The sequence below is a fragment of the Ranitomeya variabilis genome, chromosome 4 (assembly GCF_051348905.1).
Source record: "Ranitomeya variabilis isolate aRanVar5 chromosome 4, aRanVar5.hap1, whole genome shotgun sequence".
NCBI lineage: Eukaryota > Metazoa > Chordata > Amphibia > Anura > Dendrobatidae > Ranitomeya > Ranitomeya variabilis.
The window spans coordinates 732373561-732650875 of record NC_135235.1 but is presented as its reverse complement, the minus strand read 5'-3'; the positions used below and the strand labels follow the sequence as shown (position 1 = coordinate 732650875).

At 45.7% G+C, this 277315-nt stretch overlaps 3 protein-coding genes and 1 pseudogene across 6 annotated transcripts; 1 reads left to right on the top strand and 3 right to left on the bottom strand.

Annotated features, from left to right (window-relative positions):
* Window positions 1-28212: 28212 nt before the first annotated feature.
* LOC143768254 (uncharacterized) lies at window positions 28213-68624 on the bottom strand. The gene is made up of 5 exons (XM_077256947.1): window positions 68508-68624; window positions 68327-68424; window positions 68039-68129; window positions 29104-30920; window positions 28213-28275 (listed from the first exon to the last, which is right to left on the bottom strand). Exons 1-5 carry the CDS (start codon window positions 68590-68592, stop codon window positions 28213-28215), a joined length of 2154 nt encoding a protein of 717 aa, XP_077113062.1. The 5' UTR covers window positions 68593-68624.
* A 25-nt stretch (window positions 68625-68649) lies between these two features.
* On the bottom strand, window positions 68650-95473 carry LOC143768253 (uncharacterized). The gene is made up of 9 exons (XM_077256946.1): window positions 95328-95473; window positions 95026-95205; window positions 94826-94943; window positions 94645-94742; window positions 94371-94461; window positions 78279-78436; window positions 69024-69170; window positions 68715-68894; window positions 68650-68667 (listed from the first exon to the last, which is right to left on the bottom strand). Exons 1-9 carry the CDS (start codon window positions 95397-95399, stop codon window positions 68650-68652), a joined length of 1062 nt encoding a protein of 353 aa, XP_077113061.1. The 5' UTR covers window positions 95400-95473.
* A 28647-nt stretch (window positions 95474-124120) lies between these two features.
* On the top strand, window positions 124121-124246 carry LOC143771287 (U1 spliceosomal RNA; annotated as a pseudogene).
* A 2496-nt stretch (window positions 124247-126742) lies between these two features.
* LOC143767927 (uncharacterized) lies at window positions 126743-245481 on the bottom strand. 4 transcript variants are annotated; one of them, XM_077256450.1, is made up of 15 exons: window positions 245412-245481; window positions 245262-245336; window positions 245100-245165; window positions 187922-188071; window positions 187617-187796; window positions 187411-187534; window positions 187230-187327; window positions 186952-187042; window positions 170031-170191; window positions 160947-161093; window positions 160638-160817; window positions 160431-160554; window positions 160250-160347; window positions 159962-160052; window positions 126743-131136 (listed from the first exon to the last, which is right to left on the bottom strand). In XM_077256450.1, the coding sequence occupies exons 4-15, from the start codon at window positions 187997-187999 to the stop codon at window positions 129185-129187; spliced, it is 3324 nt and encodes a 1107-aa protein (XP_077112565.1). In that variant the 5' UTR covers window positions 188000-188071; window positions 245100-245165; window positions 245262-245336; window positions 245412-245481; the 3' UTR covers window positions 126743-129184. The 4 variants fall into 4 exon arrangements, with proteins under 4 accessions (XP_077112565.1, XP_077112562.1, XP_077112563.1 ...); XM_077256447.1 differs by lacking the exons at window positions 245100-245165; window positions 245262-245336; window positions 245412-245481 and adding an exon at window positions 207904-207957; XM_077256448.1 differs by lacking the exons at window positions 245100-245165; window positions 245262-245336; window positions 245412-245481 and adding an exon at window positions 207904-207957 and having other exon boundaries at window positions 126743-131133.
* Window positions 245482-277315: the final 31834 nt, after the last annotated feature.

The window sequence follows — 277315 nt, the reverse complement described above, 5'->3', positions numbered from 1 at the left end:
CCGTCTTTCATAGTTGGGTCGCTTGTATCTAGCAGTTGAAAAGAAACAAAACCATTGTGATTCTTATAAGGAAACAACACAAACCCCCTAAATATAACATTTTATAACAACCCCACAATCTGTGACTCTTCAGGGTAAATCGCTCTCTCACCATTGGATTAGAGCTGATACTATGGAGCTAAAGTGACTAAACAGACTTTCTGTCACCGCCATAAAGGGGCACTTTTCTGTGTTTGTCAGAACTGTCCGAGGATTATTAGAGGTGACAGTTTCCCCCAATTAGAAGGGACACCTGTGGATATTGGGGTCTTTACCTGCTGTTTTTTTAATAAATAGTATCCTATACACAAGCTCCACACATTAGACGTGTAAAGCACCACTTGCACAAACATCCCCAATAAAAATGGCCCATTCGTCAAGACGGTATTCACCAGAGGAGGCATACGCTTTCCTTGCCTCCAAGACGGATTCAGCCAGTGAGGAAGATCCCACATTCCTGTAGTCCTCCTCCTCATCTAGTTAGGAATGAACCCCAACAAGGCACCCTAGGACCCAGGCAACCCCTCCAACAATCGATCCTATATAGATTGCATCTCCCGAAAATTATCAGCCCGTCATTCCGGATTTGATCAGCAGCTAAGGAATCCAGTTTGACATCACTGGCCTCACTGAAATTGAATTCTTTAAATTCTTTTTCAGTGAGGAAATAATAAATCTTATGGTGGCCCAGACAAACTTGTATGCCCATCTATTTTTCACCCAAAATCCCACGTCATCATACATCAGATGGACCCCTGTAGATGCAGCAGAGATGATGACATTTTTGGGGAATTGTGCTGCATATGGGCATAATCCGAAAACCAGACCTTAGGCAATACTGGAGTACTGACATTCTCTACAGTACCAATATTCTGTATGGCCATAACAAGTACGCAATTTGAAGAGATCCAAAAATGATTGCATTATAGTGATAATGCGCAGTGTACTCCCTGAGATGATCCGAACTTTGATAATCTATATAACATTAGCAGGGCCGTATTTAGGGTTTCTGCTGCCCTAGGCACTTTTAGTGCTGCCCCCCCCCCTTTGGTGAGTATGACACTATCGGCAGTGACTTTGGCAAGAATCGCTGATGTGAAAGTCGCCTTTTGCAGCAAATCCGGCAGTTTTTCTGCATGTGCCGCGTAACGGATCACTTACGGCAACACTGCGTTTGGCCTCATTCATTCCCTATGGGATTTGCAGCACTTATGATCTGGCAAATGCGGTACCATACCTCCCAACTTTTGAAGAAGGGAAGGAGACAGAAAGTGTGCGGCGCGGCAAATTTTAGGCCACGCCTCTGACCACACCCATTTCACAACTAGTCACACCCATATCCATGTCCCAACCACAGCCATTTAGCACTGCTGATCACACTGTTTTATATACAATAATTATAAATGAAAAAATATGGCCACAGTGCTCCATACTGTATAACGGCCACACATGATGCTCCATACTGTATAACGGCCACACATGATGCTCCATACTGTATAACGGCCACACATGATGCTCCATACTGTATAACGGCCACACATGATGCTCCATATTGTACAATGGCCACACATGATGCTCAATACTGTATAATGGCCACACAGTTCTCCATGATACTGTATAATGACCCCCCCTCCTGTATGCATGGCTCATATTCCCCCCCTGTATGCATGGCTCACACTCCCCCCCTGTATGCATGGCTCATATTCACCCCCCCCCCCCGTATGCATGGCTCATATTCAACCCCCCCCGTATGCATGGCTCATATACACCCCCCCCCCTGTATGCATGGCTCATATTCACCCCCCCTGTATGCATGGCTCATATTCACCCCCCCCTGTATGCATGGCTCATATTCACCCCCCGTATACATGGCTCATATTCACCCCCCCGTATACATTGCTCATATTCACCCCCCCGTATACATTGCTCATATACACCCCCCGTATACATGGCTCATATACACCCCCCCTGTATGCATGGCTCATATTCACCCCCCGTATACATGGCTCATATTCACCCCCCCCGTATACATTGCTCATATTCACCCCCCCGTATACATTGCTCATATACACCCCCCGTATACATGGCTCATATACACCCCCCCTGTATGCATGGCTCATATTCACCCCCCCCCCTGTATGCATGGCTCATATTCACCCCCCCTGTATGCATGGCTCATATACACCCCCCCCTGTATGCATGGCTCATATTCACCCCCCCCCTGTATGCATGGCTCATATTCACCCCCCCCTGTATGCATGGCTCATTCACCCCCCCCCCCTGTATGCATGGCTCATATTCACCCCCCCCTGTGTGCGTGGCTCATCTCCCCCTCCCTCCCTGTATGCATGGTGGCATTGGTGGCTCTGGCTCGTCATCTCCCATCCCCCATCCGTGGCTCATCGGCAGCCTGCCCCGCCGCTCCCCATCTATCTTGTGGCTGCCGCCTGCCGGGCTCCCCGATCCTCCTCCTTCATCCTCCCCGGCTCCCCCCGTCCCTGCCTGTCATCATACTCACCTGGCTGTGTCACCTCACACCGCGCACGGCGCGCAGAAGAACGGGATCCTCCACCTCTGTGCTGTGTCCCGGCGCAGCACCCTCGTCGTCCTGTATGAGCGGTCAGGTGGTACCGCTGATTAAGGTCATGACCTTAATCAGCGGTACCATGTGACCGCTCACACAGCGAGGGTGCAGTCACTGAGAGCAGACCAAGCGTCGCTGGAGCAGGTGAGGCGAGTATGCATCAATCATAGTGTGTATGGGCAAGGAGGCAGCGGCGGGGGGGCTTAAGCCTTAAGGTGACCCCGGCCGGACCGGACTTTGCATAAAAAAAAAAGAAAAAAAAAGAGCACACACACCTGCTCAGGTGCCGCCCCCCCCCCCCCGCATGGCCCCGCCCTAGGCATGTGCCCTCAAGTGCCTTGTGGCAAATACGGCCCTGAACATTAGGCTATTTGTTGAACACTTCAGTAGAAAATTTGCTGAGGCGTACAACCTCCAAAGGGACATCACTATAAATGAATCTCTGGTTCATTTCAAAGAGAGGCTAAAATTTCAACAATACCTGCCCAGTAAAAGGGCCAGGTATGGAATTAAACTGTATAAGGCCTCTTTCACACTAGCGTCGTGCACTGCACGTCGCTATGCGTCGTTCTGTAGAAAAAACGCATCCTGCAAAAGTGCTTGCAGAATGCGTTTTTTCTTCATTGACGTGAATTAGCGACGCAGTGCCACACGTTGCAACCGTCGTGCGACGGTTGCGTCGGACCGTCGGCACAAAAAAAGTTACATGTAACGTTCTTTTGTGCATTGTGTGCAGCAATTCCGACCGCGCATGCGCGGCCAGAACTCCGCTCCCCTCCTCCCCGGAGCTCAGAATGGGGCAGCGGATGTGTGGAAAAACAGCATCCGCTGCCCCCGTTGTGCGGCGCTTCCACACTATGCGTCGGTGCGCTGCAACATCGCATAGCGACGTGCAGTGCACGACGCTAGTGTGAAAGTAGCCTAAATTGTACGAGAGTACCTTAGGGTAAACACACAGATTTAGGGTCTACAAGGGAAAAGACACCCAGATTACCTGGGGGTGAGTGGGAAAATTGTGTGGGAATTGATGCACCCACTGCTGGATAAGGGTTATCACCTCTACATTGATAACTTTCACAGCATCCCCCTCTTCAAGACCCTCTCTGCGAGAGGTAAAGTTGCCTGCGGCGCCATGCGAAAAAATCAGAGAGACCTGATTAAGCCACTAAATGGGCAAACGCAGAGAAAAGGCGAAAGCCGAGCCCAATGCAGCAACATGCTGGTGGTCAATTATAAGGACAAAAGGGATGTCCTTATCTTCACCACCGTACGCCGTGACAACAGCTCCCTTGTCACTGTTCGTGGTACCACAACACAAGTCCCAAAGCCAGATTGTAACTTGGAATACAATCGGTACATGGGTGGTGCAGAACTCTCAGATCAGATCCCCAAACCCTACAGTGCCTTGAGAAAAGCCAAAGTATTGTACAAAAATTGGCTGTGCACATTGTATAGATGACGTGATGCAGTCGGACAGTCACAGTAACGCCAGTAGCCCACATGGCTACGGTATTACCATGTATGGCAGGCAATGCCCGCATGTTTATTGGCTGGGACCTCGAGCATGGCGCTCCATCACCTGCGATACTCACTCCAGTAACAAGCTTGTCCGAGCTCCCGATGCCTGATCGAGTAGTGTAGAGCAACTCACTCATCACTAGTATTTACATTATTGTGCTGGAACAGAACCAGGAGAGAAATAATTGCATTTTGTGAGAACTTCTTTGGGCTTCTGTCCTCTCATCGTGCAGTTTTCTGAATGGATCTAATGTGGGCTTGGGAACCAGCTAAGCCGCATTCTGTCCACAGCTGTTATGCAATAGTGTAGCTAACGGGGGGGGCAGGGGGTTGATCACCCTGGGCCCCGTGCTCTGAGGGGGCCCACCAGGAGCCACACTACTGTAACTGTATCGGCATGCACAGCATGCCCATACAGTTACATTCTGCGGCAGTGCATGGACAATCAATCTCCCAGCTCTGCCGCCCGGCCGCTATGGGGCCCTTGAGCAGGCGGAGGGCACGATGCCAGCAGTGGGCCCCCCATGCCCGTCATCGCAAGTTCAACTGTATCGGCTAGATGCCGATACAGCTAACCGCATTGATGAGAGGAGCGTTATGCTCCCTCTCCCAATATCCCCCTCTCAGAGTCTGATATCACTAACGCCGACACTGACAGGGGGTCAAAATGACATCACTACCTGGCGCCCGCTGTCCGGAGATGTGCGGGTGCTCAGAGCAGCGGAGGAACCAGGAAGAAAGGGGAGTATTGGTATAATTTTTTAATGGGGCTGAATTATGCTATAAATGCTGCCTATGGGGGTTCATTATATTAAGGGCTGCATTATACTATAGAGCAGGGGTCCCCAACCTGTAGCTCGGGAGCCACATGTGGCTCGCGGTCCCATGAATAGTGGCTCGCGACTGTCTGCCAGCTTGATGCATTAGCTCCAGGTCTAGCAAACAGGTGTGAAGAGTACATCTAAAAATGGTGAATTTTTGAGTAGCCCTGCACAGAAGAGCAGATCTTGATTCACATATACTGGTCTTAGGGGTTTAGAGGTGTTTTAGGTATGGAGGATATTACCTGTTAGAGGAGGTTCTTGAAGCTGGATGCGACAGTGTGTTGTCAGTCCTTGATGGGAGAATACTGAATTGGGGCATTGTGATAACCCCTGGATCTCAGTGTACTGCTTTGGAATTATTTCTGTCGAAAAGCTTGGGTTAGCATTGAACCAGTAATGGGGGCTTTGCTTGACACTACATTGAGGGGGACAGGAGCACGATGTTGCTCGCGACCCGCTGTCAGAGCTAAATGAAGCTCGCGACCCTCTCAGTACTGAATGTGGCTCTCTAGGTCAAAAAGGTTGGGGACCACTGCTATAGAGGCTGCCTATGGGGATGCATCAAATTAAGGGCTGTAATATACTATAGAGGCTGCCTATGGGGGATGTGGCGTTGTGCCTACTGTTTGTGTTGGGGAACACTCGCTTGGCGGCAGGGAACACTCGCTTGGCAGCAGATTAACATAGTCAGGCAGTTTTTTCACACAAAACAGTCCACGCGGTTTATTGAAATGTCATAAACCGCTCCATAAGCCAGGTTGCATATCACCGGCTTATACATAGTCCATTACTTCATCACACATGGCTTTACAAAGCATTCACTAGTCAAGCCTGTCTCTCTCCAGTCACTGGGTGACCGTGCAGTTCAGTAACTGTCCTTTGTCAGTGCACATAGTTCTTTCCCCATACTCGGGGTTACCTCTCAGGAGCTCCGCTCCACAAGCTGACTCCTTGTCAGTCCTGGCTTCCCCAACACAGAAGCCGTCCCAGACTCTGCAGGTACATGGTCTCACCAGGTGCTTCCAGGAAGTCTCCACTCACAGGAGCTTCCAACACCGACCATCCAGGTCCACGGTCTCTACACGTGCTCTTCAGGAAGTCTCCACTCACCGGAGCTTCCAACACAGACCTGACCTCTTTCAGGACCTACAACACAGACCACTCAGGTCCATACACTCTGACAATGTGACCAGACCTCAGTCACATTATATGGTTGTAACTAGTGTTGAGCGATACCGTCCGATACTTGAAAGTATCGGTATCGGAAAGTATCGGCCGATACCGGCAAAGTATCGGATCTAATCCGATACCGATACCCGATACCAATACAAGTCAATGGGACTCAAGTATTGGAAGGTATCCCTGATGGTTCCCAGGGTCTGAAGGAGAGGAAACTCTCCTTCAGGCCCTGGGAACCATATTAATGTGTAAAATAAAGAATTAAAATAAAAAATATTGATATACTCACCTCTCCGACGCAGCCAGGACATCACCGCTGGTAACCGGCAGCCTGCTTTGTTTAAAATGAGCGCGTTCAGTACCTTCCATGACGTCACGGCTTCTGATTGGTCGCGTGCCGCTCATGTGACCGCCACGCGACCAATCAGAAGCCGTGACGTCATCCCTCAGGTCCTAAATTCCTAGAAGGGAATTTAGGACCTGAGAATGACGTCACGGCTTGTGATTGGTCGCGTGGCGGTCACATGAGCGGCACGTGACCAATCAGAAGCCGTGACGTCATGGAAGGTACTGAACGCGCTCATTTTAAACAAAGCAGGCTGCCGGTTACCAGCGGTGATGTCCAGGCTGCGTCGGAGAGGTGAGTATATCAATATTTTTTATTTTAATTCTTTATTTTACACATTAATATGGTCCCGATACCGATTCCCGATACAACAAAAGTATCGGATCTCGGTATCGGAATTCCGATACGGCAAGTATCGGCCGATACCCGATACTTGCGGTATCGGAATGCTCAACACTAGTTGTAACCACCCCCATGGATGGGTTGTGCATGTGTGGTTAGTCAATTCCCACCCAGCTCTTTGACTAACCCTATAAGCCCCCCTTATAAGTAAACACAACAAACATTTGCGAAACTATAAGTCCCAGCATAACCGTATCATTTTGGGCTTACAGCGCAGAGAAACATACCGGCCATTTACAATAATGCCAGTCCCTAATTCACCATCAGAATTTTGCCTCCAAGTGCATCCTGAAGCGCACACACAGTGCCCATTAGCTGTAACAGGGGTCACTGCGTCACAGGGTGCATTATATTAAAGGTTGCATTATACTATACGGGCTGCCTATGGGGGTGCATTATGTTAAAGGCTGAATTATTATATAGAGGCTGCCTATGGGGGTGCATTATATTAGGGGCTGTATTATGCTATAGAGTCTACCTATGGGGTTGCATTATATTAGGGGCTGAATTATGCTAGATGCTGCCTATGGGGGTGCATTATATTAGGGGCTGAATTATACTATAGAGCATAGGTCCCCAACTCTTCTGACCTTGAGAGCCACATTCATCTCAGAGAGGGTCGCAAGCCACATCCAGCCTTGAGAAGGTCGCGACCCACATTCAGCTCCCACCCCCCTCACAATAGTGGCAACCAAAGCCCCCATTACAGGCAAAATGGTAACCAAAGATTTTCAACAAAAATCAATCACCCCAAAACAGTTTACAAAGATCCAGTGGTTCCTACAATACCCCACATTCAGTATTCTCCTATAAAGCACTCCCAAGACACTGTCACATCCAGCTTTAAACACCTCCTCTTACAGGTGGTGTCATCTCGTCTCCAGCATACCATACTTAAATCATCTCAAAGACCAGTATATGTGCATCCAGATCGGCTCTTCTGTGCAGGGCTGCTCACAAAATTCACCATTTTCAGATGTGCTCTTCATACCTGTTTGCTAGAACTGGAGCTAATGCACCAAGCTGAAAGACAGCCGCGAGCCACAATTCATGGGACCGTGAGCCATATGTGGCTCCCGAGCTACAGGTTGGGGACCCCTGCTATAGAGGCTGCCTATGGGGGTGCATTATATTAGGGGCTGCTTTATGCTATAGAGGCTGACTATGGGGGTGCATTATATTAATGGCTGCATTATGCTAGAGGCTGCCTATGGGGGTGCATTATATTAAAGGTTACATTATGTTATAGAGGCTGCCTATGGGGGTGCATTACATTAAGGGCTGCATTATACTATAGAGGCTGTCTATGGGGGTGCATTATATTAGGGGCTGAATTATACTACAGAGGCTGCTTATGGGGTGCACTATATTAGGGGCTAAATTATGCTATAGAGGCTGCCTATGGGGGGCTGCATTATACTATATAGAGGCTGCCTATGGGGGTGCTTTATATTAAAGGCTGCATTATACTATAGAGGCTGCCTATGGGGGTGCATTATATTAGGGGCTGAATTATGCTATAGAGCAGTGTTCCCCAACTCCAGTCCTCAAGAGCCATCAACAGGTCATGTTTTCAGGATTTCCTTAGTATTGCACAGGTGATAATTACATTACCTGGAAAGGCAAGGATTCCATCACCTGGGCAATACTAAGGAAATCCTGAATACATGACCTGTTGGCGGCTCTTGAGGACCTAAGTTGGGGGAACACTGCTATAGAGGCTGCTTATGGGAGTGCTTTATATTAAAGGCTGCATTATGCTATAGAGGCTGCCTATAGGGGTGCATTATATTAAAGGTTGCATTATACTCTAGAGGCTGCCTATGGGGGTGCATTATATTAAGGGCTGCATTATACTATAAAGGCTGCCTATGCGGTGTATTATATTAAGGGCTGCATTATACTATAGAGGCTGCCTATAGGGGTGCATTATATTAGAGGCTGAATTATGCTATAGAGGCTGCCTAAGGGGTGCATTATATTAAGGGCTGCATTATACTATAGAGGCTGCCTATGGGGGTGCTTTATATTGGGGGCTGAATTATGCTATAGAGGCTGCCTATAGGAGTGCATTATATTAGGGGCTGAATTATACTATAGAGGCTGCATATGGAGGTGCATTATAATAAGGGCTGAATTATGCTATACAGGCTGTCTATGGGGGCTGAATTATGATATAGAGGCTGCCTATGGGGGTGCATTATATTAGGGGCTGATTTATACTATAGAGGCTGCATATAGGGGTGCATTATGCTATAGAGGCTGCCTATGGGGGCTGCATTATATTAGGGGCAGAATTATAATATAGATAAAGGCTTCCTATGGGGGTGCATTATACTAGGGGCTGTATAATGCTATAGAGGCTGCTTATCGGGGTGCACTATAACAAGGGCTGCCTTGTACTATAGAGGCTGCCTATGCGGGTGTATTATATTAAGGGCTGCATTATGCTATAGAGTCTACCTATGGGGGTGCATTATATTAGGGGCTGAATTATGCTATAGAGGCTGTCTATGGGAGGTGCTTTATATTAAAGGCTGCATTATGCTATAGAGGCTGCCTATGGGGTGCATTATATTAGGGGATGAATTATGCTATAGAGGTTGCCTATGGGGTGCTGTATATTAGGGGCTGAATTATGCTATAGAGGCTGCCTATGGGAGTGCATTAGGGGCTGCATTATGCTATAGAGGCTGCCAATGGGGGTGCATTATATTAGGGGGTGCAAAATGGTATAGAGGTTGCCTGTTGTGAATTCTGCTCTTGGGCTCCCTCCGGTGGTTATAAGTGGTAATGTTGTGAGTTTTGATCTTGGGCTCCCTCTGGTGGTTATAAGTGGTACTGCTGCTCCTTTGGATTTCAGGAGTCATCGGCTGCTTCCACTTATTACCAATTCTGACTGGGCTATTTAGTCTGGCTGATCCTTTACTTAGTGCCAGTTGTCCATTGTTACTTGTTGGATTCACATCTTTGCTTGGATTCTCCTGCTATTCTGTCCAAGTCATCAAAGATAAGTCCTGGCTTGTTTTTTGCTGTCCACATGCTGTGGACTTTATAGCTCATTGCATTTCTCTGTTTTTTTCTTGTCCAGCTTTGTCAGTGTGGATTTATTCAGTCAAGCTGGAAGCTCTGGGAAGCAGATTTACCCTTCATACCTTTAGTTAGGTGTGGAGATTTTGTATTATCTGTGGTGGATATTTTCTAGTATTTTAATGCTGACCGCACAGTACTCTGTCCTGTCCTTTCTATCTAGCTAGATTGGCCTCCTTTGCTAAATCCTGGTTTCATGCTATGTATGTTATTTCCCTCTCCTCTCACAGTCAATATTTGTGGGGGGCTGTCTATCCTTCGGGGATTTTCTCTGAGGCAAGATAGCTTTCCTGTTTCTATCTTTAGGGGTATCTAGTTCTCCGGCTGTGTCGAGGTGTCTAGGCCATGTTAGGTACATCCCATGGCTACTTCTAGTTGTTGTGTTAAGTTCAGGGTCTGCGGTCAGTATAAGTACCACCTCCTCCAGAGCTCGTCTCATGCTGCTCCTAAGCCACCAGATCATAACAGTTGCCTATGGGGGTGCATTATATTTGGGGCTGCAATATGTTATAGAGGCGGCCTATGGGGGTGCATTATATTAAGGGGAACCTGTCACCAGGTTTGGGCGATAAGAGATATGGCCATCACCTTTCAGGGCTTATCTACAGCATTCTATAATGCTGTGTAGCCCCCAACCCGACCTGTAAGAGAAGAAAAATAACTTTTATTATACTCACCTATGGGGCAGTCTGGTCCGATGGGTGTTGCTCTTCTTGGCCCAGCGCCTCCCATCTTCTTATGATCACCGTCCTCCTGCTTGCTTCATGTGGATGATGCATCACTGCTTCATCCACACAGGCTCCCCGACATTGCGCTCCTGCGCAGGCGTACTTATCTGCCCTGTTGAGGGCAGAGCAAAGTACTGCAGTGCGCAGATGCCGGGGCTCTATGACCTGCGACATCCCTCAGACTGGGCTACCCTACAGGTGATTATAATAAAAGGTCTTTTTCTTCTCTTACAGGTCGGGTTGAGGGCAGATTTACAGTATTATAGAATGCTGTCAGCCCTGAAAGGTGATGGCCGTAACTTATATAGGTCAAAACTGGTGACAGGTTCCCTTTAAGGACTGCATTATACTATAGAGTCTGCTTATGGGGAGTGTATTATACTATATAGAGTCTGCCTATTGGGAGTGCATTATACTATATTGAGGACTATATTGAGGATTGTCTGGTGCATTATACTATGTGGAGGCTATCTAGGGGGCCATCATACAGTGTGGAGATACACGGTTGGAGCTATCAAACCATTTGGGGGATACTAAGGGGTCAGTATATATACTGTGAGGGGGCATTATACTGTGCATAGGGGAGCTGTACAGGGGGGGGGGGGGGGGGGAGTCCCAGGACATTATAAAGTGTAAAGTGGGCACTTATTGTTATAGGGGAACTCAGGTTACTGTGACTGTCAAAGGGACACACAGGGGGAATTATTACTTTCTAGGGGGAAAAATGTGGGTGCTGTTTTCTAGGGCACTTGCACCTGGCGTTACTATATTCTAGAGGGGTGCTTTAGAATTTAAAAGGCACAGAGAACCACACAGCAGGTGCAGTAATAGGGACACATACGGCAGCAGCGGCTCAGTATTGGGGTATCAGGGGCAGTAATAGGGACACATACGGCAGCAGCGGCTCAGTATTGGGATATCGGGGCAGTAATAGGGACACATACGGCAGCAGCGGCTCAGTATTGGGTATCAGGTGCAGTAATAGGGACACATACGGCAGCAGCAGCGGCTCAGTATTGGGGTATCAGGGGCAGTAATAGGGACACATACGGCTGCAGCGGCTCAGTATTGGGGTATCAGATGCAGTAATAAAGGACACATATGGCAGCAGCGGCTCAGTATTGGGGTATCAGGTGCAGTAATAGGGACACATACGGCAGCAGCAGCTCAGTATTGGGTATCAGGGGCAGTAATAGGGACACATACGGCAGCAGCAGCTCAGTATTGGGTATCAGGTGCAGTAATAGGGACACATACGGCAGCAGCGGCTCAGTATTGGGGTATCAGGGGCAGTAATAGGGACACATACGGCTGCAGCGGCTCAGTATTGGGGTATCAGATGCAGTAATAAAGGACACATATGGCAGCAGGGGCTCAGTATTGGGGTATCAGGTGCAGTAATAGGGACACATACGGCAGCAGCGGCTCAGTATTGGGGTATCAGCAGGATGAGGAGTTTGTGCAGGTTGGGAATAGATGGTGATGGGGCTGGAATATGAGAAGTGAAAGATGTCTTTGTTGTATTCTCTGCAGGCGAGTCCTGGCTGGAAGAAGTTGTCATGTCGGTCTGGGCCAGATGGAAAAGACGGGAAAAGTGAACGATTCCATCAAAAAGAACGTCAGCGGTAAGTCATTATCTGTAACTGTGCGGTGATCTCTTATATGTTCTGTAGGGCTGATATCTACCACTGACCATATGGCGGTAATATCCATGTTGGTCGTTATATAGAGATTATCTTCAGTAACAGCGCGGTCATCTGCTGAGGTTCTCCTCCAGTATTAGGCCGGGATCACACACACACGCGAGATATGGCCGAGTCTCGCATAGTAATCCCCGGCCCTGCGGCCAGCACTCCGGAGCGGAGCGTGCGGCCGCATAGCAATACATGGAGCCGCTCCGGAGTGCAGGCGGCAGGGCCGGGGATTACTATGCGAGACTCGGCCGTATCTCGCATGTGTGTGATCCCGGCCTTAGGGTGCGTCACCGAGTTGTAATCAAGGTTACCTGGTTAGGGGCCACTCCGAAGCTTCGCCCTTCCTGAACCAAAACCCTAGCTACGCCTATGTAACATAGTTATTAAGGTTGAAGGAAGACTTTAAGTCCATCCAGTTCAACCCATAGCCTAACCTAACAGGCCCTAACATGGTGATCCAGGGGAAGGCAAAAAAACAAACAAACATGTGGCAAAGAGAAAGCTCCACATCACTGCTCACACCACACAGAGACCCCAAAAGAGTCTCAGTGCTGAAGGGGTTAATGTCCCCCCCCTCAGTAATGGGGAATCTCCAGCACCTACCTCCACCTGCAGAGCCGCACTCCACATATATGGCTGCTCTGTGCGCACAGGACCTGTGATGAGGTCACAGGAGGGGAGGAGTCAGGGGTCACATGATCAGGGGCCTCAGTGTATGCAGGACTCTGCTGTGCTGATGAGTATTCAGCTCGTCTGCTGGTGCTGCTCCTTTATGAACAGGTAACGTTGCTAAAAGTAGACAACAATTCCCCCCATTAAGTGATTGGATCCCCCCAGATCTTTCATAGATCATAGGCTACTTTCACACTAGCGCCGGTACGGGGCCGTCGCACTGTGTCGGGCCGACGCATACTGTGCAAGCGCCGCACAACGGGGGCAGGGATGCTGTTTTTCCACGCATCCGCTGCCCCATTGTGAGGTGCGGGGAGGTGGGGGCGGAGTTCCGGCCGCGCATGCGCGGTTGGAAATGGCGGACCGTCGGCACAAAAAAGTTACATGTAGCGTTTTTTGCTGCCGGCGGTCCACCACAACGCGACGCAACCGTCGCACGACGGTTGCGACATGTGTCAATACATCGCAATGCGTCGCTAATGTTAGTCTATGGGGAAAAAACGCATCCTGCAGACGACTTTGCAGGATGCGTTTTTTCGCTAAAACGACGCATTGCGACGTATGCAAAAAAACGCTAGTGTGAAAGTAGCCTTAGTGATATTACAGACGGGAGATTCCAAGAGCGCTAGATTCAGGGGTAATCCTAGTGCTGACTGAGCCGTGCGCCTCCATTTAAGAGAGCGGCCACAACCCCAGACGATGCAGGGGCCGGAGCATTTTTATTGATTGAGGGAATTTCTGCGAGCAGCAAATTAATTAAAAATATTTTACCTGAACCTCCTGGGGCATCAAGGAAAACGGTCTCCCATTCCCACCTGGAATCTGAGACATAATTGCCAAATACCCCGATCTGTGGTCATCAACCAGAAGAGACTTATTAAGGCTGGTTTCACATTTGCGGTTGTGTCCGCAGCGTTTGTACCGCATATATCCGCATGCGTTGTGTATTCCTATATTTAACATTATCGACGCTTGCGTTTTTGTTTGTTCGCGTTTTGCCGCGTTTGACGACGCATGCGTCGTCTCGTCGTTTGCGGCTTGGCGCGGAGATAAAACATGTAGTAATTTCTAGAGGCGTCTATATGCCGCCTGGAAACGCATGCGGTCGATTGCGCAAGTATTGCGACAAAAAAACACATTGCTGTCTATATGAACGCATGCGTTTACAAGCACATGCGTTTGGTTGCGTTCTTGAACGCATGCATTTCAATTGAGAAAAACATGTCTAGACAATGATAAGCCACCCCCCACCATCAAGGTGATAAAGGGAGGGTGTGGACAGTTGCAGGTCACTTCTCAGCAGACAGCCAAGCAGAACAGACCGCCACCACCATGACATCCGCTGCTCCTGCTTGGACCTCCTCCACTGACACCACGATGCAGCAGGACCCAGGCATGGCCTTCCGCTCTACAAGCGCTATGGACTCTGGTATGGCTGCATGCTCTACGAGCACTATGGACTCTGGCATGGCTGCACGCTCTACGAGCACTATGGACTCTGGTATGGCTGCACGCTCTACGAGCACTATGGACTCTGGCATGGCTGCACGCTCTATGAGCACTATGGACTCTGGCATGGCTGCACGCTCTACGAGCACTATGGACTCTGGCATGGCTGCATGCTCTACGAGCACTATGGACACAGTGCAGCCGGACCCTGACAGGTCACCCACCAGGACCATGCCACGACATATGAGCCCATCAAGGCTTACCAGAACCCGGCAGTCACAGAAAAAAAACAAAAAAAAACCAGCGGACTCTTAGCATTCCTCCCCCTTCACCTCCCAATGTGTCTGTAAATGTCAGGTTTCTCTCACCCTTCCAGTGCGTCTCAAGCCTCTCATGTGTCAAGCCCCATCCCCGAACTTCCAGACCCTTCTAGTTTCATTGCCCCTTCTCCTGCCACCTCTGCGTCGTCCACGGTTAGCCAGGCCTCAGTGCTTCACACCCCCCCCGTTTACATCACTCTACCCCAAGCCGGCGCAGTAAATAAATTTTTTGGTTGTTACAAAATAAAAAAAGTTTGATTTGCCACAATTATGTTTGGTTTATTGTGTCTTCCGCCGACGGCAACACACACCTACTTTTTGGGCCACATCATATCTCCAGTAGTTTAAAAATAAAAAAATGCAGCTTTGTGTGTCTTTAGTATACAGGTATGAGGTGGGCCAAAAAATATTACATGTATCTCCATAATCTCTTTTTGTCTGTGCCTAGTGTGGCAGTCTGAAGAGAAAATGGTGGAAATACAGCGCAGACTTCTACTGAACAGGTCAGGTGTCAAAAAACTCATTAGTTGGGACACCTGACCTGGTGAGTAGAGAACTGCCTTGTATAACCACCACTTTCTCTTCTTTATACATAATCTATTCCACACAAATTGAGGGGACAATGGTGGTCACTACATATCTATGCTCACCTGCACAGGTGTCAGAAATAGTGAATTCATGAGGCTGTAATATGTGCATGATGAATTCATTATTTCTGACACCTGACTTGATGAGTATAGATAGTGTGACAGTCATTGTCTCTTCAGTTTGTGTCCACTGGATGCAGCAGAACAGAATCAGGACGCAAGGACGTCAACAAACTTACCAATAAAGCAACATGGCTGCCATAACACTAGAAGTATGTGGCCAGTGTTTTATATCAGTATTTGTAAGCCAAAACAAGGAGTGGAACAATTAGAGTTACATTATGATATTAACATAATAACTAGCACCTCTGCCTTTATCACCCACTCCTGGTTTGGGATTACAAAAAATGATATTAAATACAGATCAAATATTGCAAGTTTAGTACAGGCTTGGTTTGGAGAGGAAAAAGATAGGAGACACGGTCAACACAACCAAAACTAAAGTTTATTAACCCCTTCCTGACATCAGACGTACTATCCCGTCGAGGTGGGGTGGGCCCGTATGACCGCCGACGGGATAGTACGTCATCATCGATCAGCGGCGCTCACGGGGGGAGCGCGGCCGATCGCGGCCGGGTGTCAGCTGCATATCGCAGCTGACATCCGGCACTATGTGCCAGGAGCGGTCACGGACCGCCCCCGGCACATTAACCCCCGGCACACCGCGATCAAACATGATCGCAGTGTACCGGCGGTATAGGGAAGCATCGCGCAGGGAGGGGGCTCCCTGCGGGCTTCCCTGAGACCCCCGGAGCAACGCGATGTGATCGCGTTGCTCTGAGGGTCTCCTACCTCCCTCCTCGCCGCAGGTCCCGGATCCAAGATGGCCGCGGCATCCGGGTCCTGCAGGGAGGGAGGTGGCTTACCGAGTGTCTGCTCAGAGCAGACACTTCGTAAGCCTGCAGCCCTGCACAGCAGATCGTCGATCTGGCAGAGTGCTGTGCACACTGCCAGATCAATGATCTGTGATGTCCCCCCCTGGGACAAAGTAAAAAAAAAAATTTTCCACATGTGTAAAAAAAAAAATAAAAAATTCCTAAATAAATAATAATAAAAAAATATATATTATTCCCATAAATACATTTCTTTATCTAAATAAAAAAAAAAAAACAATAAAAGTACACATATTTAGTATCGCCGCGTCCGTAACGACCCAACCTATAAAACTGCCCCACTAGTTAACCCCTTCAGTAAACACCGTAAGAAAAAAAAAAAAAAAACGAGGCAAAAAACAACGCTTTATTACCATACCGCCGAACAAAAAGTGGAATAACACGCGATCAAAAAGACTGATATAAATAACCATGGCACCGCTGAAAACGTCATCTTGTCCCGCAAAAAACAAGCTGCCATACAGCATCATCAGCAAAAAAATAAAAAAGTTATAGTCCTGAGAATAAAGCGATACCAAAATAATTATTTTTTCTATATTTTAGTTTTTATCGTATAAAAGCGCCAAAACATAAAAAAATGATATAAATGAGATATCGCTGTAATCGTACTGACCCGACGAATAAAACTGCTTTATCCATTTTACCAAACGCGGAACGGTATAAACGCCTCTCCCAAAAGAAATTCATGAATAGCAGGTTTTTGGTCATTCTGCCTCACAAAAATCGGAATAAAAAGCGATCAAAAATGGTCACGTGTCCGAAAATGTTACCAATAAAAACGTCAACTCGTCCCGCAAAAAACAAGACCTCACATGACTCTGTGGAGCAAAATGTGGAAAAATTATAGGTCTCAAAATGTGGAGACGCAAAAACTTTTTTGCTATAAAAAGCGTCGCTGGTTTCACACTTGCGTTTTTGTCTGCAGCGTTTTTTGCACAAAAAAACGCATGCGTTTTTTCCCTATATTTAACATTGAAAACGCATGCGGTTTTTTTGTACGCGTTTGGTCGCGTTTTCAAACGCATGCGGTTTTTTTCTGCATGCGTTCATTTTCAGAAATACAACCTGCAGTATTTTCTTGCGTTTTTAAGCACATGCGTTTGTTTGCGTTAAAAACGCATGCATTTTTATCGAAAAAAAACAGAAAACACACTGAAAAGCCACCCACCACCATCAAGGTGATAAAGGGATCCAAACCCTAACCCTAACTCTACCCCTAACCTCACCCCTAACCGTTTAATGAACATTTTCTGACAGTCATAGTGCCACGTATTTCAGTGCCACGTATTTCAGTGCCACGTATTTCAGTGCCACGTATTTCAGTGCCACGTATTTCAGTGCCACGTATCACGTATTTCAGTGCCACGTGTTTCAGTGCCACGTATTTCAGTGCCACGTATCACGTATTTCAGTGCCACATATTTTAGTACCACGTATTTCAGTGCCACGTATTTCAGTGCCACGTATTTCAGTGCCACGTATTTCAGTGCCACGTATTTCAGTGCCACGTGTTTCAGTGCCACGTATTTAAGTGCCACGTATCACATATTTCAGTGCCACGTATTTAAGTGCCACGTATTTAAGTGCCACGTATTTCAGTGCCACGTATTTCAGTGCCACGTATTTAAGTGCCACGTATCACATATTTAAGTGCCACGTATTTCAGTGCCACGTATTTCAGTGCCACGTATTTCAGTGCCACGTATTTCAGTGCCACGTATTTCAGTGCCACGTATTTCAGTGCCACGTATCAAATATTTCAGTGCCACGTATTTCAGTGCCACGTATTTCAGTGCCACGTATTTCAGTGCCACGTATCAAATATTTCAGTGCCACGTATTTCAGTGCCACGTATCACGTATTTCAGTGCCACGTGTTTCAGTGCCACGTATTTAAGTGCCACGTATCACGTATTTCAGTGCCACGTATTTCAGTGCCACGTATTTCAGTGCCATGTATTTCAGTGCCACGTATTTCAGTGCCACGTATTTCAGTGCCACGTATTTCAGTCACGTTTAGGGTTAGGGTTAGGGGTAGGGTTAGGGTTAGGGTTGGAGGTAAAGTTAGGGTTAGGGTTTGGATTACATTTACGTTTGGATTAGGGTTGGGATTAGAATTATGGGTGTGTCAGGGCTAGGGGTGTGGTTAGGGTTACCGTTGGGATTAGGGTTAGGGGTGTGTTTGGGTTAGGGTTTCAGGTAGAATTGGGAAGTTTCCACTGTCCAGGCACATCAGGGGCTCTCCAAGCGCGACATGGCGTCCAATCTCAATTCCAGCCAATTCTGCGTTGAAAAAGTAAAACAGTGCTCCTTCCCTTCCGAGCTCTCCCGTGCGCCCAAAAAGGGGTTTACCCCAACATATGTGTTATCAGCGTACTCGGGACAAATTGAACAACAACTTCTGGGGTCCAAGTTCTCTTGTTATCCTTAGGAAAATAAAAATTTGGGGGGCTAAAAATCATTTTTGTGGAAAAAAAAAGATGTTTTATTTTCACGGCTCTGCGTTATAAACTGTAGTGAAACACTTGGGGGTTCAAAGTTCTCACAACACATCTAGATAAGTTCCTTGGGAGGTCTAGTTTCCAATATGGGGTCACTTGTGGGGGGTTTGTACTGTTTGGGTACATCAGGGGCTCTGCAAATGCAACGTGACGCCTGCAGACCAATCCATTTAAGGCTGCATTCCAAATGGCGCTCCTTCCCTTCCGAGCTCTGTCATGCACCCAAACAGTGGTTCCCCCCCACATATGGGGTATCAGCGTACTCAGGACAAATTGGACAACAACTTTTGGGGTCTAATTTATCCTGTTACCCTTGTGAAAATACAAAACTGGGGGCTAAAAAATCATTTTTGTGAAAAAAAAAAAGAATTTTTATTTTCACGGCTTTGCGCTATAAACTTTAGTGAAACACTTGGGGGTTCAAAGTTCTCAAAACACATCTAGATAAGTTCCTTGGGAGGTCTAGTTTCCAATATGGGGTCACTTGTGGGGGGTTTGTACTGTTTGGGTACATCAGGGGCTCTGCAAATGCAACGTGACGGCTGCTGACCAATCCATTTAAGTCTGCATTCCAAATGGCGCTCCTTCCCTTCCGAGCTCTGTCATGCGCCCAAACAGTGGTTCCCCCCCACATATGGGGTATCAGCGTACTCAGGACAAATTGGAAAACAAATTTTGGGGTCCAATTTATTCTGTTACCCTTGTAAAAATACAAAGCTGGGTGCTAAAAAATCATTTTTGAGAAAAAAAATAAAAATTATTTTCACGGCTCTGCGTTATAATCTGTAGTGAAACACTTGGGGGTTCAAAGCTCTCAAAACACATCTAGATAAGTTCCTTAGGGGGTCTACTTTCCAAAATGGTGTCACTTGTAGGGAGTTTCAATGTTTAGGCACATCAGGGGCTCTCCAAACGCAACATGGCGTCCCATCTCAATTCCAGTCAATTTTGCATTGAAAAGTCAAATGGCGCTCCTTCCCTTCAAAGCTCTGCCATGCGGCCAAACAATGGTTTACACCCACATATGGGGTATCAGCGTACTCAGGACAAATTGGCCAACATTTTTGGGGGTCTAATTTCTTCTCTTACCCTTGGGAAAATAAAAAATTGGGGGCGAAAAGATCATTTTTGTGAAAAAATATGATTTTTTATTTTTACGGCTCTGCATTATAAACTTCTGTGAAGCACTTGGTGGGTCAAAGTGCTCACCACACATCTAGATAAGTTCCTTTGGGGGTCTACTTTCCAAAATGGTGTCACTTGTAGGGAGTTTCAATGTTTAGGCACATCAGGGGCTCTCCAAACGCAACATGGCGTCCCATCTCAATTCCAGTCAATTTTGCATTGAAAAGTCAAATGGCGCTCCTTCCCTTCCAAGCTCTGCCATGCGCCCAAACAATGGTTTACACCCACATATGGGGTATCAGCGTACTCAGGACAAATTGGCCAACATTTTTTGGGGTCCAATTTCTTCTCTTACCCTTGGGAAAATAAAAAATTGGGGGCGAAAAGATCATTTTTGTGAAAAAATATGATTTTTTATTTTTACGGCTCTGCATTATAAACTTCTGTGAAGCACTTGGTGGGTCAAAGTGCTCACCACACATCAAGATAAGTTCCTTAGGGGGTCTACTTTCCAAAATGGTGTCACTTGTAGGGGGTTTCAGTGTTTAGGCACATCAGGGGCTCTCCAAACGCAACATGGCGTCCCATCTCAATTCCAGTCAATTTTGCATTGAAAAGTCAAATGGCGCTCCTTCCCTTCCAAGCTCTGCCATGCGCCCAAACAATGGTTTACACCCACATATGGGGTATCATCGTACTCAGGACAAATTGCACAACATTTTTTGGGGTCCAATTTCTTCTCTTACCCTTGGGAAAATAAAAAATTGGGGGCGAAAAGATCATTTTTGTGAAAAAATATGATTTTTTATTTTTACGGCTCTGCATTATAAACTTCTGTGAAGCACTTGGTGGGTCAAAGTGCTCACCACACATCAAGATAAGTTCCTTAGGGGGTCTACTTTCCAAAATGGTGTCACTTGTAGGGGGTTTCAGTGTTTAGGCACATCAGGGGCTCTCCAAACGCAACATGGCGTCCCATCTCAATTCCAGTCAATTTTGCATTGAAAAGTCAAATGGCGCTCCTTTCCTTCCGAGCTCTGCCATACGCCCAAACAGTGGTTTACCCCCACATATGGGGTATCAGCATACTCAGGACAAATTGTACAACAACTTTGGGGGTCCATTTTCTCCTGTTACCCTTGGTAAAATAAAACAAATTGGAGCTGAAATAAATTTTGTGTGAAAAAAAGTTAAATGTTCATTTTTATTTAAACATTCCAAAAATTCCTGTGAAACACCTGAAGGGTTAATAAACTTCTTGAATGTGGTTTTGAGCACCTTGAGGGGTGCAGTTTTTAGAATGGTGTCACACTTGAGTATTTTCTATCATATAGACCCCTCAAAATGACTTCAAATGAGATGTGGTCCCTAAAAAAAAATGGTGTTGTAAAAATGAGAAATTGCTGGTCAACTTTTAACCCATATAACTCCGTCACAAAAAAAAATTTTGGTTCCAAAATTGTACTGATGTAAAGTAGACATGTGGGAAATGTTACTTATTAAGTATTTTGCGTGACATATGTCTGTGATTTAAGGGCATAAAAATTCAAAGTTGGAAAATTGCAAAATTTTCAAAATTTTCGCCAAATTTCCATTTTTTTCACAAATAAACGCAAGTTATATCGAATAAATTTTACCACTAACATGAAGTACAATATGTCACGAGAAAACAATGTCAGAATCGCCAAGATCCGTCAAAGCGTTCCAGAGTTATAGCCTCATAAAAGGACAGTGGTCAGAATTGTAAAAATTGGCCCGGTCATTAACGTGCAAACCACCCTTGGGGGTGAAGGGGTTAATGAGAAATATTATAAAGTTTATTAATGAGAAATATTATCATTGTAGAAAATAACTGGTACAGATCGAATTACAACTGGACATTTACACAACATTGTCCTGCCATGACAAACGTCCAATATCTGAATCAAAAAAGGCAGCAAATTGGTCCCGCATGTGACCTACTGCTGCAGTTGACCGCAGTGGGTGATGCTGGAAATCGGGCAGTGGGTGTGCAACTGGTTCATCCAGTTCAATGTTGGGTTGCTCCTTAACCATTATACAATTGTGCAGAACCACACAGGCTTTGACCACCTCGTCGACTGTTTCCACTTTTAGATTTATGGCTGATGCAAGAATGCGCCATTTAGCGACCAGAATGCCAAAGGTACACTCTACTGTTCTTCGGGCCCTGGTCAGTCTGCAGTTAAAGATCCTTCTAGTGTGGTTCAAGTCCCGACTGGAATAGGGCTTCAGTAGGTTTTCACACATCTGAAAGGCCTCATCCCCAACCATAACAAATGGCATTGGTGGTCCTTGAGTGTTGGGGAGAGGTTGTGGCGGGGGAAAATTGAAATTGTTACCATACACACGGCGGCCCATATCCGAGTTCTTTAAAGTTTGGGAATCATTGCCACGTCCAAAAGCACCAATGTCCACGGCGATGAAGCGACAGTTCGCATCAGCAATTGCCATGAGCACAACAGAAAAATATTTTTTGTAATTGAAGTACTCCGATCCTGTTCTGGCTGGTTTGATAATGCGAATGTGCTTTCCATCCACCGCTCCTAAACAGTTGGGGAAATCACACACACTCCAGAATTTCTCCGCAATTTCTAGCCACATGTCCAAGGTGGGTAGGGGTATAAACTCATCCCGAAGTACATTCCACAAAGCCCGGCAGGTGTCCGCAACTATTCCGGACAGGGTGGATATTCCAAGCCGGTATTGGAAGTGGAGGGATGATAAACTCTCTCCGTGGCCAGAAATCTGGAAGAAAAGCAAACACAAAAAACATTACAATCTATTCTTTTTATGGTGTGGTTACGCTAAAGAAAGGAAAATACCCCAAAAATACATGTCTGAAAACACTAAATTTGGACTGTCATTGGTTTAGATTTTGAACGTACCTTAATGTAACCCGCAGACGTTCCTCGGGTGGAATCGCTCTACGGAGCTGGGTGTCCTGTCGCCGTATGGGTCCTTGGACACGAGAAAGCAAATCCCGGAACGAGTCTTGCGACATTCGTGTGTATTCCTGGAATTTCTCCGGGTTGGCATTAAGCTCGGCATAGAGCGTGTGGTAGGCTCCACGGCTCTCACGTAGTTCGATAATGGTGTGCCTCCAAAAACGCCTACGTTGTCTCCTTCTCCATCTTTCGCGATTTCTGTCTTGCTCCCAAGCAAAAGCACAGGCAAGAAACAGTTTGAAGCTGAAATCCAGGTTGAAATAAAAGCTCTCCATGCGAAAATCCATCATGACACAGGATACAGTAGCAAACTGTTAAAATTTCAGTAGCCCTAGTGTCTATATATATATAGATCCCATAATACACGCCCTCTGTAGTCCCATTGGCGGTGTCTGGTTATCTAGATTTTTCTCTTGTGAAATTTCTCATCATGCGCACCAAAAACGCAAACGCAGGAAAAAACGCATGTAAACGCGTGCAAACGCAACGTTTTTTTAACCGCATGCGTCAACGCATGTGTCAAAAAAAACGCCGCGTTTGTACGCGTTCATATGCGTTTTTTCCACCACTTGCGGATGCGTTTTAAACGCTGCGGATTTAAACGCAAATGTGAAACTAGCCTGAGGTACAATTGAAGTGGAGACTTTCAGGTTTTATTTTTAAACAGAATTTTTATTGAATTTTCCAAAACAATATACAAATAGTATAAGGCAAAAAGACTTTTTCCGTGACATATTGTAATTCATAGTAGTGAAAACTTTATTATATAGCTTGTGTTTAACATTTTTTACAATTTTCAAAGTTTGAATTTTTATGCCCTAAAATTAGAGAGATATGTCACATAAAATAGTTAATAAATAACGTTTCCCACATGTCTACTTTACACAATTTTCTGAAACATTTTTTTTGCTAGGAAGTTATAAAGATTAAAAGTTGACCAGCGATTTCTCCTTTTTCCCCCCAAATTTTTTTTTTAATTTACAAAACAATTTTTTTAGGGTTCACCTAACATTTGAAGTGACTGAGCTGCCTATACATCAGAAAATACCCAAAAGTCACACCATTCTAAAAACTGCACCCCTCAAGCTGCTCAAAACCACATTCAAAAAGTTTATTAACCCTTCAGATTCTTCAGGTCCTTCATAGGAATTTTTTAAAGGTGGAAAAAAAATGAACAAAAAAAAAATGAACATTTAACATTTTTTTCCACAAAAAAAATACTTTAGACCCAAGGTTTACAAGAAGAAAATGGACCCCAAAATTTATTGTGCAATTTATACTGAGCATGACAATACCGCATATGTGGAGGAAAACCACTGTTTGGGTGCACCGCAGAGCTTGGTAGGGAAGGAGCGCCATTTGACTAATTGAATGAAAAATTTGCTGAAAGAATTAGCAGATTCCATGTCGCGTTTGAAGAGCCCTTGATATGCCTAAACAGTGAAAATCCCCCTCAAGAGATGCCATTTTGGAAACTAGACCCCTCAGGGAATGGATCTAGATGTGTGGTGAGCACATTGAACTCTCGAGGGCTTCACAGAAGTGTATAACATTGAGCCGTAAAAAATCACATTTTCCTCACAAAAATATTATTTTGGCCTCAAATTTTGCATTTTCATAAGGGAAACAGGAGAAATTGCACCATACAATTTGTTGTGCAATTTCTCCTGGTTATGCGGATACCCCAAATGTGGGAGAATACTACTTTTGAGGCACAGTGCACAGCTCAGAAGGGAAGAGGTGCCATATGGGAGTTCGGATTTTGCTGAATGGTTTGAAGGTGCCATGTCACATTGGCAGAACTATTGAGGTGCCAGGACAGAACTCCCCCCATCATATTACAAACTACACTTAATGAATTCATCTAGGCGTGCAGTAATCATATTGACACCACGTGTGCCTCACAGAATTTTATACCATTGAGCGGTGAAGAAACGAGTAATTAAATTTTTAATTACATTTTTTGTTTTAGCCCCAAATTCCAAATTTTTCTAAGGGCTAATAGGAATTTTTTTCAAACAAACTGAGGTCCATTTTTTCCTGAGTGCGTCAATAACCTACATGTAAATTGAGAAATATTTTTGAGGCACAGTGCAAAGCTCATTAGTGAAGGACCGCATACTACAGTGCAGATTTTACTGTTATGGTTTGCGGGTGCCTTAACCCTCTCGGAGAGCCCCTGAGTTGCCAGAACCCCCAATAAATGACTCCATTTTATAAAAAACACCTCTAAATGAATTCATCTAGGGGTGTAGTGATCATGTTGACACCACGGGTGTGTCACATACTTTTATATCATTGGGCAGTGAAGAAAAAACAACTACATTTTTAACACCAAAATTTTGTTTTAGTCCCAGATTTTATATTTTCACACAAGTGGGTAAAAAGGGCACCTTAATTTGTCCAACAAGTTCTATTGAATGTGGCAATACCCCATATGTGGCTGTACAGTAGTGCTTGGCCATACTAGAGACTTGGAAGGGACAGAGCGCTATTTGCCTCCTGGAGCGCAGATTGTGCTATAATAGCTTGCGGACTCCATATACAGAGCCCCTAATTGCTAGAAGAGCAGAATCCCCCCTCAAGTGACCGCATTTTGGAAAATATACCTCTTCGAATTTATCTACAGGTGCAGTGACGATTTTGACTCCATGGGTGTTTTCCAGAAACAAGCAGCAATGAATGTTGCCTAGTCAAAGTTGCAAACTGTCGTTGTAGTGACCAGTACGTTGTAGTGACCAGTATGCTGCTATAATCAGTATGTTGCAGGCACCAGTACGTTATGCCCAGCTCGTGCTTCTGGAGACACACACCCATTAGTTAGGCGGGCTCTTGTTGCTTTAGAAATGCCAAATGTGGACATTATATGTGGTTTAGTTACACTGTGGGGTTCAGAAGGGAGAGGGGAGGCATTTGTATTTGAGAGTGCAGAATTTGTTGAATTTCTTTGGAAAGTTATGGAGCCATTTCACTTTTCCAGAGCCTTTGTGCTTCCAGTAACGTGGAAGCCCCCTATATTTCCGTTAACAGATGACAGACCTGAGTGGGAACTTGCTTTTTTGTGGATTGATTTGAAGCTTTTATTGGGAACATTTTACATAATGTTTGGGATTACATTTATAAAGCGCTCTACGCTGAGCACTTACTCTGGGGCTTCCATCTAAATCTCCAAGGGACGAGATTCAGATGAAACCCCCGGGATCCATTCACTTTAATGAGGCAGCAGAGTTATTCTGAACTTTCGTCTGGCCTCTGTTCAGCTTTGTCCTTCTATTCAGAAATGCACAAAACTGTGGCCGACAGCACTTTTATGCAGTCCTAAAAAGATGGACACCATCGGTTCACAGGTCCTATGGCGTCCACAGTGTCTCCATCTAACTCACTATAGGGAATATTCTGCTGGGATTCAGTCTGAATCACATACGTCAGAGATTTACATTGGTGTAAGCGCTCAGCGCAGAATAAATGTGAGCCAAGCCTTACTGCGATCTTTGGTGAGACAGAACAAACAAAACAGCAGGTGAAGAATTGGTTTTATTTATTTTTTACATTATTATTATTTATTTATATAGCGCCATTAATTCCATGGTGCTGTACATGAGAAAAGCGGTTACAGATAACATTTACAGTAAACAAATTTACAATGACAGACTGGTGCAGAGGGGAGAGGACCCTGTCCTTGCGGACTTACATTCTACATCATTCCTCATGCAGTATAAGCGATTAGGCAACTTTACTCTTTGGTTCAGTGATACCAGATTTATATTGTTTTTTTGTTTGGCTGCTGTCACACACTTAAAAAATGCTTTTTATTGCGCATCACCATATCATGTGAGGGCATGTTTTTTGCGAGACGAGTTGACGTTTTTATTATTATGATTTTTGGGAGGAAGAATGAACAAAAATCAGCAATTCAGGATTCTTATTTTGTTGTTATGTCGCTCCGCATGTGGTAAAATTGATAAGACAGTTTGATTACAGCGATATCACAGTTTTATCTTTTTAATGTTTTGGCACTTTCACACAAAACAATTTATAGAAAAAAAGCTTGCAATTTGTTACCATCTTTTCAGTTAGCCATTAAAAGGTATCAACCACTGAGGACTCTCAATTCTAAATATTATTCTATCTACTGGCTAACACGGTACCAAGATATATATCTTTCCTGTTGAAAAAATTATTATTTTTGCATTCCTTTATTCTGAGAGCTATAACCTTTTTATTTTTCCACTGATGGATCTGTATGATGGCTCCTTTTTTGCAGGCAAGATGACGTTTCAGCGGTACCATGTTTATTTATATTTATTTTTTTGATCGCTTTTTATTCCACTTTCTGTTCAACGGTATGATGACAAAGCATTGTTTTTTGTCTTGTTTTTTATTTAATTTTTATGGTTTCACTAAAGGGGTTAAATAGTGGGACAGTTTCATAGGTGTGTTTGTTCTGGATGCGACGATACCAAATGTGTACTTTTATTGCTTATTTTTTTTTATTCAAATATTTATGGGTACAATATATTTTTACTTTTTATTTTTGATTTTTTTTATATTTTTACATTTTTTCTAAACTTTTTTTTTTTTTTTTTACTTTCTTTAACTTTTTTTTTACTTTGTCCCACTATGGGACTTTCATTTTTTCCAGGCTGATCACTTGTATAGCATGGGGATACAGGAGCATCCCTATGCTATGCAAACTGTCACCGCTGCTCTGACACACAAAGTTGCCGATTATGATAAAGCAACTTTGCTAGCTCAGGTCATCGTCACAACATTGGGTCACCATGGCAACGATCAGGACCCCACAAAGATGTTGCAGGGTCTCCGAACCAAAGGCAAAGAGGCGGTCTGCTGTGAGCTCGATCACATCACTTAGGGGATTAAAGTACCGCAGGAGCGGTGTGGGACCACTCCTGGCACTGAGTGTCGGGTGTCAGCAGTCAGAATCAGGTGAATCCCAGCGGTGATCGTGTTTGCACAGGCCGTGTGAGAGCAAAATTGTCGAGATGTCAATATGACCCAGGTTACAGGGACATATGGATACGTCCAAGGTGGGAAAGGGGTTAAAGCCAAACATGAGGAATGACAAGGGATTGCCTTAATAGTGGACAACCACTTTAAGAAAATGCAATTATTGGTTAAAACATTTCCAACATTCTGAACATGGAAAAGGCTTCTCCCCTGTGTGACTGCTCTGATGTTTATTACGAGTTAATTTCTGTGCAAAATATTTTCCACATTAATCACATGAAAGAGGCTTCTCCCGACTGTGAATTCTTTTGTGACTAACAAAATCTGATATCTGTTTAAAACATTTCCCACATTCTGAACATGAAAAAGGCTTCTCCCCTGTGTGGGTTCTCTGGTGCATAACAAAATCTGATTTATGCTTAAAACACTTCCCACATTCTGAACAGCAAAAAGGTTTCTCCACTGTGTGAGCTCTCTGGTGCTTAACAAAGTTTGGTTTCTGTGTAAAACATTTCCCACATGCTGAACAGGAAAAAGGCTTCTCCCCTGTGTGAGTTCTCTGGTGCACAACAAGATTACGTTTGTGGTTAAAACATTTCCCACATTCTGAACATGAAAAAGGCTTCTCCCCTGTGTGAGTTCTCTGGTGACTAAGAAGATTTGATTTATTCACAAAACATTTCCCACATGCTGAACAGGAAAAAGGTTTCTCCCCTGTGTGAGTTCTCTGGTGCGCAACAAGAATAAATTTATGGTTAAAATATTTCCCACATTCTGTGCAGGAAAAATACTTCACCCCTGTGTGAGTTCTCTGGTGCTTAAACAAATTTGTTTTCTGGTTAAAACACTTCCCACATTCTGAACAGGATAAAGGCTTCTCCCCTGTGTGGGTTCTCTGGTGTGTAACTAGTTTATATTTGTGGTTAAAACATTTCCCACATTCTGAACAGGAAAAAGGCTTCTCCCCTGTGTGAGTTCTATGGTGCACAACCAAATCTGATTTCTCGTTAAAACATTTCCCACATTCTGAACAGCAATAAGGCTTCTCCCCTGTGTGGATTCTCTGGTGCTTAACCAACTCTGATTTTCGGTTAAAACATTTCCCACATTCTGAACAGGAAAAAGGCTTCTCCCCTGTGTGAGTTCTATGGTGCACAACTAAATATGATTTCTCGTTAAAACATTTCCCACATTCTGAACATGAATAAGGCTTCTCCCCTGTGTGAATTCTCTGGTGCTTAAGCAAATATGATTTCTGGTTAAAACATTTCCCACATTCTGAACAGGAAAAAGTGTTCTCACTTGTGTGGGTTCTTTGATGTATAACAAGCTTTTGTTTCTCGATAAAACATTTCCCACATGCTATACAGGAAAAAGGCTTCTCCCCTGTGTGGGTTCTCTGGTGCTTAACCAAACCTGATTTCTCGTTAAAACATTTGCCACATTCTGAACATGAAAACGGCTTCTCCCCTGTGTGGGTTCTGTGGTGCGTAACCAAAGCCGATTTCTGGTTAAAACATTTCCCACATTCTGAACAGGAAAATGGATTTTCCCCTGTGTGAGTTCTCTGGTGCTTAAACAAAATAGTTTTATGTTTAAAACACTTCCCACATTCTGAACAGGAAAAAGGCTTCTCCCCTGTGTGGGTTCTCTGGTGTGTAACTAGTTTATATTTGTGGTTAAAACATTTCTCACATTCTGAACACGAATAAGGCTTCTCAACTGTGTGAATTCTCTGGTGCTTAAGCAAATATGATTTCTGGTTAAAACATTTCCCACATTCTGAACAGGAGAAAGCGTTCTCACCTGTGTGAGTTCCTTGATGTATAACAAGCTTGTGTTTCTGGTTAAAACATTTCCCACATTCTGAACAGGAAAAAGGCTTCTCCCCTGTGTGGGTTCTCTGATGCTTAACCAAAACTGATTTCTCGTTAAAACATTTCCCACATTCTGAACAGGGAAAAGGCTTCTCCCCTGTGTGGGTTCTCTGGTGCGTAACTAGTTTATATTTGTGGTTAAAACATTTCTCACATTCTGAACATGAATAAGGCTTCTCAACTGTGTGAATTCTCTTGTGCTTAAGCAAATATGATTTCTGGTTAAAACATTTCCCACATTCTGAACAGGAAAAAGCGTTCTCACCTGTGTGGGTTCTTTGATGTATAACAAGCTTCTGTTTCTCGATAAAACATTTCCCACATGCTGAACAGGAAAAAGGCTTCTCCCCTGTGTGGGTTCTCTGGTGCTTAACCAAAACTGATTTCTCGTTAAAAGATTTCCCACATTCTGAACATGAATAAGGCTTCTCCCCTGTGTGAATTCTCTGGTGCTTATGCAAATATGATTTCTGGTTAAAACATTTCCCACATTCTGAACAAGAAAAAGCGTTCTCACCTGTGTGGGTTCTTTGATGTATAACAAGCTTGTGTTTCTGGTTAAAACATTTCCCACATGCTGAACAGGAAAAAGGCTTCTCCCCTGTGTGGGTTCTCTGGTGCTTAACCAAAACTGATTTCTCGTTAAAACATTTGCTACATTCTGAACATGAAAACGGCTTCTCCCCTGTGTGGGTTCTGTGGTGCTTAACCAAAGCCGATTTCTGTTTAAAACATTTCCCACATTCTGAACAGGAAAATGGCTTCTCCCCTGTGTGGGTTCTCTGGTGCTTAACCACAGCTGTGTGGGTTCTTTGGTTTATGGTATTTCCATATTCTGAATGTGAAAATGACTTCTTTTCTTTAGGAGCAGATTGTGTTTTAATGCTTATTGTGTGACTTTCATTTTCCTTTGTAGTCAGTAATAAATCAGGAGACAGGACCTGTTTCAAAAGATCAGATGACAGAACTTTGCTGTGAAGGGATGATGGTATATCTGAAGTCATGGCATTCAATTCAGTTGCATCCTGTGGGATTTCAAGATCATCCGATTTAAAAATTGAAGATGTCAGCTGTCCCTCTGATCTCCGGGTGCAGTCATCTGCTAAGAAAAAAACAATTATTTTTGAATAAAATATCATTGAATTTTATATTTTTGAACATTTCTACTTAAAAGGGAGTCGGTCACCCCAAAAATGGCCTATAAACTAAGGCCACCGGCATCAGGGGCTTTTCTACAGCATTCTGTAATGCTGTAGATAAGCTCTCGATGTAAACTGAAAGATGAGAAATAAAGGTTAGATTATACTCACCCAGGGGCGGTCCCACTGCGGTCCGGTTTGATGAGCATCGCGGTCTGGGTGCCCTATTGAGGGCAGAGCAAAGTACTCCAGTGCGCAGGCGCTGGGAAAGGTCAGAGGCGCCCGCGCACTGTAGTTCTTTGCTCTGCCCTCAACAGGGCAAAGTACGCCTGCGCCGGAGCCGCGGCAGGAAGACAAGAAGAGGACATCATCCTATGAAGATGGGAGGCGCCGGACCCGAACCGCGACGCCCATCGGACCGGACCGCAGCGGGACCGCCCCTGGGTGAGTATAATCTAACCTTTATTTCTCATCTTTCAGGTTACATCGGGGGCTCATCTACAGCATTACAGAATGCTGTAGATAAGCCCCTGATGCCGGTGGCCTTAGTCTATAGGCCATTTTTGGGGTGACAAATTCCCTTTAAACTGTCCATAAAAATGGCAAGCTATGTAAAAAAAACTGTAATTATTTACCAAGACAATGACAGTTCACAGTCTAATAGACAACATTAATAGATAGTTACATAGTTGTTGAAGGAAGACTTTAAGTCCATCTAGTTCAACCCATAGCCTAACCCAACATGCCCTAACATGTTGATCCAGAGGAAGGCAAAAAAAAACCCATGTGGCAAAGAGTAAGCTCCACATTGGGGAAAAAAATTCCTTCCCGACTCCACATACGGCAATCAGACTAGTTTCCTGGATCACATGAATCAGTAGTGCATGGTGTTCAACTGTTTGTTCATTCTGCCTCCCAAATATTGAATAAAAAGAAACTAATCAATGTTATGTAGGCGAAAATAATATCAATTCTCATCTCACAAAAAACAAGCCCTCACTCAGGTCCATCATTTGTAAATGGAAAAACAGACTACACACATGTTCAAAATTGTTGTTACACCTCGTTTAATGACAGAAAATCCCACAACAGTCAAAAAATAACTTGAATCTGACAAAAGTAATAATAAATAATCTATGAAAATGAACAAATGATCATCAGACATTGCTTTTTAACCATGCTTCCACAGAATAAAAAAAAATAAAACTTATGAAATAGGCATGGACAGAAATGATGATACCCCTGAATATGTGACAAAAGGGACATGTTAAATCAAGGTGTGTCACTGTCCACTAATTAGCATCACAGGCGTCTACAATCTTTTTTTATTTATTGTTACTATTGTTAGGGTACTGTCTCACAGTGGCACTTTGATCGCTACAACGGTACGATCTGTGACGTTCCAGCGATATCCATACGATATCGCTGTGTCTGACACGCAGCAGCGATCAGGGACCCTGCTGAGAATCGTACGTCGTAGCAGATCGTTTGGAACTTTATTTCGTCGCTGGATCTCCCGCTGTCATCGCTGGATCGTTGTGTGTGACAGCGATCCAGCGATGCGTTCGCTTGTAACCAGGGTAAACATCGGGTTACTAAGCGCAGGGCCGCGCTTAGTAACCCGATGTTTACCCTGGTTACCAGCGTAAAAGTAAAAAAAAAAAAACAGTACATACTCACATTCCAGTGTCCTTCAGGTCCCTTGCCGTCTGCTTCCCGCACTGACTGACTGACGACCGTAAGGCAGTACAGAGCACAGCGGTGACGTCACCGCTGTGATCTGCTTTCACTTTACGGCGGCACTCAGTCAGTGCGGGAAGCAGGCGGCAAGGGACCTGAAGGACACCGGAATGTGAGTATGTACTGATTTTTTTTTTTTTACTTTTACGCTGGTAACCACGGTAAACATCGGGTTACTAAGCGCGGCCCTGCGCTTAGTAACCCGATGTTTACCCTGGTTACCCGGGGCCTTCGGCATCGTTGATCGCTGGAGAGCGGTCTGCGTGACAGCTCTCCAGCGACCACACAACGACTTTCCAACGATCACGGCCAGGTCGTATCACTGGTCGTGATCGTTGGAAAGTTGCAGAGTGTGACAGTACCCTTAGAGTCAAGTTATTTCTGTGACCATTGTGTGTTTTTCTGTCATTAAACGAGGGGTACCAATAATTTTGACCACATGTGTATAGATGATAACCCTCAGTGAATTAATTTATAAAATGGAATCACTTCATGGGGATTTCGACTATTCTGGTTTTCTGTCATTTAGTTATATTAGGGTTAGGGTTGATCGAATAGCTTTGCATAACTTCTTATCCTAATAGCTATAGCGCTTACCGAATAGTTGCCTCGGGAACCTTGTTACATGGAGCGCTCCCGATAATCATCTGTTCATCGCTGCAGCTGCCAGTGTTGTGTTGCTGTGTGACAATCACAACTCATACAAGCAGAGCCCGTGCCCATTTTTGGGCTATCTATGCAAGTGTTGTGACTGTCAAACAGCCACGACACATGCAGCAGCGACGCCAAACAGCTTATTATCAGGAGCGCTACAGGTATCCAGGTTACCAAGGCAGCTATTCGGGAAGCACTATAGCTATTCGGATAAGCACTTATCCGAAGCTATTCGATCAACCCCAATTAGGGCTTCTGCATATGGTGTGTCGAATCTCCTCTGGGATCTGTTCCTTCTGTCCAGGTGGAGTAATCTGCTCCCTACTTCAGCCATTTGGAAAGTACCACACCCTACTAAAGCTCAAAGCATATGACAGGAATCTGCCAGAAACAGCGTTGTTCTCCTCTGGTTCAGTCCTCTGTGCTCACCATGTGGCTTGTGTATTTGCTTCCTGTTGTGAACGTGGCCCGTTTACTGACTACTTTTGTGTCTTCTGATTCTGTCCTTCTGGTTCTGACCCAGCTACCTGACTATTCTTCTTGACATCTAATACCACAGAATAGCAGGTAACACCATAGTCCAAGCCTAGGGGTCCCAGTGTAAGTCCAGATACATGCAAGGGTGTTAAAGGGCAATGAGCAAGGCAATCCTTGGGATATGGAAAGCAGAGAAGATCGTGCCAGGCATGTCCATGGTGGATATCTTTTGAGCTGCCAGGTGACCCAATACATTGTGTCTGCAATCTAGTCTAGCTAGATCTACATTCAAATAGCTACATGGCGCTCCTTCCCTTCTGAACACTGTCATGTGCCCAGACAGTACAATCGTATGTAGGGTATTGTAAAAGTTGGAAAATTTGTAAGATCCATTTGTTTTCTATTATCCTTTGTGATTAACTCCAAAGTTATGACTACATAACGTGACATACGTCAGATATGAAAAATGGGGCCTGATTAGGAACACAAAACTGGCTGCAGGAAGAGGTTAAATCAGAGTATTTTTGACACTGACTTCTGTAATCAAAAACTGTGACTATAGGCAATAACACATTTACTGAAATGACCAACCTCAGCAGTCTTCATCAGTAGTAAATGAGTAGCTAGTGATGAAACCTCTCTGGTGTAATTAGAGTATGGGGCTCGGTGACTTCACAATCTAAAGTATCGTAAGAGCCAATATTTTCTGTCAGATGAGTATCAAGAAGAAATATTACACATTTAAAAAGAACTGTGTATAATAGTGCAGAGCTGAGGTGTCTTAAAGTGAACCTCTCAGCAGGATTGTGCACAGTAACCTACAGACACTGTCAGGTCGGTGGCGTTATACTGATTACATGGATACCTGGTGATGAAATCTGTCTTGTGGTTATTGTTTAATCTGTATTTGTAGTTTTCAGTTAATGAGATTCTTGTGCTCTGAGGTGGGTCTGGGGGCGGGTCTTTATGTGGTGCTCTGATTACATATGCATCTGTATTGGCTTATGACAGGTCACTGATCCCTCAGTGACCTGGCCCATTTTTACATAATGCATATAATAGCGTTGATATTATTGTTGATAATGCCTATAATATTGTGGCTATTGTGATGCTTAAAAAATAAATTACATACACCAAAATGTCACCGGCAATGGCGGCGCCTGTGCAATAGCATCTATAAGTAAGAGAAAGATGCAACTGGACTTGCTCCATCGGTGTCATTTTGTTGGATGTAAAAAAAATGTCTAAGCCTCGCAATAGCCACAATATTATAGGCATGATCAACAATAATACTAACATTATATGCATTATGAAAAAATGGGGGGCAGGTCACTGAAGGATCAGTGACCTGTCATAAGCCAATACAGATGAATATGAAAGCAGAGCACCACATAAAGACCCGCCCACAGCGCCGCCCAAGAGCACGAGAATCTCATTAACTGAAAACTGCAAAAAAACATTAAACAACAACCACAAGACGGATTTCATCACCAGGTATCAATTTAACCAGTATAACGGCGCTGACCTGACACTATGTGTAGGTTACTGTGCACAATCCTGCTGACAGGTTCACTTTAAATTTAGATCTTAACCCCTTCATGACCCAGCCTATTTTGACCTTAATGACCTGGCCATTTTTTGCAATTCTGACCACTGTCCCTTTATGAGGTAATAACTCAGGAACGCTTCAACGGATCCTAGCGATTCTGAGAATGTTTTTTCATGACATAGTGGGCTTCATGTAAGTAGTAAATTTAGGTCGATATTTTTTGCGTTTATTTGTGAAATTTAGGGAAAATTTTGAAAATTTCGCAATTTTCAAATTTTGAATTTTTATTCTGTTAAACCAGAGTTATGTAACACAACATAGTTAACAAATAACATTTCTCACATGTCTACTTTACATCAGCATAATTTTGGAAACAAGTTTTTTTTTGCTAGGAAGTTATAAGGGTTAAAATTTGACCAGCGATTTCTCATTTTTACAATAAAATTTACAAAACCATTTTTTTTTTTTTTTTTTAGGGATCACTTCACAGTTGAAGTCAGTTTGATGGGTCTGTATGGCTGAAAATCCCCAAAAGTGACACCATTCTAAAAACTGCACCCCTCAAGGTGCTCAAAACTACATTCAAGAAGTTTATTAACCCTTCAGGTGTTTCACAGCAGCAGAAGCAACATGGAAGGAAAAAATTAACAATTAACTTTTTAGTCACAAAAATTATCTTTTAGTAACAATTTTTTTTATTTTCCCAAGGGTAAAAGGAGAAAGTGGACCACAAAAGTTGTTGTCCAATTTGTCCTGAGTACGCTGATACCCCATATGTGGAGGGGAAACCACTGTTTGGGCACACAGCAGGGTTCAGAAGGGAAGGAGTGCTATTTGATTTTTTAAATGAAAAATTGGCTCCAATCTTTAGAGGACACCATGTCTCGTTTGGAGAGCCCCTGTGTGCCTAAACATTGGATCTCCCCCACAAGTGACGCCATTTTGGAAACTAGACCCTCCAAGGAGCTTATCTAGATGCATAGTGAGCACTTTGAACCCCCCAGAAGCTTCACAAATTGGACTGTAAAAATGAAAAAGTACTTTTTTTTTGCAAAAATTTTCTTTTAGCCTCAATGTTTTCATTTTCATATGGACAACAGAATAAAATAGATCCTAGACTTTGTTGGGCAAATTTTCCTGAGTACACCAATACCTGATATGTGGGGGTAAACCACTGTTTGGATGCACGGCAAGGCTCGGAAGGGAAGGAGCGCCATTTGACTTTTTGAATGAAAAATTAGCTCCAATCGTTAGCGGACACCATGTCACGTTTGGAGAGCCCCTGTGTGCCTAAACATTGGAGCTCCCCCACAAGTGACCCCATTTTGGAAACTAGACCTCCCAAGGAACTAATCAAGATGTGTGGTGAGTACTATTTACCCCCAAGTGCTTCACAGAAGTTTATAACGCAGAGCCGTGAAAATAAAAAATCTTTTTTTTTTCCTCAAAAATGATTTTTAGTTTGCAATTTTTTTATTTTCTCAAGGGTAATAGGAGAAATTGGACCCCAAAAGTTGTTGTCCAGTTTGTCCTGAGTACGAAGATACCCCATATGTGGGGGTAAACCACTGTTTGGGAACACGTCGGGGCTCGGAAGGGAAGTAGTGACATTTTGAAATGCAGACTTTGATGGAATGGTCTGCGGGTGTCACGTTGCGTTTACAGAGCCCCTGATGTGCCTAAACAGTAGAAACCCCCCACAAGTGACCCCATTTTGTAAACTAGACCCCCAAGGAACTTATCTAAATGTGTGGTGAGCACTTTGAACTCCCAGGTGCTTCACAGAATTTTATAACGTAGAGCCGTGAAAATGAAAAATCATTTTTTTCCCCCACAAAAATAAATTTTTAGCCCCCAATTTTTTATTTTCACAAGAGTAACAGGAGAAATTAGACCCCCAACGTTGTTCTGCAATTTTTCCTGAGTATGCTTATGCCCCATATGTTTGGGTAAACCACTGTTTGGGCACACGTCGGGGCTCGGAAGGGAGGGAGCACCATTTGACTTTTTGAATGCAAGATTGACTGGAATCAGTGGTGGCGCCATGTCGTGTTTGGGACCCCCTGATGTGCCTAAACAGTGGAAACCCCTCAATTCTAACTCCAACACTAACCCCAACACACCCCTAACCCTAATCCCAACCCTAACCCTAATCACAACCCTAACCCCAACACACCCCTAACCCTAATCTTAACCCTAATTCCAACCCTAACCCTAAGGCTATGTGCCCACGTTGCGGATTGGTGTGCAGAATTTTCTGCACAGTTTTTGAAAAATCCGCAGGTAAAACACACTGCATTTTACCTGCGGATTTCCTGCGGTTTTACACCTGCAGATTCCTATTGAGGAGCAGGTGTAAAACGCTGCGAAATCCACAAAAGAATTGACATGCTGCGGAAAATACAACTCAGCGATTCCGCGTGGTATTTTCCGCACCATGGGCACAGCGGATTTGGTTTTCTATAGGTTTACATGGTACTGTACAATGCATGGAAAACTGCTGCGAATCTGCCAATCCGCTGCGGATCCGCAGCCAAATCTGCACCGTGTGCACATACCCTAATTCCAACCCTAACCCTGATTCTAACCCTAACCCTAATTGCAACCCTAACCCTAACCCTAGTTCTAACCCTAACCCTAACCCTAGTGGAAAAATAAATATATTTTCTTTATTTTATGCTGCTCTCTACCTATGGGGGTGATAAAGGGGGGGGGGCTATTTACAATTTTTTTTATTTTGATCACTGTAATAAAACCTATCACAGTGATCAAAGTGAATGAACGAACCTGCCGGCCGATTCGTCGGGCGCACTGCGCCCGCCATTTTGGAAGATGGTGGCGCCCAAGCTACAAGCCGGACAGACACCGCGAGGGATTCTGTAGTTACCGGGGTGGGATCGGAGAGCAGGGGTGGCACCGGACAGGACAGGGGGGGCGGAGTGGAGAGGATGGCGCGGAGAACATAAAGGAGGGGTAGGAAAGACTGACGGCGGCGGCAGATCGCCTCTGTCAGTCGGTGGCAGGATCAGATCGGGGTCTCCAGCCGTGGCCAATATTGCAGCATCGGCCATGGCTGGATTGTAATATTTCACCAAGTTTCATTGGTGAAATATTACAAATTGCTCTGATTGGCTGTTGAAAGTGAAACAGCCAATCAGAGCAATCATAGCCACGGGGGGGGGCAAAGCCACCCCCCGTGCTGAAGTACCACTCCCCCTGTTCCTGTAGGTTGCGTGAAATTGGAGTTAACCCTTTCACCCGGCCTGCAGGAACGCGAGCATTCTGTGACACAGCATATGCGTCACAGGTCGGATTGGCACCGACTTTCATGACGCATATGCTGTGTCACAGGTCGGGAAGGGGTTAAGCATTTGGAAGAGGTGACGGAGAGCTTTTTTTTTTATGACTATCATGGAGTTACAGACTCACATAAGTCAGGCAGATGAATCCCACCACAACTAAACTATCATACAGTATGAACAGGTAAAAAAAAAAAAAATTTTATTATATGTTACATTCCCAACAACGTACGTACGAGGGAAGAACTTCAACATTAAACCGGCGTTGCATTAATTTATGGCGGACCATTGAGGCTACTATGAGTCCTGACCAGAAGATTAGAGAATGTAATATTGCTCCCCATTTCAGGAGAGATTGTGCAGTGATCTGAATTCCTTAAGGCCCCATCACACACAGCGACGCTGCAGCAATACAGACAACGATGCTGATCGCTGCAGCGTCGCTGTTTAGTCGCTGTGTGGTCGCTGGAGAGCTGTCACACAGACTGCTCTCCAGCGACCAACGATGCCGAGGTCCCCGGGTAACCAGGGTAAACATCGGGTTGCTAAGCGCAGGGCTGCGCTTAGTAACCCGATGTTTACCCTGGTTACCAGTGTAAAATGTAAAATAACAAACACTACATACTCACCTTCACGTCCCCCGGCGTCCGCTTCCTGCACTGACTGAGCGCCGGCCCAACAGCAGAGCGGTGACGTCACCGCTGTGCTTTCACTTTCCGGCCGGCAGTCAGTCAGAGTGGGAAGCAGACGGCAAGGGACCTGACGGACACCAGAATGTGAGTATGTAGTGTTTGGGTTTTTTTACATTTACGATGGTAACCAGGGTAAACATCGGGTTACTAAGCGCGGCCCTGCGCTTAGTAACCCGATGTTTACCCTGGTTACCAGTGAAGACATCGCTGAATCCGTGTCACACACACCGATTCAGCGATGTCAGCGGGACCTCAACGACCAAAAAAAGGTCCAGGCCATTCCGACACGACCAGCGATCTCACAGCAGGGGCCTGGTCGCTGGTACGTGTCAAACATAGCGAGATCGCTACTGAGGTCGCTGTTGCGTCACAAAACTTGTGACTCGCTAGCGATCTCGCTATGTGAGACGGGGCCTTTAGGATCAAAAACATAATGTCATTTATAATATGGAGTGAAGCCATGAAACCAGTTCTGGAGCCATGCCAACACATCCCCTGCAGGGGTGAATAAATGTAGATTACAGCCATCAGCCACCCACAGCTTAGAGATATATCATGGCACAGGTGTAATGGATTTTATGCAGTTTATCACAATCTTCCTTGATGTTAGTGGGTTCTAAAAGAAATTGAAATTACAGGATAAAGGGAAACTCTGCTGCTATTGTACAATCGATGTGAATACTTTCTGCCCAATGATGACAAAAGTATTCTAGGAGTGATACCATTATTGGCTAACCAGAAAATAATATGTTTGCAGCTTTCAGAGCACAGAGGCTCCTTCTTCAGGCAAGATTACAAATAGGTTAATAAGAAAAAAGTACAACACTTAAGGAATACTACAGGAGGACATTTGTTAGGGGTGGGAGGTGTGATGCCTCCTAAAGATAAACCAAGGAAATCTAATTAGGTATTTTCTTACAAGCAGAGAGGCAGTGGGAATGATGTTCTTAAGGTACCTTCACGCGAAGCGACGCTGCAGCGATAGCGACAACGATGCCGATCGCTGCAGCGTCGCTGTTTGATCGCTGGGGAGCTGTCACACAGACCGCTCTCCAGCGACCAACGATGCCGAGGTCCCCGGGTAACCAGGGTAAACATCGGGTTGCTAAGCGCAGGGCCGCGTTTAGTAACCCGATGTTTACCCTGGTTACCAGCGTAAAAGTAAAAAAAACAAACAGTACATACTCACCTTCGCGTCCCCCAGCATCTGCTTCCTGACACTGACTGAGCTCCGGCCCTAACAGCACAGCGGTGACGTCAGCGCTGTGCTTTCACTTTCACTTTAGGGCCGGCGCTCAGTAAGTGTCAGGAAGCGGACGCTGGGGGAAGCGAAGGTGAGTATGTACTGTTTGTTTTTTTTACTTTTACGCTGGTAACCAGGGTAAACATTGGGTTACTAAGTGCGGCCCTGCGCTTAGTAACCCGATGTTTACCCTGGTTACCAGTGTAAAATATCGCTGGTATCGTTGCTTTTGCTTTCAAACACAACGATACACGGCGATCGGACGACCAAATAAAGTTCTGGACTTTATTCAGCGACCAGCGACATCACAGCAGGATCCTGATCGCTGCTGCGTGTCAAACTAAACGATATCGCTAGCGAGGACGCTGCAACGTCACGGATCGCTAGCGATATCGTTACAAAGTCGTTTCGTGTGAAGGTACCTTTAGTTATCTGGAGTCCGTCTGGTGGAGGTGTGAATTGTGTCCATGTAGTGACTCATAAATCCAGGTGTTAAATTGAGTCCTAGTGTCAAAGAATTGAACATCTTCATTAGTTTGAATTCTCAAATTTTTCTTTCTCTGTCATCCTAAGGGTACGTTCACACAGGACTTTTTTGCTGCTTTTTTTTTGCTGCTTTTTTTTATGCTAATTTTCAGCTGCTTTTTACAGTACCAGTAAAGCCTATGAGATTTCAGAAATCTCATGCACACACGTTGGTTTTTTGTTTGATCAGTATTTTCTGCTTTGCTGCTTTTTTTGGACATAGGGCATGTCACTTCTTTCAGCGTTTTTGCAGCGTTTTTTCACCCATTGACTTGAATGGGTGATGAAAAAAACGCTGCAAAAACGGTGAAAAAACGCATGTAGCATTATTTGCTGCGTTTTTTGTGCAGAAAATCATGGCCAGCAGGAAGGGATCTCACAGCCAAGAGCTTAGGGGTGTGGTTAGTGAGGTGTGAAGAGCCATTGTGAGGTGTCCTGATTGTGATCTATTGTGAGGGAGTTCCTGGTAGTAAGGTGTGAAGAGCCATTGTCAGGTGTGAAGAGCCATTGTGAGGTGTCCTAGCAGCCGAAAATTGGCATAAAAAAAGCAGCAAAAATCTGCAGCAAAAATCTGCAGCAAAAAAGTCCTGTGTGAACGTACCCAAAAAACGCACCAAATACGCACCAAAATAACGCACCTAAATTAGCATAAAAAAAAGCAGCAAAAAAGTCCTGTGTGAACGTACCCTTAATATAACCTTTTAGTATTAAGACTTTTAAGTCTGTCATACAATGTCCAGGTCCAGAGAAATGTTTTCCCACAGGCGTGTCCATTTCATTCCTGATTGTGTGTCTGTGTAGATTCATCCTAGTTGGTAGTTTTTACATGGTTTCCCCAATATAGATACTTCCAGGGCACCTCGTACATTGTATCATGTACACCACGTTGGAGGATGTACATGAGAAGGAACCCGTGACCTTATAGTCCTGATTTGTGTTTTGTACACGGACTATATCTGTTGGTAATATGTGGGTACACGTTTTGCATTTTTTATTGTTACAGGGGAATGTGCCCGTCACTGATGGTGATGAGAGGACACTTCTGACAAGGAGATTCCTTAAGTTAGGGGGCCATTTATAGGAGAGAAGTGGAAGTTCTGGGAATATGTCTTTCAGTTTGTGGTCTCTGGAATATGGGATGGAGATCAGCACCAATTTCCCTTAGGATGCTCATGTGGGGGTTGTATGTGACCACAAGAGGCACCCTGTTGTTGTCCTCCCTCAGTGTGTAATCCATGTGGCTATTTCTTGGGACCCTTGTAGCCCTGTGGATCTGTTCATCTATTACCAGTGGATGGTATCCTTCTTGTAGGAATGTGTTCCTCAGTGATAGCAGCTGTAGTTCCCTTTCTTTACTGTCTGAACAGATCCGAATATATCTCAGAGCTTGACTGTAGATGATGGATTTTTTGGTGTGTCTTGAATGAAAGCTGTCCCATCTAAGATATGCCGGACGTCCTGTGGGCTTATGGTAAATTGAGGTTTGTATGGCGTTGTCCTTGATGTATATGGTCATGTCCAGAAAATGTATTTGGATCTTTCAAAAGTTGAGGGTAAGCTTGATGGTTGGGTGGTACTTGTTGAAGTTATTGTGGAAGGTTAGTAGATTATCTTTTGAGCCTGTCCAGATTATTAGCAGATCATCAATGTAGCGGAAGTATGCAAGAGGTTTAATAGAGCAAGATGACAAAAATTCTTACTCCAGTTTCGCCATAAATAAGATAGCATATTGTGCAGACATTTTGCTTCCCATGGCCCTGCCCATACACTGTTCGTATAAATTGTTCCCAAAAGAAAAATAGTTGTGATGAAGCACAAACCTGATCTTGCCACAGTGCTGATTCTGTGGCTAGATTGTTCATTTGAAGGAAATATTTCCATGCTGCAATTCCATCCTCATGAGGAATGTTGGAATAGAGAGACTCTACATCCATGGTGGCTAGTATCGTGTCCTCTGGAAGTGGGCCCAGCGCTGACAATTTGCAAAGAGTATCCGTGATGTCCTGGATATAGCTGGGTGTGCACTTCACTAAGGGTTTCAGAATGTTCTCCACCTAGCCTGAGATATTCTCAGTTAAAGTCCCAATACCAGAGGTGATAGGCCTCCTAGGATTACCTTCTTTATGTATTTTAGGCAACATGTAGAAGGTACCTGTTTGGGAATTGTCTGGTGTAAGTTCCAGCGTTGAGGATGAAGTAGAATCAGATCCATTGATGACATGTGTTAGTTCCTCTATGTATTTTTGGTCGGATCTCCCTGAAGTGGAGTGTAGCATTTTATATCCAAAATTTGTGTGTTTGCTTCCTGGATGTAATCTGTCGTGTTCATTATAACTACAGCTCCTCCTTTGTCTGCTGGTTTGATGATGATATTGTTATTGGCTTTTAAAATTGTATGGCTTTTCTTTCCTCCATAGTGATATTTTGCGGCACTTTATGGTGTCTGTCCAAAATGTCAGATATAACTTTTTTACGGAAACAGTCAATGTAGTGATCCAGAGTTTGGTTGTGGCCAGGTTCCGGGGTCCAGCTTGTCCTCTTTCTTTTTTGCTGTGTCGTTCACATTGTCTTGTGATATGATATCTGTTATGAAAGAATTCTTTGAGTAGAAATCTGTGGAAGAATTCCTTGATATCGCTACAGAACTGAGCCCTATCAAGCTGTTTTGTAGGACAGAATGTTAGTCCCTTTGATAGAACATGCATTTCTCCTGTGCTTGGCTCATATTGTGGACACACCTGTGGGAAAACATTTCTCTGGAACTAGACATTGTATGACAGACTTAAAAGTCTTAATACTAAAAGGTCATTTTAAGGATGACAGAGAAAGAAAAATATCATAATTCAAACTAATGAAGATGTTCAATTCTTTGACACTAGAACTCAATTTAACTCCTGGATTTACGACTCACTACATGGATACAATTCACACCTCCGCCAGGACTCCAGATACCTAAGAACATCATTCTCACTCCCTTTCCATTTGTAACAAAATGACTACTGTATATACTCGAGTATAAGCCGACCCGAGTATAAGCAGAGACCCCTAATTTTGCCACAAAAAACTGGGAAAACTTAATGACACGAGTATAAGCCTAGGGTAGGAAATGCAGCAGCTACCGGTAAATTTCAAAAATAAAAATAGATACTAATAAAAGTAAAATTAATTGAGACATCAGTAGGTTGTGTTTTTGAATATCCATATTGAATCAGGAGCCCCATATAATGCTCCATAGAGTTCATGATGGGCCCCATAAGATGCTCCATAATAAAATATGCCCCATATAATGCTACATAAAGTTCATGATGGGCCCCATAAGATGCTTCATAGAAAATATGCCCCATACAATCAGGGCCGCCATCAGGGCATGACAGCCATGACTGGCGTATGGGGCCCGGTGAGCAGAGGGGGCCCGCATCGGGCCCCGTCTAATCTGCTCACCGGCCCCCCCCTGCCGGCGCTGCAGGCCTGCGGGACACTATTGATGTGGGGGCCCGTGCCCGCACGTCAATAGTTAACAGCCGCCGCCAGCCAGTCGGAGGCTGGCAGCTGACTTGAGCGGCCGCAGTGCGCAGTCGCACTTCGCCGGCGTCTGACGTCATTGTCAGCCGCCGGCGAGTGCGTCCTTCACCTGCGTGGAGGAACTGAGGTTCCCCGCCGCAGGAGCATGGCAAGGTAAGAACTCGTTTTTGGTTTTTTTTGAGAGCGGCGATCCCACTGGGGTGGGGCCCGGGGCAGAACGCTGGACACGCTGGGGCCCGGGGCAGAACGCTGGACACGCTGGGGCAGAACGCTGGACACAGGGGCAGAGATGCTGGACACAGGGGCAGAATGCTGGACACAGGGGGCAGAATGCTTTACACAGGGGGCAGAATGCTTTACACAGGGGGCAGAATGCTGGACACAGGGGGCAGAATGCTGGACACAGGGGGCAGAATGCTGGACACAGGGGGCAGAATGCTGGACACAGGGGGCAGAATGCTGGACACAGGGGGCAGAATGCTGGACACAGGGGGCAGAATGCTGGACACAGGGGGCAGAATGCTGGACACAGGGGGCAGAATGCTGGACACAGGGGGCAGAATGCTGGACACAGGGGGCAGAATGCTGGACACAGGGGGCAGAATGCTGGACACAGGGGGCAGAATGCTGGACACATGGGGCAGAATGCTGGACACAGGGGGCAGAATGCTGGACACAGGGGGCAGAATGCTGGACACAGGGGGCAGAATGCTGGACACAGGGGGCAGAATGCTGGACACAGGGGGCAGAGATGCTGGACACAGGGGCAGAGATGCTGGACACAGGGGCAGAGATGCTGGACACAGGGGCAGAGATGCTGGACACAGGGGCAGAGATGCTGGACACAGGGGCAGAGATGCTGGACACGGGCAGAGATGCTGGACACAGGGGCTATGAATGATGCTGGACACAGGGGCTATGAATGATGCTGGACACAGGGGCTATGAATGATGCTGGACACAGGGGCTATGAATGATGCTGGACACAGGGGCTATGAATGATGCTGGACACAGGGGCTATGAATGATGCTGGACACAGGGGCTATGAATGATGCTGGACACAGGGGCTATGAATGATGCTGGACACAGGGGCTATGAATGATGCTGGACACAGGGGCTATGAATGATGCTGGACACAGGGGCTATGAATGATGCTGGACACAGGGGCAGAATGGAGATATGGGGTATGATGAAAGACATGGGGGCATGACTGGAGACAGATGGGGAAGGATTGGAGACAGATGGGGCATGATTGGAGACACTGGGGGCAGAATTGGAGACAGATTGTGCAGGATCATGGGGCAGGATGGATACGATGGAGACAGATGGGGCAGGATGGGGAGATCATATGGGGCAGGATGGATACTCATGAGGGCAGGATGGGAGAACATATGGCTGACGCCAGGAATGAGACACACGGGGGCCAGGATGGGGAATATTATTACCATAGGGACTAATTAAGGGATATTTGTTGTGAAATTGGATTTTGGGCTCCCCCGGTGGCCACTGGTGGAATTGAACTGGTGTGCATCATCCTCTCTGTTCACCTGTTTCCATCAGGATGTGGGAGTCGCTATTTAGCCTTGCTCCTCTGTCACTTCCATGCCGGTCAACATTGTAATCAGAAGCCTTTCTGTGCATGTTCCTGCTGCTAGACAACTCCCAGCTAAGTTGGACTTTAGTCCTTGTTTGTTTTTGCATTTTGTTCCAGTTCACAGCTGTAGTTTCGTTTCTGTGTCTGGAAAGCTCTTGTGATCTGAAATTGCCACTCTGATGTTATGAGTTAATACTAGAGTCTTAAAGTAATTTCAGGATGTGTTTTGATAGGGTTTTCAGCTGACCATGAAAGTGCCCTTTCTGTCTTCCTGCTATCTAGTAAGCGGACCTCAATTTTGCTAAACCTATTTTCATACTACGTTTGTCATTTTCATCTAAAATCACCGCCAATATTTGTGGGGGCCTCTGTCTGCCTTTCGGGGAAATTTCTCTAGAGGTGAGCCAGGACTATATTTTCCTCTGCCAGGATTAGTTAGTCCTCCGGCCGGCGCTGGGCGTCTAGGGATAAAACGCAGGCTACGCTACCCGGCTACTGTTAGTTGTGCGGCAGGTTTAGTTCATGGTCAGTTTAGTTTCCATCCTTCCAAGAGCTAGTTCTTATGTTTGCTGGGCTATGTTCTCTTGCCATTGAGAACCATAACAGATATTATTACTGCAGTGATGTATTTATTTTCTGAGGACACTGTTTTAAATGAGGGGGCGGTCCTGTTACTGTGTAGAGTGACACTATGTCGCCTCTTTTTCTTTATGCGGTGTAATGTAGAAGTTGGGAAAAATTAAGTAATGTGTTCCACAAGCGGAGCTCGAGATAACTGTGTTATTTCCTGCAGAAACGAGTCCTGGCTTGAAGACATGATGGCGGTCTGTGCTGGATGAAAGATGAAGGACTTCACCTAGAGACGTCACTGGTAAGTCAGTGTTACCTATACACTGACACTATACACTGTATACTATATACAGAGCTCCTGTGTATAATTTCACTAGTGATCACTGTATTATCTGTACACAGACACTGCATACTAAGTAAAGATCTCCTGTGTATAATGGCACTTATGGTGATAGTGTGGTGCTTTTTTTTTTATTACTGATCAGAATTGTAGTATTCAGTAACTATGTGGTGGTAATATGTGGTCTGGACATGGTGTTGCGGTATTTGTTCCTTGTATGTGATATTATTCGATCACTGTGGTGGTAATATGTCATCTGGTCATGTGATATTATTCGATCACTGTGGTGGTAATATGCGGTCTGGTCATGGTGTAGCGGTATTTGTCCCTTGTATGTGATATTATTCGATCACTGTGGTGGTAATATGTCATCTGGTCATGGTGTAGCGGTATTTGTTCTTTTTATGTGATATTATTGGTCATTTTAAAAATTGAAAAATAAATAAAAATATACCTAAATTGTATTGCATATTTTAACAAATATTTAATAGGTTACAGCAGAGTAGGGCCTCACCAAAAGAGTCTACCGTGTTATGGTGGCGGCTTACAAAATCTTTTGGCCCAAACAAAAGCTGCCGGCTATATGTGTGATCTGGTGATGGGAACTGTTAGGGTATGTGTCCACGTTAAGTAAACGCTGCGTGTTTGACGCTGCGTGGGGCCACAGCATCAAACACGCAGCGTCCAGATGTTCCAGCATAGTGAAGGGGATTTTATGAAATCCCGTCTCCACTATGCGTGGTAACACGCACCCGGCGGCCCTGCGACTCCGGACATGCGGCGCTTCTTTTAAGATCGCAGCATGTCCGTGTTCCTTGCGGCAGCTGCGCCGCCGCAAGCTATAACACAGGGCCCTATGTGTGGGGTGCGATGATCCCGGATGTGTGCAATGAACACATCCGGCATCATCGCATCACAGTAGGGGGCGGGGCTTAGCGCCGAGCGGGTTTGCCGCTCCGACGCAACCGCCGGCCATCCTGAAGGTGGACACGTACCCTCAATGTGTGATTGGTGAGAAGTGGAGTTTTTCCAAGAGAGAGCGGTGGGACTGTGGACAGTTTGAGGGGTGGAGCGTGGAGGCGGGGCTGGGGTGGAGCCTGGGCGGAGTCTCAAGGGGGCCCCGAAAATTTTGCCAGTATGGGGCCCCGAAATTTCTAGAGGCAGCCCTGCATACAATGCTGCATAGGTTGATTATGGCCCCATAGAAAATATGCCCTATACAATGCTGCATAGGTTGATTATGGCCCCATAAGATGCTCCATAGATAATGTGTCCCATACAGTGCTGAATAGATTATGGCCCCATAAGATGCTCCATAGATAATGTGCCCCATACAATGCTGCACAAAGGCTGATTATGGCCCCATAAGATACTCCATAGAAACATTTGCCTCATATAATGCTGCACAAAGGTTGATTATGGCCCCATAAGATGCTCCATAGATAATGTGCCCCATACAAAGCTGCATAGGTTGATTATGGCCCCATAGAAAATATGACCCATACAATGCTGCATAGGTTGATTATGGCCCCATAAGATGCTCCACAGATAATGTGCCCCATACAAAGCTGCATAGGTTGATTATGGCCCCATAGAAAATATGCCCCATACAATGCTGCACAAAGGCTGATTATGGCCCCGTAAGATACTCCATAGAAACATTTGCCCCATATAATGCTGCACAAAGGTTGATTATGGCCCCATAAGATGCTCCATAGAAACAGTTGCCCCATAGCCGTCTGCTGCGATAAAAAAAAAAAATACACACTCACCTCTTGTCCGGAGCAGGCCCCCGGCACTTACGATATTCACCTGTCCCCGTTCCACCACTGTGCGCTGCTCCTCTTCCGTGTTTTCCGCAGTGATTGTTCAGGCAGAGGGCGGTGCGCACTAAACACGTCATCGCGCCCTCTGACCTGAACGTCACAGGCAGAGGACGTGGAAGTGGAGCGGCGCACAGCGGTGGAACGGGGACAGGTGAATATCGCGCAATGCTCACCCTCCCCGTTATACTCTCCTGCTCCCGGCGTGGTCCCTGGCAGCTTCTCACTGACAGTTGGTCTCCGGGCACCCGCAGCTTCTTCCTGTGTTCAGCGGTCACATCATACCGCTCATTAAAGTAATGAATATGTGTCCATATTCATTACTTTAATGAGCAGTACCACGTGACCGCTGAACACAGGAAGAAGCTGTGGGGGCCAGAGCTGCAGGAACATGCAGAGACGCGCCGGGAGCAGGTAAGTATGATTTGACAGCTGCCGCTCCTCCTTCCCCGCCGACCCCTGGGACAACGACTCTAGTATAAGCCAAGAGGGGCACTTTCAGTCTAAAAAAATGGGCTGAAAATCTTGGCTAATACTCGAGTATATACGGTAATTATCTTTAGGAGGCATCACACCTCCTGAAGCCATGTCCTACTGTAGTATTCCTTAAATGTTGTGCTTTTTTCTTATTAACCCATTTGTAATCTTGCCTGAAGAAGGAGCCACTGTGCTCTGAAAGCTGCAAACATATTATTTTCTGGTTAGCCAATAAAGGTATCACTCCTAGAATACTTTTGTCATCATTGGGCAGAAAAGTATTCACATCGATTTTTCTGGCTAACACGGTACCACAATACAATTTGTTATTGTACATCCTGTTATTGTACAGGAAAGATATATATCTTGGTATTGTGTTAGCCAGTAGATAGAAAAATATTTAGAATTGAGAGTCTTCAGTGGTTTTACCTTTTAATGGCTAACTGAAAAGATGGTAACAAATTGCAAGCTTTCGAGACTACACAGGTCTCTTCATCCGGCAAAGACTAAAAGAAATTCTGAAGAATCACATATTGATGCACAACATAGCACAGAACAAAAAAAAAAACATGGATAAGACAGGTGACATGAAGCAGAATTACCATTAGTGATAAACAGTTATGTTCATAAATATTGGGCCAGTTCTTAGATAAGGAATGTTTTATTGTCCTCTGATTGGGGTCTGGTTCTGTTGTGATGACCCCACATGGTCTGAGGGGCAAGTTCCTTAGCTGATGTAAAAAGACATAAATCCATGCGACACATTAATTCCTGCACGAAGACTGTCAAAGGTCGTCATCAGTTTATATTCCCATACTCTTCTGTCTCTCTTAGATTTGAAGCTACTTTTAATACAAGTAATTTCATGTCCATAATGTTATGATTTGAGAGACAAAAATATTTTGCCACAGGGAGATCCATTCTTTTTTTCTCTTATTGTGTGGCGATGAGAGTTCATTCTTGTTCTCAGTTTCTGCCCTGTCTCCCCCACATTCAGACCCCCAGTTGGACATTTAGTACAAATAATTAGGTGCACCACATTAGAACTGACGCAGCTGAAAGTACCTGGTATCTTGTAGTCCTGATGTGAATTGGGGATCTTTATCTTGTTCAGGGTCATTATAAATGAACAGGTTTTACATTTTTTTCTGATTGCAAGGAAAGGTACCTGCAGCTGTTGGAGAGGACAGGGAGCTCTTGACAATGATGCTTCTTAGATTTGGAGGCTGCCTAAAGCACAATAGTGGGGGGTCTGGAAAAATGGATTGTAAGCGGGCATCTTTTTGTAGTAAAGGTTGTAATTTCTGTAAGTTCTGGTATCCTCCATTTTTATACAGGAAAGATACAGGTCCTTCTCAAAAAATTAGCATATAGTGTTAAATTTCATTATTTACCATAATGTAATGATTACAATTAAACTTTCATATATTATAGATTCATTATCCACCAACTGAAATTTGTCAGGTCTTTTATTGTTTTAATACTGATGATTTTGGCCTACAACTCCTGATAACCCAAAAAACCTGTCTCAATAAATTAGCATATCAAGAAAAGGTTCTCTAAACGACCTATTACCCTAATCTTCTGAATCAACTAATTAACTCTAAACACAGGCAAAAGATACCTGAGGCTTTTAAAAACTCCCTGCCTGGTTCATTACTCAAAACCCCCATCATGGGTAAGACTAGCGACCTGACAGATGTCAAGAAGGCCATCATTGACACCCTCAAGCAAGAGGGTAAGACCCAGAAAGAAATTTCTCAACAAATAGGCTGTTCCCAGAGTGCTGTATCAAGGCACCTCAATGGTAAGTCTGTTGGAAGGAAACAATGTGGCAGAAAACGCTGTACAACGAGAAGAGGTGATCTACAGAGAAGCAGCACTGGACTGTTGCTAAGTGGTCCCAAGTACTTTTTTCTGATGAAAGCAAATTTTGCATGTCATTCGGAAATCAAGGTGCCAGAGTCTGGAGGAAGACTGGGGAGAAGGAAATGCCAAAATGCCTGAAGTCCAGTGTCAAGTACCCACAGTCAGTGATGGTGTGGGGTGCCATGTCAGCTGCTGGTGTTGGTCCACTGTGTTTCATCAAGGGCAGGGTCAATGCTTTATGGAGATGAAGATTTCATTTTTCAGCACGACCTGGCACCTGCTCACAGTGCCAAAACCACTGGTAAATGGTTTACTGACCATGGTATTACTGTGCTCAATTGGCCTGCCAACTCTCCTGACCTGAACCCCATAGAGAATCTGTGGGATATTGTGAAGAGAAAGTTGAGAGACGCAAGACCCAACACTCTGGATGAGCTTAAGGCCGCTATTGAAGCATCCTGGGCCTCCATAACATCTCAGCAGTGTCACAGGCTGATTGCCTCCATGCCACGCCGCATTGAAGCAGTCATTTCTGCCAAAGGATTCCCGACCAAGTATTGAGTGCATAACTGAACATTATTATTTGATGTTTTTTTTGTTTGTTATTAAAAAACACTTTTATTTGATTGGATGGGTGAAATATGCTAATTTATTGAGACAGGTTTTTTGGGTTATCAGGAGTTGTATGCCAAAATCATCAGTATTAAAACAATAAAAGACCTGACAAATTTCAGTTGGTGGATAATGAATCTATAATATATGAAAGTTTAATTGTAATCATTACATTATGGTAAATAATGAAATTTAACACTATATGCTAATTTTTTGAGAAGGACCTGTATATATCTTGGTACCGTGTAAGCCAGTAGATAGAAAAATATTTAGAATTGAGAGTCCTCAGTGGTCGATACCTTTTAATGGCTAGCTGAAAAGATGGCAACAAATTGCAAGCTTTCGAGACTACTCAGGTCTCTTCATCAGGCGAGACTAAAAGAAATCCTGAAGAATCACATATTTATATATCTTTCCTGTATGTAGACTGGACACCTCCACCTGGACGCAACCCTCATTTGGATAAATATATAGACACCTTCAGACACTTGATAAAATCCACAAAGTCCAAAAAAAGAAGAAAATGCAAATACCCGCACTGCTGGCAAAACGCGATCACCTATCTGCGTGCTGTAATGTGCTGTACCAGTACCTCTGCCTCCTACACCTTGCAGGGACACAAGGGGTGCTTAACCAAAAAAGTGCATGTTGTCCAAAGGTAAAAAGAGAAAAAGTAGTTAGCACTCACCAAGCCCGCTGCTGCAAACAAGTAGCGCGAAACAGCTGTCATCCTTCAGACATCATGTTTTCCCTGTCCTTGTCCTAATAAAGACTTGTTTGCAGCAGCGGGCTTGGTGAGTGCTAACTACTTTTTCTCTTTTTACCTTTGGACTTGATAAAATCCACCATCATAGATACTAACAGGAGACAAGCCTCCAACATCAGTGCCTAGGAGAGAAAGGTACAGTCTCTGAAGACCAACAAAGAAATGATCATCAAACCTGCTGACAAGGGAGGTGCAATAGTCATGATGAACACATCAGACTATGTGAAGGAAGCAAACAGACAAGAGCAATCAATTCATGTGTGGGCACCCTTACTGAGCAGGTATCTGGATGGGTAGAGGGTATTCTTAAACCCCTGGTAAAGGATACACGCAGCTTCATTCAGGATACAACTGACCTATTGAATAAACTATCAGCAATAGGTCCTCTACCAGAAGGAACCATCCTGGCTGTTGTGAACTATACTCCTTGGCTCCCTCTTGTGGTCACTAGTGATTTGGCACTTGGATTGTCTTTTACCAGGTTGGTACTCACCTGCTTCGTTAGGCCTGGGGTGTTGCTATTTAAACTTCCTGGATTCTCAGTCCAGTGCCTGGCATCGTTGTAATCAGTTCATTTCTGTTTGCTCCTGTCTTCAGGTCCTGGTTCTTTGCAAGATAAGCTAAGTCCTGCTTTCTTATTTTTGATCATTTGCATTGTTTATATTTTTGTCCAGCTTGTACAAAATGTGATTCCTAATATCGCTGGAAGCTCTAGGGGGCTGATATTCTCCCCCCACACCGTTAGTCGGTTTGGGGGTTCTTGGATATTCAGCGTGGATATTTTGCAGGGTTTTTGCTGACCATATAAGTCATCTTACTATATTCTGCTATTAGTCAGTGGGCCTCTCTTTGCTAAAATCTAGTTCATTCTTACGTTTGTCTTTTCTTCTTACCTCACCGTTATTATTTGTTGGGGGCTTGTATTACTTTGGGGTCTTTTCTCTGGAGGCAAGAGAGGTCTTATTTTCCCTTATAGGGTTAGTTAGTTCTCCGGCTGGCGCGAGACGTCTAGGATCAACGTAGGCACGTTCCCCGGCTACTGTTAGTGTTTGTGCTAGGATCAGGTATATGGTCAGCCTAGTTACCACGTCCCTGTGAGCTGGTATTTATGTTTGCAGACGTTGCTGTAATCTCTGAGATCCTTTGCCATTGGGATTCATAACAGTATGCCAGGCCTATGAATAGTTAATGCATTGCAGAAGTGGGATTAAAAGAAAAGGAGTTCTGAGTTTTGTTTTTTTTTCTCCTCTTTCTTCCTTCCCCTTTTTCTCAGAGTGGCTGTAAGCTTTGCTGCAGACATGAATGTTCAGACCTTGATTACTAGTGTGGATCAGCTTGCTGCACGAGTGCAGAGCATTCAGGATTTTGTTGTTAGCAGTCCTATGTCTGAGCCTAAGATACCTATTCCTGAGCTGTTCTCTGGAGATCGATTTAAATTTAGGAATTTTAGGAATAACTGTAAATTGTTTCTATCCTTGAAACCTCGTTCGTCTGGAGATTCAGCTCAGCAAGTTAAAATTGTTATCTCCTTTTTGCGTGGCGACCCTCAGGATTGGGCTTTCTCGTTAGCGCCAGGAGATCCGGCATTGGCGGATGTTGATGCATTTTTTCTGGCGCTCGGATTGCTTTATGAGGAGCCTAATCTTGAAATTCAGGCAGAAAAAGCTCTATTGGCTATCTCTCAGGGCCAGGATGAAGCCGAAGAGTATTGTCAAAAATTTCGGAAATGGTCCGTGCTTACTCAATGGAATGAATGTGCTCTGGCCGCAAATTTCAGAAATGGTCTTTCTGAAGCCATTAACCCCTTCACCCCCAAGGGTGGTTTGCACGTTAATGACCGGGCCAATTTTTACAATTCTGACCACTGTCCCTTTATGAGGTTATAACTCTGGACAAAATACTTAATAAGTAACATTTCCCACATGTCTACTTTACATCAGCACAATTTTGGAACCAAAATTTTTTTTTGTTAGGGAGTTATAAGGGTTAAAAGTTGACCAGCAATTTCTCATTTTTACAACACCATTTTTTTTTAGGGACCACATCTCATTTGAAGTCATTTTGAGGGGTCTATATGATAGAAAATACCCTAGTGTGACACCATTCTAAAAACTGCACCCCTCAAGGTGCTCAAAACCATATTCAAGAAGTTTATTAACCCTTCTGGTGCTTCACAGGAATTTTTGGAATGTTTAAATAAAAATGAACATTTAACTTTTTTTCACAAAAAATTTACTTCAGCTCCAATTTGTTTTATTTTACCAAGGGTAACAGGAGAAAATGGACCCCAAAAGTTGTTGTACAATTTGTTCTGAGTACGCCGATACCCCATATGTGGGGGTAAACCACTGTTTGTGCGCATGACCAAGCTCGGAAGCGAAGGAGCGCCATTTGACTTTTCAATGCAAAATTGACAGGAATTGAGATGGGACGTCATGTTGCGTTTGGAGAGCCACTGATGTGCCTAAACATTGAAACCCCCCACAAGTGACACCATTTTGGAAAGTAGACCCCCTAAGGAACTTATCTTGATGTGTGGTGAGCACTTTGACCCACCAAGTGCTTCACAGAAGTTTATAATGCAGAACCGTAAAAATAAAAAATCACATTTTTTCACAAAAATTCTTTTTCGCCCCCAATTTTTTATTTTCCCAAGGGTAAGAGAAGAAATTGGACCCCAAAGTTTGTTGTACAATTTGTCCTGAGTACGCTGATACCCCATATGTGGGGGTAAACCACTGTTTGGGCGCATGGGAGAGCTCGGAAGGGAAGTAGCACCGTTTGACTTTTCAATGCAAAATTGACAGGAATTGAGATGGGACGCCATGTTGCGTTTGGAGAGCCACTGATGTGCCTAAACATTGAAACCCCCCACAAGTGACACCATTTTGTAAAGTAGACCCCCTAAGGAACTTATCTAGATGTGTTTTGAGCGCTTTGACCCACCAAGGGCTTCACAGAAGTTAATAATGCAGAGCCGTAAAAATAAAACTAAAATTTTTTCCCACAAAAATTATTTTTCAGCCCCCAGTTTTGTATGTTCCCGAGGGTAACAGGAGAAATTGGACCCCAAAAGTTGTTGTCCAATTTGTCCTGAGTGCGCTGATACCCCATATGTGGGGGGGAACCACCGTTTGGACGCATGGAAGGGCTCGGAAGTGAAGGAGCGCCATTTGGAATGCAGACTTAGATGGAATGGTCTGCAGGCGTCACATTGTGTTTGCAGAGCCCCTAATGTACCTAAACAGTAGAAACCCCCCACAATTGACACCATGTTGGAAAGTAGACCCCCTAAGGAACTTATCTAGATGTGTGGTGAGCGCTTTGACCCACCAAGGGCTTCACAGAAGTTTATAATGCAGAGACGTAAAAATAAAAATAAAATTTTTTCCCACAAAAATTATTTTTCAGCCCCCAGTTTTGTATTTTCCCGAGGGTAACAGGAGAAATTGGACCCCAAAAGATGTTGTCCAATTTGTCCTGAGTGCGCTGATACCCCATATGTGGGGGGAACCACCGTTTGGATGCATGGGAGGGCTCGGAAGGGAAGGAGCGCCATTTGGAATGCAGACTTAGATGGAATGGTCTGCAGGCGTCACATTGCGTTTGCAGAGCCCCTAATGTACCTAAACAGTAGAAGCCCCGCACAAGTGACCCCATTTTGGAAACTAGACCCCCCAAGGAACTTATCTAGATGTGTTGTAAGAACTTTGAACCCCCAAGTGTTTCACTACAGTTTATAACGCAGAGCCGTGAAAATAAAAAATATTTTTTTTTTCCCACAAAAATTATTTTTTAGCCCCCAGTTTTGTATTTTCCCAGGGGTAACAGGAGAAATTGGACCCCAAAGGTTGTTGTCCTATTTGTCCCGAGTACGCTGCTACCCCATATGTTGGGGTAAACCCCTGTTTGGGCACACGGGAAAGCTCGGAAGGGAAGGAGCACTGTTTTACTTTTTCAACGCAGAATTGGCTGGAATTGAGATCGGACGCCATGTCGCGTTTGGAGAGCCCCTGATGTGCCGAAACAGTGGAAACCCCCCAATTATAACTGAAACCCTAATCCAAACACACCCCTAACCCTAATCCCAACAGTAACCCTAACCACACCTCTAACCCTGACACACCCCTAACCCTAATCCCAACCCTATTCCCAACCGTAAATGTAATCTAAACCCTAACCGTAACTTTAGCCCCAACCCTAACCCTAACTTTAGCCCTAACCCTAACTTTAGCCCCAACCCTAACTGTAGCCTTAACCCTAGCCCTAACCCTAACCCTAATGGGAAAATGGAAATAAATACATTTTTTTTTTCCCTAACTAAGGGGGTGATGAAGGGGGGTTTGATTTACTTTTATAGCGAGTTTTTTAGCGGATTTTTATGATTGGCAGCCGTCACACACTGAAAGACGCTTTTCATTGCAAAAAATATTTTTTGCGTTACCACATTTTGAGAGCTATAAATTTTCCATATTTTGGTCCATAGAGTCATGTGAGGTCTTGTTTTTTGCGGGACGAGTTGACATTTTTATTGGTAACATTTTCGGACATGTGACAGTTTTTGATCTCTTTTTATTCCGATTTTTGTGAGGCAGAATGACCAAAAACCAGCTATTCATGAATTTCTCTTGGGGGAGGCGTTTATACCGTTCCGCGTTTGGTAAAATTGATAAGCAGTTTTATTCTTCGGGTCAGTACGATTACAGTGATACCTCATTTATATTATTTTTTTATGTTTTGGCGCTTTTATATGATCAAAACTATTTTATGGAAAAAATAATTATTTTTGCATCTCTTTATTCTCAGGACTATAACTTTTTAATTTTTTTGCTGATCATGCTGTATGGCGGCTCGTTATTTGCGGGACAAGATGACGCTTTCAGCGGTACCATGGTTATTTATATCTGTCTTTTTGATCGCGTGTTATTCCACTTTTTGTTCGGCGGTATGATAATAAAGCGTTGTTTTTTGCCTCTTTTTTTTTTTTTTTCTTACGGTGTTTACTGAAGGGGTTACTAGTGGGCCAGTTTTATAGGTCGGGTCGTTACGGACGCGGCGATACTAAATATGTGTACTTTTATTTTTTTTTATTTTATTTAGACAAAGAAATGTATTTATGGGAATAATTTTTTTTTTTTTCATTATTTTGGAATTTTTTTTTTTTATTTTTTTTTACACATTTGGAATTTTTTTTTTAAACTTTTTTACTTCCCCCCGTGAGCGCCGCCGATCGCGCTGGACGTACTATCCCGTCCGTGGTCATGGGGGCCCACCCCACCTCGACGGGATAGTACGTCCGATGTCAGGAAGGGGTTAAGAATGTGATGGTGGGTTTCACAATTCCTACAAGTCTGAATGATTCTATGGCGCTGGCTATTCAGATTGATCGGCGTTTGCGGGAGCGCAAATCTGCTAATCCTCTGGCGGTGTTGTCTGAACAGACACCTGTTTCAATGCAATGTGATAGAAACCCCGATCCAGCAATGCAATGTGATAGAATCCTGACTAGAACCGAACGACAAAATCATAGACGACAGAATGGGCTGTGTTTTTACTGTGGTGATTCTACACATGTTATATCAGCATGCTCTAAACGCCTAACCAAGGTTGTCAGTCCTGTCTCCATTGGTAATTTGCAGCCTAAATTTATTTTGTCTGACTTTAATTTGTTCATTGTCTTCCTACCCTGTTATGGCGTTTGTGGATTCAGGTGCTGCCCTGAGTCTTATGGACTTGTCGTTTGCCAAGCGCTGTGGTTTTGTCCTGGAGCCTTTAAAAGTTCCTATTCCTCTCAGAGGAATTGATGCTACGCCACTGGCGGAAAATAAACCGCAGTATTGGACACAAGTGACCATGTGCATGACTCCTGAACATCGGGAGGTGATTCGTTTTCTTGTTCTGCATAAAATGAATGATTTGGTCGTGTTAGGTCTGCCATGGTTACAGACCCATAATCCTGTTTTGGATTGGAAGGCTATGTCGGTGTCGAGTTGGGGTTGTCAGGGAATTCATTACGATTCTCCACCGGTGTCTATTGCTACTTCTACTTCTTCAGAGGTTCCTGAGTATTTGTGTGACTATCAGGATGTATTCAGTGAGTCCAGGTCCAGTGCTCTTCCTCCTCATAGGGACTGTGACTGCGCTATAGATTTGATTCCTGGCAGTAAATTTCCTAAGGGACGATTATTTAATTTGTCTGTACCCGAGCATGCCGCGATGCGTTCTTATGTCAAGGAGTCTTTGGAGAAGGGGCATATTCGTCCATCCTCTTCCCCTCTTGGTGCGGAATTCTTTTTTGTGGCCAAGAAGGACGGGTCTTTGAGACCTTGTATAGACTATCGGCTTCTGAATAAAATCACTGTTAAGTTTCAGTATCCGTTGCCACTATTGTCAGACTTGTTTGCTCGGATTAAGGGTGCCAAGTGGTTCACCAAGATAGATCTTCGTGGTGCGTACAACCTTGTGCGCATTAGGCAGGGAGATGAATGGAAAACTGCATTCAATACGCCCGAAGGTCATTTTGAATACTTGGTGATGCCCTTTGTGCTCTCTAATGCTCCTTCAGTGTTTCAGTCCTTTATGCATGATATCTTCCGGAAGTATCTGGATAAATTTATGATTGTTTATCTCAGTGTCAGGATGGTGTTTCAGGTTTTGCGTGATAATGCCTTGTTTGTGAAGGGCTCAAAGTGTCTCTTTGGAGTGCAGAAGGTTTCCTTTTTGTGTTTTATTTTCTCCCCTTCTGCTGTGGAGATGGACCCAGTCAAGGTCCGAGCTATTCATGATTGGACTCAGCCCACGTCTGTTAAGAGTCTTCAGAAGTTCTTGGGGTTTGCTAATTTCTACCGTCGCTTTATCGCTAACTTTTCTAGCGTTGTTAAACCTTTGACGGATATGACCAAGAAAGGTTCTGATGTGATTAGTTGGGCCCCTGCAGCCGTGGAGGCCTTCCAGGAGCTGAAGCGCCGGTTTACTTCGGCGCCGGTTTTGTGCCAGCCTGATGTCTCACTTCCCTTTCAGGTTGAAGTGGATGCTTCTGAGATCGGTGCTGGGGCTGTTTTGTCGCAGAGAGCCTCTGGTTGCTCTGTGATGAGACCATGTGCTTTTTTCTCTAGGAAGTTTTCGCCTGCTGAGCGGAACTATGATGTTGGTAATCGGGAGTTGTTGGCCATGAAGTGGGCATTTGAGGAGTGGCGTCATTGGCTCGAGGGTGCTAAGCATCGTGTGGTGGTCTTGACTGATCACAAAAATCTGATGTATCTCGAGTCTGCTAAGCGCCTGAATCCTAGACAGGCTCGTTGGTCATTGTTTTTCTCTCGTTTTGACTTTGTGGTCTCGTACCTGCCTGGTTCGAAGAATGTTAAGGCTGATGCTCTTTCTAGGAGCTTTGTGCCTGACTCTCCTGGAGTCTCGGAGCCAGCTGGTATTCTTAAAGAGGGAGTAATCGTGTCGGCCATATCTCCTGATTTGCGACATGTGTTGCAGAGATTTCAGGCTGGTAGACCTGACTCTTGTCCACCCGACAGACTGTTTGTTCCTGATAAATGGACCAGCAAAGTCATTTCCGAGGTTCATTCCTCGGTGTTGGCAGGGCATCCGGGAATTTTTGGTACCCGAGATTTGGTGGCTAGGTCCTTTTGGTGGCCTTCCTTGTCACGGGATGTGCGGTCATTTGTGCAGTCCTGTGGGACTTGTGCTCGGGCTAAGCCTTGTTGTTCTCGTGCTAGCGGGTTGCTTCTGCCCTTGCCCGTCCCGAAGAGGCCTTGGACACACATTTCCATGGATTTCATTTCTGATCTTCCGGTGTCTCAAGGAATGTCTGTCATCTGGGTGGTGTGTGATCGTTTTTCCAAGATGGTCCATTTGGTACCCTTGCCTAAGTTGCCTTCCTCTTCCGATCTGGTTCCTTTGTTTTTTCAGAATGTGGTTCGTTTACACGGCATTCCGGAGAATATCGTGTCCGACAGAGGATCCCAGTTTGTGTCCAGATTCTGGCGATCTTTTTGTGCTAAAATGGGCATTGATTTGTCGTTTTCATCTGCCTTCCATCCTCAGACTAATGGTCAAACGGAGCGAACTAATCAGACACTGGAGGCTTATTTGAGATGTTTTGTTTCTGCGGACCAGGATGATTGGGTGACCTTCTTGCCATTGGCGGAGTTTGCCCTTAATAATCGGGCTAGTTCCGCTACTTTGGTTTCGCCATTCTTCTGCAACTCTGGTTTTCATCCTCGTTTGTCCTCGGGTCATGTTGAGTCTTCTGACTGTCCTGGGGTGGATTCCGTTGTGGATAGGTTGCAGCGGATTTGGAATCTTGTGGTGGACAACTTGAAGTTGTCACAGGAGAAGGCTCAGCGTTTTGCCAACCGCCGCCGCGGTGTGGGCCCCCGACTTCGTGTTGGGGATTTGGTTTGGTTGTCTTCTCGGTATGTCCCTCTGAAGGTTTCCTCTCCTAAGTTTAAGCCTCGCTTTATTGGTCCTTATAAAATTTTGGAAGTTCTTAACCCGGTTTCTTTTCGTTTGCATCTTCCGGTGTCGTTTGCCATTCACAACGTGTTCCATAGGTCTTTGTTGCGGCGGTACGTTGTGCCTGTGGTTCCGGCTGTTGAGCCTCCTGCTCCGGTGTTGGTTGAGGGCGAGTTGGAGTACGTGGTAGAGAAGATCTTGGATTCTCGTCTCTCTAGACGGAGGCTTCAGTATTTGGTCAAATGGAAGGGCTATGGTCAGGAGGATAATTCCTGGGTGGCCGCCTTGAATGTTCATGCGGCCGATTTGGTTCGTGCCTTCCATGCTGCTCATCCTGGTCGCCCTGGTGGCCTTGGTGAGGGTTCGGTGAACCCTCCTTAAAGGGGGGGGTACTGTTGTGAACTATACTCCTTGGCTCCCTCTTGTGGTCACTAGTGATTTGGCACTTGGATTGTCTTTTACCAGGTTGGTACTCACCTGCTTCGTTAGGCCTGGGGTGTTGCTATTTAAACTTCCTGGATTCTCAGTTCAGTGCCTGGCATCGTTGTAATCAGTTCATTTCTGTTTGCTCCTGTCTTCAGGTCCTGGTTCTTTGCAAGATAAGCTAAGTCCTGCTTTCTTATTTTTGATCATTTGCATTGTTTATATTTTTGTCCAGCTTGTACAAAATGTGATTCCTGATATCGCTGGAAGCTCTAGGGGGCTGATATTCTCCCCCCACACCGTTAGTCGGTTTGGGGGTTCTTGGATATTCAGCGTGGATATTTTGCAGGGTTTTTGCTGACCATATAAGTCATCTTACTATATTCTGCTATTAGTCAGTGGGCCTCTCTTTGCTAAAATCTAGTTCATTCTTACATTTGTCTTTTCTTCTTACCTCACCGTTATTATTTGTTGGGGGCTTGTATTACTTTGGGGTCTTTTCTCTGGAGGCAAGAGAGGTCTTATTTTCCCTTATAGGGTTAGTTAGTTCTCCGGCTGGCGCGAGACGTCTAGGATCAACGTAGGCACGTTCCCCGGCTACTGTTAGTGTTTGTGCTAGGATCAGGTATATGGTCAGCCTAGTTACCACGTCCCTGTGAGCTGGTATTTATGTTTGCAGACTTTGCTGTAATCTCTGAGATCCTTTGCCATTGGGATTCATAACACCTGGCCACCATGGATGTGGAATCTTTGTACTCCAATATCCCACACCAGGATGGATTAAATGCCTGCAAATTCTTCCTGGAAAACACAGGGACTGAAGCGGATTCTGTGGTGAAATGTATAAAATTCATCCTCACCCACAATTACTTTGAATTTGACAAGAAGATCCATCTACAGGAAACTGGCACAGCATTGGAAAGTAAAATGGCCCCACAGTATGCAAATCTTTTCATGGCCAAGCTTGAAAGCGACTTTTTGTCCTCATGTCCCATCAGGCCTCTGGCCTACTACCACTACATTGATTCAAGAAAAGCACATCCAGCCCATGAATGGCAGCGCTTCCCAGGACTCACATTCAAAGATGATATTTCATATTTTTTTATTTCATAACTTAAAATAGAAGAGATACAACGCGTTTCGGATACAGTATATATCCTTCTTCAGGTATCATAAAAACACAGTACAAAGGAGATTTGTAAAAAAATATGAAATATCATCTTTGAATGTGAGTCCTGGGAAGCGGCGCCATTCATGGGCTGGATGTGCTTTTCTTGAATTACTCATCCTGTGTGAGCCTGACTCTGGCTCTTTCACTTGGATCCACCTGAGGCAAGCTGCAAGCCCTGTATATTGAAAAGTATCTCAGAGGGAATTTTGAGGATACATAATCTAAAGCCATTTCAGTCTTTTATCAGGTGAGTGCATAAAATTGTGCACCCTTTAAAGACTATAATATTGTGTTTACGCACTTAGGGCGCCGCGATTTGTCTGTTCTTCTTTCCCAAACAGGTTTTTTTGTATACCGCTACATTGATGACATTTTAATCATCTGGACGGAGTCTGAGCCACAGCTAAAGACGTTCCATGAACAGTTTAATCAATTTCATCTTACCCTCAACTTGACACTCAACTACTCCTGTACTGAAATTAACTTTTTGGACACCATCATTAAGCTGCAGAACAATAAAATAGAGACATCCCTGTATCAGAAGCCAATCGACCGTCCAACATACCTTAAATGGGGCAGTTTCCATCCAAAACACCTAAAAACTCTATTGTCTACAGCCAAGCCATCAGATGCAATCGCATATGTTCCAACCCCATGGATAGGGATGAACACCTTGGTCGCCTCAGAAAGACCTTTTTGAATCAGGGCTACCATCCTAGAACAATTGAAAACCAGATTACAATAGCCACCAGAATATCAAGGAATCACCTGCTACATTACAAAAGAAAATAACCGGGTACCTCTAGTAGTTACCTATAATCCAAATCTGGAGGTGCTAAGGGGAGCTGCACGGAAATTACAACCTTTACAACAAAAAGAAGCCCGATTACAATCCATTTTTCCAGACCTCCCCCCACTACTGTGTTTTAGGCAACCCCCAAATCTAAGAAGTATCATTGTCAGAAGCTCCCTGTCCTCTCCAAAAGCTGCAAGAACCTTTCCTTGCAACCAGAAAAAAAATGTAAAACATGTCCATTTTTAATGAATACGGACAAGATAAAGATCCCCAACTCACATCAGGACTACAAGATCCCAGGTACTTTCAGCTGCGTCACTTCTAATGTGGTGTACCTAATTATTTGTACTAAATGTCCAACTGGGGGTCTGTATGTGGGGGGAGACAGGGCAAAAGCTTAGAACAAGAATGAATTCTCACCGCCATACAATAAGAGAAAAAAGAATGGATCTACCTGTGGCAATACATTTTTGTCTCTCAAATCATAACATTATGTACATGAAATTACTTGTTTTAAAAGGTAGCTTCAAATCTAAGAGAGACAGAAGAGTCTGGGAATATAAACTGATGACGACCTTTGACAGTCTTAGTGCAGGAATGAATGTGTCGCATGGATTTATGTCTTTCTACATCAACTAAGGAACTTGCCCCTCAGACCATGTGGGATGATCACAACAGAACCAGACCCCAGAGGACAATAAAACATTCCTTATCTAAGAACTGGTCCAATATTTATGGACATAACTATTTATCACTCATGGTAATTCTGCCTCATGTCACCTGTCTAATCCATGGTTTTGTCTTTTTTCTGTGCTATGTTGTGCATAAATATGTGATTCTTCAGAATTTCTTTTAGTCTTTGCCTGATGAAGAGACCTGCGTAGTCTCGAAAGCTTGCAATTTGTTACCATCTTTTCAGTTAGCCATTGCAAGGTATCAACCACTGAGGACTCTAAATTCTAAATATTTTTGTTATTGTACAGAAATTCACACTTGGCCCTCACTGCTCAATTAATGTTGTCGATCATTAACTCCTTAACCCCATATGACGTACTATCCCGTCGAGGTGACCTGGGACTTAATTCCCAGGGACAAGATAGTACGTCATATGTGATCGGCCGCGCTCACTATCGCAGCTGACATCCGGCACAATGTGCCAGGAGCAGTCACGGACCGCTCCTGGCACATTAACCCCCGGAACACTGCGATCAAACATGATCGCAGTGTTCCGGCAGCATAGGGAAGCAGAGGGGGCTCCCTGCGTGCTTCCCTGAGACCCTCGGAGCACCGCGATGTGATCGCGTTGCTCAGAGGGTCTCCTACCTCCTCCTCCCTGCAGGCCCCGGATCCAATATGGCCGCGGGGCTGCTTCCGGGCCCTGCAATGAGGTGGCTTGCAAGCGCCTGCTCAGAGCTAGCGCTTGCAGTGCACATCAGATCGCTGATCTGACACAGGGCTTTGCAAAGTGTCAGATCAGCGATCTGATCCTATAATATGATGTCCCCCCCGGAGCAATGTTATAAAGTTAAGAAAAATAAAATTGACATATGTAAAGAAAAATAAAAAATTACCAAAAAAAAAAAATTGTTCCCATAAATACATTTCTTCATCTAAAAAAAAAAAATCAAACAAACAATAAAAGTACACATTTAGTATCGCCGCATCCATAACGACCCCTTCAGTAAACACCGTAAAAAAGAAAAAGAAAAAAAAAAAAAGGCAAAAAAACGCTTTGATATCATACCACCGAACAAAAACTGGAATACCACGCGATAAAAAATACGGATATAAATAACCATGGTACCGCTGAAAATGTCATCTTGTCCCGCAAAAAACAAGCCGCCATACAGCATCATCAGCGAAAAAATAAAAAAGCTGTAGTCCTCAGAATAAAGCGATGCAAAAATAATTATTTTTTCTATAAAATAGTTTTTATTGTATAAAAGCGCCAAAACATAAAAAAAGATATAAATGAGGTATTGCTGTAATCATACTGACCTGAAGAATAAAACTGCTTTATCAATTTTACCAAACGTGGAACGGTATAAACGCCTCCCCCAAAAGAAATTCACAAATAGCTGGTTTTTGGTCATTCTGCCTCACAAAAATCGGAATAAAAAGCGATCAAAAAATGTCACGTACCGAAAATGGTACCAATAAAAATGTCAACTTGTCCCGCAAAAAACTAGACCCCACATGACTCTGTAGACCAAAATATGGAAAAATTGTAGCTCTCAAAATGTGGAGACGCAAAAACTATTTTTTTCAATAGGATTAGGGGATGTGTTTGGGTTAGGGTTTCAGTTATAATTGGGGGTTTCCACTGTTTAGGCACATCAGGGGCTCTCCAAACGCGACATGGCGACGCATCTCAATTTCAGCCAATTCTGCGTTGAAAAAGTAAAGACAGTGCTCCTTCCCTTCCGAGCTCTCCTGTGCGCCCAAACAAGGGTTTATCCCAATATTTGGGTATCAGCGTACTCAGGACAAATTGGACAACAACTTTTGGGGTCCAATTTCTTCTGTTACCCTTGGGAAAATAAAAATTTGGGGGCTAAAAAAACATTTTTGTGGGAACAATTTTTTTTATTTTCACGGCTCTGCGTTATAAACTGTACTGAAACACTTGGTGGTTCAAAGTTCTCACAGCACATCTAGGTAAGTTCCTTGGGGGGTCTAGTTTCCAATATGGGGTCACTTTTGGGGGATTCTACTGTTTCGGTACATTAGGGGCTCTGCAAACGCAATGTGACACCTGCAGACCAATTCATCTAAGTCTGCATTCCAAACAGCGCTCCTTCCCTTGCGAGCTCTGCCATGCACCCAAACGGTGGTTCCCCCTCAGATATGGGGTATCAGCGTACTCAGGACAAATTGGACAACAACTTTTGTCTTCCAATTTCTCCTGTTACCCTTGGGAATATACAAAACTGGGGGCTAAAAAATAATTAAGGTGAAAAAAATAAAGAATTTTTATTTTCACGGCTCTGCATTATAAACGTCTGTGAAGCACTTGGTGGGTCAAAGTGCTCACCACACATCTAGATAAGTTCCTTAGGGGGTCTACTTTCCAAAATGGTGTCACTTGCAGGGTGTTTCAAGGTTTAGGTACATCAGGGGCTCTGCAAACGCAACATGGCGTCCCATCTCAATTCCAGTCAATTTTGCATTGAAAAGTCAAACAGCGATCCTTCCCTTACGAGCTCTGCCATGCACCCAAACAGTGGTTTACCCCCACATATGGGGTATCAGCGTACTCAGGACAAATTTTACAACAACTTTTAGGGGTCCATTTTCTCCTGTTTCCATTGGTAAAATAAAAGAAATTGGAGCTGAAGTAAATTTTTTGTGAAAAAAAAGTTAAATTTTAATTTTTTTTAACATTCCAAAAATTCCTGTGAAACACTTGAAGGGTTAATAAACTTCTTGAATGTGGTTTTGAGCACCTTGAGGGGTGCAGTTTTTAGAACGGTGTCAAACTTGGTTATTTTCGATCATAGAGACCCCTCAAAATGACTTCAAATGTGATGTGGTCCCGAAAAAAAAAAATGGTTTTAAAAATGAGAAATTGCTGGTCAATTTTTAACTCTTATAACTCCCTAACACAAAAAAATTATGGTTCCAAGATTATGCTGATGTAAAGTAGACATGTGGGAAATGTTACTTCTTTAGTATTTTGTTTGAACTTTTTTGCCTTTAAAATTACAGAGATATGTCAAAGTTGGAAAATTGTGAAATTTTCAAAATTTTCGCCACATTTCCATTTTTTTCATAAATAAAAGCAGGTAATATCAAACAAATTTTACCACAATCATGAAGTACAATATGTCACTAGAAAATCTCATAATCATCAGGATCTGTCATAATCATCAGGATCTGTTGAAGCATTCCAGAGTTATAACCTCATAAAGGGACAATGGTCAGAATTGTAAAAACTGGCCTGGTCACTAACGTGCAAACCACCCTTGGGGCTTAAGGGGTTAAAGCAAAGTTTGGCCAGAAAGACTGGACCTGGTCTTATAGGGACCATATGAGCACATTCAGCAGCACAGAAGGGAGAGAAGGTAGATTCAGAAAATAAGATATCAGGGTTATAGGAAGCCAATATCATAATTACCCTCCGCTTTCTCTTACAGGCCCATCATAATAATGTTCCTCAAGTGATTTTCTAACTTGTCAGTACATTCTACGTGTGCTGTCATTTGGCTTTGTAGTTTACAGATCTGGGCAGGTAACGGTCACCGTCTTCTATCCCCAGAGGGTAGGTGGATCCTGCAGGTTGTAAGCTCTATAAAAAAGGGCTTTCAATGCCCAAAGTCATTTGAACAGTTTTGAATGGAGGAGAATGTTGTGGTCTAGAGGCAAAATGGCGATCATGGTAATACAGCCGGACTACACCACGGACAAAGCAGCCACAGACGGTGACTGAGAAGAATCTGTGACTTCTCTGCATTTAGTGGTTACTACTCACCTGGGTAGTCATATGTGGGAATCTCCTCTTTACAACACTCATCACCCCTCACATATGTCTCTGTAGTATTAATATGGGTCAGATATTCACCCTGAAACAAATATTGAGAAAAATCACAGACAGATGGAGAAGTCACATCTATGATAAGCTCTAATCCTGCCATCTCCAACGTTCTCATTACACAAGTATAAAACATAATACTGGGGGATAAAACAAGACTGAGCACAAGACCTTCACAGCCATCTACACATCATAGGGGAGATCTCATGACACCTTCTCTCCATCTACCTGATGATCCTGAGGAACATTGGGATCTTCTTGTTTACAGTCCTGTGGAAGAAGAGGACGGGAACATCTCTCTGGTGTTGTCCTGTTACTGGATAGATCTGGAGGAAACACATACAGGGACTGAATTCATTCTTTACATACAGATAATTATAGGCCATGTGTATTTAGTCCTGTCTATTACCTGGTGATGTGAGGGGCTGGGGAACCTCCATCATGATGTCCTTGTACACATCTTTGTGTCCTTCTAAATACTCCCACTCCTCCATGGAGAAATAGACGGCGACATCCTGACACCTTATAGGAACCTGACACATACAATGATACTATGATCCCTCCGATCCCTTCATAGCGTTACTGTATAATGTCCCAGCATTCCCAGCAGTGTCACCTCTCCAGTCAGCAGCTCAATCATCTTGTAGGTGAGTTCTAGGATCTTCTGGTCATTGATGTCCTCATGGATCAGGGGGTGAGGTGGAGGACCCATGATTGGGCTCAGGGGTCTTCCCCATCCCTCAGACACAGGGTCTTGACAACTCTCACTAGAGGTCTTCTTCACTACTGTGTAATCCTGGTTATGGAGAGACACATTAATAAATCTCACTACAGACATTTCCAGAGTCCTCACCTCTCCAGTTCTATCCATTTGTTATTCCCATAGATGAGAATGATGTAATGTGACATCATCAGAATCTCTCACCTCTCCAGTAAGCCGGAAGAGGATCTCTAGGGTGAGGTGTAATATTTTCTCTGCCTTCTTTTCTCTGTCCATATCCATCTTTGATGGATAAATCAGGAAAATTTTCTTATGTAGATCTTCACCGAGAGGATCCGATATTGTAGAGACCTGAATGAGAAGAAGATGAGCCGATGTAACATCATAAAAATCCTGTGTAATAATACAATTACTGGAGATAATAAGGGGAAACATATGAGATTTATTATTTTACAGTATTCAGTTTTCTTCTTTACATCTACTAATAAAACCGATATATTTTAGGCCACAGACAACAAGCAGTTTCTTCCTCGGAGTCGGCAGCTGAATACGTTCCTCATAGACTCATCTTCCATAACGCTAATTCTCGTCTCATTTCCCGACCCTGGAATCGGCATTAGTAATACTGTAGGAGATATTCATTACACGTGACAGGAGAAATAATGACTTCATGATGAGGACGACATCTTCATCTCCTACTACGGCTCTAGGAACAGATCTGTCCAGAGTCGGTCACTGACTCCATCACCACCGGCCGTCTATATGAAGGTTTCCCGTCTTCCCCGCACTGTAATCTTCTATCACGTTAGATCTCAGCTCTGATTCACACACAGAAGTTTGAGGCTTTTATAAAAGCTTTTTTGTTTCCACAAACACCGCAAACAAAATTATCTGATCACAAATAGAGATGGGAAAACCCAAACAGTAAAGTTCGGCGTCCGTACTGAACACCTACTGTTCGGGCACCGACACAGAACACGGACTTCACCAGAAAATCAGTGTTACTGTTCGGGTTCGGCTGTCCGAATACCGGGTGTTTGCTGCGCTGTCATGTGCATGACAATGGGGCAAACACCACTTCTGATCGGTGGGGAAATCCTTCCCGCCGGTCAGAGCTCTCAGCTGTGATCGGAGGTATAAAGTTTACCTCCGGTCACTGGTGTCAGCTGATGGGACTACTGCTCCCATCATCTGATACCTGCAGCTACTAATTAGTGAGAGGAGGAGCTGCAGATGGGAGTTTTCATTAGCTGCTCCTGCGCTGTAAATAAACAATTAAAAAAAAAAAAACTAGCGTAGGTTTTACTAACAAGCCAAACGAAACTCACAGTTGGGGGCTGCAACCCTCAGCTGTCAGCTTCAGCAAGGCTAGATAAGAAGAATAGAAGGGTCCCCATGCTGTTTTTTTATTTAAATAAATAATTTAAATAAACGGCGTGGGGTCCCCCCATTTTTGACAACCAGCCTTGCTAAAGCTCACAGCTGGGGGCTGGTATTCTCAGGTTGGTAAGGGGTCATTGTGAAGAAAACAGATTGTATCTTAATTTCCTAGACATCCATGTTTTTGGAAACCAAAAAGAACTGATTTTTTATCTGTATATTGGCTTTTGAATTTAAGTGTTTATGGCTGGTGGGTCAAGAAGACAGACTTGCCAACTGATATACTATCTAACATACTGTGTAAAGGTACCTTCACACGAAACGACTTTGTAACGATAACGATAGCGATCCGTGACGTTGCAGCGTCCTGGATAGCGATATCGTTTAGTTTGACACGCAGCAGCGAACAGGATCCTGCTGTGATGTCGCTGGTCGCTGAATAAAGTTCAGAACTTTATTTGGTCGTCCGATCGCCATGTATCGTTGTGTTTGACAGCAAAAGCAATGATACCAGCGATATTTTACACTGGTAACCAGGGTAAACATCGGGTTACTAAGCGTGGCCCTGCGCTTAGCAACCCGATGTTTACCCTGGTTACCCGGGGACCTCGGCATCGTTGGTCGCTGGAGAGAGGTCTGTGTGACAGCTCTCCAGTGATCAAACAGCAACGCTGCAGCGATCGGCATCGTTGTCGCTATCGCTGCAGCGTCGTTTCGTGTGAAGGTACCTTAAGGGTACTGTCACACTCTGCAACTTTCCAACGATCACGACCAGCGATACGACCTGGCCGTGATCGTTGGAAAGTCGTTGTGTGGTCGCTGGAGAGCTGTCACACAGACCGCTCTCCAGCGACCAACGATGCCGAAGGCCCCGGGTAACCAGGGTAAACATCGGGTTACTAAGCGCAGGGCCGCGCTTAGTAACCCGATGTTTACCCTGGTTACTATTGTAAATGTAAAAAGGGACCTGACGGACACCGGAATGTGAGTATGTACTGTTTGTTTTTTTTTACTTTTACGATGGTAACCAGGGTAAACATCGGGTTACTAAGCGCGGCCCTGCGCTTAGTAACCCGATGTTTACCCTGGTTACAAGCGAACGCATCGTTGGATTGGTGTCACACACACCGATCCAACGATGACAGCGGGAGATACAGCGACAAAAGAAAGTTCCAAACGATCTGCTACGACGTACGATTCTCAGCAGGGTCCCTGATCGCTGCTGCGTGTCAGACACAGCGATATCGTATGGATATCGCTGGAACGTCACAGATCGTACCGTCGTAGCGACAAAAGTGCCACTGTGAGACAGTACCCTAAGTCTGTAATAGTGACTGTGCATAGGGTGTGTTAAGCTTTGTTTATTCATGTGTGCTGATATGCTAATAGTGCTACGTAATCCCATCACCATTGTTTACCTTATTTTGATGTTGGACTGAAGGACCCTGGGTAATTCTAAAAAGAGCTTACAGGCCTCTAGTATAAAAGAGACTTCTTTTCTTCTGGTAAGGAACTCTTCAGGATCTTAGCCGAGGGTCTGTCGGACCCGGCTGAAGAACACAGGACTGCTCTCGGATATCTCCCTACGCTTGTTGTTACCTCCTCTCTGTGTGCATACCACAGATGGAGTAGTGACCCTGGGAGCAAGGACGTAACATCTACCATTATCTCGGTGAGTCAGCGGAAGGGTGAGACCCTGTAATGTGCACCATCTTGGGGTAAATGGTGGGATCGTTCTGTTTGCTATGGTGTGTTTTAGTTCAATAAAGTATTGCCACACTGTTTTACCTTAACCCTGTGTTGTCTGTGTAGTGTATTGCCCACCGGGAGATAGAGCGGGCGTTCAGTGGTATGAGCCCTGGTCCATGCAGTCTTGCTAAAGACAGCCGGGCCAGCGGACGAGAGCACCCACTGACCCCGTTTCTCCACAGTCATTGATATAGTCCCCCCAACCTTAAAACAGGAGCCCGTAGCCATCCAGAAAAGGCGCATCTATTAGATCAAAAGGGGAGAAGCCAGCGCTGTTTGTGGTCAGAAAGCAATACAAAAAGTGCACATGCACATATTAATTTCTAACTGTATATCAAAACGAGACATATAGCAAACAATTGATCAATTGTTTGAGCCACCCCGCCACGTCAAGGCATTCTCATAGGGCAGTCCTACTCTACGATTTTTATATTCGCTGTGCCATTACGGCCTCCTTAATATGTTAGAAGCAAGACCACATTAATCCCACTCTACGTTTTTTTATAATATTTGCTGTGCCATTAGGGCCTCCTAAATGTATTAAAAGCAGGACCATATTGAATAAAAACCATACCTGCAACATTTCTGAATCAATCCCATGGCGCCAGAAAGGTTATGCGCAAATAAAGGTCGACCAGGTCCAAACATAGACATTTCATATCTGACCTCCACACTGCCTGACCAGCACCATAGATAAAGAGAGACAGGCCCATCTATTAGATGCACCATTACTGTGCTTTACCCGGCTCTTCCCACTTGCCCTGTAGTGGTGGCAAGTGGAGTTAATATTTGTGAGGTTGATGTCACCTTTGTATTGTTAGGTGACATCAAGCTCACGGCTTAGTAATGGAGAGGTGTCTATAAGACACCCATCCATTACTAATCCTATAGTTGTATGGTAAAAGACACAGCCAGACTAAAATCCTTTATTTGAAAAAATGACACGGACTCCTTTATTAATCTCAATTAAACCATACTTACTGCATCGCCTAATCCCAGCGAATAAAATAAAAATCCAACAATATACCATACCTGTCCGTCGCAGTAACCCGTATCTGTGGGATAATTAGTTTTCAACCAGTATGACGCCAAGATGTGACCAATCCGGCTGAAAACTACTGGTGAATGAGCTCCTGAGAGCGCAGCATCTGTGAGCAGGTTGTGGGATGCAGTGATGCAAGAGAGGCAGAGCAAGGGTTAACAATTTGAACAGATTTAATATAACAGGGGTTAAACTCCTCGTAGGGAGATACAAAGGGAGGTTGAACAGTACAGTGGCGGATAAGCAACAAAAGTGAGCAGTAAACATAATAATGGCAGTTCCTGAAAATCACTTATCGTATCAAAGGCCTCTCAGTCTTTAGCTGTAGCTTTGGAGACAATGGTGCCAGCAGCAGGTGGTGTGGTTCCATTGGGATCTATCATGCAACGGTCCTTCTTCTGGCAGCACCAGTCGGTCTCCGGTACCTTCCGCTGAGCCCCTAGTCCATAGGTTGGTGCGGGCCACAGCAGGGCCGCAGCAATTCCAGAATCCGGCGTAGGGTGGTCCACGAGGATTAATTGGTCAGGCCACAAAAGTCTATCTGGTGCACGGCTCTCTCTCAGCAGCCCGGGCATTGTGCTCACAGATGAGGAACACACGGCAGCTCCCAGTCTGGTGAAGGCAGGACACCCAACTGCTCGGTCCTTCCTGGACACTTGGGTGATAGCAGGGACTGGTGGGCGCAGAGCAACGCAGCGTGGGTGCTCAAGGGAAGGAGCACACTCTTCAGCCTGATGCTCGCTCTCTGCCCGTACCAAAACTGACTGCTTCAGAGTGCGCATTTCTTTGGGCACGTGCCCTGCTACTGGGTCAGGGGTTCAGTCAGGGCTTTTAAGCCTTTCCCCGGACAACAAGGGAAGCAGCCTCAGCAGTTCCGGGCCCGGTGCAGTGCAGGATCCTGCAGTCCAGTGCTTTTCCTTACACATCATTCACCAACGGTGACATCATCGAGGCCAGGCTGAACTGCGGTGACCTCCGAACCGTGGGAAAATGCCAAAGATGAAGTCACCGCTGGTGAATGATGGTGTGCTGGCAGCAGCTCATTCACCAGTGGTTTTCTGCCGGAACGGTTACATATTGGCGCGGTCCTGGTTGAAAACTAATTATCCCCCAGACATAGATTAAAGCATGGGACAAAACGAAGGACAGGTATGGTACATTGTTTTTTTTTTCATGTTATTTTTATTACAGGAGATCAAGGGCTTCACTGGGATTACTGGGATCGAGGGCTGGTATTCTCACGCTGGTAACGGGCCATTTATATAGCCCCCCCAGCCTAAAAACAGCAGCATGCAGGTGCCCAACAAAGAAGCACATATTAGATGTAGCGGTGGCAAGTGGGTTCATATTTGTGGGGTTTGTCACCTTTCTATTGTCTGGTTACATCAAGCTCACAACTTAGCAATGGATAAGTGTCTATAAGACACCTATCCATTACTAATCCTATAGTTACATGTTAAATAAAGGTACAATCAGAATAAAGTCTTTTATATGAAATAACACTAAACACAGTTTTACATTTTTATTAATACGCCTAATCCCAGTGAAGCCCTCGATCTCCTGTAATACAAATAAAAAATACATATATACCATACCTGTCCGTCAGCTTCTCCCACGCCGTAATCCATGGCTGGGGGCTAGTTTGCAACCTGGAAGGTGCCAAGATGTGACCGCCCCGGCTGAAAGCCACTGGTAAATGAGATGCTGAGAGCGCAGCATCATTGACCAGAGTGACATCATCACTGGCATTTTCCCATGGTCATGAGGTCACCGAAGTTCAGCCCGGACTTGATGTCACCGCTGGTGAATGATGTTGCGCTATCAGCCGGGACGGTTGCATCTTGGCACCGTCAAAGTTTAAAACTATTTAGCCCCCAGACATGGATTACAGCGTCGGACAGAACAATAGACAGGTATGGTATATTGTTGGTTTTTTATTTTATTTTTACTACAAGAGAACAAGGGCTTTGCTGGGATTAGGGTATGCAGTAAGTATGGTTTAATTGAGAATAATAAAGGAGTCTGTGTCATTTTTTCAAATACAGGACTTTAGTCTGGCTGTGTCTTTATGTACCATACAATTATAGGATTAGTAATGGATGGGTGTCTTATAGACACCTCTCCATTACTAAGCCTTGGGATTGATGTCACCTAACAATACTGTCACGATGGTATGAAATATCATAAGTTTAGTTCTCTTGCTAGCATGCTGTGGGCTAAGCCCCCCTCCTTGGAGTGATTCAGCAACAGCTCGTAGCTGCAAATTCCTGACTTTCCTTCTCAGAGAGTGTGGGGGTTATGAGAGCCAAGGTATTTACGACCGGCATTTCCTGCCGTGTAAGCTCTTATCCAGCTATAACTGGACTAGAAACTTCTAGAATCTATGAAAGTTCTTTGTTCTGTTTTTCTAAGATATTACGCAAACCGTTTAAGTTAAGACCACAAAAACATATATTTTTAATCTCCATCGAAGCATCTATCCAGCACTCTAAAGACGAGTTTCTAACTCCATCTGGTAAAGAAGTAGGGATTTCTCGGTAAATATGTATCCCAGAAAGGACATATTTGATCTCATTAGAATGCCCACGTTAATCCGAGATGAATGCTGGGTTTGTTACGACTATGACATGTTGTGTAGCGAAGTTATAGAAAGTAGATAAATTTAAGGTTGAAGTACTCAGAATGTAGAGAGAGGAGGGTTTGGAAAAGCCAGCCCTTTCTGTGAGGTCACAGGCTGTAGGTTTTAAGTGCTGGCCGGCGTCCAAGAGAGTGAGATTTGAGTTTTTACCTGAAGAGCCCAGAGTGCACGCCTGATGCACTGGGATAGATGGAAAGTTCCCCTAGCCTGTTGCCTGCAATGCTTTGAACAACTGTAAGTGTTATTTCTCATGTTATTTCCTGTTTTTTTATAATTGCCTTGTACATATTTGCAATTGTCTCATTTGTAACATCTTTGTAAAATATTTTGATAAAGCACTGCCTACATTTTGTGGGGTATATTATTTCATGCCAGTTCTTTCTCCATGCTCTAAAAGCGTACCCTAAGTCTTCTGAAGGGAAATTACGCTACTGTTTTGGGTTAGCTTCGGACCCGTTTAATCGAAGCTGGTGGCAGTAATACCGTGTACTGTGAAGGCCTTTGGGTGTCACCTGTTATGACCCCAATGGCAGAGGGTCTCAGAAGTAATTACCAAGTCTGCAAACACAAAAAACCAGCTCATAGGACAGTGGTAACTGGGCTGACCGTATAACTAATCCTAGCACCACAAATAGCAGCAGCCGGGGAACGTGCCTACGTTGGTTCTAGACGTCTCGCGCCAGCCGGAGAACTAACTAACCCTAGAAGGGAAAAGATAGACCTTTCTTGCCTCCAGAGAAAAGACCCCAAAAGTTGGATACAAGCCCCCAACAAATAATAACGGTGAGGTAAGAAGAAAAGACAAACGTAAGAATGAACTAGATATTTAGCAAAGAGAGGCCCACTGACTAATAGCAGAATATAGTAAGATGACTTATACGGTCAGCAAAAACCCTATCAAAATTTCCACGCTGGATATACAAGAACCCCCGAACCGTCTAACGGCCCGGGGGGAGGATACCAGCCCCCTAGAGATTCCAGCAAAATCAGGAATCACATTTAGTACAAGCTGGACAAATAAATAAGAGCAATGCAAATAACCAAAAAACAAGGAAGCAGGACTTAGCTTAATTTTGCAAGAACCACGACCAGCAGACAGGAGCAAACAGAAAGGAACTGATTACAACGATGCCAGGCACCAGACTGAGAATTCAGGAAGTTTATATAGCAACACCCCTGGACTAACGACCCAGGTGGGTGCCAAACTAGGGAAAGACAATCCCAGAGTAATATCACCAGTGACCACAAGAGGGAGCCAAAAAAGTCTAATTCACAACAGTCACCGTAGCGACTGCGGCTTGATAATTATTGTTCCTGCCTGAGCGGGAGTAGTTTATCGCGTCGCTGCAGCGTGCCCAATAGCCAGTACAAAGCAGGCAGCCTTTCTGGCGACTATTTACTCTAGGTGCAGTACCTAATCTGACCTGACAGTAAGGGGGGCGCCAGAGAGCTGCAAGGTTTAAGTGGAACTGTAAGCGGGATACACAAATCCCTGCAGTACATGGTATAATGAAGAGCAGTGGGATACCTAAAATAAGCCCCTGCTGTAAATTAAGAGGTCAATAACCTTGTGTGTGTTTTTTTTTATCACATTGTGGCAGTGGAGGGATAACTAAGATAAGCCCCCTGCACATGTGATAGCCATCTGTTGGTCTAAAGTCACCCCAATCCGTGACATATTGGTGGCAGTGGTCAGGAATCCCTGTGGATTTTGTGACAAACTGCTGGCCGCGGCTAAGAGATCATGACAAATGCAAAGGTGAAATCAACCCCACAAATATTAACCCCACTTGCCACCACTACAGGGCAAGTGGGAAGAGCCAGGCAAAGCGCTTGAAAAGGTGCCTCTAATAGAGGCACCTTTTCTAGGCAGCTGCAGGCTGCTGTTTTTAGGCTGTGGGGCCTATATCCTCCTCCACTGTGTGAGTTCTCTGGTGTGTAACAAGATTACATTTGTGGTTAAAACATTTCCCACATGCTGAACAGGAAAAAGGCTTCTTCCCTGTGTGAGTTCTCTGGTGCATAACAAGAATAAATTTATGGTTAAAATATTTCCCACATTCTGAACAGAAAAAATGCTTCACTCCTGTGTGACTTCTCTGGTGCTTAAACAAATTTGTTTTATGGTAAAAACACTTCCCACATTCTGAACAGGAAAATGGCTTCTCCCCTGTGTGAGTTCTCTGGTGTGTAACAAGAAGACTACGTTTGTGATTAAAACATTTCCCACATTGTGAACAGGAAAAAGGCTTCTCCCCTGTGTGAGTTCTATGGTGCTGAACCAAATCTGATTTCTCGATAAAACATTTCCCACATTCTGAACATGAATACGGCTTCTGCCCTGTGTGGATTCTCTAGTGCTTAACCAAATCTGATTTTAGGTTAAAACATTTCAAACATTCTGAACACCAAAAAGGCTTCTCCCCTGTGTGAGTTCTATGGTGCACAACCAAATCTGATTTTCGGTTAAAACATTTCCTACATTCTGAACAGAAAAAGGCTTCTCCCTTGTGTGGGTTCTTTGGTTTATGGTATTTCCATATACTGAATGTGAAAATGACTTATTTTCTTTAGGAGCAGCTTTTGTTTTAATGCTTATTTTGTGACTTTCATTTTCCTTTGTAGTCAGTAATAAATCAGAAGACAGGACCTGTTTCAAAGGATCAGATGACAGATCTTTGCTGTGAAGGGATGATGGTATATCTGAAGTCATGGCATTCAATACAGTTGCATCCTGTGGGATTTTGAGATCATCTGATTTAAAAACTGAAGATGTCAGCTGTCCCTCTGATCTCCGGGTACAGTCATCTGCTAAGAAAAAAACAATTATTTTTGAATAAAATATCCTTGAATTTTATATTTTTGAACATTTTTTACTTAGCTTGCCATTTTTATGTACAGTTTATGTAAAAAACTGGAATTATTTACCAAGACAATGACAGTTCACAGTCTAATAGAAAACCGTATTAGATTAATCAGTAGTGCGTGGTGTTCAACTGTGTTTATTCTGTCTCCCAAATATTGACTAAAAAGAAACCAACCAATGCTATGTAGGCGAAAATAATATCAATTCTCATCTCACAAAAAACAAGTCCCCACTCAGGTCCATCATCTGTCAATGGAAAAACAGAGGTTCCCACACTATTAGTGGCTCAATAGCTGTTGAAATGCAAGAGGGTTTCCATAAACCAATCCAGGAAAATCTGCTCTCACTTCTGAGTCTTGCAGTGTGCAAAACCAACATTTAGGATCCCTGTATTTAGCAATATTATAGTGAGCACAATTTGGGCACTAAGTGCTGGGTAATAAAATGGCAAATGTGTAATTTTTCACTCTCCAAATTCCACTGCATGTTAATTTCTGGAAAGTGGCTGTGAAATCAAAATATTCAGTCCTCCTACACACGTGGTAAAAATTGTTGTTACCCCTCGTTTAATGACAGAAAATCCCACAACAGTCACCAAAATTACTTGAATCTGACAAAAGTAATGATAAATTATCTATGAAAATGAACAAATGAGCGTCAGACATTGCTTTTCAACCATGCATCCACAGAATTAAGAAAGAATAAAACTCATGAAATAGGCCTGGACCAGAAATTATGGTACCCCTGAAAATGTGACAAAAGGGACATTTTAAATCAAGGTGTGTCCACTAAGTATCACAGGCGTCTACAATCTTTTTTATTTATTATTACTTTTGTTAGAGTCAAGTTATTTCTGTGACCATTGTGTGTTTTTCTGTCATTAAACGAGGGGTACCAACAATTTTGACCACGTGTGTATAGATGATAATCCTCAGTGAATTAATTTATAAAATGGAATCACTTTATTGGGATTTCGACTGTTCTGGTTTTCTGTCATTTAGATATATTAGGGCTAGGGTTGATCGAATAGCTTTTGCATAACTCCTTATCCTAATAGCTATAGCGCTTACAGAATAGTTGCCTTGGGAACCTTGTTACATGGAGCGCTCCCGATAATCATCTGTTCAGGGCTTCAGCTGCCTGTGTTGTGGCTGTGTGACAGTCACAACACATACAGTACATACAAAGCCTGTACCTGTTTTGGGGCTATCCATGCATGTGTTGTGACTGTCACACAGCCACGAAACATGCAGCAGCGACACCGAACAGTTCATTATCAGGAGCGCTACAGGTATCCAGGTTACCAAGGTAGCTATTCAGGAAGCGCTATAGCTATTCGGATAAGCACTTATCTGAAGCTATTCGATAAACCCTAGTTAGGGCTTCTGCATATGGTGTGTCGAATCTCCTCTGGGATCTGTTCCTTCTGTCCAGCTGGAGTAATCTGCTCCCTACTTCAGCCATTTGGAAAGTACCACACCCTACTAAAGCTCAAAGCATATGGCCGGAATCTGCCAGAAACAACGTTGTTCTCCTCTGGTTCAGTCCTCTGTGCTCAGCTTGTGAAATATTACACATTTAAAAAGAACTGTGTATAATAGTGCAGAGCTGAGGTGTCTTAAAGGGAACCTATCAGCAAGATTGGGCACAGTAACCTAAAAACACTCAGGTTGATGCCGTTATACTGATTACATTGATACAAGGTTATGAAATCTGTCTTGTGGTTGTTGCTTAATCTGTATTTGTAGCTTTCAGTTAATGAGATTCTCGTGCTCTGGGGTGGAGCTGTGGGCATGACTGTGGGTGGGGCCTTATGCGGTGCCCTGATTACATATGCAGCTGTATTGGCTTATGACAGGTCACTGATGGAGAGCTTTTTTTTTTTTTTAAGACTATCAGGGAGTTACAGACTCACATAGAGAGGCACATCATTCCCACCACAATTAAACTATCACATAGAATCAACAGGTAAAAAAAAAAACATTTTTTTACTATATGTTACATTCTCAACAACAACGTATGTACGAAGGAAGAACTTCAACATTAAACCGGAGTTGCACTCATTTATGGCGGACCATTGAGGCTAATATGAGTCCTGACCAGAAGAGTAGAGAAAATAATATTGCTCCCGATTTCAGGAGGGATTGTACAGTAATCTGAATTCCTTAGGATCGAAAACATAATGTCATTTATAACATGGAGTGAAGCCATGAAACGAGGGCTCGAGCCATGACAACACATCTCCTGCAGACAAGAATAAATGTAGATTACAGCCATCAGCCACCCACAGCTTAGAGATATATCATGGCACAGGTGTAATGGATTTTATGCAGTTTATCACAATCTTCCTTGATGTTAGTTGGTTCTAAAAGAAATTGAAATTTCAGGATAAAGGGAAACTCTGCTGTTATTGTACAATCAATGTGAATACTTTCTGCCCAATGATGACAAAAGTATTCTAGGAGTGATACCTTTATTGGCTAACCAGAAAATAATATGTTTGCAGCTTTCAGAGCACAGTGGCTCCTTCAGGCAAGATTACAAATAGGTTAATAAGAAAAAAGTACAACACTTAAGGAATACTACAGGAGGACATCTGTTCAGGGGACGGAGGTGTGATGCCTCCTAAAGATAAACCAAGAAAATCTAATTAGGCATTTTCTTTCAAATGGAGACGCAGTGGGAATGATGTTCTTAAGGTACCTTCACACTAAAGGCCCCGTCACACACAGCGACGCTGCAGCGATACAGACAACGATGCCGATCGCTGCAGCGTCGCTGTTTAGTCGCTGTGTGGTCGCTGGAGAGCTGTCACACAGACCGCTCTCCAGCGACCAACGATGCCGAGGTCCCCGGGTAACCAGGGTAAACATCGGGTTGCTAAGCGCAGGGCTGCGCTTAGTAACCCGATGTTTACCCTGGTTACCAGTGTAAAATGTAAAAAAAAAAAAAACAGTACATACTCACCTTCGCGTCCCCCACTGACTGAGCGCCGGCCCTAACAGCAGAGCGGTGACGTCACCGCTGTGCTGTGCTTTCACTTTCCGGTCGGCAGTCAGTCAGAGCGGGAAGCAGACGGCAAGGGACCTGACGGACACCGGAATGTGAGTATGTACTGTTTGGTTTTTTTTACATTTACGATGGTAACCAGGGTAAACATCGGGTTACTAAGCGCGGCCCTGCGCTTAGTAACCCGATGTTTACCCTGGTTACCAGTGAAGACATCGCTGAATCCGTGTCACACACACCGATTCAGCGATGTCAGCGGGACCTCAATGACCAAAAAAAGGTCCAGGCCATTCCGACACGACCAGCGATCTCACAGCAGGGGCCGGGTCGCTGGTACGTGTCAAACATAGCGAGATCGCTACTGAGGTCGCTGTTGCGTCACAAAACTTGTGACTCAGCAGCGATCTCGCTAGCGATCTCGCTATGTGAGACGGGGCCTTAAGCGACGCTGCAGCGATACAAACAACGATGCCGATCGCTGCAGCGTCGCTGTGTGGTCGCTGGAGAGCTGTCACACAGACCGCTCTCCAGCGACCAACAATGCCGAAGTCCCCGGGTAACCAGGGCCGCGCTTAGTAACCCGATGTTTACCCTGGTTACCAGTGTAAAATGTAAAAAAACAAACAGTATATACTTACATTCGCGTCCCCCGGTGTCCGCTTCCCTGCACTGTGTGAGTGCCGGCCCTAACAGCAGAGCGGTGACGTCACCGCTGTGCTCTGCTTTTACTTTACGGCCGGCACTCAGTCAGTGCAGGAAGCGGACGGCAAGGGACGTGTGACAGACATCAGAAGGTGAGTATGTAGTGTTTGTTTTTTTTACTTTTACGATGGTAACCAGGGTAAACATCGGGTTACTAAGCGCGGCCCTGCGCTTAGTAACCCAATATTTACCCTGGTTACAATTGTAAAACATCGCTGGCATCGTTGCTTTTGCTGTCAAACACAACGATACACGGCGATCTGACGACCAAATAAAGTTCTGAACTTTCAGCAACGACCAGCGATATCACAGCAGGATCCTGATCGCTGCTGCCTGTCAAACTCAACGATATCGCTAGCCAGGACGCTGCAACGTCACGGATCGCTAGCGATATCGTTTAGTGTGAAGGTACCTTTAGTTATCTGGAGTCTGTCTGGTGGAGGTGTGAATTGTGTCCATGTAGTGACTCATTAATCCAGGTGTTAAATTGAGTCCTAGTGTCAAAGAAATGAACATCTTCATTAGTTTGAATTCTCAAATTTATCTTTCTCTGTCATCCTTAATATGACCTTTTAGTATTAAGACTTTTAAGTCTGTCATACTGTGTCCAGGTCCAGAGAAATGTTTTCCCACAGGTGTGTCCATTTCATTCCTGATTGTGTGTCTGTGTAGATTCATCCTAGTTTGTAGTCTTTGCATAGTTTCCCCGATATACTGTATATACTCGAATATAAGCCGAGATTTTCAGCCCAAATTTTTGGGCTGAAATTGCCCCTCTCGGCTTATACTCGAGTCACGGTCGGCGGTGGGGTCGGCGGGTGAGGGGGAGAGAGCGTGTCGCATACTCACCTAGTCCCGGCGCTCCCCCTGCCCGTCCCACGGTCTTCGGTGCCGCAGCTCTTCCCCTGTTCAGCGGTCACATGGTACCGCTCATTAAAGTTATGAATATGGACTCCACTCCCATAGGGGTGGAGCCGCATATTCATTCCTCTAATGACGGTAACGGTGACCGCTGACAGAGGAAGAGGCTGCGGCACCCGGAGACCAGCTGTCCGGGATAAGGAGCCAGGGACGCCGGGAGCTGGTAAGTATCTTATAGTCACCTGTCCGCGTTCCGTCTTCGCGTCCTCTTGCTCTGACTGTTCAGGTCAGAGGGCGCGATGACGTACTAATCTGCGCGCCGCCCTCTGCCTGAACAGTCAGTGGGGAGAGACGCCGAGACGGGACGCTGAGGAGCTGCAAGCAAGAGAGTTGAGAATGTCATTTTTTTTTATTGCAGCAGCAGCTTTATATATTGCACAGATTTATGTGGAGCATCTATGGGGCAATAATCAACGGTGCAGAGCATTCTATATGGCACAGCTTTCTATGGGGCAATAATCAACGGTGCAGAGCATTGTATATGGCACAGCTTTCTATGGGGCAATAATCAACGGTGCAGAGCATTGTATATGGCACAGCTTTCTATGGAGCATCTATGGGGCAATAATCAACGGTGCAGAGCATTGTATATGGCACAGCTTTCTATGGGGCAATAATCAACGGTGCAGAGCATTGTATATGGCACAGCATTCTATGGAGCATCTATGGGGCCATAATGACTTGTGCAGAGCATTCTATATGGGGCACAGCTTTATGTGGAGCATCTATGGGGCCATACTGAACGGTGCAGACCATTCTATGTGGGGCACAGCTTTATGTGGAGCATCTATGGGGCTATAATGAACGGTGCAGAGCATTCTATATGGCACAGCTTTATGTGGAGCATCTATGGGGCCATAATGAATGGTGCAGAGCATTCTATATGGCACAGCTTTATATGGAGCATCTATGGGGCCATAATGAAGGGTATGGAGCATCTATTTTTAATTTTGAAATTCACCGGTAGCTGCTGCATTTTCCACCCTAGGCTTATACTCGAGTCAATAAGTTTTCCCAGTTTTTTGTGGCAAAATTAGGGGGGTCGGCTTATACTCGGGTCGGCTTATACTCGAGTATATACGGTAGATACTTCCAGGGCACCTCGTACATTGTATCATGTACACCACGTTGGAGGATGTACAAGGAAAGGAACCCATGACCTTATAGTCCTGATTTGTGTTTGGTACACGGACTATATTTGTTGGTAATATGTGAGTACAAGTTTTGCATTTTTTATTGTTACATGGGAATGTGCCCGTCACTGATGGTGATGAGAGAACACTTCTGACAAGCAGATTCCTTAAGTTAGGGGGCTATTTGTAGGAGAGAAGTGGTAGTTCTGGGAATATGTCTTTCAGTTTGTGGTCTCTGGAATATGGGTTGGAGATCAGCACCAATTTCCCTTAGGATGCTCATGTGGGGGTTGTATGTGACCACGAAGCACCCTGTTGTCTTCCCTCAGTGTGTAATCCAGGAGGCTGTTTCTTGGGACCCTTGTAGCCCTGTGGATCTGTTAATCTATTAGCAGTGGATGGTATCCTTGTTGTTGGAATGTGTTCCTCAGTGATAGCAGTTGTAGTTCCCTGTCTTTACTGTCTGAACAGATCCGAATATACCTCAGAGCTTGACTGTAGATGATGGATTTTTTTTGTGTGCCTTTGATGATAGAGGTCCCATCTAAGATAAGCCGAACGTCCTGTGGGCTTATGGTAAATTGATGTTTGTATGGCGTTGTCCTTGATGTATATGGTCATGTCCAGAAAATGTATATGGGTCTTTTAAAAGTTTAGGGCGAGCTTGATGGTTGGGTGGCACTTGTTGAATTTATTGTGGAAGGTGAGTAGATTATCTTTTGAGCCTGTCCAGATTATTAGCAGATCATCAATGTAGCAGAAGTATGCAAGAGGTTTAATAGAGCAAGATGACAAAAATCCTTACTCCAGTTTCGCCATAAATAAATTAGCATATTGTGCGGACATTTTACTTCCCATGGCGCTGCCTATACACTGTTGGTATAAATTGTTCCCAAAAGAAAAATAATTGTGATGGAGCACAAACCTGATAAATTGCAGTGCCGGTTCTGTGGCTAGATATTTCCTTCAAAAGAACAATATCCATGCTGCAATTCCATCTTCATGAGGAATGTTGGAATAGAGAGCCTCTACATCCATGGTGGCTAGTATCGTGTCCTCTGGAAGTGGGCCCAGCGCTGACAATTTGCAAAGAGTATCCGTGATGTCCTGGATATAGCTGGGTGTGTGTTGTGAATTTGCTTTTTGCTCCCTCTAGTGGTTACTAGTTTTTTGACTCTGGTTTTTCTGTCATTCCTTTTATCCACACCTGGGTCGTTAGTTAGGGGTGTTGCTATATAAGCTCCCTGGACCTTCAGTTCAATGCCTGGCAACGTAGTTATCAGAGCTAGTCTGCTGTGCTCTTGTCTACTGATCCTGGTTCCAGTTATATCAGCTAAGTCTGCCTTTTGCTTTTTGCTATTTGTTTTGGTTTTGTATTTTTGTCCAGCTTGTTCCTAATCTATATCCTGACCTTTGCTGGAAGCTCTAGGGGGCTGGTGTTCTCCCCCCGGACCGTTAGACGGTTCGGGGGTTCTTGAATTTCCAGTGTGGATTTTGATAGGGTTTTTGTTGACCATATAAGTTACCTTTCTTTATTCTGCTATCAGTAAGCGGGCCTCTCTGTGCTAAACCTGATTCATTTCTGTGTTTGTCATTTCCTCTTACCTCACCGTCATTATTTGTGGGGGGCTTCTATCCAGCTTTGGGGTCCCCTTCTCTGGAGGCAAGAAAGGTCTTTGTTTTCCTCTACTAGGGGTAGCTAGATTCTCCGGCTGGCGCGTGTCATCTAGAATCAACGTAGGAATGATCCCCGGCTACTTCTAGTGTTGGCGTTAGGAGTAGATATATGGTCAACCCAGTTACCACTGCCCTATGAGCTGGATTTTTGTATTCTGCAGACTTCCACGTTCCTCTGAGACCCTCGCCATTGGGGTCATAACAGGTGTGTGCCTCACCAAGGGTTTCAAAATGTTTTCCACCCAGCCGGAGATATTCTCGGTTAAAGTCCCAATACCAGAGGTGATAGGCCTCCCAGGGTTACCTTCTTTATGTATTTTAGGCTGGGTTCACATTGCGTTAATGGCAATGCGCTGACGGCATCTGTTATATAACGCCACTAACGCTATGTAATGGATGCGTTAGCGCACCCATTGACTGCAATTATGTAGCGCATCGCTAACACGTATCATAATAACGCATTCTGTGACGGACCCTCGCACGTGGTCTGCAGCGTTTCGGGGTCCGTCACCGCTAGCGCAGATGGAGTATCTGTGCTAGAGCAATCATATATGTCACGCGATCTTGAACAGCACTTGCAATAATGCATGCGTTGAACGGACTGCACTAATACAATGTGAACCCAGCCTTAGGCAACATGTAGAAAGTACCTGTTTGGGGATTGTCTGGTGTTAGTTCCAGCATTGAGGATGAAGTAGAATCAAATCCATTGATGATATGTGTTAGTTCCTCTGTGTATTTTTTGGTTGGATCTCCCTGAAGTGGAGTAGCATTTTATATCCAAGAGTTGTCTGTTTGCTTCCTGGATGTAATCTGTCGTGTTCATTATGACTACAGCTCCTCCTTTGTCTGCTGGTTTGATAATGATATTGTTATTGGCTTTTAAGGATTGTATGGCTTTTCTTTCCTCCATAGTGATATTTTGTGTCACTTTATGGTGTCAGTCCAAAATGTCAGATTTAACTTTTTTACGGAAACAGTCAATGTAGTGATCCAGAGTTTGGTTATGGCCAGGTTGCGGGGTCCAGTTTGTCCTCTTTTGCTTTTTTGCTGTGTCGTTCACATTGTCTTGTGATGTGATATCTGTTATGAAAGAATTCTTTGAGTAGAAATCTGTGGAAGAATTCCTTGATATTGCTACAGAACTGAGCCCTATCAAGCTGTTTTGTAGGACAGAATGTTAGCCCCTTCAAAAGAACATGCATTTCTCCTGTGCTTGGCTCATATTGTGGACATGCCTGTGGGAAAACATTTCTCTCGAACTGGACGTTGTATGACAGACTTAAAAGTCTTCATACTAAAAGGTCATTTTAAGGATGACACAGAAAGAAAAATTTGAGAATTCAAACTAATGAAGATATTCAATTCTTTGACACTAGGACTCAATTTACGGTAACACTTGGATTTATGAGTCACTACATGAATACAATTCACACATGTACTCTGAAAGCTTGCAAACATATTTTCTGGTTAGCCAATTAAGGTATCATTCCTAGAATACTTTTGTCATCATTGGGCAGAAAAGTATTCACATTGATTTTTCTGGCTAACACTTTACCACAATACAATTTGTTATTGTACATCCTGTTATTGTACAGATATTCACACTTGGCCCTCACTGCTCAATTAATGAAAATCATATAAAGGAAAAAAGCACCAAACCGAACCAATAGACAAATGTACAAAAAGGAGATTTTTGTGTACTCACCGTAAAATCTTTTTCTCCGAGCCAATCATTGGGGGACACAGGACCATGGGTGTTAGTGTCCTCCTAGTGGCAGAAGCCTAAGTTAACACAGAAAGATTAACTCCTCCTCTGCAGTATACACCCCATCACTGGCTAGGATTCAACCAGTTCAGTAGTAAAGGAGTAGGAGTATTAAATGAAAGACAATAAAAACTATGTCAAAACCAAAGAAGAAACAACAACGAGCCAAAAGGCTAACAGGGTGGGTGCTGTGTCCCCCAATGATTGGCTCGGAGAAAAAGATTTTATGGTGAGTACACAAAAATCTCCTTTTCTCCTACGCCTCATTGGGGGACACAGAACCATGGGACGTCCTAAAGCAGTCCCTGGGCGGGAAACAACATAGCTGCTAATACCCCATGTACCACTGGCTTACAGCTAAGGTACCGCCAATTGCAGAATGCGCCTGCCAAGACCGGCGTCTGCAGAAGATAGAGAATGAATGTGGTAATGTTTTGTAAAAGTATGCAAACTGGACCATGTCACAGCTTTGCAGACCTGTTGTGCCGATGCCTGCTGCCGGATGGCCCAAGAGGCGCCCACCGACCGAGTAGAATGGGCCTTAATCCCTGCGGGGATAGGAACATCCTTGACACGATAGGATTCCGGAATAGCCGATCGGATCCATTTGGCTAGAGTAGCCTTGGAAGCGGGAGAGCCCTTCCTTTGTCCCTCTGGAAGTACGAATAGGACATCCAACTTGCGGAAGAGAGCCGTCCGTGAGATGTATCGTCGAAGGGCCCACACCACATCGAGAGTGTGCAGAGCTTTCGCAATGCGATGGACTGGTGCCGGACAGAATGAAGGCAGAATAATCTCTTCATTGAGGTGAAAAGAGGAAACAACCTTGGGCAGAAAAGAAGGAGAGGTCCTCAAGACTGCCTTATCCGGGTGAAAAATCAGAAACGGGGGTCGGCAGGAAAGTGCCGCCAAGTCCGAGACACGCCTAATGGATGTAATAGCCACAAGAAAAACTACCTTCCAGGAAAGTAAGGTCAGAGAGACGTCCTGCAGCAGTTCGAAGGGGTTCTCCTGAAGAGCTCCAAGGACCAGATTAAGATCCCACGGCTCCAAAGGCATTTTGTAGGGAGGTGCCAAGCGGGAAACTCCCTGAAAGAACGTCTTCACTGGTAATCTATTGGCAATTTTTCATTGGAACAGGACTGACAATGCTGACACCTGTCCTTTGAGAGAGCTAAGTGCGAGACCCGACTCTAGTCCTGATTGGCAAAATTCCAGTATGGCAGGAATGGAAAATACCAGAGGAGATCGTCCTTGTGCGTCGCACCAAGCGAAGAAGATTCGCCACTTACGGTGGTAACTGCGCCTGGACACGGGTTTCCTAGCCCTGATCATGGTATAGTGGAGGACCCCTTGGGAATGAAACTCGCTTGGCCTAAAATCCAGGATTCAATGGCCAGGCCGTCAAAGACAGGGCCCTTGAGTTCTTATGGTAAATCGGGCCTTGTGAGAGAAGATCCATGCAATCTGGAAGACGCCAGGGGACGTCGGTGACCAGCTGAACCAGTTCCGCGTACCATGCTCGGCGCGGCCAGTCCGGCGCCACGAGGATAACTGGTACTCCTTCCGCCCTGATCTTCTTGATGACCCTCGGTAGGTGAGGAAGAGGGGGAAAAATGTACGGGAGGCGGAATTGACGCCACGGCAGGACCAGGGCATCTGCTCCGACGGCACGTGGGTCGAGAGATCGTGCAATGAACTGTGGGACCTTGTTGTTTAACCGGGAGGCCATGAGGTCCACGTCCAGGGTCCCCCATCGATGACAAATCTGCTGGAAAACTTCCGGGTGGAGGGACCACTTGCCTGAGGCGAGACCCTGGCGGCTGAGGAAGTCCGCCGCCCAATTCTCCACACCTGGTATGTGGATCGCCGAGATGGGCGAATGGTTGGACTCGGCCCAACGGAGAATGTGGGACACCTCGAGCATGGCCGTCTTGCTGCGGGTTCCCCCTTGACGGTTCATGTACGCCACAGCTGTGGCGTGGTTGGACTGGATTCTGACAGGGTGACCCACCAGAAGATGGTGAAACCTGAACAATGCTAGCATGATAGCTCGTATTTCCAGGATATTGATGGGGAGACGAGACTCGAGTGGACCACCGCCCTTGTGCTGTGTGGTGGTTGAAAATCGCCCCCCAGCCCATGAGGCTGGCATCGGTGGTCACCACCAGCCACCGCACTGGGAGGAAGGACCTTCCCTGGTTCAGGGAGGACTTCAGCATCCACCACCTGAGGGTCTTTCTGACCTCTGGGGACAGAATGAAACGGTGGTCGAGAGAGGATGGGTTCTCGTTCCACGCCGACAGTAGCGCATGTTGTAGGGGACAGAGATGAAATTGCCCGAACGGAACAGCTTCCATGGCTGCTACCATCTGCCCGAGAATGCGCATGCTGAAATGAATAGAGTGGGAGACTGGACGGGAAAGGCTCCGTGCTCCCCGCTGCAGGGCCAAGGTCTTGTCTGGAGGGAGAATGACCAGACCGCGGGAAGTGTCCAGTATCATTACAAGATAGGAGATCCGTTGAGTCAAGATCGGAGAGGATTTTTCGAAGTTTATCTTCCAACCCAGGTGAGAAAGAGTATCCACCGTGAGATTGACGGACTCTTCGCAGGCTGGGTATGATGGGCCTTTTATCAGTAGGTCGTCCAGGTACAGAAGTACCACCACTCCCCTGGAATGAAGAATGGCCATGACAGCCGCCATGACCTTTGTGAAAACTCTGGGAGCTGTGGCGAGGCTGAAAGGCAAGGCCACAAACTGGAAGTGTTCCTCGCGAAAAGCGAAGCGAAGGAACGGTTGATGAGGAGGAAAAATTGGGATGTGGAGGTAAGCATCTTTGATGTCTATAGATGCCAGGAACTCTCCTTTTTCCATGGAAGCGACGACAGAGCGGAGGGATTCCATTCTGAAGCGCCGAATTTTGACAAATTTGTTCAGAAGTTTTAGGTCTAGAATCGGACGCAGCGGTTCGTCCTTTTTTGGGACCACGAATAGGTTCGAGTAGAACCCTTTGATCCTTTGGACTTGAGGGACCGGAATGAGGACTCCATCCCTTTGTAGCGCCCGTATGGCCTGAAGAAAAGCTGTTGCCTTTGGATTGGGAGCACACGACTGGAAGAAACGTGTCAGGGGAGAGGAAAATTCTATTTTGTATCCGGAGGATACCAGTTCCCTGACTCACTCATTGTGGACGACCGAGAGCCATGCTTGACGGAACAAAAGTAGGCGACCTCCTACTTTGTTGATGTCCTGCGGATGTTGCAACGAGTCATTGACTGGAGGATCTAAGGGATCTGGATCCTTTAGACCCAGAAGATCTCGGTCTGGGTTTCCAGTTGTGGTTAGGTCTGTATGAGACCTGGGGGCCTCGGTCAGCATGCGAACCTCGTCCTGATGCCGGGGAGAAGGATATAGATGACCAGTTGGGATTGCTGCGAAAAGGCCGGAATCGAGATTGTGGATACCGAAACGGCCGGGTAGGCTTTTGTTGGGGGAGAAATTTCCCCCCCCCCCGGTAGCATCCGAGATTATTTGGTCTAATTTTTCTCCAAATAAGCGACCAGGTTGGTAGGGTAGAGATGTCAAAGAACGCTTGGAAGCAGAATCTGCTCGCCAATCTCTGAGCCACAGGCTCTTCTGATGGAGACTGCATTTGCGGCTGCCTGTGCAGCACAATTGGCCGTGTCTATTGAGGCGTTAACCACGAAGTCCCCGGCTTGAGCTATCTGGTTAGTCAAGTTGATCGCCTCTGGAGGGAGATTAGTGTCTTGGATGGTCGTGGTAAGCACCACAGCCCAAGCGACCATAGCCTTAGCCACCAAAGAAGCGGCTAAGGATGGGAAGAGAGAGGCTCCTGTGGCCTCGAAGATGGAGCGAGCCAGGTAGTCGATTTGACAGTCAGAGGGGTTCTTGACTGAGGAACCATCTGACAGAGATAGGATACTTTTGGAAGCGAGATGTGATACAGCAGGGTCCACTGAGGGGGACTGCAGCCAGTCCTTGATTAGTTCCTGAGCAAAAGGGTATTTGGCCTCGATGGGCTTTTGACCCATGAAGCGTTTGTCAGGACGGTCCCTGTGTTTTTGTACGATTTCCTTAAACTCAGGATGAGTGACAAATACTTTTTGGACCCGTTTAGTCTTTTTAAAAGACACCGCATGTTCCGGAGTGGATACGGAATCGTCATCCACCTTCAGGGTCTTGTTGACTGCTTCAATGAGAGAATCGAGTGTCTCTTGGGAAGTCGAGGAATCCTGGACGTAAGAATCGTCGGACTCATATTCAGAGTCATTTAGGAGAAGGGGAATGGGAGACTGAAGTTGCAGATGCTGAAAAGCAAATGCACCCGTGGTCAGGGGATGGGACATGGGTACGTTTTCTGGAACTCCGAGCCCTTAGTGACAGAGTGCACCCCCTGCTGGTGGACGGATCCGTACCGTCGCCCGTGTCCTCCGCAGTCTGACTTAAAGAGGGACCCCAGAGGGAGTCAATTGCCTTGGCTAGGGAAGCCATAGATTGTGACAGGGAAGTGGCCCACTCAGGGGGACTAGGCTCTGCAAGGTCGGCTGCGACATTGGCGGCGGCGACTGCACAGAGGCCGGGTCTCAATCCGCACATAACGGGGTATTGTGAGCTCGGGGCAGGGCCGTATTGCAAGTGGCACATGAAGTGAAAAACACTGTGTGCTTCTTGTTACCCTTTTTGGTCTCCTTAGTTTGAGACAGTGTCTTTAGAGACAGGGGCAGGATATGCACTGTGGTGCAGGGAAGGGGTTAAGCTTTCTTGAAGCGGCTTACCCACGGTCCTGTGCCTGTGTCCCCGGGAAGGAATGTAGCTGAGGCGGTCCTGGTAGTGCCAGTCAGCGTGAGCCACCTTCGGGGTCTTGTTGTCCCCGCAGGAGATGATTGCCAATATGGCCCTCGTGTTCTGCAGGGCGCCTCTCGTCCCAGAGGAGAAGCGCCAATATAGAGGGCGGGGTTACAGCCGTGGGCGGATCTGCACACTGCGGCCTAGTCCGGCTGAAAAGCCGGGGACTAAATTTCTGGGCCCTGCCGGCGATGCGCAGCCGCCGCGACGGAGCGCTGCTGACCACCGCTGACCCCGGCTGACGGCGCCTCTCTCCAGGGACCCGGACTGCACCTCTGCCACAGATGGGAGCGCGAGGAGGGTATGTACTTACAGTGTCGCAGGTCCTCCTGTCACTGTGAGGGTGCCCGCTCAATCCATGCACCCTGGATGGGGGAGGCAGAGGCCCCTGAAACATCTTCCTCTGTTCCCCAAGGGGGCTTTGTCTTGGGGCTGTGTGACGCCATCAGATGTGGGCCTTGTCTCAGGTGATACATTCTCCTCTTCGAGCCCTGGAGAGGGACATTAGAGCCGGGCTCTATGTGCTCGCCGTCTTGCAGGGGGGGAGATCGGGACCAAGGAGGAACCGTCGCCCCAGTAAAATTTGGCGTGCCCCAGACGTCGCAGGAGAGGGACGGAGAGGTATACTCGCCTGTTGGTGGTTCGGGGGAGAGCGGACCCTATAAAAGGAATCCGTCACCCCCTTCACTCCGTTAAATAAAAATTTACAGAAAAATAAGAAATTTGGGGTCTGAAAACAGACCCAAGTGCCTCCTACAGACACTAAGCAAGAACTCGTTGAATCCTGGCCAGTGAAGGGGTGTATACTGCAGAAGAGGAGCTAATCTTTCTGTGTAAACTTAGTGTCCTCCTAGTGGCAGCAGCATAACACCCATGGTCCTGTGTCCCCCAATGAGGCATAGGAGAAACTTTATTAAGTACCATTAAAATACAGAAACAAACATAACAAAAGGGTAATCACAGGAAAATGACAGTGGTCAACCAACAGCAAGGAAGGCACCACAGTAAAAACAGGCATTAAAACCCAAGGCAAAAACATAGGATGTGATTTTACTCACAATTTACCTCCTATGGTATCCTGACACCTTTCTTCATGTTAAATCGCTCTGTGCGCACCGGAGCTCCGTTGTTTGGCATTGCCGACGGCGTCTTCATTTCTGCTCTCGGCGGGTTGCGTCCACGGCCACGCTCACGTGTTCACCCATGGGTGTGGCCTGGTGACGTGTTCTCTCTCATCCGATGACGCCCTTATTGATTCTTACCTCCGAGCGGTCGACTGCGCATGCGTCGCCTTTTGAGCAAGCGTCACATCCTCTTTCCATACCAATCATGATTAATGCTTTTGACATATATAAGGGCACCATTTCTTCATGACGCCAGACCCCCGGAAGAAGGCACTGCGCCGAAACGTGCAATAGGGTGGTAGGCACCACGGCTCTTCAGGTAAACCCCTAGGCATAACCTTTTTATTTTGGCTTTATGGTTCTTGCTTTTTTTACCACTGTGGTTATTGACTTTTTGCACCTCTCTTGTGCCGTTATTCATTTGTATTCTTATACATACGCCATACCTATTAGATCTTCAAGCGCACATGTTGTCAGCACAATGCACTTTTTGAGAATACCTACATATCTATCATTATGTTTTTGCCTTGAGTTTTATTGCCTGTTTTATTGTGGTGCCTTCCTTGCTCTTGGTTGACCACTGTCATTTTCCTGTGATTACCCTTTTGTTATGTTTGTTTCTGTATTTTAATGGTAATTAATAAAGTTTTGTACATTTAGTGGTTACTACTCACCTGGGTAGTCACATGTAGGAATCTCCTCTTTACACCACTCATCACCCCTCACACATGTCTCTGTAGTATTAATATGGGTCAGATCTTCACTCTAAAAAAGTCACAGATAGATGGAAAAGTCATATCTATGATCAGCTCTAATCCTGCCATCTCCACCGTTCTCATTACACAAGTATAAAACATATAATATTGGGGGATAAAACAAGACTGAGCACAAGACCTTCACAGCCATCTACACATCATAGGGGAGATCTCCTGACACCTCTCCATCTACCTGATGATCCTGAGGAACATTGGGATCTTCTTGTTTACAGTCCTGTGGAAGAAGAGGATAGGGACATCTCTCTGGTGTTGTCCTCTTACTGGATAGATCTGGAGGAAACACATACAGGGACTAAATTCATTCTTTACATACAGATAATTATAGGCCGTGTGTATTTAGTCCTGTCTATTACCTGGTGATGTGAGGGGCTGGGGAACCTCCATCACGACGTCCTTGTACAGATCTTTGTGTAAATACTCCCATTCCTCCATGGAGAAATAGACAGCGACATTCTGACACCTTATAGGAACCTGACACATACAATGATACCGTCATCCCCCGATCCCTTCATAGTGTTACTGTACAATGTCCCAGCATTCCCAGCAGTGTCACCTCTCCAGTCAGCAGCTCAATCATCTTGTAGGTGAGTTCTAGGATCTTCTGGTCATTGATGTCCTCATGTATCAGGGGGTGAGGTAGAGGCCCCGTGATTGGGCTCAGGGGTCTTCTGCATCCTTCAGACACAGGGTCCTGACAGTGTTCACTAGAGGTCTTCTTCACTGCTGTGTAATCCTGGTTATGGAGAGATACATTAATAAATCTCACTACAGACATTTCCAGAGTCTTCACCTCTCCAGTTCTGTTTGTTATTCCCATAGATAATGATGTAATGTGACGTCATCAGAATCTCTCACCTCTCCAGTAAGCTGGAAGAGGATCTCTAGGGTGAGGTGTAATATCCTCTCCGCCATCTTGTCTCTGTCCATATTAATTTGTGATAGGTAATTCAGGAAAATTCTCTTCTATAGAAGATCTTCACTGAGAGGATCCGATATTGTAGAGACCTGAATGAGAAGAAGATGAGCCGATGTAACATCATAAAAATCCTGTGTAATAATACAATTACTGGAGATAATAAGGGAAACATATGAGGAGATTTATTATTTTACAGTATTTAGTTTCCTTCTTTACATCTACTAATAAAACCTATATATTTAGGCCACAGACAACAAGCAGTTTCTCCCTCGGAGTCGGCAGCTGAATACGTTCCTCATAGACTCATCTTCCATAACGCTAATTCTCGTCTCATTTACCGATCTACAAGGGTGAGGATGGATTTGTACACACCAATGTGTTTAGGAAAGAAACAGCAGTGAACTCAATATTACACGCTGCCTCATCACATCCCAGACCTCTAAAGGATAGTATTCCTTATGGGCAGTTTCTGAGAACAAAGAGAATTTGCTCAACTGAATCATCTTTTCAGACACAATCTTCTGAATTGGCTCAACGATTTGCACAAAGAGGATATTCCAATCGGGTTATCCATCAGGGGTGGTCTAAAGCATGTAACAAACAGAGGACCGGACTATTGAACTCAAAAACGCGTCCACCAAATTCGACCACAGTAAGATTCATATCAACTTATAATGAAAAGTGGAAACCCATGAGACAAGCTCTTTCAAAGTTCTGGCCCATTATCATGAATGATCCAATCTTGGCCAAGAGTATCCCTACAATACCAACCATTACGTACAGGAGTTCTCAGAGCTTGAAAGACATACTAGTTCATAGTCAGTATAAGGGTGTTACTATGGACAATTATTTTGATTCCAAAGGACCAAAATGGGGATTTTTTCCCTGCAGAAAGTGCCTAGCATGTGCGAATATGGATAGGGCTAAGGAATTCACAAATACACATGGCAATAAGGTCTTTCAGATCACTCACAATATCACATGTGGGACAGATCATGTGATATATTATGCCAGCTGTCTTTGCCCGTTGGTATACATTGGCATGACTACGAGACAACTTAGAATACGTACCAGAGAACATGTCCGTGACATATCTAATGCTCGTGATATTAAACACTTGACATCACTTAAACCAATACTCCGCCACTTTAAGTCTGTCCATAACTGTGAACCTAGCTTATTAAAGGTAATTGGTATTGATCGGATCATCAAAGATTCAAGGGGTGGTAATGTTAAAACCAAATTGGCCCAATTAGAGACCAAATAGATCTCTAGGATAGGCTCACTTCAACCTACTGGATTGAATGAGGTTGTGAGCTTTGCTCCTTTCCTTTAAATATATTTTGGGATTAGATGGTGCTTTTTGAATTACTGTCCCTAATAATAAAAATATATATTTTTTAAGTATATTTTTTTAATTTTTCTTTTGATAAAAACATTTTCCTCATTGGATTTATTTATTTGCATTATTTTTATATTCTATGTATTAATTGTATATTTTTTCTGTTTAGTCTTACTTTAGTTTTACAGCTTTGATGAATATTGACCGGTTGCTGTATACTTCACTCAAGTTGCTGCACTTTGTCACCCCATCTTCACCCTTGATCAAGCAAAAGAATTATATTTAAGATTCAAAGATTATATTGGCATATTTAATACTTTTTATTGAATATCATGTTGGTTGTAATTTTTGTTTTGTATGCACTTAGCACCTTTTATGTCCATTGCATGCTATTGTATACTTGGGTATATTAATTGGTATTTCTTTTGGCACTGTTTCAACAGCATAATAATAATTTTTTCACTCATGTTGTTGCACTTTGCTACCTTATCTCTTCATCCCTGACCAAGTAAAAGAATAACATTTATGATTATATTTATGATTATATTATAACATATAGTATATATTTATATATTTTTTTATTTCATAGTGTTTGCATTTTTATTGTTTTGCATGCATATAGCACTTTTTATGTTCACCGTATGTTTTTGCATATTTGGGTACACTAATTGGTATTCCTTATTGGCACTGTTGCATCAACATAATAATAATAATTACTTTTTTCTGCATAAGTATTTCCTCTTCTTTGTTTAAACAGCCTCCCCTTTATCTGTACACACTCCTGTTTTCCCCATTATATAACTATTCATCGGGTTCACACTGCGCACCTTATATCAACATCTTTTCCGGTCTTTTTTTCTTCTGCAGTGGAGAGCGCTTGCGTCTGTCGGCCTGACTGGGTTGCCGTGGTAACGCGTCCTTGTGCGTCATCCTCTCCCGCCGCGTCGGAGTTGGGCGGCAGCTGATGACGTTGGACGCCTGACCTGCCGCTTCCAGCTGTGTGCTTGATGGATGCCAGCGCCATATCACCGCTACATTTAAATAGCTGGCACCGTGTTCTGTCCATCACCACAACCCCCAGGAAGAAGCTACATGCTAAACGCGCGTCGGGGTTTCCGGCCTCCTATTAGTCCATATCAACGCAGGTAATAATATGGTATCACTACCTCCTTGATCTGCACCTGGCATTTATCAATGGCTTTTTTATACCTACCTCTACCTTGTAATTTTGCACTTGCATTTCACTAGTAAACCATTTTATCTCGCTATTTGATTATGAGGCACTAGCCCCTTATTGAAAACCCTTTTTTAGGATTTTTCCTTTTGACCTCTTATACTGATATAGTTCTTGGATCACGCACTTGCACTTTAATAGTTGATTAGCTTTGATCCTATAGGTAGTTCATGGACAATCCAGTGCCTGCTGTTTCATTTAATTGTTATACATATTATTGGCATGGTGGCCATATGAATATTGTATTTTCTACTTGGATTATGTTATGGATTATATGGAGTTCACTCTGCCCTGTTTTTGAGTCCCTTACATATACTAATAATGATTTGTTGAATTTTAATTTAGTGTGAATAAAATATTTTATATTTACATTTTTTGGTCTTGTGTTTCCCTTTTCCTTTGTATCTATTAATTTTGGAAATATACCACCTGATGTATTTTGGTCTACAATTTTGGGGTAGTTGAGGATCTGATATTGTAGAGACCTGAATAAGAAGATAAGCCGATGTAACATCATAAAAATCCTGTGTAATAATACAATTACTGGAGATAATAAGGGAAACATATGAGGAGATTTATTATTTTACACTATTTAGTTTCCTTCTTTACATCTACTAATAAAACCTATATATTTAGGCCACAGACAACAAGCAGTTTCTTCCTCGGAGTCGGCAGCTGAATACGTTCCTCATAGACTCATCTTCCATAATGCTAATTCTCGTCTCATTTACCGACCCTGGAATCGGCATTAGTAATACTGCAGGAGATATTCATTACACGGGACAGGAGAAATAACTACTTCATGATGAGGACGACATCTTCATCTTCTACTGCTGCTCTAGAAACAGATTTGTCCAGAGTCGGTCACTGACTCCATCACCACCGGCCTCTATATGGAGGTTTCCCGTCTTCCCCGCACTGTAATCTTCTATCACGTTAGATCTCAGCTCTGAGTCACACACAGACGTTTGAGGCTTTTAAAAACGCTTTTTTATAAGAACACCAAGACAGGAGTTATTTGATGCCAATATCTCCATGTAAGCTTCCATATATTACATGAACAACACCAAAAAAAGTGTGAAAATTTTCCAAAAATAACTATAGTGAAGTGTTGAGGCACCAAATAGAAAGTTTTTACCCAGTATATGGACACATTGAACCTATGTTACAATCTCCAGTATACTAAATCTTCAGGGTGGTGCATAGACGTGAGACTATATATAATTAAGACAACGGAATGAAGAAAATCAGCACTCACCCATTTTAGAAAATACTTCAGTCCTTTTTAATTTTCATTTGATTCAGGACAATGACAAAAAGGTGCAACACTGCTAGCAGCATGGCGGCAGGTTCAGTGTTTTCCCCCCAAAAAAAAGACCTGACGGACAATGAACGTTTCAGACTTAATTTGCGCTTCTACTAGTCCATGTTTCACTGCTCTATGAACAAGGACCAGTAGAAGAACTGAAGTATCTTCTAAAAGGTGTAAGTGCTGACTTTCTCCATTCCGTTATCTTGAATACAAAAATAATATTGAGGACGGTGGTACTGTGGGAACATTATACTGTGTGTGGGGGCCAAAAAAGGGGATATGAGAGTAATACATGTTTCCTTGGTTCCCATCTTTCATAGTTGGGTCGCTTGTATCTAGCAGTTGAAAAGAAACAAAACCATTGTGATTCTTATAAGGAGGCAACACAAAACCCCCCTAAATATAACATTTTATAACAACCCCACAATCTGTGACTCTTCAGGGTAAATCGCTCTCTCACCATTGGATTAGAGCTGATACTATGGAGCTAAAGTGACTAAACAGACTTTCTGTCACCTCCATAAAGGGGCACATTCCTGTAGTCCTCCTCCTCCTCTAGTTAGGAATGAACCCCAGCAAGGCACCCTAGGACCCAGGCAACCCCTCCAACAATCGATCCTATATAGATTGCATCTCCCGAAAATTATCAGCCCGTCATTCCAGATTTGATCAGCAGCTAAGGAATCCAGTTTGACACACTGGCCTCACTGAAATTGAATTCTTCAAATTCTTTTTCAGTGAGGAAATAATAAATCTTATGGTGGCCCAGACAAACTTGTATGCCCATCTATTTTTCACCCAAAATCCCACGTCATCATACATCAGATGGACCCCTGTAGATGCAGCACAGATGATGACATTTTTGGGGAATTGTGCTGCATATGGGCATAATCCGAAAACCAGACCTTAGGCAATACTGGAGTACTGACATTCTCTACAGTACCAATATTCTGTATGGCCATAACAAGTACACAATTTGAAGAGCTCCAAAAATGATTGCATTATAGTGATAATGTGCAGTGTACTCCCTGAGATGATCCGAACTTTGATAATCTATATAACATTAGCAGGGCCGTATTTAGGGTTTCTGCTGCCCTAGGCACTTTTAGTGCTGCCCCCCCCCCCCCCCCCCTTTGGTGAGTATGACACTATCGGCAGTGACTTTGGTAAGAATTAAGAATCGCTGATGTGAAAGTCGCCTTTTGCAGCAAATCCGGCAGTTTTTCTGCATGTGCCGCGTAACGGATCACTTACGGCAACACTGCGTTTGGCCTCATTCATTCCCTATGGGATTTGCGGCACTTATGATCTGGCAAATGCAGTACCATACCTCCCAACTTTTGAAGAAGGGAAGGAGACAGAAAGTGTGTGGCGCGCGTAGCGCGGCGCGGCAAATTTTAGGCCACGCCTCTGACCACACCCATTTCACAACTAGTCACACCCATATCCATGTCCCAACCACAGCCATTTAGCACTGCTGATCACACTGTTTTATATACAATAATTATAAACGAAAAAATATGGCCACAGTGCTCCATACTGTATAACGGCCACACATGATGCTCCATACTGTATAACGGCCACACATGATGCTCCATACTGTATAACGGCCACACATGATGCTCCATATTGTACAATGGCCACACATGATGCTCAATACTGTATAATGGTTACACAGTTCTCCATGATACTGTATAATGACCCCCCCTCCTGTATGCATGGCTCATATTCCCCCCCTGTATGCATGGCTCACATTCCCCCCCTGTATGCATGGCTCATATTCAACCCCCCCGTATACATGGCTCATATACACCCCCCCTGTATGCATGGCTCATATACACCCCCCCCCTGTATGCATGGCTCATATTCACCCCCCCTGTATGCATGGCTCATATTCACCCCCCCCTGTATGCATGGCTCATATTCACCCCCCGTATACATGGCTCATATTCACCCCCCTCGTATACATTGCTCATATTCACCCCCCTCGTATACATTGCTCATATTCACCCCCCCCGTATACATTGCTCATATACACCCCCCCGTATACATGGCTCATATACACCCCCCCTGTATGCATGGCTCATATTCACCCCCCCCTGTATGCATGGCTCATATTCACCCCCCCTGTATGCATGGCTCATATACACCCCCCCTGTATGCATGGCTCATATTCACCCCCCCCCCCTGTATGCATGGCTCATATTCACCCCCCCCTATATGCATGGCTCATATTCACCCCCCCCCCCCTGTATGCATGGCTCATATTCACCCCCCCCTGTGTGCGTGGCTCATCTCCCCCTCCCTCCCTGTATGCATGGTGGCATTGGTGGCTCTGGCTCGTCATCTCCCATCCCCCATCCGTGGCTCATCGGCAGCCTTCCCCGCCGCTCCCCATCTATCTTGTGGCTGCCGCCTGCCGGGCTCCCCGATCCTCCTCCTTCATCCTCCCCGGCTCCCCCCGTCCCTGCCTGTCATCATACTCACCTGGCTGTGTCACCTCACACCGCGCGCAGAAGAACGGGATCCTCCACCTCTGTGCTGTGTCCCGGCGCAGCACCCTCGTCGTCCTGTATGAGCGGTCAGGTGGTACCGCTGATTAAGGTCATGACCTTAATCAGCGGTACCATGTGACCGCTCACACAGCGAGGGTGCAGTCACTGAGAGCAGACCAAGCGTCGCTGGAGCAGGTGAGGCGAGTATGCATCAATCATAGTGTGTATGGGCAAGGAGGCAGCGGCGGGGGGGCGGCGGTGGCGGCGAGGGGGGAGGGGCTTAAGCCTTAAGGTGACCCTGGCCGGACCGGACTTTGCATAAAAAAAAAAAAAAAAGAGCACACACACCTGCTCAGGTGCCGCCCCCCCCGCATGGCCCCGCCCTAGGCATGTGCCCTTAAGTGCCTAGTGGCAAATACGGCCCTGAACATTAGGCTATTTGTTGAACACTTCAGTAGAAAATTTGCTGAGGCGTACAACCTCCAAAGGGACATCACTATAAATGAATCTCTGGTTCATTTCAAAGAGAGGCTAAAATTTCAACAATACCTGCCCAGTAAAAGGGCCAGGTATGGAATTAAACTGTATAAGGCCTCTTTCACACTAGCGTCGTGCACTGCACGTCGCTATGCGTCGTTCTGTAGAAAAAACGCATCCTGCAAAAGTGCTTGCAGAATGCGTTTTTTCTTCATTGACGTGAATTAGCGACGCAGTGCCACACGTTGCAACCGTCGTGCGACGGTTGCGTCGGACCGTCGGCACAAAAAAAGTTACATGTAACGTTCTTTTGTGCGTTGTGTGCAGCAATTCCGACCGCGCATGCGCGGCCAGAACTCCGCTCCCCTCCTCCCCGGAGCTCAGAATGGGGCAGCGGATGTGTGGAAAAACAGCATCCGCTGCCCCCGTTGTGCGGCGCTTCCACACTATGCGTCGGTGCGCTGCAACATCGCATAGCGACGTGCAGTGCACGACGCTAGTGTGAAAGTAGCCTAAATTGTACGAGAGTACCTTAGGGTAAACACACAGATTTAGGGTCTACAAGGGAAAAGACACCCAGATTACCTGGGGGTGAGTGGGAAAATTGTGTGGGAATTGATGCACCCACTGCTGGATAAGGGTTATCACCTCTACATTGATAACTTTCACAGCATCCCCCTCTTCAAGACCCTCTCTGCGAGAGGTAAAGTTGCCTGCGGCGCCATGCGAAAAAATCAGAGAGACCTGATTAAGCCACTAAATGGGCAAACGCAGAGAAAAGGCGAAAGCCGAGCCCAATGCAGCAACATGCTGGTGGTCAATTATAAGGACAAAAGGGATGTCCTTATCTTCACCACCGTACGCCGTGACAACAGCTCCCTTGTCACTGTTCGTGGTACCACAACACAAGTCCCAAAGCCAGATTGTAACTTGGAATACAATCGGTACATGGGTGGTGCAGAACTCTCAGATCAGATCCCCAAACCCTACAGTGCCATGAGAATAGCCAAAGTATTGTACAAAAATTGGCTGTGCACATTGTATAGATGACGTGATGCAGTCGGACAGTCACAGTAACGCCAGTAGCCCACATGGCTACGGTATTACCATGTATGGCAGGCAATGCCCGCATGTTTATTGGCTGGGACCTCGAGCATGGCGCTCCATCACCTGCGATACTCACTCCAGTAACAAGCTTGTCCGAGCTCCCGATGCCTGATCGAGTAGTGTAGAGCAACTCACTCATCACTAGTATTTACATTATTGTGCTGGAACAGAACCAGGAGAGAAATAATTGCATTTTGTGAGAACTTCTTTGGGCTTCTGTCCTCTCATCGTGCAGTTTTCTGAATGGATCTAATGTGGGCTTGGGAACCAGCTAAGCCGCATTCTGTCCACAGCTGTTATGCAATAGTGTAGCTAACGGGGGGGCAGGGGGTTGATCACCCTGGGCCCCGTGCTCTGAGGGGGCCCACCAGGAGCCACACTACTGTAACTGTATCGGCATGCACAGCATGCCCATACAGTTACATTCTGCGGCAGTGCATGGACAATCAATCTCCCAGCTCTGCCGCCCGGCCGCTATGGGGCCCTTGAGCAGGCGGAGGGCACGATGCCAGCAGTGGGCCCCCCATGCCCGTCATCGCAAGTTCAACTGTATCGGCTAGATGCCGATACAGCTAACCGCATTGATGAGAGGAGCGTTATGCTCCCTGTCATGGTTCTCAATGGCAAGAGAACGTAGTAAAGCATACAAAAGGACTAGCTCTTGGAAGATGGGAACTCGAGCTGACCGTGAGCTAAACCTACCGCACAACTAACAGTGGCCGGGTAGCGTGCCTACGTTTTATCCCTAGACGCCCAGCGCCAGCCGGAGAACTGACTGACCCTAGCAGAGGAAAATAAAGACCTGGCTTACCTCTAGAGAAATTTTCCCCAAAAGGCAGACAGTAGCCCCCACATATATTGGCGGTGATTTTAGAGGAAATTGACATACGAAGTATGAAGATAGGTTTAGCAAATTGAGGTCCGCTTACTAGATAGTAGGAAGACAGAAAAGGGAACTTCACGGTCAGCTGAAAACCCTTTCAAAGTACCATCCTGAAATTACTTTAAGACTCTAATATCAACTCATGACACCAGAGTGGCAATTTCAGCTCACAAGAGCTTCCAGCCTCAGAATATTCAATCACAGAGAACTGGAACAAAAATGCAAAACAAACTTAGGACAACAAGTCCAACTTAGCTGATAGTAGTCTAGGAGCAGGAACATGCAACAGAAAGGCTTCTGGTAACATTGTTGGCCGGCATAGAAATGACTGAGGAGCAAGGCTAAATAGACAACTCCCACATCCTGATGGAAACAGGTGAACAGAGGAGATGAAGCACATAAGTGCAGTACCACCAGAAACCACCGGGGGAGCCCAGAAACCAAATTCACAACAGCTCCCTCTCCCAATATCCCCCTCTCAGAGTCTGATATCACTAACGCCGACACTGACAGGGGGTCAAAATGACATCACTACCTGGCGCCCGCTGTCCGGAGATGTGCGGGTGCTCCGAGCAGCGGAGGAACCAGGAAGAAAGGGGAGTATTGGTATAATTTTTTAATGGGGCTGAATTATGCTATAAAGGCTGCCTATGAGGGTTCATTATATTAAGAGCTGCATTATACTATAGAGCAGGGGTCCCCAACCTGTAGCTCGGGAGCCACATGTGGCTCGCGGTCCCATGAATAGTGGCTCGTGACTGTCTGCCAGCTTGATGCATTAGCTCCAGGTCTAGCAAACAGGTGTGAAGAGTACATCTAAAAATGGTGAATTTTTGAGTAGCCCTGCACAGAAGAGCAGATCTTGATTCACATATACTGGTCTTAGGGGTTTAGAGGTGTTTTAGGTATGGAGGATATTACCTGTTAGAGGAGGTTCTTGAAGCTGGATGCGACAGTGTGTTGTCAGTCCTTGATGGGAGAATACTGAAATGGGGCATTGTGATAACCCCTGGATCTCAGTGTACTGCTTTGGAATTATTTCTGTCGAAAAGCTTGGGTTAGCATTGAACCAGTAATGGGGGCTTTGCTTGACACTACATTGAGGGGGACAGGAGCACGATGTTGCTCGCGACCCGCTGTCAGAGCTAAATGAAGCTCGCGACCCTCTCAGTACTGAATGTGGCTCTCTAGGTCAAAAAGGTTGGGGACCACTGCTATAGAGGCTGCCTATGGGGATGCATCATATTAAGGGCTGCAATATACTATAGAGGCTGCCTATGGGGGATGTGGCGTTGTGCCTACTGTTTGTGTTGGGGAACACTCGCTTGGCGGCAGGGAACACTCGCTTGGCAGCAGATTAACATAGTCAGGCAGTTTTTTCACACAAAACAGTCCACACGGTTTATTGAAATGTCATAAACCGCTCCATAAGCCAGGTTGCATATCACCGGCTTATACATAGTCCATTACTTCATCACACATGGCTTTACAAAGCATTCACTAGTCAAGCCTGTCTCTCTCCAGTCACGGGGTGACCGTGCAGTTCAGTAACTGTCCTTTGTCAGTGCACATAGTTCTTTCCCCATACTCGGGGTTACCTCTCAGGAGCTCCGCTCCACAAGCTGACTCCTTGTCAGTCCTGGCTTCCCCAACACAGAAGCCGTCCCAGACTCTGCAGGTACATGGTCTCACCAGGTGCTTCCAGGAAGTCTCCACTCACAGGAGCTTCCAACACCGACCATCCAGGTCCACGGTCTCTACACGTGCTCTTCAGGAAGTCTCCACTCACCGGAGCTTCCAACACAGACCTGACCTCTTTCAGGACCTACAACACAGACCACTCAGGTCCATACACTCTGACAATGTGACCAGACCTCAGTCACATTATATGGTTGTAACTAGTGTTGAGCGATACCGTCCGATACTTGAAAGTATCGGTATCGGAAAGTATCGGCCGATACCGGCAAAGTATCGGATCTAATCCGATACGGATACCCGATACCAATACAAGTCAATGGGACTCAAGTATTGGAAGGTATCCCTGATGGTTCCCAGGGTCTGAAGGAGAGGAAACTCTCCTTCAGGCCCTGGGAACCATATTAATGTGTAAAATAAAGAATTAAAATAAAAAATATTGATATACTCACCTCTCCGACGCAGCCAGGACATCACCGCTGGTAACCGGCAGCCTGCTTTGTTTAAAATGAGCGCGTTCAGTACCTTCCATGACGTCACGGCTTCTGATTGGTCGCGTGCCGCTCATGTGACCGCCACGCGACCAATCAGAAGCCGTGACGTCATCCCTCAGGTCCTAAATTCCTAGAAGGGAATTTAGGACCTGAGAATGACGTCACGGCTTGTGATTGGTCGCGTGGCGGTCACATGAGCGGCACGCGACCAATCAGAAGCCGTGACGTCATGGAAGGTACTGAACGCGCTCATTTTAAGCAAAGCAGGCTGCCGGTTACCAGCGGTGATGTCCAGGCTGCGTCGGAGAGGTGAGTATATCAATATTTTTTATTTTAATTCTTTATTTTACACATTAATATGGTCCCGATACCGATTCCCGATACAACAAAAGTATCGGATCTCGGTATCGGAATTCCGATACGGCAAGTATCGGCCGATACCCGATACTTGCGGTATCGGAATGCTCAACATTAGTTGTAACCACCCCCATGGATGGGTTGTGCATGTGTGGTTAGTCAATTCCCACCCAGCTCTTTGACTAACCCTATAAGCCCCCCTTATAAGTAAACACAACAAACATTTGTGAAACTATAAGTCCCAGCATAACCGTATCATTTTGGGCTTACAGCGCAGAGAAACATACCGGCCATTTACAATAATGCCAGTCCCTAATTCACCATCAGAATTTTGCCTCCAAGTGCATCCTGAAGCGCACACACAGTGCCCATTAGCTGTAACAGGGGTCACTGCGTCACAGGGTGCATTATATTAAAGGTTGCATTATACTATACAGGCTGCCTATGGGGGTGCATTATGTTAAAGGCTGAATTATTATATAGAGGCTGCCTATGGGGGTGCATTATATTAGGGGCTGAATTATGCTAGATGCTGCCTATGGGGGTGCATTATATTAGGGGCTGAATTATACTATAGAGCATAGGTCCCCAACTCTTCTGACCTTGAGAGCCACATTCATCTCAGAGAGGGTCGCAAGCCACATCCAGTCTTGAGAAGGTCGCGACCCACATTCAGCTCCCACCCCCTCACAATAGTGGCAACCAAAGCCCCCATTACAGGCAAAATGGTAACCAAAGCTTTTCAACAAAAATCAATCACCCCAAAACAGTTTACAAAGATCCAGTGGTTCCTACAATACCCCACATTCAGTATTCTCCTATAAAGCACTCCCAAGACACTGTCACATCCAGCTTTAAACACCTCCTCTTACAGGTGGTGTCATCTCGTCTCCAGCATACCATACTTAAATCATCTCAAAGACCAGTATATGTGCATCCAGATCGGCTCTTCTGTGCAGGGCTGCTCACAAAATTCACCATTTTCAGATGTGCTCTTCATACCTGTTTGCTAGAACTGGAGCTAATGCACCAAGCTGAAAGACAGCCGCGAGCCACAATTCATGGGACCGTGAGCCATATGTGGCTCCCGAGCTACAGGTTGGGGACCCCTGCTATAGAGGCTGCCTATGGGGGTGCATTATATTAGGGGCTGCTTTATGCTATAGAGGCTGACTATGGGGGTGCATTATATTAATGGCTGCATTATGCTAGAGGCTGCCTATGGGGGTGCATTATATTAAAGGTTACATTATGTTATAGAGGCTGCCTATGGGGGTGCATTACATTAAGGGCTGCATTATACTATAGAGGCTGCCTATGGGGGTGCATTATGTTAGGGGCTGAATTATACTACAGAGGCTGCTTATGGGGTGCACTATATTAGGGGCTAAATTATGCTATAGAGGCTGCCTATGGGGGGCTGCATTATACTATATAGAGGCTGCCTATGGGGGTGCTTTATATTAAAGGCTGCATTATACTCTAGAGGCTGCCTATGGGGGTGCATTTTATTAAGGGCTGCATTATGCTATAAAGGCTGCCTATGCGGGTGTATTATATTAAGGGCTGCATTATACTATAAAGGCTGCCTATGCGGTGTATTATATTAAGGGCTGCATTATACTATAGAGGCTGCCTATAGGGGTGCATTATATTAGAGGCTGAATTATGCTATAGAGGCTGCCTAAGGGGTGCATTATATTAAGGGCTGCATTATACTATAGAGGTTGCCTATGGGGGTGCTTTATATTGGGGGCTGAATTATGCTATAGAGGCTGCCTACAGGAGTGCATTATATTAGGGGCTGAATTATACTATAGAGGCTGCATATGGAGGTGCATTATAATAAGGGCTGAATTATGCTATACAGGCTGTCTATGGGGGCTGAATTATGATATAGAGGCTGCCTATGGGGGTGCATTATATTAGGGGCTGATTTATACTATAGAGGCTGCATATAGGGGTGCATTATGCTATAGAGGCTGCCTATGGGGGCTGCATTATATTAGGGGCAGAATTATAATATAGATAAAGGCTTCCTATGGGGGTGCATTATACTAGGGGCTGTATAATGCTATAGAGGCTGCTTATCGGGGTGCACTATAACAAGGGCTGCCTTGTACTATAGAGGCTGCCTATGCGGGTGTATTATATTAAGGGCTGCATTATGCTATAGAGTCTACCTATGGGGGTGCATTATATTAGGGGCTGAATTATGCTATAGAGGCTGTCTATGGGAGGTGCTTTATATTAAAGGCTGCATTATGCTATAGAGGCTGCCTATGGGGTGCATTATATTAGGGGATGAATTATGCTATAGAGGTTGCCTATGGGGTGCTGTATATTAGGGGCTGAATTATGCTATAGAGGCTGCCTATGGGAGTGCATTAGGGGCTGCATTATGCTATAGAGGCTGCCAATGGGGGTGCATTATATTAGGGGGTGCAAAATGGTATAGAGGTTGCCTGTTGTGAATTCTGCTCTTGGGCTCCCTCCGGTGGTTATAAGTGGTAATGTTGTGAGTTCTGATCTTGGGCTCCCTCCGGTGGTTATAAGTGGTACTGCTGCTCCTTTGGATTTCAGGAGTCATCGGCTGCTTCCACTTATTACCAATTCTGACTGGGCTATTTAGTCTGGCTCATCCTTTACTTAGTGCCAGTTGTCCATTGTTACTTGTTGGATTCACATCTTTGCTTGGATTCTCCTGCTATTCTGTCCAAGTCATCAAAGATAAGTCCTGGCTTGTTTTTTGCTGTCCACATGCTGTGGACTTTATAGCTCATTGCATTTCTATGTTTTTTTCTTGTCCAGCTTTGTCAGTGTGGATTTATTCAGTCAAGCTGGAAGCTCTGGGAAGCAGATTTACCCTCCATACCTTTAGTTAGGTGTGGAGATTTTGTATTATCTGTGGTGGATATTTTCTAGTATTTTAATGCTGACCGCACAGTACTCTGTCCTGTCCTTTCTATCTAGCTAGATTGGCCTCCTTTGCTAAATCCTGGTTTCATGCTATGTATGTTATTTCCCTCTCCTCTCACAGTCAATATTTGTGGGGGGCTGTCTATCCTTTGGGGATTTTCTCTGAGGCAAGATAGCTTTCCTGTTTCTATCTTTAGGGGTATCTAGTTCTCCGGCTGTGTCGAGGTGTCTAGGCCACGTTAGGTACATCCCATGGCTACTTCTAGTTGTTGTGTTAAGTTCAGGGTCTGCGGTCAGTATAAGTACCACCTCCTCCAGAGCTCGTCTCATGCTGCTCCTAAGCCACCAGATCATAACAGTTGCCTATGGGGGTGCATTATATTTGGGGCTGCAATATGTTATAGAGGCGGCCTATGGGGGTGCATTATATTAAGGGGAACCTGTCACCAGGTTTGGGCGATAAGAGATATGGCCATCACCTTTCAGGGCTTATCTACAGCATTCTATAATGCTGTGTAGCCCCCAACCCGACCTGTAAGAGAAGAAAAATAACTTTTATTATACTCACCTATGGGGCAGTCTGGTCCGATGGGTGTTGCTCTTCTTGGCCCAGCGCCTCCCATCTTCTTATGATCACCGTCCTCCTGCTTGCTTCATGTGGATGATGCATCACTGCTTCATCCACACAGGCTCCCCGACATTGCACTCCTGCGCAGGCGTACTTATCTGCCCTGTTGAGGGCAGAGCAAAGTACTGCAGTGCGCAGATGCCGGGGCTCTATGACCTGCGACATCCCTCAGACTGGGCTACCCTACAGGTGATTATAATAAAAGGTCTTTTTCTTCTCTTACAGGTCGGGTTGAGGGCAGATTTACAGTATTATAGAATGCTGTCAGCCCTGAAAGGTGATGGCCGTAACTTATATAGGTCAAAACTGGTGACAGGTTCCCTTTAAGGACTGCATTATACTATAGAGTCTGCTTATGGGGAGTGTATTATACTATATAGAGTCTGCCTATTGGGAGTGCATTATACTATATTGAGGACTATATTGAGGATTGTCTGGTGCATTATACTATGTGGAGGCTATCTAGGGGGCCATCATACAGTGTGGAGATACACGGTTGGAGCTATCAAACCATTTGGGGGATACTAAGGGGTCAGTATATATACTGTGAGGGGGCATTATACTGTGCATAGGGGAGCTGTACAGGGGGGGGGGGGGGGGGGGGGGGAGTCCCAGGACATTATAAAGTGTAAAGTGGGCACTTATTGTTATAGGGGAACTCAGGTTACTGTGACTGTCAAAGGGACACACAGGGGGAATTATTACTTTCTAGGGGGAAAAATGTGGGTGCTGTATTCTAGGGCACTTGCACCTGGCGTTACTATATTCTAGAGGGGTGCTTTAGAATTTAAAAGGCACAGAGAACCACACAGCAGGTGCAGTAATAGGGACACATACGGCAGCAGCGGCTCAGTATTGGGATATCGGGGCAGTAATAGGGACACATACGGCAGCAGCGGCTCAGTATTGGGGTATCAGGGGCAGTAATAGGGACACATACGGCTGCAGCGGCTCAGTATTGGGGTATCAGATGCAGTAATAAAGGACACATATGGCAGCAGCGGCTCAGTATTGGGGTATCAGGTGCAGTAATAGGGACACATACGGCAGCAGCAGCTCAGTATTGGGTATCAGGGGCAGTAATAGGGACACATACGGCAGCAGCGGCTCAGTATTGGGGTATCAGCAGGATGAGGAGTTTGTGCAGGTTGGGAATAGATGGTGATGGGGCTGGAATATGAGAAGTGAAAGATGTCTTTGTTGTATTCTCTGCAGGCGAGTCCTGGCTGGAAGAAGTTGTCATGTCGGTCTGGGCCAGATGGAAAAGACGGGAAAAGTGAACGATTCCATCAAAAAGAACGTCAGCGGTAAGACATTATCTGTAACTGTGCGGTGATCTCTTATATGTTCTGTAGGGCTGGTATCTACCACTGACCATATGGCGGTAATATCCATGTTGGTCGTTATATAGAGATTATCTTCAGTAACAGCGCGCTCATCTGCTGAGGTTCTGCTCCAGTATTAGGCCGGGATCACACACACACACGCGAGATACGGCCGAGTCTCGCATAGTAATCCCCGGCCCTGCCGCCTGTACTCCGGAGCGGAGCGTGCGGCCGCATAGCAATACATGGAGCCGCTCCGGAGTGCAGACGGCAGGGCCGGGGATTACTGTGCGAGACTCGGCCGTATCTCACATGTGTGTGATCCCGGCCTTAGGGTGCGTCACCGAGTTGTAATCAAGGTTACCTGGTTAGGGGCCACTCCGAAGCTTCGCCCTTCCTGAACCAAAACCCTAGCTGCACCTCTGTAACATAGTTATTAAGGTTGAAGGAAGACTTTAAGTCCATCCAGTTCAACCCATAGCCTAACCTAACATGCCCTAACATGGTGATCCAGGGGAAGGCAAAAAAAAAACCAAACATGTGGCAAAGAGTAAGCTCCACATCACTGCTCACACCACACAGAGACCCCAAAAGAGTCTCAGTGCTGAAGGGGTTAATGTCCCTCCTCAGTAATGGGGAATCTCCAGCACCTACCTCCACCTGCAGAGCCGCACTCCACATATATGGCTGCTCTGTGCGCACAGGACCTGTGATGAGGTCACAGGAGGGGAGGAGTCAGGGGTCACATGATCAGGGGCCTCAGTGTATGCAGGACTCTGCTGTGCTGATGAGTATTCAGCTCGTCTGCTGGTGCTGCTCCTTTATGAACAGGTAACGTTGCTAAAAGTAGACAACAATTCCCCCCATTAAGTGATTGGATCCCCCCAGATCTTTCATAGATCATAGGCTACTTTCACACTAGCGCCGGTACGGGGCCGTCGCACTGCGTCGGGCCGACGCATACTGTGCAAGCGCCGCACAACGGGGGCAGGGATGCTGTTTTTCCACGCATCCGCTGCCCCATTGTGAGGTGCGGGGAGGTGGGGGCGGAGTTCCGGCCGCGCATGCGCGGTTGGAAATGGCGGACCGTCGGCACAAAAAAAGTTACATGTAGCGTTTTTTGCTGCCGGCGGTCCACCACAACACGACGCAACCGTCGCACAACGGTTGCGACATGTGTCAATACATCGCAATGCGTCGCTAATGTTAGTCTATGGGGAAAAAACGCATCCTGCAGACGACTTTGCAGGATGCGTTTTTTCGCTAAAACGACGCATTGCGACGTATGCAAAAAAACGCTAGTGTGAAAGTAGCCTTAGTGATATTACAGACGGGAGATTCCAAGAGCGCTAGATTCAGGGGCAATCCTAGTGCTGACTGAGCCGTGCGCCTCCATCTAAGAGAGCGGCCACAACCCCAGACGATGCAGGGGCCGGAGCATTTTTATTGATTGAGGGAATTTCTGCGAGCAGCAAATTAATTAAAAATATTTTACCTGAACCTCCTGGGGCATCAAGGAAAACGGTCTCCCATTCCCACCTGGAATCTGAGACATAATTGCCAAATACCCCGATCTGTGGTCATCAACCAGAAGAGACTTATTAAGGCTGGTTTCACATTTGCGGTTGTGTCCGCAGCGTTTGTACCGCATATATCCGCATGCGTTGTGTATTCCTATATTTAACATTATCGACGCATGCGTTTTTGTTTGTTCGCGTTTTGCCGCGTTTGACGACGCATGCGTCGTCTCGTCGTTTGCGGCTTGGCGCGGAGATAAAACATGTAGTAATTTCTAGAGGCGTCTATATGCCGCCTGGAAACGCATGCGGTCGATTGCGCAAGTATTGCGACAAAAAAACACATTGCTGTCTATATGAACGCATGCGTTTACAAGCACATGCGTTTGGTTGCGTTCTTGAACGCATGCATTTCAATTGAGAAAAACATGTCTAGACAATGATAAGCCACCCCCCACCATCAAGGTGATAAAGGGAGGGTGTGGACAGTTGCAGGTCACTTCTCAGCAGACAGCCAAGCAGAGCAGACGGACCACAGTGGACAGCCAAGCAGAACAGACCGCCACCACCATGACATCCGCTGCTCCTGCTTGGACCTCCTCCACTGACACCACGATGCAGCAGGACCCAGGCATGGCCTTCCGCTCTACAAGCGCTATGGACTCTGGTATGGCTGCATGCTCTACGAGCACTATGGACTCTGGCATGGCTGCACGCTCTACGAGCACTATGGACTCTGGTATGGCTGCACGCTCTACGAGCACTATGGACTCTGGTATGGCTGCACGCTCTACGAGCACTATGGACTCTGGCATGGCTGCACGCTCTACGAGCACTATGGACTCTGGCATGGCTGCACGCTCTATGAGCACTATGGACTCTGGCATGGCTGCACGCTCTACGAGCACTATGGACTCTGGCATGGCTGCACGCTCTACGAGCACTATGGACACAGTGCAGCCGGACCCTGACAGGTCACCCACCAGGACCATGCCACGACATATGAGCCCATCAAGGCTTACCAGAACCTGGCAGTCACAGAAAAAAAACAAAAAAAACCCAGCGGACTCTTAGCATTCCTCCCCCTTCACCTCCCAATGTGTCTGTAAATGTCAGGTTTCTCTCACCCTTCCAGTGCGTCTCAAGCCTCTCATGTGTCAAGCCCCATCCCCGAACTTCCAGACCCTTCTAGTTTCATTGCCCCTTCTCCTGCCACCTCTGCGTCGTCCACGGTTAGCCAGGCCTCAGTGCTTCACACCCCCCCCGTTTACATCACTCTACCCCAAGCCGGCGCAGTAAATAAATTTTTTGGTTCTTACAAAATAAAAAAAGTTTGATTTGCCACAATTATGTTTGGTTTATTGTGTCTTCCGCCGACGGCAACACACACCTACTTTTTGGGCCACATCATATCTCCAGTAGTTTAAAAATAAAAAAATGCAGCTTTGTGTGTCTTTAGTATACAGGTATGAGGTGGGCCAAAAAATATTACATGTATCTCCATAATCTCTTTTTGTCTGTGCCTAGTGTGGCAGTCTGAAGAGAAAATGGTGGAAATACAGCGCAGACTTCTACTGAACAGGTCAGGTGTCAAAAAACTCATTAGTTGGGACACCTGACCTGGTGAGTAGAGAACTGCCTTGTATAACCACCACTTTCTCTTCTTTATACATAATCTATTCCACACAAATTGAGGGGACAATGGTGGTCACTACATATCTATGCTCACCTGCACAGGTGTCAGAAATAGTGAATTCATGAGGCTGTAATATGTGCATGATGAATTCATTATTTCTGACACCTGACTTGATGAGTATAGATAGTGTGACAGTCATTGTCTCTTCAGTTTGTGTCCAATGGATGCAGCAGAACAGAATCAGGACGCAAGGACGTCAACAAACTTACCAATAAAGCAACATGGCTGCCATAACACTAGAAGTATGTGGCCAGTGTTTTATATCAGTATTTGTAAGCCAAAACAAGGAGTGGAACAATTAGAGTTACATTATGATATTAACATAATAACTAGCACCTCTGCCTTTATCACCCACTCCTGGTTTGGGATTACAAAAAATGATATTAAATACAGATCAAATATTGCAAGTTTAGTACAGGCTTGGTTTGGAGAGGAAAAAGATAGGAGACACGGTCAACACAACCAAAACTAAAGTTTATTAATGAGAAATATTATAAAGTTTATTAATGAGAAATATTATCATTGTAGAAAATAACTGGTACAGATCGAATTACAACTGGACATTTACACAACATTGTCCTGCCATGACAAACGTCCAATATCTGAATCAAAAAAGGCAGCAAATTGGTCCCGCATGTGACCAACTGCTGCAGTTGACCGCAGCGGGTGATGCTGGAAATCGGGCAGTGGGTGTGCAACTGGTTCATCCAGTTCAATGTTGGGTTGCTCCTTAACCATTATACAATTGAGCAGAACCACACAGGCTTTGACCACCTCGTCGACTGTTTCCACTTTTAGATTTATGGCTGATGCAAGAATGCGCCATTTAGTGACCAGAATGCCAAAGGTACACTCCACTGTTCTTCGGGCCCTGGTCAGTCTGCAGTTAAAGATCCTTCTAGTGTGGTTCAAGTCCCGACTGGAATAGGGCTTCAGTAGGTTTTCACACATCTGAAAGGCCTCATCCCCAACCATAACAAATGGCATTGGTGGTCCTTGAGTGTTGGGGAGAGGTTATGGCGGGGGAAAATTGAAATTGTTGCCATACACACGGCGGCCCATATCCGAGTTCTTTAAAGTTTGGGAATCGTTGCCACGTCCAAAAGCACCAATGTCCACGGCGATGAAGCGACAGTTTGCATCAGCAATTGCCATGAGCACAACAGAAAAATATTTTTTGTAATTGAAGTACTCCGATCCTGTTCTGGCTGGTTTGATAATGCGAATGTGCTTTCCATCCACCGCTCCTAAACAGTTGGGGAAATCACACACACTCCAGAATTTCTCCGCAATTTCTAGCCACATGTCCAAGGTGGGTAGGGGTATAAACTCATCCCGGAGTACATTCCACAAAGCCCGGCAGGTGTCCGCAACTATTCCGGACAGGGTGGATATTCCAAGCCGGTATTGGAAGTGGAGGGATGATAAACTCTCTCCGTGGCCAGAAATCTGGAAGAAAAGCAAACACAAAAAACATTACAATCTATTCTTTTTATGGTGTGGTTACGCTAAAGAAAGGAAAATACCCCAAAAATACATGTCTGAAAACACTAAATTTGGACTGTCATTGGTTTAGATTTTGAACGTACCTTAATGTAACCCGCAGACGTTCCTCGGGTGGAATCGCTCTACGGAGCTGGGTGTCCTGTCGCCGTATGGGTCCTTGGACACGAGAAAGCAAATCCCGGAACGAGTCTTGCGACATTCGTGTGTATTCCTGGAATTTCTCCGGGTTGGCATTAAGCTCGGCATAGAGCGTGTGGTAGGCTCCACGGCTCTCACGTAGTTCGATAATGGTGTGCCTCCAAAAACGCCTACGTTGTCTCCTTCTCCATCTTTCGCGATTTCTGTCTTGCTCCCAAGCAAAAGCACAGGCAAGAAACAGTTTGAAGCTGAAATCCAGGTTGAAATAAAAGCTCTCCATGCGAAAATCCATCATGACACAGGATACAGTAGCAAACTGTTAAAATTTCAGTAGCCCTAGTGTCTATATATATATAGATCCCATAATACACGCCCTCTGTAGTCCCATTGGCGGTGTCTGGTTATCTAGATTTTTCTCTTGTGAAATTTCTCATCATGCGCACCAAAAACGCAAACGCAGGAAAAAACGCATGTAAACGCGTGCAAACGCAATGTTTTTTTAACCGCATGCGTCAACGCATGTGTCAAAAAAAACGCCGCGTTTGTACGCGTTCATATGCGTTTTTTCCACCACTTGCGGATGCGTTTTAAACGCTGCGGATTTAAACGCAAATGTGAAACTAGCCTGAGGTACAATTGAAGTGGAGACTTTCAGGTTTTATTTTTAAACAGAATTTTTATTGAATTTTCCAAAACAATATACAAATAGTATAAGGCAAAAAGACTTTTTCCGTGACATATTGCAATTCATAGTAGTGAAAACTTTATTATATAGCTTGTGTTTAACATTTTTTACAATTTTCAAAGTTTGAATTTTTATGCCCTAAAATTAGAGAGATATGTCACATAAAATAGTTAATAAATAACGTTTCCCACATGTCTACTTTACACAATTTTCTGAAACATTTTTTTTGCTAGGAAGTTATAAAGATTAAAAGTTGACCAGCGATTTCTCCTTTTTCCCCAAAAATTTTTTTTTTAATTTACAAAACAATTTTTTTAGGGTTCACCTAACATTTGAAGTGACTGAGCTGCCTATACATCAGAAAATACCCAAAAGTCACACCATTCTAAAAACTGCACCCCTCAAGCTGCTCAAAACCACATTCAAAAAGTTTATTAACCCTTCAGATTCTTCAGGTCCTTCATAGGAATTTTTTAAAGGTGGAAAAAAAATGAACAAAAAAAAATGAACATTTAACATTTTTTTCCACAAAAAAAATACTTTAGACCCAAGGTTTACAAGAAGAAAATGGACCCCAAAATTTATTGTGCAATTTATACTGAGCATGACAATACCGCATATGTGGAGGAAAACCACTGTTTGGGTGCACCGCAGAGCTTGGTAGGGAAGGAGCGCCATTTGACTAATTGAATGAAAAATTTGCTGGAAGAATTAGCAGATTCCATGTCGCGTTTGAAGAGCCCTTGATATGCCTAAACAGTGAAAATCCCCCTCAAGAGATGCCATTTTGGAAACTAGACCCCTCAGGGAATGGATCTAGATGTGTGGTGAGCACATTGAACTCTCGAGGGCTTCACAGAAGTGTATAACATTGAGCAGTAAAAAATCACATTTTTCTCTTCGCCACGACAGCACCCACTTGAGAGAGGGGATCCGCCCCTAGGAACAGGAAACCCTATGGAGAGATAAAAGGGGCGGTCCCCCTCGCTCCCACAGTTGGTTTCCTGTTCCTACGGGAGACCCTTGGAGAGAAGAGGATGCCCAGCCTGGATGCCGCTTGCGCAGTTTACCTTTATGGGACGGCAAGGGCTCCAGAAGCTGGAAGCAGCGTCGGGGGTCCTATGGCAGCTTCCCCCCTCTGCTGGCAGGTACCGTGAGGCCGGGTCCGGGGAGTCGCCTGGCTCACGGAGATTCACCCAGCGGACCTGCGGAGACCAAAAACGCTGGGGTAAGTTGATCCTGCGGCGCCATCTCGGATGGTGCGCAGGCAGCGTGGGTCCGGTGTACTGTCCCCCGGAAGCAGTATCGCAAAACTTCCGGGGTGACTCAGGAGAGACGGCGCCTGCGCTGAGGCTGGTGAGAGCGCAGGCGCATACAGCATGGCTGCGACCCGGATGTAGCGGTTACTTCCGGGTGCGGCAGGAAGCAAGATGGCGGCCCCCATTAGAAAAGGACGCCGGCACTGATCCTCCGGCGTCCATCATGGCATCTCCACAGGACCCAGCGATGGCTTCATCTGAAGTCACCGCTATTACACCTGTCAGCCGCACAAGCAGCAGCCACAGATCTTCTGCTAAAAGCAAAAAGTCGGGCCGGTCAGTTCCATCTGTGCCTTCGTCTCCTCCTCGTCAGCCGGTATTATAACAACAACCTCACTGGGTGAGTGTGTGAGTGTGTGTACCCTTTTAGGCTGATTATACTTCCCCTCTTTGTCTATATTCCCTAGGCAAAAAGAACGGGGAAAACAAAACACATACAATGTGCGTTATGCTCTCAGCCGCTCCCCGATAATTATTTAAAGAAGCTGTGCCAACCTTGCATCGAATCCACCTTACGTGAGGAATCTTCAGTAAGGTCGGAAGATATAAGGAGTATGATTAGGGAAGAATTGCGGGCCTTCCGGAGCTCAGAAAAAATTCTTGAGAGTAGAAGAAAATATGATTCCCCTAGGTCTGAACAGTCCTCTGATATTGAAAAAGATTCGGATGATTCCCAAAAGATCATTTCCTCAGATGATGAGAGAGATACATGCTTTCCCACAGACAGTATTGATAATCTAGTAAAATCAGTTTGCAACACCATGGGTATTGAGGACACAAAAACCCCTAAAACCCCACAGGACGTGATGTTTGCAGGCCTGTCAGAGAGGAAAAAACCTTCCTTCCCTGTAATTCCAGCAATAAAAAATGTAGTTAAAAAGGAGTGGGAAAGCCAGGGACAAAGAGGATTACCGTCTTCATCAAAAAGACGCTATCCCTTTAACGATGAAGATTTCTCCATATGGTTGAAAGCCCCGAAGGTGGATGCAGCTGTGGCCTCCACCTCTAGGAAATCTTTACTACCCGTGGAAGATTCCGGCTCCTTACAAGACCCGCTGGACCGGAAGGCCGATACCCTCCTAAAAAGAGCATGGGAATCCTGTACTGGAGCCTTCAGGCCGGCTATATCAGCCACATGTACTGCCAGATCCATGTTGGTCTGGTTGAATGATTTAGAAGAAGGATTAAAAAGCGGCCTTTCCCGAGATAGACTAATCTCTTCCTTGCCGTTAATTAGGGGAGCTACAGCCTTTTTAGCGGATTCCTCAGCTGATTCCATACGGCTGGCGGCCAGATCGGCAGGTCTAACTAACGCGGCTCGTCGAGCCTTATGGCTAAAGGGGTGGAAAGGAGATCCCCAAACAAAGTCCAAACTGTGTGGTCTTCCATGCCAGGGTGAGTACCTATTCGGTACTAAGTTAGACGAAATTCTAACTAAAGCGGGTGAGAGGAAGAAGGGGTTCCCCAATAACACTTATCTTCCATCCTACAGGAGAGCGTTCCGAAAGCCCATGTTTAATAGGAGAAAAGACTATAAAAACCAAGACCGCTGGGCTAATAAAGACTTTAAACAGAAAGGAGCATTTTTCGGAAAGCGTCCATTCAAACCTGAGGAAAAACCCCGTTAGGACAGATCTACCCGTTGGTGGTAGGTTGTCTTTCTTTTCGTCACAATGGCTGACAATAACCTCTAACCCGTGGGCAACTAGCCTTATATCTACGGGTTTAAAATTAAAATTTGCCCGAGTCCCTCCGGACTCATTCTTATTGACTTCCTTAAGGTCTCAATCACAACAGGAGGCCTTAGAACAAGAAATAATAAATCTCCTGTCCAAAGGGGTACTAGTGGAAGTCCCTTTTCATCAAAAAGGAAAAGGTTTTTATTCCCCTTTGTTCTTGATTCCGAAACCAGACGGATCGTTTAGAACAATAATTAACCTAAAAAGACTAAACGTATTCTTAGAAAACCAAACCTTTAAAATGGAATCTATACGATCAACTATTAAGCTTCTGTTTCCCCATTGCTTCATGGCAGTGCTTGACCTTAAAGATGCGTATTATCATCTACCAATCTTCATTGAACATCAACAATATCTTCGGGTGGCAGTTATGATGGGAGGTCAAGTAAGGCATTATCAATATACAGCAATGCCCTTCGGTCTATCAATAGCCCCGAGAGTCTTCACAAAATTAATGTCGGAAGTAATGTCATACTTGAGATTAAAAGACACACTTGTGATACCATATTTAGATGACCTCTTGATAGTGGGTAACTCCTTTTCCCAATGCCATCAACGAGTACTTGATACAATTTCCTCCCTGCAAGAGTTGGGGTGGTTAGTAAACTGGGAAAAGTCCAGATTATCCCCCACAACTCGACAAACATTCCTGGGGCTTATTCTAGACTCTACAAGTCAGAGGTGCTTTCTTCCCGACTCTAAACAAATAGCGATTATCAACAAAGTACAATCGGTGATTAATAACCCCCTAATTTCCCTAAGAGAAGGGATGTCCCTTCTTGGTTCTTTTACATCGTGTATTCCGGCTGTCCCATGGGCTCAATACCATAGTAGAAAATTACAGTATAATATTCTGCAAGAGGAAGAGAGATTACAAGGCCAATTAGATAGTCGATTGTCTTTTCCAACAGACGTGTTAAATTCTCTTACCTGGTGGTTAGATCACAGTCATTTTACCAGTGGGGTTCCCTGGGTGGTTAATCCTTCAAGAACAATCTTTACCGATGCCAGTCCTAGTGGTTGGGGAGCACACTTAGGAGATCAAATAGCTCAAGGTCTGTGGTCTCTTGAAGAATCGAACGATTCTTCTAATAAAAAAGAACTGAAGGCTGTCTATTATGCCATATGTAAATTTCTTCCACAGCTACACGGAAAGCATACAAGAATCCTTTCAGACAACATGACAGCAGTGGCATACTTAAATCACCAAGGGGGTACAAGATCAGAAGCTCTCATGTCTATAGCCGGCGACATTCTATCCATAGCAGAGAAGCACCTCCTATCCTTGTCAGCACTGCACGTGAGAGGAGTCGACAATCCAAAAGCGGACTTTCTCAGCCGCCACACTCTTCGCCAAGGAGAGTGGGTTCTCAGCCGACGTATCTTTTTAATGATAGTCAAAAAATGGGGCACTCCCGAGATAGACCTTTTTTCGACAAGACGCAACAGACAAGTCAAAAGGTTCGCTTCACTATTCCGATCCGACAATCCAGATATCTTCGATGCTCTGCAGGTCCCATGGACATTCCAGAAAGCATATGCCTTTCCCCCACTAATACTTCTTCCAACAGTGATCAGGAAGATAAGGGAAGACAGAGCTCATGTGATCTTAATAGCTCCATTTTGGCCCAAGAGGCCATGGTTTTCCTGGCTGAGAGCCATGTCGATCTCAGACCCGTGGATCCTTCCGGAGGATCAGGATCTTCTCTCTCAAGGCCCCTTCAACCACCCTCAAGTGAAGGGTCTACGGTTGACAGCCTGGCATTTGAAAGGCAGCTGCTAAAAAGGAGAGGATTTTCTAACAAAGTAATTGACACTCTGCTACTAAGTAGGAAAAAATCCACCACAACCATTTATGTGAGAGTGTGGAAAAAATTTCTAAACCTCTACCCAACAGCACTATCAGACAAAATTCATATCCCTATGATTCTAGAATTTCTTCAAAAAGGGCGTGATTTAGGTCTGGCAGTCAGTACCCTAAAAGTACATATTTCTGCGCTTGGTGCTTTATATGGTCACGATATTGCAGGTGACAGGTGGGTAGCTAGGTTTATCGCAGCTTGCCAAAGGTCAGAGACAGTCCAAATTCCCCATGTACCACCTTGGGATGTTAATTTGGTCCTCGAAGCTCTAACAGACCACCCCTTTGAGCCACTACATTCAGCTCACATAAAACATGTCTCCATCAAGACAGCTCTTCTTGTTGCTTTGGTATCAGCCAGAAGAGTAAGCGACATACAGGCATTATCGATAGATCCACCATTTATGTCTATATTTCCAGATAGAATTGTCCTAAAAACAGACCCTTCCTACTTGCCCAAAGTATGTACTAAATTCCATAGGTCACAAGAGATTTTTCTCCCCTCCTTCTATGATAACCCTACGAATCAGGAAGAACAAAAATACCACACATTAGATGTGAGGAGAGCCATATTAGCCTATTTAGATAGAACTAGCGCCTGGAGGAAAAGCAGGGCTCTCTTTATTTCCTTCCAGGGCCATAGAAAAGGAGATGGAGTCACGAAGGGTACCTTATCTCGGTGGATTCGGGATGCAATATGTTTGGCCTATTCATCCAAAGGGGAGAAGCCGCCTGAGACTGTAAAAGCACATTCCACTCGGGCGATAGCCTCATCCTGGGCCGAGCGTGCGGAAGTTCCAATAGAACTAATATGTAAGGCCGCAACCTGGGCTTCTCCTACTACATTCTATAATCACTATAGATTGGATTTGTCTTCTTCATCTGACCTGTCCTTTGGTAGATCAGTTCTTAACACTGTAATCCCTCCCAAATGACTATCTCTGAAAGTCTCTCAAGTGGGTGCTGTCGTGGCGAAGAGAAAACACCGGATTACGTACCGGTAATGCTCTTTTATAGAGCCACGACAGCACCCCTTTACTTCCCACCCTATTAAGTTATTTTTATAAAAGCACGTTTAAGGGTGTTTTTTGGTTCTTATAGTTAGCCATACTAAGTTAACTAATGATAAATGATGAAATCATATTGCCTACTAATCTGGTGGGCGGTTCCTCGCAATCTCTGTAACCCAACTGTGGGAGCGAGGGGGACCGCCCCTTTTATCTCTCCATAGGGTTTCCTGTTCCTAGGGGCGGATCCCCTCTCTCAAGTGGGTGCTGTCGTGGCTCTATAAAAGAGCATTACCGGTACGTAATCCGGTGTTTCCTCACAAAAATATTATTTTAGCCTCAAATTTTGCATTTTCATAAGGGAAACAGGAGAAATTGCACCATACAATTTGTTGTGCAATTTCTCCTGGTTATGCGGATACCCCAAATGTGGGAGAATACTACTTTTGAGGCACAGTGCACAGCTCAGAAGGGAAGAGGTGCCATATGGGAGTTCGGATTTTGCTGAATGGTTTGAGAGTGCCATGTCACATTGGCAGAACTATTGAGGTGCCAGGACAGAACTCCCCCCATCATATTACAAACTACACTTAATGAATTCATCTAGGCGTGCAGTAATCATATTGACACCACGTGTGCCTCACAGAATTTTATACCATTGAGCGGTGAAGAAACGAGTAATTACATTTTTAATTACATTTTTTTTGTTTTAGCCCCAAATTCCAAATTTTTCTAAGGGCTAATAGGAATTTTTTTCAAACAAACTGAGGTCCATTTTTTCCTGAGTGCGTCAATAACCTACATGTAAATTGAGAAATATTTTTGAGGCACAGTGCAAAGCTCATTAGTGAAGGACCGCATACTACAGTGCAGATTTTACTGTTATGGTTTGCGGGTGCCTTAACCCTCTCGGAGAGCCCGAGTTGCCAGAACCCCCAATAAATGACTCCATTTTATAAAAAACACCTCTAAATGAATTCATCTAGGGGTGTAGTTATACTTACCTGGCAGGGGAGATACCATGATCACTAAGGTGGTTCTCCCAGGGTGAGGCTCATCCATTGCACTCCGGGTGTGCTGACCCCTGCGATTTCCCCAAATGCAAATGTCACCTGCTTAACCCAGCAGGAAGTACAGCGGCGTCTAAAAATAACTAAAATTGATAAATCTCCGGGCCCGGATGGGATACACCCCCGAGTACTGCAGGAACTAAGTACAGTCATTGATAGACCATTATTTTTAATCTTTAAAGACTCCATAATAACAGGGTCTGTACCACAGGACTGGCGTATAGCAAATGTGGTGCCAATATTCAAAAAGGGGCAAAAACTGAACTCGGTAATTATAGGCCAGTAAGCTTAACCTCTACTGTGGGTAAAATCCTGGAGGGCATTCTAAGGGATGCTATGCTGGAGTATCTGAAGAGGAATAACCTCATGACCCAGTATCAGCACGGGTTTACTAGGGACCGTTCATGTCAGACTAATTTGATCAGCTTCTATGAAGAGGCAAGTTCCGGACTGGACCAAGGGAACCCAGTGGACGTAGTATATATGGACTTTTCCAAAGCTTTTGATACGGTGCCACACAAAAGGTTGTTACATAAAATGAGAGTAATGGGGATAGGGGAAAATATGTGTAAGTGGGTTGAGAGCTGGCTCAGGGATAGGAAACAAAGGGTGGTTATTAATGGAGCACACTCGGACTGGGTCACGGTTAGCAGTGGGGTACCACAGGGGTCAGTATTGGGCCCTCTTCTTTTTAACATATTTATTAATGACCTTGTAGGGGGCATTCAGAGTAGAATTTCAATATTTGCAGATGACACTAAACTCTGCAGGGTAATCAATACAGGGGAGGACAATTTTATATTACAGGATGATTTATATAAACTAGAAGCTTGGGCTGATAAATGGCAAATGAGCTTTAATGGGGATAAATGTAAGGTCATGCACTTGGGTAGAAGTAATAAGATGTATAACTATGTGCTTAATTCTAAAACTCTGGGCAAAACCGTCAATGAAAAAGACCTGGGTGTATGGGTGGATGACAAACTCATATTCAGTGGCCAGTGTCAGGCAGCTGCTACAAAGGCAAATAAAATAATGGGATGTATTAAAAGAGGCATAGATGCTCATGAGGAGAACATAATTTTACCTCTATACAAGTCACTAGTTCGACCACACTTAGAATACTGTGCACAGTTCTGGTCTCCGGTGTATAAGGCTACGTTCACATTTGCGGTCAGCGCCGCAGCGTCGGGCGCCGCAGCGGCGCCGCATGCGTCATGCGCCCCTATACTTAACATGGGGGCGCATGGACATGCGTTGTGCTGCGTTTTGCGCCGCATGGCCGCAAGCGTTGGACGCAAGAAACGCATCAAGTTGCATTTTTTTTGCGTCCAACTTTCGGCCAAAAACGACGCATGCGGCGCAAAACGCAGCGTTTTAGCGTGCGTTTTGCCGCGTTTTTGTTTGCGTTGTGCGCTGCGGCGCCGACGCTGCGGCGCACAACGCAAATGTGAACGTAGCCTAAGAAAGACATAGCTGAACTGGAGCGGGTGCAGAGAAGAGCGACCAAGGTTATTAGAGGACTGGGGGGTCTGCAATACCAAGATAGGTTATTACACTTGGGGCTATTTAGTTTGGAAAAACGAAGACTAAGGGGTGATCTTATTTTAATGTATAAATATATGAGGGGACAGTACAAAGACCTTTCTGGTGATCTTTTTAATCATAGACCTGAGACAGGGACAAGGGGGCATCCTCTACGTCTGGAGGAAAGAAGGTTTAAGCATAATAACAGACGCGGATTCTTTACTGTAAGAGCAGTGAGACTATGGAACTCTCTGCCGTATGATGTTGTAATGAGTGATTCATTAATTAAATTTAAGAGGGGACTGGATACCTTTCTGGAAAAGTATAATGTTACAGGGTATATACACTAGATTCCTTGATAAGGCGTTGATCCAGGGAACTAGTCCGATTGCCGTATGTGGAGTCGGGAAGGAATTTTTTTCCCCATGGTGGAGTTACTCTTTGCCACATGGGGTTTTTTTGCCTTCCCCTGGATCAACATGTTAGGGCATGTTAGGTTAGGCTATGGGTTGAACTAGATGGACTTACAGTCTTCCTTCAACCTTAATAACTATATGTAACTATGTATTGATCATGTTGACACCACGGGTGTGTCACATACTTTTATATCATTGGGCAGTGAAGAAAAAACAACTACATTTTTAACACCAAAATTTTGTTTTAGTCTCTGATTTTACATTTTCACACAAGTGGGTAAAAAGGGCACCTTAATTTGTCCAACAAGTTCTATTGAATGTGGCAATACCCCATATGTGGCTGTACAGTAGTGCTTGGCCATACTAGAGACTTGGAAGGGACAGAGCGCTATTTGCCTCCTGGAGCGCAGATTGTGCTATAATAGCTTGCGGACTCCATATACAGAGATTTTGACTCCATGGGTGTTTTCCAGAAACAAGCAGCAATGAATGTTGCCTAGTCAAAGTTGCAAACTGTCGTTGTAGTGACCAGTACGTTGTAGTGACCAGTATGCTGCTATAATCAGTATGTTGCAGGCACCAGTACGTTATTCCCAGCTCGTGCTTCTGGAGACACACACCCATTAGTTAGGCGGGCTCTTGTTGCTTTAGAAATGCCAAATGTGGACATTATATGTGGTTTAGTTACACTGTGGGGTTCAGAAGGGAGAGGGGAGGCATTTGTATTTGAGAGTGCAGAATTTGTTGAATTTCTTTGGAAAGTTATGGAGCCATTTCACTTTTCCAGAGCCTTTGTGCTTCCAGTAACGTGGAAGCCCCCTATATTTCCGTTAACAGATGACAGACCTGAGTGGGAACTTGCTTTTTTGTGGATTGATTTGAAGCTTTTATTGGGAACATTTTACATAATGTTTGGGATTACATTTATAAAGCGCTCTACGCTGAGCACTTACTCTGGGGCTTCCATCTAAATCTCCAAGGGACGAGATTCAGATGAAACCCCCGGGATCCATTCACTTTAATGAGGCAGCAGAGTTATTCTGAACTTTCGTCTGGCCTCTGTTCAGCTTTGTCCTTCTATTCAGAAATGCACAAAACTGTGGCCGACAGCACTTTTATGCAGTCCTAAAAAGATGGACACCATCGGTTCACAGGTCCTATGGCGTCCACAGTGTCTCCATCTAACTCACTATAGGGAATATTCTGCTGGGATTCAGTCTGAATCACATACGTCAGAGATTTACATTGGTGTAAGCGCTCAGCGCAGAATAAATGTGAGCCAAGCCTTACTGCGATCTTTGGTGAGACAGAACAAACAAAACAGCAGGTGAAGAATTGGTTTTATTTATTTTTTACATTATTATTATTATTTATTTATATAGCGCCATTAATTCCATGGTGCTGTACATGAGAAAAGCGGTTACAGATAACATTTACAGTAAACAAATTTACAATGACAGACTGGTGCAGAGGGGAGAGGACCCTGTCCTTGCGGACTTACATTCTACATCATTCCTCATGCAGTATAAGCGATTAGGCAACTTTACTCTTTGGTTCAGTGATACCAGATTTATATTGTGTTTTTGTTTGGCTGCTGTCACACACTTAAAAAATGCTTTTTATTGCGCATCACCATATCATGTGAGGGCATGTTTTTTGCGAGACGAGTTGACGTTTTTATTATTATGATTTTTGGGAGGAAGAATGAACAAAAATCAGCAATTCAGGATTCTTATTTTGTTGTTATGTCGCTCCGCATGTGGTAAAACTGATGACAGTTTGATTACAGCGATATCACAGTTTTATCTTTTTAATGTTTTGGCACTTTCACACAAAACAATTTATAGAAAAAAAGCTTGCAATTTGTTACCATCTTTTCAGTTAGCCATTAAAAGGTATCAACCACTGAGGACTCTCAATTCTAAATATTATTCTATCTACTGGCTAACACGGTACCAAGATATATATCTTTCCTGTTGAAAAAATTATTATTTTTGCATTCCTTTATTCTGAGAGCTATAACCTTTTTATTTTTCCACTGATGGATCTGTATGATGGCTCCTTTTTTGCAGGCAAGATGACGTTTCAGCGGTACCATGTTTATTTATATTTATTTTTTTGATCGCTTTTTATTCCACTTTCTGTTCAACGGTATGATGACAAAGCATTGTTTTTTGTCTTGTTTTTTATTGAATTTTTATGGTTTCACTAAAGAGGTTAAATAGTGGGACAGTTTCATAGGTGTGTTTGTTCTGGATGCGACGATACCAAATGTGTACTTTTATTGCTTATATTTTTTTTATTCAAATATTTATGGGTACAATATATTTTTACTTTTTATTTTTGATTTTTTTTATATTTTTACATTTTTTCTAAACTTTTTTTTTTTTTTTTACTTTCTTTAACTTTTTTTTTACTTTGTCCCACTATGGGACTTTCATTTTTTCCAGGCTGATCACTTGTATAGCATGGGGATACAGGAGCATCCCTATGCTATGCAAACTGTCACCGCTGCTCTGACACACAAAGTTGCCGATTATGATAAAGCAACTTTGCTAGCTCAGGTCATCGTCACAACATTGGGTCACCATGGCAACGATCAGGACCCCACAAAGATGTTGCAGGGTCTCCGAACCAAAGGCAAAGAGGCGGTCTGCTGTGAGCTCGATCACATCACTTAGGGGATTAAAGTACCGCAGGAGCGGTGTGGGACCACTCCTGGCACTGAGTGTCGGGTGTCAGCAGTCAGAATCAGGTGAATCCCAGCGGTGATCGTGTTTGCACAGGCCGTGTGAGAGCAAAATTGTCGAGATGTCAATATGACCCAGGTTACAGGGACATATGGATACGTCCAAGGTGGGAAAGGGGTTAAAGCCAAACATGAGGAATGACAAGGGATTGCCTTAATAGTGGACAACCACTTTAAGAAAATGCAATTATTGGTTAAAACATTTCCAACATTCTGAACATGGAAAAGGCTTCTCCCCTGTGTGACTGCTCTGATGTTTATTACGAGTTAATTTCTGTGCAAAATATTTTCCACATTACTAACATGAAAGAGGCTTCTCCCGACTATGAATTCTTTTGTGACTAACAAAATCTGATATCTGTTTAAAACATTTCCCACATTCTGAACATGAAAAAGGCTTCTCCCCTGTGTGGGTTCTCTGGTGCATAACAAAATCTGATTTATGCTTAAAACACTTCCCACATTCTGAACAGCAAAAAGGTTTCTCCACTGTGTGAGCTCTCTGGTGCTTAACAAAGTTTGGTTTCTGTGTAAAACATTTCCCACATGCTGAACAGGAAAAAGGCTTCTCCCCTGTGTGAGTTCTCTGGTGCACAAAAAGATTACGTTTGTGGTTAAAACATTTCCCACATTCTGAACATGAAAAAGGCTTCTCCCCTGTGTGAGTTCTCTGGTGACTAAGAAGATTTGATTTATTCACAAAACATTTCCCACATGCTGAACAGGAAAAAGGTTTCTCCCCTGTGTGAGTTCTCTGGTGCGCAACAAGAATAAATTTATGGTTAAAATATTTCCCACATTCTGTGCAGGAAAAATACTTCACCCCTGTGTGAGTTCTCTGGTGCTTAAACAAATTTGTTTTCTGGTTAAAACACTTCCCACATTCTGAACAGGATAAAGGCTTCTCCCCTGTGTGGGTTCTCTGGTGTGTAACTAGTTTATATTTGTGGTTAAAACATTTCCCACATTCTGAACAGGAAAAAGGCTTCTCCCCTGTGTGAGTTCTATGGTGCACAACCAAATCTGATTTCTCGTTAAAACATTTCCCACATTCTGAACATGAATAAGGCTTCTCCCCTGTGTGAATTCTCTGGTGCTTAAGCAAATATGATTTCTGGTTAAAACATTTCCCACATTCTGAACAGGAAAAAGGCTTCTCCCCTGTGTGAGTTCTATGGTGCACAACCAAATATGATTTCTCGTTAAAACATTTCCCACATTCTGAACAGGAGAAAGCGTTCTCACCTGTGTGGGTTCTCTGATGCTTAACCAAAACTGATTTCTCGTTAAAACATTTCCCACATTCTGAACAGGGAAAAGGCTTCTCCCCTGTGTGGGTTCTCTGGTGCGTAACTAGTTTATATTTGTGGTTAAAACATTTCTCACATTCTGAACATGAATAAGGCTTCTCAACTGTGTGAATTCTCTTGTGCTTAAGCAAATATGATTTCTGGTTAAAACATTTCCCACATTCTGAACAGGAAAAAGCGTTCTCACCTGTGTGGGTTCTTTGATGTATAACAAGCTTCTGTTTCTCGATAAAACATTTCCCACATGCTGAACAGGAAAAAGGCTTCTCCCCTGTGTGGGTTCTCTGGTGCTTAACCAAAACTGATTTCTCGTTAAAAGATTTCCCACATTCTGAACATGAATAAGGCTTCTCCCCTGTGTGAATTCTCTGGTGCTTATGCAAATATGATTTCTGGTTAAAACATTTCCCACATTCTGAACAAGAAAAAGCGTTCTCACCTGTGTGGGTTCTTTGATGTATAACAAGCTTGTGTTTCTGGTTAAAACATTTCCCACATGCTGAACAGGAAAAAGGCTTCTCCCCTGTGTGGGTTCTGTGGTGCTTAACCAAAGCCGATTTCTGTTTAAAACATTTCCCACATTCTGAACAGGAAAATGGCTTCTCCCCTGTGTGGGTTCTCTGGTGCTTAACCACAGCTGTGTGGGTTCTTTGGTTTATGGTATTTCCATATTCTGAATGTGAAAATGATTTCTTTTCTTTAGGAGCAGATTGTGTTTTAATGCTTATTGTGTGACTTTCATTTTCCTTTGTAGTCAGTAATAAATCAGGAGACAGGACCTGTTTCAAAAGATCAGATGACAGAACTTTGCTGTGAAGGGATGATGGTATATCTGAAGTCATGGCATTCAATTCAGTTGCATCCTGTGGGATTTCAAGATCATCCGATTTAAAAATTGAAGATGTCAGCTGTCCCTCTGATCTCCGGGTGCAGTCATCTGCTAAGAAAAAAACAATTATTTTTGAATAAAATATCATTGAATTTTATATTTTTGAACATTTCTACTTAAAAGGGAGTCGGTCACCCCAAAAATGGCCTATAAACTAAGGCCACCGGCATAAGGGGCTTTTCTACAGCATTCTGTAATGCTGTAGATAAGCTCTCGATGTAAACTGAAAGATGAGAAATAAAGGTTAGATTATACTCACCCAGGGGCGGTCCCACTGCGGTCCGGTTCGATGAGCATCGCGGTCTGGGTGCCCTATTGAGGGCAGAGCAAAGTACTCCAGTGCGCAGGCGCTGGGAAAGGTCAGAGGCGCCCGCGCATTGTAGTTCTTTGCTCTGCCCTCAACAGGGCAAAGTACGCCTGCGCCGGAGCCGCGGCAGGAAGACAAGAAGAGGACGTCATCCTATGAAGATGGGAGGCGCCGGACCCGAACCGCGACGCCCATCGGACCGGACCGCAGCGGGACCGCCCCTGGGTGAGTATAATCTAACCTTTATTTCTCATCTTTCAGGTTACATCGGGGGCTCATCTACAGCATTACAGAATGCTGTAGATAAGCCCCTGATGCCGGTGGCCTTAGTCTATAGGCCATTTTTGGGGTGACAAATTCCCTTTAAACTGTCCATAAAAATGGCAAGCTATGTAAAAAAAACTGTAATTATTTACCAAGACAATGACAGTTCACAGTCTAATAGACAACATTAATAGATAGTTACATAGTTGTTGAAGGAAGACTTTAAGTCCATCTAGTTCAACCCATAGCCTAACCTAACATGCCCTAACATGTTGATCCAGAGGAAGGCAAAAAAAAACCCATGTGGCAAAGAGTAAGCTCCACATTGGGGAAAAAAATTCCTTCCCGACTCCACATACGGCAATCAGACTAGTTTCCTGGATCACATGAATCCGTAGTGCATGGTGTTCAACTGTTTGTTCATTCTGCCTCCCAAATATTGAATAAAAAGAAACTAATCAATGTTATGTAGGCGAAAATAATATCAATTCTCATCTCACAAAAAACAAGCCCTCACTCAGGTCCATCATTTGTAAATGGAAAAACAGACTACACACATGTTCAAAATTGTTGTTACCCCTCGTTTAATGACAGAAAATCCCACAACAGTCAAAAAATAACTTGAATCTGACAAAAGTAATAATAAATAATCTATGAAAATGAACAAATGATCATCAGACATTGCTTTTTAACCATGCTTCCACAGAATAAAAAAAAATAAAACTTATGAAATAGGCATGGACAGAAATGATGATACCCCTGAATATGTGACAAAAGGGACATGTTAAATCAAGGTGTGTCACTGTCCACTAATTAGCATCACAGGCGTCTACAATCTTTTTTTATTTATTGCTACTATTGTTAGGGTACTGTCTCACAGTGGCACTTTGATCGCTACGATGGTACGATCTGTGACGTTCCAGCGATATCCATACGATATCGCTGTGTCTGACACGCAGCAGCGATCAGGGACCCTGCTGAGAATCGTACGTCGTAGCAGATCGTTTGGAACTTTATTTCGTCGCTGGATCTCCCGCTGTCATCGCTGGATCGTTGTGTGTGACAGCGATCCAGCAATGCGTTCGCTTGTAACCAGGGTAAACATCGGGTTACTAAGCGCAGGGCCGCGCTTAGTAACCCGATGTTTACCCTGGTTACCAGCGTAAAAGTAAAAAAAAAAAAAACAGTACATACTCACATTCCAGTGTCCTTCAGGTCCCTTGCCGTCTGCTTCCCGCACTGACTGACTGACGACCGTAAGGCAGTACAGAGCACAGCGGTGACGTCACCGCTGTGATCTGCTTTCACTTTACGGCGGCACTCAGTCAGTGCGGGAAGCAGACGGCAAGGGACCTGAAGGACACCGGAATGTGAGTATGTACTGATTTTTTTTTTTTTACTTTTACGCTGGTAACCACGGTAAACATCGGGTTACTAAGCGCGGCCCTGCGCTTAGTAACCCGATGTTTACCCTGGTTACCCGGGGCCTTCGGCATCGTTGATCGCTGGAGAGCGGTCTGTGTGACAGCTCTCCAGCGACCACACAACGACTTTCCAACGATCACGGCCAGGTCGTATCACTGGTCGTGATCATTGGAAAGTTGCAGAGTGTGACAGTACCCTTAGAGTCAAGTTATTTCTGTGACCATTGTGTGTTTTTCTGTCATTAAACGAGGGGTACCAACAATTTTGACCACATGTGTATAGATGATAACCCTCAGTGAATTAATTTATAAAATGGAATCACTTCAAGGGGATTTCGACTATTCTGGTTTTCTGTCATTTAGTTATATTAGGGTTAGGGTTGATCGAATAGCTTTGCATAACTCCTTATCCTAATAGCTATAGCGCTAACCGAATAGTTGCCTCGGGAACCTTGTTAGATGGAGCGCTCCCGATAATCATCTGTTCATCGCTGCAGCTGCCAGTGTTGTGTTGCTGTGTGACAGTCACAACTCATACAAGCAGAGCCCGTGCCCATTTTTGGGCTATCTATGCAAGTGTTGTGACTGTCAAACAGCCACGACACATGCAGCAGCGACGCCAAACAGCTTATTATCAGGAGCGCTACAGGTATCCAGGTTACCAAGGTAGCTATTCGGGAAGCACTATAGCTATTCGGATAAGCACTTATCCGAAGCTATTCGATCAACCCCAATTAGGGCTTCTGCATATGGTGTGTCGAATCTCCTCTGGGATCTGTTCCTTCTGTCCAGGTGGAGTAATCTGCTCCCTACTTCAGCCATTTGGAAAGTACCACACCCTACTAAAGCTCAAAGCATATGACAGGAATCTGCCAGAAACAGCGTTGTTCTCCTCTGGTTCAGTCCTCTGTGCTCACCATGTGGCTTGTGTATTTGCTTCCTGTTGTGAACGTGGCCCGTTTACTGACTACTTTTGTGTCTTCTGATTCTGTCCTTCTGGTTCTGACCCAGCTACCTGACTATTCTTCTTGACATCTAATACCACAGAATAGCAGGTAACACCATAGTCCAAGCCTAGGGGTCCCAGTGTAAGTCCAGATACATGCAAGGGTGTTAAAGGGCAATGAGCAAGGCAATCCTTGGGATATGGAAAGCAGAGAAGATCGTGCCAGGCATGTTCATGGTGGATATCTTTTGAGCTGCCAGGTGACCCAATACATTGTGTCTGCAATCTAGTCTAGCTAGATCTACATTCAAATAGCTACATGGCGCTCCTTCCCTTCTGAACACTGTCATGTGCCCAGACAGTACAATCGTATGTAGGGTATTGTAAAAAGTTGGAAAATTTGTAAGATCCATTTGTTTTCTATTATCCTTTGTGATTAACTCCAAAGTTATGACTACATAACGTGACATACGTCAGATATGAAAAATGGGGCCTGATTAGGAACACAAAACTGGCTGCAGGAAGAGCTTAAATCAGAGTATTTTTGACACTGACTTCTGTAATCAAAAACTGTGACTATAGGCAATAACACATTTACTGAAATGACCAACCTCAGCAGTCTTCATCAGTAATAAATGAGTAGCTAGTGATGAAACCTCTCTGGTGTAATTAGAGTATGGGGCTCGGTGACTTCACAATCTAAAGTATCGTAAGAGCCAATATTTTCTGTCAGATGAGTATCAAGAAGAAATATTACACATTTAAAAAGAACTGTGTATAATAGTGCAGAGCTGAGGTGTCTTAAAGTGAACCTCTCAGCAGGATTGTGCACAGTAACCTACAGACACTGTCAGGTCGGCGGCGTTATACTGATTACATGGATACCTGGTGATGAAATCAGTCTTGTGGTTATTGTTTAATCTGTATTTGTAGTTTTCAGTTAATGAGATTCTTGTGCTCTGAGGTGGGTCTGGGGGCGGGTCTTTATGTGGTGCTCTGATTACATATGCATCTGTATTGGCTTATGACAGGTCACTGATCCCTCAGTGACCTGGCCCATTTTTACATAATGCATATAATAGCGTTGATATTATTGTTGATAATGCCTATAATATTGTGGCTATTGTGATGCTTAAAAAATAAATTACATCCACCAAAATGTCACCGGCAATGGCGGCGCCTGTGCAATAGCATCTATAAGTAAGAGAAAGATGCAATTGGACTTGCGCCATCAGTGTCATTTTGTTGGATGTAAAAAAAATTTCTAAGCCTCGCAATAGCCACAATATTATAGGCATGATCAACAATAATACCAACATTGTTATATGCATTATGAAAAAATGGGGGGCAGGTCACTGAAGGATCAGTGACCTGCCATAAGCCAATACAGATGAATATGAAAGCAGAGCACCACATAAAGCCCCGCCCACAGCGCCGCCCAAGAGCATGAGAATCTCATTAACTGAAAACTGCAAAAAAACATTAAACAACAACCACAAGACGGATTTCATCAACAGGTATCAATTTAACCAGTATAACGGCGCTGACCTGACACTATGTGTAGGTTACTGTGCACAATCCTGCTGACAGGTTCACTTTAAATTTAGATCTTAACCCCTTCATGACCCAGCCTATTTTGACCTTAATGACCTGGCCATTTTTTGCAATTCTGACCACTGTCCCTTTATGAGGTAATAACTCAGGAACGCTTCAACGGATCCTAGCGATTCTAAGAATGTTTTTTCATGACATAGTGGGCTTCATGTAAGTAGTAAATTTAGGTCGATATTTTTTGCGTTTATTTGTGAAATTTAGGGAAAATTTTGAAAATTTCGCAATTTTCAAATTTTGAATTTTTATTCTGTTAAACCAGAGTTATGTAACACAACATAGTTAACAAATAACATTTCTCACATGTCTACTTTACATCAGCATAATTTTGGAAACAAGTTTTTTTTGGCTAGGAAGTTATAAGGGTTAAAATTTGACCAGCGATTTCTCATTTTTACAATAAAATTTACAAAACCATTTTTTTTTTTGTTTTTTAGGGATCACTTCACAGTTGAAGTCAGTTTGATGGGTCTGTATGGCTGAAAATCCCCAAAAGTGACACCATTCTAAAAACTGCACCCCTCAAGGTGCTCAAAACTACATTCAAGAAGTTTATTAACCCTTCAGGTGTTTCACAGCAGCAGAAGCAACATGGAAGGAAAAAATTAACAATTAACTTTTTAGTCACAAAAATTATCTTTTAGTAACAATTTTTTTTATTTTCCCAAGGGTAAAAGGAGAAAGTGGACCACAAAAGTTGTTGTCCAATTTGTCCTGAGTACGCCGATACCCCATATGTGGAGGGGAAACCACTGTTTGGGCGCACAGCAGGGTTCAGAAGGGAAGGAGTGCCATTTGATTTTTTAAATGAAAAATTGGCTCCAATCTTTAGAGGACACCATGTCTCGTTTGGAGAGCCCCTGTGTGCCTAAACATTGGATCTCCCCCACAAGTGACCCCATTTTGGAAACTAGACCCTCCAAGGAGCTTATCTAGATGCATAGTGAGCACTTTGAACCCCCCAGAAGCTTCACAAATTGGATCGTAAAAATGAAAAAGTACTTTTTTTTTGCAAAAATTTTCTTTTAGCCTCAATGTTTTCATTTTTGTATGGACAACAGAATAAAATAGATCCTAGACTTTGTTGGGCAAATTTTCCTGAGTACACCAATACCTGATATGTGGGGGTAAACCACTGTTTGGATGCAAGGCTCGGAAGGGAAGGAGCGCCATTTGACTTTTTGAATGAAAAATTAGCTCCAATCGTTAGCGGACACCATGTCACGTTTGGAGAGCCCCTGTGTGCCTAAACATTGGAGCTCCCCCACAAGTGACCCCATTTTGGAAACTAGACCTCCCAAGGAACTAATCAAGATGTGTGGTGAGCACTATTTACCCCCAAGTGCTTCACAGAAGTTTATAACGCAGAGCCGTGAAAATAAAAAATCTTTTTTTTTCCTCAAAAATTATTTTTAGTTTGCAATTTTTTTATTTTCTCAAGGGTAATAGGAGAAATTGGACCCCAAAAGTTGTTGTCCAGTTTGTCCTGAATACGAAGATACCCCATATGTGGGGGTAAACCACTGTTTGGGAACACGTCGGGGCTCGGAAGGGAAGTAGTGACATTTTGAAATGCAGACTTTGATGGAATGGTCTGCGGGTGTCACGTTGCGTTTACAGAGCCCCTGATGTGCCTAAACAGTAGAAACCCCCCACAAGTGACCCCATTTTGTAAACTAGACCCCCAAGGAACTGATCTAAATGTGTGGTGAGCACTTTGAACTCCCAGGTGCTTCACAGAATTTTATAACGTAGAGCCGTGAAAATGAAAAATCATTTTTTTCCCCCACAAAAATAAATTTTTAGCCCCCAATTTTTTATTTTCACAAGAGTAACAGGAGAAATTAGACCCCCAACGTTGTTCTGCAATTTTTCCTGAGTATGCTTATGCCCCATATGTTTGGGTAAACCACTGTTTGGGCACACGTCGGGGCTCGGAAGGGAGGGAGCACCATTTGACTTTTTGAATGCAAGATTGACTGGAATCAGTGGTGGCGCCATGTCGTGTTTGGGACCCCCTGATGTGCCTAAACAGTGGAAACCCCTCAATTCTAACTCCAACACTAACCCCAACACACCCCTAACCCTAATCCCAACCCTAAGCCTAATCACAACCCTAACCCCAACACACCCCTAACCCTAATCTTAACCCTAATTCCAACCCTAACCCTAAGGCTATGTGCCCACGTTGCGGATTGGTGTGCAGAATTTTCTGCACCGTTTTTGAAAAATCCGCAGGTAAAACACACTGCATTTTACCTGCGGATTTCCTGCGGTTTTACACCTGCAGATTCCTATTGAGGAGCAGGTGTAAAACGCTGCGAAATCCACAAAAGAATTGACATGCTGCGGAAAATACAACTCAGCGATTCCGCGTGGTATTTTCCGCACCATGGGCACAGCGGATTTGGTTTTCTATAGGTTTACATGGTACTGTACAATGCATGGAAAACTGCTGCGAATCTGCCAATCCGCTGCGGATCCGCAGTTAAATCTGCACCGTGTGCACATACCCTAATTCCAACCCTAACCCTGATTCTAACCCTAACCCTAAATGCAACCCTAACCCTAACCCTAGTTCTAACCCTAACCCTAACCCTAGTGGAAAAATAAATATATTTTCTTTATTTTATGCTGCTCTCTACCTATGGGGGTGATAAAGGGGGGGGGCTATTTACAATTTTTTTTATTTTGATCACTGTAATAAAACCTATCACAGTGATCAAAGTGAATGAACGAACCTGCCGGCCGATTCGTCGGGCGCACTGCGCCCGCCATTTTGGAAGATGGTGGCGCCCAAGCTACAAGCCGGACAGACACCGCGAGGGATTCTGTAGTTACCGGGGTGGGATCGGAGAGCAGGGGTGGCACCGGACAGGACAGGGGGGCGGAGTGGAGAGGATGGCGTGGAGAACATAAAGGAGGGGTAGGAAAGACTGACGGCGGCGGCAGATCGCCTCTGTCAGTCGGTGGCAGGATCAGATCGGGGTCTCCAGCCATGGCCAATATTGCAGCATCGGCCATGGCTGGATTGTAATATTTCACTAAGTTTCATTGGTGAAATATTACAAATTGCTCTGATTGGCTGTTGAAAGTGAAACAGCCAATCAGAGCAATCATAGCCACGGGGGGGCAAAGCCACCCCCCGTGCTGAAGTACCACTCCCCCTGTTCCTGTAGGTTGCGTGAAATTGGAGTTAACCCTTTCACCCGGCCTGCAGGAACGCGAGCATTCTGTGACACAGCATATGCGTCACAGGTCGGATTGGCACCGACTTTCATGACGCATATGCTGTGTCACAGGTCGGGAAGGGGTTAAGCATTTGGAAGAGGTGACGGAGAGCTTTTTTTTATGACTATCATGGAGTTACAGACTCACATAAGTCAGGCAGATGAATCCCACCACAACTAAACTATCATACAGTATGAACAGGTAAAAAAAAATAAAAATTTTTATTATATGTTACATTCCCAACAACGTACGTACGAGGGAAGAACTTCAACATTAAACCGGCGTTGCATTAATTTATGGCGGACCATTGAGGCTACTATGAGTCCTGACCAGAAGATTAGAGAATATAATATTGCTCCCCATTTCAGGAGAGATTGTGCAGTGATCTGAATTCCTTAAGGCCCCATCACACACAGCGACGCTGCAGCAATACAGACAACGATGCTGATCGCTGCAGCGTCGCTGTTTAGTCGCTGTGTGGTCGCTGGAGAGCCGTCACACAGACCGCTCTCCAGCGACCAACGATGCCGAGGTCCCCGGGTAACCAGGGTAAACATCGGGTTGCTAAGCGCAGGGCCGCGCTTAGTAACCCGATGTTTACCCTGGTTACCAGCGTAAAAGTAAAAAAAACAAACAGTACATACTCACCTTCGCGTCCCCCAGCATCTGCTTCCTGACACTGACTGAGCTCCGGCCCTAACAGCACAGCAGTGACGTCACCGCTGTGCTTTCACTTTCACTTTAGGGCCGGCGCTCAGTAAGTGTCAGGAAGCGGACGCTGGGGGAAGCGAAGGTGAGTATGTACTGTTTGTTTTTTTTACTTTTACGCTGGTAACCAGGGTAAACATTGGGTTACTAAGTGCGGCCCTGCGCTTAGTAACCCGATGTTTACCCTGGTTACCAGTGTAAAATATCGCTGGTATCGTTGCTTTTGCTTTCAAACACAACGATACACGGCGATCGGACGACCAAATAAAGTTCTGGACGTTATTCAGCGACCAGCGACATCACAGCAGGATCCTGATCGCTGCTGCGTGTCAAACTAAACGATATCGCTAGCGAGGACGCTGCAACGTCACGGATCGCTAGCGATATCGTTACAAAGTCGTTTCGTGTGAAGGTACCTTTAGTTATCTGGAGTCCGTCTGGTGGAGGTGTGAATTGTGTCCATGTAGTGACTCATAAATCCAGGTGTTAAATTGAGTCCTAGTGTCAAAGAATTGAACATCTTCATTAGTTTGAATTCTCAAATTTTTCTTTCTCTGTCATCCTAAGGGTACGTTCACACAGGACTTTTTTGCTGCTTTTTTTTGCTGCTTTTTTTTATGCTAATTTTCAGCTGCTTTTTACAGTACCAGTAAAGCCTATGAGATTTCAGAAATCTCATGCACACACGTTGGTTTTTTGTTTGATCAGTATTTTCTGCTTTGCTGCTTTTTTTGGACATAGGGCATGTCACTTCTTTCAGCGTTTTTGCAGCGTTTTTTCACCCATTGACTTGAATGGGTGATGAAAAAAACGCTGCAAAAACGGTGAAAAAACGCATGTAGCATTATTTGCTGCGTTTTTTGTGCAGAAAATCATGGCCAGCAGGAAGGGATCTCACAGCCAAGAGCTTAGGGGTGTGGTTAGTGAGGTGTGAAGAGCCATTGTGAGGTGTCCTGATTGTGATCTATTGTGAGGGAGTTCCTGGTAGTAAGGTGTGAAGAGCCATTGTGAGGTGTGAAGAGCCATTGTGAGGTGTCCTAGCAGCTGAAAATTGGCATAAAAAAAGCAGCAAAAATCTGCAGCAAAAATCTGCAGCAAAAAAGTCCTGTGTGAACGTACCCAAAAAACGCACCAAATACGCACCAAAATAACGCACCTAAATTAGCATAAAAAAAAGCAGCAAAAAAGTCCTGTGTGAACGTACCCTTAATATAACCTTTTAGTATTAAGACTTTTAAGTCTGTCATACAATGTCCAGGTCCAGAGAAATGTTTTCCCACAGGCGTGTCCATTTCATTCCTGATTGTGTGTCTGTGTAGATTCATCCTAGTTGGTAGTTTTTACATGGTTTCCCCAATATAGATACTTCCAGGGCACCTCGTACATTGTATCATGTACACCACGTTGGAGGATGTACATGAGAAGGAACCCGTGACCTTATAGTCCTGATTTGTGTTTGGTACACGGACTATATCTGTTGGTAATATGTGGGTACACGTTTTGCATTTTTTATTGTTACAGGGGAATGTGCCCGTCACTGATGGTGATGAGAGGACACTTCTGACAAGGAGATTCCTTAAGTTAGGGGGCCATTTATAGGAGAGAAGTGGAAGTTCTGGGAATATGTCTTTCAGTTTGTGGTCTCTGGAATATGGGATGGAGATCAGCACCAATTTCCCTTAGGATGCTCATGTGGGGGTTGTATGTGACCACAAGAGGCACCCTGTTGTTGTCCTCCCTCAGTGTGTAATCCATGTGGCTATTTCTTGGGACCCTTGTAGCCCTGTGGATCTGTTCATCTATTACCAGTGGATGGTATCCTTCTTGTAGGAATGTGTTCCTCAGTGATAGCAGCTGTAGTTCCCTTTCTTTACTGTCTGAACAGATCCGAATATATCTCAGAGCTTGACTGTAGATGATGGATTTTTTGGTGTGTCTTGAATGAAAGCTGTCCCATCTAAGATATGCCGGACGTCCTGTGGGCTTATGGTAAATTGAGGTTTGTATGGCGTTGTCCTTGATGTATATGGTCATGTCCAGAAAATGTATTTGGATCTTTCAAAAGTTGAGGGTAAGCTTGATGGTTGGGTGGTACTTGTTGAAGTTATTGTGGAAGGTTAGTAGATTATCTTTTGAGCCTGTCCAGATTATTAGCAGATCATCAATGTAGCGGAAGTATGCAAGAGGTTTAATAGAGCAAGATGACAAAAATTCTTACTCCAGTTTCGCCATAAATAAGATAGCATATTGTGCAGACATTTTGCTTCCCATGGCGCTGCCCATACACTGTTCGTATAAATTGTTCCCAAAAGAAAAATAGTTGTGATGAAGCACAAACCTGATCTTGCCACAGTGCTGATTCTGTGGCTAGATTGTTCATTTGAAGGAAATATTTCCATGCTGCAATTCCATCCTCATGAGGAATGTTGGAATAGAGAGACTCTACATCCATGGTGGCTAGTGTCGTGTCCTCTGGAAGTGGGCCCAGCGCTGACAATTTGCAAAGAGTATCCGTGATGTCCTGGATATAGCTGGGTGTGCACTTCACTAAGGGTTTCAGAATGTTCTCCACCCAGCCTGAGATATTCTCAGTTAAAGTCCCAATACCAGAGGTGATAGGCCTCCTAGGATTACCTTCTTTATGTATTTTAGGCAACATGTAGAAGGTACCTGTTTGGGAATTGTCTGGTGTAAGTTCCAGCGTTGAGGATGAAGTCGAATCAAATCCATTAATGATATGTGTTAGTTCCTCTATGTATTTTTGGTCGGATCTCCCTGAAGTGGAGTAGCATTTTATATCCAAGATTTGTGTGTTTGCTTCCTGGATGTAATCTGTCGTGTTCATTATGACTACAGCTCCTCCTTTGTCTGCTGGCTTGATGATGATATTGTTATTGGCTTTTAAAATTGTATGGCTTTTCTTTCCTCCATAGTGATATTTTGCGGCACTTTATGGTGTCTGTCCAAAATGTCAGATATAACTTTTTTACGGAAACAGTCAATGTAGTGATCCAGAGTTCGGTTGTGGCCAGGTTGCAGCTTGTCCTCTTTCTTTTTTGCTGTGTCGTTCACATTGTCTTGTGATATGATATCTGTTATGAAAGAATTCTTTGAGTAGAAATCTGTGGAAGAATTCCTCGATATCGCTACAGAACTGAGCCCTATCAAGCTGTTTTGTAGGACAGAATGTTATTCCCTTTGATAGAACATGCATTTCTCCTGTGCTTGGCTCATATTGTGGACACACCTGTGGGAAAACATTTCTCTGGAACTAGACATTGTATGACAGACTTAAAATTCTTAATACTAAAAGGTCATTTTAAAAATGACAGAGAAAGAAAAATATCAGAATTCAAACTAATGAAGATGTTCAATTCTTTGACACTAGAACTCAATTTAACTCCTGGATTTACGACTCACTACATGGATACAATTCACACCTCCGCCAGGACTCCAGATACCTAAGAACATCATTCTCACTCCCTTTCCATTTGTAACAAAATGACTACCGTATATACTCGAGTATAAGCCGACCCGAGTATAAGCAGAGACCCCTAATTTTGCCACAAAAAACTGGGAAAACTTAATGACACGAGTATAAGCCTAGGGTAGGAAATGCAGCAGCTCCTGGTAAATTTCAAAAATAAAAATAGATACTAATAAAAGTAAAATTAATTGAGACATCAGTAGGTTGTGTTTTTGAATATCCATATTGAATCAGGAGCCCCATATAATGCTCCATAGAGTTCATGATGGGCCCCATAAGATGCTCCATAATAAAATATGCCCCATATAATGCTACATAAAGTTCATGATGGGCCCCATAAGATGCTTCATAGAAAATATGCCCCATACAATGCTGCATAGGTTGATTATGGCCCCATAGAAAATATGCCCTATACAATGCTGCATAGGTTGATTATGGCCCCATAAGATGCTCCATAGATAATGTGTCCCATACAGTGCTGAATAGATTATGGCCCCATAAGATGCTCCATAGATAATGTGCCCCATACAATGCTGCATAGGTTGATTATGGCCCCATAAGATGCTCCACAGATAATGTGCCCCATACAAAGCTGCATAGGTTGATTATGGCCCCATAGAAAATATGCCCCATACAATGCTGCACAAAGGCTGATTATGGCCCCGTAAGATACTCCATAGAAACATTTGCCCCATATAATGCTGCACAAAGGTTGATTATGGCCCCATAAGATGCTCCATAGAAACAATTGCCCCATAGCCGTCTGCTGCGATAAAAAAAAAAAATACACACACTCACCTCTTGTCCTGAGCAGGCCCCCGGCACTTACGATATTCACCTGTCCCCGTTCCACCACTGTGCGCTGCTCCTCTTCCGTGTTTTGCACAGTGACTGTTCAGGCAGAGGGCGGTGCGCACTAAACACGTCATCGCGCACTAAACACGTCATCGCGCCCTCTGACCTGAACATCACAGGCAGAGGACGTGGAAGTGGAGCGGCGCACAGCGGTGGAACGGGGACAGGTGAATATCGCGCAATGCTCACCCTCCCCGTTATACTCTCCTGCTCCCGGCGTGGTCCCTGGCAGCTTCTCACTGACAGTTGGTCTCCGGGCATCCGCAGCTTCTTCTTGTGTTCAGCGGTCACATCATACCGCTCATTAAAGTAATGAATATGTGTCCATATTCATTACTTTAATGAGCGGTACCACGTGACCGCTGAACACAGGAAGAAGCTGTGGGGGGCAGAGCTGCAGGAACATTCAGAGACGCGCCGGGAGCAGGTAAGTATGATTTGACAGCTGCCGCTCCTTCTTCCCCGCCGACCCCTGGGACAACGACTCTAGTATAAGCCAAGAGGGGCACTTTCAGTCTAAAAAAATGGGCTGAAAATCTTGGCTAATACTCGAGTATATACGGTAATTAGATTTCCTTGGTTTATCTTTAGGAGGCATCACACCTCCTGAAGCCATGTCCTACTGTAGTATTCCTTAAATGTTGTGCTTTTTTCTTATTAACCCATTTGTAATCTTGCCTGAAGAAGGAGCCACTGTGCTCTGAAAGCTGCAAACATATTATTTTCTGGTTAGCCAATAAAGGTATCACTCCTAGAATACTTTTGTCATCATTGGGCAGAAAAGTATTCACATTGATTTTTCTGGCTAACACGGTACCACAATACAATTTGTTATTGTACATCCTGTTATTGTACAGGAAAGATATATATCTTGGTATTGTGTTAGCCAGTAGATAGAAAAATATTTAGAATTGAGAGTCTTCAGTGGTTGATACCTTTTAATGGCTGTGATATATGTGATGCAGTAACCCCTGTAACAGGTAGGGGGCGCTGCATGGTCTCCCCGGGATGTGCACGGAGTTGTATTGAGGCCGTGAGAATTGACCTGCAGTGATGTCAGGATCACGTGACCAGCCCATGTGATCCATTACTGTGGGTGTGGTTACAGGTACATAACGTGACCAGAGTGTGGGTCACATGTTCCTGTGTGGTTCCAGTGTTTGGACCTGAAGGGTCCAAGTGCAAAATCCCTGAGGGAGTTCCTGAGGGCTCGGTGTGTTCCTGTGTTGGAAGCCTGGGAGGAGGCTTCCTGGAAAGCACCTGCTGGCGTGGGAGGTCCTAGGAGGAGGACCGGATCCCGGAGCAGTGCACAGTGGAACTGGGGAAGCTACAATCCTTCAGTGGCTCTGGACTGACTAGTGTGTGCCGGCCAGGCAAGTTGGTGATACCTGTAAGGCAGCTTACCCGGAGGTGTGGACTGGCGAGGAGTCAGCAGGTGGAGCCGGAGCTCCCGTCAGGTATCGTACAGGCCGGTAGTGCTTGTGAAGTTCTATGAACTGTGTGGTCTCCCTTGGGAACTGGTTAAGGGAGGACCAGCGTGTATTAGAGACGACAACCCGGAGTCACATGTGCTGTCTGTGACTTGGGACGTTGGTGAAGTGTACGGCGTACGGACACCCTGGTAACTGGGCGAAGTGAGAGGCCCAGCACGTTAGTGTCCGTGAGGCAAAGCCGTACACTGAAGTGTTAGAAGCTGCAAGTAGATATCACCAGTTGGTGCCTGTTGTGTTTCATGTTTTGAACTGTGCGTAACCCGGTTTATGACGCTTAATAAACCGCATGGACTGCTTTGTTTTATAAACCCGTGCCCGTGTGCTTGAATATCGCGGCCAAGTGAGTGTCCCCCAACACTCTCAGTAAGAGAAACCTTACATGGCTAACTGAAAAGATGGTAACAAATTGCAAGCTTTCGAGACTACACAGGTCTCTTCATCCAGCAAAGACTAAAAGAAATTCTGAAGAATCACATATTGATGCACAACATAGCACAGAACAAAAAAAGAACATGGATAAGACAGGTGACATGAAGCAGAATTACCATGAGTGATAAACAGTTATGTCCATAAATATTGGGCCAGTTCTTAGATAAGGAATGTTTTATTGTCCTCTGATTGGGGTCTGGTTCTGTTGTGATGACCCCACATGGTCTGAGGGGCAAGTTCCTTAGCTGATGTAAAAAGACATAAATCCATGCGACACATTAATTCCTGCACTAAGACTGTCAAAGGTCGTCATCAGTTTATATTCCCATACTCTTCTCTCTCTCTTAGATTTGAAGCTACTTTTAATACAAGTAATTTCATGTCCATAATGTTATGATTTGAGAGACAAAAATATTTTGCCACAGGGAGATCCATTCTTTTTTTCTCTTATTGTGTGGTGATGAGAGTTCATTCTTGTTCTCAGTTTCTGCCCTGTCTCCCCCACATTCAGACCCCCAGTTGGACATTTAGTACAAATAATTAGGTACACCACATTAGAACTGACGCAGCTGAAAGTTCCTGGTATCTTGTAGTCCTGATGTGAATTGGGGATCTTTATCTTGTTCATGGTCATTATAAATGGACAGGTTTTACATTTTTTTCTGATTGCAAGGAAAGGTACCTGCAGCTGTTGGAGAGGACAGGGAGCTCTTGACAATGATGCTTCTTAGATTTGGGGGCTGCCTAAAGCACAATAGTGGGGGTCTGGAAAAATGGATTGTAAGCGGGCATCTTTTTGTAGTAAAGGTTGTAATTTCTGTAAATTCTGGTATCCTCCATTTTTATACAGGAAAGATATACACTCACCGGCCACTTTATTAGGTACACCATGCTAGTAACGGGTTGGACCCCCTTTTGCCTTCAGAACTGCCTCAATTCTTCGTGGCATAGATTCAACAAGGTGCTGGAAGCGTTCCTCAGAGATTTTGGTCCATATTGACATGATGGCATCACACAGTTGCCGCAGATTTGTCGGCTGCACATCCCAAAGATGCTCCATACAAGGCAGGATGGATCCATGCTTTCATGTTGTTTACGCCAAATTCTGACCCTACCATCCGAATGTCGCAGCAGAAATCGAGACTCATCAGACCAAGCAACGTTTTTCCAATCTTCTACTGTCCAATTTCGATGAGCTTGTACAAATTGTAGCCTCAGTTTCCTGTTCTTATCTGAAAGGAGTGGTACCCGGTGTGGTCTTCTGCTGCTGTAGCCCATCTGCCTCAAAGTTCGACGCACTGTGCGTTCAGAGATGCTCTTAGGCCTACCTTGGTTGTAACGGGTGGCGATTTGAGTCACTGTTGCCTTTCTATCAGCTCGAACCAGTCTGCCAATTCTCCTCTGACCTCTGGCATCAACAAGGCATTTCCGCCCACAGAACTGCCGCTCACTGGATTTTTTTTCTTTTTCGGACCATTCTCTGTAAACCCTAGAGATGGTTGTGCGTGAAAATCCCAGTAGATCAGCAGTTTCTGAAATACTCAGACCAGCCCTTCTGGCACCAACAACCATGCCACGTTCAAAGGCACTCAAATCACCTTTCTTCCCCATACTGATGCTCGGTTTGAACTGCAGGAGATTGTCTTGACCATGTCTACATGCCTAAATGCACTGAGTTGCCGCCATGTGATTGGCTGATTAGAAATTAAGTGTTAACAAGAAGTTGGACAGGTGTACCTAATAAAGTGGCCGGTGAGTGTATATCTTGGTACCGTGTAAGCCAGTAGATAGAAAAATATTTAGAATTGAGAGTCCTCAGTGGTCGATACCTTTTAATGGCTAGCTGAAAAGATGGTAACAAATTGCAAGCTTTCGAGACTACTCAGGTCTCTTCATCAGGCGAGACTAAAAGAAATCCTGAAGAATCACATATTTATATATCTTTCCTGTATGTAGACTGGACACCTCCACCTTGACGCAACCCTCATTTGGATAAATATATAGACACCTTCAGACACTTGATAAAATCCACAAATTCCAAAAAAAGAAGAAAATGCAAATACCCGCACTGCTGGCAAAACGCGATCACCTATCTGCGTGCTGTAATGTGCTGTACCAGTACCTCTGCCTCCTACACCTTGCAGGGGCACAAGGGGTGCTTAACCAAAAAAGTGCATGTTGTCCAAAGGTAAAAAGAGAAAAAGTAGTTAGCACTCACCAAGCCCACTGCTGCAAACAAGTAGCGCGAAACAGCTGTCATCCTTCAGACATCATGTTCTCCCTGTCCTTGTCCTAATAAAGACTTGTTTGCAGCAGCGGGCTTGGTGAGTGCTAACTACTTTTTCTCTTTTTACCTTTGGACTTGATAAAATCCACCATCATAGATACTAACAGAAGACAAGCATCCAACATCAGTGCCTAGGAGAGAAAGGTACAGTCTCTGAAGACCAACAAAGAAATGATCATCAAACCTGCTGACAAGGGAGGTGCAATAGTCATGATGAACACATCAGACTATATGAAGGAAGCAAACAGACAAGAGCAATCAATTCATGTGTGGGCACCTTTACTGAGCAGGTATCTGGATGGGTAGAGGGTATTCTTAAACCCCTGATAAAGGATACACGCAGCTTCATTCAGGATACAACTGACCTATTGAATAAACTATCAGCAATAGGTCCTCTACCAGAAGGAACCATCCTGGCCACCATGGATGTGGAATCTTTGTACTCCAATATCCCACACCAGGATGGATTAAATGCCTGCAAATTCTTCCTGGAAAACACAGGGACTGAAGCGGATTCTGTGGTGAAACGTATAAAATTCATCCTCACCCACAATTACTTTGAATTTGACAAGAAGATCTATCTACAGGAGACTGACACAGCAATGGGAAGTAAAATGGCCCCACAGTATGCAAATCTTTTCATGGCCAAGCTTGAAAGCGACTTTTTGTCCTCATGTCCCATCAGGCCTCTGGCCTACTACCGCTACATTGATTCAAGAAAAGCACATCCAGCCCATGAATGGCAGCACTTCCCAGGACTCACATTCAAAGATGATATTTCATATATTTTTTTTTTCATAACTTAAAATAGAAGAGATACAACGCGTTTCGGATACAGTATATATCCTTCTTCAGGTATCATAAAAACACAGTACAAAGGGGATTTGTAAAAAAATATGAAATATCATCTTTGAATGTGAGTCCTGGGAAGCGCTGCCATTCATGGGCTGGATGTGCTTTTCTTGAATTACTCATCCTGTGTGAGCCTGACTCTGGTTCTTTCACTTGGATCCACCCGAGTTAAGCTGCAAGCCCTGTATATTGAAAAGTATCTCAGAGGGAATTTTGAGGATACATAATCTAAAGCCATTTCAGTCTTTTATCAGGTGAGTGCATAAAATTGTGCACCCTTTAAAGACTATAATATTGTGTTTACGCACTTAGGGCGCCGCGATTTGTCTGTTCTTCTTTCCCAAACAGGTTTTTTGTATACCGCTACATTGATGACATGTTAATCATCTGGACGGAGTCTGAGCCACAGCTAAAGACGTTCCATGAACAGTTTAATCAATTTCATCTTACCCTCAACTTGACACTCAACTATTCCTGTACTGAAATTAACTTTTTGGACACCATCATTAAGCTGCAGAACAATAAAATAGAGACATCCCTGTATCAGAAGCCAATCGACCGTCCAACATACCTTAAATGGGGCAGTTTCCATCCAAAACACCTAAAAACTCTATTGTCTACAGCCAAGCCATCAGATGCAATCGCATATGTTCCAACCCCATGGATAGGGATGAACACCTTGGTCGCCTCAGAAAGACCTTTTTGAATCAGGGCTGGCTACCATCCTAGAACAATTGAAAACCATATTACAATAGCCACCAGAATATCAAGGAATCACCTGCTACATTACAAAAGAAAACAACCGGGTGTCTCTAGTAGTTACCTACAATCCAAATCTGGAGGTGCTAAGGGGAGCTGCACGGAAATTACAGCCTTTACTACAAAAAGAAGCCCGATTACAATCCATTTTTCCAGACCTCCCCCCACTACTGTGTTTTAGGCAACCCCCAAATCTAAGAAGTATCATTGTCAGAAGCTCCCTGTCCTCTCCAAAAGCTGCAAGAACCTTTCCTTGCAACTAGAAAAAAAAATGTAAAACCTGTCAATTTTTAATGAATACGGACAAGATAAAGATCCCCAACTCACATCAGGACTACAAGATCCCAGGTACTTTCAGCTGCGTCACTTCTAATGTGGTGTACCTAATTATTTGTACTAAATGTCCAACTGGGGGTCTGTATGTGGGGGGAGACAGGGCAAAAGCTTAGAACAAGAATGAATTCTCACCGCCATACAATAAGAGAAAAAAGAATGGATCTACCTGTGGCAATACATTTTTGTCTCTCAAATCATAACATTATGGACATGAAATTACTTGTTTTAAAAGGTAGCTTCAAATCTAAGAGAGACAGAAGAGTATGGGAATATAAACTGATGACGACCTTTGACAGTCTTAGTGCAGGAATGAATGTGTCGCATGGATTTATGTCTTTCTACATCAACTAAGGAACTTGCCCCTCAGACCATGTGGGATCATCACAACAGAACCAGACCCCAGAGGACAATAAAACATTCCTTATCTAAGAACTGGTCCAATATTTATGGACATAACTATTTATCACTCATGGTAATTCTGCCTCGTCACCTGTCTTATCCATGGTTTTGTCTTTTTTCTGTGATGTGTTGTGCATAAATATGTGATTCTTCAGAATTTCTTTTAGTCTTCGCCTGATGAAGAGACCTGCGTAGTCTCGAAAGCTTGCAATTAGTTACCATCTTTTCAGTTAGCCATTGCAAGGTATCAACCACTGAGGACTCTCAATTCTAAATATTTTTGTTATTGTACAGAAATTCACACTTGGCCCTCACTGCTCAATTAATGTTGTCGATCATTAACTCCTTAACCCCATATGACGTTCTATCCCGTCGAGGTGACCTGGGACTTTATTCCCAGGGACAAGATAGTACGTCATATGCGATCGGCCGCGCTCACTATCGCAGCTGACATCCGGCACAATGTGCCAGGAGCAGTCACGGACCGCTCCTGGCATATTAACCCCCGGAACACTGCAAACATGATCGCAGTGTTCCGGCGGCATAGGGAAGCAGAGGGGGCTCCCTGCGTGCTTCCCTGAGACCCTCGGAGCACCGCGATGTGATCGCGTTGCTCAGAGGGTCTCCTACCTCCTCCTCCCTGCAGGCCCCGGATCCAATATGGCCACGGGGCTGCTTCCGGGTCCTGCAATGAGGTGGCTTGCAAGCGCCTGCTCAGAGCTAGCGCTTGCAAGCCTCCCGCAGTGCACATCAGATCGCTGATCTGACACAGGGCTTTGCAAAGTGTCAGATCAGCGATCTGATCCTATAATATGATGTCCCCCCCGGAGCCATGTTATAAAGTTAAGAAAAAAAAATTGACATATGTAAAGAAAAAAAAAAAAATTACCAAAAAAAAAAAAAAAAAATTGTTCCCATAAATACATTTCTTCATCTAAAAAAAAAAAAATCAAACAAACAATAAAAGTACACATTTAGTATCGCCGCATCCGTAACGACCCCTTCAGTAAACACCGTAAAAAAAAAAAAAAAAAAGGCAAAAAAACGCTTTGATATCATACCACCGAACAAAAACTGGAATAACACGCGATAAAAAATACGGATATAAATAACCATGGTACCGCTGAAAATGTCATCTTGTCCCGCAAAAAACAAGCCGCCATACAGCATCATCAGCGAAAAAATAAAAAAGCTGTAGTCCTCAGAATAAAGCGATGCAAAAATAATTATTTTTTCTATAAAATAGTTTTTATTGTATAAAAGCGCCAAAACATAAAAAAAGATATAAATGAGGTATTGCTGTAATCATACTGACCTGAAGAATAAAACTGCTTTAAACGTGGAACGGTATAAACGCCTCCCCCAAAAGAAATTCACAAATAGCTGGTTTTTGGTCATTCTGCCTCACAAAAATCGGAATAAAAAGCGATCAAAAAATGTCACGTACCGAAAATGGTACCAATAAAAATGTCAACTTGTCCCGCAAAAAACTAGACCCCACATGACTCTGTAGACCAAAATATGGAAAAATTGTAGCTCTCAAAATGTGGAGACGCAAAAACTATTTTTTTCAATAGGATTAGGGGATGTGTTTGGGTTAGGGTTTCAGTTATAATTGGGGGTTTCCACTATTTAGGCACATCAGGGGCTCTCCAAACGCGACATGGCAACGCATCTCAATTTCAGCCAATTCTGTGTTGAAAAAGTAAAAACAGTGCTCCTTCCCTTCCGAGCTCTCCTGTGCGCCCAAACAGGGGTTTATCCCAATATTTGGGTATCAGCGTACTCAGGACAAATTGGACAACAACTTTTGGGGTCCAATTTCTTCTGTTACCCTTGGGAAAATAAAAAATTGGGGGCTAAAAAACCATTTTTGTGGGAACAATTTTTTTTATTTTCACGGCTCTGCGTTATAAACTGTACTGAAACACTTGGTGGTTCAAAGTTCTCACAGCACATCTAGGTAAGTTCCTTGGGGGGTCTAATTTCCAATATGGGGTCACTTTTGGGGGTTTCTACTGTTTCGGTACATTAGGGGCTCTGCAAACGCAATGTGACACCTGCAGACCAATTCATCTAAGTCTGCATTCCAAACAGTGCTCCTTCCCTTGCAAGCTCTGCCATGCACCCAAACGGTGGTTCCCCCTCAGATATGGGGTATCAGCGTACTCAGGACAAATTGTACAACAACTTTTGTCTTCCAAATTCTCCTGTTACCCTTGGGAATATACAAAAGTGGGGGCTAAAAAATAATTTTTGTGAAAAAAATAAAGAATTTTTATTTTCACAGCTCTGCATTATAAACTTCTGTGAAGCACTTGGTGGGTCAAAGTGCTCACCACACATCTAGATAAGTTCCTTAGGGGGTCTACTTTCCAAAATGGTGTCACTTGTGGGGGGTTTCAAGGTTTAGGTACATCAGGGGCTCTGCAAACACAACATGGCGTCCCATCTCAATTCCAGTCAATTTTGCATTGAAAAGTCAAACAGCGCTCCTTCCCTTACGAGCTCTGCCATGCACCCAAACAGTGGTTTACCCCCACATATGGGGTATCAGCGTACTCAGGAAAAATTTTACAACAACTTTTAGGGGTCCATTTTCTCCTGTTTCCATTGGTAAAATAAAAGAAATTGGAGCTGAAGTAAATTTTTTGTGAAAAAAAAGTTAAATTTTCATTTTTTTTTAACATTCCAAAAATTCCTGTGAAACACTTGAAGGGTTAATAAACTTCTTGAATGTGGTTTTGAGCACCTTGAGGGGTGCAGTTTTTAGAACGGTGTCAAACTTGGTTATTTTCGATCATATAGACCCCTCAAAATGACTTCAAATGTCATGTGGTCCCGAAAAAAAAAAAATTGGTTTTAAAAATGAGAAATTGCTGGTCAATTTTTAACTCATAACTCCCTAACACAAAAAAAATTATGGTTCCAAGATTATGCTGATGTAAAGTAGACATGTGGGAAATGTTACTTCTTTAGTATTTTGTTTGACATATCTCTGTGATTTAAAGGCAAAAAAACTCAAAGTTGGAAAATTGTGAAATTTTCAAAATTTTCGCCACATTTCCATTTTTTTCATAAATAAAAGCAGGTAATATCAAACAAATTTTACCACAATCATGAAGTACAATATGTCACGAGAAAATGTCATAATCATCAGGATCTGTCATAATCATCAGGATCTGTTGAAGCATTCCAGAGTTATAACCTCATAAAGGGACAGTGGTCAGAATTGTAAAAACTGGCCTGGTCACTAACGTGCAAACCACCCTTGGGGCTTAAGGGGTTAAAGCAAAGTTTGGCCAGAAAGACTGGACCTGGTCTTGTAGGGACCATTGTCATGATCTCCATGGCCAGAGAACTAGCATAAGCCTCTATAGGAACAAGCTCTTGGAAGATGTAACTGTACTGACCATGAACTAAACCTACCGCATCATCTAGAAGTAGCCAGGTAGCATGTCCTACTGTTTATCCCTATATGCCCAGCGCCGGCCGGAGAACTAAATAATGCTAGCAGAGGGAAATATAAGACCTGACTCACCTCTAGAGAAATGCCCAAAAGGAGACAGAAGCCCCCCACATATATTGGCGGTGATATGAGATGAAACAACAAACGCAGCAGGAAAATAGTTTTAGCAAATTTGAGGTCCGCTTTCTAGATAGCAGAAGACAGAAAGCATACTTTCATGGTCAGTAGAAAACCCTAACAAAACACATCCAGAAATTACTTTAGGACTCTGGCATTAACTCATAATACCAGAGTGGCAATTCCTGATCAACAAGAGCTTTCCAGACACAGTAACGAAACTGCAGCTGTGAACTGGAACCAAAATACAAAAACAAAACATGGACGAATGTCCAACTTATCTAGTAGATGTCTGGGAGCAGGAACAAGCACAGAGAGGCTTCTGATAACATTGTTGACCGGCAAGCATCTAACAGAGAAGCCAGGTTATATAGCGACACCCAGATCTAATCAGAACAGGTGAACAGGGAAGATGATGTCACAAGTTCAATTCCACCAGTAGCCACCGGGGGAGCCCAGAATCCAAATTCACAACAGTACCCCCCCCTCAAGGAGGGGGCACCGAACCCTCACCAGAAACACCAGGGCGATCAGGATGGGCCCTATGAAAGGCACGAACCAGATCAGAGGCATGAACATCAGATGCAGTGACCCAAGAATTATCCTCCTGGCCGTATCCCTTCCACTTGACCAGATACTGGAGTCTCCGTCTGGAAACACGGGAGTCTAGGATTTTTTCCACAACGTACTCCAACTCACCCTCAACCAACACCGGAGCAGGAGGCTCAACGGAAGGCACAACCGGTGCCTCATACCTGCGCAATAACGACCGATGAAAAACGTTATGAATAGAAAAGGATGCAGGGAGGTCCAAACGGAAGGAAACAGGATTAAGAATCTCCAATATTTTATACGGACCGATGAACCGAGGCTTAAACTTAGGAGATGAGACCCTCATAGGGACAAAACGAGAAGACAACCACACCAAATCTCCAACACAAAGCCGAGGACCAACACGACGGTGACGGTTGGCAAAAAGCTGAGTCTTCTCCTGGGACAACTTTAAATTGTCCATCACCTGCCCCCAGATATGATGCAATCTCTCCACCACCGCATCCACTCCAGGACAATCCGAGGATTCCATCTGACCGGAGGAAAATCGAGGATGGAACCCCGAATTACAGAAAAACGGGGAAACCAAGGTGGCAGAGCTGGCCCGATTATTGAGGGCGAACTCCACCAATGGCAAAAAAGCAACCCAATCATCCTGGTCAGCAGACACAAAACACCTCAGATATGTCTCCAGGGTCTGATTAGTCCGCTCGGTCTGGCCATTAGTCTGAGGGTGAAAAGCAGACGAAAAAGACAAATCTATGCCCATCCTAGCACAAAATGCCCGCCAAAATCTAGACACAAATTGGGTTCCTCTGTCAGAAACGATATTCTCAGGAATACCATGCAAACGAACAACATTTTGAAAAAACAGGGGCACCAACTCGGAAGAAGAAGGCAATTTGGGCAGGGGAACCAAATGAACCATCTTAGAAAAACGGTCACACACCACCCAGATGACAGACATCTTCTGAGAAACAGGCAGATCTGAAATAAAATCCATCGAGATGTGTGTCCAAGGCCTCTTAGGAATAGGCAAGGGCAACAATAATCCACTAGCCCGAGAACAACAAGGCTTGGCCCGAGCACAAACGTCACAAGACTGCACAAAGCCTCGCACATCTCGTGACAGGGAAGGCCACCAGAAGGATCTTGCCACCAAATCCCTGGTACCAAAAATTCCAGGATGACCTGCCAACGCAGAAGAATGCACCTCAGAGATGACTTTACTGGTCCAATCATCAGGAACAAACAGCCTATCAGGCGGACAACGATCCGGTCTATCCGCCTGAAACTCCTGCAAGGCCCGCCGCAGGTCTGGAGAAACAGCTGACAAGATAACTCCCTCCTTAAGAATACCTGTGGGGTCAGAGTTGCCAGGTGAATCAGGCTCAAAACTCCTAGAAAGGGCATCCGCCTTAACATTCTTAGAACCTGGTAGGTACGATACCACAAAATTAAACCGAGAAAAAAATAATGACCAGCGCGCCTGTCTAGGATTCAGGCGCCTGGCGGTCTCAAGATAAATCAAATTTTTGTGGTCAGTCAATACCACCACCTGATGTCTGGCCCCCTCGAGCCAATGGCGCCACTCCTCAAACGCCCACTTCATGGCCAAAAGCTCCCGATTCCCAACATCATAATTCCGCTCAGCGGGCGAAAATTTACGGGAAAAGAAGGCACAAGGCCTCATCACGGCGCAGTCAGAACTTTTCTGCGACAACACTGCCCCAGCTCCGATCTCAGAAGCGTCGACCTCAACCTGAAAAGGAAGAGTCACATCAGGCTGACGCAACACAGGGGCAGAAGAAAAACGGCGCTTAAGCTCCTGAAAGGCCTCCACAGCATCAGGGGACCAATTCGCAACATCAGCACCCTGTCTAGTCAAATCGGTCAATGGCTTAACGACATCCGAAAAACCAGAAATAAATCGACGATAAAAGTTGGCAAAGCCCAAAAATTTCTGAAGACTTTTAAGAGAAGAGGGCTGCGTCCAATCACAAATAGCTTGAACCTTGACAGGATCCATCTCAATGGAAGAGGGAGAAAAAATATATCCCAAAAAGGAAATTCTCTGAACCCCAAAAACGCACTTAGAACCCTTGACACACAGAGAATTAGACCGCAAAACCTGAAAAACCCTCTTAACTTGCCGGACATGAGAGTCCCAGTCATCCGAAAAAATCAGAATATCATCCAGATACACTATCATAAATTTATCCAAAAAATCGCGGAAAATATCATGCATAAAGGACTGGAAGACTGAAGGGGCATTAGAAAGACCAAAAGGCATCACCAAATACTCAAAGTGGCCCTCGGGCGTATTAAATGCGGTTTTCCACTCATCCCCCTGCCTGATCCGCACCAAATTATACGCCCCACGGAGATCAATCTTAGAGAACCACTTGGCCCCCTTTATGCGAGCAAACAAATCAGTCAGCAACGGCAATGGGTATTGATATTTAACCGTGATTTTATTCAAAAGCCGATAATCAATACATGGTCTCAAAGAGCCGTCTTTTTTTGACACAAAGAAAAAACCGGCTCCTAAGGGAGATGACGATGGACGAATATGTCCCTTTTCCAAGGACTCCTTTATATATTCTCGCATAGCAGTATGTTCAGGCACAGACAGATTAAATAAACGACCCTTTGGGTATTTACTACCCGGAATTAAATCTATAGCACAATCGCACTCACGGTGCGGAGGTAGTGAACCAAGCTTGGGTTCTTCAAAGACGTCACGATAATCAGACAGGAACTCAGGGATTTCAGAGGGAATAGATGATGAAATGGACACCAAAGGTACGTCCCCATGAGTCCCCTTACATCCCCAGCTCAACACAGACATAGCTCTCCAGTCAAGGACTGGGTTGTGAGACTGCAGCCATGGCAATCCCAGCACCAAATCCTCATGTAGATTATACAGCACTAGAAAACGAATAGTCTCCTGGTGATCCGGATTAATACACATAGTCACTTGTGTCCAGTATTGTGGTTTATTATTAGCCAATGGGGTGGAGTCAATCCCCTTCAGAGGAATAAGAGTTTCCAAAGGCTCTAAATCATACCCACAACGATTGGCAAAGGACCAATCCATAAGACTCAAAGCGGCGCCAGAGTCGATATAGGCGTCAGTAGTAATAGATGACAAAGAGCAAATCAGGGTCACAGACAAAATAAATTTAGACTGTAAAGTGCCAATGGAAACGGATTTATCAAGCTTTTTAGTACGCTTAGAGCACGCTGATATAACATGAGTAGAATCCCCACAATAGAAACACAACCCATTTTTCCGTCTAAAATTCTGCCGCTCGCTTCTGGACAGAATTCTATCACACTGCATGCTTTCTGGTGTCTTCTCAGTGGACACCGCCAGATGGTGCACAGGTTTGCGCTCCCGCAGACGCCTATCGATCTGAATGGCCATTGTCATGGACTCATTCAGACCCGCAGGCACAGGGAACCCCACCATAACATCCTTAATGGCATCAGAGAGACCCTCTCTGAAAGTAGCCGCCAAGGCACACTCATTCCACTGAGTAAGCACAGACCATTTACGGAATCTTTGGCAGTAAATTTCAGCTTCATCTTGCCCCTGCGATAGGGACATCAAAGTTTTTTCTGCCTGAAGTTCCAAATGAGGTTCCTCATACAGCAAGCCCAAGGCCAAAAAAAACGCATCCACATTGCGCAACGCAGGATCCCCTGGTGCCAATGCAAAAGCCCAGTCTTGAGGGTCGCCGCGGAGCAAGGAAATCACAATCCCAACCTGCTGTGCAGAGTCTCCAGCAGAACGAGATTTCAGGGACAAAAATAGCTTACAATTATTTCTAAAATTCTGAAAGCTAGATCTATTCCCTGAGAAGAATTCCGGCAAAGGAATTCTCGGCTCAGATACCGGAGCATGAATAATAAAATCTTGCAAATTTTGTACTTTCGTGGTGAGATTATTCAAACCTGCAGTTACACTCTGAAGATCCATTATTAACAGGTGAACACAAAGCCATTCAAAGATTATAAGGAGAGAGAAAAAAAAGAAAGACTGCAGCATAGACAGACTGGCAAGTGATCCAATTAAGAGCACAGAGGAAAAAAAAAAAAAAAACTCTCAGCAGACTTCTTATTTCTCTCCTTTCTCAGCCAAGGATTTTAACCCTTTAGCAGTCCGGTCAAACTGTCATGATCTCCATGGCCAGAGAACTAGCATAAGCCTCTATAGGAACAAGCTCTTGGAAGATGTAACTGTACTGACCATGAACTAAACCTACCGCATCATCTAGAAGTAGCCAGGTAGCATGTCCTACTGTTTATCCCTATATGCCCAGCGCCGGCCGGAGAACTAAATAATGCTAGCAGAGGGAAATATAAGACCTGACTCACCTCTAGAGAAATGCCCAAAAGGAGACAGAAGCCCCCCACATATATTGGCGGTGATATGAGATGAAACAACAAACGCAGCAGGAAAATAGTTTTAGCAAATTTGAGGTCCGCTTTCTAGATAGCAGAAGACAGAAAGCATACTTTCATGGTCAGTAGAAAACCCTAACAAAACACATCCAGAAATTACTTTAGGACTCTGGCATTAACTCATAATACCAGAGTGGCAATTCCTGATCAACAAGAGCTTTCCAGACACAGTAACGAAACTGCAGCTGTGAACTGGAACCAAAATACAAAAACAAAACATGGACGAATGTCCAACTTATCTAGTAGATGTCTGGGAGCAGGAACAAGCACAGAGAGGCTTCTGATAACATTGTTGACCGGCAAGCATCTAACAGAGAAGCCAGGTTATATAGCGACACCCAGATCTAATCAGAACAGGTGAACAGGGAAGATGATGTCACAAGTTCAATTCCACCAGTAGCCACCGGGGGAGCCCAGAATCCAAATTCACAACAGACCATATGAGCACATTCAGCAGCACAGAAGGGAGAGAAGGTAGATTCAGAAAATAAGATATCAGGGTTATAGGAAGCCAACAGCATCATTACCCTCCGCTTTCTCTTACAGGCCCATCATAATAATGTTCCTCAAGTGATTTTCTAACTTGTCAGTACATTCTACGTGTGCTGTCATTTGGCTTTGTAGTTTACAGATCTGGGCAGGTAACGGTCACCGTCTTCTATCCCCAGAGGGTAGGTGGATCCTCCAGGTTGTAAGCTCTATATAAAAGGGCTTTAATGCCCAAAGTCATTTGAACAGTTTTGAATGGAGGAGAATGTTGTGGTCTAGAGGCAAAATGGCGATCATGGTAATACAGCCGGACTACACCACCGATAAAGTAGCCACAGACGGTGACTGAGAAGAATCTGTGACTTCTCTGCATTTAGTGGTTACTACTCACCTGGGTAGTCATATGTGGGAATCTCCTCTTTACAACACTCATCACCCCTCACATATGTCTCTGTAGTATTAATATGGGTCAGATCTTCACCCTGAAACAAATATTGAGAAAAATCACAGACAGATGGAGAAGTCACATCTATGATAAGCTCTAATCCTGCCATCTCCACCATTCTCATTACACAAGTATAAAACATAATACTGGGGGATAAAACAAGACTGAGCACAAGACCTTCACAGCCATCTACACATCATAGGGGAGATCTCATGACACCTTCTCTCCATCTACCTGATGATCCTGAGGAAAATTAGGATCTTCTTGTTTACAGTCCTGTGGAAGAAGAGGACTGGAACATCTCTCTGGTGTTGTCCTCTTACTGGATAGATCTGGAGGAAACACATACAGGGACTGAATTCATTCTTTACATACAGATAATTATAGGCCATGTGTATTTAGTCCTGTCTATTACCTGGTGATGTGAGGGGCTGGGGAACCTCCATCATGATGTCCTTGTACACATCTTTGTGTCCTGCTAAATACTCCCACTCCTCCATGGAGAAATAGACGGCGACATCCTGACACCTTATAGGAACCTGACACATACAATTATACTATGATCCCTCCGATCCCTTCATAGCGTTACTGTATAATGTCCCAGCATTCCCAGCAGTGTCACCTCTCCAGTCAGCAGCTCAATCATCTTGTAGGTGAGTTCTAGGATCTTCTGGTTATTGATGTCCTCATGTATCAGGGGGTGAGGTGGAGGACCCATGATTGGGCTCAGGAGTCTTCCCCATCCCTCAGACTCAGGGTCCTGACAACTCTCACTAGAGGTCTTCTTCACTACTGTGTAATCCTGGTTATGGAGAGACACATTAATAAATCTCACTACAGACATTTCCAGAGTCCTCACCTCTCCAGTTCTATCCATTTGTTATTCCCATAGATGAGAATGATGTAATGTGACGTCATCAGAATCTCTCACCTCTCCAGTAAGCCGGAAGAGGATCTCTAGGGTGAGGTGTAATATTTTCTCTGCCATCTTGTCTCTGTCCATATCCATCTTTGATGGATAAATCAGGAAAATTTTCTTATGTAGATCTTCACCGAGAGGATCCGATATTGTAGAGACCTGAATGAGAAGAAGATGAGCCGATGTAACATCATAAAAATCCTGTGTAATAATACAATTACTGGAGATAATAAGGGGAAACATATGAGATTTATTATTTTACAGTATTCAGTTTTCTTCTTTACATCTACTAATAAAACCTATATATTTTAGGCCACAGACAACAAGCAGTTTCTTCCTCGGAGTTGGCAGCTGAATACGTTTCTCATAGACTCATCTTCCATAACGCTAATTCTCGTCTCATTTCCCGACACTGGAATCGGCATTAGCAATACTGCAGGAGATATTCATTACACGTGACAGGAGAAATAACGACTTCATGATGAGGACGACATCTTCATCTCCTACTACGGCTCTAGAAACATATTTGTCCAGAGTCGGTCACTGACTCCATCACCACCGGCCGTCTATATGAAGGTTTCCCGTCTTCCCCGCACTGTAATCTTCTATCACGTTAGATCTCAGCTCTGATTCACACACAGACGTTTGAGGCTTTTATAAAAGCTTTTTTGTTTCCACAAACACCGCAAACAAAATTATCTGATCACAAATAGAGATGGGAAAACCCGAACAGTAAAGTTCGGCATCCGTACTGAACACCTACTGTTCGGGCACCGACACAGAACACGGACTTCACCAGAAAATCAGTGTTACTGTTCGGGTTCGGCTGTCCGAATACTGGGTGTTTGCTGCGCTGTCATGTGCATGACAATGGGGCAAACACCACTTCTGATCGGTGGGGAAATCCTTCCCGCCGGTCAGAGCTCCCAGCTGTGATCGGAGGTATAAAGTTTACCTCCAGTCACTGGTGTCAGCTGATGGGACTACTGCTCCCATCATCTGATACCTGCAGCTACTAATTAGTGAGAGGAGGAGCTGCGGATGAGAGTTTTCATTAGCTGCTCCTGCGCTGTAAATAAACAATTAAAAAAAAAAAAAAACTAGCGTAGGTTTTACTAACAAGCCAAACGAAACTCACAGTTGGGGGCTGCAACCCTCAGCTGTCAGCTTCAGCAAGGCTAGATAAGAAGAATAGAAGGGTCCCCATGCTGTTTTTTTATTTAAATAATTTAAATAAATGGCATGGGGTCCCCCCATTTTTGACAACCAGCCTTGCTAAAGCTCACAGCTGGGGGCTGGTATTCTCAGGTTGGTAAGGGGTCATTGTGAAGAAAACAGATTGTATCTTAATTTCCCAGACAATCATGTTTTTGGAAACCAAAAAGAACTGATTTTTTATCTGTATATTGGCTTTTGAATTTAAGTGTTTATGGCTGGTGGGTCAAGAAGACAGACTTGCCAACTGATATACTATCTAACATACTGTGTAAGGGTACTCTCACACTCTGCAACTTTCCAACAATCACGACCAGCGATACGACCTGGCCGTGATCGTTGGAAAGTCGTTGTGTGGTCGCTGGAGAGCTGTCACACAGACCGCTCTACAGCGACCAACGATGCCGAAGGCCCCGGGTAACCAGGGTAAACATCTCGGAAGCAGACTGCAAGGGACCTGACGGACACCGGAATGTGAGTATGTACTGTTTGTTTTTTTTTACTTTTACGATGGTAACCAGGGTAAACATCGGGTTACTAAGCGCGGCCCTGCGCTTAGTAACCCGATGTTTACCATGGTTACAAGCGAACGCATCGTTGGATCGGTGTCACACACACCGATCCAACGATGACAGCGGGAGATCCAGCGACGAAAGAAAGTTCCAAACGATCTGCTATGACGTACGATTCTCAGCAGGGTCCCTGATCGCTGCTGCGTGTCAGACACAGCGGTATCGTACCGTCGTAGCGACAAAAGTGCCACTGTGAGACAGTACCCTAAGTCTGTAATAGTGACTGTGCATAGGGTGTGTTAAGCTTTGTTTATTCATGTGTGCTGATATGCTAATAGTGCTACGTAATCCCATCACCATTGTTTACCTTATTTTGATGTTGGACTGAAGGACCCTGGGTAATTCTAAAAAGAGCTTACAGGCCTCTAGTATAAAAGAGACTTCTTTTCTTCTGGTAAGGAACTCTTCAGGATCTTAGCCGAGGGTCTGTCGGACCCGGCTGAAGAATACAGGACTGCTCTCGGATATCTCCCTACGCTTGTTGTTACCTCCTCTCTGTGTGCATACCACAGATGGAGTAGCGACCCTGGGAGCTCGGATGTAACATCTACCATTATCTCGGTGAGTCAGCGGAAGGGTGAGACCCTGTAATGTGCACCAAAAAAACAAAACAGGCTGACAGCACTCACTGTTGACTGGGGCGCTCGTTCCACATCCAGGGAACTGTCTTGGATATCATCAGACCAAAAAGTATATATTGAACAGCGCTCCATCCAGGTGTAAAAGTCTTCAATACAAACTTTATTTAAGCCATAGTAAAACAGCGACGTTTCGACCACTACATGGTCTTTATCAAGCATGCTTGATAAAGACCATGTAGTGGTCGAAACGTCGCTGTTTTACTATGGCTTAAATAAAGTTTGTATTGAAGACTTTTACACCTGGATGGAGCGCTGTTCAATATATACTTTTTGGCCTGTAATGTGCACCATCTTGGGGTAAATGGTGGGATCGTTCTGTTTGCTATGGTGTGTTTTAGTTCAATAAAGTATTGCCACACTGTTTTACCTTAACCCTGTGTTGTCTGTGTAGTGTATTGCCCACCGGGAGATAGAGCGGGCGTTCAGTGGTATGAGCCCTGGTCCATGCAGTCTTGCTAAAGACAGCCGGGCCAGCGGACGAGAGCACCCACTGACCCCGTTTCTCCACAGTCATTGATATAGTCCCCCCAACCTTAAAACAGGAGCCCGTAGCCATCCAGAAAAGGCGCATCTATTAGATCAAAAGGGGAGAAGCCAGCGCTGTTTGTGGTCAGAAAGCAATACAAAAAGTGCACATGCACATATTAATTTCTAACTGTATATCAAAATGAGACATATAGCAAACAATTGTTTGAGCCACCCCGCCACGTCAAGGCATTCTCATGGGGCAGTCCTACTCTACGATTTTTATATTCGCTGTGCCATTACGGCCTCCTTAATATGTTAGAAGCAAGACCACATTAATCCCACTCTACGTTTTTTTATTATATTCGCTGTGCCATTACGGCCTCCTAAATGTATTAAAAGCAGGACCATATTGAATAAAAACCATACCTGCAGCATTTCTGAATCAATCCCATGGCGCCAGAAAGGTTATGCGCAAATAAAGGTCGACCAGGTCCAAACATAGACATTTCATATCTGACCTCCACACTGCCTGACCAGCACCATAGATAAAGAGAGAGAGACAGGCCTATCTATTAGATGCACCATTACTGGAGCTTTACCCGGCTCTTCCCACTTGCCCTGTAGTGGTGGCAAGTGGAGTTAATATTTGTGAGGTTGATGTCACCTTTGTATTGTTAGGTGACATCAAGCTCACGGCTTAGTAATGGAGAGGTGTCTATAAGACACCCATCCATTACTAATCCTATAGTTGTATGGTAAAAGACACAGCCAGACTAAAATCCTTTATTTGAAAAAATGACACGGACTCCTTTATTAATCTCAATTAAACCATACTTACTGCATCGCCTAATCCCAGCGAATAAAATAAAAATCCAACAATATACCATACCTGTCCGTCGTTCTGTCCCACGCAGTAATCCATATCTGTGGGATAATTAGTTTTCAACCAGTATGACGCCAAGATGTGACCAATCCGGCTGAAAACTACTGGTGAATGAGCTCCTGAGAGCGCAGCATCTGTGAGCAGGTTGTGGGATGCAGTGATGCAAGAGAGGCAGAGCAAGGGTTAACAATTTGAACAGATTTAATATAACAGGGGTTAAACTCCTCGTAGGGAGATACAAAGGGAGGTTGAACAGTACAGTGGCGGATAAGCAACAAAAGTGAGCAGTAAACATAATAATGGCAGTTCCTGAAAATCACTTATCGTATCAAAGGCCTCTCAGTCTTTAGCTGTAGCTTTGGAGACAATGGTGCCAGCAGCAGGTGGTGTGGTTCCATTGGGATCTATCATGCAACGGTCCTTCTTCTGGCAGCACCAGTCGGTCTCTGGTACCTTCCGCTGAGCCCCTAGTCCATAGGTTGGTGCGGGCCACAGCAGGGCCGCAGCAATTCCAGAATCCGGCGTAGGGTGGTCCACGAGGATTAATTGGTCAGGCCACAAAAGTCTATCTGCTGCACGGCTCTCTCTCAGCAGCCCGGGCATTGTGCTCACAGATGAGGAACACACGGTAGCTCCCAGTCTGGTGAAGGCAGGACACCCAACTGCTCGGTCCTTCCTGGACACTTGGGTGATAGCAGGGACTGGTGGGCGCAGAGCAACGCAGCGTGGGTGCTCAAGGGAAGGAGCACACTCTTCAGCCTGATGCTCGCTCTCTGCCCGTACCAAAACTGACTGCTTCAGAGTGCGCATTTCTTTGGGCACGTGCCCTGCTACTGGGTCAGGGGTTCAGTCAGGGCTTTTAAGCCTTTCCCCGGACAACAATGGAAGCAGCCTCAGCAGTTCCGGGCCCGGTGCAGTGCAGGATCCGGCAGTCCAGTGCTTCTCCTTACACATCATTCACCAACGGTGACATAATCGAGGCCAGGCTGAACTGCGGTGACCTCCGAACCGTGGGAAAATGCCAAAGATGAAGTCACCGCTGGTGAATGATGGTGTGCTGGCAGCAGCTCATTCACCAGTGGTTTTCTGCCGGAACGGTTACATATTGGCGCGGTCCTGGTTGAAAACTAATTATCCCCCAGACATAGATTAAAGCGTGGGACAAAACGAAGGACAGGTATGGTACATTGTTTTTTTTTTCATGTTATTTTTATTACAGGAGATCAAGGGCTTCACTGGGATAACTGGGATCGAGGGCTGGTATTCTCACGCTGGTAACGGGCCATTTATATAGCCCCCCAGCCTAAAAACAGCAGCATGCAGGTGCCCAACAAAGAAGCACATATTAGATGTAGCGGTGGCAAGTGGGTTCATATTTGTGGGGTTTGTCACCTTTCTATTGTCTGGTTACATCAAGCTCACAACTTAGCAATGGATAAGTGTCTATAAGACACCTATCCATTACTAATCCTATAGTTACATGTTAAATAAAGGTACAATCAGAATAAAGTCTTTTATATGAAATAACACTAAACACAGTTTTACATTTTTATTAATACGCCTAATCCCAGTGAAGCCCTCGATCTCCTGTAATACAAATAAAAAATACATATATACCATACCTGTCCGTCAGCTTCTCCCACGCCGTAATCCATGGCTGGGGGCTAGTTTGCAACCTGGAAGGTGCCAAGATGTGACCGCCCCGGCTGAAAGCCACTGGTAAATGAGATGCTGAGAGCGCAGCATCATTGACCAGAGTGACATCATCACTGGCATTTTCCCATGGTCATGAGGTCACCGAAGTTCAGCCCGGACTTGATGTCACCGCTGGTGAATGATGTTGCGCTATCAGCCGGGACGGTTGCATCTTGGCACCGTCAAAGTTTAAAACTATTTAGCCCCCAGACATGGATTACAGCGTCGGACACAACAATAGACAGGTATGGTATATTGTTGGTTTTTTATTTTATTTTTACTACAAGAGATCAAGGGCTTTGCTGGGATTAGGGTATGCAGTAAGTATGGTTTAATTGAGAATAATAAAGGAGTCTGTGTCATTTTTTCAAATACAGGACTTTAGTCTGGCTGTGTCTTTATGTACCATACAATTATAGGATTAGTAATGGATGGGTGTCTTATAGACACCTCTCCATTACTAAGCCTTGGGATTGATGTCACCTAACAATACTGTCACGATGGTATGAAATATCATAAGTTTAGTTCTCTTGCTAGCATGCTGTGGGCTAAGCCCCCCTCCTTGGAGTGATTCAGCAACAGCTCGTAGCTGCAAATTCCTGACTTTCCTTCTCAGAGAGTGTGGGGGTTATGAGAGCCAAGGTATTTACGACCGGCATTTCCTGCCGTGTAAGCTCTTATCCAGCTATAACTGGACTAGAAACTTCTAGAATCTATGAAAGTTCTTTGTTCTGTTTTTCTAAGATATTACGCAAACCGTTTAAGTTAAGACCACAAAAACATATATTTTTAATCTCCATCGAAGCATCTATCCAGCACTCTAAAGACGAGTTTCTAACTCCATCTGGTAAAGAAGTAGGGATTTCTCGGTAAATATGTATCCCAGAAAGGACATATTTGATCTCATTAGAATGCCCACGTTAATCCGAGATGAATGCTGGGTTTGTTACGACTATGACATGTTGTGTAGCGAAGTTATAGAAAGTAGATAAATTTAAGGTTGAAGTACTCAGAATGTAGAGAGAGGAGGGTTTGGAAAAGCCAGCCCTTTCTGTGAGGTCACAGGCTGTAGGTTTTAAGTGCTGGCCGGCGTCCAAGAGAGTGAGATTTGAGTTTTTACCTGAAGAGCCCAGAGTGCACGCCCTGATGCACTGGGATAGATGGAAAGTTCCCCTAGCCTGTTGCCTGCAATGCTTTGAACAACTGTAAGTGTTATTTCTCATGTTATTTCCTGTTTTTTTTATAATTGCCTTGTACATATTTGCAATTGTCTCATTTGTAACATCTTTGTAAAATATTTTGATAAAGCACTGCCTACATTTTGTGGGGTATATTATTTCATGCCAGTTCTTTCTCCATGCTCTAAAAGCGTACCCTAAGTCTTCTGAAGGGAAATTACGCTACTGTTTTGGGTTAGCTTCGGACCCGTTTAATCGAAGCTGGTGGCAGTAATACCGTGTACTGTGAAGGCCTTTGGGTGTCACCTGTTATGACCCCAATGGCAGAGGGTCTCAGAAGTAATTACCAAGTCTGCAAACACAAAAAACCAGCTCATAGGACAGTGGTAACTGGGCTGACCGTATAACTAATCCTAGCACCACAAATAGCAGCAGCCGGGGAACGTGCCTACGTTGGTTCTAGACGTCTCGCGCCAGCCGGAGAACTAACTAACCCTAGAAGGGAAAAGATAGACCTTTCTTGCCTCCAGAGAAAAGACCCCAAAAGTTGGATACAAGCCCCCAACAAATAATAACGGTGAGGTAAGAAGAAAAGACAAACGTAAGAATGAACTAGATATTTAGCAAAGAGAGGCCCACTGACTAATAGCAGAATATAGTAAGATGACTTATACGGTCAGCAAAAACCCTATCAAAATTTCCACGCTGGATATACAAGAACCCCCGAACCGTCTAACGGCCCGGGGGGAGGATACCAGCCCCCTAGAGATTCCAGCAAAATCAGGAATCACATTTAGTACAAGCTGGACAAATAAATAAGAGCAATGCAAATAACCAAAAAACAAGGAAGCAGGACTTAGCTTAATTTTGCAAGAACCACGACCAGCAGACAGGAGCAAACAGAAAGGAACTGATTACAACGATGCCAGGCACCAGACTGAGAATTCAGGAAGTTTATATAGCAACACCCCTGGACTAACGACCCAGGTGGGTGCCAAACTAGGGAAAGACAATCCCAGAGTAATATCACCAGTGACCACAAGAGGGAGCCAAAAAAGTCTAATTCACAACAGTCACCGTAGCGACTGCGGCTTGATAATTATTGTTCCTGCCTGAGCGGGAGTAGTTTATCGCGTCGCTGCAGCGTGCCCAATAGCCAGTACAAAGCAGGCAGCCTTTCTGGCGACTATTTACCCTAGGTGCAGTACCTAATCTGACCTGACAGTAAGGGGGGCGCCAGAGAGCTGCAAGGTTTAAGTGGAACTGTAAGCGGGATACACAAATCCCTGCAGTACATGGTATAATGAAGAGCAGTGGGATACCTAAAATAAGCCCCTGCTGTAAATTAAGAGGTCAATAACCTTGTGTGTGTGTTTTTTTATCACATTGTGGCAGTGGAGGGATAACTAAGATAAGCCCCCTGCACATGTGATAGCCATCTGTTGGTCTAAAGTCACCCCAATCCATGACATATTGGTGGCAGTGGTCAGGAATCCCTGTGGATTTCGTGACAAACTGCTGGCCGCGGCTAAGAGATCATGACAAATGCAAAGGTGAAATCAACCCCACAAATATTAACCCCACTTGCCACCACTACAGGGCAAGTGGGAAGAGCCAGGCAAAGCGCTTGAAAAGGTGCCTCTAATAGAGGCACCTTTTCTAGGCAGCTGCAGGCTGCTGTTTTTAGGCTGTGGGGCCTATATCCTCCTCCACTGTGTGAGTTCTCTGGTGTGTAACAAGATTACATTTGTGGTTAAAACATTTCCCACATGCTGAACAGGAAAAAGGCTTCTTCCCTGTGTGAGTTCTCTGGTGCATAACAAGAATAAATTTATGGTTAAAATATTTCCCACATTCTGAACAGAAAAAATGCTTCACTCCTGTGTGACTTCTCTGGTGCTTAAACAAATTTGTTTTATGGTAAAAACACTTCCCACATTCTGAACAGGAAAATGGCTTCTCCCCTGTGTGAGTTCTCTGGTGTGTAACAAGAAGACTACGTTTGTGATTAAAACATTTCCCACATTGTGAACAGGAAAAAGGCTTCTCCCCTGTGTGAGTTCTATGGTGCTGAACCAAATCTGATTTCTCGATAAAACATTTCCCACATTCTGAACATGAATACGGCTTCTGCCCTGTGTGGATTCTCTAGTGCTTAACCAAATCTGATTTTAGGTTAAAACATTTCCAACATTCTGAACAGCAAAAAGGCTTCTCCCCTGTGTGAGTTCTATGGTGCACAACCAAATCTGATTTTCGGTTAAAACATTTCCTACATTCTGAACAGAAAAAGGCTTCTCCCTTGTGTGGGTTCTTTGGTTTATGGTATTTCCATATACTGAATGTGAAAATGACTTATTTTCTTTAGGAGCAGCTTTTGTTTTAATGCTTATTTTGTGACTTTCATTTTCCTTTGTAGTCAGTAATAAATCAGAAGACAGGACCTGTTTCAAAGGATCAGATGACAGATCTTTGCTGTGAAGGGATGATGGTATATCTGAAGTCATGGCATTCAATACAGTTGCATCCTGTGGGATTTTGAGATCATCTGATTTAAAAACTGAAGAGGTCAGCTGTCCCTCTGATCTCCGGGTACAGTTATCTGCTAAGAAAAAAAACAATTATTTTTGAATAAAATATCCTTGAATTTTATATTTTTGAACATTTTTTACTTAGCTTGCCATTTTTATGTACAGTTTATGTAAAAAACTGGAATTATTTACCAAGACAATGACAGTTCACAGTCTAATAGAAAACCGTATTAGATTAATCAGTAGTGCGTGGTGTTCAACTGTGTTTATTCTGTCTCCCAAATATTGACTAAAAAGAAACCAACCAATGCTATGTAGGCGAAAATAATATCAATTCTCATCTCACAAAAAACAAGTCCCCACTCAGGTCCATCATCTGTCAATGGAAAAACAGAGGTTCCCACACTATTAGTGGCTCAATGGCTGTTGAAATGCAAGAGGGTTTCCATAAACCAATCCAGGAAAATCTGCTCTCACTTCTGAGTCTTGCAGTGTGCAAAAGCAACATTTAGGATCCCTGTATTTAGCAATATTATAGTGAGCACAATTTGGGCACTAAGTGCTGGGTAATAAAATGGCAAATGTGTAATTTTTCACTCTCCAAATTCCACTGCATGTTAATTTCTGGAAAGTGGCTGTGGAATCAAAATATTCAGTCCTCCTACACACGTGGTAAAAATTGTTGTTACCCCTCGTTTAATGACAGAAAATCCCACAACAGTCACCAAAATTACTTGAATCTGACAAAAGTAATGATAAATTATCTATGAAAATGAACAAATGAGCGTCAGACATTGCTTTTCAACCATGCATCCACAGAATTAAGAAAGAATAAAACTCATGAAATAGGCCTGTACCAGAAATTATGGTACCCCTGAAAATGTGACAAAAGGGACATTTTAAATCAAGGTGTGTCCACTAAGTATCACAGGCGTCTACAATCTTTTTTATTTATTATTACTTTTGTTAGAGTCAAGTTATTTCTGTGACCATTGTGTGTTTTTCTGTCATTAAACGAGGGGTACCAACAATTTTGACCACGTGTGTATAGATGCTAATCCTCAGTGAATTAATTTATAAAATGGAATCACTTTATTGGGATTTCGACTGTTCTGGTTTTCTGTCATTTAGATATATTAGGGCTAGGGTTGATCGAATAGCTTTTGCATAACTCCTTATCCTAATAGCTATAGCGCTTACAGAATAGTTGCCTTGGGAACCTTGTTACATGGAGCGCTCCCGATAATCATCTGTTCAGGGCTTCAGCTGCCTGTGTTGTGGCTGTGTGACAGTCACAACACATACAGTACATACAAAGCCTGTACCTGTTTTGGGGCTATCCATGCATGTGTTGACTGTCACACAGCCACGAAACATGCAGCAGCGACACCGAACAGTTCATTATCAGGAGCGCTACAGGTATCCAGGTTACCAAGGTAGCTATTCGGGAAGCGCTATAGCTATTCGGATAAGCACTTATCTGAAGCTATTCGATAAACCCTAGTTAGGGCTTCTGCATATGGTGTGTTGAATCTCCTCTGGGATCTGTTCCTGCTGTCCAGCTGGAGTAATCTGCTCCCTACTTCAGCCATTTGGAAAGTACCACACCCTACTAAAGCTCAAAGCATATGGCCGGAATCTGCCAGAAACAACGTTGTTCTCCTCTGGTTCAGTCCTCTGTGCTCAGCTTGTGAAATATTACACATTTAAAAAGAACTGTGTATAATAGTGCAGAGCTGAGGTGTCTTAAAGGGAACCTATCAGCAAGATTGGGCACAGTAACCTAAAAACACTCAGGTTGATGCCGTTATACTGATTACATTGATACAAGGTTATGAAATCTGTCTTGTGGTTGTTGCTTAATCTGTATTTGTAGCTTTCAGTTAATGAGATTCTCGTGCTCTGGGGTGGAGCTGTGGGCATGACTGTGGGTGGGGCCTTATGCGGTGCCCTGATTACATATGCAGCTGTATTGGCTTATGACAGGTCACTGATGGAGAGCTGCTTTTTTTTTTTTTTTTTTTTAAGACTATCAGGGAGTTACAGACTCACATAGAGAGGCACATCATTCCCACCACAATTAAACTATCACATAGAATCAACAGGTAAAAAAAACAACATTTTTTTACTATATGTTACATTCTCAACAACAACGTATGTACGAGGGAAGAACTTCAACATTAAACCGGAGTTGCATTCATTTATGGTGGACCATTGAGGCTACTATGAGTCCTGACCAGAAGAGTAGAGAAAATAATATTGCTCCCGATTTCAGGAGGGATTGTACAGTAAACTGAATTCCTTAGGAACGAAAACATAATGTCATTTATTACATGGAGTGAAGCCATGAAACGAGGGCTCGAGCCATGACAACACATCTCCTGCAGACAAGAATAAATGTAGATTACAGCCATCAGCCACCCACAGCTTAGAGATATATCATGGCACAGGTGTAATGGATTTTATGCAGTTTATCACAATCTTCCTTGATGTTAGTTGGTTCTAAAAGAAATTGAAATTTCAGGATAAAGGGAAACTCTGCTGTTATTGTACAATCGATGTGAATACTTTCTGCCCAATGATGACAAAAGTATTCTAGGAGTGATACCTTTATTGGCTAACCAGAAAATAATATGTTTGCAGCTTTCAGAGCACAGTGGCTCCTTCAGGCAAGATTACAAATAGGTTAATGAGAAAAAAGTACAACACTTAAGGAATACTACAGGAGGACATCTGTTCAGGGGAGGGAGGTGTGATGCCTCCTAAAGATAAACCAAGAAAATCTAATTAGGCATTTTCTTTCAAATGGAGATGCAGTGGGAATGATGTTCTTAAGGTACCTTCACACTAAGCGACGCTGCAGCGATACAGACAATGATGCCGATCGCTGCAGCGTCGCTGTGTGGTCGCTGGAGAGCTGTCACACAGACCGCTCTCCAGCGACCAACGATGCCGAAGTCCCCGGGTAACCAGGGTAAACATCGGGTTGCTAAGCGCAGGGCCGCGCTTAGTAACCCGATGTTTACCCTGGTTACCAGTGTAAAATGTAAAAAAAAAAAAAACAGTACATACTCACCTTCGCGTCCCCCACTGACTGAGCGCCGGCCCTAACAGCAGAGCGGTGACGTCACCGCTGTGCTGTGCTTTCACTTTCCGGTCGGCAGTCAGTCAGAGCGGGAAGCAGACGGCAAGGGACCTGACGGACACCGGAATGTGAGTATGTACTGTTTGTTTTTTTTTACATTTACGATGGTAACCAGGGTAAACATCGGGTTACTAAGCGCGGCCCTGCGCTTAGTAACCCGATGTTTACCCTGGTTACCAGTGAAGACATCGCTGAATCCGTGTCACACACACCGATTCAGCGATGTCAGCGGGACCTCAATGACCAAAAAAAGGTCCAGGCCATTCCGACACGACCAGCGATCTCACAGCAGGGGCCGGGTCGCTGGTACGTGTCAAACATAGCGAGATCGCTACTGAGGTCGCTGTTGCGTCACAAAACTTGTGACTCAGCAGCGATCTCGCTAGCGATCTCGCTATGTGAGACGGGGCCTTAAGCGACGCTGCAGCGATACAGACAACGATGCCGATCGCTGCAGCGTCGCTGTGTGGTCGCTGGAGAGCTGTCACACAGACCGCTCTCCAGCGACCAACAATGCCGAAGTCCCCGGGTAACCAGGGTAAACATCGGGTTGCTAAGCGCAGGGCCGCGCTTAGTAACCCGATGTTTACCCTGGTTACCAGTGTAAAATGTAAAAAAAACAAACAGTATATACTTACATTCGCGTCCCCCGGTGTCCGCTTCCCTGCACTGTGTGAGTGCCGGCCCTAACAGCAGAGCGGTGACGTCACCGCTGTGCTCTGCTTTTACTTTACGGCCGGCACTCAGTCAGTGCAGGAAGCGGACGGCAAGGGACGTGTGACAGACATCAGAAGGTGAGTATGTAGTGTTTGTTTTTTTTACTTTTACGATGGTAACCAGGGTAAACATCGGGTTACTAAGCGCGGCCCTGCGCTTAGTAACCCAATATTTACCCTGGTTACAATTGTAAAACATCGCTGGCATCGTTGCTTTTGCTGTCAAACACAACGATACACGGCGATCTGACGACCAAATAAAGTTCTGAACTTTCAGCAACGACCAGCGATATCACAGCAGGATCCTGATCGCTGCTGCCTGTCAAACTCAACGATATCGCTAGCCAGGACGCAGCAACGTCACGGATCGCTAGCGATATCGTTTAGTGTGAAGGTACCTTTAGTTATCTGGAGTCTGTCTGGTGGAGGTGTGAATTGTGTCCATGTAGTGACTCATAAATCCAGGTGTTAAATTGAGTCCTAGTGTCAAAGAAATTAACATCTTCATTAGTTTGAATTCTCAAATTTATCTTTCTCTGTCATCCTTAATATGACCTTTTAGTATTAAGACTTTTAAGTCTGTCATACTGTGTCCAAGTCCAGAGAAATGTTTTCCCACAGGTGTGTCCATTTCATTCCTGATTGTGTGTCTGTGTAGATTCATCCTAGTTTGTAGTCTTTGCATAGTTTCCCCGATATACAGGTCCTTCTCAAAAAATTAGCATATAGTGTTAAATTTCATTATTTACCATAATGTAATGATTACAATTAAACTTTCATATATTATAGATTCATTATCCACCAACTGAAATTTGTCAGGTCTTTTATTGTTTTAATACTGATGATTTTGGCATACAACTCCTGATAACCCAAAAAACCTGTCGCAATAAATTAGCATATCAAGAAAAGGTTCTCTAAACGACCTATTACCCTAATCTTCTGAATCAACTAATTAACTCTAAACACATGCAAAAGATACCTGAGGCTTTTATAAACTCCCTGCCTGGTTCATTACTCAAAACCCCCATCATGGGTAAGACTAGCAACCTGACAGATGTCAAGAAGGCCATCATTGACACCCTCAAGCAAGAGGGTAAGACCCAGAAAGAAATTTCTCAACAAATAGGCTGTTCCCAGAGTGCTGTATCAAGGCACCTCAATGGTAAGTCTGTTGGAAGGAAACAATGTGGCAGAAAACGCTGTACAACGAGAAGAGGTGACCGGACCCTGAGGAAGATTGTGGAGAAGGACCGATTCCAGACCTTGGGGAACCTGAGGAAGCAGTGGACTGAGTCTGGTGTGGAAACATCCAGAGCCACCGTGCACAGGCGTGTGCAGGAAATGGGCTACAGGTGCCGCATTCCCCAGGTAAAGCCACTTTTGAACCATAAACAGCGGCAGAAGCGCCTGACCTGGGCTACAGAGAAGCAGCACTGGACTGTTGCTAAGTGGTCCCAAGTACTTTTTTCTGATGAAAGCAAATTTTGCATGTCATTCGGAAATCAAGGTGCCAGAGTCTGGAGGAAGACTGGGGAGAAGGAAATGCCAAAATGCCTGAAGTCCAGTGTCAAGTACCCACAGTCAGTGATGGTGTGGGGTGCCATGTCAGCTGCTGGTGTTGGTCCACTGTGTTTCATCAAGGGCAGGGTCAATGCAGCTAGCTATCAGGAGATTTTGGAGCACTTCATGCTTCCATCGGCTGAAATGCTTTATGGAGATGAAGATTTCATTTTTCAGCACGACCTGGCACCTGCTCACAGTGCCAAAACCACTGGTAAATGGTTTACTGACCATGGTATTACTGTGCTCAATTGGCCTGCCAACTCTCCTGACCTGAACCCCATAGAGAATCTGTGGGATATTGTGAAGAGAAAGTTGAGAGACGCAAGACCCAACACTCTGGATGAGCTTAAGGCCGCTATTGAAGCATCCTGGGCCTCCATAACATCTCAGCAGTGTCACAGGCTGATTGCCTCCATGCCACGCCGCATTGAAGCAGTCATTTCTGCCAAAGGATTCCCGACCAAGTATTGAGTGCATAACTGAACATTATTATTTGATGGTTTTTTTGTTTGTTATTAAAAAACCCTTTTATTTGATTGGCCGGGTGAAATATGCTAATTTATTGAGACAGGTTTTTTGGGTTATCAGGAGTTGTATGCCAAAATCATCAGTATTAAAACAATAAAAGACCTGACAAATTTCAGTTGGTGGATAATGAATCTATAATATATGAAAGTTTAATTGTAATCATTACATTATGGTAAATAATGAAATTTAACACTATATGCTAATTTATATATAAATACTCGAGTCACGGTCGGCGGTGGGGTCGGCGGGTGAGGGGGAGAGAGCGTGTCGCATACTCACCTAGTCCCGGCGCTCCCCCTGCCCGTCCCACGGTCTTCGGTGCCGCAGCTCTTCCCCTGTTCAGCGGTCACATGGTACCGCTCATTAAAGTTATGAATATGGACTCCACTCCCATAGGGGTGGAGCCGCATATTCATTCCTCTAATGATGGTAACGGTGACCGCTGACAGAGGAAGAGGCTGCGGCACCCGGAGACCAGCTGTCCGGGATAAGGAGCCAGGGACGCCGGGAGCTGGTAAGTATCTTATAGTCACCTGTCCGCGTTCCGTCTTCGCATCCTCTTGCTCTGACTGTTCAGGTCAGAGGGCGCGATGACGTACTAATCTGCACGCCGCCCTCTGCCTGAACAGTCAGTGGGGAGAGACGCCGAGACGGGACGCTGAGGAGCTGCAAGCAAGAGAGTTGAGAATGTCATTTTTTTTTTATTGCAGCAGCAGCTTTATATATTGCACAGATTTATGTGGAGCATCTATGGGGCAATAATCAACGGTGCAGAGCATTCTATATGGCACAGCTTTCTATGGGGCAATAATCAACGGTGCAGAGCATTGTATATGGCACAGCTTTCTATGGGGCAATAATCAACGGTGCAGAGCATTGTATATGGCACAGCTTTCTATGGAACATCTATGGGGCAATAATCAACGGTGCAGAGCATTGTATATGGCACAGCTTTCTATGGGGCAATAATCAACGGTGCAGAGCATTGTATATGGCACAGCATTCTATGGAGCATCTATGGGGCCGTAATGACTTGTGCAGAGCATTATATATGGGGCAGCTTTATGTGGAGCATCTATGGGGCCATACTGAACGGTGCAGAGCATTCTATATGGCACAGCTTTATATGGAGCATCTATGGGGCAATAATGAACGGTGCAGAGCATTCTATATGGGGCACAGCTTTATGTGGAGCATCTATGGGGCCATACTGAACGGTGCAGAGCATTCTATGTGGGGCACAGCTTTATGTGGAGCATCTATGGGGCCATAATGAACGGTGCAGAGCATTCTATATGGCACAGCTTTATATGGAGCATCTATGGGGCCATAATGAAGGGTATGGAGCATCTATTTTTAATTTTGAAATTCACCGGTAGCTGCTGCATTTTCCACCCTAGGCTTATACTCGAGTCAATAAGTTTTCCCAGTTTTTTGTGGCAAAATTAGGGGGGTCGGCTTATACTCGGGTCGGCTTATACTCGAGTATATACGGTAGATACTTCCAGGGCACCTCGTACATTGTATCATGTACAGCACGTTGGAGGATGTACAAGGAAAGGAACCCATGACCTTATAGTCCTGATTTGTGTTTGGTACACGGACTATATTTGTTGGTAATATGTGAGTACAAGTTTTGCATTTTTTATTGTTACATGGGAATGTGCCCGTCACTGATGGTGATGAGAGAACACTTCTGACAAGCAGATTCCTTAAGTTAGGGGGCTGTTTGTAGGAGAGAAGTGGTAGTTCTGGGAATAGGTCTTTCAGTTTGTGGTCTCTGGAATATGGGTTGGAGATCAGCACCAATTTCCCTTAGGATGCTCATGTGGGGGTTGTATGTGACCACGAGGCACCCTGTTGTCTTCCCTCAGTGTGTAATCCAGGAGGCTGTTTCTTGGGACCCTTGTAGCCCTGTGGATCTGTTAATCTATTACCAGTGGATGGTATCCTTGTTGTTAGAATGTGTTCCTCAGTGATAGCAGTTGTAGTTCCCTGTCTTTACTGTCTGAACAGATCCGAATATACCTCAGAGCTTGACTGTAGATGATGGATTTTTTTTTTGTGTGCCTTTGATGATAGATGTCCCATCTAAGATACGCCGAACGTCCTGTGGGCTTATGGTAAATTGATGTTTGTATGGCGTTGTCCTTGATGTATATGGTCATGTCCAGAAAATGTATATGGGTCTTTTAAAAGTTGAGGGCGAGCTTGATGGTTGGGTGGCACTTGTTGAATTTATTGTGGAAGGTGAGTAGATTATCTTTTGAGCCTGTCCAGATTATTAGCAGATCATCAATGTAGCAGAAGTATGCAAGAGGTTTAATAGAGCAAGATGACAAAAATCCTTACTCCAGTTTCGCCATAAATAAATTAGCATATTGTGCGGACATTTTACTTCCCATGGCGCTGCCTATACACTGTTGGTATAAATTGTTCCCAAAAGAAAAATTATTGTGATGGAGCACAAACCTGATAAATTGCAGTGCCGGTTCTGTGGCTAGATATTTCCTTCAAAAGAACAATATCCATGCTGCAATTCCATCTTCATGAGGAATGTTGGAATAGAGAGCCTCTACATCCATGGTGGCTAGTATCGTGTCCTCTGGAAGTGGGCCCAGCGCTGACAATTTGCAAAGAGTATCCGTGATGTCCTGGATATAGCTGGGTGTGTGCCTCACCAAGGGTTTCAAAATGTTCTCCACCCAGCCGGAGATATTCTCGGTTAAAGTCCCAATACCAGAGGTGATAGGCCTCCCAGGATTACCTTCTTTATGTATTTTAGGCTGGGTTCACATTGCGTTAATGGCAATGCGCTGACGGCATCTGTTATATAACGCCACTAACGCTATGTAATGGATGCGTTAGCGCACCCATTGACTGCAATTATGTAGCGTATCGCTAACACGTATCATAATAACGCATTCTGTGACGGACCCTCGCATGTGGTCTGCAGCGTTTCAGGGTCCGTCACCGCTAGCGCAGATGGAGTATCTGTGCTAGAGCAATCATATATGTCACGCGATCTTGAACAGCACTTGCAATAACGCATGCGTTGAACGGACTGCACTAATACAATGTGAACCCAGCCTTAGGCAACATGTAGAAAGTACCTGTTTGGGGATTGTCTGGTGTTAGTTCCAGCATTGAGGATGAAGTAGAATCAAATCCATTGATGATATGTGTTAGTTCCTCTGTGTATTTTTTGGTCGGATCTCCCTGAAGTGGAGTAGCATTTTATATCCAAGAGTTGTCTGTTTGCTTCCTGGATGTAATCTGTCTTGTTCATTATGACTACAGCTCCTCCTTTGTCTGCTGGTTTGATAATGATATTGTTATTGGCTTTTAAGGATTGTATGGCTTTTCTTTCCTCCATAGTGATATTTTGTGTCACTTTATGGTGTCTGTCCAAAATGTCAGATTTAACTTTTTTACGGAAACAGTCAATGTAGTGATCCAGAGTTTGGTTGTGGCCAGGTTGCGGGGTCCAGTTTGTCCTCTTTTGCTTTTTTGCTGTGTCGTTCACATTGTCTTGTGATGTGATATCTGTTATGAAAGAATTCTTTGAGTAGAAATCTGTGGAAGAATTCCTTGATATTGCTACAGAACTGAGCCCTATCAAGCTGTTTTGTAGGACAGAATGTTAGCCCCTTCAAAAGAACATGCATTTCTCCTGTGCTTGGCTCATATTGTGGACATGCCTGTGGGAAAACATTTCTCTCGAACTGGACGTTGTATGACAGACTTAAAAGTCTTCATACTAAAAGGTCATTTTAAGGATGACACAGAAAGAAAAATTTGAGAATTCAAACTAATGAAGATATTCAATTCTTTGACACTAGGACTCAATTTACGGTAACACTTGGATTTATGAGTCACTACATGAATACAATTCACACATGTACTCTGAAAGCTTGCAAACATATTTTCTGGTTAGCCAATTAAGGTATCATTCCTAGAATACTTTTGTCATCATTGGGCAGAAAAGTATTCACATTGATTTTTCTGGCTAACACTTTACCACAATACAATTTGTTATTGTACATCCTGTTATTGTACAGATATTCACACTTGGCCCTCACTGCTCAATTAATGAAAATCATATAAAGGAAAAAAGCACCAAACCGAACCAATAGACAAATGTACAAAAAGGAGATTTTTGTGTACTCACCGTAAAATCTTTTTCTCCGAGCCAATCATTGGGGGACACAGGACCATGGGTGTTAGTGTCCTCCTAGTGGCAGAAGCCTCTAGGAAAGATTAACTCCTCCTCTGCAGTATACACCCCATCACTGGCTAGGATTCAACTAGTTCAGTAGTAAAGGAGTAGGAGTATTAAATGAAAGACAATAAAAACTATGTCAAAACCCAAGAAGAAACAACAACGAGCCAAAAGGCTAACAGGGTGGGTGCTGTGTCCCCCAATGATTGGCTCGGAGAAAAAGATTTTATGGTGAGTACACAAAAATCTCCTTTTCTCCTACGCCTCATTGGGGGACACAGAACCATGGGACGTCCTAAAGCAGTCCCTGGGCGGGAAACAACATAGCTGCTAATACCCCATGTACCACTGGCTTACAGCTAAGGTACCGCCAATTGCAGAATGCGCCTGCCAAGAGCGGCGTCTGCAGAAGATAGAGAATGAATGTGGTAATGTTTTGTAAAAGTATGCAAACTGGACCATGTCGCAGCTTTGCAGACCTGTTGTGCCGATGCCTGCTGCCGGATGGCCCAAGAGGCGCCCACCGACCGAGTAGAATGGGCCTTAATCCCTGCGGGGATAGGAACATCCTTGACACGATAGGATTCCGGAATAGCCGATCGGATCCATTTGGCTAGAGTAGCCTTGGAAGCGGGAGAGCCCTTCCTTTGTCCCTCTGGAAGTACGAACAGGACATCCGATTTGCGGAAGGGAGCCGTCCGTGAGATGTACCGTCGAAGGGCCCTCACCACATCGAGAGTGTGCAGAGCTTTCTCAATGCGATGGACTGGTGCCGGACAGAATGAAGGCAGAATAATCTCTTCATTGAGGTGAAAAGAGGAAACAAGCTTGGGCAGAAAAGGAGAGGTCCTCAAGACAGCCTTATCCGGGTGAAAAATCAGAAACGGGGGTCGGCAGGAAAGTGCCACCAAGTCCGAGACACGCCTAATGGACATAATAGCCACAAGAAAAACTACCTTCCAGGAAAGTAAGGTCAGAGAGACATCCTGCAGCGGTTCGAAGGGGTTCTCCTGAAGAGCTCCAAGGACCAGATTAAGATCCCACGGCTCCAAAGGCATTTTGTAGGGAGGTGCCACGCGGGAAACTCCCTGAAAGAACGTCTTCACTGGTAATCTTTTGGCAATTTTTGATTGGAACAGGACTGACAATGCTGACACCTGTCCTTTGAGAGAGCTAAGTGCAAGACCCGACTCTAGTCCTGATTGGCAAAATTCCAGTATGGCAGGAATGGAAAATACCAGAGGAGATCGTCCTTGTGCGTCGCACCAAGCGAAGAAGATTCGCCAGGTACGGCGCCTGGACACGGGTTTCCTAGCCCTGATCATGGTATGGTGTAGGACACCTTGGGAGTGAAACTCGCTTGGCCTAGAATCCAGGATTCACTGGCCAGGCCGTAAAAAACAGGGCCCTTGAGTTCTTGTGGTAAATCAGGCCTTGTGAGAGAAGATACATGTGATCTGGAAGACGCCAGGGGACGTCGGTGACCAGCTGAACCAGTTCCGCGTACCATGCTCGGCGTGGCCAGTCCGGCGCCACGAGGAGAACTGGTACCCCTTCCGCCCTGATCTTCTTGATGACCCTCGGTAGCTGAGGAAGAGGGGGAAAAATGTACGGGAGGCGGAATTGACGCCACGGCAGGACCAGGGCATCTGCTCCGATGGCACGTGGGTCGAGAGATCGTGCAATGAACTGTGGGACCTTGTTGTTTAACCGGGAGGCCATGAGGTCCACATCCGAGGTCCCCCATCGATGACAAATCTGCTGGAAAACTTCCGGGTGGATGAACCACTCGCCTGAGGCGAGACCCTGGCGGCTGAGGAAGTCCGCCGCCCAATTCTCCACACCTGGTATGTGGATCGCCGAGATGGGCGAATGGTTGGACTCGGCCCAACGGAGAATGTGGGACACCTCGTGCATTGCCGTCTTGCTGCGGGTTCCACCTTGACGGTTCATGTACGCCACAGCTGTGGCGTGGTTGGACTGGATTCTGACAGGGTGACCCACCAGAAGATGGTGAAACCTGAACAACGCTAGCATGATAGCTCGTATTTCCAGGATATTGATGGGGAGACGAGACTCTCGAGTGGACCACCGCCCTTGTGCTGTGTGGTGGTTGAAAATCGCCCCCCAGTCCATGAGGCTGGCATCGGTGGTCACTACCAGCCACCGCACTGGGAGGAAGGACTCCCCCTGGTTCAGGGAGGACTTCAGCGTCCACCACCTGAGGGTCTTTCTGACCTGTGGGGACAGAATGAAACGGTGGTCGAGAGAGGATGGGTTCCCGTTCCACGCCGACAGTAGCGCATGTTGTAGGGGACAGAGGTGAAATTGCCCGAACGGAACAGCTTCCATGGCTGCTACCATCTGCCCGAGAATGCGCATGCTGAGAGTGGGAGACTGGACGGGAAAGGCTCCGTGCGCCCCGCTGCAGGGCCAAGGTCTTGTCTGGAGGGAGAATGACCAGACCGCGGGAAGTGTCCAGTGTCATTACAAGAAAGGAGATCCGTTGAGTCAAGATCGGAGAGGATTTTTCGAAGTTTATCTTCCAACCCAGGTGAGAAAGAGTATCCACCATGAGATTGACGGACTCTTCGCAGGCTGGGTATGATGGCCCTTTTATCAGTAGGTCGTCCAGGTACGGAAGTACCACCACTCCCCTGGAATGAAGAATGGCCATGACATCCGCCATGACCTTTGTGAAAACTCTGGGAGCTGTGGCAAGGCCGAAAGGCAAGGCCACAAACTGGAAGTGTTCCTCGCGAAAAGCGAAGCGAAGGAACTGTTGATGAGGAGGAAAAATTGGGATGTGGAGGTAAGCATCTTTGATGTCTATAGATGCCAGGAACTCTCCTTTTTCCATGGAAGCGACGACAGAGCGGAGGGATTACATTCTGAAGCGCCGAATTTTGACAAATTTGTTCAGAAGTTTTAGGTCTAGAATCGGACGCAGCGGTCCGTCCTTTTTTGGGACCACGAATAGGTTCGAGTAGAACCCTTTGATCCTTTGGACTTGAGGGACCGGAATGATGACTCCATCCCTTTGTAGCACCCGTATGGCCTGAAGAAAAGCTGTTGCCTTTGGTTTTGGGATCACACGACTGGAAGAAACGTGTCAGGGGAGAGGAAAATTCTATTTTGTATCCGGAGGATACCAGTTCCCTGACTCACTCATCGTGGACGACCGAGAGCCATGCTTGATTGAACAAAAGTAGGCGAACTCCTACTTTGTTGATGTCCTGCGGATGTTGCAACGAGTCATTGACTGGAGGATCTAAGGGATCTGGATCCTTTAGACCCAGAAGATCTCGGTCTGGGTTTCCAGTTGTGGTTAGGTCTGTATGAGACCTGGGGGCCTCGGTCAGCATGCGAACCTCGTCCTGATGCCGGGGACAAGGATATAGATGACCAGTTGGGATTGCTGCGAAAAGGCCGGAATCGAGATTGTTGATACCGAAACGGCCGGGTAGGCTTTTGTTGGGGGAGAAATTTACTTTCCCCCCCGGTAGCATCCGAGATTATTTGGTCTAATTTTTCTCCAAATAAGCGACCAGGTTGGTAAGGTAGAGATGTCAAAGAACGCTTGGAAGCAGAATCTGCTCGCCAATCTCTGAGCCACAGGCTCTTCTGATGGAGATTGCATTTGCGGCTGCCTGTGCAGCGCAATTGGCCGTGTCTATTGAGGCATTAACCACGAAGTCCCCGGCTTGAGCTATCTGGTTAGTCAAGTTGATCGCCTCTGGAGGGAGATTAGTGTCTTGGATGGTCGTGGTAAGCACCACAGCCCAAGCGACCATAGCCTTAGCCACCAAAGAAGCGGCTAAGGATGGGAAGAGAGAGGCTCCTGTGGCCTCGAAGATGGAGCGAGCCAGGTAGTCGATTTGACAGTCAGAGGGGTTCTTGACTGAGGAACCATCTGACAGAGATAGGATACTTTTGGAAGCGAGATGTGATACAGCAGGGTCCACTGAGGGGGACTGCAGCCAGTCCTTGATTAGTTCCTGAGCAAAAGGGTATTTGGCCTCGATGGGCTTTTGACCCATGAAGCGTTTGTCAGGACGGTCCCTGTGTTTTTGTATGATTTCCTTAAACTCAGGATGAGTGACAAATACTTTTTGGACCCGTTTAGTCTTTTTAAAAGACACCGCGTGTTCCGGAGTGGATACGGATTCGTCGTCCACCTTCAGGGTCTTGTTGACTGCTTCAATGAGAGAATCGAGTGTCTCTTGGGAAGTCGAGGAATCCTGGACGTAAGAATCGTCGGACTCATATTCAGAGTCATTTAGGAGAAGGGGAATGGGAGACTGAAGTTGCAGATGCTGAAAAGCAAATGCACCCGTGGTCAGGGGATGGCACATGGGTACGTTTTCTGGAACTCCGAGCCCTTAGTGACAGAGTGCACCCCCTGCTGGTGGACGGATCCGTACCGTCGCCCGTGTCCTCCGCAGTCTGACTTAAAGAGGGACCCCAGAGGGAGTCAATTGCCTTGGCTAGGGAAGCCATAGATTGTGACAGGGAAGTGGCCCACTCAGGGGGACTAGGCTCTGCAAGGTCGGCTGCGACATTGGCGGCGGCGACTGCACAGAGGCCGGGTCACAATCCGCACATAACAGGGTATTGTGAGCTCGGGGCAGGGCCGTATTGCAAGCGGCACATGAAGTGAAAAACACTGTGTGCTTCTTGTTACCCTTTTTGGTCTCCTTAGTTTGAGACATAGTGTCTTTAGAGACAGGGGCAGGATATGCACTGTGGTGCAGGGAAGGGGTTAAGCTTTCTTGAAGCAGCTTACCCACGGTCCTGTGCCTGTGTCCCCGGGAAGGAATGTAGCTGCGGCGGTCCTGGTAGTGCCAGTCAGCGTGAGCCACCTTCGGGGTCTTGTTGTCCCCGCAGGAGATGATTGCCAATATGGCCCTTGTGTTCTGCAGGGCGCCTCTCGTCCCAGAGGAGAAGCGCCAATATAGAGGGCGGGGTTACAGCCGTGGGCGGATCTGCACACTGCGGCCTAGTCCGGCTGAAAAGCCGGGGACTAAATTTCTGGGCCCTGCCGGCGATGCGCAGCCACCGCCGCGACGGAGCGCTGCTGAACACCGCTGACCCCGGCCGACGGCGCCTCTCTCCAGGGACCCCGACTGCACCTCTGCCACAGATGGGAGCGCGAGGAGGGTATGTACTCACAGTGTCGCAGGTCCTCCTGTCACTGTGAGGGTGCGCGCTCAATCCATGCACCCTGGATGGGGGAGGCAGAGGCCCCTGAAACATCTTCCTCTGTTCCCCAAGGGGGCTTTGTCTTAGGGCTGTGTGACGCCATCAGATGTGGGCCTTGTCTCAGGTGATACATTCTCCTCTTCGGGCCCCGGAGAGGGACATTAGAGCCGGGCTCTATGTGCTCGCCGTCTTGCAGGGGGGGAGATCGGGACCAAGGAGGAACCGTCGCCCCAGTAAAATTTGGCGTGCCCCAGACGTCGCAGGAGAGGGACGGAGAGGTATACTCGCCTGTTGGTGGTTCAGGGGAGAGCAGACCCTATAAAAGGAATCCGTCGCCCCCTTCACTCCGTTAAATAAAAAATAAAAATTTACAGAAAAAAAAGAAATTTGGGGTCTGAAAACAGACCCAAGTGCCTCCTACAGACACTAAGCAAGAACTCGTTGAATCCTGGCCAGTGAAGGGGTGTATACTGCAGAAGAGGAGCTAATCTTTCTGTGTAAACATAGTGTCCTCCTAGTGGCAGCAGCATAACACCCATGGTCCTGTGTCCCCCAATGAGGCGTAGGAGAAACTTTATTAAGTACCATTAAAATACAGAAACAAACATAACAAAAGGGTAATCACAGGAAAATGACAGTGGTCAACCAACAGCAAGGAAGGCACCACAGTAAAAACAGGCATTAAAACCCAAGGCAAAAACATAGGATGTGATTTTACTCACAATTTAACTCCTGTGGTATCCTGACACCTTTCTTCATGTTAAATCGCTCTGTGCGCGCCGGAGCTCCGTTGTTTGGCATTGCCGACGGCGTCTTCATTTCTGCTCTCGGCGGGTTGCGTCCACGGCCACGCTCACGTGTTCACCCATGGGTGTGGCCTGGTGACGTGTTCTCTCTCATCCGATGACGCCCTTAGTGATTCTTACCTCCGAGCGGTCGACTGCGCATGCGTCGCCTTTTGAGCAAGCGTCACATCCTCTTTCCATACCAATCATGATTAATGCTTTTGACATATATAAGGGCACCATTTCTTCATGACGCCAGACCCCCGGAAGAAGGCACTGCGCCGAAACGTGCAATAGGGTGGTAGACACCACGGCTCTTCAGGTAAACCCCTAGGCATAACCTTTTTATTTTGGCTTTATGGTTCTTGCTTTTTTTACCACTGTGGTTATTAACTTTTTGCACCTCTCTTGTGCCGTTATTCATTTGTATTCTTATACATACGCCATACCTATTAGATCTTCAAGCGCACATGTTGTCAGCACAATGCACTTTTTGAGAATACCTACATATCTATCATTATGTTTTTGCCTTGGGTTTTATTGCCTGTTTTATTGTGGTGCCTTCCTTGCTCTTGGTTGACCACTGTCATTTTCCTGTGATTACCCTTTTGTTATGTTTGTTTCTGTATTTTAATGGTAATAAAGTTTTGTACATTTAGTGGTTACTACTCACCTGGGTAGTCACATGTAGGAATCTCCTCTTTACACCGCTCATCATCTCTCACACATGTCTCTGTAGTATTAATATGGGTCAGATCTTCACTCTAAAAAAGTCACAGATAGATGGAAAAGTCATATCTATGATCAGCTCTAATCCTGCCATCTCCACCGTTCTCATTACACAAAGTATAAAACATATAATATTGGGGGATAAAACAAGACTGAGAACAAGACCTGCACAGCCATCTACACATCATAGGGGAGATCTCCTGACACCTTCTCTCCATCTACCTGATGATCCTGAGGCACATTAGGATCTTCTTGTTTACAGTCCTGTGGAAGACGAGGACGGGGACATCTCTCTGGTGTTGTCCTCTTACTGGATAGATCTGGAGGAAACACATACAGGGACTAAATTCATTCTTTACATACAGATAATTATAGGCCGTGTGTATTTAGTCCTGTCTATTACCTGGTGATGTGAGGGGCTGGGGAACCTCCATCACGACGTCCTTGTACAGATCTTTGTGTCCTTCTAAATACTCCCATTCCTCCATGGAGAAATAGACAGCGACATCCTGACACCTTATAGGAACCTGACACATACAATGATACCGTCATCCCCCGATCCCTTCATAGTGTTACTGTATAATGTCCCAGCATTCCCAGCAGTGTCACCTCTCCAGTCAGCAGCTCAATCATCTTGTAGGTGAGTTCTAGGATCTTCTGGTCATTGATGTCCTCATGTATCAGGGGGTGAGGTAGAGGCCCCGTGATTGGGCTCATGGGTCTTCCCAATCCCTCAGACACAGGGTCCTGACAGTGTTCACTAAAGGTCTTCTTCACTGCTGTGTAATCCTGGTTATGGAGAGATACATTAATAAATCTCACTACAGACATTTCCAGAGTCCTCACCTCTCCAGTTCTGTCTGTTATTCCCATAGATAAGAATGATGTAATGTGACGTCATCAAAATCTCTCACCTCTCCAGTAAGCCGGAAGAGGATCTCTAGCGTGAGGTGTAATATCCTCTCCGCCATCTTGTCTCTGTCCATATCCATCTTTGCTGGGTAAATCAGGAAAATTCTCTTATATAGAAGATCTTCACTGAGAGGATCCGATATTGTAGAGACCTGAATGAGAAGAAGATGAGCCGATGTAACATCATAAAAATCCTGTGTAATAATACAATTACTGGAGATAATAAGGGAAACATATGAGGAGATTTATTATTTTACAGTATTTAGTTTCCTTCTTTCCATCTACTAATAAAACCTATATATTTAGGCCACAGACAACAAGCAGTTTCTCCCTCGGAGTCGGCAGCTGAATACGTTCCTCATAGACTCATCTTCCATAACGCTAATTCTCGTCTCATTTACCGATCTACAAGGGTGAGGATGGATTCGTACACACCAATGTGTTTAGGAAAGAAACAGCAGTGAACTCAATATTACACGCTGCCTCATCACATCCCAGACCTCTGAAGGATAATATTCCTTATGGGCAGTTTCTGAGAACAAAGAGAATTTGCTCAACTGAATCATCTCTTCAGACACAATCTTCTGAATTGGCTCAACGATTTGCACAAAGAGGATATTCCAATCGGGTTATCCACCAGGGGTGGTCTAAACTAAAGCATGTAACAAACAGAGGACCGGACTATTAAACTCAAAAACGCGTCCACCAAATTCGACCACAGTAAGATTCATATGAACCTATAATGAAAAGTGGAAACCCATGAGACAAGCTCTTTCAAAGTTCTGGCCCATTATCATGAATGATCCAATCTTGGCCAAGAGTATCCCTACAATACCAACCATTACATACAGGAGATCTCAGAGCTTGAAAGACATGCTAGTTCATAGTCAGTATAAGGGTGTTACTATGGACAATTATTTTGATTCCAAAGGACCAAAATGGGGATTTTTTCCCTGCAGAAAGTGCCTAGCATGTGCGAATATGGATAGGGCTAATGAATTCACAAATACACATGGCAATAAGGTCTTTCAGATCACTCACAATATCACATGTGGGACAGATCATGTGATATATTATGCCAGCTGTCCTTGCCCGTTGGTATACATTGGCATGACTACGTGACAACTTAGACAACCAGAGAACATGTCCGTGACATATCTAATGCTCGTGATATTAAACACTTGACATCACTTAAACCAATACCCCGCCACTTTAAGTCTGTCCATAACTGTGACCCTAGCTTATTAAAGGTAATTGGTATTGATCGGATCATCAAAGATTCAAGGGGTGGTAGTGTTAAAACCAAATTGGCTCAATTAGAGACCAAATGGATCTCTAGATAGGCTCACTTCAACCTACTGGATTGAATGAGGTTATGAGCTTTGCTCCTTTCCTTTAAATATATTTTGGGATTAGATGGTGCTTTTTGAATTACTGTCCCTAATAATAAAAATATATATTTTTTAAGTATATTTTTTTAATTTTTCTTTTGATAAAAAATGTTTCCTCATTGGATTTATTTCTTTGCATTATTTTTATATTCTATGTATTAATTGTATGTTTTTTCTTTTTAGTCTTACTTTAGTTTTACAGCTTTGATGAATATTGACCGGTTGCTGTATACTTCACTCAAGTTGCTGCACTTTGTCACCCCATCTTCACCCTTGATCAAGCAAAAGAATTATATTTAAGATTCAAAGATTATATTGGCATATTTAATACTTTTTATTGAATATCATGTTGGTTGTAATTTTTGTTTTGTATGCACTTAGCACCTTTTATGTCCATTGCATGCTATTGTATACTTGGGTATATTAATTGGTATTTCTTTTGGCACTGTTTCAACAGCATAATAATAATTTTTTCACTCATGTTGTTGCACTTTGCTACCTTATCTCTTCATCCCTGACCAAGTAAAAGAATAACATTTATGATTATATTTACGATTATATTATAACATATAGTATATATTTATATATTTTTTTATTTCATGGTGTTTGCATTTTTATTGTTTTGCATGCATATAGCACTTTTTATGTTCACCGTATGTTTTTGCATATTTGGGTACACTAATTGGTATTCCTTATTGGCACTGTTGCATCAACATAATAATAATAATTACTTTTTTTCTGCATAAGTATTTCCTCTTCTTTGTTTAAACAGCCTCCCCTTTATCTGTACACACTCCTGTTTTCCCCATTATATAACTATTCATCGGGTTCACACTGCGCACCTTATATCAACATCTTTTCCGGTCTTTTTTTCTTCTGCAGTGGAGAGCGCTTGCGTCTGTCGGCCTGACTGGGTTGCCGTGGTAACGCGTCCTTGTGCGTCATCCTCTCCCGCCGCGTCGGAGTTGGGCAGCAGCTGATGACGTTGGACGCCTGACCTGCCGCTTCCAGCTGTGTGCTTGATGGATGCCAGCGCCATATCACCGCTACATTTAAATAGCTGGCACCATGTTCTGTCCATCACCACAACCCCCAGGAAGAAGCTACATGCTAAACGCGCGTCGGGGTTTCCGGCCTCCTATTAGTCCATATCAACGCAGGTAATAATATGGTATCACTACCTCCTTGATCTGCACCTGGCATTTATCAATGGCTTTTTTATACCTACCTCTACCTTGTAATTTTGCACTTGCATTTCACTAGCAAACCATTTTATCTCGCTATTTGATTATGAGGCACTAGCCCCTTATTGAAAACCCTTTTTTAGGATTTTTCCTTTTGACCTCTTATACTGATATAGTTCTTGGATCACGCACTTGCACTTTAATAGTTGATTAGCTTTGATCCTATAGGTAGTTCATGGACAATCCAGTGCCTGCTGTTTCATTTAATTGTTATACATATTATTGGCATGGTGGCCATTTGAATATTGTATTTTCTACTTGGATTATGTTATGGATTATATGGAGTTCACTCTGCCCTGTTTTTGAGTCCCTTACATATACTAATAATGATTTGTTGAATTTTAATTTAGTGTGAATAAAATATTTTATATTTTAATTTTTTGGTCTTGTATTTCCCTTTTCCTTTGTATCTATTAATTTTGGAAATATACCACCTGATGTATTTTGGTCTACAATTTTGGGGTATTTGAGGATCTGATATTGTAGAGACCTGAATGAGAAGATGAGCCGATGTAACATCATAAAAATCCTGTGTAATAATACAATTACTGGAGATAATAAGGGAAACATATGAGGAGATTTATTATTTTACACTGTTTAGTTTTCTTCTTTACATCTCCTAATAAAACCTATATATTTAGGCCACAGACAACAAGCAGTTTCTTCCTCGGAGTCGGCAGCTGAATACGTTCCTCATAGACTCATCTTCCATAACGCTAATTCTCGTCTCATTTACCGACCCTGGAATCGGCATTAGTAATACTGCAGGAGATATTCATTACACGTGACAGGAGAAATAACTACTTCATGATGAGGACGACATCTTCATCTTTTTACCCAGTATATGGACACATTGAACCTATGTTACAACCTCCAGTATACTAAATCTTCAGGGTGGTGCATATATGTGAGACTATATATAATTAAGACAACGGAATGAAGAAAATTAGTACTCACCCATTTTAGAAAATACTTCAGTCCTTTTTCATTTTCATTTGATTCAGGACAATGACAAAAAGGTTCAGTGTTTTCCAAAAAAAAAAAGACCTGACGGACAATGAACGTTTCAGACTTAATTTGCGCTTCTACTAATCCATGTTTCACTGGTCTATGAACAAGGACCAGTAGAAGAACTGAAGTATCTTCTAAAAGGTGTGAGTGCTGACTTTCTCCATTCTGTTATCTTGAATACAAAAATAATATTGAGGACGGTGGTACTGTGGGAACATTATACTGTGTGTGGGGACCAAAAAAGGGGCCCCGTACTATGAGAGTAATACAGGTTTGCTTGGTTCCCGTCTTTCATAGTTGGGTCGCTTGTATCTAGCAGTTGAAAAGAAACAAAACCATTGTGATTCTTATAAGGAGACAACACAAAACCTCCCTAAATATAACATTTTATAACAACCCCACAATCTGTGACTCTTCAGGGTAAATCGCTCTCTCACCATTGGATTAGAGCTGATACTATGGAGCTAAAGTGACTAAACAGACTTTCTGTCACCGCCATAAAGGGGCACTTTTCTGTGTTTGTCAGAACTGTCCGAGGATTATTAGAGGTGATAGTTTCCCCCCAATTAGAAGGGACACCTGTGTATATTGGGGTCTTTACCTGCTGTTTTTTTAATAAATAGTAATCCTATACACAAGCTCCACACATTACACGTGTAAAGCACCACTTGCACAAACATCCCCAAGGTTTTGAAAGCTAAAATAAAAATGGCCCATTCGTCAAGACGGTATTCACCAGAGGAGGCATATGCTTTCCTTGGCTCCAAGACGGATTCAGCCAGTGAGGAAGATCCCACATTCCTGTAGTCCTCCTCCTCCTCTAGTTAGGAATGAACCCCAACAAGGCACCCTAGGACACAGGAAACCCCTCCAACAATCGATCCTATATAGATTTCATCTCCCAAAAATTATCAGCCCGTCATTCCGGATTTGAAAAGCAGCTAATGAATCCAGTTTGACACCACTGGCCTCACTGAAATTGAATTCTTTAAATTCTTTTTCAGTGAGGAAATAATAAATCTTATGGTGGCCCAGACAAACTTGTATGCCCATCTATTTTTCACCCAAAATCCCACGTCATCATACATCAGATGGACCCCTGTAGATGCAGCAGAGATGATAACATTTTGGGGAATTGTGCTGCATATAGGCATAATCCGAAAACCAGACCTTAGGCAATACTGGAGTACTGACATTCTCTACAGTACCAATATTCTGTATGGCCATAACAAGTACACAATTTGAAGAGATCCAAAAATGATTGCATTATAGTGATAATCCGCAGTGTACTCCCTGAGATGATCCGAACTTTGATAATCTATATAACATTAGGCCAGTGGTTGAACAATTCAGTAGAAAATTTGCTGAGGCGTACAACCTCCAAAGGGACATCACTATAAATGAATCTCTGGTTCATTTCAAAGAGAGGCTAAAATTTCAACAATACCTGCCCAGTAAAAGGGCCAGGTATGGAATTAAACTGTACAAATTGTACGAGAGTACCCTAGGGTAAACACACAGATTTAGGGTCTACAAGGGAAAAGACACACAGATTACCTGGGGGTGAGTGGGAAAATTGTGTGGGAATTGCTGCACCCACTGCTGGATAAGGGTTATCACCTCTACATTGATAACTTTCACAGCATCCCCCTCTTCAAGATTCTCTCTGTGAGAGGTAAAGTTGCCTGCGGCACCATGCGAAAAAAATCAGAGAGACCTGACTAAGCCACTAAATGGGCAAACTCAGAGAAAAGGCGAAAGCCAAGCCCAATGCAGCGACAACATGCTGGTGGTCAATTATAAGGACAAAAGGGATGTCCTTATCTTCACCACCATACACCGTGACAACAGCTCCCTTGTCACTGTTCGTGGTACCACAACACAAGTCCCAAAGCCAGATTGTACCGATTGTAATCCAAGTTACATGGGTGGTGCAGAACTCTCAGATCAGGTTCCCAAACCCTACAGTGCCATGAGAAAAGCCAAAGTATTGTACAAAAAATTGGCTGTGCACATTGTATAGATGACGTGATGCAGCCGGACAGTCACAGTAACGCCAGTAGCCCACATGGCTACGGTATTACCATGTATGGCGGGCAATCCCCGCATGTTTATTGGCTGGGAACTGGAGCATGGCTCTCCATCACCTGCGATACTCACTCCAGTAACAAGCTTGTCCGAGCTCCCGATGCCTGATCGAGTAGTGGAGAGCAACTCACTCATCACTAGTATTTACATTATTGTGCTGGAACAGAACCAGGAGAGAAATAATTGCATTTTGTGAGAACTTCTTTGGGCTTCTGTCCTCTCATCCTGCAGTTGTCTGAATGGATCTAATGTGGGCTTGGGAACCAGCTAAGCCGCATTCTGTCCACAGCTGTTATGCAATAGTGTAGCTAACGGGGGGGGGGCAGGGGGTTGATCACCCTGGGCCCCGTGCTCTGAGGGGGCCCACCCGGAGCTATGCTACTGTAACTGTATTGGCATGCACAGCGTGCCCATACAGTTACATTCTGCAGCAGTGCATGGACAATCGATCTTCCAGCTCTGCCGCCCGGCCGCTATGGGGCCCTTGAGCAGGCGGAGGGCCCGATGCCAGCAGTGAGCCCCCCATGCCCGTCATCGCAAGTTCAACTGTATTGGCTAGATTCCGATACAGCTAACCGCATTGATGAGAGGAGCGTTATGCTCCCTCTCCCAATATCCCCCTCTCAGAGTCGGATATCACTAACGCCGACATTGACAGGGGGTCACGATGACATCACTACTTAGCGCCCGCTGTCCGGAGATGTGCGGGTGCTCAGAGCAGCGGAGGAACCAGGAAGAAAGGGGAGTATTGGTATAATTTTTTAATGGGGCTGAATTATGGCTGCCTATCGGGGTTCATTATATTAAGGGCTGCATTATACTATAGAGCAGGGGTCCCCAACCTGTAGCTCAGGAGCCACATGTGGCCCGCGGTCCCATGAATAGTGGCTCGCGACTGTCTGCCAGCTTGATGCATTAGCTCCAGGTCTAGCAAACAGGTGTGAAGAGTACATCTAAAAATTGTGATTTTTTTTGAGTAGCCCTGCACAGAAGAGCAGATCTTGATTCACATATACTGGTCTTAGGGGTTTAGAGGTGTTTTAGGTATGGAGGATGATATTACCTGTTAGAGGAGGTTCTTGAAGCTGGATGCGACAGTGTGTTGTCAGTCCTTGATGGGAGAATACTGAATTGGGGCATTGTGGTATCCCCTGGATCTCAGTGTACTGCTTTGGAATTATTTCTGTCGAAAAGCTTGGGTTAGCATTGAACCAGTAATGGGGGCTTTGCTTGACACTACATTGAGGGGGACAGGAGCAGGATGTTGCTTGCGACCCGCTGTCAGAGCTAAATGAAGCTCGCGACCCTCTCAGTACTGAATGTGGCTCTCTAGGTCAAAAAGGTTGGGGACCACTGCTATAGAGGCTGCCTATGGGGTGCATCATATTAAGGGCTGCAATATACTATAGAGGCTGCCTATGGGGGTTGTGGCGTTGCGCCTACTGTTTGTGTTGGGGAACACTCGCTTGGCAGCGGATTAACATAGTCAGGCACAGTTTTTTCACACAAAACAGTCCATACGGTTTATTGAAACATCATAAACTGCTCCGTAAGCCAGGTTGCATATCACCGGCTTATCACACATGGCTTTACAAAGCATTCACTAGTCAAGCCTGTCTCTCTCCAGTCACGGGGTGACCGTGCAGTTCAGTAACTGTCCTTTGTCAGTGCACATAGTTCTTTCCCCATACTCGGGGTTACCTCTCAGGAGCTCCGCTCCACAAGCTGACTCCTTGTCAGTCCTGGCTTCCCCAACACAGAAGCCGTCCCAGACTCTGCAGGTACATGGTCTCACCAGGTGCTTCCAGGAAGTCTCCACTCACAGGAGCTTCCAACACCGACCATCCAGGTCCACGGTCTCTACACGTGCTCTTCAGGAAGTCTCCCCCCCCCCGGAGCTTCCAACACAGACCAGACCTCTTTTAGGACCTACAACACAGACCACTTAGGTCCATACACTTTGACAATGTGACCAGACCTCAGTCACATTATATGGTTGTAACCACCCCCATGGATGGGTTGTGCATGTGTAGTTAGTCAATTCCCACCCAGCTCTTTGACTAACCCTATAAGCCCCCCTTATAAGTAAACACAACAAACATTTGTGAAACTATAAGTCCCAGCATAACCATATCATTTTGGGCTTACAGCGCGGAGAAACATACCGGCCATTTACAATAATGCCAGTCCCTAATTCACCATCATAATTTTGCCTCCAAGCGCATCCTGAAGCGCACACACAGCGCCCATTAGCTGTAACAGGGGTCACTGCATCACAGGGTGCATTATATTAAAGGTTGCATTATACTATAGAGGCTGCCTATGGGGGTGCATTATATTAGGGGCTGCATTATGCTATAGAGGCTGCATTATATTAAAGGTTGCATTATACTATAGAGGCTGCCTATGGGGGTGCATTATGTTAAAGGCTGAATTATGATATAGAGGCGGCCTATGGGGGTGCATTATATTAGGGGCTGTATTATGCTATAGAGTCTACCTATGGGGTGCATTATATTAGGTGCAATACTAAGGAAATCTTGAATACATGACCTGTTGGTGGCTCTTGGGGACCGGAGTTGGGGAACACTGCTATAGAGGCTGCTTATGGGGGTGCTTTATATTAGGGGCTTCATTATGCTATAGAGGCTGCCTATGGGGGTGCATTATATTAAAGGTTGCATTATACTCTAGAGGCTGCCTATGGGGGTGCATTTTATTAAGGGCTGCATTATACTATAAAGGCTGCCTATGCGGGTGCATTATATTAAGGGCTGCATTATACTATAGAGGCTGCCTATGGGGGTGCTTTATATTGGGGGCTGAATTATGCTATAGAGGCTGCCTATAGGAGTGCATTATATTAGGGGCTGAATTATGCTATAGAGGCTGCCTATGGGGGTGCATTATATTATGGGCTGAATTATACTATAGAGGCTGCATATGGAGGTGCATTATAATAGGGGTTGAATTATACTATAGAGGCTGCCTATGGGGGTGCATTATATTAGGGGCTGAATTATGCTATAGAGTGTTATGACCCCAATGGCGAGGGTCTCAGAGGAACGTGGAAGTCTGCAGAATACAAAAATCCAGCTCATAGGGCAGTGGTAACTGGGTTGACCATATATCTACTCCTAACGCCAACACTAGAAGTAGCCGGGGATCATTCCTACGTTGATTCTAGATGACACGCGCCAGCCGGAGAATCTAGCTACCCCTAGTAGAGGAAAACAAAGACCTTTCTTGCCTCCAGAGAAGGGGACCCCAAAGCTGGATAGAAGCCCCCCACAAATAATGACGGTGAGGTAAGAGGAAATGACAAACACAGAAATGAACCAGGTTTAGCACAGAGAGGCCCGCTCACTGATAGCAGAATAAAGAAAGGTAACTTATATGGTCAACAAAAACCCTATCAAAATCCACACTGGAAATTCAAGAACCCCCGAACCGTCTAACGGTCCGGGGGGAGAACACCAGCCCCCCTAGAGCTTCCAGCAAAGGTCAGGATATAGATTTGGAACAAGCTGGACAAAAATACAAAACCAAAACAAATAGCAAAAAGCAAAAGGCAGACTTAGCTGATATAACTGGAACCAGGATCAGTAGACAAGAGCACAGCAGACTAGCTCTGATAACTACGTTGCCAGGCATTGAACTGAAGGTCCAGGGAGCTTATATAGCAACACCCCTAACTAACGACCCAGGTGCGGATAAAAGGAATGACAGAAAAACCAGAGTCAAAAAACTAGTAACCACTAGAGGGAGTAAAAAGCAAATTCACAACAGTACCCCCCCCTTAGTGAGGGGTCACCGAACCCTCACCACGACCACCAGGGCGATCAGGATGAGCGGCATGAAAGGCACGAACTAAATCGGCCGCATGAACATCAGAGGCGACCACCCAGGAATTATCCTCCTGACCATAGCCCTTCCACTTGACCAGGTACTGAAGCCTCCGCCTAGAGAGGCGAGAATCCAAGATCTTCTCCACCACGTACTCCAACTCGCCCTCAACCAACACCGGAGCAGGAGGCTCAGCAGAAGGAACTACAGGCACAATGTACCGCCGCAACAAGGACCTATGAAATACATTGTGAATAGCAAACGACACAGGAAGATCCAAACGAAAAGATACAGGATTAAGGATTTCCAATATCTTGTAAGGCCCAATAAAACGAGGTTTAAATTTGGGAGAGGAGACCTTCATAGGAACAAAGCGGGAAGAAAGCCATACCAAATCCCCAACGCGTAGTCGGGGACCCACACCGCGGCGGCGGTTGGCAAAGCGCTGAGCCTTCTCCTGTGACAACTTCAAGTTGTCCACCACATGATTCCAGATCTGCTGCAACCTATCCACCACAGAATCCACCCCAGGACAGTCAGAAGGCTCCACATGACCCGAAGAAAAGCGAGGATGGAAACCAGAGTTGCAGAAAAAAGGCGAAACCAAGGTGGCGGAACTAGCCCGATTATTAAGGGCAAACTCAGCCAACGGCAAGAATGTCACCCAATCGTCCTGATCAGCAGAGACAAAACACCTCAAATAAGCCTCCAAAGTCTGATTGGTTCGCTCCGTCTGTCCATTAGTCTGAGGATGGAAAGCAGACGAAAACGACAAATCAATGCCCATCCTACTACAAAAGGATCGCCAGAACCTGGAAACGAACTGGGATCCTCTGTCTGACACAATATTCTCAGGGATGCCGTGCAAACGAACCACGTTCTGGAAAAACACAGGAACCAGATCGGAAGAGGAAGGCAGCTTAGGCAAAGGAACCAAATGGACCATCTTGGAGAAGCGATCACATATCACCCAGATAACGGACATGCCCTGAGATAGCGGAAGATCAGAAATGAAATCCATGGAGATATGTGTCCAAGGTCTCTTCGGGACAGGCAAGGGCAAGAGCAAACCGCTGGCACGAGAACAGCAAGGCTTAGCTCGAGCACAAGTCCCACAGGACTGCACAAATGACCGCACATCCCTTGACAAGGAAGGCCACCAAAAGGACCTGGCCACCAGATCTCTGGTGCCAAAAATTCCCGGGTGACCTGCCAACACCGAGGAATGAACCTCGGAAATGACTCTGCTGGTCCACTTATCCGGGACAAACAGTCTGTCAGGTGGACAAGACTCAGGCCTATCAGCCTGAAATCTCTGCAACACACGTCGCAGATCCGGAGAAATAGCTGACAAGATAACTCCATCTTTAAGAATACCAACAGGATCAGCGACTCCAGGAGCATCAGGCACAAAGCTCCTAGAAAGAGCATCGGCCTTCACATTCTTTGAACCTGGTAAATACGAGACAACAAAATCAAAGCGGGAGAAAAACAATGACCAGCGGGCCTGTCTCGGATTAAGGCGTTTAGCAGACTTGAGATACATCAGATTTTTGTGATCAGTCAAGACCACCACACGATGCTTAGCACCCTCGAGCCAATGACGCCACTCCTCAAATGCCCATTTCATGGCCAACAACTCCCGATTGCCCACATCATAATTTCGCTCGGCAGGCGAAAACTTCCTAGAGAAAAAGGCACAAGGTTTCATAACAGAGCAACCAGGGCCTCTCTGCGACAAAACGGCCCCTGCCCCAATCTCCGAAGCATCCACCTCAACCTGAAAGGGAAGTGAGACGTCAGGCTGGCACAAAACAGGCGCCGAAGTAAACCGGCGTTTCAATTCCTGGAAAGCCTCCACGGCAGCAGGAGCCCAGTTAGCTACATCGGAGCCCTTCTTGGTCATATCCGTCAAAGGTTTCACAATGCTAGAAAAATTAGCGATAAAACGACGGTAGAAGTTAGCGAAGCCCAAGAACTTCTGAAGACTCTTAACTGACGAGGGCTGAGTCCAATCAAGAATAGCTCGGACCTTGACTGGGTCCATCTCCACAGCAGAAGGGGAAAAAATGAACCCCAAAAAGGGAACCTTCTGTACACCAAAGAGACACTTTGAGCCCTTGACAAACAAAGAATTTTCACGCAAAATTTTAAAGACCAACCTGACCTGCTCCACATGCGAATCCCAATTATCAGAAAAAACCAAAATATCATCCAGATAAACAATCAAAAATTTATCCAGATACTTCCGGAAAATGTCATGCATAAAGGACTGAAAAACTGAAGGCGCATTGGAGAGCCCAAAAGGCATCACCAAGTACTCAAAATGACCTTCGGGCGTATTGAATGCGGTTTTCCATTCATCACCTTGCTTAATGCGCACAAGGTTGTACGCACCACGAAGGTCTATCTTGGTGAACCACTTGGCACCCTTAATCCGGGCAAACAAGTCAGACAACAGCGGTAAAGGATACTGAAATTTGACAGTGATCTTATTTAAAAGCCGATAATCAATACAAGGTCTCAAAGATCCGTCCTTTTTTGCCACAAAAAAGAATCCCGCACCAAGAGGGGAAGAAGACGGACGAATATGTCCTTTCTCCAGAGACTCCTTGATATATGAACGCATAGCGGTATGTTCAGGTACCGACAGATTAAACAGTCTTCCCTTAGGAAATTTACTGCCTGGGATCAAATCTATAGCACAGTCACAGTCCCTATGAGGAGGCAGTGCACTGGACTCAGACTCACTGAAGACATCCTGATAATCAGACAAATACTCCGGAACTTCCGAAGGCGTAGAAGAAGCAATAGACACAGGCAGGGAATCCCCATGAATACCACGACAGCCCCAACTTGAGACTGACATAGCCTTCCAGTCCAGGACTGGATTATGGGTCTGTAACCATGGCAGCCCTAAAACAACCAAATCATGCATTTTATGTAAAACCAGGAAACGTATCACCTCGCGGTGTTCAGGAGTCATGCACATGGTAACCTGTGTCCAATACTGCGGTTTATTTGCTGCCAATGGTGTAGCATCAATACCCCTAAGAGGAATAGGATTTTCTAATGGTTCAAGAGTAAAACCACAGCGCTTAGCAAATGAGAGATCCATGAGACTCAGGGCAGCACCTGAATCTACAAACGCCATGACAGGATAAGATGACAGTGAGCAAATCAAAGTTACAGACAGAATAAATTTAGGTTGCAAATTACCAACGGTGACAGGACTAACAACCTTAGCTATACGTTTAGAGCATGCTGAGATAACATGTGTAGAATCACCACAGTAGTAGCACAAGCCATTCCGGCGTCTATGAATTTTCCGCTCATTTCTAGTCAGGATTCTATCACATTGCATTAAATCAGGTGTCTGTTCAGACAACACCATGAGGGAATTTGCGGTTTTTCTATCACATTGCACCGAATTAGGTGTCTGTTCAGACAACACCATGAGGGAATTTGCGGTTTTGCGCTCCCGCAACCGCCGGTCAATTTGAATAGCCAGTGCCATAGTATCATTCAGACCTGTGGGAATGGGAAAACCCACCATAACATTCTTAATGGCTTCAGAAAGGCCATTTCTAAAATTAGCGGCCAGTGCACACTCGTTCCAATGTGTCAGCACGGACCATTTCCGAAATTTTTGGCAATACACTTCAGCCTCGTCCTGCCCCTGAGACATAGCCAGCAAGGCCTTTTCTGCCTGAATCTCAAGATTGGGTTCCTCATAAAGTAAACCGAGCGCCAGAAAAAACGCATCAAGATCAGCCAATGCCGGATCTCCTGGCGCCAGCGAAAAAGCCCAATCCTGAGGGTCGCCCCGTAAGAACGAAATAACAATTTTTACTTGCTGAGCAGAATCTCCAGATGAACAGGGTCTCAGGGACAAAAACAATTTACAATTATTCACGAAATTCCTAAACTTAAACCTGTCTCCGGAAAACAGTTCAGGAATCGGTATTTTAGGTTCTGACCTAGGATTTCTGATAACATAGTCTTGTATGCCCTGCACACGAGTAGCCAGCTGGTCCACACTTGTAATCAAGGTCTGGACATTCATGTCTGCAGCAAGCATAGCCACTCTGAGGTAAAGGGGAAGAAGAAAAAAAAAAAAAAAAAAAAAAACCTCAGAATCTTCTTTCTTATAATCCCTCTTCTGCAATGCATTAAACATTTAATACTGGCCTGGCAAACTGTTATGACCCCAATGGCGAGGGTCTCAGAGGAACGTGGAAGTCTGCAGAATACAAAAATCCAGCTCATAGGGCAGTGGTAACTGGGTTGACCATATATCTACTCCTAACGCCAACACTAGAAGTAGCCGGGGATCATTCCTACGTTGATTCTAGATGACACGCGCCAGCCGGAGAATCTAGCTACCCCTAGTAGAGGAAAACAAAGACCTTTCTTGCCTCCAGAGAAGGGGACCCCAAAGCTGGATAGAAGCCCCCCACAAATAATGACGGTGAGGTAAGAGGAAATGACAAACACAGAAATGAACCAGGTTTAGCACAGAGAGGCCCGCTCACTGATAGCAGAATAAAGAAAGGTAACTTATATGGTCAACAAAAACCCTATCAAAATCCACACTGGAAATTCAAGAACCCCAGAACCGTCTAACGGTCCGGGGGGAGAACACCAGCCCCCCTAGAGCTTCCAGCAAAGGTCAGGATATAGATTTGGAACAAGCTGGACAAAAATACAAAACCAAAACAAATAGCAAAAAGCAAAAGGCAGACTTAGCTGATATAACTGGAACCAGGATCAGTAGACAAGAGCACAGCAGACTAGCTCTGATAACTACGTTGCCAGGCATTGAACTGAAGGTCCAGGGAGCTTATATAGCAACACCCCTAACTAACGACCCAGGTGCGGATAAAAGGAATGACAGAAAAACCAGAGTCAAAAAACTAGTAACCACTAGAGGGAGTAAAAAGCAAATTCACAACAATAGAGGCTGCCTATGGGGGTGCATTATATTAGGGGCTGAATTATACTATAGAGGCTGCCTATGGGGGTGCATTATATTAGGGGCTGAATTATACTATAGAGGCTGCATATAGGGGTGCATTATATTAGGGGCTGAATTATGCTATAGAGGCTGCCTATGGGGGCTGCATTATATTAGGGGCAGAATTATGATATAGATAAAGGCTTCCTATGGGGGTGCATTATATTAGGGGCTGTATAATGCTATAGAGGCTGCTTATCGGGATGCACTATATTAAGGGCTGCCTTGTACTATAGAGGCTGCCTATGCGGGTGTATTATATTAAGGGCTGCATTATGCTATAGAGGCTGCCTATGGGGTGCGTTATATTAGGGGATGAATTATGCTATAGAGGTTGCCTATGGGGTGCTATATATTAGGGGCTGAATTATGCTATAGAGGCCGCCAATGGGAGTGCATTAGGGGCTGCATTATGCTATAGAGGCTGCCAATGGGGGTGCATTATATTAGGGGGTGCATTATGCTATAGAGGCTGCCTATGGGGGTGAATTATATTAGAGGCTGCAAAATGGTATAGAGGTTGCCTGTTATGGACCTGGTGGTTAGGAGCACCCAGAATGACCTGATGGGTAAACCTGAAATATAGGACAAGCTCTGGGGAAGTGGGAACTTTACTGACCGCAACCCTGATCCTATCACACACACTAGAGATAGCCGTGGAACGTTCCTAACTCTCCCTAGATGTCTCTTCACAGCCTGAGAGCTAACTACCCCTAAGGCCGGCGTCACACTGGCGAGTTTTACGGACGTAAGAGCGCAGAAATTACGTCCGTAAAACTCGCAAAATAAACGGCACAATTATTCTCAATGGGGCTGCTCCTATTAGCCGTATATTACGGTTCAGTATTATACGGCTTTCTACGGCCGTACAAAATCGCAGCATGCTGCGTTTGTCAGCGTATTGCGCAAAAAAATCGCCAATGAAAGTCTATGGGGGCGAGAAAAATACGGATTCCACACGGACCAGCAGTGTGACTTGCGAGAAATACGCAGCGCTGTTAGTGAAAAGTCGGTAATTCAATTGCCGGCTTTTCATTTCTCCTGCACAAACCCGACAGGATATGAGACATGGTTTACATACAGTAAACCATCTCATATCCCCTTTTTTTTTGCATATTCCACACTACTAATGTTAGTAGTGTGTATGTGCAAAATTTCAGCGCTGTAGCTGCTGAAATAAAGGGTTAAATGGCGGAAAAAATTGGCGTGGGCACTCTCTTCCCACTCCCTGTAGCGGTGGGATATGGGGTAATGAAGGGTTAATGCCACCTTGCTATTGGAAGGTGACATTAAGCCAGATTAATAATGGAAAGGCGTCAATTATGACACCTATCCATTATTAATCCAATTGTTGGAAAGGGTTAAAAAACACACACACACACACACATGATTTAAAAGTAGTTTAATGAAATAAACACAGCGGTTGTTGTAATAATTTATTGTTCTCTCAATCCATCAGGAACACCCTCGCTTGGAAAAATAATAAACGCACAAGATACATACCTTCTGGTGAACCGTCTCGTCCCACGAAGTAATCCATCTGAAGGGGTTAACTAATATTACAGGCAGGAGCCCTGCTAAATGCAGCTGTGCTCCGTGCCTGTAATCCCCGGCGAATGAATGAAATGTAGGTCATTGACCTACATTTCCTTCAGTCGCGGTGATGCGCCCCCTGGTGGATGTCCTCATATGACCTGGAGCGTGGGAAAAAGTTCCCAGGCTGCAGTTCATGAGAACATCCACCAGAGGGTGCCTCACCGCGACTCAATGTAAGTACAGATCACTGCTTTCCTTTCAGCACCCGGGGATTACAGGTACGAGCGAGTGGTTTTTTGCAGCTCGTGCCTGTAATATTAGTTAACCCCTTCAGATGGATTACTTCGTGGGACGAGACGGTCCTGATGGAATGAGAGAACAATAAATTATTACAACAACCGCTGTGTTTATTTCATTAAACTACTTTTAAATCATGTGTGTGTGTGTTTTTTAACCCTTTCCAACAATTGGATTAATAATGGATAGGTGTCATAATTGACGCCTCTCCATTATTATTCTGGCTTAATGTCACCTTCCAATAGCAAGGTGGCATTAACCCTTCATTACCCCATATCCCACCGCTACAGGGAGTGGGAAGAGAGTGGCCAAGTGCCAGAATAGGCGCATCTTCCAGATGTGCCTTTTCTGGGGTGGCTGGGGGCAGATGTTTTTAGCCAGGGGGGGCCAATAACCATGGACCCTCTCCTGGCTATTAATATCTGCCCTCAGTCACTGGCTTTACCATTCTGGTGGAGAAAATTGCGCGGGAGCCCACGCCAATTTTTTCCGCCATTTAACCCTTTATTTCAGCAGCTACAGCGCTGAAATTTTGCACATACACACTACTAACATTAGTAGTGTGGAATATGGAAAAAAAAGGGGATATGAGATGGTTTACTGTATGTAAACCATGTCTCATATCATGTCGGGTTTGTGCAGGAGAAATGAAAAGCCGGCAATTGAATTACCGGCTGTTCACAGATATCGCGCTGAATTAAATCTAAATACAGAATATATATATATGTGTCTCAATGACATATATATATATATATATATATATATATATATATATATATATATATATATACTGTATATATGTTTTCCCGAACATTTGAGCACATAAATCCATTAGATGTCGGTTTTGCAAGCCTGCGCGAAAATCTCGCAGTACGGATGCCATACGGATTACATACGGAGGATGCCATGCGCAAAATACGCTGACACACCCTGACTACGGATCAATATTTTGGGAACATTTCTCCGTATTACGGCCGTATTACGGCCGTAAAAAACGGACCGTATTGTCTTACGCCGAGTGTGACGCCGGCCTAAAGAGAAACAAAGCCTCACCTTGCCTCAGAGAAATTCCCCAAAGTAAAAGGCAGCCCCCCACAAATATTGACGGTGAGTTAAGAGGAAAATACAAACATAGGAATGAAACAGGTTTTAGCAAAGGAGGCCCGCTAATACTAAATAGTCAGAGGATAGCAAGGGAACTGTGCGGTCAGTACAAAAACACTTCAAAAAACCACGCAGAGTATGCAAAAAGACCCTCACACCGACTCACGGTGTGAGGGTGCAACTCTGCACCCCCAGAGCTTCCAGCTAGCAAGAAAATAGCATATAAGCAAGCTGGACTGAACTTATCTTATACTGAGAAATATTTTCCAAAAGCAATGAGCAACAAATGAACTAGCATGGACTTAGCTTTTGCTGGAGTAGACAGGTCATCAGAGAAGTCCCAGAGAGATCTGAACTAATACTGAATACATTGACAGCTGGCATTAGGTAACGATCTAGGTAAAGTTAAATAGGGAAGCCAGCATAGCAGTAAACGAGGGCAGCTGAGGAGCCCAGCTCAAAGACCCGAAGTTCCCCTCAAAGCCACCAGAGGGAGTCCACGGACAGAACTCACCAAGGTACCATTCATGACCACAGGAGGGAGCCCGAGAACGGAATTCACAACAGTTGCCTATGGGGGTGCATTATATTTGGGGCTGCAATATATTATAGAGGCGGCCTATGGGGGTGCATTACATTAAGGGGAACCTGTCACCAGGTTTGGCCGATAAGAGACACGGCCATCAACTGCATTATACTATAGAGTCTGCTTATAGGGAGTGTATTATACTATATAGAGTCTGCCTGTGGGGAGTGCATTATACTATATTGAGGACTATATTGAGGATTGTCTGGTGCATTATACTATGTGGAGGCTATCTAGGGGGCCATCATACAGTGTGGAGATACACGGTTGGAGCTATCAAACCGTTTGGGGGATACTAAGGGGTCAGTATATATACAGTGAGGAGGCATTATACTGTGTATTAGAGAGCATCATACTGTGCATAGGGGAGCTGTACAGGGGGGAGTCTCAGGACATTATAAAGTGTAAAGTGGGCACTTATTGTTATAGGAGAACTCAGGTTACTGTGACTGTCAAAGGGGCACGCAGGGGAATATTACTTTCTAGGGGGAAAAATGTGGGTGCTGTTTTCTAGGGCACTTGCACCTGGCATTACTATATTCTAGAGGGGTGATTTAGAATTTAAAAGGCACAGAGAACCACACAGCAGGTGCAGTAATAGGGACATATACGGCAGCAGTGGCTCAGTATTGGGATATCAGGGGCAGTAATAGGGACACATATGGCAGCAGCGACTCAGTATTGGGGTATCAGGGGCAGTAATAGGGATACATATGGCAGCAGCGGCTCAGTATTGGGGTATCAGGTGCAGTAATAGGGACACATACGGCAGCAGCAGCGGCTCAGTATTGGGGTATCAGGGGCAGTAATAGGGACACATACGGCAGCAACGGCTAAGTATTGGGGTATCAGGTGCAGTAATAGGGACACATAAGGCAGCAGTGGCTCAGTATTGGGGTATCAGGTGCAGTAATAGGGACACATACGGCAGCAGCGGCTCAGTATTGGGGTATCAGGGGCAGTAATAGGGACACATACGGCAGCATTGGCTCAGTATTGGGGTATCAGCAGGATGAGGAGTTTGTGCAGGTTGGGAATAGATGGTGATGGGGCTGGAATATGAGAAGTGAAATATGTCTTTGTTGTATTCTCTGCAGGCGAGTCCTGGCTGGAAGAAGTTGTCATGTCGGTCTGGGCCAGATGGAAAAGACGGGAAAAGTGAACGATTCCATCAAAAAGAACATAAGCGGTAAGTCATTATCAGTAACTGTGCTGTGATCTGTTATATGTTCTGTAGGGCTGGTATCTACCACTGACCATATGGCGGTAATATCTATGTTGGTCTTTATATAGAGATTATCTTCAGTAACAGCGCGCTCATCTGCTGAGGTTCTCCTCCAGTATTAGGCCGGGATCACACACATGTGAGATACGGCCGAGTCTCGCATAGTAATCCCCGGCCCTGCCGCCTGTACTCCGGAGCGGAGCGTGCGGCCACATAGCAATACATGGAGCCGCTCCGGAGTGCAGGCGGTAGGGCCGGGGATTACTATGCGAGACTCGGCTGGATCTCGCGTGTGTGTGTGTGATCCCGGCCTTAGGGTGCGTCACCGAGTTGTAATCAAGGTTACCTGGTTAGGGGCCACTCCGAAGCTTCGCCCTTCCTGAACCAAAACCCAAGCTACGCCTATGTAACATAGTCACATAGTTATTAAGGTTGAAGGAAGACTTTAGGTCCATCCAGTTCAACCCATAGCCTAACCTAACAGGCCCTAACATGGTGATCAAGAGGAAGGCAAAAAAAAAACAAGTGGCAAAGAGTAAGCTCCACATCACTGTTCACACCACACAGTGACCCCAAAAGAGCCTCAGTGCTGAAGGGGTTAATGTCCCTCCTCAGTAATGGGGAATCTCCAGCGCTTACCTCCACCCGCAGAGCCGCACTCCACATAAACGGCTGCTCTGTGCGCACAGGACCTGTGATGAGGTCACAGGAGGGGAGGAGTCAGGGGTCACATGATCAAGGGGGGGAGGTGTAGGTACGGTAGGGGGAATAGGGGGGAGGAAAGGAGTATAGGCATTCAGAAGACATTATCTAGCAGTTCAGTTATAGACAAGGGGTCCTGGCAAACTATGGCAGAATAAGAATATTACAAAAACAGACATGTCAATTATTCTTACTTATTCCCACTCAAGTAAACGGTCAAACAAGGTGGTGCGGGTCAATAGAGGAATGACCACTATGTAACCAAGGGTGCCAAATATTTTGTCTTTTGGTTTTGGCAGTCATGGAGTGAGCCAAGGCGAGTTCATATTGGCAGTGGACATTAAGTTTATTAATTAATTCACTAATATTGGGAGAATTAGTGTCTTTCCATCTTGAGGCGACTAATAACCTGGCAGCTATTAGAATATGTGATAGTTTACCTCGAAGTATGTGTGGAATGTCCTCCAGGCCGATGTGAAGAATGACCGGGTGGTTGCGCTCATCAGTAGCTTGCACCTGTGCTGCTTTAGCATTTATTATCAGGGGCCCGCTGCACCCTGCGAGTGCATTTGTCATCTGACAAGTTTTGGTGAGTTTGCTCTTCATGTTGTTTTAAGGCCGGATTACCTCTCCTGTGCTCTCTATGAATATCTCCTCTAGGATATTCCGTGTATTTGTCCCACAGAGCCGGGGATTGGAAGGTGCACAGGTTGTAGTTATTATAGGAAGCAGGTTTGGAAGATGAGGAGGAAAGCGAGTGAGGGACGCCTCCTGCAATGTCAGGTCCCAGTGTGGACCATCCTCCATCAGACCATGCTTTTGGCATGGCCTCCCTGTAAGTTCTTGTTTGTTCAGTTGTATGTACAGAAGACGCTCGCTCTCCACCTTGGCACACACATCTATTACACATTGATGAGAAAGTTGCCTCCATTGTTGGTAGATGTAGAAGTCCATAGCTGATATATTTTATTGGTTGGTTTATTGGTCGGCCTCGCAGTGTTGGGATCAGTCTGCGTTAGATTGTAGTGATCGCCATCTTGGCCATTCCACAATATTATCGGATATTGCAGAGCATCATATGATCTATGTGTTTCTGTAATAAGCTGAATATGTTCTCTACGTCGCTGAATAATTATATCTCGGCTTAGAAAGTCCCGTCAACCATTACAATAGCTACTTCATTAACACTGGGGGAAGTAAATCTCCTTTTGTGCCACCAACCGGAGTCTTGTCTGCTCTCATTACACCCTGATATTCCGCACATGGCATTCTTTATAAGGCTGTTTTATAAAGATTTACTAACTGATTGTGTTGCTGGAAACATTTTTGCAAATTCAAAACAAAATCTTTTTGTCTCAGGTATAACTTCACAGTGTGGATCAGCTTGTATCTGTTCATCTCCCAAACAGTAAATTTGTAAAAATATTGAGTCTTGATTTTCTACAGTCGGCATAAATCCTGCTTCCTGGAGTCCAGCTGTCTCACCAAAGGATGTCATCTGGAAAGATGAATTGTATCTCCTAATAATTTGCAGTAAATGCATAGACTCATGAGTTGTTCCCGCCATGTATGAGAAAAGTGGTTCGGGAGGTAGAGTTAAAGATGGCAAACTGACATTTCCTTTTGACCACCACCCACCAGGCGATTTAAAGGGAACCTGTCACCCCCCCCCCCCCGGGCGTTTTTAACTAAAAGAGCCACCTTGTGCTCCACTCATAATAATAATAATAATAATAATCTTTATTTATATAGCGCCAACATATTCCGCAGCGCTTTACAGTTTAACAGTTTCAAACACAACAGTCATAGGTAACAATGTTAACAATACAGCAATAAAGCAAAATAAGACGACCCTGCTCGTGAGAGCTTACAATCTACAATGAGGTGGGGAGATACAAAGTACAGGTGTGTATTTACAATGATGGTCCAGCCATCTTCAGGGGGTGGGGGGTAGGTGAGATAGTGAATGGGCTACACACACACACACAAACATAAAATGACTGATTAGGGAACGCGATAGGCCGCTCTGAACAAATGAGTTTTGAGTGAGCGCCTAAAGCTATGCAAGTTGTGGATGGTCCTAATATCTTGGGGTAGAGCATTCCAGAGGATTGGCGCAGCACGGGAGAAGTCTTGGAGTCGGGAGTGGGAGGTACGGATTAGTGCAGAGGTTAGTCGAAAGTCGTTTGCAGAGCGCAGAGGTCGGTTAGGCCGATAGACAGAAATGAGGGAGGAGATGTAAGGGGGTGCCGCACTGTGGAGAGCTTTGTGGGTGAGAACAAGTACTTTGAATTGTATCCTGTAATGAATGGGCAGCCAGTGTAATGACTGGCGAAGAGCGGACACGTCCGAGTAACGATTAGCCAGATGGACGACCCTGGCTGCTGCATTAAGGATAGACTGGAGAGGGGAAAGTCACGTGAGGGGGAGGCCAATTAAAAGAGAGTTACAGTAGTCCAGACGGGAGTGGATTAGGGCGACAGTGAGAGTTTTTGTTGTCTCCATGGTGAGAAAAGGGCGGATTCTAGAGATGTTCTTTAGGTGTAAGCGGCACGAGCGGGCAAGAGATTGTATGTGGGAGGTGAAGGAGAGATCGGAGTCAAACATGACACCCAGACAGCGTGCCTGCTGCCGGGGTGTTATTATGGTGCCACCCACAGAGAGGGAAATGTCAGATTTAGGGAGGTTAGTAGAAGGCGGGAGCAGAAGAAGTTCAGTTTTGGAGAGGTTGAGCTTCAGATAGAGAGCGGACATGATGTTAGAGACTGCAGACAGACAGTCAGTGGCGTTCTGTAGTACAGCGGGGGTAAGGTCAGGGGCTGACGTGTATAGTTGTGTGTCATCAGCATAAAGATGGTACTGAAAGCCAAATCTGCTGATGGTCTGTCCAATTGGGGCCGTGTAGAGGGAGAAGAGAAGGGGGCCAAGGACTGAGCCCTGAGGTACCCCGACAGTGAGAGGAAGAGGAGATGAAGTGGAGCCGGAGAACAGAACACTGAAGGAGCGTTCAGAAAGATAGGAAGAGAACCAGGAGAGAGCAGTGTCCTTAATGCCTAGTGACTGGAGCCTAGAGAGTAGGAGAGGGTGGTCAACAGTGTCGAAAGCTGCAGAAAGATCGAGGAGAATGAGCAGAGAGTGGTCACCGTTACATTTTGCTGTCAGAAGGTCATTGGTCACCTTGATGAGTGCAGTTTCTGTTGAATGTAGGGGGCGGAACCCGGACTGTGAAGGGTCTAGGAGGGAATGAGTGGAGAGGTAACGGGTAAGACGGGAGTAGACTAGGCGCTCCAGGAGTTTTGAGATGAAGGGTAGATTGGAGACCGGTCTGTAGTTGTTTGCGCATGATGGGTCAAGGGTGGGTTTTTTTAGTAATGGAGTAATGATAGAGTGTTTGAAGGAGGAGGGGAAAATGCCAGAGGAGAGGGAGAGATTAAAGATTGCAGTTAGGTGAGTTGTGACGACTGGAGAGAGAGACTGGAGGAGGTGTGAGGGAATGGGGTCGGTGGTGCATGTAGTCGGACGAGAAGAGGAGAGGAGCTTGGAGACTTCTTCTTCTGTGATGGGATCGAATGTGGAGAGTGAGCCAGGGGAGATGCAGGGAGGAATGGGAGTCATTGCACTTGGTGTCTGGGAGCGGATTTCCTGACGGATGTTATCTATTTTCTCTATAAAGTGGGAGGCCAGGTCATCAGCACAAATGTCTGTGATAGGGTCTTGTGCTTTTGGCCTGAGGAGGGAGTGAAATGTGTCAAAAAGTTTCTTGGGGTTGTTGGATAGTGAGGAGATCAGGGTGGTGAAGTAGGTCTGTTTGGCAAGGTGAAGGGCAGAGTTATAGGTCCTTAACATAAATTTGAAGTGCAAGAAGTCTTCTGGGGTGCGAGTTTTCCTCCATAAGCGTTCAGCACACCTGGAGCATCGCTGGAGGAATCGGGTTTGCGATGTGAGCCAGGGCTGTTTCACTCTGTGTTTGGAGGTTCTGAAGGTGAGGGGAGCTACTTGGTCTAGGGTGCTTCTAAGAGTGTCATTGAAGTAATGTACAGCCAGATCAGGACAGGGACAAGAGGAGACTGGGGACAGTGATGAGTGTAAGGAGTCTGAAAGTGTGTGAGGATTAATAGCATGTAGATTTCTGAATGTGTGGTAGGTAGGAGAGTGCTGGGGTGGGCGAGGAATTGTGAGTGTGAAGGATAGAATGTTGTGGTCAGAGAGGGGAAGTGGTGAGTTATCGAGGTGGGGAATTGAACAGAGCCGGACAAAGACCAGGTCCAGGGTGTTACCGTCTTTGTGTGTTTCAGAGGTTGAGAGCTGTGAGAGGCCGAGAGAAGTGGTTAGTGATAGAAGCTGGGATGCAGATGTGGACGTGGGGCTGTTAATGGGAATGTTGAAGTCTCCCAGGATAAGGGTTGGTAATTCTGAGGACATGAAGTGCGGCAGCCAGGCTGAGAAGTCGTCCAGGAAGTGGGTAGGTGAGCCTGGGGGCCGGTATATGACCGCTACTCTGAGGGAGAGGGGACGGAAGAGCCTGATGGTGTGGACCTCAAAAGAAGGGAATGAAAGTGAAACAACTGGGGGTATAACCTGGAACGTGCATTGGGGGGACAAGAGTATGCCGACTCCACCACCAGGTCTGTTAGTGGGTCTTGGGGAATGGGAGAATTGTAAGCCACCATGGGAAATGGCAGCAGGGGAGACAGTGTCAGAGTCTTGGATCCAGGTTTCAGTGAGGGCCAACAGATTGAGAGAGTTGTTCAGAAAGTAGTTGTGCAGGAAAGGGAGCTTGTTACATACAGACCGTGGATTCCAAAGGGCACAATTGAAAGGGAGAGGTGAGGGAGTGCAAGTAATATTAATAAGGTTAGTATGGTTTTGATATGAGATAGGGTAGCAGTTGAGGTTGGGGGATGGGGGACCGGGGTTGGGGGATATGTCCCCCGAAATCAGTAGGAGTAACAAGATAAAAAGCAAGTAGTTTTTTGAAGTGTTTGTAGTTTTTTTGTGCAGTGTGTTTGGGTAAGATGGGCTGAGGTTTTTCAGGAAGGTGAGAAGTGCATGGGAGCTGTACATGGGAGAGGGAAGCAGTGAGGAGCTGATGTGTATGAGTCGTGGTGGAGGGGGGATTGGGCGGTGAATGTGGATTGCAAGGGAGCATAGGAGGATAGGAATAAAGCACATGGTGAGAAGGGAAAAGAGAGAGTGGTTTACCTGACTCCTGCCCTGACTAACTGCCATGGAATAACTGCGGTATCACGACGCTTATCTTCCGTGACGCTTTGCTTATGTGACGCGTGCACCCCCACTAGCGTGCCCCCCTAAGGATGGTTCTACATTTAGAGTCCAGTGATGGGTCAGAAGAGATGGATTATGGGACCAGGGTGGGGATAATTTGGCAGCTGGGGCCAGCACACCAGGGGGTGGTTAAGTGATCAAAGGCATTGTGGCTGGCAACATGCTATAACACCTTCACCTGATTGTATCTAGAGTGGCCACAGTAATTGATATACATCAAACAGTGATTACATCCTACAATACAACCAATGAATTATACCAAATATTACGCAGGCACATTAAAATAAGTTGCTAGATGGTATAGTGGCAGATGAGACATGGACAGCAAGCAGAGGTGGGAAGCTATACCATTAATTCTGCACTCATGCTGCATTCTGCCAAGGTGGCTCTTTTAGTTCGCCCCTCATACCTGAAGTTTGTCAGGGGGGCATGTCTTTTCCCCTCCTGACACAAACGCCTCCCAGCCTTCACTCAGGGCCTCCGTGCGCCTCCTCCATTCCCTTCCTGAATGTCCCCGGCACCTGCGCTGTAAGTTCCCATCATGTGATGGGAGTCAAAGGGCAGCGCAAACTGCGCATGTCCGAAAAAAAAACTTACAGCGCAGGCGCTGGGGACGTTCAGGAAGGAAATGGAGGAGGTGCACGGAGGCCCTGAGTGAAGGCTGGGAGGCGTTTGTGTCAGGGGGGGAAAAGACATGCCCCCCTGACAAACTTCTGGTATGAGGGGCACATTATAAAAATGATTGCGGCAGCGTTTGCAGGGACCCAAGCTAAAAGAGCCACCTTGGCAGAATGCAGCATTAGTGCTGCACAAGGTGGCTCTCTTAGTTAAAAGCGCCGGGGGGGGGGGGGGGGGGGGGTGACAGGTTCCCTTTAAACCTTTTTTGCTGAACAATGTTCTCATATTACGTCCATTTTGCTTATTATGACTTTCAGATGTGACCTAACTTCCAAACTCAAGTCAGCCTGCCTGACATTCCCATTGCTCAGATGTATCAGGTGCCTTTGATTCAGCCTGTCTCATCCATTTCTTTTCAAGGGCTCACATTGTACACTTGTCTCAGCTGTTTGAGAAGGTTTACTTTCTGAGCTTTTGGATTAACTTGGCCAATAGAAGGTCGTTTTTGGGGCAGCATTTTAAAAACCAGTTTTTAGTGCTATGACTCAGGCCACACTGATTAGAGATCTAATAGGTGAATCTATATATAAAGCAGAAAGTGTGTGACTGCCTCCCAGTCAGACTGTTCTAGCTGTGCATAGCAACCAATCAGAGCTCAGCTTTCACTTCACCTCAGCAGCTTCAGTGCTGAAAGCTGCACTCTGGTTGCTATAGGTAACTAGAACGATCTTACTGTGAGGAAATTCTCATAAATGAGGCCCCAATTACTCCTGCAACAGCCGCTGCTATAATTACAGACGTTAAAGCAACTTTTCTGGTTGCCCCACCTTAGCGACTCTATAGTTGCTGTCCCCTTTAAGAGCGACTCTTTGGGCGCGGTCCCTCTAAATTTTTAGGACCTTTTGGGCAGCAACTGTCGTTTTGAATTCAACTCACAGACGCCCATTTTCTCCCTTTATTTCTATAGAGTCTTAATTCTGGGGGCCAAATCTTGTGAACAGGGCCGCCATAGGGCATCACTGCCCTGACTAGCGTATGGGGCCCGATGAGCAGAGGGGGCCCACATCAGGCCCTGTCTCTTCTGCTCATCTGGCCCCAGTGACAGGCTTTTGCCGGTGCAATAACTGAACTTGCGTCTGGGCCCGCACGGCAATAATTAAAAGCCGCTAGCCAATCGGAGGCTGGCAGCTGACGTCAGCGCACACGTCGCCAGTGTATGACATCATTGTCTTTCGCCAGCGAGTGCACGCTTGAACTGCATCGAGGGAGCATCGCCGCAGGAGCGCGGCCAGGTGAGGAGAAACTTTATTTTTTTTTATTAAAAGCGACATGGGGCAGGACAAGAGACACAGGGGGAAGAATGGAGACGCAGGGGGAAGAATGGAGACGCAGGGGGAAGAATGGAGATACAGGGGGAAGAATGGAGACACAGGGGGAAGAATGGAGACGCAGGGGGAAGAATGGAGACACAGGGGGAAGAATGGAGACACAGGGGGAAGAATGGAGACAGGGGGAAGAATGGAGACAGGGGGAAGTATGGAGACACAGGAGGCAAGAATGGAGACACAGGAGGCAAGAATGGAGACACAGGAGGCAAGAATGGAGACGCAGGGGGAAGAATGGAGACGCAGGGGGAAGAATGGAGACACAGGGGGAAGAATGGAGACACAGGGGGAAGAATGGAGACACAGGGGGAAGAATGGAGACAGGGGGAAGTATGGAGACAGGGGGAAGAATGGAGACAGGGGGAAGTATGGAGACACAGGAGGCAAGAATGGAGACACAGGAGGCAAGAATGGAGACGCAGGGGGAAGAATGGAGACGCAGGGGGAAGAATGGAGACGCAGGGGGAAGAATGGAGACGCAGGGGGAAGAATGGAGACGCAGGGGGAAGAATGGAGACACGGGGAAGAATGGAGACACAGGGGGAAGAATGGAGACACAGGGGGAAGAATGGAGACACAGGGGGAAGAATGGAGACACAGGGGGAAGAATGGAGACACAGGGGGAAGAATGGAGACAGGGGGCAAGAAAGGAGACACAGGGGGAAGAATGGAGACACAGGGGGAAGAATGGAGACACAGGGGGAAGAATGGAGACACAGGGGGAAGAATGGAGACACAGGGGGAAGAATGGATACATGAGGCAGGATGGAGACACAGATGGCAGGATGGGAGAAATGGGGCAGAATGGAGACATATGGGGCAGAATGGGAGACACGGGAGCAGGATAGAGACAGATGGGGCAGGATGTGAGATACAGGGGGAAGAATGGAGACACAGGGGAAGAATGAAGATACTGGGGGAAGTATGGATACACGGGGCAGGATGGAGACACAGGAGGCAGGATGGGAGACAGAGGGCAGGATGGGAGGAATGGGGGCAGGATAGAGACATATGGGGCAGGATGGGAGACACGGGGGCAGGATGGGAGACACGGGGCCAGGATGGGAGACACAGGGGCAGGATGGGAGACACGGGGGCAGGATTGGAGATACAGGGGGAAGAATGGAGACACAGGGGGAAGAATGGAGACACAGGGGGAAGAATGGAGACACAGGGGGAAGAATGGATACATGAGGCAGGATGGAGACACAGATGGCAGGATGGGAGAAATGGGGCAGAATGGAGACATATGGGGCAGAATGGGAGACACGGAAGCAGGATGGAGACAGATGGGGCAGGATGTGAGATACGGGGGAAGAATGGAGACACGGGAAGAATGAAGATACAGGGGGAAGTATGGATACACGGGGCAGGATGGAGAAATGGGGCAGGATGGAGACACAGGAGGCAGGATGGGAGACATGGGGGCAGGATGGAGACATATGGGGCAGGATGGAGACATATGGGGCAGGATGGGAGACACGGGGGCAGGATGGGAGACATGGGGGCAGGATGGGAGACACGGGGGCAGGATGGGAGACACGGGGGCAGGATTGGAGACACAGGGGGAAGAATGGAGACACAGGGGAAAGTATGGAGACACAGGGCAGGATGGAGAGCGGATCATAGGACAGATGGGGCAGGATCACGGGACAGATGGGGCAGGATCGCCGTACAGATGGGGCAGGATCATATGACAGATGGAGCAGGATGGGACATCACATGTGGGCAGAATGGATGCTCATGAGGGCAGGATGAGAGAACATATGGGGCCAGGATAGGAGAACATATGGCTGGAGCCAGGAATGAAACACAGGGGGCCAGGATGGGGGATATTATTACCATAAGGGCTAATTAAGGAATATTATTATTGCAGTGATGTATTTATTTTATTTTTTGAGGATACTGTTTTAAATGCGGGAGGCGGTCCTGTTACTGTACAGAGTGACACTGTCGCCTTTTTTTCTTCATCTGGTGTAGTGTAGAAGTTGGGAAAAATTAAGTAATGTGTTCTGCAAGCGGTGCTCTAACTAACCGTGTTATTTCCCGCAGAGTTGAACCCTGGCTGGAAGAAGTGATGGTGGTCTGTCCCAGATGAAGATGAAAAGCAAAGATGAAGGACTTCACCTAGAGACATCACTGGTGAGTCAGTGTGTTACCTGTACACTGACACTATACACTTTATACTATATACAGTGGTCCTGTGTACAATATCACCAGTGATCACTGTATTACCTTTACACTGATGCTATATACAGAGCTCCTGTGTATAATGTCATTGATCACAGTATAACTGTGGTGAACTGTGCCAGTGCAAGTGTAGTACTGGATGTAGCCGAGCTGGCTGATTTCCCTGCTGACACTTGGAGCTCCTCCCCTAGTCTCTGGCTGTGTGCAGTTGGGTTAAATGTGGGAGAGGAAATATCCCTCCACCTACCCGACGGGACTACATCATCCTTCATGTCTGCCAGGGGACTATATCTTGAACCCGGTGAGTGATTTTGCTGCAGGGAGAGACCCAGGGATCCCATACTCACTGGGGGTGGAGAGCGCAACTCCGCGGAAGGTGTCCGGGTCACAGGGGGCAACACGAGGTCTGCGGAGATCCGGCTGTTAATGGAAGTCTCAGTGCCCTCCTTGCTGCTCCAGTCTTCTGTGAAGTAAAACTCCAGCTTTCCTTGGTTCTTCTGCTTTCTTCTACCTCGGGTCATCATGGAGGGTGTTAGATGAGAGGGATGAGCCATACGCTGCCTACGTTGCTATCCTGGCTCTGGGTGGGAGGGAGCTCAGTACTCAGCCATTTTAGTCAGATGCCAGGCCACGTACGATTCGCTACAAAGTATTACACATGAACATTTTATTTATGGTAAAGATAATTTGACCAATTACTTGTGATCCCCTGAAATAAGAATTTGTAGAAAAATTCCTAAACTTTTCACAGGATTTTTTTTTCAACCTCTTTAATTAAACCTGAAAGTCTCCACTTCAATTGTATCTCAGTTGCTTCATTATAAATCCAAATTAGTGTCCTGCAGAGCTGAAATCACAAAGATTCCATCACTGTCCAAATATTCCAGGACCTATAGGCCCCGTCTCACATAGCGATTTACCAACGATCACGACCAGCAATACGACCTGGCCGTGATCGTTGGTAAGTCGTTGTGCGGTCGCTGGGGAGCTGTCACACAGACAGCTCTCTCCAGCGACCAACGATCAGGGGAACGACTTCGGCATCATTGAAACTGTCTTCAACGATGCCGAAGTCCCCCTGCAGCACCCGGGTAACCAGGGTAAACATCGGGTTACTAAGCGCAGGGCCGCGCTTAGTAACCCGATGTTTACCCTGGTTACCAAAAAAAACAAACAGTACATACTCGCCTTTCGGTGTCCGTCAGGTCCCTTGCCGTCTGCTTCCTGCTCTGACTGAGCCGCCGTACAGTGAGAGCAGAGCGCTGCGGTGACGTCACTGCTGTGATCTGCTCTCACTTTCCGGCCGGCAGTCAGTCAGAGCAGGAAGCAGACGGCAAGGGACCTGACGGACATCAGATGGTGAGTATGTAGTGTTTGGTTTTTTTTACATTTACGCTGGTAACCAGGGTGTAAACATCGGGTTACTAAGCGCGGCCCTGCGCTTAGTAACCCGATGTTTACCCTGGTTACCAGTGAAGACATCGCTGGATCGGTGTCACACACACCGATTCAGCGATGTCAGCGGGACCTCAACGACCAAAAAAAGGTCCAGGCCATTCCGACACGACCAGCGATCTCACAGCAGGGGCCTGATCGCTGGTACGTGTCACACATAGCGAGATCGCTACTGAGGTCGCTGTTGCGTCACAAAACTAGTGACTCAGCAGCGATCTCGCTAGCGATCTCACTATGTGAGACGGGGCCTTAACTGTATTCATATATTTACACTATGTGGACAAATATTGCATCCCTTGCCCCCGACCCCCGAAAACAAATCCAAGAATGTCCTCCTGCCCCTTTTCCTAACTCCCAATCTCAGAATAGACAAGGACATTCGGAGTTGCCAATCCTCCCTCTCCTGTAGCCTTCTGGAGATAAAGCATCTTCAGCCTCGGCTCTTTACCTCCTACAGTCAAAATGGGGGAAAATGAAACACTTTTATTAATCAGTTATTTTTTATGAAGGGAAATTACAGTGAAATGTCCCAATCCCTTTCCCCCAATCCAGAATGCTGGGGTAGGATTATCTCTCCAGAGACCCCTGTACAGGAATATTAGACCCCCAGCTCCATGCCTCATTATACAGAAGAATAGCGTGATCTCCATAGTTCTTACACAGGACACAGAGATCAGACAAGGTCTCATATTCAAGCCCCAGCGCCATGCCCCATTATACAGAAGAATAGCGCTATCTCCATAGTTCTTACACAGGACACAGAGATCAGACAAGGTCTCATATTCAGGCCCCAGCGCCATGCCCCATTATACAGAAGAATAGCGCGATCTCCATAGTTCTTACACAGGACACAGAGATCAGACAAGGTCTCATATTCAGGCCCCAGCGCCACGCTCCATTATACAGAAGAATAGCGCTATCTCCATAGTTCTTACACAGGACACAGAGATCAGACAAGGTCTCATATTCAGGCCCCAGCGCCATGCCCCATTATACAGAAGAATAGTGCGATCTCCATAGTTCTTACACAAGACACAGAGATCAGACAAGGTCTCATATTCAGGCCTCAGAGCCATGCCCCATTATACAGAAGAATAGCGCTATCTCCATAGTTCTTACACAGGACACAGATATCAGACAAGGTCTCATATTCAGGCCCCAGCACCATGCTCCATTATACAGAAGAATAGCGCTATCTCCATAGTTCTTACACAGGACACAGAGATCAGACAAGGTCTCATATTCAGGCCCCAGCGCCATGCCCCATTATACAGAAGAATAGTGCGATCTCCATAGTTCTTACACAAGACACAGAGATCAGACAAGGTCTCATATTCAGGCCTCAGAGCCATGCCCCATTATACAGAAGAATAGCGCTATCTCCATAGTTCTTACACAGGACACAGATATCAGACAAGGTCTCATATTCAGGCCCCAGCGCCATGCCCCATTATACAGAAGAATAGTGCGATCTCCATAGTTCTTACACAAGACACAGAGATCAGACAAGATCTCATATTCAGGCCCCAGTGCCATGCCCCATTATACAGAAGAATAGCGCTATCTCCATAGTTCTTACACAGGACACAGATATCAGACAAGGTCTCATATTCAGGCCCCAGCGCCATGCCCCATTATACAGAAGAATAGCGCGATCTCCATAGTTCTTACACAGGACACAGAGATCAGACAAGGTCTCATATTCCGGCAGTTTCTATTTTACTCCAACCCTCTTTATATGACCGAGATCAAAGTTTCATTATACCGAGGAGAGAAGCTCCAGGGACAAAGACCCCGTCTGGTGCTAACACACTGGGGGCCCGGAGTATCCAGCCACGGGGCCCGGATTCTCTCATTTGTGGCTCCAGCGTTTCTTGTAGAATAAATCCCTTTCTCATACAGTCCTGTAGTAATGACTTTGTTCTCACGTTTTCTAGGAGGGTTCATCTGACTCCACCTTATGTTATCAGTAGATGTGCGAGAGACGAGAGGCCGACGGCCGCAGTGTTACCGTGTGTCCGGGGTCAGTTCTACAGGGGGATAGAGCGCCGGGGGTCTGTGAGCAAAACTGGTGGTATACGGGTGTATACAGCGTACACAGGGGGGTCTGCGACCAAAGCTGTGGGGATACAGTGTATACAGCATACACAGGGGGTCTGTGATCAAAGCTGGGGGTATACAGTGTACACAGAGGGGTCTATGACCGAAGTTGGGGGTATACGGTTGGTCAGTACACAGGACCCCATACAAACAGGGCTCCGCTCAGTACACACACGGCTCCGCTCCGTACACCTCGTACACACACGGCTCCGCTCCATACACCTCGTACACACACGGCTCTGCTCCGTCCACCTCGCACACACACGGCTCTGCTACATCCACACTGTAAACCCCTCCTGACCCCACACATAAACTTCCCCTCATCCAGCACCATGACAACCAGCACAGCAGAGTCCTGGATACACTGAGGCCCCCTGATCATGTGACCCCTGACTCCTCCCCCCTGTGACCTCATCACAGGTCCTGTGCGCACAGAGCAGCCGTAGAAATCTCAGGTCACGGTGGTGCAGCGCCCCCACCGCCGCAGGGCCGAGGGGTACCCGGTACTGGGCCTCTGAGTCTCTGCTCTGGGGTTGTCACGGTGGCTAGGCTCGGTCCGTGACCCTGCCGAGGGGCGTGCAATAAAAGTGGAGGTATGGGATGATGTTATGATGCGGTGGAGTGCCGGTCGCAGGAAATAACGAGGACACCAGGTTGCAGTCTCTTTACCTCTTTACTGATGGATTCAGGATCCTCAGTCTGGAATACGGTTAACCGGGCTGCGTAAGTCCGGCCGGTCCGATGGCACCTCCAGAGTTCCCTTTGCAGGTGGAAATCTGTGCCTACCTTCTAGCGCTTGTGTGTTGTGGTCCTCCCCTGCTGTGCTTACGGGATAGTCCCCACAACTGTTGTGTCTGTTTCTCGTGTTCCCTCACAACTCGATTATGATGTTCTTCTTCGTCCTCCAGATGCTATGGTTAGGACGCACCCGTATGACGGGTAGGCTCGGAGGTCTTCTGGGACCCTAGAGTCGCCCCTCTCCAATGTTGCCCCCTATGTCTTCTTAGGTGATTTGGGTGAGACAGCCCGCCTATAACTGACTGTCCTGCCGTTGGTTTGAAGTATGGCCTGGAGCACTGTACTTCCTCGGCGTTCCGGCCACCGGTTACGTGCCTCAGTAGGATGTTGCCTCGTCTTACAGCACGACTCCTACCGGTATTCTCCTAGTTGCGTGATCTCGTTTCTCACTCAGCACAATGAACCTCGCTTCTTGTCCTTTCTTGGGGCACCGCCGCGATGAAGTGCAGGCGCGGTCCCGTAACGTTCTCTCTGTTCGCTGGGCCGCTGTCAGGCTCCCACCCCCGACAGGGACCCCCCTGAGTCTCTCCCTGCAACACCCTCTGCCACTGGATGTTGCCTGTTCGATTCCCAGTCAGCTTTCTGTCTAACTTCCTATCCAACCCCCAGTTTTACCAGATTGTGAGGAGTGGCCTAGTGAATAGTGCCCTTAGCTCCCCCTGGAGGCCAGACTGTGAAATGCATTGGTGTCTGTGATACCTGCTCAGATGAACTCCTTTAATGCAGTCAGACGTAACATCACTCCCCTTAGTGGCAGAGTAACATTACTGCAACGACCAGGACTCTGGGGCGCTGCACTCCCCCCCGGTTAAATCCAGTACTCCCGGACTGGGAAGAAAACACCAATACATGTCAGCAAAAAGACATACCATTTTGAAATGCAATAACTAGTAAACTTTAACAGAGCTTCCCTTTATGGGAGGTGAGGACACTTGAACGTTCCAAACATGGTTAACTATTCAGAATAATTTACTATAAATAACTTCTTTTTACCCAACCGGGTATTCTACTTAGTGCAACTTTTGAACAATAATTTAACATTGCCTTTAAGGACGTACACGCTCAATCCACTAAAGACCTATGTAAGAGTCATGTCGGTCTGGTAGTTGGGGCAGGTATATCTCGCCTAGATACCTGTCCTATGTGAGTTAGGCTGCTCAGTGTCTTCAGCATACTCATGGGTTAATAAGTGCAGGTTTAAAAGATGACCAGCTGGAGGAATCAGGCATCAGCCTGGGGCACACAGAATGCCTGTCTGTGTGGGACAAACGTGAGTGAGAGCTGTGCTCATGAACTGTGTAATGTTAGCTGGGTGGGAGAAGCCCCCCCAGTTGTTAGTTAGCACCGTATTTGTTTAGTTAGAGCCGGACAGGCTAAGGATTTATTTTTATGGTTTGTTTTTGTTTTATGATTGCTTTCACGTTAATAAACCTGACCTACGGTCAGTCTACTCAGAATCCTGCTGTACGCCTTAGAGTTTATTGCACAAACCATGTGACCTTTGACCCCAGCAAAGGCGATCCCAGAGTGTTTTGTCACATTGTGGTGGAGAATGCGGGTGGAGCGCCCCCACACCGCCGCAGGGCCGAGGGGTACCCGGAGCCGGGCCTCTGGGTCTCAGTCCTGGGGTTGTCACGGTGGCTAGACCCGGTCCGTGGCCCTGTCCGTCAGTGGGGGACGTCCGGTGCAATAAGTGGTGGTGTAGCGGTGCAGTTGTGGGGTGCAGGTCGCGGTAAATAACGAGGACACCAGGTTGCAGTCTCTTTACCTCTTTACTGAAGGTTTTGGAGACCTCAGTCCAGAGCGCTGTTAACTGGGTTGTCAGAGACCGGCCGGTCCAAGGGCACATCAGGAGTTCTCTTTACAGGTGGGAATCAGTGTCTACCTTCTAGCGCTGGGTGTTGTAGTTCTTCCCTGCTGAGCTCCCGGGATAGTCCTCACAACTGTTTCTGTCTGTCTCTATTGTTCGTTCTCCTCGTCCTCCAGGTGATATGGTAGGACGCACCCGTATGACGGGGTAGGCCTGGAGTTCTTCCGGGACCCTAGAGTCGCCCCTCTCCCACAGCTGCCTCCGTTGTCTGCTTAGGTGTTAAGTGAGACAGCCAACCTGTAATTAGCTGTCCGGCCGTGGTTTGCAGTGTACTTAAAGTCTCTTACTTGCTCGGCGTTCCGGCCACCGACTGTTTGCGCCTCAGAAGGATGTTGCCTCGGTCTAACAGCACGACTCCTTCTGGTCCCAATACTTCTTTACTGTATTCCCGTTGTGCACTGGTTAGTTCTGCTCTGAGGAGTCTGCCAGGATCCCATCCCTGACAGGTCCTCTCACTAGCTCTTCCCAGCTACTTCTCCCTGTCTTCCTGTCCAACCCCCAGTTTTACCATAGTGTGAGGAGTGGCCTACTAGAAAGGACCACCCCCCCTGGTGGCCGGAGTGTGAAGTGTAGTGAGGTGTTACCTGGTCAGAGAAACTCCTTTAGTGCAATCAGACGTACCATAGCTCCCCATAGTGGCGGAGCCACAGTACTGCAACAACCAGGACTCTGGGGTGCTGCACTCCCCCCCGGTTAAATCCAGTACTCCGGGACTGGGAAAACAAGAACAATAATACATGTTTAACAGAAAACACACAAATTTTTGAAATAGCATAACAATTGAACATAACAATGCTTCCCTTTACGGGAGGTGAGGATTCTTGAACGTTGCAAAAGTTAGGTCATGCACAGTTTATGACTCTCAGTTCAGTGGTTGAAACAGCGGGGACCCCGGGTAAACAAAGGGGTCCCCCCTTATGAAAGTTTTTGAGCAATTCACCGTCCATTACTCTATTGTCCATTTAAAACCTGTAACAAAAATACACACAAAAACATTCTTAACTAAAGAGCAGCCCTTATTAATACCTCCAAGGTTTGTAGCGGAGGGGAGTTTGGTTTTGAGTGCTGCGTGTGGACCTTCGCAGCACAGGGGTTGCTATTGGCCTAACAGGGCCCGCTATGCTTGCTACCGCTGGTGTAGTGCACTGTCTTCTAGCTACACTTCTAGTGAGTCAGGGTAGCACTGGCAGGTTAGGGCTCTCAGAGCTGCTGCTATCAACAGTGGGTACAGCAGATTCACCGACAGCAGAGGGAGGATTTGTCGGTTCAACGGTTGGCATGGCATCTTCAGGTAAGGCTTGGTGAGGTAGCGGGACCTGATGATCTGGTACCACAATTGCTTCTGGTGAGTCTGGCTATTGAAACATTAGAACAGGCACCACGAGGGCTTGATTTATCTGAGTCCAGGACTGGGGAAAGTCACCAAGGACGGTATGGAACATCTTCTCCTTTTCTACCGGCGGGGAGATCTCTGGGGCCGTCTCTCTCTCTTTCAACTTATCGGGGCAGACCTTAAGGTGATCCCTGGATACCGCTGTTGAGGTCTCCCCTCGGTCCTTGCTGATGAGACAGACCTTCGTGTTGTCGAAGTCGGACGGCAGGATGGTATACGGTTCCGCTTCCCATTGGTCATCGAGTTTGTGTAATCTTCTCTTTCGTTTAAGTACTTGCTCACCAGGTGACAAGGGGATCGCAGGAGCGTGTTGGTTGTAGTCCCTTTCCTGTTTCTGCCTAGCCTGGGCGAGACTTCTCTCTACACACTCCTGTACTTCGCGGTATCTTCGCTGCCTCTCTGTATCCCAATCTGCCTCCGGCGAGGTATCTTCGGGTACTAGGACCCCCATGTCTAGATCAACGGGTAACCGACTAGATCTTCCTCGCATCAGGTACGCTGGAGTACAGTTGGTGGAGCTCACTGGGATGTGGTTGTACATATCCACCAAGTCAGGTAACTTTATCGGCCACAGGCTCCGTTCCTCCACAGGTAGGGTCTTCAATAAATCGATCACCACCTGGTTCATCTTCTCGCACATCCCGTTGGTTTGAGGGTGGTATGGTGTGGTTCTGATCTTCTTACACCCGTACAGTTGGCAGAATTCCTGGAACACTTCTGCTTCAAAGGCAGGTCCCTGGTCGGTCAGTACCTTCTCTGGGTAGCCATGGGGCCTACAAAAGTGCTGCTGGAAGGCCCTGGCGGCAGTCCTGGCCGTTAGATCTTTAACAGGCACAACCACCAAAAACCTGGAGTAGTGGTCCACGATGGTAAGGGCGTAGATATAGCCCGACCGGCTAGGTGTCAGCTTCACATGATCCAGCGCGACCAGTTCAAGCGGCCGTTTGGTGATGATAGGCCGCAGGGGAGCCCGTTGACTGTCACGGTCCTTTCTGCGCAGACTACATGGACCACACTCCCGACACCACTTCTCAATGGTTCTCTTCATGCCAATCCAATAGAACCTCCCTCGGAGTAGCTTCTCCAGCTTCCTCCATCCGAAGTGTCCGGCTCCATCATGGTAGGCTCCCAGAACCATGGGCGCATCTCGCCTTGGCACCACTATCTGCCACACCAATTCATGAGTACGTGGGTCGATGCTCCTCCTGCACAGCTTGCCATCATGGATAAACAGCTTGCTTCTCCCCTTCCACAGCTGTTGGGTTTCCTGTGGATCATCTGGGTCAGGGTGCAACCCAGCCTGCGTCAAGAGCTCCTTCACCTGACGGACCGCGGGGTCACTATCCTGGGTTTCTGCCCATCCGTGGTGGGGCAGGGGATTCAGCGTGGCATCCGGTTGGTTCTTGTGCCTGTTCTTCACATGGTGAGAGTTCTGAGTGGCTTTGGGGCGATGGAAGGCAGGCAGCTCCACCTCTTCAAGTGCCTCCGGGTCTTCTCCCACTTCTGGTAAATTGGGCATTCGGGACAGAGCATCGGCATTGGCATTCTGGTGTCCTGCCCGATATTTGATGGTGAAATCATAGTTGGACAGCCGGGCCATCCACCGCTGTTCCAAAGCCCCGAGTTTGGCAGTACCCAGATGCGTTAGCGGATTATTGTCCGTGAAGACGGTGAATTTTGCGGAGGCCAGGTAGTGCTTAAACCTCTCTGTCACTGCCCAGACAAAGGCAAGGAATTCCAGTTTGAAGGAACTGTAGTTGTCAGGGTTCCTTTCCGTGGGACGGAGTTTCCTGCTGGCGTAAGCGATCACTCTTTCCTTGCCTTTCTGGACTTGAGACAGCACGGCTCCTAGTCCCACATTACTGGCATCTGTGTACAGCACAAACGGTTGGTCGTATTCGGGGTAAGCCAGTACCTCTTCTCCCGTCAGTGCCGACTTCAAACAGGTGAAGGATTCCTCCAGCTCTTCGTTCCAATCAAAGGGGGTGTTCTTCCCCTTGGTCTCTTTGGTTGGCCCACCAACAGGTTTTGCAAGGGTGCGGCCTTCTTGGTGAAGTCCTTAATGAACCTCCGGTAATAGCCTACCAGCCCGAGGAACTGCCGGACTTCGTGGAGGTCACTGGGCTTTGGCCAGTCCTTAATCACTGTGACCTTGTCGGGGTCTGGGGCCACTCCTTCAGCGCTCACCACATGGCCCAGGTACTGCACTTTAGGTTTCAGCAGATGACACTTGGATGGTTTCACCTTTAAGCCAAAGTTGGATAGGGCTTCAAACACCTCGGCCAGGTGCTTCAGGTGGTCTTCGTAGGTCTTAGAGAAGACAATGACATCATCCAAATATAGCAGCACGGTTTCAAAGTTCAGGTGTCCCAGGCAGCACTCCATCATCCTCTGGAACGTTCCGGGAGCATTGCACAATCCGAAGGGCATGTAGTTGAACTCACAGAGACCCATTGGCGTCGTGAAGGCCGTCTTCTCTTTGTCCGCCTCCGCTACAGGAACCTGCCAGTACCCACTGGTGAGATCTAAGGTAGAGAAGTAGTTAGCAGATTTTAAGGCAGCCAGAGACTCCTCTATCCTAGGCAGTGGGTATGCGTCCTTATGTGTAATGCGATTCAACTGCCTGTAATCAACACACATCCTCATTGTACCATCTTTCTTTTTAACAAGGACTAACGGAGCTGCCCAGGGGCTACAGCTGTCTCTCACCACCCCAGCCTCCTTCATTTCCCGCAACATGTCCTTGGCACACTGGTAATGAGCTGGGGGTACAGGGCGATATCTCTCTTTTATGGGTCGGTGATCTCCCGTGGGGATGTGATGTTGGATCCCTTTCACCTGCCCAAAATCTGAGGGGTGTTTGCTGAATATCTGCTCGTACTCGTGTACCACCCTGTAGGCCCCCTGTTTTTGATGGGATGGGGTACAGTCAGTGCCCACATGCAATTCCCGACACCAGTCCTTCGAGGGCTCTGCAGAACCTTTGTTCTCCGCCAAGTTTGACGGGACCAAGGGTTCAGGTGTCTGTATCACATTATTATTGACAGTGAACAATTTGGCGAGCGTGGTATACTTGGTGAGGTGAACCTCTTCCTCCCCACAATTGAGGACACGTACGGGCACTCTCCCCTGACTGACGTCGACCACCCCCCGGGCTGTCAGAACAGTAGGCCTATTGTCTGAATATACGGGTTCTACCAAGGCCTGGTAGTCCTTACCCCTGAGGCCTATGGCTGCTCGACACCATATTAACATTTCACTCTTGGGGGGTATCGCGATGGGGTTTGAATCACTCACAGTGACACGACCAATCTCACCACCAGTCAGCTCTACCTGCTGTCTCTGCATCAGAGCTCTGATTTCCTTCTGCAGGGCACGTTGCTCACTGTGGCCAGCGGTTTCTGCCACCTGTTGCAACAAAACAATCACTTCTGCAAGACAATTTTCTATAACATTAGTACCAAGAGTCATCATGGGATTACATTCTCGACGATCAATATCAACAATCACAATCCCTTGGGCTTTCAATTCCACCCGCCCCACTTTGATGGTGACCTCCTTATACCCCACTTGTGGCAACGGCTGACCATTACTGGCGATTATGGTGAAATCATCGTCAGGGCCACGAGTAATATCAGCGTCCTCCCAATACCGTTTGTAGAGCACGTAAGGTATAGTCGTCACCTGAGAACCGGTGTCCAGCAAAGCATTCAAGGGGATTCCATCAATCACTACAGGGAGAACTGGTCATCCTCCAATATACTTGGTTCTCCAATGCTGCGGGCCTGACCGTCCTACTCCTGGGGGTTGGCCCTTTGCCCCAGGGGTTGCTCGTTTAAAGGACAGTACCTTGCAAGATGGCCCACCTGGTGACATCGGCGGCAGATGGGTCGTCCGTCCTGATGGAAACGATCGCTGTCCCGGCCTCTGGTCGGTGGGGTCCCCTTCTGTCGCGTCCAGGGAACATCCTCTGGTCCAGAGGCTAGCTGGATCTTTTTCTTGGGGGCCTCCTGTAGGGACTGCACCGTCCGGGCTAGGGCAGCAACGTTCTTGGTCAGCTCCTGCATCTGAAGACGGAGTCCTGCAGGGGAGTCGTCCTCGAAGCTCTGGGCGTCGGCCTCCGCGGCAACTGGGGTATCCGATGCCACCTCCTGGTGGTATGTGAGAGCGGGGCGCCTGGGTGTTATTGCGCGGCTGGGCTGTCGCTCCTGCAATGCCTGGATAGCTTTATCTTTGAACTGCGCAAAAGTCAAGTCTGGATTTTGCATGGCCAGGAAGTGCAATTGGCCCCGCTGGTGACTGCACAGGAGCCCCTCAATGAACCGCTCCTTCAGAAGTTTATCCTCATCCTGCATGCTGCCGGGGTCACTCTGCTTAATGGCCCGCATCGCCTCCTGGAGATTAAGGGCATAGTCCCGTAAGCTATCCTGTGGCCTCTGTTTGCATCCATAAAAAGTCAGTTTAATTTCCGTAGCAGTGCGAGTATCAAAGGTGGCTTTAAGCTTGGCAAAAATCTGTTGTGCAGTTCCTTTATCCTCAGCGGGCCAGGATTTCAATTCTCTCAGAGCCGCCCCAAAGAGTTGGCTGGTTATCATATGAACCTTCTGAGGCTCTGTCAGGGGATAGAACTCGAGCAGGCTGCAGAGCCCTTCCTTAAAGTCAGTGAATGTATGCGACTCCCCAGAGTATCGTGGGAGCCAGGCCGCTCCGGGCAGGTACGGCATAGAAAAGGGCATTATGGCTTTTGTGTTAGCGGCAGTGTCCGGCTGGCTGAGGGGAACAGTGGGTTCTGCGGCAACCGGTGGTGGTATTAGGGCCGCGGCTTCGCCCGCTGCGTGGACCGGAGCTGCCCCTACGTCCACGGCTGCGACCGCCACCTCCTCTCCTCCCGACTCAGACATAGCTGTCCCTTCCTCCCACTAACCTGCTGGAGGTCGGAGTTCCTCTTCCGGGATTGGCGCCTTACCGCGCTTTCCGTTCCGCGCTTCTTTTGGCTGGTTCCGCCCGCGTAGCTAGGGCTCCTCCCTCCGTGCGCGGCAATGGCGAATTTTGGCGGTAAATGGCACAGCACACAGTCTTTTCAATAAAGTACAGTCCAAGCACAATAAATCACAGTTCCAAGGCACACATGACCTGATTCTTCAGGCTTAAGTAGATCCTGTTCGTGACGCCAAGTTGGAGCGCCCCCACACCGCCGCAGGGCCGAGGGGTACCCGGAGCCGGGCCTCTGGGTCTCAGTCCTGGGGTTGTCACGGTGGCTAGACCCGGTCCGTGGCCCTGTCCGTCAGTGGGGGACGTCCGGTGCAATAAGTGGTGGTGTAGCGGTGCAGTTGTGGGGTGCAGGTCGCGGTAAATAACGAGGACACCAGGTTGCAGTCTCTTTACCTCTTTACTGAAGGTTTTGGAGACCTCAGTCCAGAGCGCTGTTAACTGGGTTGTCAGAGACCGGCCGGTCCAAGGGCACATCAGGAGTTCTCTTTACAGGTGGGAATCAGTGTCTACCTTCTAGTGCTGGGTGTTGTAGTTCTTCCCTGCTGAGCTCCCGGGATAGTCCTCACAACTGTTTCTGTCTGTCTCTATTGTTCATTCTCCTCGTCCTCCAGGTGATATGGTAGGACGCACCCGTATGACGGGGTAGGCCTGGAGTTCTTCCGGGACCCTAGAGTCGCCCCTCTCCCACAGCTGCCTCCGTTGTCTGCTTAGGTGTTAAGTGAGACAGCCAACCTGTAATTAGCTGTCCGGCCGTGGTTTGCAGTGTACTTAAAGTCTCTTACTTGCTCGGCGTTCCGGCCACCGACTGTTTGCGCCTCAGAAGGATGTTGCCTCGGTCTAACAGCACGACTCCTTCTGGTCCCAATACTTCTTTACTGTATTCCTGTTGTGCACTGGTTACTTCTGCTCTGAGGAGTCTGCCAGGATCCCATCCCTGACAGGTCCTCTCACTAGCTCTTCCCAGCTACTTCTCCCTGCCTTCCTGTCCAACCCCCAGTTTTACCATAGTGTGAGGAGTGGCCTACTAGAAAGGACCACCCCCCCTGGTGGCCGGAGTGTGAAGTGTAGTGAGGTGTTACCTGGTCAGAGAAACTCCTTTAGTGCAATCAGACGTACCATAGCTCCCCATAGTGGCGGAGCCACAGTACTGGAACAACCAGGACTCTGGGGTGCTGCACGGGCACTCCGTGGCACAGGCGACAGTATGGAAGACGTGGTGAAAGCCCTAGTACAGTCCGCTGCCGTACAGCAGGAAGCTAACCGCTTGATGGCTGCACAGCTGAAGGAGTTGGTGGACGTGACGACTGCAGATCGCCAGCTTCTCCAACAGGTGGCGCAGCGCTTGGTGAGCATGCCTGAGGCTAACCCAGAAGCAGAGTCCAGGAGAATCCATGTGAGTCGGTACTGGCAAAAGCTGACCGCAGAAGATGACGTCGAGGCGTACCTGACAACGTTTGAGTGGACAGCGTTGAGAGAGAAGTGGCCGAAGGAACGATGGGCCGATCTAATTGCTCCGTTTCTCTCCGGTGAGGCCCAAAAAGCTTACCATGACTTGGACCCGGAAGTCGCTCAGGACTTTGAGAGGCTGAAAGCTGAGGTCCTGGCCCGGCTGGGTGTGACGACGGCTGTCCGTGCACAGAGGGTACATCAGTGGACCTATCAGCCAGATAAACCGCCGCGATCGCAGATGTTCGACCTGATCTACTTGATAAAGAAATGGCTGCAACCCGAGGTACTGACAACTCCGGAGATAATCCAGCGGATCGTTCTGGACAAGTACCTGAGAGTACTACCACCGGTGCTGAAAAAGTGGGTGAGCCAAGGAAATCCCGCGACAGCGGATCAATTGGTGGACTTGGTGGAGCGTTATTCCGTGGCGGAAGGACTTCCTGATGATACCGCTACTACCCGAACTGTACCTCCTCCTCGTGGAACCGGTAAGACTGTTCCAGGGACTGCGGGGGAAGGAAAATTGCCAAAAACTGTGGGGGAGGAACACGGGACTGCTCGCACCCCGAGATCAAGGGTGTCGGACTCTGGTTTCAATAGGGGGCCTGTTAGGTGTTTCCGTTGCCATGAGAAGGGCCATGTTTCTGCGAACTGTCCTGTTACCACTGAACCCATGCAGTGCGACGTTACGGACTCTAAGAAATGCATGTCTTTGGTTACACGGCTAGTAAGTGTGAATGCGGGTCAAAATGATACAGCGAAACACCTGTGTGAATTATGTGTTGATGGTAAAAATGTTGTGGCATTACTAGACTCTGGAAGTGTGGTGACTCTGGTGAAAGCCAGTCTGGTGGCACTTCCATCTGGTCCGCCTGATAAATTTTCTGTAACGTGTGTGCATGGTGACACCTGCTCATATCCTACAGCGGTCATATGTATCTCTACTCCCTATGGGACTGTGCAACACAAAGTGGGACTCGTTCCCGCATTGTTGCATGATATAATCCTGGGCAGGGATTTTCCTCATTTCTGGCAGTTGTGGGAGAATCAGTTGCTCCTTCACGGTAGCTATAACCGTGAATCTTCTCCCATGCTATCTGGAGGTCCCGAGCTCCTGGAGGAGACCCCACAGGAAGATGCTGCTGGGGAGATTAGTGAATCTAACCTTCAGTACCCCTTCTCAGTTATGGCGGGGGAAACTGAGGAAACTCAGCGAGAGGCGGGGGCAGGTAGCCATCCAGCCCCCTGCCTGCCAGATTTGGAAGTCCAGGTGGATGACTTTCACAGCGAGCAATTGAAAGATCCTACTCTGGCTCCGGCTAGGAAAAACGTAAAAATAATAGATGGGGTACCCGTGGAACCTGACACCAGGCTAGCATACCCGTATATGGTTCTTGAAAATGATTTGCTCTACCAGGTAGAGAAAAAAGGGGAGGACACTGTGCAACGGTTAGTGGTACCCAAACCTTATCGGCGGAAGGTACTGGACCTGGCCCACGGACATATAATGGGGGGACATCTGGGGGTGCAGAAAACCACAGAAAGGATATCCCATTGTTTTGTGTGGCCCGGCTTACATAGTGATGTGCGTAACTATTGTGAGTCCTGTCCAGAGTGCCAGATCTCCGCACCTAAAACTCGGTTCCGTAGCCCTTTGGTACCTCTCCCTGTCATTGGAGTCCAATTTGAGAGAATTGGGATGGATTTGGTTGGGCCCCTTCCCCGGTCCGCACGTGGGCACCAACATATTCTCGTCATCGTGGACTATGCCACTCGCTACCCGGAAGCCATCCCTTTACGAAACACGGCTACCAAAACCATTGCTAAAGAGTTGGTACAAGTGTTTAGTCGGGTGGGAATTCCTAAACAGATACTCACCGACCAGGGGACTCCCTTTATGTCAAGGGTAATGAAGGAGCTCTGTAGGCTCCTACAAATAGACCCATTGCGTACATCTGTCTATCACCCTCAAACAGATGGGTTGGTTGAGCGGTTCAATAAAACCTTAAAACAAATGCTCCGGAAGGCGATAGACAAAGACGGGAAGAACTGGGATTACTTGTTACCCTATTTGCTGTTTGCCATTAGGGAAGTTCCCCAGTCTTCCACAGGATTCTCGCCTTTTGAACTATTGTACGCACATCGTCCCCGTGGTCTGTTGGACGTCACAAAAGAAACCTGGGAAGGTCAAGTCACTCCCTTTAAAACGGTGATCGACCATGTAACACAAATGCAAGACCGTATTGCCGCGGTCATGCCCATTGTTAGGGACCATATGTTACAGGCCCAGGGAGCCCAGAGGCAAAGTTATGATAGAGGTGCTAAGGTCCGTACCTTTGCATCCGGGGATAGGGTGTTGATCCTAATCCCTACGGTGGATAGTAAATTTCTGGCGAAATGGCAGGGCCCCTTTGAGGTCATGGAGAGGGTTGGTGAAGTGAACTATAAAGTATACCAGCCTGGTAAAAGAAAGCCAGAACAGATTTACCATGTGAATCTGATAAAACCCTGGAAAGACCGCTCTGCCCTAGCGGTGGATATACCCCGCCCGGTTTGCGCACCTACCGTACCGGAGGTGCAGATTGCCGAGACTCTCTCGGAACAACAAAAATCTGAGGTGAAGCAGTTTTTGTTACAGAACCGACAGTTTTTCTCGGATAAACCTGGCCAGACTAAGCTGGTGAAACATGAGATCGTCACAGAACCCGGGGTCACAGTCCATGTGAAGCCTTACCGGATTCCGGAAGCCCGCCGTGAAGCCGTCTCCCGGGAAGTGAGGGCAATGTTGGACTTAGGAGTCATTGAGGAGTCGCACAGCGCTTGGTCCAGTCCAATCGTGTTGATACCCAAGCCGGATGGCTCCATAAGATTTTGTAATGACTTTAGGAAACGGAATGCGGCTTCTAAATTTGATGCGTATCCTATGCCCCGGGTCGATGAGTTGATCGACCGGCTTGGTAAAGCCTGATACATTACGACCCTGGATCTAACAAAGGGGTACTGGCAGATCCCTCTGGCCGAGGCGGCCAGAGAAAAGACGGCATTTGCTACACCGGAAGGTCTGTTCCAGTATATCTACATGCCATTTGGACTTCACGGAGCACCAGCAACGTTCCAGAGACTGATGGATCGAGTCTTGAGGCCCCACAGGCAGTACGCTTCTGCCTACCTCGATGACATCGTAATTTACAGCATGGACTGGGGGACTCACCTCCAGAAAGTACAGGCGGTGATTGATGACCTGCGAGAAGCAGGCTTAACTGCGAACCCCAAGAAATGTCACATCGGGCTTGAAGAAGCCCGATATTTGGGCTACGTGATAGGCAGAGGAGTGATTAAGCCCCAGATCGACATAATACATAAAACAAGTTCAAGCGTTCCTGGGGATTGCCGGCTATTATCGCCGGTTCATACCCAACTTTGCAGCCATTGCCACCCCCTTGACGGATCTTACCAAAGGGAAGGATTCCGTCATGGTAAAGTGGACTTCAGCGGCCGAAGAGGCCTTCCACAGCCTGAAACGGGCTTTGTGCTCTCAGCCCGTACTAGTGACTCCCGATTTCAGCAGCGAGTTTGTGGTGCAAACTGATGCCTCTGATACTGGTATCGGAGCTGTTCTTTCCCAGGTGAAGGACGGAGTGGAACACCCGGTCCTCTACCTCAGCCGGAAATTAAATGTACATGAGCAGAGGTATGCCGTGGTTGAAAAAGAGTGCCTAGCCATTAAATGGGCTCTCGACTCCCTCAAGTATTACCTGGCAGGTAGGAAGTTTAAGCTGGTCACGGACCATGCCCCTCTCAAGTGGATGCACCTCCACAAGGACCGTAATAGTAGGGTAACTCGCTGGTTCCTTGTCCTGCAGGCCTACTCTTTCACAGTAGAGCATCGCCCAGGGGCGCAGATGGGAAACGCCGATGCCCTATCCCGAGTGCACTGTTTCGGGATTGTCCTTGCTCGACGGGAGTGGTCTGAGCAGGGGGGGGGGGATATGTAAGAGTCATGTCGGTCTGGTAGTTGGGGGCAGGTATATCTCGCCTAGATACCTGTCCTATGTGAGTTAGGCTGCTCAGTGTCTTCAGCATACTCATGGGTTAATAAGTGCAGGTTTAAAAGATGACCAGCTGGAGGAATCAGGCGTCAGCCTGGGGCACACAGAATGCCTGTCTGTGTGGGACAAACGTGAGTGAGAGCTGTGCTCATGAACTGTGTAATGTTAGCTGGGTGGGAGAAGCCCCCCCAGTTGTTAGTTAGCACCGTATTTGTTTAGTTAGAGCCGGACAGGCTAAGGATTTATTTTTATGGTTTGTTTTTGTTTTATGATTGCTTTCACGTTAATAAACCTGACCTACGGTCAGTCTACTCAGAATCCTGCTGTACGCCTTAGAGTTTATTGCACAAACCACGTGACCTTTGACCCCAGCAAAGGCGATCCCGGAGTGTTTTGTCACACCTACTATAAAACTAACTTTTCCTTTAAGGGCGTATAAGCTGAACCCACTAAAGAATTTCTCATAAAACATTATAATACTAATCAACTTTTCTTTCATTCTCCTTCTTTACATCTGCAGGACCGCCTGTCCTATCTGCTCCAGGCCTACTGCCTCTCCTTTCTGTTACAGGACCGCCCCATTCTCATCCGGGCCTACTGCCTTTCTGCTACTATACACAGTATAGAACTTATCATCCATCTTTCAGTTCAGGATCACTGAGCCATCTCTGTATGGCTCCTAGGAGGACTCACTGCCTAACCCCGTACGGGTTTTAGCAGCAAAACAGCAGAAAACAAACAGTTAAATGAACTATATACATATCCAGAGTATCAAGATCTTTACTTGAACCACGCAGGAGGCAGCACCGGCGGAGGCAACCCCTTTGGATATTGCCTGCCGCCTGGTACTGCATAAGGGGGCGTGTTGTCCCATCTGGGGGTCTGCATACCCACTGTCTTCAGTTCTTCAGTAGCAGGGGCACCAGTCACCTGAGGGGTTGCCTCCTTGGCCACGACGGTGGTGGAGGTGACGATGCTGCAGGTCGTGGTCCTGACAATGGTGCATGTTGGGGTGACCACGGTGGTCTCGGTGGTGATCGTGGGTTGGCCACAAGGGGGCACCTTGGCTTCGGGGGACAGCTTCACCGGCACCTTAGTCGGGGACGTCACGGGGCTGCGCTCCTTTTGGACATGCAGGGCGAACCACCCCTTTTCCCCAAAATGCCGGGTGTAAGTGACTCCGTCCCCCGGGTAGAGATCCAGGTCTGGATGGCCTTCCCGGAGGTGAGACTCCACATCCCGCCGGTTAACAAAGACTTCGGCGTACAAGCCCGGCTCTTTTATAAAGCCCCAGCCCCCGCGGAGTTTGAAGGCGACGACGGTGCCCTGCCTGCGCGGGGCCAGGTGAGCGGTGGGGTCCTTGCGGGCCCGGTCCTTGACCGCCAGGTCTTTTTGGTGATAGGCCTCTAGCCCGGCCTGGTAATCCCTTTCCTTCTCCTCCCACTGCTGTTCCAGCTGGGTCTGGTATTCCTCCCAGCTCAGGGCCTGCACCATCTCTCCTTCCCGTGTCTTCACCCCGGGGAACCCCATGAGGTTGGCTCCTGGGTTCACCCAGCGACACACTGTGCGCTCCGCACGGACCTCACACAGCAGGGTAGTTGATGGAATCGGGGCCTTCAGGAGGTGTTCCACACCCGTTGCCTCCTCCCATGGTAACAGGCGCTGGATTCTATGGGTCCCAGGGAAAGGGCGTGCCGCGACGGGGCCTACTAACAAGTCCTCTGCCCGCGGGACAGGGTCGGCGGACTCACCAGCCGGTGCAGGCTCCTCCTCCGCGGCGGGTTCCGCTGGTGGCATCGGCGAGGATCTCGGCAGCAACTCCGGTAGCGGCACAGGACCCGACGTCAGGGAACTTTCTTCCGGCGCCACCTGGTGCGGAGCCTGGGCCCTCACGTTCAGCTGGAGGAGCTGGTCGATCAAGTCCTCCATCTCAGCCTGCAAGAGACCAGTGCCGTCCGTGGAGAATGAACTGTGGTGCTCGTCCAGGTAGTTGGGTGTTGTGAACTCTGTTCTTGGGCTCCCTCTTGTGGTCACAAGTGGTACTGTGTGAGTATTGTCTTTGGGCTCCCTCTGGTGGCTTTGTTTATCATCCTGCGGGTCTGTGGCTGCGATCAGCTGTCTCGTTATCCACTTTGGAGGTTTCCTATTTAACTCAGCTGCAACTTCACTTGTTGCCTGCTGTCAATGTGTTCAGACCTACTCTGATTTCATCTGACTACGTTCGGTCTCAGTCTCTGCAAGAGAAGCTAAGTTTCTGTTTTTCAGTTTTTGCTCATCAAGTTATCAATATGTTCTCTGTGTATGATTAGTTTAGTCCAGCTTGATGGTAGCTCTGGGGTACAGAGTTTGCTCCCCTCACACCGTTAGCTGGTGTGAGGGCTCGCGCATTCTCTGAGTGGATTTTCATAAGGGTTTTTACTGACCGCATAGATCCCTTTCTATTTTCTGCTATCTAGTGTTAGCGGGCCTCCTTTGCTAAATCTGATTCATCTCTGCGTTTGTACTTTCCCCTTAACTCACCGTTATTATCTGTGGGGGGCTTTTCTATATCTTTGGGGTCATTTCTCTGAGGCAAGGGAGGTCTTGCTTTCTCTCTAGGGGTTGTCAGTTTCTCAGGCCGTGAAGAGACGTCTAGGATTTTAGGTACGTTCCACGGCTGCCTATAGTTGTGTGCAGTTAGTATCAGGTATGCGGTCAGTCCAGTTACCACTTCCCCAGAGCTGGTTTTGAGTTTAGTTACTTAGCTGGTCAGATTTACTATCCTCAGCCACTGGGATCATAACAGTTGGGGGAGACTTCTGCTTCGACCCCACATTCGGGTTCCGAGCTGCTGGCCATGGCGTCCTCCACGTGGGTCACTTCCTGATCCTTTTCCCGCTCTCTCCTTCGTGGGCGGTTCCGTTTCTTCTTTCTCCGCCCACCGTTGAGAATTAGGAGGCGGATCTCGGCTGCTGCCGGACACGTCCTCACGGTACAGAAATATTTAGACTGGGCGGCCATGGTCCTTCGCGCTCTTCAGCCTGTCAACGCCCACTTCCACGCCCTTCTTCTTTCTCCTGCGCTCCTCACGGCGCTGTAATGGCGGATTTTGGCGGTAACTTCTGGCGGCAAGTGGCAATACACAGTTCTTGCAGTAAAGCACAGTCCAAGCACAATAAATCACAGTTCCAAGGCACACATGACCTGATTCTTCAGGCTTAAGTAGATCCTGTTCGTGACGCCAAGATTTTGCAGCGCCCCCACCGCCGCAGGGCCGAGGGGTACCCGGTACCGGGCCTCTGAGTCTCTGCTCTGGGGTTGTCACGGTGGCTAGGCCCGGTCCGTGACCCTGCCGAGGGGTGTGCAATAAAAGTGGAGGTATGGGATGATGTTATGATGCGGTGGAGTGCCGGTCGCAGGAAATAACGAGGACACCAGGTTGCAGTCTCTTTACCTCTTTACTGATGGATTCAGGATCCTCAGTCCGGAATACGGTTAACCGGGCTGCGCAAGTCCGGCCGGTCCGATGGCACCTCCAGAGTTCCCTTTGCAGGTGGAAATCTGTGCCTACCTTCTAGCGCTTGTGTGTTGTGGTCCTCCCCTGCTGTGCTTACGGGATAGTCCCCACAACTGTTGTGTCTGTTTCTCATGTTCCCTCACAACTCGATTATGATGTTCTTCTTCGTCCCCCAGATGCTATGGTTAGGACGCACCCGTATGACGGGTAGGCTCGGAGGTCTTCTGGGACCCTAGAGTCGCCCCTCTCCAATGTTGCCCCCTATGTCTTCTTAGGTGATTTGGGTGAGACAGCCCGCCTATAACTGACTGTCCTGCCGTTGGTTTGAAGTATGGCCTGGAGCACTGTACTTCCTCGGCGTTCCGGCCACCGGTTACGCGCCTCAGTAGGATGTTGCCTCATCTTACAGCACGACTCCTACTGGTATTCTCCTAGTTGCGTGATCTCGTTTCTCACTCAGCACAATGAACCTCGCTTCTTGTCCTTTCTTGGGGCACCGCCGCGATGAAGTGCAGGCGCGGTTCCGTAACGTTCTCTCTGTTCGCTGGGCCGCTGTCAGGCTCCCACCCCCGACAGGGACCCCCCTGAGTCTCTCCCTGCAACACCCTCTGCCACTGGATGTTGCCTGTTCGATTCCCAGTCAGCTTTCTGTCTAACTTCCTATCCAACCCCCAGTTTTACCAGATTGTGAGGAGTGGCCTAGTGAATAGTGCCCTTAGCTCCCCCTGGAGGCCAGACTGTGAAATGCATTGGTGTCTGTGATACCTGCTCAGATGAACTCCTTTAGTGCCGTCAGATGTAACATCACTCCCCTTAGTGGCAGAGTGACATTACTGCAACGACCAGGACTCTGGGGCGCTGCAGTGGTCTCACCCAACTTCTGCTCTTTCTCCTTCTTTTCTTGCAGGGGCCGCAGTGGATTTCATCCTAGATCCATAGAGCCGAGTAGAGGAGCGATGTTCCTTCAGTCTGATGGTAATTGATGGTGATATTTGTCCAACGGCCACTTTACCCAGTAAATCCCACCAGGACTGTAGCAGGTAAAGACCCCAATATCCACCGGTGTCCCTTCTAATTGCGGCTAAGTATCAAAGAAAAATGTATCATATCCCCAGAAATAAACCCAGTACATGGAGACATTGGCCTCAGATATCTCCTGTCTTGTTCTTACCAACAATCTCTTATAAAAGACTCAAACTTCTGTGTGTGAATCAGAGCTGAGATCTAACGTGATAGAAGATTACAGTGCGGGGAAGACGGGAAACCTTCATATAGACGGCCGGTGGGGATGGAGTCAGTGACCGACTCTGGACAAATCTGTTTCTAGAGCCGTAGTAGAAGATGAAGATGTCGTCCTCATCATGAAGTAGTTATTTCTCCTGTCACGTGTAATGAATATCTACTGCAGTATTGCTAATGCCAATTCCAGGGTCGGTAAATGAGAAGAGAATTAGCTTTATGGAAGATGAGTCTATGAGGAACGTATTCAGCTGCCGACTCCGAGGAAGAAACATGGCCAACATACAATGTCCTCAGTCCACAAGTTCCCAATCTGAGATCGGTAGTTCCACTGGCTCCATACCAGGAGATGCCCACTGTCCCCCAACTTTTGGTTGGCCCACAGATTTTGTATCTCCAGCTGCTATAGTGTGCAGTCACAGCCTATGTTGCACCAGACGATGGCTATCCTGACCATAGCTCATGGATACTCCTCCAGCCAACAAGCTCCATAGATCATCCATTCCAGCTTGGATCCTCTTCCATCGAAATCCCTCCAACAACTGCCTGATTCAACTCTAAGTCTTTTTCTCCCGCCCCCTTAAACATTTTCCTTTAGCTCACAGAACAAGGTATATTCCATCAGCTGGGACTGTATGTGAGACCTCCAGTGGTGACGGCTCCCCTGAGTCTACTATCCCCATTCACACAATGGGCCTAGGTTTGGGAGTACAATGGTAGCGAGACCTTGATACAAATGAGATTGATAGAGTCTGTCCTTAGGGTACCGTCACACAGTGCCATTTTCATCGCTACGACGGCACGATTCGTGACGTTGCAGCGTCGTATAAGTATCGCTCCAGCGTCGTATACTGCGGTCACACGTTGCAATACACGGCGCTGGAGCGATAATTTCATGACGTATTTGCGATGTAGAAGCCGTTGGTTACTGTGCGCACATCGTATACAACCTGTGTCACACAATGCAATCATGCCGCCACAGCGGGACACTAGACGACCAAAGAAAGTTTCAAACGATCTGCTACGACGTACGATTCTCAGCGGGGATCCGGATCGCAGTAGCGTGTCAGACACAGCGATATCCTAAATGCATCGCTGGAACGTCACGAATCGTGCCGTCGTAGCGATCAAAATTGCACTGTGTGACGGTACCCTTAGGGTACCGTCTCACAGTGGCACTTTGTTCGCTACGACGGCACGATCCGTGATGTTCCAGCGATATCCATACGATCTCGCTGTGTCTGACACGCTACTGCGATCAGGGACCCCGCTGAGAATCGTACGTCATAGCAGATCGTTTGAAACTTTATTTCGTCGCTGGATCACCCGCTGTCATCGCTGGATCGGTTTGTGTGACACCGATCCAGCGATGCGTTCGCTTGTAACCAGGGTAAACATTGGGTTACTAAGCGCAGGGGCGCGCTTAGTAACCCGATGTTTACCCTGGTTACCATTGTAAATGTAAAGAAAAAAAAAACACTACATACTCACATTCCGGTGCCTGTCACGTCCCTTGCTGTGAGCGCCGGCCGTAAAGTAAAAGCAGAGCACAGCGGTGACGTCACCGCTGTGCTGTGCTTTACGGCCGGCACTGACAGTCAGTGCGGGGAGCAGACGGCCAGGGACCTGACGGACATCAGAAGGTGAGTATGTAGTGTTTTTTTTTTTTTTTTTACATTTACAATGGTAACCAGGGTAAACATCGGGTTACTAAGCGCGGCCCTGCACTTAGTAACCCGATGTTTACCCTGGTTACCCGGGGACTTCGGCATTGTTGGTCGCTGGAGAGCTGTCTGTGTGACAGCTCCCTGGCGACCACACAACGACTTACCAACGATCACGGCCAGGTCGTATCGCTGGTCGTGAGCGTTGGTAAATCGTTTAGTGTAACGGTACCCTTAGGTTTACATAAACTCTAGCCTGCTCGTCTTCCTCTGCTGACTGCCACTGAGTAGAAACATTGATTCCTGAGCATGAACTGCTGAGCAAGAAAATCAGTAATAAAATAAAGCAAGAAAATCACCACTAATAAAACACATCAAGCAAATTATCTATTAAAGTACAATGATATTGATGTCACCGGTGCTTCGTGCTGGAAAAAGTCTTTATGTCTTAGAGCTGTGGACTCCGCTCTACGTCCATTTGTCCTATAGTCTTTAGTAAGCTTCCATATCCTCACACTGGGGTCCCCATGCTATGTTTGTTTTTAAATTCTTTAATAAATAATTGTTAAAAAACGGCATGGGGTCCCCCTCATTTTTGGCAACCTACCTCGCTAAAGCTCACAGCTGGAGGCTGGTATTCTCATGCTGGTAAGGGGCCATTGCTTTGGCCCCCCTTCAGCCTCAAAACAGCAGCCCACAGCTGCCCAGAAAAGGCGCATCTATTAGATGCGCCAATTCTGGTGCTTTGCCTGGGTCTTCCCACTTGCCCTGTAGCGGTGGCAGTTGGGGTTAATATTTGTGGGGTTGATGTCACCTTTATATTGTCAGGTGACATCAAGCCCATGGCTTAGTAATGGAGAAGTGTCTATAAGACACCTATCCATTACTAATCCTATAGTTATACAGTATGTAAATAAAGACACAGCCAGAATAATATCCTTTAATTGAAAAAATGACACAGACTCCTTTATTAATCTCAATTAAACCATAGTTACTGCATCGTCTAATTCCACCAAAGCCCTCGATCTATAATAAAAGTAACATAAAAAAACAACAATATACCATACCTGTCCTTCGTTCTGTCCCACGCTGTAATCCATGTCTGGGGGCTAAATAGTTTTCAAGCTGGACGGTGCCAAGATGCGACCGTCCCGGCTGAAAACCACTGGTGAATGAGCTGCTGCGAGTGCAGCCTCAGTGACTAGCGGTGACATCATCACTGGCATTTTCCCACGGTCCTGAGGTCATCGCAGTTCAGCCCGGCCTCGATGATGTCACCGCTGGTAAATGATGCTGCGCTCTCATCAGCTCATTTACCAATGGTTCTCAGCCTGGACGGTCACATATTGGCACCGTCCAGGTTGAAAACTAATTATCACCAGACATGGATTACGGCGTGGAATAGAATGACAGACGGGTATGGTATATTGTTGTTTTGTTATTTTACTTTTATTACAGGAGATCGAGGGCTTAGGTGGAATTAGGCGAGGTCGTAAGTATGGTTTAATTGAGAATATTAAAGGGGTGTCAGGACTCTGAACATTTTTTACCTTTTGTGCATTACTGCCCTTTTCCAAGATGGCTTCTTTGGTCTCATGTGCACTGTGTCTTCCTGCTATAAAACTCCACCCCAGCCTTCAGTCTGTGCTAGTATTCTGCCTTGCATCCAGCTCCTGACCTCTTATGACTCCCTGGCTATATACCTGCTCCTGTGAACCTGTGTGGTGATCCTGCTACTCTGCTCTGAGTTCCTGCTGCATACACCAGTTCCAGTAATCCTCCTTCATCTGCTGCTCGTGTTTACTTCCATCTGCATTTGCTGGACATGTAAGCTGTTGCTGCTTTGCAATAACCTGAGACTACTAACCAGGCCTCCCTGGTTGAGCTAAGATATGATTTGAACTGCCTATAAGCATATCTATCTGTGTCTGGACTAAGACAAGGATTTATTCGTGTCAAGTATCCTCAAGAATAACTGTGCTTCATAGACTTTCTGCTTGATTGCATTTTTCTCTGAAGTTTCCAATAGACTGCTAAGACACACTTCCATAAGAAGTAGGATACCCCAGCACTGCGCCATGAGTAATCCATGTTTCCTTGGTTCCCGTCTTTCATAGTTGGGTTGTTTGTATCTATCAGCGGAAAAGGAACAAAACCATTGTGATTCTTATAAAGAGACAACACAAAACCCCCTTAAATATAACATTTTATAACAACCCCACAATCTGTGACTCTTCAGGGCAGGGGTGGGATTCAAATTTTTAACAACAGGTCCTCTAAGTCGCGGCGGCCGGAATTTTGGCCACGCCCATTTTCAATAACCCCGCCCATACTAATAAGCCACGCCCAGTGGCACAATTCATATTTTTGGAAGCAGTTTGTCTCCCTTAATGACAAGAATACGTTGTGACATACGGTATTAAAGTCATTCAAAGAAACAAACGACTAAAGCAAATATAACTCAGCCATGTAGTACATAACAGCCCACGTAGCATATAAGACAGCCACGTAGTATATAACATTGCCCACGTAGTATATAGAACAGCCATGTAGTATAATACAGCACAGCCCATGTAGCATATAACAGCCCATATAGTATATAGCACAGCCACATATTATATAACACAGCCGATGTAGTATATAGAACAGCCATGTAGTATAATACAGCACAGCCCATGTAGCATATAACAGCCCATATAGTATATAGCACAGCCACATATTATATAACACAGCCGACGTAGTATATAGAACAGCCATGTAGTAAATAACACAGCCCACGAAGCATATAACAGCCCACGCAGTATATAACACAACCCACGCCGTATATAACAGCCCACACCGTATATAACACACACACAGCCCATGCAGTAGCACAGCCCACGCAGTATGTAGCACAGACCGCCAGCCATTTAGACAGACAGACAGACAGTCTAGGCCTAGTCAACCAGGCCTGGCTCACAGCAGGCTGCAATATATACATAATATACAAAATATACAAAAGAGCGTAGAACAAAGCCCAAAAGAGTACACAGTAAATGAAGTTAATAATGCAATGTCCAGGTAAGCGAAAACGGCCGCGGCTGACCTCATAGAAAACTGATAAGATGAAATACACAATTAACATATGGGAGGTGTAGAGCAAAACTGACCTTGATAAGTAGAAAATGGTAGCGAAGGGAGAAGGACGCTTGTCCAGTGAATGGAGACAGAGGCTCCTAGAAGAGGTTAAGAAGGGGGAGGGGTGTGAGACCAAGAAGCGATGCTGCAATTGAAGCCAGCGGGGAGAGGAAAAAACAAACAAACACGCATACCACAAATTTTCCAAGGTAGCTGGAAGGTACGGGAGGTCCGGGACGGCACGGACAGGGGACAGAGTCCTGAAGGCACTATGAACGAAAGGCATAACGTAAGAGTGCTAGTAATCTAAGAATGTGCAGGAGGCTGGTCAGAAAACCAAATACCTGTGGGTCCAGCAGGAGAAAAGGCGGTAGTGTGAGGCATCGTTGGTGGCCAGCAGGTAAAATAGCAAACTGGCCGGAAGTGCAGCAGTGTGGGTGAGTGCGCGCGCACATGATGTGAGAATGAGCTTCAAGGAGGCTAGGAACGCAGCAGACAGTGGAGCTAAGCGCTATACGATTGTGTGGACACAGCCTGGGACCGGGTGCACCGTCCGTGCACCTGACTGCTGCTCCTGCCTCCTGCCCGCTCCTCATTCTGCTTGCCGCTGTGCCTGTGCTGCCGCTGGACGCTGGCTGGACCTGTCCTGGATGGTGGACGCTTGGATGACAGCGGCCGGATCTCTTCTCATCGCCGGCCCGGAAGTGACTCGCATCCATGTTGATGGCGGCGCCGGCGGTGACTGGTGAGTATTGCAGGTGCACCTGTGTGAAAGTCAGTCCCAGCAGCAGGCCCAGCCCGGAAGTGACTCTGGCTGCGTCGTATCCATGGTGACGGACGGTCCCGACTCCCGGCGGAGGGTGAGTATTTTGGCTGCAGCTGCGCACCGTAAATGGGCCCCCCCGTCTCGCCAGGGCCCCGGCACGCCCGGGTACGCCGGGTGCTGACGCAGGCCCTGAGCACAGCAACCCGTCCGGGGGCGGTCCGGGGGCGTGGTATCCATTTTCAATTACCGGAACGCTGGCAGAGGGAAATTTTAGTAAACGGCTGCCCCGTACCGGGTCGTACCGGCTGAATCCCACCCCTGCTTCAGGGTAAATCGCTATCTCCCCATTGGATTAGAGTTGATACTATGAAGCTAAAGTGACTAAACAGACTTTCTGTCACCTCCATAAAGGGAATCCATCTGGGGGTGGGGGGGCATTTTCTTTCCACTATTGCTTTATAGATCTTTATATTTTTGAGTCGTGGAAAGAAAAAATATTTTTTCCACTAAAATGTTTTGGGTCTAAACTTTTCAATTTCACAGAGTAAAATGGAGCCACAATTTATACAGAAATTTCTCCAAACCTGAGACCAGAAATGACTGCACATGGCCGGGCGCCAATGGGGAGAGTCACTGCTTAGCTTTTGGAGCAGTAATTTGGCAGTCCTCGCTTGTGGGGGCCAATTACAAAGCCCCTGAGGTGTGTGAAGACACACAACCCCCTAAAGTGACCCCATTTCGGACCCTGTACCCACCAGGGAAGTCATCTCTGGGTGTAATGGGCATTTTTATCCCATAGGTGTCACTGATCTTTATCACTTGGCCATGAAGATAATATTACATTTGTTCTGAGGCGCAGCGAGGGGTTCAGCTTGGAGGGAAACATCTGAGTGGGCTCCTAACCAGGTGTCACGGTGGTACCTCACCTTCCCTCTCAGCATCTCCCTACACACTATGGTCACCGCACGGCTTCTCAGCATGTTGCTTCCATTTGGCCTTATGGCAGGATTGGCCAGTCTCTACAGGAATGTAACCCTGCTGTGTCCTTCAGAGATTAGGTTCCCCAGCCTATCCCGTGCCCGCAGGTCCTATATTAGGCAGCTCCACCCACCGCTCTGCTGAATGTTGGTTCCTAGGCAGTTTATTCTGCTTGTGTCCAGTTTGTGGTCCATGTTGTACCTCACACTTGTGTCTCCGACTCTTCCATCAGCTGCTCCAGTCCTGGTGACTACCCTGGAGCAGTATCTGGAATCCAGCGGCTGCCCAGCCTGTCCTCGCCACCAGTAGCGCTAGTGAAGACCTGGTGGACACCTAGGTAATAGCAAAAATTGGGATATGTAAAATTTAACCTTTTAATAAATATTAAGATAAAACATCAAAATATCGAACAACGTAGACATGTAAAGTGCAAACACGCCCAAGTGTTGTACAACAATGGAAAGTGAGCACAACTTATCTGACAGTTACACACGGCGCAAGTCCTCTCAGTGGAATACCTAAGACATTTGTAGGAGAAAACCATGTGCTTATTAGTAAAGGACTGGTACCGACCGATCATCATACTACATTAGGTGAGCGACAGGGGAAAGAGATGATACACCGGTCAAGGCCGATATAAACCTAAACTTTCTTATTAAAACATAAAGGGAACAGGTGAGGGGGGAAAGGTAGACTGAAATTGTCACACAATGTACTATAAACAATGGGCGCATTACCCTGGGGGTATCTGCGCGTCCTTGTGAATCTTAGGCAACAAATAGAGAGTGGGAATGGTAGGTTCTGAAATCATCAGGGCCGTAGCCAGTTCCTTAGTAATGGTCCCACTGTCTCTAGCTCTACCAATGATGGTATGTAACTGCGTGGTATATGCGGACAAGAGGCTGAAGGTGAGCTTCTTATAGCACATCTTATTGTTCAGTTGGCGGAAGGCCTCTTTCTCATCCTTTCTTCATCACATACAAATATGGTGGCGATGCCATTGAATTCCTTCATGTAACATTAAATAGATACTAATGGCGAGATACAAACCGATATATTCCGCAAACCTACTTCCACAAACATGGTACTGCACGCCTCCTCCTCACACTCTGGGCACATCACTCAATCTGTCCATGATGCCGAGTTTAGAATACAGGCGGAGGAACTGAAACGATGGATAGTTGAACGAGGCTATAGCAACCGCATGATAAATAAGCTCATAATAGGGCAAAGCATTCTTCTAGACAGACCCTTCTATATAAATCTGTGGTAAGGAAGGAACAGGACATTGTTCGGTTTGTCACTAATTTTTTTTCCCAATTCCCACTTATGAGGAGCGCACTTGATAGGTCATGGCCCATTCTAAAAGGCAGAGCCCATTAATTCAAAATTCTTACCTGAGAGGGCTGCCATCACGGCACGACATTCCGAGAACCTACGTGACCATCCGGTTCTAGTCATTACGTGGGCGAATCAGCCACTACGTTCCTTGGCTCATTTGCGGGGCAGCGTGGGTGCATCCCATGTGATAGAAAAAAAAGGGCCGGGGAGGACCACTAATGGGCATAAGGTCAACCAGTGACATAAAGAGGTGCAGCTTATTGCATTGGGGGAACACTGCCATGATACATATAACATTTTTCTATGATTTGGGTGTGCGCTTTATATGCATGGTTCCCTTCCTTTTTTTTTATGCATTGTTCCCCCTATGCAATAAGCTGCACCTCTATATGTCACTGGTTGACCTTTTGCCTGTTAGTAGTGCTCCCCGGCCCTCTTTTTTCTATTACCAGTTGTGTTCATCCTTTCTTTAAGGATGCTTTCTGTGGGTTGGCACACAATTCATCCGAATTTGGGCTTTCAATTTTGGGGAACCCTATTTTGCTTTCCCCTGACTATCCACATGTCTTTGTATAGTTGCCCCCTTTTTTATCTTTGGTTTTGTTAGTGGTTTGGTATTTATAGTGTAGAGGGTAGTTTTGGGCCACCTTTGTTTACATGGATTGGGAAACCCGAGAGGCTGCATGGCAGACTTGCTCCTCAAATATCTTTCAAGCTCAAGAGATGCCAGTGATTGGCTCTGATTTTTCCAAACTATCGCATGAACTAACAGCGGCACATAAGTTAGGGATCTGCCTTTGGTGGAATATACGGAGCCTTGAAGAATACGCTAGAACTTCTATAGTCCCACATGGTCTCCGGGTATCCATATTTCCTGCCTGGGAGCCCACGTCATCTTTCAAAATCACATGGGAACAGGGTCTTATTCGATGCTCCAATATCTTAATTTCTATGCTTCTTGAGCACGACAAAGAGCTCCTATTTTCTACGAAGGCGCAGATTAACGAGCTGAAGATGAAACTTTCTACTTTTGACATCACCCAGGTTACCAATTTTAAACAGAACCTTAAGGATATTCTCGATAAATTTGAAGCAGATATAATTGCTAAAAAACTAAAAAAATTCCAGAGAGATCGCTCCGACTTTGAGAATAATTCTGTATTTAAGTGGAAACACTTTAATAACAAACATCACCCTGACCATACAGCCCCTCAGCAAACTACACCTTCAATAGATCCCACCTCAGGGGCTACGAGCACGAGTGATTTTTTTTATCCTCAGGGAGAAGTGATCTGGATGCAGGACACGGCGTGGTGGTAAACACAAGAGTTCTAAGAAAGGGGGGCGTGGCCTAGCTGCAGATGGAGTAGGTCACACAGTGTGGGAGCTCCATGACCAGGAACCTTAAAGCGGCTCATATCTTCTTCCCGGCGGACTTTCTGTCTCCTATAATACCAGCATCGCTCCCTGGTGCGACGGTGAGTGTATGGGGAAATCCAGAGCCGGCACACGCAACCCGTCCAGGCGGATTATAGATTTCTTTGCGGCCTCCCCCCGGCTGCTGCAGGATCCCAAGATGGCGCCGTCTTCACCCAGAGCTTCCCGCTCCTCACAACGCAACACTCAAGCGTCGCTTTCGGGCGCTTCATCACTCCCGAGCGTTGCAGTTTCCGACGCTCCAGCGTGGCATTCTCCCGACGCTCCGGTGACTGCTGCTTTACTTAAAGATTTGCTTGGGGATCTCAGGGCCTCCATTCAGGAAGACATCCGCACCATGCTGGCAGAGCTGAAAGGAGAGGTGGTGGAGCTGGGGAACCGCACGGATCGTTTGGAGCGTAAGATGGTGGAGCTGATCTCATCCCATAATGAATTATGGGACGCTCAAGAGTCTCTGCAAGATCTGCTCACTAAAACCCATGCCAAAACCATGGATTTGGAAGATAGGTCCAGAAGGTACAATGTTAAACTTAGAGGCGTTGGAGAATCTGTACTTCCGGGAGACTTGAAAGTTTTCTTGCAGGATTTTATCGCTGCTGCTCTCCCTCACTTTGCCCCAAGGGATATTATAATTGATCGCATACACCGGATTCCTAAGCCGACTGGTCTTGGACCTTCGGTCCCAAGAGATGTGCTCCCCCGCATACACTTCTACGAAATTAAGGAGAACTTTCTCCAGGCTCTGAGGAAAAATCCTGCTTTACCTGAAAGATTTGCCTCTATCACCGTCTTCCCGGACCTCTCCCCGGGCACCCTGGCTCTCCGTAAAGCTTTTGGACCCTACACTGCTGTTCTCAGGGAAAAAGGCATTCCGTATCGTTGGGGATTTCCCACTAAGCTTCTCATCCGCAAAGATGGATCCATCACCACCTGCCTGACCCCGTCCCACGCGGCATCTGCATTGGCGGGATGGGGCCTGTCGGCTCCTGGTTCCCCAGTCTCGAGGGGTCCCTCTGGGTCTGGGAATGGCCGTAATCCCAAGGCCCGTGTTGCATCGGACTGGGAGGTCGCTTGAAGAATGTTACCACCTTTGGTTCCTGGCTATTTCACGCAATATTTTGGTACTTTTTTTCCTCTTTTGAGGTTTTTCTTTTTTTTTTATTTCATATGTTGTGCTGGTCTCCTTGTAGGAGTATTTGCAGCACTTCAATTTTTTTGCCCCATAGGTGTACTGTTTTTTTCTGATTTTCACCTTCTGGACTCAGGATTTGCCTGAATGGACCTTGATGTCCTAATTTTTGTGTTGTTTGTTCTGTTTGTCCTTCCCTCCCCCCTCCCACCCACCCGGTTCCCCCCCCCACCCACCCGGTTCCCCCCCCACGCATGTTCTGGTCCGCAGTTCTCATGTTGTTTCTTCTTGTGCATACTTCACTGGTGCTCATTATGAGCTAAGTCTATTTATACTGTTTTACCATGAGTGTTTCGCTGTATTCCATTAATGTAAATGGTCTCAACTCCCCGGGCAAGAGGTCGATTGTCTGGAGGCATCTGGGTAAATCTCGTCGGGACATTATATGTCTTCAAGAAACACATTTATTGGAATGTGATAATGTTAGAATGTACTCAGGTTTATATCCACATCAATTCTTTGCAAATGGTCCATCAAAGAAGGCGGGAGTAGCGATTTTCTTTAGCAAAGCCAATGCCTTCCAACTGATCCGTTCCATTGTAGATCCGATGGGTAGGTTCATTGTAATCCTTTGTCTGATCAATAATGCCCCCTATACCATTGCTTCAGTTTATGCTCCTAATGCCGGTCAACTTAAATTTTTAGAGGGTTTTTTCAAATTTTACAGGACATCCAACATGGTCACAAACTAATTGCTGGGGATTTTAATGTGCCAGTATCTAAAGTGCTGGATTGCTCTGTCGCTTCCCTGTCAAGGAAGGAGGCGGGGCAGCTAATCAACTCATATAAGCTGCATGATATATGGAGGTATCTGCATTGTGGCGAGAGAGATTACACGTTCATGTCTCCCAGACACGGTTCCTATAGTAGGATTGACTATGTGCTGGTGAATGATGTGGCTCTCCCTCACTGCATCTCGGCAGATATTGGTAGTATCACATGGTCAGATCATGCCCCGGTGTCCCTTGTTCTAAAGGACCCCCTTGCTATTAGACCCCCCGTACACTGGCGTCTCAATACCCATCTTCTTACCGATCAACTAAATTCCCAGTTTATGGAAAGGGCCTTACAAGAGTTCTTCTCCTCCAATGATACCCCGGACATACCGGATGATACCCTTTGGTTTGCTCACAAGGCGTTTGCTAGGGGTTGCTTTATTAAAATGGCTGCAACAGCTAAGAGGAAATATAATTCGACCCTTCAGTCGGCCCTAGACGAACTAGCCCGTCTTGAGTCTGCCCATAAGATGTCCCCTAGCCCGGCGCTTTTTTCTGACCTTTCTAAAGCTCGCATGCGTGTTCGCCAATTACTTCTACATAAAGCTGAAAATGCCCTGAGGAAAACTAAAGCCAGATTCTATGCAATGGAGGATCGAGCGGGCGCTGTTCTCGCTAGGCGCGTTAGGAGGAGAGAGGCTCAATCCAAGATTCCATTCCTGTTCGGGTCTGACGGTTCTCGTATTTACAATCCCATCCATATTGCTGAGGAGTTTGCTTCGTATTACTCCTCTCTCTATGATCTTGGTTCTGACCCGGGAGTCCCTCAGCCCTCGCCGGAGCTAATCATGGCGTTCTTGGAGAAAGCTAATCTTCCCTCGGTCAATGCGGAGCAGCTTTCCTTTCTGAACTCTCCTATTGTTGAATCTGAGCTTTCCCAAATTGTCAGGGACTCTAATAAATGTTCTTCTCCAGGCCCGGACGGTTTTCCTTTTCTCTACTATGCACAATTCCTCTCTGTCCTCTCCCCTTTTCTCCTTCGCTTATTTAACAACTGGGCGTCTGTTGGCAGCATCAGGGCGGAGGGGTTGGAGGCCTCCATCGCGACCCTCCCTAAACCGGGGAAGCCCACCACGCCCCATAGCCCTCCTGAATTGCGACGTTAAAATTATGCTAAAATCTGGGCCAATAGATTGATAGCGGTGCTCCCCAGCCTTATACACCCCGACCAAGTTGGGTTTGTCCCTGGTAGGCAGACCAGAGATGGCACAAGACGACTGATTGATCTCCTGGATGTGGTGGAGAGGGAGGGTCTCCCCAGTGTTTTCCTGTCTCTCGATGCCGAAAAGGCGTTTGACAGGGTGCACTGGGGATATATCGAGCTCACGCTCGGAAAATTTGGGCTTACAGGACTGATTTCCAAGGCCATTATGGCTCTATACTCTAATCCCTGTGCGTCGGTTTGCTCGGGCGGCTTTAAATCTTGGACATTCCCGATTATGAACGGGACCCGTCAGGGCTGTCCCCTCTCCCCCCTTATTTTTGCTCTGATCATGGAGCCTATGGCTGCCTTAATTAGACAGTGCCCTGATATTAAGGGGGTGCGGGTTGGGGAGACTGAACATAAAATTGGACTTTACGCTGACGATGTAGTGCTGACTTGTACCTCGGCTTTAACTTCACTGAACGCGATCACTTCAATTTTATCCCAATTTTCCGCGGTATCATATTATAAACTTAATCTGACTAAATCCATTATTTTCCCCCTTTTTCTTCCGGTTGATCTCCAAATTCAAATTCAATCTAAATTTGCGTTTATTTGGGCCCCTATGGGGTTTTCCTACCTGGGCGTCCGGATAACTAGATTGGATAACATCGTTCGTTCTAATTGTGAGGAAACTATCACCGAAATTAGGAGGGGCATCGATCAGCTATCGAGCTCTTCGCTCTCGTGGATGGCCCGTATACAAACCGTTAAAATGCTATTTCTCCCCAAAATTATCTATTTATTTCGGTGCCTTCCCCTTTCCATACCTTCCAAATTTATTTCGGCTTTCCAATCAATCATAGATCGGTTTATTTGGAATAACAAGCCACACAGGATTAAGCGCCAAATCATGTCCCTTCCGTACTCTATGGGTGGTTTGGGTGTTCCCTCGATTCAGTTTTACTATAGGGCGGCGATCTTAGAGCCTCTTAAGCTTTGGTGGGAGGGGAACTCGCGGTTACCCTGGGTGCTCATTGAATCTCATTTCGCCCCCAGAAATTCTCTTAAATTACTTCTGGAGCTTTGGTTGCTCAAGGTCTCTCCTCGTGGCCCTACTCTTCGCTCTATCAAGACGGCCTCTAAAATATGGTCGTCTGTTTGCTCTTCCCAATTCCTGTTTATGTATGACTATGTCTCCCTACGGGCCCTGGAGTGTGCTATTGGGCACACCTCTCTCTCTTCCTGGGAGATGCGGGGGGTGCGCCGGGTGGCTGACCTGTTTGGCTCCGATGGCTTATTGTCGTTTGAGGTCCTTGCGGGTAGATTTTCTCTCTCTGGCAGAGATTTCTTTCAATATCTACAACTCCGCAGTTTTCTCAGGTCGCGTCGGCTATTCGGTGCCCCCCCGCCTCTGTCGGAGGACCCAGCACACCGGTTCTTTAGACCAGCCACTCTCGTGCCCCATGGCGTTTCTATTATCTATAAGGCCCTCATATCCCATGATATTCCTGCTAAGCTTCCTTTGATGATTTCCTGGGAGTCCTCTCTTGGTTTTGATGCATCCTTAGAGGACTGGCACTTTGCGATGGTACACCCTTCTAAGTATTCCTCGTGTATAGGCCACTTGGAGCAGTCTAAAAAGATCCAGCTGCAGTGGTACCTCACCCCTGCTCGCTTGGCCAGGTTTGGTCCCTCTGCTTCCCCTCTCTGTTGGAGGGGGTGCGGGGCTATTGGTTCCGGTTCCCATATATGATGGTCCTGTCCACGGGTTCAGGTCTTCTGGCGTCAAGTTGAGACTCTAATCGCGGAGGTCATCCAGGTTCCTTTTGTTTTAAGCGGGTGTCTGGCTGTTTTGGGTGTCTCTCTCGCGGGATTCCCCTCCCCTCTCCGACCGATAATCTCTAATATTTTGATCGCTGCCAGACAATGTATAGCGAGTCACTGGAGATCTTCAGATATCCCATCTATGGCTGCTTTGATTTCCAAGATTAACCTTCATTTTACCTATGAAGCAATTATGGCACAGAGTCTCTCCAAGAAAAATAAGGTGCTCTCCTGGTGGGATCCTTGGGTTTCCTCGGTTCACATTCCTCCGTCCGCCCTTGCTCTCATTTAGTATCTTTTGTAAGCGGTGATTTGTGTTATAGTTAATTTTGTATTCTATGCTAAAATTGCTGTGTTCTAGAACAATGTGTATTGTTCCCCTTCCCACTTGTTCCTTTTTCCCTCCTTGTTTCTCCTGTGGGGGATTTTGTATGTACCTATATCTTTATTGCTAATAAAAAGTTAATTGGTTAAAAAAAGAGTTCTAAGAAAAAGAACGAATCCCCACAAGGGACTATGGTCCCCCTTCCGCCAGTCTCACAGACATCGAGGCAAGTGAACGCTTCCCCGATCCAAACATCTGAAGTTTTGGATTTTCCAACATTGTCTGAGCATCTACAGGTAATTAACCTCTCTGAATACTCTTTGTCCACTGCGGAAATATCTGTTCTCCAGAAAGGTCTTACCTTCTCACCTTCTAAGGCTTTGGACAAATTTGTTTTGGTAAAAGGATTTTTTCTTTTTTTGTCGTAAATTAGTTTTACAGGTTCTAAACCACAAACCTGAAATGGAGAATAATTTGGAGATTGGGGAGAGACAGGCCCTTCAGGACCTCCTTGATCTTCTTCAAGAAAATGAGGGTGGACCAGGTAGGAAGATCTTTCCATATAAAAACAAATCTATGTTCTCTCCCTCTTTTTCCCTGGTCCCTGCCATTAAGATTTTTTTTTTAACTTACCAAGAGGGACATTTTACAGCTACCTCCGTCCTCTGTGGTTCCTAGCAATCTCACTTCTAGTGAGAAAAGAGCGCTCACTGTCCTTAAAAACAACAAGGATTTTATTATCAAGGAGGTGGATAAAGGTGGAAATGTGGTCTTGTGGCCTGTCCACCTTTATACGGAAGAAGTGCAGAGACAATTGAATAACACAAAATTTTATACCAGACTACCCTCTGATCCTACTGAAACGTTCTCGGCCAAATATGAATCCGAGCTTTCGACTATGGCATTATTAATAAGAGTACCAAACTGTACCTCCAGGTAAAATTCCCGGTCATACCCACTTTTCATTTGCTCCCCAAAGTGCACAAGAGTCTAACTGCACCTCCTGGACGCCCTTTAGTGTCTAGTATAGGGAGCCTTTGCGAAAAGGCTAACATCTATGTTGTCGTCTTCCTGCAACCAATCGCTACTGCTCTACCATCTTACATTAGGGATTCGGCTCACTTCATCAGTGTGTACCATAACATAGTCTGTCCCGAACAAACGTTATTGGTCACCTGCGACGTCGAGTCGCTTTATTCAAATATCACTCACCAGGACGGATCACAGGCTGTGGGCTATTTACTTAGCAAACAAAGCAGCTCAGACCGTTTCCATGATTCATTCTTGATCGATCTTCTTAAGTTCATCTTACATCATAAATACTTTTTATTTGATCGATCTTTTTTTCGGCAGGCATCCGGAGTGGCGATGGGTGCGCAGTGTGCACCAGCCTATGCCAACATCTTTTTAGGCTGGTGGGAAGACACCATCGTCTATGGCTCCGACTCCTTTAAAAGGCATGTTCAGCATTGGCATCGTTTCATTGACGATGTCTTCTTTTTATGGACAGGTACTGAGCAGGAATGCCTTGACTTTCTTGGTGAACTGAATCACAACAACTTAAACATCGTTTTGACACACTTTCTTTCCCCCCATTCAGTCACTTTCCTGGATTTTAAGGTCTCCACTCAGGATAATGGCCTTGTTACGGATCTATTCCGCAAGTCTACCGCAACCAATAGCTTGCTCAGATATGATAGCTTTCATCCTTTTCATACCAAAAGGGCCAATTCCTGAGAGTTCGTCGTAACTGTACCCGGGATGAGGACTTTCTTTTTCAATCCAGGGCCCTCACAACGAGATTCAGGCAACGGGGTTATCCTAAGAAAACAATCTCCCAAGCCTTTGAGAGGGCTAAGGGACTTAATCAGGATTCATTAATCTCTTCCAGGATTCGCCATCAGGAAGGAGATGTCCGGTTCATCACAGATTACAATGATCAATGGAGTTGGGTAAGGAGAATTCTAGCATCCCACTGGGACATTTTGACTACGGACACCCAGACATCCCCCTTGGTTGCTTCGCTCCCTGTTATGACAGCCAAGAGGGCCCCTAATTTGGGAGATATTTTAACTAGGAGCCACTTTATGTGCCCTCCCACTAGCTTGAATAGAGGCATACGGTTGAGGGGGTCATTCCCATGTGGAGAATGTAGCGTTTGTCAGTATGTCCCTATCACGAGAGATTTCTTCATAAATCCCTCGGACTCGAAATCTTATCGTCTGACATCTTACATTAACTGTAAGACTGTCAATGTAATCTATGCTATTATTTGCCCCTGCAGTAAGATCTATGTGGGCCAGACCTCCCAGAAATGTAGAAAGAGGGCACAAAAACATCTATCCACAATACACTTGGCCGCTTCTGATACCAAGAAGGGCAAGACTTTGTCCCCAGTAGCCTCGCATTTTCTATCCGCACATGATGGCTCTAACATCTCATTTTTTGGTTTACAGAAGATTCAGTTCAACGCCAGAGGCGGAAACCTTAGGAAGCGGCTGCTCCAAACAGAATCTCGCTGGATTTTTAATCTACAGAGTTTATCACCTAATGGACTTAACGAAGAGCTGCTTTTCATGAGCTTCTTGGCATAAATTGGGCATGTTCTATTGGTCACATGCCTGACTGTTCTCTGGCCATGTTTGACGTTCCCTCATTGGGATTCTTGAACTTTGTGTGCATACTAAACATCTGTGTGCTGCCATTTTCTTCCTCTGTGGATTTGCTTCTTTCTAACTGAAGTACAGCATTCTGAAATATATACTGTACCCTGCGGTTGATGTGTTCATACCAAGTGTCTTACAGTCCGATGATTTATACTGACGCTATGTATTTCTAGTTTGTGCATTAAATCCTTGAGCAGCATTTCCCATGGCTTTCCAAGAACGTATTGTAATATATATATATATATATATATATATATATATATATATATATATATATATATATATATAATATATATTTTAAGTTTTGTATCTTTATTTACTACTATTGGGGTATTTTCTGCCTGGTTATGTCTTCCGTCTATTCTATCGGGGTTTGTGGGGGCTTTGTTCCCCTTTATATGCCTTATTATGCTTTATCATATTCCTTACATCTACCGTCCCGTTTTTGGGATGTTATTTATACCCCTCTCTTTTTGGGCTGGGGTAGACAATCCATCATGTTAAATGCACCCTTGTATTTTTCATATACTTTATTGCAAGTATAGACGCTTGGTCCATTTATTGCTGGAACTGCGCATTCACGTTGGTTGTCTCCGCCCTCCACACTTGCATAAGATCTATTGCATCCCCAGCAGGGTCGTGTCCTACCCATGCGCGAGTTCCTGCTTTCTGCTTTTGTCCGGCGCAGCCTGTATGCTCGGCATCTCACTCTGATATGAGTGGCTAATGTCCTGCGCGAGTACGTGTACTATGCCGCCAGCTTCCTCATCCTTGCTGAAGGTACCCCTCTACATGTTGTAAGATTCCATTCCATTATTTGGAGGGTCCCTTTTGTTCCCTTTTCCTTGGGAAGAAGGCGGCAGCCACCTTATGTTCTGCAGCTGTTTATTGACCTGCCGTCTGTACAGTCTTAGCTGCTCTATTTCTTTCAGGTATGCCACGCGATACCCCAGGAGCATCCGGATATTCCCTAGACTCTCCTTGGACCCGATAACCAGGAATGGAACCATCCCATCTTCACCCACCTGGGCCTCATCATCAGCCAGAATCCTCAGTCTCTTCACACCAGATATATTCACCATCTCCTGCATCACTTTCCCAAATCTCCCAATGATTTTCGCTACCAGAGCTTTGGGCACTTGGACTGTGTCTTCTACCAAGCCCAGACGACTTTGAGCTTTCCTGGCTTGCTCCAAACGTCGAGTGGCCTCATTATTCCTCAACAGGATCAACTGTTTCGTGCGGAGGCACTGTAGGTGCATATCCCTCAGGACAGCCACCCTCATCACTGTGACTTCCTTAGTCGACAGTATCACCAACTGTTTCGTCTCCAGTACCCAGTGCACACTACACTTCTACTGCCTTTTTAAAGGCCTCATGCACACCCTCACTGGTACATGCATCTTGCGCCTCTTCGGGTATATCTATCACGCACTTGAAGAGCGGAGTCTCTCTCTCTTCAGGATCGGACGGCTCCTGCCTTGCCATGGACCTTTCCATCAAGGCACCTGTCACAACCGGGTGACTATTTTGCTCCGCTTTTAGCGCCAACTCTTTCTCTGGTAGAGGGCCTCTTAATGCTTCTCTGAGCACTTCCATATCTTCCCTTAGGGTCTTATACACACTTTGCCACGTGAACAGGTGATTTCTGAGCTCAGAGACTTCCTTCTCCAGCTCATCCACCCTGTGCTCAGCCGCTTGTCTCAGGACCCTTTCTCGTTCGACATGTTCTTTCACTGTCTCTTTAATCAGCTCTATTACGTGATCCTGTTCTCTTTTAGCTAGCACGTGTCGCACCATCACTTCTTTAAATATACTTTCAGATGGGCCAGCTTGCTCACCCACACTCTGTCGCTTCAGAGTTTTACCTATTTCTTCATTAACAGGTTCAACCCTCTCTTGGGCTTCAGTAGTGACAACCTTAGCCTCGTCCCGTTTCACAGGGACTTCAGAGTACTTCATACACTCCAGGTCCTCAGCATCTTCCATCAAATCTTCACACGGTGCAACTGGTTCTGCCCCTTAGCCTTTCTTCTGTCTCCGGCGACGGGAGGAAGACTTGCCATTTGTACCTGAGTCAGCCTTACTGCACTCTTTCCCACTGGCATCATCATCTGAATGGGAGTCACCAGCACAGTCTGCTTCACACCCCACAACATGGGGAACCCTCAAGTCACTCTTTAACTGGGTGTCAGCGTCACAGGCTTTATTAAACACGTCAGTTAAAGTCATCTTGGGGTACACATCAGGTGACATGTCCGTAAGTTGGGCAGACGCACCTTCCCCACTGGTCAACCCGTCGTTTGACCCATCAACTTTGGGAGATATAAATGCTTTAAGGTATGCAACCCCACCAGCTGAGAGCCCTCCATTCTCCTGTTGTAAAAAAGCTCCCTTCTCCCACAAGTCTTTAAACAACCTAGAGTCCCGGCCAACTACCACCGGGCAGGGTAAGTTTGAGACAATGGCGACATCATGTATTGCACTATCCCTGGCCGTCTCGAGGACCAACCTGGCCACTGGATAGCCCTTAGTGTGCCCATGGATGCAGGTGACCCCGACCTTCCTACCGGGCATTTCAAATCCCTCAGGTGCAACTCTCACTAGAGTCACCGGGGCCCCAGAATCGACCAGTCCATGCATTTCCATCTCATGCACCCGCAGGGCACACCCCCGCAAACTTTCACCAGGTGGATAGTTCACACAGCACACTGGACACACGTAACTTACAGGCCCTGGGCACCCATTTGTCTGCGGTACCTCTTTTCGGGCAACAACGCCTTTTTTGGCTCCGCCCCTTTTGGGCAAGTGCTCCGCTTTTTGACACCACCCCTGTTCGGGATACAGCCCCCTTTTGGGATTCCACCCCTTTCTGGGCTACTACCCTGTTGTGAATTCTGTTCTTGGGCTCCCTCCGGTGGTTGTGAATGGCACTTTTGTGAATTATGCCATTGGGCTCCCTCTGGTAGTTTCAAGTGGAACGGCTGCTCCTTGGGTTTAGTATTAGCAGCTGCCTTCACTGATCGTCTCTCTTGGCTCTGCTATTTAACCTGGCTCTGGTCTTCAGTCCATGCCAGCTGTCAATGTTTCTGGGTTGGATTCAGATCTCTCCTTGGATTTCTCTTATGGCCCGTCCATTTCAGCAAAAGATAAGTTCTTACTAGTTCTTTTGGTTGTCCATTTGCTGTGGACTTGATCGCTCAGCTCATGTTATGTTTTTCTTGTCCGGCTCGTTAGTATGATATATTCAGTCTAGCTGGAAGCTCTGGGGAAGCAGATTTGCCCTCCACATTGTGAGTCGGTGTGGAGATTATTTTTGTAAACTCTGCGTGGACTTTTAGTTTTTAATACTGACCGCACAGTGTCCTTTCCTTTTCTGTCTATCTAGATTAGTAGTGGCCTCCTTTGCTAAAATCTGTTTTCACTTCTGTGTATGTCATTTCGCTCTCCACTCACAGTCAATATTTGTGGGGGGCTATCTTTCCTTTTGGGGAATTTCTCTGAGGCGAGATAGCTTTCTGTTTCCATCTTTAGGGGTAGTTAGTTCTCAGGCTGTGACGAGGTGTCTAGGGAGTGACAGGAACATCCCACGGCTACTTCTAGTGTTGGTGTTAGGATTAGGAACTGCAGTCAGTACAGATACCACCTCCTCAGAGCTCGTCCCATGTTGCTCCTTAACCACCAGGTCATAACAGTACAGCTGGCCAGAAATGTGTTGAATGCATCTCAAAAGAGGGAAAAAAAAGGTTCTTAGCCATTTTTTTTTTCTTTGCAGTCTGTTTTGCCTTTTTTTTTCCCCCTTAATCTCTGGGTGGTTCAGGACTCTGGTGCTGACATGGATGTTCAGGGTTTATTCTCTCGTGTGGATCAACTCGTTGCAAGGGTACAGAGTATCCAAGATTATGTTGTTCAGACTCCGGTGTTAGAGCCTAGAATTTGTTTTTTGGAGATAGGTCTAAATTTTTGAACTTTAAAAATAACTGCAGATTGTTTTTTGCTTTGAGACCCCGTTCCTCTGGTGACCCCATTCAGCAGGTGAAGATTGTCATTTCTCTGCTGCGTGGAGACCCGCAGGACTGGGCATTCTCCCTTGAGTCAGGGGATCCTGCATTACTCAATGTAGACGCATTTTTTCAAGCGCTTGGATTGCTGTATGATGAACCTAATTCTGTGGATCAGGCAGAAAAAACCTTGCTGGCTTTGTGTCAAGGTCAAGAAGCGGCAGAAGTATACTGTCAGAAATTTAGAAAGTGGTCTGTGCTCACAAAATGGAATGAGTATGCCCTGGCAGCAATTTTCAGAAAGGGTCTTTCTGAAGCCCTTAAGGATGTTATGGTGGGGTTCCCCATGCCTGCTGGGTTGAATGAATCAATGTCTTTGGCCATTCAGATTGATCGGCGCCTGCGCAAGCGCAAGGTGGTGCACAATATGGCAGTGTCCTCTGAGCAGAGTCCTAAGCCTATGCAATGTGATAGGATTTTGACTAGAGCAGAACGGCAGGAATTCAGACGTCAGAATAGGCTGTGTTTTTACTGTGGTGATTCTGCTCATGCTATTTCTGATTGCCCTAAGCGTATTAAGAGGGTCGCTAGGTCTGTCACCATTAGTACTGTACAGCCTAAATTTCTCTTGTCTGTTACCCTGATTTGCTCATTATCGTCCTTTTCTGTTATGGCATTTGTGGATTCAGGCGCTGCACTGAACTTAATGGACTTAGAGTTCGCCAGACGCTGTGGTTTTTCCTTGCAGCCTTTGCAGAGCCCTATTCCCTTAAGGGGGATTGATGCTACACCATTGACCAAGAATAAACCTCAGTACTGGACACAGTTGACCATGTGCATGGCTCCTGCACATCAGGAAGATTGTCGTTTTCTGGTGTTGCAGAATTTGCATGATGTGGTTGTACTGGGTTTTCCATGGTTACCGGTACATAATCCAGTGCTGGATTGGAAATCTATGTCTGTGACTAGTTGGGGTTGTCAAGGGATACATAGTGATGTTCCTTTGATGTCAATTTCCTCTTCCCCCTCTTCTGAAGTTCCTGAGTTTTTGTCGGATTTCCAGGATATATTTGATGAGCCTAAGTCCAGCTCCCTTCCTCCTCATAGGGACTGCGATTGTGCTATTAACTTGATTCCTGGTTGTAAGTTCCCTAAGGGCCGACTTTTCAATCTGTCTGTGCCAGAGCATGCCGCCATGCGGAGTTATGTTAAGGAGTCTTTGGAGAAGGGGCATATTCGCCCGTCTTCGTCACCATTGGGAGCGGGATTCTTTTTTGTTGCCAAGAAGGATGGCTCCTTGAGACCCTGTATAGATTATCGCCTTCTCAATAAGATCACGGTCAAATTCCAATACCCTTTACCTTTGCTTTCTGATTTGTTTGCTCGGATTAAGGGGGCTAGTTGGTTTACTAAGATTGACCTTCGAGGGGCGTATAATCTTGTTCGTATTAAACAGGGTGACGAATGGAAAACAGCATTTAATACGCCCGAAGGCCATTTTGAATACCTTGTGATGCCATTCGGGCTCTCTAATGCTCCATCTGTGTTTCAGTCCTTTATGCATGATATCTTCCGGAATTATCTTGATAAATTCATGATTGTATATTTGGATGATATTTTGGTTTTTTCCAATGATTGGGAGTCTCATGTGAAACAGGTCAGGATGGTATTTCAGATCCTTCGTGCTAATGCATTGTTTGTGAAGGGGTGTAAGTGCCTTTTTGGAGTTCAGAAGGTTTCTTTTTTGGGTTTCATTTTTTCTCCCTCGGCTATTGAAATGGATCCTGTTAAGGTCCAAGCCATTCATGATTGGATTCAACCCACATCTGTGAAGAGCCTTCAGAAATTTTTGGGCTTTGTTAATTTTTATCGCCGTTTCATTGCTAACTTTTCCAGTGTGGTTAAGCCCTTGACCGATTTGACGAAGAAAGGCGCTGATGTGATGAATTGGTCCTCTGCGGCTGTTTTGGCCTTTCAGGAGCTTAAACGTCGTTTTACTTCTGCCCCTGTGTTGCGTCAGCCGGATGTTTCTCTCCCTTTTCAGGTTGAGGTTGACTCTCCTGAGATTGGGGCAGGGGCCGTTTTGTCTCAGAGAAGTTCTGATTGCTCTTTGATGAAACCGTGTGCCTTCTTCTCCAGAAAGTTTTCGCCTGCTGAGCGTAATTATGATGTCGGCAATCGGGAGTTGTTGGCTATGAAGTGGGCATTCGAGGAGTGGCGACATTGGCTTGAGGGAGCCAAGCATCGCGTTGTGGTCTTGACCGATCATAAGAATCTGATTTACCTTGAGTCTGCCAAGCGGTTGAATCCTAGACAAGCTCGATGGTCCCTGTTTTTCTCCCGTTTTGATTTTGTGGTCTCGTATCTTCCGGGATCTAAGAATGTGAAGGCTGATGCCCTTTCTAGGAGATTTTTGCCTGATTCTCCGGGAGTCCTTGAGCCGGTTGGTATTCTCAAGGAGGGGGTGATTCTTTCTGCCATCTCCCCTGATTTACGGCGGGTGCTTCGGGAGTTTCAGGCTGATAAACCTGACCGCTGTCCAGTGGGGAAACTGTTTGTTCCTGATAGATGGACTAGTAAGGTAATTTCTGAGGTTCATTGTTTAGTGTTGGCTGGTCATCCTGGGATTTTTGGTACCAGAGATTTGGTTGCTAGGTCCTTTTGGTGGCCTTCCTTGTCGCGGGATGTGCGTTATTTTGTGCAGTCCTGTGGGACTTGTGCCCGGGCCAAGCCCTGCTGTTCCCATGCTAGAGGGTTGTTGCCTCCGAAGTCCATGCTGCCGATTTGGTTCGTGCTTTTCACTTGGCTCGTCCTGATCGGCCTGGGGGCTCTGGTGAGGGTTCGGTGACCCCTCCTCAGGGGGGGGTACTGTTGTGAATTCCGTTCTTGGGCTCCCTCCGGTGGTTGTGAATGGCACTTTTGCGAATTCTGCCCTTGGGTTCCCTCTGGTGGTTTCAAGTGGAACGGCTGCTCCTTGGGTTTAGTATTAGCAGCTGCCTTCACTGATCGTCTCCTGGCTCTGCTATTTAACCTGGCTCTGGTCTTCAGTCCATGCCAGCTGTCAATGTTTCTGGGTTGGATTCAGATCTCTCCTTGGATTTCTCTTATGGCCCGTCCATTTCAGCAAAAGATAAGTTCTTACTAGTTCTTTTGGTTGTCCATTTGCTGTGGACTTGATCGCTCAGCTCATGTTATGTTTTTCTTGTCCGGCTCGTTAGTATGATATATTCAGTCTAGCTGGAAGCTCTGGGGAAGCAGATTTGCCCTCCACACCGTGAGTCGGTGTGGAGATTATTTTTGTAAACTCTGCGTGGACTTTTAGTTTTTAATACTGACCGCACAGTGTCCTTTCCTTTTCTGTCTATCTAGATTAGTAGTGGCCTCCTTTGCTAAAATCTGTTTTCACTTCTGTGTATGTCATTTCCCTCTCCACTCACAGTCAATATTTGTGGGGGGCTATCTTTCCTTTTGGGGAATTTCTCTGAGGCGAGATAGCTTTCTGTTTCCATCTTTAGGGGTAGTTAGTTCTCAGGCTGTGACGAGGTGTCTAGGGAGTGACAGGAACATCCCACGGCTACTTCTAGTGTTGGTGTTAGGATTAGGAACTGCGGTCAGTACAGATACCACCTCCTCAGAACTCGTCCCATGTTGCTCCTTAACCACCAGGTCATAACACTACCCCTGTTCGGGTTACCGCCCCTTTTTGGGACTCCGCCCCCTTTTGGGCAACCATCCCCGTTTGGGTCACCGCACCTTTTAGGGACACCACCCCTTCCCTGGGTACACCCCGTGGACTCCCCCACGGCACTCAGGCCCCAGTTCACACAGTACACCACTATGTCTCTGGGCTTGTTCTGGCCCTTTAAGAGTCTACACAATCTGAGGAAGGGAAAAAAAAATATATATTTTTTTTATATGTCACCTCACCAGCTCCTGCTGGTATCGCCACAGCTCCCGCTGCAGTCACATACAACCGGCACCTCCGGCTGCCAACCACAAGCCACTGCAGCTCCGCCTGTTGCGAAACCTCTTTCTGCAACTGCAGCTACGCTCCACAAGGCTCTACCGCAGAATTCGTGGACCCGCCGATCCACAGCAAGCCGCTTGTCACCTTCGTGGACCCGCCGATCCACAGCAAGACGCTTATCAGCTTCGTAACCCCGCCGAGTTACAGCCAGACGCAATCTTCGTGGCCCCGCCGAGCCACAGCAATTAACTCCACGTGTGCCTCCTGGACCGTTGCCCGCTTCGAGCACCATATGTAAGATTGCTCTTACTGAGTGTATTGGGGGAGACTCGCTTGGCACGGTGTTGTGAATTCCGTTCTCGGGCTCCCTCCTGTGGTCGTGAGTGGTACTGTGTGAGTTCTGTTCTTGGGCTCCCTCTGGTGGCTTTTCGTCATACGGCTGGTCTGTAGCTGGGATCCAGCTGCCTCGTTTCCTGCTATTCAGGTCTCCTATTTAACTCCACCTGGACCTTTACTTGTTGCCTGCTGTCGTTGTATTCAGTACTGGTTCTGATCTCTCCTGACTTCCCTTGTGACCTGTCTCCTCCTAGAGAAGCTAAGTCTTGCTAGTTCATGTTTGCTCATCGTTTCCTTGAAAATGTTTCTCAGTATATGATGAGTTCTGTCCAGCTTGCTTATATGTGATTTTCTCGCTTGCTGGTAGCTCTGGGGTGCAGAGTTGCGCCCCTCACATCGTGAGTCGGTGTGGGGGTTCTTGTATTCTCTGCGTGGATATTTTTGATAGTGTTTTATACTGACCGCACAGATTGTGCACAGGTTTGCGCTCCCGCAAACGCCGATCAATCTGAATGGCCAAAGCCATTGACTCATTCAGACCCGCAGGCATGGGGAAACCCACCATAACATCCTTAAGGGCTTCAGAAAGACCCTTTCTGAAAATCGCTGCCAGGGCACACATTCCATTGAGTAAGCACAGACCATTTCCTAAACTTCTGACAGTAAACCTCTGCTTCATCCTGACCCTGAGAGAGAGCCAGCAAAACCTTTTCTGCCTGGTCTACTAGATTAGGTTCCTCATAAAGCAATCCAAGCGCCAGAAAAAACGCATCCACATTTAGCAATGCAGGATCTCCTGGCGCCAGGGAGAATGCCCAATCTTGAGGGTCACCACGTAACAAGGAAATAATAATTTTAACTTGCTGAACAGGGTCACCAGAGGAACGAGGTCTCAAAGAAAGGAATAATTTGCAATTATTTTTGAAATTCAAAAACCTAGATCTATCTCCGGAGAACAACTCAGGAATAGGTATTTTAGGCTCTGACATAGGACTGTGAGCTACATAATCCTGAATGCTTTGTACCCTTGCAGTGAGATGATCCACACTAGAGGACAGACTCTGAATGTCCATGTCTGCAGCTGAATTCTGAACCACCCAGAGATTAAGGGGAGGAGAGAGGCTAGACACACTGCATAGGAAAAAAAAAATGAACTCAGGACTTCTCTTATCCCGCTTTTGCGATGCATTAACACTTTTAATGGCCTGCTGTACTGTTATGATCCTGGTGGTTAGGATCACAAAAATTAACCAGCTAAGTAAACAGAATCTTAGGACAAGCTCTGGGGATGTGGGAGCTTTACTGACCACAACCCTGATCCTATCCGCGCACACTATAGGCAGCCGTGGAGCGTTCCTAAAATCCTAGACGCCTCTTCACAGCCTGAGAAACTAGCTACCCCTAGAGAGAAAGCAAAGCCTCACTTGCCTCAGAGAAATAACCCCAAAGTTTAGACAGCCCCCCACAAATAATAACGGTGAGTTAAGGAGAAAATACAAATGCAGAAATGAAAACAGGTTAAGCAAAAGAGGCCCGCTAATCACTAAATAGTCAGAGGATAGCAAGGAATCTGTGCGGTCAGTATAAAACACTGTCAAAAATATCCACGCAGAGAATACAAGAACCCCCACACCGACTCACGATGTGAGGGGCGCAACTCTGCACCCCAGAGCTACCAGCAAGCGAGAAATTCACATATAAGCAAGCTGGACAGAACTCATCATATACTGAGAAACATTTTCAAGGAAACAATGAGCAAACATGAACTAGCAAGACTTAGCTTCTCTAGGAGGAGACAGGTCACAAGGGAAGTCAGGAGAGATCAGAACCAGTACTGAATACAACGACAGCAGGCAACAAGTAAAGGTCCAGGTGGAGTTAAATAGGAGACCTGAATAGCAGGAAATGAGGCAGCTGGATCCCAGCTACAGACCAGCCGTATGACGAAAAGCCACCAGAGGGAGCCCAAGAACAGAACTCACACAGTACCACTCACGACCACAGGAGGGAGCCCGAGAACGGAATTCACAACAGCACTGGATTCAAGCACACTGGCACGTTTTTTTTTAAACAAAGCAGTCCATACGGTTTATTAAGCCTCATAAACCGGGTTATGCACAGTTCTTTATGTACATCTCATGAAACACAACAGGCACCAACTGGTGATATTAACTTGCAGCTTTAAACACTTCATTTAAGGCTCTGACTCACGGACACTAAACATGCTGGACCTCTCACTTCGCCCAGTTACCATGGGTGTCCGTACACCGTACACTTCACCAACGTCCCAAGTCACATACAGCACATATGACCCTGGGTCGCAGTCTCTAATCACGCCGAACCTCACTCCGTTCAGTTGCCGTGGGAGACCACACAGTTCATACAACTTCACAAGCACTAACAGTCTGTATAGTACCTGACGGGAGCTCCTGCTCCACCTGCTGACTCCTTGTCAGTCCACTCCTCCGGGTAAGCTGCCTCACAGGGATCACCAACTTGCCTGGCCGGCACACATTAGTCAGTCCAGACCCACCGAAGGACTGTAGCTTCCCCACACAGTAGCTGTCACTGGCTCTGCAGATCCCGGTCCTCACCTCGTGCTATTCAGGGATCCGGTCCTACTCCCAGGACCTCCCAACACCCAGGTTATGCAGGATCACACGGGTGGCCAGTCCGGGTACTATTCAGGACGTCCATCCCCAGCTGGGACCGTCCAATACCCAGGTCACCAATAGCAAAGTCCCACCAGGTGCTATTCAGGATTCCTACTCCCAGGAAATCCAACACACTGGTATGTGCTCTTCAGGATTCCTCCTCCCAGGAAATCCAACATACTTCCAGAACCTTCATAGAGCATGTGACCCACACCCTGGTCACATTATATACCCTGAAACCACGCCCCTGGATGGGAGTGTGGATGTGTGGCTAGTTTGTCCCGCCCATCTCACACAACTAGCCTAGTAAGTTTCCCATACTAACTATACACCATTACACAAACTCGAGGGACTACAGGTCCCAGAACAACCACGTTACATCAGACTTACTACGCAGACTCCCTCTGCGACACATATCAGCCATTCACAACACCGCCAGACTCTATTCCACCACCATTATAACAACAAATATGCCTCCATACATATCCCAAAGAGCACACATAGCACCCCCTAGCTGCCACAGGGGTCACTGCACCACAATGTTTTTTTTTCTTCTCTTGTCATTACACACCTTTCAGCTATTGTGTTTGATTAACCGACCGCTACTTTAGATCCCCTGACCTTTCCCCATTCACTTCCCCTGACAAAGCTGTGCTGAGCAGCGATACGCATGGGGCTTCCCCCACACTCCTCTGGTCCCGGGACTATTCTCCCTCTGATGCTTTGACTGCTGACGCTACATGCTGGGCTGCCCCATACGGTGATATTACCACTCTTGGTGGCCTTTGAGTTCTACCTTCTGGCTCTGATTTCCCTCCATACTACTTTCCATTATAATGGAATGCCTTCACTAGCTTCTTTGCAATCTCTATGGGGCTTATTGGAGCTCTCTTGGGAACATCAGCACCTACACTTATATAGGCATATATATATATCTTCCATTAAGTATGGGGAGGCCCAGAATTTATGTGGAGGTTTTTTTTTGCCTTGCTTATTTGCATGTCAACAGCAAATTATTGTGTTTATGTGTAGTGTCATTTCAGGCACTTATAGTGCCATTGTGACTTTTTTGTATATATTATAATGTCATGGGACTAGGGGTGATGTGGTTTCTTCTTTTTAATACGGTTTTATTGTGTATTTTTGTCAATTAATACATTTTGTACCTATTATACATATACAATTTTTCTATGATTTGGGTGTGCGCTTTATATGCATGGTGCATCTCATGTGGCCGCTGCGTGGCATGCTCAGATGTTGACCGCTGTTAAATATTAATTATTAATTTTTGACTTATTCTCAATTCTGTAGTGAGCACATTGTCTTTCGCTGACATTACAAAAGCTATTCCTGTATATATAGCTCAGAGTAAGTTAACACCATATAGAGAGAACACGTGTTCTATGGGAGACATATATAATCACGTCTCTTAGGAGGGAGGGGGCGGTCACGTGGGGGCTGTCACCTCCTGCCTTCTCCATCATTCTCCATGGACTTCAGACAACTCACAGAAGGAATGAATAACTGGTAGCCATGATGACTTCATACTGAAGACAGACAGCTTTTACCATCTTAGGAATGATGAAGAACAAATGGACAATGTGTTCGTAACTATTTCACCTATTTTATGTTTTGCTGCAATGTGGTTTTTCCTGTGGACAATCCAATAAACCACTACATTTTTTTTATGAAAATATCATGACATTTTTTCTTTAAGAGTAACATATCTGGTAAAGAGTCCTGATTAAATAAATGTGCGAAATAAGCATATTTAACAACCGCTGTGATATCTTTTCGGATTCCAGTCGGGCTCGACAATACGGAATCAGGAAGCGTATCACATGGACAAGCACGAATGTCGTCTATTACGCAGTGTGTCCTTGTACTAAGATATATGTCGGATTGACAACACAGTACGCATTAGAGAGCATGTACTCGGCATCACCGCTGCGGCAGCCCATGAGGACGCATCCATGTTACACACTCTCCCACATCATATCAAATATTACCATAACTGATGGCGGCCTTCTCAGGGTCAGGGGTATCAACATGATCGATGTCCATGGTGGTGGGATCTCTAGGAGACTTCAGTCCAGATGGATTTGGACTCTTGGCACACTCCATTCATCTGGGCTCAATGAGAATATTAGTAACACCCCATTTCTGTGAACGCCGGCCGATCTGTAAACAAACATGTTAAATGTCACTTTATATGTCTGCTGTTATTGTTTTTATGATTGTCCATGGATTTTTATTCTAGCAGCTTCCGGTTCATGCACTCATGCACTTTTCTTCTGTTTGGTGTCCTTTCATACAACAGCAGCTCTATTTGGTGGTACCAGTACTGTGGATGTGGATTACAGCCTTCACAGCATGAGTTATATTCAATAGGAATTGTATCTATATTTATAGGATTTTTTCTTTTTTGTCTGGATATGACCTTTGGGTCTGTTATTTGTATTGCTGCAGTGTTGTCTCCCTTTCAGACTTTTGTGTGTCCTTTCATTCAATACCTCGGATACTGATGGACACATGGTATTCTATTTATTTCTATATTTGCTCCCTTATAGGCCACTACTTATATGCAGATTATCTGAGGACTGATACCCCTCTCGATTTGAGCCATCTGAAGCTGGAAAGCTCTGTCCTCCCGGCGTTCTGCAGCCTCTCTCTCAGCCTGTCGTTCTGCAGCCTGTCGGTACTGTAAAATCAGCTGCATGAGCAGATTGGGATCACTTGTTCCCAGCCGTTGTAAGTCCATTTGTAAAGTGTAGTCCATAGGCTCTCCAGCACTGGCATTTCCATCAGATATCTCCGGTGCAAGAGCTGGCATTGCTGGGTCTCTCTAAGATGAACTTTCTGCTTGCCCAGATGTTCCAGCACTTTGCTCTATGTCTTGCTCGACCAAAGTGCATATCAGCAGCTCCCTAGATCTGTTGGCCGTCTCTATTCCACTCTGCTCACAGAGGCCGGTCAGAGCCTCTTTGCTCTGCTTCTTGTACTGGGCTGCCATATCGATGAACAGCCTTTGCTAAATAAAAGATAGAAAAGAAAAACAGGGAGGGGAAACTGTTTGCAAGCATGTCTAAGTAAGCCCTGAGTTGAACTTTGTAGAACTGGTGCACTCCTCGCAAGGATACCAATTCTTTAGTACAGGGAATAATTGCTTAAACAATGCACTAATGCTCTAATAGAAATAATTCTATCCCATCTCTCTGCCACCAATTGTCACGGATCCCTACTCCGTGCTGTCACTAATTCGTCATGTGTCCGCTCTCAGCACGTGACTTGGGGTTGTGCCTGCAAGGGTTAATCTATCTCCCCACTCTCAGTCCAGCATTCAACCTCTGTCCTATGCTGTAATGGGAGCATAAATCACACACCGACCCAAACCATTCACCCGGCTCATACACGCTGCCACCACTCACCGAACACATGGGCGATGAGTCCCAGAAATATTACTAATAATGTCTACCACTCATAAGGCTCACACACCTTAGGCTATGGATTCGATAGAACATTCAAGGTTCAACTTGTTAAAGTTTTATACTTTAATACAAAAGGTTCAGTGCTTACAGTAAGAAAAAGGTATAACAATATGATAATAAAAGACATACAACTTATGCAAAACAGTATAAAATAAACAGGAGAAAACTTACAAAAATCAGCTAGCTTGGTAATTGCTTTCTGCTCCTTGAGGGGGGTGAATGGAGTTGGTGGAACACATCAGCTTCCCAGGGCTGCCTTCACATGTGAACACGATTCTAGGTATACAGGCCTAATTTATATCTTTGGTCTGGAGATCAGATTTCTAGACCAGCCCCTCAGGTTAATATCATAATTGCTTGTTTTTAATTGGACCACGGCCGCGCAACCAATAAATATATTATTTTCTCTGAGATTCTTTGTGTAAAAGTTCTCACAGATAGATACTATCAGGCCGTAATTGACATCTCTCTTCCAAGACCTAGGAGGTGTCAAGTGTTACTTTTCATCTTAGTTGCCAGCAGGACCTCCTGGTGAAATTTGGAGACAGAAGTCTGCGGTCTCAGGAAAATACATATTAACACCTGGGAGAGACCTGCAGCATTCAGGACAGATGTTACATTATTGCTAGTGACACAATAAACCTATACATGGTTCACTGCACACATATATATACATATTTCACCACACTCGCTATTGTATTTTGTGATGTCCTTGTTATCATTAAATAGTATAATGCCGTATGTGGGCTGTTATGGTCTGTTTGCAGCGCTCCCTATCTGTACGCGCGTGTGTGTTCTGACCCCGACAGTTCTCGGCATCTCTACACCGTGGTTGGCATCCACCCCTGCTGCCTCCCACTGTGTGATGCTGATGCTGGCTGGCGTCGCGGTTAGCATGGTGACACGCACATCATGTCCGACTGTGGCTGTAGCCTCCGGCCACATGACACCGCCTCCGGATTAAAACTCGAGACTGCGGGACTATAAATACCATGCATGCAGCTGGATGTGCAGGCCCCCTGACAAAGGCAAGACCGAAACACGCATCGGGGCGGATGTGCATCTCTCCGGGTTGTGGACTGCTCCCTCTTTAGGTAAAATACCTCCTTCATAAATATCACTATTAAGCTGCTATGTGATCGCTGTAGTGCCTGTATATTTACATGCTCAATAGAGGTCAGCACCTATTTTGGCTCAGGGATCTGTAATGTTGGTGATTTGCCCTGTGTCTATAAATTTTGTGAAAAGTGACATTGTACACAGGAGGGTATCGGGTATATACAGTGCCTTGCGAAAGTATTTGGCCCCCTTGAACTTTTCAACCTTTTCCCACATATCATGCTTCAAACATAAAGATACCAAATGTAAATTTTTGGTGAAGAATCAACAACAAGTGGAACACAATTGTGAAGTTGAATGAAAATTTATTGGTTATTTTAAATTTTTTTGGAAATTCAAAAACTGAAAAGCGGGGCGTGCAATATTATTCGGCCCCTTTAACTTATTACATTGTTGCGCCACCTTTTGCTGCGATTACAGCTGCAAGTCGCTTGGGGTATGTCTCTATCAGTTTTGTACATCGAGAGACTGAAATTCTTGCCCATTCTTCCTTGGCAAACAGCTCGTGCTTAGTGAGGTTTGATGGAGATCGTTTGTGAACAGCAGTTTTCAGCTCTTTCCAAAGATTCTCGATTGGATTGAGGTCTGGACTTTGACTTGGCCATTCTAACACCTGGATGCCTTTATTTGTGAACCATTCCATTGTAGATTTTGCTTTGTTTGGGATCATTGTTGGAAGACAAATCTCCGTCCCAATCTCAGGTCTTTTGCAGACTTCAACAGGATTTCTTCAAGAATGGTCCTGTATTTGGCTCCATCCATCTTCCCATCAATTTTAACCATCTTCCCTGTCCCTGCTAAAGAAAAGCAGGCCTAAACCATGATGCTGCCACCACCATGTTTGACAGTGGGGATGGTGTGTTCCTCAGAAGTGAGTGATTCCATAATTTTTCCCCTATGCTTGGTTAAAAAAAGTAACCATTACTGACTACCACATTTCTTGTTCTTGATTTTCTTTTCTTAAAATCAGAAAGTTGCCATTTGAAATGACTAGTTTTATGCCATGTCTGTGATCTGCTTTTTTTCTACAAAATCAAACAACTGAATGAACATCCTCCAAGGCTGGTGATTCCATAATCGGGGTTGTATATCTAAGAAGAGGCAATTGTGTGGACTGAGACAAATATTATTTTGCTGACACCTGGGGTATGAGGACATAAATTCCCGGTTTACTATAAGGAAATGGAAAAACAGTCCAGTATAGGATTTTTGGGGTTTAATGAAGCAATGCCGGGGGTAATAAACCATTGTTCCATAGGTGTATGATTTCTTCAGAACATTCCTTTAATATAAGCTTCCCTTTCCAAGCATAGCGTTATATTTATCCTGGATTATAGTTCTGTTATCATTGGGGGAGAATTGTCTATCCAATGTAGTGCCAACAACTTTCTGGCTAGAATAATATTCTTGAGCTATTGCCATATGGGAGTCTGGGTCTACGTCCTCTCCCAGGAGTCCTAGGATACAGATTTTAGGTTCCAACTGAAGTTGGATCCAAAACACAGATAGTACAAGAGCGATCCCCCCTTTCAGTAGTCGCAAATATTCTCACATCCCCACATCATATGCATCAGGGGGGCATCATTGTGACCACATCTAAGGCATTTGTCATCTGTTCATGCTTCAATATTAAATAAAATACTTGGGCATCTATATTCCCTATGGATGAGAGGAATTTGGGACATTCTTTGTGACTCCGACATGGAAAGTTTAGGTGTCAAATACGGCATTTTCCCCCATTGCTCCTCAGATAAGGGACCCACTTCCTCCTCCCATTTTGTCTTAAAGAAGTTGTCCACTACAATAACCTTTTTTTTTCCCATAAATCTTGCTATTATGTGCCACTGAAAACATCCACTGTCTTTATTTTAGCAATATTACCTTTTATTATGCTGTAGCAGCACATTTTCAGTGCTGGATTCAGCTCTCATGGGGTTAATCGACAACTTCCTTTCTCCTGAGTTATTGTGCTCTAATACTACAAGTTCCATGATGCATTGCACTGCTACTAAGCCTGAACCTAGCACACCCACTCCAAAACACACCCAAACCCCTCCCTCCTCTCCCTCCTCTAGCTTCAAAAAGATTTGTGATGTCATTTGTGTCCAACCTCCTCTTTTACATTTGTCCAACCCACACTCCATTACACACAGATAGATGGATGGATAGATAGATAGATAGATAGATATGGGATAGATAGATAGATAGATAGATAGCTAGATAGATAGATAGATAGATATGGGATAGACAGACAGATAGATAGATAGATAGATAGATAGATAGATAGATAGATATATAGATAGATATGGGATAGACAGACAGACAGATAGATAAATAGATAGATAGATAGATAGATAGATAGATATGGGATAGACAGATAGATAGATACATACAGATATATCTATATATTTATGTCTATTTCCATGTTTCTAAACCCCTTCACCCCTGGAGCTTTTTTGTTTTTGTTTATCGCTCCCCTTCTTTGCAGAGCCATAATTTTTCCGTCTATATGGCCATGTGAGGGCTTATCTTTTGCGGGACAAGTTCTACTTTTGAACGACACCATTGGTTTTACCATGTCGTGTAACAGAAAATGTGCAGAAAAAGGCAAAGTGCAATGAAATTGCAAAAAAAAGTGCAATCCGACACTTGTTTTTTGCTTGGCTTTTTTGCTAGGTTCACTAAATGCTAAGGCTGTGCACACATTGTGGATTTGATTGCAGATCCGCAGGGTTTTTGGCTGCACAGAATTGCATCAAATCCGCAGTGTAGAGCACAACAACCAATGTAAGTCTATGGGAGCCGCAGACTTGTTGTGCACATGCTGCGGAAAAGGCCGCACCAAAACTCAGCTTTTTTTTTTCTCTGCAGCATGTCACTTCTTTTGTGCCGAACTGCAGCATTTCCTGCACCCATAGACTTTTATGGAGTCGGGCACATCCGCAGCAAACCCGCAGATGTAAAAAAGATCTGCAGTTTAGATGCGGATGTGGGTCCGAGAAACGCTGCAGTTCGGGAGGAGGGAAGTGTGTGGGCGGCAGGGCCGGACTGGGACTAAAATTCAGCCCTGGCATTTGAAGTTACACAGGCCCACTTGTCACATGGTGACTGTATAATATCTTTGTACCCTTGTAGGCAGGGCCGGTTTTAGGCAAAGTGGGGCCCTACGCTTAAGCAAAGTTTAAAATGGGGCCCTAAATGCTAACAGATTGCACATCACACAAAAGCATTTGGTTGTATTTACATGCGCTGATCTCAGGACGCTAAATGAGTTTGATCGACAATACTGAAGTTGTTCAACCCTTGTTTCCCGGCCTCTTTCCACCGTCTGAGAAAAAATGATGGGACAGAACGATCACTAACAGATCACTAACCGATCCCCATACAGTATCATGTTATCAGCAGCACATCTACAGTTTACAGCGGCGATGTGCTGCTGAGAACAGGTATTTTTGTTCCGGCAAAAACAATCTGAGTATGCAGCATTTTACTTGTTTAGTAAAATACACCCCATAGTCCTCCATATATTATAATGTGCTCCACAGTCCTCCATATAGTATAATACACTCCCTATAGTCCTCCATATATTAAAATACACTGCTCAGTCCTCCACATAGTATAATACACTCCTCATAGTCCTCCATATAGCATAATACACTTCTCATAGTGCTCCATATAGTATAATGCACCGCCATAGTCATCCATGTAGTACAATTCACATCCCATAGTATAATGCACCCCATAGTCCTTCATATAGTATAACGTATTCCCCATAGTCCTCGATACAGTATAATGCAGCCCACATATAGTATAATGTAGCCACCACCCTACAGAATACAATGCGGCAACCACAGAGTATAATGCAGCCACCCTACAGTATAATGCAGCCACCCCACAGAGTATAATGCAGCCACCCCACAGAGTATAATGTAACCCCATAGAATATAATACAGCCCACCTCCCCATAATATATAATGTAGCCCCCCATAGAATATAATGCAGCCCCCCATAGTATATGACACAACCTCCCCCATGGTATATAACCCAACCTCCCCCATAGAATATAATATACCCCCACAATAGTATATACCACAGCCACATAGTACATAACATGGCCTCCCCATAGAAGATAATATACTCCCCATAGTATATAGCAAAGCCCACATAGTATATAGCACAGCCCGCATAGTAGATAGCACAGCCCACACAGTAGTATATACAGCACAGCCCACAC

Coding starts and splice junctions, on each gene's coding strand:
- LOC143768254 (XM_077256947.1), bottom strand. CDS start 68,592: ATGGAGGAGTGGGAGTATTTAGAAGGACACAAAGATGTGTACAAGGAC. Junction 68,425..68,507: donor CCAGCCCCTCACATCACCAG/GTAATAGACAGG, acceptor TGTTTCCTCCAG/ATCTATCCAGTAACAGGACA. Junction 28,276..29,103: donor TTAACGAGAAATCATATTTA/GTTGTGCACCAT, acceptor TGTTTTAAACAG/ATATCAGATTTTGTTAGTCA.
- LOC143767927 (XM_077256447.1), bottom strand. CDS start 207,930: ATGTGGAGTGCGGCTCTGCGGGTGGAG. Junction 161,094..170,030: donor CATCTGATCCTTTGAAACAG/GTCCTGTCTTCT, acceptor CTTCTCATTCAG/GTCTCTACAATATCGGATCC. Junction 160,818..160,946: donor TCTTCCGGCTTACTGGAGAG/GTGAGAGATTCT, acceptor CTCCATAACCAG/GATTACACAGTAGTGAAGAA.
- LOC143768253 (XM_077256946.1), bottom strand. CDS start 95,399: ATGGACAGAGACAAGATGGCGGAGAGGATATTACACCTCACCCTAGAG. Junction 95,206..95,327: donor TCTTCCAGCTTACTGGAGAG/GTGAGAGATTCT, acceptor CTCCATAACCAG/GATTACACAGCAGTGAAGAA. Junction 68,895..69,023: donor TCTTCCGGCTTACTGGAGAG/GTGAGAGATTCT, acceptor CTCCATAACCAG/GATTACACAGTAGTGAAGAA.